Source organism: Sorex araneus, chromosome 1, assembly GCF_027595985.1.
Source record: "Sorex araneus isolate mSorAra2 chromosome 1, mSorAra2.pri, whole genome shotgun sequence".
Classification (NCBI taxonomy): domain Eukaryota; kingdom Metazoa; phylum Chordata; class Mammalia; order Eulipotyphla; family Soricidae; genus Sorex; species Sorex araneus.
The window spans coordinates 433,006,054-433,294,411 of record NC_073302.1 but is presented as its reverse complement, the minus strand read 5'-3'; the positions used below and the strand labels follow the sequence as shown (position 1 = coordinate 433,294,411).

General features: G+C 41.8%; 3 protein-coding genes and 1 pseudogene across 15 annotated transcripts; 1 reads left to right on the top strand and 3 right to left on the bottom strand.

The window, feature by feature from the left end:
• Nucleotides 1–6,554: 6,554 nt before the first annotated feature.
• AGBL3 (AGBL carboxypeptidase 3) lies at nucleotides 6,555–44,916 on the bottom strand. Its single transcript, XM_055145507.1, has 14 exons — nucleotides 44,854–44,916; nucleotides 42,697–42,757; nucleotides 38,734–38,919; nucleotides 31,860–31,967; nucleotides 30,764–30,902; nucleotides 27,572–28,351; nucleotides 24,003–24,165; nucleotides 22,119–22,245; nucleotides 20,666–20,766; nucleotides 20,130–20,242; nucleotides 18,960–19,026; nucleotides 16,563–16,649; nucleotides 12,339–12,396; nucleotides 6,555–6,679 (listed from the first exon to the last, which is right to left on the bottom strand). Exons 1-14 carry the CDS (start codon nucleotides 44,914–44,916, stop codon nucleotides 6,666–6,668), a joined length of 2,067 nt encoding a protein of 688 aa, XP_055001482.1. The 3' UTR covers nucleotides 6,555–6,665.
• A 5,467-nt stretch (nucleotides 44,917–50,383) lies between these two features.
• Nucleotides 50,384–263,200, bottom strand: CALD1 (caldesmon 1). Of its 13 annotated transcripts, XR_008630188.1 has the most exons (15): nucleotides 262,931–263,200; nucleotides 186,069–186,161; nucleotides 155,758–155,869; nucleotides 92,951–93,100; nucleotides 86,866–87,862; nucleotides 85,313–85,390; nucleotides 79,209–79,354; nucleotides 74,209–74,455; nucleotides 70,899–71,039; nucleotides 66,346–66,389; nucleotides 66,173–66,254; nucleotides 64,920–65,173; nucleotides 64,212–64,349; nucleotides 61,698–61,793; nucleotides 56,226–56,306 (listed from the first exon to the last, which is right to left on the bottom strand). XR_008630188.1 is itself a non-coding variant. In XM_055138243.1 (14 exons), the coding sequence occupies exons 2-14, from the start codon at nucleotides 155,826–155,828 to the stop codon at nucleotides 52,673–52,675; spliced, it is 2,277 nt and encodes a 758-aa protein (XP_054994218.1). In that variant the 5' UTR covers nucleotides 155,829–155,869; nucleotides 262,931–263,198; the 3' UTR covers nucleotides 50,384–52,672. The 13 variants fall into 13 exon arrangements, 5 of the variants coding, with proteins under 5 accessions (XP_054994218.1, XP_054994225.1, XP_054994240.1 ...); XR_008630190.1 differs by lacking the exons at nucleotides 61,698–61,793; nucleotides 186,069–186,161 and adding an exon at nucleotides 50,384–52,678; XM_055138243.1 differs by lacking the exons at nucleotides 64,920–65,173; nucleotides 186,069–186,161 and adding an exon at nucleotides 50,384–52,678 and having other exon boundaries at nucleotides 262,931–263,198.
• On the bottom strand, nucleotides 53,990–54,427 carry LOC105942993 (protein S100-A10-like). The gene has a single exon (XM_055138288.1). It carries the CDS (start codon nucleotides 54,405–54,407, stop codon nucleotides 54,114–54,116), a length of 294 nt encoding a protein of 97 aa, XP_054994263.1. The 5' UTR covers nucleotides 54,408–54,427; the 3' UTR covers nucleotides 53,990–54,113.
• Nucleotides 232,916–233,526, top strand: LOC101555987 (meiotic nuclear division protein 1 homolog; annotated as a pseudogene).
• Nucleotides 263,201–288,358: the final 25,158 nt, after the last annotated feature.

Below are 288,358 nucleotides of genomic sequence, written 5' to 3'. Positions count from 1 at the left end.
CATTCATCATAGCCCAAGGTAGGAGCCATCCAAATGCCTGTCATCAGCCTTAAAGGGGAAGGCAACTGGACACCTGCTGCCGGAGAGACGAACCTTGAGACCCTCCGGCCAAGTGAAATAAGCCAACCACAGAAGACACACATTGCATTAGCTTTCCAAATATCTGATGCCACAAATAAGAAATATCTAGAGCAGCCAAAGTAGAACTTTCAGGTGCCCGAGAGGGAGGAATGGGAAGTTGTTGTTTGATGGGTATAAAGTGTGAAAAGGTGAAAATACTCCTGAAGATTGTGTAGTGTATGTTGTGTGTAAACATATGGCTATATTTAACAGTAACAATACAACCTTAACACTTCAGAGTAGTTAAGATGATGACTATTTTATTTGGGGGACTGTTTGGGGCCATACTTGGTGATGCTTGGGGGCTACTCCTGGCTGCACGGGGGGAGGGGCTTGCCCCTGTAGGTTCTCTGGGGACAAAGTGGTGCCGAGATTGTGCTGGTTCTCCTGCATGCCTCACACAAGTTTTAGATCACGGAGCTATCTCTTTGGCCCCAAGGAGGTAAATCTTAGGTTGTATATTTTAACGTAGTTTAAAGAATGCAGGAATAATAAAGGAAGAAAAATACTTGGGAAGAGAGAGGAAGGGAAAAAAAAAACAAGAAAAGCCTAAAGGAAGATTTATTAAAATCTTACTGACATTTAAAGTACATAGCAAGGTCACTTATCATGTCAAAATCAGCATATAGACAAGATTAAGTAAAAGAATATAATTAGAATAAAAGCAAGAAAATACTTGCTGCCTTACAAGTGAAAATTTATCTAAGGAAGAGATTTACATTTGGACTATTTACGGGCAAAATATATGACTTGTTGAACTTGCTATAAATATTTTTAGGGAAGAAATTGTGGCAATAGAGATAAAAGAACAATAGCAGGAAGCTGTTCATATGAAGAGGGTGATGGGCACCAGTGAGCTCCTATTTTTATTCTCCCTACAGTTTTGTATTTGAGTTTTCACAACGAAGGTTATTTATTGTTTTTTCCTTTTTTAGGGCCAAACCCATCAATGCCCAGGGCTTACTCTTGGCTTTGCACTCAGGAATCACTCTGGGGCTTGGGGGACCATATGGGAAGCTGGGATCAAACCTGGGTCATCCGTGTGCAAGGCAAGAGCCCTACCAGCTGTACTATCACTCTAGCCCCCAATAATTTTTTTTTAAAAAAGAATATTTTATAATTAAAGGGGAAGGAAACAACTGATTAAAACACTCATTAGAGTAAATCAATCAGGGCAGATAATGAATGAAAGTGTGGATGGTTATAGTATCTGGCAATGTTGGTAACTAAAATGATTTTACAGTCTCTTAGGAGTCATTAGACAAATATTCACTGAACTATATTGAGGCATTTTGCTTAGTTTGGGAAGTGGGTATAAAAACGGGAGTCCTTGCCTCCAGTGCTAACAGAAAGTACCAGAGAGGGAGGGAAAGCATCAATTAGAATGTATTTATTCGGAGACAGGGCAGAGCACAGGTGTCAGGGTTACATAGGGGACATCCCAGCCACCCAATTATTACAGGAATAAGTCACAAAATAGGATAGTCCTCTGGGTTGTGAGACTAGCACATTTAGGGAATTATAATGATTTGGAATAACTAGAAGATCAGGGCGATAAGAATTGATTTGCAGCTGGAAGCTTGTTTGTAGTAATGTCTGTTTTTTTTTTTCTTTTTGAGTCACACCCCGTGATGCTCAAGGGTTACTCCTGGCTCTGCACTCAGGAATTACTCCTGGTGGTGCTTGGGGGACCATATGGGATATTGGGGATCAAACTCAGGTTGGCTGTGTGCAAGACAAACGCCCTACCCGCTGTACTATCACTCTGGCCCCTGTAGTAGGCAATGTGAATTAGAAGTATCTGTTAGGAAAACCAAATGAAGATACCCCATAGGCCAATGACTGTAGACTTAAGAGATGCTGAGAAGGAATAGCCTGACATGTGATAAGTACTGATTGCTTCTGGAAGCTCCATGTATAGACGAGAGTGCTCAGAGGCACAGTGTGTAGTGAGAAGAGAGTAGCTGATAACATACCGGGGAAGAGTCCACTTCAAATTTAAGCAGAGAAAGAGGAGTTTATGGAAGGTGCCAAACATCGAATGCCCAGGAAAACAGGAGTAAAACAAGGCAAATAGAAGTAAAACAACAGGTAAAAGAAAGCCAGAGGTATGATTGCTGAATTGCTCAATGAATCAAGGGAAAGAAAAGTTTAAAGTCTCTGGGAATAATCAACAGCAGAGAAGCCAAGTACATCACAAAGCTGATGGCAGGTGAGAGAGGTCAGGCTGCAGGATAAGGATACGGGAGAGGCACGGGAGGTTCCGAGTGCTGACGAGTTTGAGAAAGATGGAAATGATTAGAACGCTATCGCCGAGGAACTGGAAGGGGATGGGATGTGGACCGTTGGGGAAGGACCAGCTCCGCAGAGCGATGTCTCTCGTTCTGAACCAGGAAGTGGGGCACGTGGCTGCGTGGAGGGCCTCTGTCTGCTTGGTGACCCAGGAAGGCCAGCCTCGAGGGGGCCAGGGGAGGTGTTCTGCTGCCAGAGGAAACAAAGGTTTAGAATAGCTGCTTCGGGAATTAGATGGAGTCGAGTAAATACAGGGACTTGATATTAAAAAAAAAAATAAAATAAAAACAGAAACAAAACCCTTCCTGAGGACAAACTGCATGACCTGTTAAGAAAGTGGAGGGGGCTCCCGGTGTGTCCAGGGGGTTAAAGCACTTGTCTTTGCGGGCTTCTGACTCAAGGTCAGTTCCTGCCGCTGCATATGATCTCCCAGAACTGCCCTAGAAAGGAGCCAGGAGTAACCCGAGTTACTACTTGGTATGACCCCACAAACAAAACAAAATTTCAGTATTACTCCCGAGCCCAAGAGAGAGAAAACAGTACAAGCAGCTCCTTCTTTCTCCCCACTTTTTTAGAAAATGTGGGGATCACAGGGGCTGGAGCGATAGCACAGCGGGTAGGGCGTTTGCCTTGCACGTGGCCGACCCGGGTTCGATTCCCAGCATCCCATATGGTCCCCTGAGCACTGCCAGGAGTAACTCCTGAGTGCAAAGCCAGGAGGTAACCCCTGTGCATTGCTGACCCAAAAAGCAAAAAAAAAAAAGCAAAAAAAAAAAAAAAGAAGAAAGAAAACAGGGGTCACAAGGGCGTGGGGACCCCCTATTAAACCCACCATTTGGTTCGAGTAGTTAGTGATCTCTCTTTTTTGGTGGCTACTGTTGAAGAAGATTAATTGTTTTTTTTTTGTTTTGTTTTGTTTTATTTTGAGGCCACACTCAGCCTCAGTGGTACTGGGGGCTTGCTTCTTCTCTGAGCTGGCAGGGACTGTGGGACTGTGTGTGGTGAAGGGGATGCGACCCCTGTTGGCTGCATGCAAAGCAAGCACCTGATTTGCTGAGTTCTGCCTCCAGTCCAATGGTTGAACAATTTCTAGAGTCCATCCACGGCTTTGAAGAAAGAAACGGTCACGGGCAGCCAATACAAATGTCCTGTGTGGGTGAAGCATGAGTCAAAGAAGAAATGATGCCTGGAGAGCCACGGCTGACTCCCAGGGTCTGGGGCAGAAAGAGACGTTGGGGGACTGTGTCCATGGTTATCATATTCAAAAGCTGGAGTGATTCGGAGACCAAGCTATCTGCCAGGACTTATGAACTGATTTCTCCTCTTTTCTCTGTCAGTTCAATCTTTGTTGTGCTTTATTTTATCAACTAACAGAAATTTTCAGAACTCAAAAAAATGACTGGATTGTTCATATTTTTTTTTCTTTTTGGTCTCACCCAGCGATGCACAGAGGTTACTACTGGTTCTGCCCTCAGAAATTACTACTGACGGTCCTCGGGGAACCATATGGGATGCTGGGAATCAAACCTGGGTCGGCTGCATGCAAGGCAAATACCCTACCGGCTGTATTATTGCTCAAGTCCCTGGACTGCTCAATAACTTCGGATAAAAGTTAATCTCATTTCCTTGCTTGATGAAAGTAGACTATAGACCAAACATGATGGCCACTCAGTGCCTCTATTGCAAACCACAACACCCAAAAGGAAAGAGAGAACGAAAGGGAATGCCCTGCTACAGAGGTGGGGGGGTGGGGGTTGGGGTGAGGGGGTGGGAGGGATACTGGGAGAATGGGCACTGGTGGAGGGATGGGTACTACAGCATTGTATGACTGAGACACAAGCACAAAAAGTTGTAAGTCTGTAATAAATAAATAAATAAATAAAATAAAAAAAAGAGATCGAGAAAATAAATAGAACTTTAAATAATAACCAGCTGTGAAAAATAGTAACTACAGTCAAAGGTTAAATGAAGGGGCTGGAGCAATAGTATAGCAGGTAGGGTGTTTTCCTTGAAAAAAAAATGCAATCTCATTTCCTACTTAAACGTTCTGTAGCACTGTAGCACTGTGGTCCCATTGTTCATCGATTTGCTCGAGTGGGCACCAGTAACGTCTCCATTGTGAGACTTGTTACTGTTTTTGGTATATCAAATACGCCATGGATAACTTGCCAGGCTCGAAGTACGCCACGGGTAGCTTGAACTTAAAAGTTCAATAATGGGAAAAGACAGACTTCCTTCAAAAAAAAATGAGAATGAAGACTTGGCATGTTAGAGGAAATTTTATAGCCCCAAATGCATAGAGTAAATAGAAGGAGGGTATGACCAAAGAATGAGGAGATAATGTCCTCTGACCTACACTGACTTCAGTAAAAATAAAAATAGTTGTGTGCATGAAACCCTATCACTGAAAGTATTATATATCAGTGACTAAAGACCGGATAAGACTTAACAGACATGCTTTCAAGATTAAGCTTTGGTGAAACAGTGGAGGAATACTGAAACAAACAAACAAACAAACCCAAACATCTCTTTGCTGCAAAATTCTAGGAGTATTTTGTGTCTCTAATGTCTCTCATTTACTTAAAAAATGCACTTTATTCAATGTGCACCTCTATCATTCTAGTGAAATGTCTCTGATCAAGGCTGCCACTCAAATTTCCATGTCATAAAATCCAATTGTACACGCATCCCACTGGACCTGTGAGAAAGGTGAGACGCATGATCCTTCCCTCCACTCAATACTCTTTCTCAGTTTCCAGGACAACATTTTCTATTGGTTTTCCTCCAACCCTTTCACTTTTGCTGGTGCCTATTCTCCAAATCCATCAGTCTTGATTTTTGGGGGGGGGTCACACCCAGCGATGCTCAGGGGTTACTCCTGGCTTTGCACTCAGGAATTACTTCTGGCAGTGCTTGGGGGATCATATGGGATGCCGGGGATCGAACCCGGGTCGGCCGCATGCAAGGCAAACACCCTACCCACTGTGCTATCGCTCCGGCCCCAATTTTGATGTTTTGATGTCAGTCTTTAAGCTTCTTTTATGTATACACTGATTGAGTCTCACACCTTAAAATACCATCTGCTAAAAATTCCCAAATGTATTTCTAAATCAACTCTCTTTCCTGAATTCTGGATGTACATAGCCAAGCTCCTATTCGATACATCCCTTAAACTTCTTTATTTTTGTGAAGCAAAGAAGTTTTTTTATTGAAACTCGTTTAGAAAGATATGAAGGTAGAGAGAGGTACACGTTTAAGAGAAGACACAGACTTCTCTAGAGTGAAGACAGGCAAGCAAAGCAGTGAGACAAGCATGCAAGATGCGTGTTCAAGGGTGAACAGGGGCTCAGGGGACCATATGGGATGCTGGGAACCGAACGTGGGTCGGCCGCGTGCAAGGCAAACGCCCTACCCGCTGTGCTAGTGCCCCAGCGCCCCTAAAAGGCATTTCTAAAGCAACACGTCCAAAATGGAAGGCTGCTCCACCTCAGGCTTCACCATCCAGCTAGTTACTCAGGCCCCAAGCCAATTCCAACCTGTAAAACCATCACCAAAATTAATATCTAGACCCCCGGCCCCAGATTCCTTGGGTTCCTTTACAATTCATTCCTTGATCCCCTGTTCTCTCTTCCTATTCTAGGAAAGCATCTATTCTGTCTCAAGATTAGCTTGCAGCATTCTCTATAAAAGAGCTCAAACAGCATTTATTTTTTTCTATTTCTGATTTTTTTTGGTACCTAGTACTATGATACTGCCAATAATCCATGTTGTTTCTATCAGTGCTCATTAATTTTGAAAAAAAATTCTATTATATGCAAAGAGGATGAATAACAATAAAGTGCTGGGAATAAAACAATTGATTTTTCTAAGATTATGGTAAACTAATTTTCTTATAAATTGAACTCAAATAGAAATAAATTGAACTTTTTTTTTAGATAAGGAATAAAATGGTTATCTAGCACTCTTTTTAAACTCAGTTCCCCAAATCTAGATTTCAAAAAATTTATTAATAATGTTCTAATGAAAATAACCTTTCCACTTATTAAAATACTAAATAATAGAAAACAAACCTTCCACTGGTACCTTTGTCTTCTCAGCACAACTGGCAGCGTTTCTGCTCATAGGACTCTTTAAGGATGTGACTTTGAAACAGCTTCTATAGAGTTCAGTGCTCCTGTGTTGAACCGTTTCCTGGCTTGACGTTTCACCCGTTTTAAAAAACAGTTTTTGCTGATCTTTGCTGAGCCTCAGACTCATATTTTGGGAGCTGAAAAAAAATCGGATGCTCTGATTTCAGTGTCCATAATAAAATATCTGAGAGTAATGGAAAGTCATGTTATATTGCATCTTGTGCCTTATAGCACGCAGAGTATTCTTACAGATCCCAGCTTCCTTGCGCAGGCCTATCATGGACAGATGGCCAATGGTCTCCTGTTTCTCAGTAAAGAGGAAACGTATATTAGGGAGCCAGAGGAAATTAAGCTATTTCCTCAAAAGCTCACTGGAGTTTGTAGAAGATCCCAGTATATTTTCTTATTAGTTTCTCTTCTCCTGATAATTCTCTTAATTTTTCCACAGCTATAAATAACACATCAAAAATTCTTAATTTATTTTATTTTTTTATGGCATACAGCACTGCTATTTTAATAAGAAAATCATTCAGCAGACAGATTTCTCACTTTCTCAAACTAAGAAACTGGAATGAAGGGGGTGGCAGACCAGCTGACTTCCCCGCCCACCCTGGCAACAAGTCAAGTGTAAGATACAAGGGGACCAGCCAAGTCACACCAGACCCATGCAGCTTCCAGAGAGCTGAGTACTTCTCAATTATGTGCCACCAACGTGCATCAAGCATGAAGGAAAGCCACCCCAGTAAAACAGACACAGACTCTTATGTGTAGGCAGTGTTCGATACAGCCAACCCGGAGTTCCAACCCCAGCACTACACATGGTCCCCCTGGCCCCACACGGAGTGATTCCTGAGCAGTCACGAGTATTAAGTCTGGGTTTAAGAAAATCAAATCTAGACCCAGGTATGCTCAAAGATGTCTTCAAAACTAAATACATATAAAAAAGTAAGTATATGGGGCTGGAGTGATAGCACAGCGGGTAGGGTGTTTGCCTTGCACGTGGCCAACCCGGCATCCCATAAGGTCCACTGAGCACCGCCAGGAATAATTCCTGAGTGCAAAGCCAGGAGTAACACCTGTGCAACGCTGGGTGTGACCCAAAAAGAAAAAAAAATTAAGTATTCGCTAAATGAATTAATTCTAGATCCAGGTATGCTCAAAGATGTCTTCATACCTAAATACATCTAAAAAATTAAGTATTCATTTAAATGAATTCTAGATCCAGGTATGAGCAAAGATGTCTTTGAGCCTAGTTTTCTAGGGTTTTTTTGGGTGGGGTGGGATGGGGGAATGGATGAGTTATTTCAAAATAACCCAATTTATTGATTTAAACTAAGTTCTTAAAACATCTTCCCCTCCCCCAAGAGGAAGTACCCGGGACCCGGTGTCTGTTCCTGGCTCTGTGCTAAGTAAGGAGTGACCCTGGTAGTGCTTGGACAACTGTAAGAGGTGCCACGGATAGAGATGGGGTTGGTCCCATGCAAGGCAAATACTTTGCCTCCCGGACTATCACTCTGGCCCAGAAACTAAGCTTTTAGAAGAAAGCCCAAGGAAGAAAGGAAGGGCCACCACATCTCTTCTGATAGCAAACTCAGTCTACTCTTAAATCCATGCCTATTTCACTGTCTATATCATTAATCCCAAGGACAGAGACACTTGCCAAGGGGTTAGAGCGTGTTATAAAAATTACTGAGTTAGATAATATTACAAAGTTTATTTATATTATCCCTGACTTACCTATTTCTTTTCTAGTTGTTAGGTATTAGAGCTGCTCCAATTGCTATTACAGATAGTTGATATTTGATAGTTATTCATTATCAAATGCTAGATAATTATCTTTTGCCAGAATTATTTGTTTTTAAATAGAGAAATTCTTAGAATGCAATAATAAATAGCTAACTAGATTTTTAAAGGAATCTACAAGGAATGGTTTGGGGATACTGAAATCATAGAACCCTTCAAAATGCATCATATGGACTTTTCTGGTATAAAACTGACCTAGTCACAGAAACTATGTAGAATAAAAGGAAACATCTAAACAGCTGTTGTTATCAAAATGTCACTTTAGTTGCTTTAATTTAAAATCACCATCTTGTAAGACAGAGGAAAAGGAGTAAGCTAGTCAGGTAGAAGAAATTATGTGTAGTTCTCTTACCTCAAGTATCTTTTTAAAAGCCAAGAAGGGGCTTGTCCAGGAATTTTCACTAAAAGAGAATAAAATTCTACAATAAAATTTCTGAACTTAGATTTTAAGATTTAATAACTTATTTTCTAAACTGTGACCTCATTTATGTATTTAATAACTATCTTAATTGAAATTTTCTTTAATCAATCTACCATTTCATTTGGGCTAGAGCGGTGGGGCGTTCACCTTTCACGAGGCTGACCCATGTTCGATTCCTCCGCCCCTCTCGGAGAGCCCGGCAAGCTACCCAGAGTATGGAGCCCGCATGGCAGAGCCTGGCAAGCTATCCCTGTGTATTGGATATGCCAAAAACAATAACAATAAGTCTCTCAATGAGAGACGTTACTGGTGCCCGCTCGAACAAATCGATGAACAACGGGATGACAGTGACCATTTCATTTAGACATCTAATATATACAATTACATATTTATTGTGAAGCTGTTTTGAGTTTTATCTCCTGTACTGTCTCTCCAGCCCCTTCTTAAGCCTCTTAACTGAATTATTTCAACAGACTAGAAATACTTATCCAGTAATATCAAACAATTCTGAATTTAACATGTGTGTATTAGGACCTATCAGTTTGCCCGGTAAGATAAACGTTTCAGAGTCAACACAGGACAGAGACCAAAAAATAGTATAATACAAATTAAAATTATGTAAATATTTTAATATAAATATAAAATTTTTGTTCAAATTTGTTTATTTTGTATTATTTGCTTTCCTGTTAAATAGACGCTTTTAAGAAAAACAAGAATAGGACGAGTTAACAATAATCGTTAATAAAAATAGAACTAATTAAGAAAATAGCATATATGAAAATAAAGCAATCTATTTGTAAAGCTTTTCAAAGTGGCTACAGAATTTTACATTTTCATCAGTAAATGTATGTGAATTTCACGCCTTCTTCTCTCACTTGCCAGGACACTGTCATCTATCTTTTTTGTTTATTCATTTATTTATTTTGCTTTTTGGGTCACACTCAGCGATGCACAGGGGTTACTCCTGGGTTTGCACTAAGGAATCACTCCTGGCAGTGCTCAGAGGGACCATATGGGATGCTGGGAATCGAACCCGGGTTGGCTACATGCAAGGCAAACGCCGCCCTACCCGCTGTGCTAATCGCTCCAGCCCCTGTCATCTATCTTTTTTGGAGGCAGGGCAGTTGGCTGACACTTGGCGGGCCTCTAGGAAGCCACTCATGGTTCTGGGCTCAGGGGTCTTTTTCCTGGTAGTGCTCAGATAATGTGGTTCTGGGGAAGGAGCCAGAGAAGGTCGTATGCAAGGCAAGCCCCTGTATCTCTTGTGTCACCCTCGAGTATCTCTCCAGCCCTGTTTGTCTGTCACCATCTTGGTGGACATGACAATGGATCTCACTTTGGTTTTGGGGTCATTTCTCTGCTCATTGAAGTGTTGAGGACCTTTCATTTGTTTAGTAGCATCACAGCTTCTCTGGAAAAATGTATATTAAATCATGCGACCATTTAACAAACTGCGTGATTTGTTATTTATCATTGAATCTTACAAGTTCTTCATTTATACCATACAAGTCACTAAATTCATGACTTACAAAAAATATTTCCCATTCTGTGGACTGTATTTTCACTTTCGTGATGTGATTAAGACATGGACATTTTAAAATCTGAGGGAGTCCAACTGATCTATTTCCTTTTGAGTCTTTCTTAGATCTCTCCATATCTCTCCTTACATTACCTATGTATTTTTACTTGCTTACTTTTTGAAACACACCTGGCAGTGCTCAGGGCTTGCTCCTGGCTCCTGCACTCAGGGATCACTCCTGGCAGGGCTCAGGGGACCATATATGGTGCTGGGAATCAAACCTGGGTCAGCTTCATGCACGGCAGCTGACTAACCTGCTACTATCTTTTCTGGCCACTATCTACTTTAACACGTTGTTTACTTATTTCATTGGAGCCCTTAACTTTAGTTATTTCAGACCCATATCTAATAATTCTAAAATCAGTGTCATACCGGAGTCTGGTTCTGATGCTAGATAGATTTCTTCAAATTGTGTAGATTTTTACTTTTATGTATTTTTTTTGGAATGTCTTTTAATTTTGTTGTTGGAAACTGGTCACTGGGTAACAGGCTAATCGGTTCTCACCGTAGAGCTCTATATTAGTGTGACTAAAACTTGGACTATGTTTAATGTAGCTGCTGATGCCAGAGCCTTAGATTTGTCATATGGGATAGTCATTACTTTGTTTCCATTGTTTCAAGGGAAGATTTTATTTATTTATTTATTTAATTTTATTTTTATTTTTGGGTCACACCCGGTGATGCTCAGGGGTAACTCCTGGCTCTGCACTCAGGAATTACCCCTGGCAGTGTTCAGGGGACCATATGGGATGCTGGGAATCGAACCCGGATCGGCTGCGTGCAAGGCAAATGCCCTACCCGCCATGCTATCACTCCAGCCCTGGGGGAAGATTTTTAAACTAAGACTTCAAGTCAGAAGTTTTTTAATTGACTTTAAGGCTCCTCTGCTCTTTGTTTTCTATAATAAAAAGGGTGAAATTTAGTACATACACACATATATATCACACACACATATATACACACATACATGTATATATATATATATATATATATATATATATATATGTTACTGAGGAAGAAAGTGGGTCTAACCAGGGACTCCCAAGCACAAAGTTGCCTTGAATTTTTCCCAGTGCCCCAGTGGTAGCACATATAGCAGGTAGGGTGTTTGCCTTGCACGCAGCCGACCCGGGTTCTATTTCTTCATCCCTCTTGGAGAGCCTGCCAAGCTACCGAGAGTATCCCGCCCACATGGCAGAGCCTGGCAACCTACCCGTGGTGTATTCGATATGCCAAAAACAGTAACAACAAGTCTCACAACGGAGACGTTACTGGTGCCTACTCGAGCAAATCGATGAACAAGGGGATGACAGTGCGCCAGTGCAGTATTATATAATGGAGATTTGGGGCCACACTGGCAGTGCTAAGTACTTACTCCTGGACCTGTGCTCAGGGATCACTCCTGGCAGCACCTGGGGAGTTTATATGGGGTTCCATGAAATGAACCCAGTTCAGCTCCACGTAAGGGAAGTGCCTTAACCCCTGTACTATTTCTCTGCCTGGAATATTGACACTTTGGTGGGCATAAGTAATAACCGCTGAACCCATAAAACTGGCAAACAATTACAATTTTGTAAACCAAGATTTTTCCTCAATTAGAATAAAGTTAAAATATCAGAAATTTTATACAATCAGAGATCCATACTTAAGTCGAAATAGGATTTGCCAGATTTTGGTTGCAGTTGCACCAAATATAATTTCTTTTCTCTTGTGGGCTTAACTGCTACTAAGATATCAAATGAGAAGTCCAAAATGGTTTATAAAACTAAGACATCCCTATATTCTGTTTTGAGAAAAATATTTCAAGTCAAGAATATCTCTAAAAAATGGGCTCCACGTGGATCCATGCTCCTATTGCATTTTGGGAAATTGGTCCCCTCTAGCGCCTGACCACTGCTTTCTCTTCCTCTGACCTGGCCAGGCTACCGTTCCGCATTGCGACACAGCACTCATTTCCTTACTGACTTCACCAGAGGTAGAAGCAGAACATTACCTTTCACATCAGAATTCGATTCTTTGTCTTTCTGTGCTACATTTCCTTTTTCATAGGCCTGATGAGACAAAAACCAGCGGGAGAACAATACTGTTAGACACACAGCTGTTACCTCTTCTTCATCGTGGGATTTATCTATCCTCCTCTGCTCCTTGATGTCCCTGCGCTTAATAATGGGGATACATTCTGATAAATATGCAATTTGGGGACTTCACCATTGTGGATGACCAGAGCATGTTAATTCCATGAACCTACAGGGTACAACCTACTACACATCCTGGTTACATGGAAGGGTCGATAGCGACACTGTCATACATGCGGTCCATCTTTGACATTGTTAGGGTGACCCAAGTGTCTAAGAACAGATGACTGGACAGGGAAATGGTGGTGTATATATACACAGTGGAATACTATTTGGCTGTATTTAAAAAATGAAATAATGCAATTTGTTGCTACATTAAAGGAATTGGAAGCTATAACACTCAAGTCAGAGGGAGAGGGACAGATACAAATTAACCTTTCTCATATGTGAGATATAAAGAAACAAAGAACTGGAACAACAAAAGCTCAAAGGCAACAGAACCTGAGAACTGGTTATGTAACTGAGTTTACTGAGGGTGGGGGATAAGGAGTGGGCAGGAGGGGGTCTGGAGACAATAGTGGAGGGAAGTGGACACTTTGGTATAGGGTGTGGTGTGGGAACATTTTATGCATGAAACCCTATCATTAGCAACATAGTAAATCATGATGCTCCGAATTTAAAAATAAAATACAATAAGAGGCTGATCACTATAGCTTGTTCTGCTTCCCTGTCCCTGGGCCTCTGTGAGTAGGTACCCTTTGGATGCAAATGTAATTTCGTTTCTTCCCTCTTATTAATCTGTCTGATGTGAATTTGATTATTCCAGTTCAAGAAAGTTCTTCAAACAAAGAAGAGCAGAGGGAAGTTTCCCCCTTGCCATATTTTGATGAAGTTCTCATGTCATTTTTAGCTCTTTCCCCAAATGAACCCATGGCCTCACTGGAAGAAAACTCCTTCGGAGCTGTGGGCCGGGGAGAGATTGTGTTCTAGTCTGAAAGAGAGGAGTGAGTGATCAGTCTTGAGTCAATATCAAAGATGACATTTTTCTTTCTTTTTTTCTTTTTTTTTTGGGGGGGTCACACCTGGTGATGCTCAGGGGTTACTCCTGGCTCTGCATTCAGGAATCACTCCTGGCGGTACTTGGGGGACCATATAGGATGCTGGGAATCGAACCCAGGTTGGCCGCATGCAAGGCAAACGTCCTACCCGCTGAGCTATTGCTCCAGCCCAAGACGACATTTTTCATCTAACCAAAACTTCAGGTTGTTTTTCTGAATGGATGTCACTTGGTATATGCCTCTAGGATCATTTCCTTGTACTTTCACGAAATCACGAAATCCCGTTAATTACCGATTTCTCGGGCGGGCTCAGTAACATCTCATTTTGTCCTTTCCCTGAGATCTTAGAAATCTATCTCGACTCGGCCCTCCTAACAATGTTGCACTGGGGGCTCTTCAGGGTCAGGGGAATGAGATCCAGCTTGTTACTGGATTTTGCATATGAATACACCATGGGAAGCTTTGCAAGGCTGTCCCATTTGGGCAGGAAACTCTCAGAAGATTGCCAGTTTCTCCCAGAAGGAGAAGTAGGCTAAAGATATCTCTTCTGAGAGCTTGCTTTTAAGTCTCTCTCTGAATGTTGACCGTTGATGGAATTACACACACCTGGGTTCCTCTGCCGGTACCTTCATGCATGAGGCCTATCCGAACGTGTGGAGAGGGGCCTCCATCATGGCTGTAGCTAGGTTCCGGTGGTCTTCGGCCCCAGGAGCTCTGCTCAGGGTGGGGAGGGAAGCTGGAGCCCATCCCCTCCGAGGGGCCCCGGGGGAAGACAGCCAGGTGTGCGGGCAAGAGACTCTCTGCCCTTGTACTTTAAATGGGCTAAAAATTAACTTTTGCCATTTATTTCTGATGAACAGATTTTCTGAGAAACTCATATTATCATAGCTGTACTTATCTTTCAGAACCATCTACTTTTATACTTTAGAATTCCCATTTAATTCTTCTTGGTTTTATTTCTTCTAGATATTCTGGAAGCATCTTTGTAAGATGCCTCAAATACTTTTCAAAGTACGCTAAGTTAAATTTAAAGACAGCATCTTATTAAGAAACCCCTCTCTTCTGATAAGGTGTTTTTGTAAATAGTAAATAATATAAGCACATTTTAATTTATTTAAATTTTTTAAAATTGAATCACTGTGAGATAGACCCTTACAAAGCTGTGTGTGATTGTTTCAGCCATACAGTATTCCAACACCCAGCCCTCCACGTTTCCCTGCACCAGTGTCCCCCGGTTCCCTCCCATCACTCCCCACCCCCCACCCGCTGCCTGCCTCTATGGAAGGACCTTTTCTTCTCTGTCTGTCTGTCTGTCTCTCTCCTTTTGGGCATTGTGTTTTGCAACACTGATACTGAAAGGCTATCAAGAATATCTGTGCCTACTTTTAACCCTCAGGTCTTGTCCAGTGTGGTCATTCTCAGCTGTTGTTGCCATATTGATCTCTTCTCTACCTTACCTACCCTCAGCCCCACACTCTCTTGTGGTTAGTTTCAGCCACTGACCAGTCCTCCTAACCCCTGTTTTCACTGGCCATGGATATTTTTCTTCTACTATATATTTTTTATATACCACAAATAAATGCAGTCATTTTGTATCTGTCTCTCTCCTTCTGACTCATTTCACTCAAATGACACTCTACATGTCCATCCCTTTATAGGTAAATTTCATGACTTCATTTTTCCTGACAACTGCATAATATTCCATTGTGAGGATGTGCCAGCTTCTCTATCCATTTATCTGTTCTTGGACACTCATGTTGTTTCCAGATTCTGGCTATTGTGCAGATGATATTTTTGTTGTATGTTTTTGGGCCCCAAGGTATATTCCCAGAAGAGGTATTCCTGGGTCAAATGGGAGCTCAATTTCTAATTTTTTGAGGAATGTCCATGTTGTTCTCTAAGAAGGCTGGACCAGTCGGCATTCCCACCATGAATGAAACTAAAGCAATGAACGAGAGTCCTTTTCTCCCCACATCTGCATCAGCACTGGTTGTTCTTGTTCTTTTGAATGTGTGCTAGTCTTTGTGGCTTGAGATGATATCTCATTGTTGTTCTGATTTGCATCTCCATGATGATTAGTGATGAAGACAATTTTTTCATGTGCCTTTTGGCCATTTGAATTTCTTCTTTGAAAAAATTTCATTTATTTCTTCTCCCCATTTTTTGATGGGGTTGGATGTTTTTTTCAACCAGTCCCTTTCAAATTTTGATATTAACCCTTTATTAGAAGATATTGGGTGAATAACCTTTACCTTTCTATAGGCTGTCTTTGTATGTTAGTCAGTATTTCTTTTGAGGTGCAGAAGCTTCTTAGTTTAATGTAGTACCATTTGTTTATCTTTGCTTCCACTTAATTGGTTAGTGGTAGTCCATCTTTGAAGACACCTTTAATTTCAATATTGTGGAGGGCTTTGCCTATATTTTCTTCTACGTACCTTATGGATTCTGTTTCGATGTAGAGGTCTTTAATTCATTTTGATCTGACTTTTGTATATGACGTTAAATAGAGGTTGAGCCCATTTTCTTGCATGTAGCTGTCCAGTTTTCCCGGCACCACTTGTTAAAGAGACTTTCCTTTCTCCACTTCATATTTCTTGCTGCCTTATCAAAGATTAAATGATCATATACTTGAGAGTGTGTGTCAGGATATTCAACTCTATTCCATCGGTCTCCAGGTCTCTCTTTATTCCAATACCATGCTGTTTTAATTACTACCCCTTTGTAGTACAGGTGGTGACCATGCGTGGTGCCAGGATTCTAACCAGGGTCAACTGGATGCAAGGCAAGCCCCTTAACTCCTGTACCGCCCTTCCAACTGGCCCAAGACATTTTCCCAAGAGAAAAACTGAAGTCTAACCAGTCAAAAGAGGATATACCACATTTCAGTTCATAATTATCACCACCACTTAATTATTGCCCCCTGATTTTAAGTAACACTGGAACTTATTTTTTAAAAAAATTTATATACTGGTCACATTATTTTGGCATAAAAATATCTGGCAATTGTGTGGTGAACTGTGGTATCTTGGCAATCTCTTGAGGTTTTTCAAAAGACTATTAACAAGTAGATCAATCGATAGTTACCTCCTGGTCTTCTCTGACATTTTGACTTCTTATCAAGGAAGAATTTCTTTCCTTTTTGGTTTTCAGATGTTTTTTGTTACTTTTTATCTATGTAAAAGAACCATACTTAAAATCAACATCTTATCAACAATTCAAAGAGAGTATATGCATACTAAACTATCATGAGGCATAGACTTTTAGGAAGACTTATTCCTTCCACTGAGAGACAATGAAATACCCTGGATGTTGTAAACAGAAGTAGCACGAGGCTCTCAGGTGGAAGGAAAAGGCAGACGGGAGAGGGGTCTTAGGAGCAGCGCAGCAGCAAGACCTTGAGGAGCTTCCAGTTTTTGTTTTTTGTTTTGGTTTCTGCCTGCCTCATACAAACTAGATTACGAGCAAATCAGAAATGCCAGAAGTAAAGAAATAATGGGTGACAACTTTCCAAATCAGATGAAAGCTACGAATGTAAATATGCACAAAACTAAGTGAGCTCCAAGGTACATACATAAAAACTCAAACCCTCCATCCCCAGACACATTATCATCAAATCTCCCAAGTCAAGAGAAAAGAGTGAGAACCTTGAGAGCAGCAAGAAAGAAACTGACTGTTTTACCCAAGGGATCCTCAATAAACTTACTAGCCAGACTCTTGTTGGAGTCTTTGGAGATCAGGAGATAGGATGTCAATATAGTCAATGTGTTAAAGTGAAAGACACTGGCAGAAATGTCCTTCAAAAATTAGGGAGAGAGTCTCGAGCTGGGGCCGATACCGGCACGCGCTCCGCCGAGACTCGACCCGGGCAGCCACACTTTGGTGCGGCCACTTTGCTGCTGACTGACCACGATCCGGAGGCCAGCTAGACTACTTTTGGTCCCAGAAACTGCTTGCAGCCATGTCTCTAGACTGTGAACTAAGCCATTGCCCCATACTGCCCCCGAAAGGGAAATGATGCAATTTCTAACATAAATCTCCCTGGACTTAATTACTAAAATACTAAAATACAGAAATCCTAAACCGCGAGGCCGTTTATCTCTTCATTCTCAGCAATGGAAAACTAATGATCAAATGCTTCCTTGTCAGTAGGGCTGTTTTTTTTTTTTTTTGCAGGGGGGTGGGAACTCCAAAACAATAGTGAGTTTTGTGTTGAAATATGGAATATAATCAAGGTAAAGAGGAAATGGGGTGAAGTTTATCAGTTACGCTGGAGGGGGTGGGGGGGTCGAGGGTGGGAGGTATACTGAGGTTTTTGGTGGTGGAATATGGGCATTGGTGAAGGGACAGGTGTTCGAGCACTGTATAACTGAGACATAAGCCTGAGAACTTTGTGACTTTCCACATGGTGATTCAATAAAATAAATAATTTAAAGAATGGGAAAAAAATTAGGGAGAAAGGGAGACATTCTCAGAGTGACAAGCCAGCATACCAGGAGAACACTCTTTTTTTTTTTTTTTTGGTCTCAGTTGCAGTTTATTCCATTCCCATCTCCGTTCTCCTCTGATTCTCCTCCTGATTCTTCCTCCCCCATCCTATTTCATTGTCTCAGGAGAACACTCTTATGGATCAGTATCAGTCCCGGGATTGGCAATTCATTTAATTTTTATTTATTTAAAAATTATTATCATTTTAATATAACTTTATTATAATTATTATTGTTATTGTTATTATTAATTTTGGGGGGTCACTCCCTGCTGTGCTCAGTGTTGATCCTTGCTCTGAACTCAGGGGTTATTCCTTGCAGGACTCAGGGGACTATATGGAATGCTGGGGATTGAACCTAGGTTGGTAGCATGCAAAGCAAACATCCAACCTTCTGTACTATCTCTCCGGCCCTCACTTTATCTAACTTTTAAAGAACCAGAATATAAGCTCTGAAAGGGAAGGTTTGTTTGTTTGTTTGTTTTGTTTTGTTTTGCTTATTTGGGGGCCACACCTGACAATATTCAGGGCTACTCCTGGCTTAGTACTCGTGGACCAGTGTGGCACCAGGGATAAAACTTGGGTCTCCTACATATGCTTTGGTGCTCTGAGCCATCTCCCTGGTGCAGGAAGGTAATCTTGTTTTAATTTTCTTCACAGTTCTCAGCAATAGCATGTATTTGGAGCTCAGTGGGTGGTTGTGAAAGAAATGAATAAATGAACATTAGGCTAGCCAGTCAGAAGGCGTATGGCATGCTACCAACTCTTTGGCATGTTACCAAATGGTGTGGCTTCTGAGAAGCAATTTCATCTCCCTAAATCTAAACAATTCTCATCAATAAGCCCCAAAGGGTAGAATTTACTATGAGGATGTGAACCACTACTAGGTGTAATTATTACTATACAAAGTGATTTCCTTTCTATTTTTTGCCCCACTGTTAGTCGCAATAAGAAGAGTACCGACTGGACGCGCCCACAATGGAACGTTTCTCTCTTACCTGGGAGGCTAGCTTGAGAAGGTAAGCTGGAGAGCCATTGGATTCTGAGCTGTCAGAGCCGTGGCTACTAGAAAAGATATTTTATTTTACAGAATGTTTCATTGACATTTTAATATCACAACCATTATTTTGACTTTATTATCTTACTAGAATGGCACAACTATTTCTAGTTATGAGAAGGATATTTACAAAGGTTAGTATAGATGTTTGATAGTTGTATACATCTTGGAGTGCCAGAGAAATAATGAATGAAATTGATTGGAATACATCAATTAAACAAATGCTTAAGTTAAAAACGAGAGTTTCTATTTGCAAACAAATTATTAGCCCTCACTGGAAGTTTTGGGGGCACTAATTCAGAGTTTCAAAATTATAAGTATATGGGAGCATCCAATATTTGCTCTTCCTTTCCTACTGAATTTGTATTGAAACTAATATCTTCCTTCTTCCAACAGCAATACCTTAACATTGAATTATGCACGTCTTATTCATTGAGTCAGAGTGGTATGTGACATCAATAAATGTCAGCTCTCGTTTAAAAGATGGACTTAAATATTAATGGTTGAATTTAAAATATGCATATGCCTTTTACAATGGCCAACCATGTTCTGAAGAAACAGAGAGGACGGGAAAGTCGTTCTCAGCCTCGGAAAGATGAAGTCATCCCTGACAGGCCGGAGGAGTGACGGAACCAGCCCCCGGAAGCTGAGGAGGAAAGTGGGTCTAACCAGGGACCCCAAGCACAAACTTGCCTTGAATTTTGCCCAGTGCCCGAGCAATAGCACAGCGGGTAGGGCGTTTGCCTTTCATGCAGCCGACCCGGGTTTGATTCCTTCCTCCCTCTCAGAGAGCCAGGCAAGTTACCGAGAGTATCCCGCCCACACGGCAGAGACTGGCAAGCTACCCCTGGTATATTCAATATGCCAAAAACAGTAACAAGTCTCACAATGGAGACGTTACTGGTGCCCGCTCGAGATTCTCCTTTTGTATTGCTTAAATAAGTGAGGTGTTACTAAGATCTGACTAATTAATGTGCATGGGAAGAATACATTCTACCTATAGTCAAGATATTCAGTTGAGACTTATAATAATTATATACTGTACTATTTTAAAAGCATAGTAAACCAGCACAACAAATTATATTACTTTACAAATTACATCCAGATTTACCTAGATTCTAGATCCAAGGTAATTTCCTTCAGAGAAGTATCTGAATCATCTAAGACTTTTTCCAAGTTTATATGTTTCTCCATTTCTTCCAATTCTTTTAGGCACTGATAATACTGATGGAAAATGATGAATGAGACAATGATAAAATAACTATTTCTTTTTTTTTTTTTTGCTTTTTGGGTCACACCCAGCGATGCTCAGGGGTTACTCCTGGCTTTGCACTCAGGAACTACTCCTGGCAGTGCTTCGGGGACCATATAGGATGCCGGGGATCGAACCCGGGTCGGCCGCGTGCAAGGCAAACGCCCTACCCGCTGTGCTATCGCTCCGGCCCCAAAATAACTATTTCTTAAATAAATAAGTTTTTCTAAATATATGAAAAAAATAGCTACTAGTACATAAGGTACTACCTATCTCCCCCTGCCTCCTCATTTCCAAACACCAATAGGACAGTACAAGAAATAAATTGCTTCAGGTCAATAACATGTTACGGGATAAACTGGAATCCGATGCATTAGCAAATGAACTCTGCTTACCTTAGCTCGATCAGGATCACAATAATCCAAGAGAGAATCACAAAAATGATATCCCATTGATTCCAGGTCTTTTGTGTTGAAATGAGTGCCTCGTTTATTACCTAAAACATCAGTAAGTTTATCCACCCTTGAGCATGAGTTAATCTCTTTTCCTTAACAGGTAGGCCTAAGTTGCAAAACAGATAGTGTAAGAGAAACATCCACTCTGGTTTTCTTTTCTGAGTAGGACACTTAACACGTTACTGCTTCCCCCATTTTCTCATCAACACCTGGTCCAAAGCTGGTTTAACACAGATTAGTCTATCTTGTAAGGCAGAAGATTCATTAAAAATGTTATGGAATTCTTGCTTACCAGTTATAAATATCCTTAATAATCAGGTAGAGAACTTGGATAAATATTTTAGAATTTTCATTATAACTATTGGTATTACTAGTTCTAAAATGCTTTTAAAAAGTAGCCAGATATTATATATATGGGCTTCTAGCACTTCCTTTGAGTTAATATTTTTATGAGCTAATAATTTGCGTTAATAATTTAATATGAAATTACTGAGCATAATGTGATAAGTGACTTAAGTGACACGAGAATTCACACTTTTATCTAATACAAATAACCAAGAACTTTCATTAAAATATTAATTGACAAAATAATTCAGCTATTATTATGCCCTGAAAATAGCAAATCCTTTCAAAACATGTTTAGCCTTAAACATACTTAAAATTATCATTTAAAGTATGATTATTGCTTTTTTATTGAAATTAATTATTAGAATCATTTGACTATCATGAGAAACCAACTAGTATTCTATATTGATATAAATATATGACATTTGTAGGTAAAAACTTTAATTTCTAAACAAAGGAAAATGAGGTAACGACACATACAGTGGGAACTTGTTGATTCAAACTATTTATAGATTAGATGAGATATAAGTATTTAGATAAGCTCACTCTCAAACTGTCTCCACGATTTACTTTAAAAATGTCTCTTTGGATTAGAACCAGGAGATCTGCCCCACAGCTTGGAAACTGGCCTCACACGCTGGGGGAAAAGGCAGCTCAGATAGAGAAGGGAACACCAAGTAGAGGATGTTGGGAGGACCCACTCGGGTTGGAAGCTGCGTGCCAAAAGCAGACTATAGACCGAACATGATGGCCACTCAATACCTCTATTGCAAACCACAACATCCAACAGGAGAGAGAACAAAAGGGAATGCCCTGCCGCAGAGGCAGGGTGGGGTGGTGGGGTCGGGGGTGGGGGTGGTGGGAGGGATACTGGGAACATTGGTGGAGGAGAATGGGCACTGGTGGAGGGATGGAAATGAAATGCAAACATGAAAGTTCATAAGTTTGTAACTGTACCTCACGGTGATTCGCTAATAAAAATTAAAAAAAAAAAAAGAAAAAAAAGTCTCTTTGGTTTCAAGGCACGAATGAGAGCACTTGGTCTTACCCAGAGTAGATCCACAAAAAGTAGCCTCCATGGTAAAGCTGTTTCTGATCCCCATTCTCCACATCACCACCCTTCCTGTTCCCTCCTTACTCTTCTGGATATTAAACTTGCAAGCTGAGAATGAGAACTGAAAAGAAGTAAATAAAAATTACCATTTTTTATCAACTACTGTCTTTCTTAGGAAGTGAAGAAAAAAATTAAAGTACCTGTGCAAAAGTATTTCACACACTCTAAAGCTTCAGGGGCTGCTTTTATTTCCAGACCAACAGAAATAATTCATTTCAAGGATGACACATTTACATTTTTTGAGACTTACATATTTAAATTTTGACAGTATAACACAGGCTTTCGAAACAGTTAACGCTTGATAGTACTGCAACAAGATCCTATATTTTGAACAAGCTACAGAATGGGGCTTAAATATGCTTAGACAAGACTGTGTTATAGATGATTATCAGAATAGAATAAAGATACTTTTTCCATAAAAGAGCATTTTAAAGCTGTCCTAAAACAATGGTATAATATCAGTCTCTACAGAGTGTGATATTTTGTTTTTTCAAATGAGTGATAGTCCGTGGGTAGGGCACTTGCCTTTCATGGGGCTGGCTGACCCAGGTTTGATCCCTGGCACCCCAGATGGTCACCTGAGTCCTCCAGGATTGATCCCTGAGTACAGAGCTAGGAGACAGCCCCGAAGAAACAACAGGTGTGGCCCTCAAACCCAAACTAAGCAAACCAAACAACATATGATGAGATTTCCTCGTGTTCCATTCTATAAACTTTAACACTTGTATAGGTCCGAGTGACTTTTACTATGATAGGTATATAGAATAATTCCATCACCTGCTATACATCTTCACTTCAGATGTTTCACTTATTTTGCAGCTACGGTAAATAATATTGTTTTAAATTTTGGCTTCTGACAGTTCCTGTGAGTATATAGAAATGGTATAAATTCTGTGGGATGACCTAGTATACTACAATATTTCTAAACTGGTCTTGAAGACGTTTTTTGGGTGAAACTGGTCTTGAAGAAGTTTTTTGGGTGAAACTGGTCTTGAAGAAGTTTTTTGGGTGAAGTTTCTATGAAGACAATCTTATCATCTTGGTTACTTCTTCATTTCTAATTTGTTGACCTTCCCCCCCCCCCCTTCAGTCAAGTCAGAGAGATTTATTGTACATGTGTTACATCAACCACAGTCAAGAACAGAACTTAGTCCAGAATATCAGGTCCAAGGCAAAGGACCAAGAGAGTACAAGCTGATTTGGTGTGAACAAGGAAGGTCTGTTTCTCAAAGGTGGTAGCATCAATTGGATGATGGTGTGTTCCAGATCCTTCTAGACAGCATTAAGTATTAGTTTGGTACCAGCATCCCTGGCCTCCATCATTTCTTGCTTCTGTGCCTGTGGTTTCCAGGTGCACAGGCTATCAGCTGACAGGGATCTTTGCCTCACTTTTTGTGTTTTGTACTTCAGCCTGTGCTTTCACTTCTTTCTCCACTGTCCTCTCAGGGTGGCTTCTAGGCAGAAGCCTCTATGACTGAGAACTGTCTGCTTTTCCCCCCTCTGAAATTGGTGAGAACCTCCAGTAAAAGGCTGAACTGAAGGGTTAAGAGTAAACAGCCTTATCTTATTCTGATCTTAAGAATGGAATAAAATCAATCTTCCAACATTAAGTATAGTAATGGGATAAAGGGCATTTCTTTATTTCAAATTGTTGGTCATCAACATTCATAGTTGATGGTTGACACAATTCCTTATGGTCAGTTTATAAACCAGTTAACCGAACTAAATAAAAATATCTTTATTGTGTAAGATCACCCATTCTGCTGTCTCACATGGGCAACGTTTATTAAAGGAAGAGTGAAAATCGTAGATGCTTACTTTATCTGGACAATTTTTGCTCAGCATAAATGGGAAGATTCGCTGTTGTAAATACAATGCTTTGCATCGATCACTGCCATCACAGCCATACATGAAGATATTCTCTTTCCTACTGTGCCCGTGAAGGTCACAATATAAAATAACCTCTCGTTTCTCCATTAATCTACCAAGGGCAATAAAGAAGTTACTAATTGCCTGTGTAATTTTCTTCAATGAACAAAATTGTTAATTATGAGCATGATACCCAAATAGAATATCTTATCTTACAGATTTTAATTTTTATTCATTCTGTACATTATTATATATGGTTTTAAAAATTCTGAAATAATTTATCATTTATAAAATGTAAATCCTTTCATCTTCTACTTGTCAGGCATTACTTGCCTTACTCCTAAGACTTTATTTTTCTGGGGGATTAGTGGGCTCACCCAACGATGCTCAGGGGTTACTCCTGACTGTACCAGGAATCACTCCTAGCAATGTTTGGAGAATTACATAGTATGCCAAGGATCAAACCTGGGTCAGGCCTTCCTTCTATACTATCTCTCCAGCCTCTGACTCTTAAGATTTTCTCCACAAGAATCCTCTTCTTTATTGTCCAGATTTTCTGTGTACACTCATTTTTATCTTTACTCCTTAGTTCTCATATGGATTCTTTCTGACTATTCAATCTTTATCTTTTTAAATGCAAACATTACCCCTAATCCCCAGGAAACATAATTTCCCTTTCTATCTAGTTAAGCCATTTGATATATTCAGATTGAACCTAATATTGGTACTAATTACTTGGCTCATGTTTAGGAAAGTTTTACATTTAATTATGTTAAGATGAACAATGTTTAAAATAACTTCAAATAAGAACAGTTATGCATACTAGTATCCAAATACTTGTTAAAAATTGAGGGCCTGTGATTTGACGCTGAAGCCAAGTGATATTTAACATTAACTAATATGGTGGGATATGGTGGGATATTTTGAAAAAATGCAACTAAAGTGTGAATGGATTTTTTCTGATAAATTTCCAAATGAATAAAGAAAATTATTAAATATTATTAAATATTTTCTGAAGAGCCCAATCATTAGCCTAGGCAATATAAGCAATCAATGAATACAAAACTATATAGAATAAGCTTCTCAAATTGATGAATATAAGAAGGTTTTCAAAGGTTAAAAAAGAAGTAGTATGACAATGATAGTTGGAAATGATCGCTCTGGATAAGAACTGAGTGCTGAGGGGCTGGAGTGATAGCACAGCAGGTAGGGCGTTTGCCTTGCACACGGCCAACCTGGGTTCGATTCCCAGCATCCCATATGGTCCCCCAAGCACCGCCAGGAGTAATTTCTGAGTCCATGAGCCAGGAGTAACCCCTGTGCATCGCCAGGTGTGACCCAAAAAGCAAACAAAAACAAAAACTGAGTGATGAAAAGAGATAAAGTGATATACACAATAACCTTGCAGTTACATTGCAAACCACAAAGCCTAGAAGGGAGAAGGGGGAAAGGGAGGGAGGGAGGGAGAAAGGGAGAGAGAGAGAAAGAGGAAGAAAGAGAGAAAGAGAGAGAGAGGGAGAGAGAGAGAGAGAGAGAGAGAAAGAGAGAGAGAGAGAAGAGGCTGAGGGGGTGGGGTTGGCAGGAGGGAAACTGGGGACATTAGTGGTGGAAAATGTACACTGGTGAAAGGACCAGTGGTAGAACATTGTATAACTGAAACCCAACCATGAACAACTTTGTAACTGTGTATCTCATGGTGATTCAGTGAAAAAAAAAATTTTTTTTTTTTTTTTGCTTTTTGGGTCACACTTGGCAATGCACAGGGGTTAATCCTGGCTCTGCACTCAGGAATTACTCCTGGCAGTGCTCAGGGGACCATATGGGATGCTGGGGATCGAACTCAGGTCGGCTGCATACAAGGCAAATGCCCTACCTGCTGTGCTATTGCTTCAGCCCCCACCCCCACCCCCAATTTTTTTCTAAGTGATCTTAAAATGAGTATAGGAGCAAGCCCTGAGAACTGCCGGTGTAAAATGTAAAAATTTTACATAAAATTTAAAGTATAAAAAATTTTAAAAGTAGAAATTCCATTTAATCCTCTTACTCAGTTTCCCATTATGTTAGCATAACCATGGCACACTGTCAAAATGAAGAAACCAACAAAAATCCGTTCCCCGCCAACTTATTTGGAATTCACTTATTTTCCTACGAATGGCCTTTTTCCATGCTGCAATCCAATCCAGGGTACCATATTGCATTGTGAGCTCCCTTTTCATGATTTGCCAATCTTAGGAAAACACGCTGAAATAATTCCTAGATAACATCCAAGAATCTTGGAGGCCACACCTGTAAGGGGTATAAAAACCAGGATTTTCAGTCCTTTCTGTGGGGATCTCCAACTGGTAGAAGGATCTGGGGCTGGGGCCACAGTACAGCAGGAAAGGTTCTTGCCTTGCATGCGGCTGACACAGTTTCAATCTCCGGCACCCCATACGGTCCAGGAGTGATACTGAGCACAGAGCCAGGAGTAAGCCCCGAGCACCACTGGGAGCGGCTCAAAAGCAACAAGAAAAATTTTGATTTTAAATTTCTCAAGGTAACACAGTTGGGAAATTATATAGCATAGATTCTGATCTAATATGCTGAACTCCAGACACCAGACCTTTGTGTGTGTGTGTGTGTGTGTGTGTGTGTGTGTGTGTGTGTTACCAGAGATCACACCCAGGGATTCACACATGCATGGCATATGTTCTTGCGGTAAGCCATATCTCTGGCTCCAGATTCCACACCTTTAACTGAAAAGTTACCAGCTTTTGAATTTGGAATGGATAAGTTCTGATTCCAGTAATTTCTGATTTTAGCAGATGTCTGTTGCTAATGTTTGTATCTATGTAAAAATTCACCAAGCCTGGTGTTGAAACATTGTATGCTTGAAACAATCATAAATTTGTAAATCATGGTGACTTAAAATGATATTAATTATGGGCTGGAGTGATAGTACAGTGGGTAAGGCGTTTGCCTTGCACTCAGCCAACCTTAATTTGATCCCTGACATCCTAATAGCTCCTCTGAGCCTGCCAGGAGTGATCCTGAGTACAGAGCCAGAAGTAACTCCTAAGCATTGCCAGGTGTGCCCCCCCCCGCAAAAAAAATATTATAAAATAAAAATAATTCACCCATTCAGAAAAGGTACTTTAAATATTAAGTACATTTACTCTTCTGGATTCTTTGGAAAATTTAAAGCTATTTATCTTTTTTCCTATGGGGAGATATCATTAAAGTTTATTATTAAACTTTCATCATTAAAATTTAAACACTTGACAACCTGCTAATCAGAAGTCCCATAAAGCAATATAATTAGTTTTCACACAAAAGTAATTTCATAATCCCAAAGTAAACATAGAAAGCTAAAAAGATATCGATAGAGAGATAGATGAGGAGCTGGAAAGATACGAAAAATTAAGTAGATAGAAACAGTCTTCAGAAAAGTTAGAGGAAAACAAATTGGACTGTGGGAGCAAACTTCTTATTTCCCAGTTTACTAAATAAGCAGAACAATCATTTTAGCCTTATTTTACCTACGGATCATGTTCCGGGTGTACCAAACAGAAGGGTATGACTCCTTCAGGAGAGACGTATAGTTACGGTTTAAATCCCGTCCAGCCAGTGAACACCGGTAATTTCCCACTATCACACCGTCTGGATTCAGCATGGGTACCACCTTGAAGATGAATGTATCCCGAAGCAGCTGTGCATCACTTGAGTCTCCTAGTATGTAATCTAAGAAGCCTTTCATGATCCAAGAGCTGTTGGTTTCTCCTGGATGGACCCTGGCAGTCAAAATCACGGCCTTCCGCTTTCTTAAGTCAGAGTTCTTCAAGGGGGTAGTAATCGTTAAAACATACACCATGTTCCTAGCAATTGTGTGGCACAAGACACGTATGTTACAGAACTTTGAGCGTACTGGGTCATTATTGATGTTGGAAAGGTATTCTTGCAGGTTAGTGTAAGTGTACGGGTAACAGTGAGCAAAATAGCAGGTATCTTTGTTGTGTGGAAACTGGAATGTCCACGTGAGCGAGAAATAGTGGCGCCCATCTTGGCCTGGGTTGCTTCTGTAATACTTGATTTGGTCTCCCGTTCGCTGCCAGCCTATGTTATGAGCTGTGGCTTCTTTCTCAGAATAAAACAGTGGGCGCATACCCCGGTTATAAAGGCTAGCAGGCTTGGTGAAATTTATGATAGTGAATCTGTAGGGTTTTCCTGCTTGGGTATTCGTCACTTGGAAATAGTACCACTGGGTGTGCTTATTTGTGAAGAGATCAGGGCGCACAGTCAACTGGTACTCATAATCTGCCCTAGTACACAGAAAAGGGGGAAAGCACGTAAAAATACAAAAGTTACATTCAAGTTTAAATTAAATATGGAAGATTATTTACACTTATACATAGAAAACCTTTGTGGTGGGGGGAATAATGTTTATTGAAACATCAGCAGTTATCCATCAACATTATTCAATCAGTATTATCCAATAGCAAGTAATTGTAAGAGAGCAAAGTTCTGAAATTTACTTTTATTGGATGTGAAACTGTATCTAAGGCTAATTCTGAAGTCTCCTGATTTCTTTGTAATTCAAGGAGCACATAAAAATGGGTGTTTAAAAACAATTTTAAATTTTGATACAAAAATTTTGATACAAAAAATTTGATACTCTTTTAAAAGAAATGATTAATGAGAACTTGAAGCTGAATTAGAACCCAATGTGTTTCCTTGGTCTCTTGCCCCCATATCTGGCTGTCTTCACTGGGGCCCCTCTTAGGGGAAGGGTTGAGTTTCCCTCCCCACCCCGAGCAAAGCCCCGGCAGCCAAAGATCTCCAGAATCCAGGCACAGCTATGCTCAAGTCCCCTCTCCACACATTCAGATGAGCCTCAAGCATGAAGGAACCGGCAGAGGAGCTCAGGTGTGCGGGACCCAGGGCTGAGATCTCCAAACCTGTTCAGGTTGGGACTGGGTCTCTTCTGCCCAGATCCCCCATTTTCCAGTAGCTGGGCGGTCACACCCAGGGACTACCCCTGGTGCCCTGTAATCCCATCAAGGCCAACATCCAGAGACCATAAAACCAAGCTCCTGGAAGCTCGCAGCCGTTTATAGCCTAGTTCTCCCTCTCGGAGAACCGGGGAAGCTACCAAGAGTTTCCTGACTGCATGGAAGAGCCTGGCAAGCTCCCCATGGTGTATTCATATGCATGGAAGAGCCTGGCAAGCTCCCCAAGGTGTATTCATATGCCAAATAGTAACAATGATGGGTCTTATTCCCCTAACCCTGAAAGAGCCTCCAATGCAGCACCGCTGGGAAGGATGAGTAAAGAGAGGCTTCTAAAATCTCAGGGCTAGGACGAATGGAGACGTTACTGAGACCACTCGAGAAAATCAATGATCAACAGGATGATGATGATGATGATGTCTTTCCTTAACTTCTATGTTTTCTATTAATTTCTAACTATGGTGATCTAAAATAAAGGCTTGAAACAAAATTAATTTTAAATTAAAATAAAGGCTTGAAACAAAATTAATTTTACCAAATAGATTACAGGTAGACTATATATTTAAGTACAGGGACTATAATAACTGTATACTCATTACTCATTGAGGATAGTTAAATAAAGACAAAATTATTTCACTAATATGTATAAAAGACTTAGCTGGATAGCTATGACTTTTTTCCTTTACCAAATTACTTGGTATTCTATTAGCATTATATATGGGTCTGTGTACGTGTGTGTGTGTGTGTGTGTGTGTGTGTGTGTGTGTGTGTGTGAAAATGGTTATACCTAGGACAGGTGAATAAATGTTGCTATACCTGCATCACTATTGAGTCTAAGTAATATAGCCGAAAAGAAAAAAGAGTGCTCTCTGACAGCAAACACATTCTCAGGGATATATCATGGATTAAAAATCCAAACAATATGGGGGCCAGAGCGATAGCACAGCAAGTAGGCATTTGCCTTGCATGCGGCCGACCCGGGTTCAATTCCCAGCATCCCATATGGTCCCCCAAGCACCGCCAGGAGTAATTCCTGAGTGCAAAGCCAAGAGTAACCCCTGAGCATTGCAGGGTGTGACCCAAAAAGAAAAAAAAATTAAAAAATCCAAACAATAATTGTATTAATATGCTTTAGAAGAATTTTGTAATTCAGAATGACATATTAAAAATGTATGGTACAGGGGCTGGAACGATAGCACAGCGGGTAGGGCATTTGCCTTGCGTGCGGTTGACCCGGGTTCGATTCCCAGCATCCCATATGGTCCCCTGAGCACCGCCAGCAGTGATTCCTGCGTGCATGAGCCAGGAGTAACCCCTGTGCAACGCCAGGTATGACCCAAAAAGCAAAAAAAAAAAAAAAAAAAAGTATGGTACAGAGGCCAGGGAGATAGTACAGCAATTAAGATATGTGGTCTTGCATACAGTTCACTTGGTTTTGATCCCCAGAGCCACATATGGTCTCTCAAGCACCACCAGGAGTAAGACCTAAGCACCCCTGGGTATGGCCCCCAAACAAAAATAAATAAATAAGTATGGTGCAGAAACTTGCTTAAATTTAACTTCTGATTATCCACATTACTTTAACCTAGAAACTTTCTTATCCCTTCAATAATATTAAATTAACATCTCTATTTTAAGAAAAAGATACTAAACCTTGAATGTGCTTAATAGAAAGTAACAGTTGGTTATGTTCTAGATCCTCAAACAATAATAATTAAGACCTACACTTTGACTACCTTCTGTAGATTCCCACTCTCAAACCTTGCTTCAAATATCAAAGTGTCGTCACAGTTATCCACAGGCTGCTTCAGGGATGTTCGGTTACCTCCCACTCGGGAATATACAAAACATGGTTCTTTGTAGACTGATAAGAAAAGAATATATATCTATATATTTATATTAAATATATATTAAAAGAACAAACATATATAGAGAGAGACAGAGAGAGAGGTACCAAGTTCTGTTTACATTCCCTCTCTCTCCCCCCTTCCTCTCTCTCTCCCTCTCCGTCTTCCTCCCTCCTTCCTTTCAGGCATTGGGGTTTGCAATACAGATACTGAAAAGTTATCTGATATATTCCTTTATCTACTTTCAACACTCAGTTCTTGTCCAATGTGATAATTTCCAGCTATCACTGTCATACCGGTCCCTTCTCTGTCTTACCTATCCCCCGTCCCACACCCAAACCGGGTTTAGTCCCTGGCATTGTACATGGTTCCCAGAGCATCGCCAGAAGTGATCCCTGAGCACAAAGCCAAGAGCAAATCCTGAGCACTGCTGGCTGTGGCTCCCCAAAACAAAATGAAACAAGAATGTGAGCTTTTACTGGAGGAAAAAACAATAGTTGTAGAGCACTCCCACTGGCTATCTTTGAAAACTGATGTGAGGCATAATTATTTCTAAATATAATTCTCCATTCAAAGAACGAACATAAGCTTTTATTTAAAAGTAATTTTAAGGGCTGGAGCAATAGCACAGCGGGTAGGGCATTTGCTTTGCACGCGGCCGACCCGGGTTCGATTCCCAGCATCCCATATGGTCCCCTGAGCACCGCCAGGGGTAATTCCTGAGTGCAGAGCCAGGATTAACCCCTGTGCATTGCCAGGTGTGACCCAAAAAGCAAAAAAAAAAAAAAAGTAATTTTATATAAATGGCAGCAGCAATCCTTCAAAAATTATGATTAGCACTAAATCAACATTTGAATCAACATGTAACTAAATATCTTTATGGAGAGAGGAGCAACCTGATTATCTAAAACTGCCACAACAAGCAGCAAAAGAAATGTTACTAAGGATTTAAATCAGAATTTAAATATGCTCACCGTCTTCAGCTAGATAAACAACTGTATCTTCCTTGGAATTCAGATAGAGGGGTTCTATCTCTAGGCCAGTGGGAACGTACACTGGCTCAGGACGAGAAGGAGTCCATTCTGGGGACAAAAAGAGAACATGACTTGAACAGGAACTCCAAAATAAAACAGGGAGATTTTATTGCATATTTTAAAACTACTTCATCGGTATATTGAGACTTAAATGGCTGTGTCTTATAGGGCTGGCTTTTACCTGCTCACAGGATTAATGAACCTGTCACACTATAGCAGAACTTGTAACATTTCATTTGCACCTTCTTCCAAATCACTGTATGGCGCATCACAGTCATCGTTGCTCATCGAGTTGCTCGAGTGGGCACCAGTAACATCTCCATTGTGATACTTGTTGTTACTGGTTTTGGCATATCGAATACGCCACGGGTAGCTTGCCAGGCTCTGCCGTGTGGGCAGGATACTCTTGGTAGCTTGCTGGGCTCTCCGAGAGGGTGGAGGAATCAAACCTGGGTCAGCCGCGTGCAAGGCAATCTCCCTACCCACTGTGCTATCACTCCAGCCCCGAGGGTTTTTTTGTTTTTTTGAGCCACCCCTGTCTATGCTCAGTGTTACTCGTGGCAGTACTTAGGAGCTCATCTGTGGTGCCGTGGACATTAAACCAGGGACAGCCTCGTGAAAGGCCAGAGCACCTGTGGTGCTGGGGACATCGAACCAGAGACAGCCTCATGAAAGGCCAGAGTTATGAATAGTATAAGATGTCGCGGCCGCGCTCTCCTGGAATTCTAAAATTTTAATTAGGTCTGGAGAAATCTCTGCAGTGAGCTGCTCAGTTGGAGATTCTTTTGTGTGTCTCTGGATCATGGCCATTAAAGAGCTTAAACAGCAGCTGGAGGCAGTTTGTGGGTGTGACCTCCAGGTCCCATGCGGACGTGGAGATGAGGACTAACCCATTCCCTATCCCTCGAGGCCTGGACTTTGCTGTCACTGAACCCGTGTACCTGGGCTTCTCATGGGGTTCTGGTAGTTGGCGGCCGCCAGGGTTCTTTGGGGGCAGGTGGAGGGACCTGGCCCCCTCTGAGGCACCCCGGTGAAGTCGGCCTGGCTTAAAGTCCAGAGGCATCTCTGCAGTGAGCTGCTCTGCTCAGAGATTCTCTTGTGTGTCTCTGGATCATGGCCCTTGTTTCCATCTTTTCCAAAGAAATAATTATTGGCTTATGTGCTGCCGGCCCTAACTGCGGCTTTTGAACTCTCTTGGGATTTATGGGTCTTGAATATAAGGGCAATAAATGAGATTGTACAGCTGAGCTGGAGGTGCTTTGTGGGTGTGGCTCCCACATACCTAACTTTTGGCCATTTAATTTCTTGGTAAACTTGGACCCAAGTTGTTGGGATCTCGCCAAAGGCACAGCGGCAATTTTGGGGTATCAGAAAGTCTGAAGGCCCCATCAGGCTGCTGATATTAGCTTCTTGTCATGGCAAAAGGCACAGAGCAAACAACAACAACAACAAATTGTGGGATGTATATGACACAGTAAGTCTAGGAGAATATTTACTGATGAAGAAGAAAATAAAAATACAAAAAGTAAAATGGGCAAATAAAGTTCACACAGAAACTCAATACATTCCTTAGCCACTTGTATGTCTTCTTCGGAGATATGTCTTCTAGTCTACTATCACTTGTATCACTTGTCATCCCGTTGATCTTCAATTTGATCGAGTGGGCGCCAGTAACGTCTCCATTTGTCCCTGCCGCGTGCTAGTGCAGCCCAATGATATTTGCTTGCTCCAGGAACAGGAAGAGCCTCAAATCATTCATTCAGGGATTTGACGAAGAAATCTGACCATCTAGTTGGTGGGCGGCCACGCGGTCTTCTGACGTCCCGTGGAATCCAGTTGGTAACAGCTCTAGTCCAGCAGTTGTCTCTGAATCGCATTACATGACTGGCCCATCTGATTTTTGATACCTTGGCAAACGAGACAGCGTCCCTGATTTTTGACCATCGATGGAGGTCAGAACTCTGGACTCCTTCTCTCACTTGAGTGAGATGTGATACTCCTAGCGTAGCTCTTCCGATTCCTCTTTGGGATACCCTAATAGCATTCTCATCCTGTTTGCGTAGGGCCCAGGTCTCTGAGGCATATGTTAGTGCAAAAAGAACGGTGGAATTGAAAAGATGTGCCCGGAGTCAGAGGTTCTTCATTCTCTTAACCACTTCTTCGATGCTCTTGAAGGCATTCCACGCCGCTCTCTTCCTCCTGCGCAGTTCTGGCACCAAGTCATTCCTCATGTTGATTTCTCGACCCAGGTACACATAGCTGCTGCATTCGGAGATGTTCGTTGCATTGAGAACAAATGGAGCTTCAGGGACTAGTTTGTTTTTCATGAGCATCGTCTTGTTGAGATTCAGCTGCAGTCCGACCTTTCCACACTCGTGGTCGAAGTCAGCCAGCATTTGTGCCACTTGGCTAATGTTTGGTGTTATGAGAATTATGTCATCAGCGAAGCAGAGGTAGTTAATTGCCGACCGTCTATCTTCACTCCCATTCCTTCCCATTCCAGTCATTGCATGATGTTCTCGAGGGTGGCACTGAAGAGTTTTGGTGAAATGCTCTCACCCTGCCACACCCCTCTCTTTACATCAATGATCACTTCCTTGTAGAATGGTGAGATCCTGGTGGTGAATCCACAATACAGCTCATGGAGGATTTTGATATACTGAGTTTGAATGCCCTGTGTGGCTAGGGCTTCAATGACCGCTTCAGTCTCAACAGAATCGAAGGCGTTTAAGTCGATGAACGTTAGACAGAGCGGCATCTTGAACTCTCTCGAAACTTCAATGAGCTTGGTCACTGTATGGATATGGTCTATCGTGCTGAATCCCCTTCAGAACCCGGCTTGCTCACATGGTTGTCCTTCATCTAGTGTTCTGCCTATTCTATTCAGGATGACACGAGTGAACAAATTGTAGATGACAGACAGCAGGCAGATTGGGCGATAGCTGCCGATGTTGTGGATGTTTCCCTTCTTGTACAACAGAACGGTCCTACTGGTGTTCCACTGGGATGGAACCTTGCATTCAGACAGGTAGTGTGTGAAGAGTCAGGCCAGTGTATTGATGAGTACTGGCGGCAGATTCTTCAGGTGTTCAGGTCTGACCTTGTCTGGACCAGGTGCTGTACACGTCTTTACCAACGAAATGCGGTGTCAGATTTCAGAAGGGAGGATGTTGGGAACGACACATCCATCCTTCGGAATTTGGTATGTGGGCAGGTGGACATGGCTGTCAAAGCGATCCGAGTAGAAGTCGTGAATAATCCTCTCCACTGCCTTTCTGGAAGATGTGATAGATCCATCAGGACGTCGGAGGGCAGTCACCTGGTCTTGTAGTTGGCGAAGGATAGGCGAGCATTGCGAATACTTTTCCCGGCTTCTGCTACACTGGCCAACACTGCTGCTCTTCTCTCTTTGAGGTCTTCCTTTATCACATCTCTGCACAGCTTTGTGAGCTCGGACGTTAGCTTGTGGTTGCCTGAGGACCTGATGGTGCAAGCGTAGAAGATCAAGTACAACATCATTGGTCTGACCAAAACGAGAAGACATCAATCACATCACACCATTTTCGACACTGGAGAAGAATTGTTCCTCGGAACATGCGACAATAGAGGCATCAGTGGTGTTGGTGTCCTTGTCAACATGAATTGGCCATGAGCATTGATTCATTCGAATGCCTAACAACCCGAATTGGACGATTACGCTTGAATAGATGTGGCTCATTCTAGTCTACTAAGTTGTATAAATTTCTTACATATTTTAGAGATTAACCTGATTGGATACATGGTTTGCAAGTATTTTTCCCATTTCATAGATTTTTTCCCACCACTATTGTTTCCTTTTATGTGTAGACATTTTAATTTTAATTTTAATGAGGTCCTGTCTGTATATTACTTTCAGTATCATGACGATATCATTGCCAAAAGTAATGCTGTGAAATATTTCCTCTACATTTTCTTCTAGAAATGTGACAGTTTTCAGGCTTTATGTTAAAGTCTTTAATCCATTTTGGATTGTTCTTTTGCGGAGGGAATGTTTTGGGCCAACCTAAGAGGCCTCTTCCTTGCTCTATGCTGAGGGATAACTCCTGGCAGTGCTTGGGTGATGACATATGGTGCTAATTATTGAATCTGGGTTGGCTGTGTGCAAGGCAAGCCCCTTACCTGCTATGTAAGGTGGCTCTTTGGCTGTCTTTCTGTCTGGTGTAAGATGTGGCTCCAACTTTTTTTTTTTTTCTGTATTGATATTCAAGATTTTTTAAAACAAAATTTGAAAAAACTCTCCTTTTCTCATTGTATTAGCATCCGTGTAAAAATTAGTTGATAATTATCTGTAAGTTTAATTTTTCTTTTTGGGTCACACCCGGCGATGCATAGGGGTTATTCCTGGCTTTGCACTCAGGAATTACCCCTGGCGGTGCTCAGAGGACCAATAGGATGCTGGGAATCGAACCTGGGTCAAACGAGTGCAAGGCAAACGCCCTACCCGCTGTGCTATCACTCCAGCCCCCTGTAAGTTTTTTTTTTTTGTTCTGGTCTCTCTGCTCTGCTTGATTAGCTTTTGTGTTATATGCCAACATTATAATACTTTGATTACTATACTTTTATGATATATTTTGAAATCAAAGTTTTATGCCTCCAGCTTTTTCTTTGTTAAGACATTTTTTTCTGTGTGTAATTCTATCTGAATTTTACAGGATTTTTTTTGTTGTTGTTACTTAAAAATGCCATAGGTATTTTGATCGGGACTACACTGTAAATATCACTTATCTTCAGGGAAATGTAAGTCAAAATAACAGTGAGATATAATCACATAGCTGTTAAAAAAAAAGACAAGTGCTGGTGAGAATATAAGTTAGAAGACTTGTACACTTGCATACTATTGGTGAGAATAAAAATATGTTGTAACCAGGGGCTGGAGCCATAGCACAGCGGGGAGGGCATTTGCCTTGCATGCGGCCGACCTGGGTTTGATTCCCAGCATCCCATATGGTCCCTCGAGCACTGCCAGGAGTAATTCCTGAGTGCATGAGCCAGGAGTGACCCCTGTGCATCGCCGGGTGTGACCCAAAAATACTTTAAAAAAATATTGTAACCAATATGAGAAATAGTATGGCTGTTCTTTAAAAAATTAAAAATACAACTACTACAAGATTTTGTGACTCCACTTCCATTTACAAAAGAAGCAAAATAAGGAAACTTGTAGACATGTATGTACCTATTAGCTGCAGAAATACAATATCCAACATAAATAACCTAAATGACCATCAATGGATAAATAAGGTATGCTATTATACAAAGGTAGGTAATTCACATTTTAAAAGGAAATCTTGCAGTATAAAGCATGAAGTCATTATACTATAAGAAATATTATTGAAAGATGATATAATACCAAGATTTTACTTACATGAAATACCTAAAATTATCAATGTCATGTAAGAAACCAAGATGGTAGGTGCTGGCATGGCAAGCAGGATGTGGAAAATGACATACAGCTAATCATTAGTTTTAAAGCTTCAGTAATGCAAGACGAGTGCATTCTGGAACAACACGGTACCTGTGGTTAGCACTACTGCACACTTAAAGACATATGAAGGTAAGTCCCCTTTTATTTATTCTTACCACAATATAAAAACTAAGCAACTCAATATACAGCGATGTTTATGGTAACTCATAAAAATATATAAACAAAAGCAACAACACACATAAAGTAGTGTGTTAGGTTGTAAAAAATCAGAGAAAAGAGAGATAAAACAAGTGTTGAAAGTGTCTGGGAAAATAGGCACCCTCGCTGTGTAGTAAAGGATTAACTCAGCAGGCACCGGGTGTTCAATGCTCTACACACAGAAAGATTTGGCCCTTGTGAAACTTCTAGATGATAACCTCTAGGACCTTGGGATAACAGTCTGTTTGCCTAGGGAGACTGGGTCACATCAGAGTTTATGCTAACAATATGACACACTGTGGAGGGGCTCTTGGCCCAATGGTTATTAATTTTTATGAGAGGCTAGAGACTGGGTAGTTTAGATCAAACATACGGTTACTCAACAAGGACACGGCCAGCCTCCGCTGGAAACCCCGGATGCTAGTGCTTGAACGTGTTATTCTGATGGTCATAAATATAATCTGGGCCATAAATATATAATAGTCACAACACTTCAGAGGCAACTGAGGTTGGTGCCACTGGCACAGAATAACGAGAAGTGTGTGAGATGATGGATATACGTATTATATATATGGTACATATGTGACCTTGAGCTCAGTGGGTTATACCCATGCTCTGCATGCAGGATCCCTGGGTCTGATCTCTAGTACGTGGTTCCTGAAACACTGCCAGCAGTGGCTTGAAAAGCCAAAACCCACATAAATGAAGGCTTGGGGAAAGGCCAGAACTCAGTGGCACAGAGTATATTCTCTACTTGGTTGCTCCATGCTGTTGGATTGTATAACATCACCAAAGCTATGTTAGTGGTTTAAGTCTCTCTATTTAGGCCAACAGGTTACCAAAAATAGGGAATATCAACAATCTGAATTGAAATGTAAGAACACCAGTTCTGAAGACTTTATGTAGAAAAAAGAAGAAAATAGTTTCGGACAAACTTCAGTGAAATAAAAATATTTATATTTATGTAGCCAATTTCACTTGCTTCTTTTTATGATTTTAAACATAACTACTAGAAAACTTGTAATTTTTTATGGTTATGTTATATTCTGTTGGATTTTCTTTGGAACACCCTGAGTTTCCTTACTAAAACCAAGAGTGACAACGTAAATTTGAAATCTGCTAATGTTTGAATTCTCAAAACTGTTAAGAACATACCTATATGTTGGACCTTTTCATCAATGACCTCACAGTGGTATGGCCACCGTGTTGGGCTCAGAGGACCAGAAGAAGATACACCATATAAATCTCGGGGTTCTCGAAGACGTGGCACCCATCTCCCCAGCTGATATTCCAATACTATCTGTGTAGTTCGGGGGAAAAATGGGTCACTGATACTGTCAGCTGCAAAATGATTCAAATACAATTAATTGTAACAAGAAGAAAAATATCAGTTCCTATTAATTTTACTTTATGATACCATGGGCATTAAAATAAATATTATCATAATATTTTTTACACTGGTGGTACTCAGGGCTTACTACTGGCTCTGTGCTCAGAGATTACTCCTGGTGGTGTTTGGGGGACCATACTGTGTGCCAGGAAACAAACAAGATCAATGGCATTCAAGGCAAATGCCTGATCTACTGTACTTTTTGTTCCAGCCACCTGGCATTTAAAAGCTAACAGTATTAATAAAATTTTCTAACAACTGACTTTCATAACCGTTAAATAGCTGTTGACCTGATACATGGTTTATGTTAAATTCTCACTGTAACTCCCCAAACATTTGTTTCTTGCAGCTTTTCTAGTGAATGGTCTTGATTTTAGTCACACTAAGAAAAATATCTGTCTAGTGAACTGTTAAATATACTCATTGACCATAATTCTTTACCATCTAGTGGAACTATATTCTCAAAAGTTGCTAGTGAACTCAGTCACAACTTTTCATTCTAGGGCCACTGTCTGACAGGAATCCCTGCCCCAGGGACAGGAATCAAAGTGCAAAGGGGTTGTCCAACGAGGTAGCCAAGAGGTGCTGCCTTTTCAGTGGACAGCTGTGAGGTAAGAATCTGAGGCTGATAACCGCTACTCTATCTCCTTTCCCTTGTCTTTTACAAGGCTGTAACACATCTAGGTTTACCCCCTTTAACAAAGTTGCTTCTATATTTGTCTCACTGACTCCTCTAGTTTTTTCACTCTCAAATTATGACTTTTTTGGCCTACAACAAATCTTGAGTTATTCTGAACAATCGCAGATATGGTCATTGCATGAGGAGTCAAAGTAACGTCTATTCTATTGCTTTATTTCTATATTATTTTGGTCTCTTGTAACATGACTCTTGCTACATCAAAATATGCAATAATATTACCCTCACTTGTTAATTTTTCAGATTTCCTATTTAGATTCATTTATTTAAATATCGTTATTAAATACCTACTACTATATACCAAGACTGTAAACACACACTAATGATACAGATGCGGAAAAAAGTTCCACTGTCTTAACTGACACTGTAATTGAACATAGAAGAAAAATGGAAATAAGATCATTTCAGATGGAGATAAATGTTATATTCCTTCAAATACAACAAATACAATTAGAGTAATAATGGGGGGTATTACTTTAGGTGGGATGGTCGGGCAAGTCTCTTCTGAAGAGGTAGAGAAGCTGAGTTGGCCTAACTGACAGGAGGACTCAGCCTGGTGTAAAATAAGCCCACTTTGGACTATTGCAACATGGCTGATAAGCAACCCTTAACCTAATAAAACTAACTCACAGGCAACTTGTGTTAGAGCAAAGCCCAATGCTCTTTCATTGGACACACCAAAATCCACAATTGGCGTGCAATATTTAACAAGTTCTGTTATTCAATCAAAAGTTAACAGGCAAGAATTCCAGTTTTTGGGCTGGAAGGAAAGCACAGTGGGTAGGGCATTTGCTTTGCACGCGGCCGACCCGGGTTCAATTCCCAGCATCCCATATGGTCCCCTGAGCACTATCAAGAGTAATTCCTTAGTGCACGAGGCAGGAGTAATCCCTGTGCATCACCAGGTGTGACTCAAGAAGCAAAAAATAAAAAAAAAGAATCCCAGTCCTTCTGTGCCAACATAAGTCTATGTAAGTCTCCCTCCAGTGATTACAACAAATAATACAAAACATATCTACTGGAGGAGTCTGAAAAGTAAACTAAAGCAAATGGATTGTGGAGTCAACATTTAGGGAAGGGACATGCAGATACATGAGTTTCCTCTTGCTCCACTGTGAGACAAACTCCATTCACCCTAATGGGCAGTGGCAGAAGTAGCTCAGGCTCAAAAAGAAAACCCTTTCTTAACAGAAAGGACCTCCAGTGTGGAGGGAATCTGAAAGAGAGAGAGAGAATAAAAGAACAGAGAAGAATATCCTAGATCTGTGAATGAACCAGCACGAATCTCAGACATTTCTTAAGCTAAACAAACAGAGATACTTACACACACAAGAATGGAACTGGAATTTTAAAACACACACACACACACACACACACACACACACACTTCTCAGCTTCAACCTTGAATAATAATACTCATGCACAGGCCAGTTCAGATCAGAGCTTAGAAAAGAGATCTGAACCATTTGCACAAGTCTCAGAACCCCTGAACTATACAGCAATAGGAAAGAGAACCAAACCAGCATATCAAAGTCTTAAGGATCTGAACTGAGATTAGAAACTCTGCATGCAGAGAGGAGGCAGAATTTAGAATCTAAAACTAACTAGGCTAGGGCGAGAGAAATAGCACTAAGGTTAGTACTTGTCTAGCATGCTGCTGCTGCTATGACCCTGGCCACCATATATGAACCTGGCCACCACATATGACCCCTGAACACCTTCAGAATCAGATGTGGCCCTAGAACAAAAATAGATCCTATGTGTCCATGAGTACTGAGCAGGAGTAAGCCCTGAGCATCTCCAGGTGTGGCTTCAAATCCAAAACAAACAAACAAACAAACAAATTAACTAGACTAATTGCCTTCTAGAAGTACTGATATGGTCCAAAAGCACTCAATCTATACAACATAGCATTCATGGCTGAAGAATAAAAAATATAATCTGTTTTTACACAAAAAATAACAAATGCCAACACAGAACTGATTCACGCACTGGAACTAAAAAAGACTTTGAGCAAGTCATTACAGTCAAAGGGAAAGCACAATTGGAATGAATGAAATGACAGACATTTATGGCAAAGACAGAAATTGATGGTGATGCGAAAGCAAGTGTAAAACCATTTGGGAAAATAAGTAGTTCTGTAAGGTTGACTTCATACTTAGCATATGACCTAATAGTGCCACTCTCAGGTACTTAACAGAGTTGTATAAAAATGTCCGTAAGAACTTTATTCATAATAGCTCAAAGATGGGTACAATTCAAACAACTACCAATGCAAGGAAACACTATATTCTATCCACATAATACTATTTGACAATAAAAATAACCTTAATTATGCGACACCATGGATATAACTCAAAATCAAGATGCTAAGTCAAAGACATGTTAGTCTGCTTCTGTGAAACTTTTGAAAAGTTACAGTAGATAAAATTCAAACATTCAAACATTGGTTTTTACAAATCAAATATCTGTTTTTACAAATCAAACATCTGTTACTATGATAATGGATCATAAATAAATTAATGATAAATTTATTTTTAAATGACCCCACATTCAGTTAGATGACTCCATATGGGTTGAAACTGACAGTTTAAGAAGCTAGAATCTAGAAGACAAGCTAGATGGAGATTAGTGTTTGTAACCAAAGTGAAAATAAGTTTCAGGATGGTAGTGAAAAACACAAGATAAACTAAAATGTTCTTCAATTTAAAATATTGTGACAGGTATGTACATATTTAGAAGACATAGTGTACATCTGAAATTTAAATAAAGATATATTTGTATTTAAATAGAGGTATTTGTATTTATAAAACATTGTATCTCTAAAACACTTTAACATCATCATAAAATTTGTATTTAGAGGTATTCATCTTTCTAAAACATTTGTATCTCTAAAACACTATAACGTCATAATAAAATACATTTAAACAGTTAGATAAATGTTGATAAATCCTTATTTTAAATGATAAAGTAGTGAGCACTCTCATTTAGTTAGAAAAAAAGAAGGAAGAACATATGAGTAAATTCACACCTGCCAAAACTGCACATGGATGTATATCTTCACTCACAAATTTCATATAAGAATCCTCATCCTGAAACAAGAGAGTTAAAAAATTTACACCCATCTTACTACTTATTGTTGAATATACATCTTTAAACTGCTTTTTTGGGGAGAGAGGTGAGGGTGGGTGGGAGCATACCTGGTATTTCTTAGGAATTACTCTTGGCTCTGCCCTCAGGAATTACTCCTGGTGATGCACAGTGGACCATGTGGAATACCGGGGATCAAGCCCTGGTAGACTGTACAAGGCAAGTGCCCTACCCATTGTTCTATGGCTTCTGTCCCCACATGTTTAAACTTTTATGAATAATTAAGGATTATTATGGGTTACTGGTGTCAAAGTACTCATTATTTCAAAGTTACTGAAGCTTTTCAATTTTTCAAAGTCTCCTACTAGGTAAGCTCATAGTAATGATTCGTAGGGAAGGAATCAAGTTCCATGATTCTTGGAAAATTTTGCAAAACAATTTGAACAAACTGAAGAAGAACAACAACAAAGTGAGAAATAAAAAAAAAAAAAGGTAGAAAAAAACCTGAGAGGGGCTGGAGCGATAGCACAGCGGGTAGGGCGTTTGCCTTGCACGCGGGCGGCCGACCGGGTTCTAATCCCAGCATCCCATCTGGTCCCCTGAGCACCGCCAGGGGTAATTCCTGAGTGAAGAGCCAGGAGTAATCCCAGTGCATTGCCGGGTGTGACCCAAAAACAAAACAAAAAAAAAAACAAAAAACAAACAAAAAAAAAAACCTGAGAAAGCCACTGGATGAAAGGGCATCTTCTGGGGGAAATTATTTTGAGACCTTAATTTACACACATGATAATTAATACTATTCTAAAATGTGAAGGAAGTATCCTAGAAATATGTAACAGAACCAAACTACTTTTAGTTTTTTTGGAGAGGTTGGGGGAGGGCTCATACCCAGCTATGCTCAGGCTTCCTCCTGGCATTTCTTAGAGAACCACGTATGGTGTCAGGGGACCAAACTCAGGTCACCTGCATGCAAAGTAAGGACCTTGCCTGCTGTACTATTTCTACGGCCTGAGAAACACACTATCTTAAAAAAAGATGATCTTGCTTCTGCCTCCTTCCTTTTTCCTCAAGTCCTTTGTATCCACACTACATTAAATTTATTATGGCATTTGATTTTCTGCCCAGATTTCCCATTTTCCAGTAGCTAGGCGGTCACACCCAGGGAATGCCCCGGGGCGCCCTGTAATTCCATCAAAGGCCAACCAGAGACTTAAAAGCAAGCTTCTGGAAGAGAGTCTCTGGCCTGAGTACCTGGCTGTCTTCTTGGGGATGGGTTCCAGTTTCCCTCCCCAACCCGAGCAGAGCTCCCTCGGCCGAAGCCCTCTGGAGCCTTAGCCACGGCCATACTCAAGGCCCCTCTTCACATGTTTGGACGAGCCTCAAGCATGAAGCTACAGGCAGAGGAACCCAGGTGTGTGGGACCTGGGGCTGAGACCTCCAAGCCTGCTCGGATAGGGACTGGGCCTCTTCCGCCCAGATTTCCCACTTTCCAGTAGCTAGACGGTCACACCCAGGGACTGCCCCCAGCGGCCTGTAATCCCTGTAATCCCATCAACGGCCAACATCGAGAGACTTAAAAGCAAGGTCCTGGAAGCATGCAGCCACTTTGTGGCCACACGACTTCTTATAGCCTACTTCTCCCTCTCTGAGAACCAGCAGGCTACTGAGAGTTTCCTGCCCACATGGGAGAGCCTCACAAACTCCCTGTGGTGTATTCATATGCCAAAACCAGTAACAATGCTGGGTCTCATTCCCCTGACCCTGAAAGAGCCTCCAATGTGGCATCATTGGGAAGGACAAGTAAGGAGAGGTTTCTTATATCTCAGGGCTAGGACGAATGAAGACGTTACTGAGACTGCTTGAGAAATTCGGTGGTCAACGGGATGATGATGATGATGGCCATTTGATTAAAAAACTGAAGGCTATAATAACTAACACATATTATAGCATTATAGCTTTCAAATGATTTCCTAACTTCAAAAAAAACTGATTAAACAGTCTGTTTACTTTTATATCACACTGGTTTTATAATATTTTAGGGAATTTGCATTTATAATAGCTTTTATCTTAAGTGAAGTTAAAGTTGAGGAAAACATACTGATTCATCCTCGTCAGTGGCTGATCTGTCTGAAAAGTCTTCCTTATCCGAGTCTTCTGACATCTTTCAATATTTGGCTCAAAATTTCTTTTATTATGAATAGCTGTAAAATAATTACTAAAGAATTTATTTGACAGTTTTCTTTTTAGGTCGTAATTATTTCTCACATTACATGTGCATTCCAAAATATTGTTTTCAATTAGCAACCATAACAGGATTCTCTAAAATCGTATAGAACAAAGCTAATAACATTTCCTATTTTAAAGATCTAAAGAGTAAATATTTTCATAAAAGACAAAGCTCACAATAAAAAGCAAAGAGGTAATTTAAGTAAAAAGGAATTTCCAGAATAAAACGGCCAAACCATTGTATTGTCCCCCTTTAAAATGCCACGTAGAGATATAAAATTCAGAATGATTCTGAGGCCTTAAAACGAATCATGAATTGAGAAAAATAAAAACCCACACTCTTGAGGCAGTGAAATGTAAAATAGTTAAACTTTTTTTTTCCTGGTTAAATTTTCCATTGCCCCAAGTTTAAAAAAGGTTACAATAGAAAAAAAAATAACCCCACAATATTGGGGCAGTGAAATGTGATATAGTTTAACTTTTTTTTTTCCTGTTTAAATTTTCATTGCCCAAAGTGTTTGGTTTTTTTTTTTTTTTAAGACTACAATAGACTTCTCTTTTTCTATTTTGGTGACTAGTTTAAAACTAGACGGAATTCTATTTCTCTCACTGAGCCCTCAGCAGCTCAAAGTTGGTGCGCGTGGAACTCCTAAGGCAAACAATTCGGAATGAATGATTTCCCCGCCCGCGGGGAAGCCAACGGAGTCGGATAACGGAAACCTCCGGGTCAAGAGCCTCATTTTTGAGACCCCGAATTCTCATCCCTGACACTAAAAGCGGGGCCGGGGGCGCGGGCGGAAAGCAGGTCCGGACCCCGAAAGCGGGGCAGGACCTGTCCGGACCCCGAAAGCGGGGCAGGACCTGAACCGAGACCAGCCGAGGCGACGGACCAGGCGGCCTGGAGCGCGACGGGCCGCGCTTCTAACCCTGCGCGCCCGGTCCAGGGGCGCCCGCATCCCCCCGGGGTGGGGGCGCCCCGCCTGGTGGAGGGGTCTCCGATCCCTGGGGTCACATCAGTGACCTTCCTCTCCCCGCCCAGACGCACTTTAGCCTGGCCCAGGGCTACCTAAGGATGGTTGATCGCCGCCATTGCGCTCGCAGCGCGGGCCACGCCCTCTAGGCAAAAAAAAAAAGCTGCTTGTTGCCGGGGCAACGGGATCAATCTCGCGAGACTTTGAGCGGGTACCGCCTTCCCACCACCTTCATCTTCCAGCCCCCGAGCATCCCTTCGCGGTTAGCGCGAGGAAACGAGCCCACGCGGGATTTGGGCCAGGGGAAGGGAAGGACCCGCAGGATGACGGGAACTGGGGGCAGCGAGGCGGTGTCCCGACGGTTCGTGGGTCGGGGGTTTGCGGCGTCCCTTCGCTGAGCAGGCGCTGGAGGTTCAGACGTGTGCCTTGTTGGTTTCAATTGTCGGCACGTTAACTTGCTTTTTTTTTTTTTTTTTGGCTTTTTGGGTCACACCTGGCTCTGCACTCAGGAATCACTCCTAGCAGTACTCAGGGGACCATATGGGATGCTGGGAATTGAACCCAGGTTGGCCGCGTGCAAGGCAAACGCCCTACCCGCTGTGCTATTGCTCCAGCCCCACGTTAACTTGCTTTTTTGGGTGATTTTTTTTTCTTCTTTCATTCGGAAAATAAGGGTTTTCCTCTTTACATGCTTGAGTTGTCAGAAACATCCTAGGAAATATAGAAGGGTATGCCAGAGGATTTTCGACCCCCAAATCCAACTCAGACTATTTAAAAATACTCTTAAATAATAAAAATTGTTCAATAATAATATATTTCACTCCTCCAGGGCAACTCCTTTACATCCTAAAGTGATTCTACGACCCCCCTCCCCCATCTTTAGCTTTGGTGGTGGTGAGCGTGCGTATGAATGTGCATGGTTTCAACCACAGCCTTGCACATACAAGGCACACTCTGACTCTGGTACCTACACGGGACCTTGTATCTAGGCATTTGTAATGCCATACCTGTGGAGATAACTGACTATATAGCAAGTGTGAAAGTAACGGGTGAAACGCCTATGATTTAAAGCAAAGTGAATCAATATCCTCTAAATTTTCTAAGTGTCAGAAAATTAACTTCTCATGTATCGATTTTAAGCTTGTAATACTTGTCATATAAAAGTAAACCATAAAAGTAGAGTAAGAAAAGAGGAAAGAAAAAGCCAAGATTCCAAAAAGATAGTGTTGCACGCCAATCAGACAAGTTTGCTTTAGCAACATGGCCTCAAGTAAGTTGTATTAGAAATAGAACTCATTTTGCTAGAACAGACTTTGTAAGATAGACTCTTACAGAAGAGATTATCTTACAGATATTCTGTAAGATAGGGGTCACCAGGGTGGTCAGTTATTTATGACATCATAGAAGTTGGTAGTCCTGTGCTTCTAAGGTATTGATATTAGTCTACAGGTCTGGGAGCCAGCATTGACCTTCAGCCGACTAGGTTTTGGGCGACCCATTATAGGGCCAAACCTGTTAAGCTGTTTTCAAGGTCAAATTCTGAAATCTGCCAGCCCATCAACTACCCAAGACTCAGACCAAGGATCATTCCTGTAGTGAAATATTTTCTAACCGTTTTTCATTAGAATTATTTTGTCCTGCTTGATTTTTTAAAAAATTTACATTTTGGGATTAGAGTTGAAATACTTAAAGAGCTGGTAAGAATATCCTCTATCCATAAAACAACAACAACAAAATGGCTAGAATAAACCCTCTCAAAAGAGAATAGTACCCAGACTTAATATGAAGTCTAAAGATCAAATTACACAGTATTTTGTTGTTTCTTCACAAATGGGGCAGTGGGACTGGAATGGTGAAATCCCCATTCCCGTGGGCAGTGATGTATACCAAATTTATAACTTTTCAGTCACTTTTAGCTACTAAAATTTTTATTTGGGGTTTTGGTATTAAGATTGGTGTTACATTCATTTTAAACTTGAACTTCAAACTCCATTGAAAGCCCCCTTTCTTCCCAGCCTCCTAGGTCTGTTCAGAGTCTGGTAACTTGGGAAGGGGAAGGAAAGTGATTCATCCCCATTTACATTCATTCCCCTTTTCTGCCTGGATGTCAGTTCCTTGTGTTACAGTTAGCTGTGACTGGAGCAAATGACTAACAGCCACCTGGAGCAAATGACTCTAACTGGGCCACTTTGCAATCTACACAGTGTTGCTAAGTGTTCCTCGGGCATTTTTTCCCCTACAGGCTTCAGGATAACAGTGGCTCCAGTCTGTCCTGTTTAAGGCAAACTTGTACATAACAATAGTGTGGTGAGGAATTGTGGGGAAGACAGGGCAGGGGCTTGGATCAGTATCTCACTGCTTGAGATAAAATATCTCCCACCTACTAGCTGGGAATGTTATTGCCATTAATTTATATGGAAAATGTTTTACATATTCTTGAAAATGGAACCAAAAAAAATCCCCCCCACCCCAAATCATACCAAGTAGGATTGTTTTTCTTGTAGGAAGAGTGAGGGCAAGCTGTGATGTGTTGTCATAATTAGTTCTCTCATTCTAATAGTTTCCAGTGAGAACCTTCCAACAGGCATCCTCAGAATATGTGGGGAGACAGCCAGCCCGAGCAACTCTCAGTAGGGTTCTCACACTGCAGCCACTTTTGCATCCTCACCCAGGAGCCTGCAGAGATGCAGAAGAACCTCAGGCTCATCCCTCAACTTACTGGACCAGAACCTGCAGTTGATAAATAGACAGTATTTTGAGTAGCAAAATGTATAAGATTTGGCTTTAGGGTCACTGAATAAAGATCTTCTGGGAATGGAACTTATTTCCATTCTGATGTGCAGTAAGAATTTGGTAACACTAGTCAAGACAGAGCTAATTTCCATCAACTGGGGGGTGGGAACCACAAAGCAGTTATAGTTATTTTACTTGATGGTAGGTACTAGACAACTTTACCAAAGAAAACTTATTCTAAGGAAAGATTAAGAAAAATTCTAAGCAGGTTGGCACACTGAATATAGTTGAAAAACTAGCCAAGAAATGAATCTTGTGTTCTGTGTGTCTATAGTTCTTTTGACCTGGGGTCAGAGACTACAGGGGTTAATGGTTAAAGGGCCCTTGCATGGAGTCAATCTGATTGAATCCCTGTAGTGCACGATCCCCTGATGTGTTTAAGATGGACCAAGAGGGACCCCTGGGCACAGGCACAGAAGTAGCCCCCGAGCACCACCAAACAAACCCCCCCAAAGGCAAGTCCTTTGGAATAACAAAACTGTTATTCCAATGAAGACAAAGAAGCAGAGTGTTTTGTGACAACACTGGAAATAAGCACTGTCACTGTCATCCCATTCATCAATTTGCTCGAGCAGGCACCAATAACATACCCATTGTGAGATTTGCTGTTACTGTTTTTGGCATGTCAAGTATGCCATGGGTAGCTTGCCAGGCTCTGCCATGCGAGTGGGAGAGGGATGGAGGAATCGAACCCGGGTCGGCCACGTGCAAGGCAAACGCCCTACCCGCTGTGCTATTGCTCCAGCCCAAGCAGGAGGGTGGAAGAAAATGTAACTTGGGGGAGGGGAAAAAAAAAACAAACCCTGGGCCACATCCAGCGGTATTCAGGAGCTACTCCCGGCTCTGTCCTCAAGGATCACTCCTGGTGCGGCTGGAGATCCACACCCAAGTTAGCTGCGTGCCAGGCGAGTGTCTTAACCCTATCTCTCTGGTCCCGTAATTTTTTTAACACATTATTTTTGAGTTTTAAAAATCCCCCTTTTCAACCATTTCTCATACATGTTGTCCAGACCAGTACAGTGTCCAAAGTTTTGTTTAAAAAATACAAGGTGGCTTTTTTTTTCTGTGAAGGGTAAAACCAACACTTACGGTGAAATATGTTTTGCTACATCATCTTTATTACAAAAGACAGAACTCCTGTAGCTAGTAGCACTGTATCACTGTAGCACTGTCATCCCATTGCTCATCAATTTGCTCGAGCGGGCACCAGTAACATCTCCATTGTGAGACTTATTGTTACTGTTTTTGGCATATCGAATATACCATGGGTAGCTTGCCAGGCTCTGCTGTGTGAGCGAGATACTCTCGGTAGCTTGCTGGGCTCTCCGAGAGGGATGGAGGAATCGAACCCAGGTCAGCCACGTGCAAGGGAAATGCCCTACCCACTGTGCTATCGCTCCAGCCCATAGTCAATATAGTATATACGAAATATGTGTGGGACCAAGCAATAGTACAGTGGGTAGTTCACTAGCTTTGTACATGGCTGATCTGGGTTTGATCTCCAGCACTCATATGGTCCCCTGAGTCTGCCAGGAGTCACTTCTGAGTGCAGAGCCAGGAGTAAGCCCTGAGCACTGCCAGATGTGTCCCCCCCCAACCCCTGCCAAATTATCAACGACAAAAAAGTGAATCCATGGCATTTGGAGGAATTCCATTTATTGTGGATGCATTTTCACAATATATATTTCTTGCAGCAATCATTTATCAGTGAAAAATAACAAGTGTTACAAAATTCTTAGGAATGGCAGATTCACAGAACATGCTAGTCACTTTGCAGTTTGACTTTTTAAAAATAACAGAATTGTAACCGTACATGTAAACAAGGATTTTAGTTTTTCAAAGGATTAAATCCAAACAGAACAAAATTCTACCCTAAAACACATTCCATCCAAGCCGTGGAATAAAAGTCAGAATCGAGATATTCTTTTGTCAACTTTTAGACTTTCTAGAAAATACATATAATAGTGATCAGGAGAAGCACTTGTTCAAAAATACAAGAAGACATTGTCCCCTTGCCTTAGACCTCAGTGATGGGCGTAATGCCAGGGCGTTAATGCCAGCTACCAGTGAATTCTTGGTCATCTCATAGACTCATGTCTCCTCTGTCAAAGCTGGATGACGTGTGCCATCTTGGTGACTCCTTCCTTTGGCCCAGGTATGCTAAATGCTAGACTTCAACAACTTCTTAACTGATTTACAAAGAAAATAGTCTTTGGAGAGCAATAATCACTACCTAGGCAGCCCTGCCCTGGCCAGCTCTTCCAGGGAACATTACAGAATCAACAATAGATCTTTGGGCTGGGCTATCTCATTGTGGTAGAAATTGAGATGACAACAATTTTGGTTCAGTCAGTAGAGGTATAAATTAATTTACTTACAGTATATGTATACCTATGATGCTAGAATACATTGCCAACTCTTTTATCATTTATTGGGATGAATAGATGAATACTTCTAAGTCAAAAATAAGATTTGATATAAAAATATGTGTAAAAAAGTGATGAGTTAAAAAGATGGGGCTAAAAAATTAACACTAGTGAAAGTTCTATATGTATGTGTGTGTGTGTATGTGTGTGTTTTAAAAGTTCAACACGTAATCCACTTAGGATAAGTACTAACCCTCATAAGGCAAAACTTTAAAAAATGGGTCAGTATACTAAAGCTGGAAGTACTGTCGTGAAATACTGGGTTTTTCTCATTTCTCTGCTTCCAGAGCCAACATTGATTTTTGTATACCCACACATGGAATGCCAATCTGTACAACCTTCTCGTTAAAATTCTTGTCTTTAAAGTTGACAGAAGGAAAATATTTTATACATCTTGTAGGACAACCTATGATGAACTTAATTGCACAGAATAAAGTTGTGAGCGAGCGTTGTGTCTGAGCAAGATGGGAGACTTGGAAAGATTCACACTGGACTTCAAGATTGCTTTTAATTATTAACTAAATATATATGATATTCTAAAGAAAATGTCAACCCATTTCCACACTTCCAAATTCCCCTTTTTCCCCCTTACAGACTATTGGACATTGAAACACTGATACCTGTTCTGCCATAAATGAGATATTGGCAAAAATGTTGGAAATGTTGGCAAAAATGAGATATTAATATAGCACTGTGACTTTTAACTTTTAAAAAGCTGTGATATTGGCTAGTATCAAGGACATACTGCTAAATATAATAGTCTAGCACACACAAAAAGCTTTCTACCATTAGTGTGTTTGTATACGTGTATGCATATACATACATAATCAGGCCATCTAAAATGTTGTGTACTACCACTACCAAAGAAATCCACAAAGCAACCAACCTAAAGAAATCAGTACCACTGTCCACTAACATCAGAATCCAATCGAGATATTCATCTGCATGAAAAAAAGCAATACCTTAACAGAACATTTTTAAAGAATCATCATTGCAGTATGTCAAAGCTGAATTGGGTTACTTAGAGAAAGTGTTACCATTGCCTAATACGATCATTTCTTCCATGCTTTATTCTAAAGTGCAGGCATAACAAGCCTTCTGTATTTCCAACAAATCCCCATGACTCATTTTCTGGTTACTGCACACATTTCCTCAGGCAATCTCGACTTGAATCTGCTTCCATGGACTTTCCAAGTCGTTGGTATCACCGACCAGACCCAGAGTTCCGAGGATCAGTAGAAGAATCTCTATTTCACTGCATGGGTTTCTCTAGAAACAGGCTCCTGTGCAAAGGCAGTACTTTTACCATGAACATCTCTAGACTGTGATTATTAAATATAGTGATAATATACATGAGTTTACTGGGATAATGAGAAATAAAACAAAAGAAAATGAACCCAACATAGTAAACCAACATAAATATAAAACAAAGCCAATGACCCCTCTTCAGCTGAGCTGGTCCAGCATCTTGAGTGGGTTTTGGGTTCCTTCTTGGATCGTCTCAAACCTGCGAAGAGAAGAATGTTTTAAATCAGTGCATCATGGTATTGCAGCTAGATGCTTTCAGGAGGGAAGAATTACAGTTTGGCAGGAGTATTTATGAATGGATGCTCGGTGGCATTCCATTCAAATATGCTACTTGTAGTCTATCCTTATACCATTCATTTCTCCCCCTGCATTTCCCTCGCTCCATTCTCCTTTATAGTCCCCTTGCAAAAACAGGAGTGGAGGGTTCGTTTTGTTTTGTTAACCCTTTCAGAAGGACCAGAAATCAAGGTAGGAGTCCTTCCAGAACATACATGATCTTACTCTGTGGGCAGAGTTCTCAGAGTCCTGCCATTCTTGATGAAGTCTGTACTCTATTACTCGATGTAACACAGGATTTGCAGAGTCTTTGGTACATTGGAGGTGGGGAAGCTGCTCGAGCAGGCACCAGTAACGTCTCCATTGTGAGACTTCTTGTAACTGTTTTTAGCATATCAAATACGCCATGGGTAGCTTGCCAGGCTCTGCTGTGGGGGGGTGGGGAAGCTGTAGTAACTTAAATGCTAACACTACTGTGGCCAGCTTTTTTTTTCTTTTATATGTTACCCAAACTATGAGAACAATCTGTTCCAACTTTCAGATCCCCAGCTCAGGAGTGTTATTTACAGGGATTTCATTATACCTGTGAAGACACCATTCAGAAGACTCTGTATACATCTGGACAGGTTATTTATTATTATTATTATTATTATTATTAGTTGTTAATTTGCTTTGGCTTGGGGGCCACAAGTGGCAGTGCTCCAAGGCTTACTCCAGGCTCTGAGCTCAAGGACCACTCCTGGAAGGGCTCAGAGCACCATATGGGGTACTGGGGATCCCGTGTGGGTCAGCCTCATGCAAGGCAAACACCTTATCTATTCTACTATTGCTCTAGCTCCACATCTGGACTTTTTTTTTTTTTTGCTCTTTGGGTCACACCTGGCGATGCTCAGGGGTTACTCCTGGCTCTTCACTCAGGAATTACTCCTGGTGGTGCTCGGGGGACCATATGGGATGCTGGGAATCGAACCTGGGTCAGCCACATGCAAGGCAAACGCACTACCCGCTGTGCTATCACTCCAGCCCACATCTGGACTTTTTGATAGCCCAGTAACCCACATAAGCAGGGCAGGAGTCCTAATGGCTTAGGTGGACAAAAGCTCATTCTTTTTTTTTAATTTAAAAAAGAAACTCGTTTATTGAGGGTAAGAGGAGTCAAGCAATATAAAAATCAAAATCTTATCTGGTAATTTTTCTTTCTCTTTTTGGCCAATGGGGGTTGGATTGTGTTGGGACATTTTCTAAGGGTCCATGTCTGCTCATGAAATCCTGCCCTGGGGGAAGCTGTGGAGCTGATCCTTGGGGGCTCTTTGGGGGACTCCTGTGTGGGGCAGGAGTCACTTCACGCCACCTGCTGCCTACTTCTTTCCCTTCTGCTTCATATGAACAACAAAATAATCATTGCAGGCGAGAGGAAGCCCCACAATGAGCGAGAAGAAGCTCTGGAAACCCACTCTGCCATCTCGGCACTGGTCCAGGTCCTTCATTATTTTGTCCACAGCCAGAGGGTCTTTCTGATTTTCCAAAAATTCAGGGAACTCCTTTTCCATGAGTACTCTCAGGTTGTCTTTTGTTAAGTAGCCTTTGTCCCCAGCAAATTTGTGAACCGTGAACATCATGGTTTCCATGGCATGCTCCATTTGAGATGGCATTTTGGTCTGTTGAAATCTGGGCCGGCAGCATGGTGGGAACATCGGGACAGTGAGACTCCCAAAAGCTCATTCTTTTGGCGGGGGGGTGGAGGGTGGTGGTACACCCAGTAATGCTAAGTGGTTTTATTCCTGGTTCTGCTACTCCTGGTTCTGCACTCAGGGATTACTCCTGGCGGTGCTTGGGGGACCATATGGGATGCTGGGGATCAAACCTGGGTTGACCATGTGCAAGGGAAATGCCCTATCCACTGTATTATCTCTCTGGCCTCAAATGCTCATTCTTTAAAAAAGAACAACAACTAAGGAACAATCTCCTACCCTTCTTTACCAGGTGAAAAATTTTACAAGGCACTTTAAAACTTGGTCATCGAATATAAATTCTCAACAGAATATGCCAGCCTCAAGGAAAGCAAGTACAATAGTTAAAAAGGAAGGGTAACCTGAGCTTCGGGCCAGGTTCTAATAGTTATTGGCTATGTGACATCAGAAAATTTATTATTTCTGCCTCAATATTCTTAGCCATAAATGAGAGTCATCTTAATGCCTACTTCACATATTGGCTGGAGGGTCAAATGAGATTCTGTAGGTTAAAAAGGTAGATCAGTACCTTACTTAGAGTGGAAACTGATCGAGTGTTATGGCGTGTGGTTATTCGGTACTTTTAACATAGTTAACAATGACTTAGAAAACGGAATTCATCAACAAGACATTTTAAATGGTGAAGCTGGGCTAGCGGGTTTTATTTGAATCATACTAGCAGAGAAGAAGGAGTGACTTCTTTTGGAGCTGCGCCTGAAGAGCACAGAGAAAACTGGAGAGAGGAAGTCATCCTCTCCTCAGTGAGCTGCGTGATTCTCGAGTTGCCTCGGGTATTTGTTAGACCTGGATTTGCTTGAGTGCTTCTGCCCCTAGAAGTTTTTATTCCCTGTCGTTGTTGTCGTTGTTGTTTGTTTGTTTTGGTTTTGGGGGTCATATCCAGCAGTGCTCAGGCTTTACTGCTGGCTCTGCACTCAGGGATCACTTCTGGGAGGGCTCAGGGGACCATATGGGGCGCCGGGAATGGAATCAGATTCGGCTGCAGGCAAGGAAAATGCCCTATCCGCCGTCCCATCGTTCTGGTCCCCATAAATGGCCTTATGCTTGATCCCCATTTTCTCTCCCTAAAAAATTCCCCCTAGTACAGGAGAAGAGAGGGAATTAATTTCATTTCATTAATTGAAATGGGGGAGGTGCTACAGTGAGGAGCTGAATTAGCTCCTGGTACAACAGGCCTTATTTTCAGTCTGAGCAACATCTCCATATTATCCCGAGTTACCTGTGAGAAGAATACACCCTTTGAACAAAAGACCCCCTTCCCGCCAAAAAAAGATAAAACTCGGCACTCTCAGCCTTTTATCTTTAATTTGTATTGCTTAGCAAGCTTTGTGTAATGTTGGATCATTTTAACTCTTTTGTTATGGCAATCTTGAATGTTATGTATCCCTTAGAATAATTCAAGGAGACAGATCTTTTCTCTAGGTGATCTTTAAGTGGCTGAGTCCAAAGCTGGATCTTATAGGCATCTGTAGATCACAGCTGTCCCTACAGTTTCTGCTTGTTTGTCAGTGTCATACACTGGAGTGACCAGAAAAGCTCTTCTGGAGCAATCTTACATGATTGACGGACCTTTTCCTACAAACCTACACACAGATCATGAGACATTGATGGTCACCCAGGAAAGGCTCTCTGGATCAAAACTATTTCTTACCGAACCCTGGAATACATAGCAGAGGAAGCCTGAGAAGAATGTCTTTAGTACAAATCCTTCTAGTAGATTACCTTTGCGGGAGAAGTGACCTTATCCATAGATTGCTTTTCCCAGAGGTTTCTTTTGCCAGACACATCTCCTGGCCTCAAATCCTAAAGAGAAAAAGAAAGAAAGAAATATATACATATAGATGGCATTTATGGTTTCTGGCCGGATAGAAATAAACCATCACCTCTACTTGGTGACCTGTCTGAATCAGTTTCTTGTTTTATATTCTTCATTCTAGTGATCTGAAATGGATGATGGGGTGAAAAAGCCTCATCAGCCGTTGTTTTTACCCGGACCATGAGCTGTGTGAGAATGGACTAGAACATTTAGAATTTAGGTCTTGTCCTTTATCAAGGATTTGGAATATCAACATATTTAATGTAACATATGCTATTTTGTTGTTGTTGCTCTATAAGTTTTAATTTTTATTATTTTTGAGTTGTGGGCTATACTTGGGCGTGCTAAGGGCTTACACCATGTTCTGCATTTAGGGATCTGGCAGGGTTTAGACGCTATTTGTCATGTGTGTTGGGAGTGTACAAGGCAAGTACCTTACCTGCTGTCCTATCTCTCTGGCCTCAAGTTTGCAAAATTATGAAAACAAAACTGTTTAAACAGCTGGCTTCACAGTTTAATCCTACAACCTTTTATTTTTTGGAGGGTCACACCCAGCAATGCTGAGGCGTTACTCCTGGCAGTGCTTGGGAGATCATATGGGATGCTGGGGATTGAACCCAGGCCGGCTGCGTGCAGGGCAAACGCCCTACCCACTGTACTATCACTCTGGCCCCAACCTACAACTCTTGCAAAGGCACAGGTTGCCTATCTTCACTTTCACTTTTTTTACATGCTTTTGAGAACAGAGCATAAAGATAAGTTTTCAATAATTGCTTCTGGGTTGCTAAGCACCTCCCCTTTTGCAGATTACTTTCCTTCGGGCCTGGCTCATGTCCCCTGGCCCTACAACTTCAGGGCGCACCAGCCTGATTTTCCAAATGGTAACACTCCATTTCTGCCCCAGAGATATTTCTCTGGGTCTCTAGGTCCTCTTTGTCTACCCAAGGGCATGAAAGGGTCTGGAAGTCTAAAAAACGGACATGCATGCAATAGCTGCAGTCCTCCCCGCCCTGATGAGAATGACTGTGGAAATACAGCTCAGACTCCCTCCCACCCAAATTCCCTTTGTTGCATAGGGTTTCCAGAGCGCCCCCTGTGGGATTAAGTTGCAACAGTCCCTACGGTGACTGCTTATCACTTCATGGGCTGCCTGGTTCCTCCATCTCAGCCATGCAGTGTTCCCTGGACTAGTACAAGACTTCACTCCCATTTCTAGTGTAGATTCTGCTGCCTCCAGGCAGCCCAAACAAAGACACTTTTCTGATCATGCTTTCCTTGAACTAAGAGGACTTTTGCTTCCCTTGGAGCAAACAGATAATTCAGACGTCTACCAACAGAACCTGGGTTCACAAGAGTAGACATACACTACCGATTGTGATCATAAAAGAAAGGGACAGTTGATGACATAGGAGAGAACCTGTGGAAATCTTGGGAAGAAAACGGTAAAGGAGCATCAATAATAGTTATATAGTATTGATTATTTACTGCCTCATAATTAATTTGGGTTGGATAAGGATCCAAACTTTTCTTTTTTCCATTTACTTTTCTTCCAGCATGTGCTTATATTAGTACTTGGCAAAAGGTAGTTTGCAGAAAATAAATGTATTTTACCGAAATAGTAGTGTTTATTTTGGCAAACATGTCTCTCATTAGTAAGGCTAAGCAAATAGCAAGGCATTTAATTCATGGTCACCAGTCTAAATGGTCATACGTTTGATAGAGAGTATTAAGATCTGAATGCAGAAAATGTCTTAGTTAAGCGGTACCATGTGAAACGTTTCAGATCTGCTTTAATCTTACTGAATTTCTGGATTTCCATTGTGGCCTGAATTCCTGATAGTCTATTAGAGAGTTACACCTATTTAACTTGGAACGAGTAAGCAACAAATCAGATTGTTTTTGAAGAATTCCACTACATTTGCCAATGTGAGTAGAAGCTGCCAAATTGTCTGGAAGACTGTTTTAAAAATTTTGGAAACTATAATTAGGAACATGCTAATGGATGGTCTAGAAAAGAACTATTATTACTTTATTTATTTGATTCATATAAGACAAATATTTTTCTTTCACATGAATGTTCTGCTTTACTTAAATTCTGCCTTTGAATCTTTGCAGATCACTTAAGAGTTTAAGGAGCCCCTTTTAAGAAAATATTAACATTCCAGTGCTAAATTGGCATTTTAAATCAAAAGGAGAACATAAATGGAGTTACCTGACCAGACCACATGTTACAGAAAGACCCACTCCGGAAGGGAGGAATGAAGACAGGAGAAGCAGCTTCTAATCACCCAGAGATCAAAGAATGAAGATAATAGGACTGAGAAAGACATTGTTGGTACTTTTTTTTTAAAAAGACAAATCAGCATTTTGATTGCTGTGTACAACATGGGCTTCAGGCATAAAGAATAGATGAGCCAGGTAAAACAAATAGACTCAAAATAGAATTCCAGTTACACTGAAATTCCTGTATATTCTATCCCCAAATTGCAATAAGAGTCCCCGAAAGAATCAGGCATAGATTGATGCTGACTTTCAGATATGTTGCTTTTCAGGGACCTACTCCAAAATCAAATTGATTTGCCAAGTTATTCTGAGTACTTTAAATTTTCTGATTAGGTGAAAATGATTATCCAACCCGTGGAAGGGGTTGTCCTCTTGAGTGAATTTTAGATCAGAAACATCATTCTGGGCTTTCCTCTCCCTCTTCCTCTTTGGTAAAAGAATTTCCCTCTGATTATTCCTTAGAAGCCATAATCCACACAGCTGCAGACACTTTTTCTCTATTATTCATATACAGCAGGGAGAATCGAGGATGACAGACTGCAGACTGAGAAGAGGTCACCTTGGGTGCCAACTTGGAAAGCACTTGTGTGTGTACATGGAAAGGTGGGAGAGGGGGCTCCTATTTTCCAGTGGATTTAGGGAATCCTGGGCTCAGGGTCAGTCTGACAAGAGTCCCTTAAGTGTCCAAGTCAAAGGTCAGGCTGGGAACACAAATGCCTCAAGAGTCTTAGTGTAAGAAAGGAAAAAGCAAATCGACAGATCCAAGACGCACATCTGCACATCTTAAGCATGTGTTCAAGCAATAAGCTGGAGCAAAAGAAAGCACAAAAGTACGGGCCATCAGACACAAATTGTAGCTGCAGACCACCAGCATGAGAATTCCTGGATGAGATCACGCCTTTCTAAGTGAGCTTCCTGGCCTTCCCATTTCTACCAGCCATGGAATTTGGGTTTTATTTCTGTTTTTGCTTTTTGCATTTGCAGGATCCAGTTATCACTTTGAACACTAGAGAAATTTCATCTTTTTCTTGTGGGACGTCTAGTATCCTGATTTATCCTCCCTGTCTGACTGGGATGCAGCTCAGGTCCTGCTCCAAGAGGACTGCTCTGCTGCTGTTCCTCCTTTGAATAGTGCTGGGTTTGCTATCCTAGGAATGTGCATGAAGCTTAAAGTTGCTTATTGACTTCCCTCACATCAGCTTTTTATTCACAACATCAATTACCTTTCCCTTCCCTTCTCTCCCTGCAATCTCACCTTCACTGGGCAAAATCAGTTTTAGCCTATAAAGCCCATCGTGTCATGGGGAGATCATCATAATCTGTTCTAGTTACCACATTTTTTTTTTGTTCTTTTTGGGCCACACCCAGCGATGCTCAGGGATTACTCCTGGTTCTGCACTCAGGATTTACTCCCTCTGGTACTTGGGAACCATATGGAATGATGCAGATTGAACCCAGTTCAGCCATGTGCAAGGCAACGCCCTGCCCACTGCACTATCTTTCCCCACCACATTCTTTCCTTTTCCTCTTCACCCTCTCTAGTAGACAGTCTAGCAAATTAGTTCATAAATAGTAGGAAAAGCAAGAAATGTTTCTGTAACTTCTTCATACTTCTCATTTTGTTCTGTTGTTTTTTCAAATATGATTGATGGTAATCCAACAAATGGGGCTGTTGGTAAAAACTTTGACACAGCTGTATCTATTGTAATACTAACTGAATTGAATTTTCTTTTTGCTGTTGTTGAATTTAATTTCCTTCCATGAGGATGATGCAGCTGAGCATAGCACTGTAGCACTGTTGTCCCGGTGTTCATTGATTTGCTGAGCGGGCACCAGTAACATCTCCATTGTGAGACTTGTTGTTACTGTTTTTGGCATATCAAATACGCCATGGGTAGCTTGCCAGCCTCTGCCATGTGGGCGGGATATTCTCGGTAGCTTGCCGGGTTCTCAGAGGGATGGAGGAATCGAAACTGGGTTGGCCTCATGCAAGGCAAACGCCCTACCCGCTGTGCTATCACTCTAGTCCACAGCTGATCATATGCCTATCAAGTGTTGATAAACTATACATGAGATCAGTGATTAAATATTATCTGGTATGAAAATGAAATAGACTGCAAATCCTGTAAATGTGGAAAAAAATGTAGTTGAGCAAGACAGTATGCTCACCAGAGGGAAGATGTTTACTTCTCTCGCTCTCTTTCCTTGCTCTCTTGAGAGTTCTCCAGTAGGTCCCTGAACATGTATGATTTGCGTGTTTGCAAAGTAGAGAAATTCTCTATGTTTTTAGTTTTGACTGGAAAATCTCCAGTGCCTTTGGAGATGAAAGGAGTGAAGAGGTTCTGAGAGTTTAAGTCTGTCTAACCCCTCAGCAACACAGGAGAGGGGGGTATTATAATGATAAGGGCAAAGCAATTATCATAGACATCCGAAGAAAAGATTGACAATTTTTTCTAGTAAGATGGTCACACTGAATAAGAAAATCTTAGGTTTCCAGAAATAACATTCGTCATCAGTTTTCAGTTTCCATTTTTATAGTGTTTTTGTTTTTAAATGGCTTTCCTTTGGAGGTGTTGGCAATAAAACGTTAACAATTATTTCAACAACTACCTAACACCTTTTTGTGTTTGGTCACAGACATTAGGCAAATTAGAAAATGTGGGTTGAAAAATAGCTAAGAAGCACACATTTTCTGTGGAAGAAGCTTAGGGGTATTCTGGAGAACGTTGTGGCCAAGATAATTTAATATTTTTGTTTTTTCAAACTCCTGGTGGTAACTGATAGATTAGAAGTTGAGCTGAAACAGACCGATTCAGAATGTAAATTTGAACTGCCCCAGAGGTCTGGTTCACTGCTGCTCTGGGGTGGAGAAGGAAGGATTTGGTTCCATTTTCCCCTCAGGGTCCCTGGGTTGTGGTTTTTCCAGACCTTTCTCTCTAAATCCCAATCTCTCCTTGTTGCTTGCTCAGCAGTAAGAACAAAGAGCAGGAGAAGGTCTTTCTGGGGCACAGGGACAATAGCCGTTTTATTTTTCTTTTCTTGATTTCTGAAAGCTGAGAAATCGAAGGTACTCAGGAGAACCCAAAGCTACTTACAGAAGGTTTGGGAGCAGGTGACTTGTTTCCATCGGGGGTTTTAGTGAGCCATTCATTGATACGGCTGGAAACACCCACCTTCAGTCCGGCAGTTTCCTATTGGGTCAACCATCCAAATGATTAAAGAAAGAAAGAAAAACTGGGGGGGATGGGATGGAGGGGTGGGAGGGATGCCGGGGTTATTAGTCGAGGAGAATGGGCACTGGTGGAGGGATGAGTACTCGAGCATCGCATGACTGAAACACAAGCATGAAAATATGTAAATCTGTAACCGTACCCTCACGGTGATTCATGAATTAAAAATAAATAAATAAATAAAAATTGAGAATAAAAAAAAGAAAGAAAAACTTTGCCTGGAAAGAAATTATTATTATTATTATTATTATTATTTTGCTTTTGGGGTTATACCCGGTGATGCACAGGGGTTACTCCTGGTTCTGCACTCAGGAATTACTCCTGGGGGTGCTCGGGGTACCACACGGGATGCTGGGAATCGAACCTGTGTCAGCTGGATGCAAGGTAAATGCCCTACCCGCTGTGTTATTGCTCCAGCCCCATGGGCATGTTATTATTTTTCATAGCCCTCCCAATTCAATTATTAATTATTATATTTGTTTGAAGTGAAAAGAATCTTAAACTTGATTTCTTGCTGACAGTGTTATTCAATTTTCTTTTTGTGTTTTAAATTTATGTACTATGATTTACAAGAGTATTAATATTAAAGTTTCAGACCTACAGTGATGTTTGTATTACACACACTAGCAAAAGGCCAATCTTCCTTCCCCACTGTCCCCAGCTCTTTTCTTGTAACCCTGCTTGGCGTTCTTGATTCTGTAGGCAGAATCTTGGGGTTTGTTTTCACAATCATTGTTTATTCACGAACTTTCTTTCTCTATATACCACATATGCGAGTTAGCATCCAGTGTTTGTCATTCTGACTCACTTCACTTAGCATGATTTCCTCCAGTTCTATCCAAGATGCAAGATTTCTCTATTTTCTTATAGCTGAACATATACATATCTTAATATATATACACACATATATACACATATACACACATAAATATACACACATATATACATACATTTATACATATATGTATATATACCATATATACATATATATGTATGGTGTGTGTGTGTATCACAACCACTTTATCCACTCGTATGTTGTTGGGCGCTGTGGTTGTATTCTACTTGGGGTATTGTAAATAATACTGGGATGAGCATAGGTGTGCATAAATCTTTTAGAATCAAAGTTTTTGTGTTCTTGGGATAGATGCCAAAGATTGGAATTACTGAGTCATGTGGCAAATTTTAATTTTTTGAGAAGTTGCCATACTATTTACTAGACAACAGTCCCACCAACAGGGAATGACACTTTCTTTCCCTGCCATATTCCCACTCGCACTGGTTGTGTCCAGGTTATTTGAAGCAGGCCATTCTCACGGGTATGAGGTGCATGATTTGGTTTTCTTCCCCCCCTCCCCCCGCCCCTGCCCTTAGCCCAATCCCTACAAGAGTGATGATTAATGTTAGGCAGTTTTACTTAGAGAGCTGTATCCAGAGAACAGAATCTAATTTAACCTCATACACACCTTCTCTCAGAGCTTGCCCTTAGAACACTGTAGGAGATATTAAGAATTATACCCTCTATATAGAGAAACAAAACAAAGGAATAGATGATATCAAAAGAGAACAAACCCTAAGCTTGAACTTCGGAGTTGAGATTACCACGAAGTTGGGGGAAGGTGGAGGGAAGAGGCTGAGGGACTGGGCTAACTAGGGGTGACTTGAAGAGAGTGGTGGTGGAACTTAGGGACTTTGATGGTGATGAAGGTGCAGCAATTTTGTGTACACCAAGAATATGAAAATTACCACTATTGTAACCATGTTACCTAAATTTTAAAAGATAATAAAGTAAAAAAAATAATTATACCTTTTTCATATGAAAACACTAATTTGAAAGGATATTTACGCCCCATTGTATAGAAATCATGGCACCATTATTTACAATAGCCAAAATATGAACTCAGCCCAATGCCTGTCAACGGATGATTAGATTTTTTTTTTAAATTAGATTTTTTTTTCCTTTCCTATTAAAACAGATAAAATGGTGCCACTTGGGACGCAGTGAATGGAACATGAGATGCTGTGCTAAGTGAAAGAAATGTGGAGAGGTGAAAGACATGTTCTGAATGATTCATTCACCTGTGGAATAGCAACAACTAAAGCAAATGGTCTGGCAGAAACCAAAACAAACTCCTAGACTCCAGGAAAATGATGGCGGTTGCTGAAGGGTATGGAGGTTGGGAGGGTGGGGCCTTTCTCGGGATGGGTACGATGAATCCTGTAGTATTAGAAATGAGTGACACGTCAAGAAAAAAGTAAGAGGAAAAAGAAACAATACCTTCTTCACTGCCTTTATTATTGAACTGATGTTAATTATAAAAGAAAAAAAAGCAAAAAAAAATTCCAGACTTCAAGATTACCTGCAAAATACCACCTGCTCACCTTGTTGGGTGTACCAGAGGCAGAGGGGGATGAGAACACATTCCCTTTCTCCCACATGCTCTTGATGTTGCGGACACCTTCGGCAGGAACGGGAAGATCTGAGGCTGCTGACTTTGTAGGTTTGGCAGATTTTGTCCCCTGAAGGGCATAAATTACTTTTAGTATTGGTGCTGGCAAGTTTGTTCTTATCCAATTAAAGTGAGCATGTCTTCCTCAACATCATCATTTGAAAACAAACCAAATCCACTGTGTAAACCTCTTTCTCCCAAATGAGTCCTAACCCCTGATGTAAAACTATATCTGAATGGTATATAGGCCTCACAACGAATCCTCAGACCTAGATTACAGGGTACTTCAAGAGCAAAATAACCTTTTTTATTGGCTATTTCACACCACGTAGTGTGATGGTGAAATTCCATGCCATTTCTGCAACAGTTGCTTGTTGACTGTCTACTGTGGGCAGGGCTCTGTGGTCGGGGCTGGGGATACAGGGGCACTCAGGACCATCTGCTCTGTGAGCTGTGTCTTACCAGAGGGCTTAATTTTGATAAAGGAGAAAAGATAGTCATCAGCTACACCAGTGTTTATTTCACCTTGCAATCAGTGCTACGGAAAATGAAGCGTAATGCCACAAAAGCCTGCCCAGAGAGCACACGAGAAAGGAAGGCTAAGCTTAGGGAAATCAAGAAGGTCATTCTGAGCAAGTACCAGATCTGGAAGACTTGGAAGTGATGAGGTGAAAAGGAGCAAACGCTATCCATGCAGAGGTAGCAGCAGAGGCGGGCTGTGGCATAACCAGGCTGAGAGACCGAAAGATGAGGCATCACAGCATGGAGAGTAGACTGGGAGGAAGAAGAGAGGGATGTCAGGAAGAGAAGAGTGCATTGAGGTACTTTTCCAGCAGTAGCGAGTGGATATGCCCTGGATCTTGGCATTTCTCTCCTGGTCCGCTGCTCTGTGGCCTGTGGCGTGGTCAAGATGGTCAACCAGGGTTAGTGACACACTCAGTTCAGTGCCCAGGGCATAACCCTTTTCTCCAGTCTGTGTAAAGTCTAAGAGTCAGAGTCTTGTCTTTATGAGTCTCATTAGACCTGTGATTCTTTCATAGAAAAGTCCCCTCTGCAAAATGATGTATTTTGTAAAAATCATCTCCTGAGTGTTAGGATTTTCTGCATCAGCCAGCTCTCTCACTTTCTTGTATGTTCTGGCTTGTTTCTGAATCATTTTATAGGAATCTTCACTTTGCAGTACAGGGAGAAAAATAAAACTGAACTGACTCAATTACATGGCAGGTGTTCTGAGATAGATGGCAAAAAACATTGACAAAAGTCTACACACGGGAGAAAAAGGACCACATATTGATCAAGGGCATCCTACCTCTGTGCTTTGGTACTTGGAAATAAGTATTATTTCCAAATAAAGTCAAACCTCTATCAATTAAGTGGGGAAAAATTGGAACTGACAGAAGCATAGATGATGGTTTTTTTCAAGTACAAAGCATTCAATTTGGAACTGTTGATGATAAATTCATGTTGACACTTTCATCCTTTACCACTAACTTTATTTAATAATACAAGTTTTTGTAAACAAATGAGGGTTAACCCAGATGGAAACCATTTAAACCACAAATGGGCACAGATTTTATAAGGAATTAAAGTTGTTAAATATATACCTGTGAACATGTGTATAATAAAGTTAAGTGCCAATAAACGTAGTCATTAAAAGAATGCCTTCATTCAAGAATACCTAGACAGAAAGTAGTAAACAATAATTTAAAGTTTCTCTGTAATATATCTTTATTAATGTTTTCTACAGTGTGTTTAAAGTATAACAAAGCAATGTGAATATTTTTAGCCCATCCTTGCGGTTACCGAACTTGATTCTTGTCCTAAATATTTTCTAATCATCTATAACACTGAAATCTGTTTTTGTTCGGCCTTAACTCTGAGACCATCTCTTACCTCAATTGCACTGGTATACTGCTCTAGTCGGCTGTCAATCTTGGACACGACAGCTGCTTGATGAGTTGATTTGACACCACTGCTAAAGAAACAAACACACACACAAATATGAGAGAATATTATTATGTACCTTACTGCTGATGGTTCACGATTGAACAATGCACCATATTTACCTTTTCTGCACAGACTTATTCAAAAATTCTGCTCGCTCTTCTATCTAGAAAGTGAAAAAGAAAGACAGTGAATATTTTCAGCTCCTAAATAGTGTCTCTTAGCCGATATGGCTACCGCTATATTTTCTTACTCTGATGACTAAAAGCATCAAAGCATGTTAAAGGCGATGATGGGGCTGCATATGGCACCTCTGCTTAGAGAGGAAAATGATGTTAAGGGTATTTAGTAATGAGATTTGGGAGATGAAAGGAGCGTTGGAAGAAGTTAAAGAAGAAGTTAAAGAAGTTAGAGATAAATGAGGTGTAAAGGCAAATCAAAGATGAGACAGAAATGGGATAAAAATGCCTCTGAAATAATATAAATCAGGATCAAAATAATTATAAACCAAGAGACAATAAATTTTTTTTTTTTGCTTTTTGGGTCACACCCAGCGATGCACAGGGGTTACTCCTGGTTCTACACTCAGGAATTACTCCTGGCGGTGCTCAGGGGACCATATGGGATGGGATGCTGGGATTCGAACCCGGGTCGGCCGCGTGCAAGGCAAACGCCCTACCTGCTGTGCTGTCACTCCAGCCCCGAGACAATAAATTTTTCAAATATATGTGCCATTTCCATTTTGGATGTGTGATCTATCATGCTGTTGAAGTGATGATATTTTTACACAACATTTAACTATATGATCAATCTGTGATAGGACCGAGTAAGAAATTTAACTAACAACCTTCAATTCTTCTCTTACTGCTTGGCTCGATATCTCAACCTGATACTTTTTGCTGAACTGAACTTGCCCTGGAAGTAGATGTGGGTGAGGGCACAGTTCATCTATAATGACCAAAGCCCCCATGAGCCCTGGGAGTTTAAGTGAGAAACATGCCCAGAGAAACTTGTGATGGGCTTTAACAAATTGATTTCCTTCCCTGGGCACAGAAACTCTTGCTATCACCAAAGCTACTGATTCAAATATATTTTACTGAGCCTGCATCACTCAAATTCAGGTGTTTTTTTATAAGTCAGAAAATAATTGACACTATGATACCCTACTCCAGGATAGCAATATATTCTGTACTCATTACTTCTCAGTATTAAAAAAAAAAGGCCCCCATTGTACCTAGCTGCGTGTTCTAAAGCATACTCTATTTAGGGTGCCAAGAAATCTACTAGACTGCTGTTATATCTCAGTTTTATCTACAGCTATATCTACAGTAATATCTCTGGCGGGTGTGGTATCATATCCACTGACTCTCCCAAGATTTTAGTGGCTCTTTCTGGCCTAGGACTTACATAGTACTCTTATACTCAGACGTTTTGAGTATCATACATATCAGTTGAATATGATTTTTATACATATTAGTAAAGGCACTTCATTCTTTCCCATTTCTTCTTTCAAAGATAAAAGTAACCTCTTACTAAAATATAAAACTTGATGCAAAACATTTCCTGTAGGAAATTCACAATTTATTGGGATATAGAGGTCTTGAATTTTATCTTTCTGAATCTTAGACAGACTTACAAGTGCATTTCTGGGGAAAATAAAATCCTAGTTGAGCAAAGTGAAATTCCTTGGAGTCAAGTAACATACTGAGGTGCAGGAGCAGTAGAACAGCAGGTAGGCATTTGCCTTGCACGCGGCCAACATGGGTTTATCCCTGGCACCCTAGATAATCCCCTGAGCCTGCCAGGAGTAACCCTTGAGTGCAGAGCCACAACTAACCACAGATCTTCCCCCCCAAAAAACAAAACAAAGCAAAAAACAAAACCAAAAAAAAAAAAAAACAACCAAGCAAGCAAACAAAAGTACTGAAACTCTTAAAATTATCCACCCATTCACACATCCAAATTTCCCTCCTTCCCTCCCTCCTTGAATTCTGCCACCCTGTGAGGCAAACAACCAAGCAGTACATTCTACTCCTCCTCCCGCCCTTCCCCCAAGGAGTATGTGTTGGAAGGCTAAGTGACTTCTACTTTCTTTATGATACCAAAGAAAAGAAAGCTTGGGTTTGGTGACCATTTTACGATGGTAGAGAAAAGAGAACATAGTTTTCTTTGATTATTGATGAAGGTAAGAAGGCTCTGGGGCACAGAGATATCTCGGCAGAAGGGTTTATTTTGGCCTTTCTGCTTGATCTTCTAAAATTGGGGGTCTACACACTTGGGCCCATTTGTCCCCAGACCAAATATATCCCGTGTTTTCCACACAGGCTTCTGGTTAAGAGTGAATTTTACACCGATGAACCATTGAAACGAACCCAAAGAGGAATTATTCTTCACTTGATCTTAGCCAAGAGACCGAGAAGCAATGAAAGAGGAATTATTCTTGACATTAGACACTTTTATGAGATTCATATTTTCGTGTCCATCAACAGGGTGGCCTCATCTAGAGTGTTGTTCTCGATCCATTCTCTGCAGCTCGGAGGGCTCACTGTCTGTGCTTGACTCCCTTGAGAGCCCTTCAACACCCCCCTCCCGGACTCTGGGATACTGCGGGGCCAGTGCTGTGGCTTTGTGCTTCTCTCAAAGTACCGAGTACACACCAGGCGGGTTCTTTCTGCCCTCTGTTACATAATTAAGTGTGCCATGGCTTCGCTTGGATTCCCCTGGCAGAGCTGGAAATGAGAGGTCCAATATAAGCAGGAGCTTTTAGGATAGGAAAGACACAGGCCATCAGAAAGACTAAGGGGGCATGATTTTAGGACGAGACACAAACATGTTCACTTGAATCAGAGAGTAGCTAAAGTGGAAATAACTGCTCTTGGGTTCTTGGAGTGTGTCACATGCTCAGGCTTCTCTCTCCACACACACACACACACACACACACACACACACACACACACATGCATGCACGGGTACACACGCAGACATGCACACAGAAGGTCGCTGTAGTTGTGGCTTTGCCCTTTATCAATGCTTTGTAACTAAGGTGATAGAAAAATGAGCACTGTAGCACTATAGCACTGTCGTCCCATTGTTCATCGATTTGCTCGAGCGGGCACCAGAAACGTCTCCATGGTGAGACTTGTTACTGTTTTTGGCATATCAGATACACCATGGGTAGCTTGCCCGGCTCTGCCATGCGGGCCTCTCAGTAGCTTGCCAGGCTTTCCAAGAGAGATGGAGGAATCGACCCCGGGTTGGCCATAGCCAAAGCAAATGCCCTACCCGCTGGGCTATCGCTCCAGTCCAGAAAAATGAGAAGGAAATTAAAATACTGAAAGTTCCCATCTCTCAAGATTAATTCATTTATTCATTCAAACAGATTCTTATTCAATTATGGAGTGGCCGGAGAGTTAGTCCAGTGGGTCGGGTATTTGCCCTGTATGCGGCTGACCTGGGTTTGATCCCCAATACCCTATATGGTTCCCTAAGCACCACCAGGAGCGATTCCTGAGTGCAGAGCCAGGAGTAACCCTTGAGTGCAGAGCCACAACTAACCACAGGTCCCCCCCCAAAAAACAAAAACATTGCTGGGTGTGGCACCAAAATAAATGGAGTAACTTCACTCTGCCAAGTGTGGAATAAATGCCAACCCTTGAAGAGAAATGTATACTTGATAATAATGGCAGACCAAGTATAAATGCCAGGACGTTTGTTCACTGGCACTCCTTGCCCCCTGTCTCCACCTTTCCATCCTCTCCATGGCTGACCCCCCCCCATGCCTTTTCCTCCAGGCAGCACTCCTGGTTTCTTTCCACTAAGTGCTCTGTTCCAAGAAGGCAGAAGAAGAAATCAAACTCATCCCAACAAAGGACGCCTGTCCAAGTCACACTTCATCTCTCTCTGTGACAACAGCTTTCAAATGTGACTAGCAGCATCTCCAGCTGTGCTGCTTTTAATTGTGACCCAGAGGAGGGTGGGTGGCAGAAGAACACCTACCAGGAACAGCAGCGAGAACTGTTAGAATAGACTCGCTATTCCTCTTAACTGTCAAACACAGAGAATGGGAAATGGTGGGAAATAAAGAACCCAAGGACATGATGACCACTCAATACCCCTATTGCAAACCACAACACCCAAAATGAGAGAGAGAGAGAGAGAGAGAGAGAGAGAGAGAGAGAGAGAGAGAGAGAGAGAGAGAGAGAGAGAACAAATTGGAATGCCCCGCCACAGAGGCGGGGTGGGGTGGGGTGGATGGGACTGGGGGGTCGGAGGGATACTGGGTTCATTGGTGGTGGAGAATGGACACTGGTGGAGGGATGGGCTCTCAAACATTGCATGAGGGAAAAATAAGCACGAACATGTGTGAATCTGTAACTGTACCCTCACTGTGACTCACTAATTAAAAAAAAATAAATTTTTTTTGAAAAAAAAAAAAAAAGAACCCAAGGAGAAGGGCAGCTGAGGCTTTGAATCATGGAGGAAGAATGAATTAGGCGGCCTGCTTCCTCCAAGCCCTGTGAGATAATGGTAGTACAGGGGGTCGGGTTTGATCCCCGGTACCCTCTGTGGTCCCCTGAGCATCACCAGGAGTGATGCCTGAGTGCAGAGCCAGGAGTAAGCCCTGTTACTCCTCCGAGAGTCCTTCTAGCAGGCGTGTGTGGGTGGGAGCCAATACCTTGAGAGATGAACCCTTAGGAGTGAAGCATTTGAAAGGCTTCTTGTCGTCGGATGAGGCATCGTCTGGCATCTTCTGACGCTTCTCAGCGGCTTCTGCTCGTCGCCTTCCAATCTCCTCCTTTAGCCTCCTCTTCTCCTCCTGAAGAGAGGAGGAGTCACAAGGAGACATGAGCCTCGCCTTCAGCCCCAAAGGAAAGGGCGTTAGTGGCCGGGGAGAAATGCCCTGGGTTGGACATAACCTCCTTAAGGCGGGTTACTAGAGATCACGGGTCCCACAGCCTGATTCACTCTGGCATTGCTCTGTTCTCACTCTGAGACCTTGGCCACATTCCTTCTCTGCCCTGGGCCTCAGTTTCTTCATCTGTAAAATGGGGGTAATAACACTACCCACCAAAGAGGACTTTATGGAGGAGGAAATGAGACAACCTATATAACATGCGAGGAGCATACAATGACCATCGTGAATCTACCACCCTGTGGTACCGTGGGACACAGGCTTTCCAGCTCCACATGCAAAATAAATGCCAATCCCCCTTATACCCATTACATGGGACATTCGTGGAAACAAAGGAGAAAACAGAGGTGCCAGGTTATGTCAATCTGTGATGCTGTACTTCACAAATTATATATGAAATAATCCCATGGATCTTGCCTCCCTGGAGTAGGCTCTTTTAGACGGTTTGGTCAACCAGAAATGATGTCATGTGTTAGTGGTGGATTCTCAGATGTTTACAATTTGCCTCAACGATCATCTGGGCCTTTATCCCTGTTCTGGAATCCTGCGTGGTTTTTCTTAGAAGTAAGACAATCATTCCTGGACTGGGCTAGAGAGCGCCCTCCACAGGCTGAGCACATACTTTGCAAATAGGAGGCCTGGATTTCATACCTGGCACCCCACCCCACGGTCCCCTGAACAAGGCTGGGTGCACCTCCCCTAAAAGAAGCCCCCAAATAGTTGAGAGTTCTGTGCAAGGTGCACAGCCACTATGAGGAATTTTCTAAGAGACTTACCTCGTCTTCAAAAAATTAACTCATTTTCTCTAGGATCCACTTCCAGAGACGCTTGGGGGCTACTAAGATTATACTCGGTTAGGGGCTGGAGTAATAATTGCACAGCGGGTAGGGCGTTTGCCTTGCACATGGCCGACCCGGGTTCGAATCCCAGCATCCCATATGGTCTCCCGAGCACTGCCAGGAGTAATTCCTGAGTGCAGAGCCAGGAGTAACCCCTGTGCATCTCCGGGTGTGACCCCCCCAGAAAAACAGCAAAAAATAAAAATAAATAAAAATAAAAAGATTACACCTGGTTTTGCTGGGAGTTCACATGATACTGGTGATCAAACTCAGGGCCTCATCTATGCCAGCATCTCTGCCAGCTTCTCTGCCAGCATGCGCTCCACCCCTTGAGCCATCTCCCCCAGCCCAGACAGGCTCTCAAGGAAGACTGAGTGTCAAGCCGAGGCTAGATGAATCAGAGGAAGCTGCAGAGGATCCTGGAATACGTCTGGCCTGAGCAGCAGCGAGTGACATGAGTCTTGGGCAAGTGGGGAGCTTGTTAGAATGGGAGCCCCCATGACTGGGGCTGATGATCTCATCAAAGAGACCCCTTGTCCTTTCTGCCAGGGAGGGGCTCTCCCCCAGACCCTGAATTGGCTGGTGTACTCAACTTGGACTGCCCAGCCTCAAGCCCTTTAAAAAAGAAATGTCTGCCCAACTGCAACGGATTAACAGCAGCTCGAAGGAAGACACTGCGTTCGGCAGGAGGTTAGACCCACTGACCTCCTCTGTCCAACCCTAGCACTGGCGTTCAAGCTTCTCTTTGGCCACCACGGGTCCCTTCTTTTCTTAACACCAGGGACGAGCGTGGTAACTACCAGTTCTTAGGTGCTCCCTCTGTCCCAGGCACCGTGACTCCCGTGACTCCCATCTGTGGAATCAGCATCTCTGTCTCCTCTGAGGACCTGCTGTTTCACAGAGAGCAAGGGCAGCCTGAGCTTAACCCAGGAGCTCTCCGGAGATGCGTGATCACAGGTAGGATCTAAACTCAGGTGCGTCTGCTTCGCAGGCTCCGTCATCCCAATTATATCCTGACCGGCGGCAGTTGGCTCGTGGAGCGCTGCGGTTGGAAGGGAACTTGGAATAATTTATCCCAACTTTCCACACAGCTCAGGGAATGTTTGTGTAGGATCCTAAAGTCTTTTTGCACATTTTGAAAACTGGGAGCAGCCGTTCTCTCCCAAGAAGAGTGGGGGAGGGCCAGGGCCGGTCCCCTGATGGGTGTACCACTGCTCAGTCAAGCACCTTCACACAAGTCACTCAAACAGTTTAATTCCTGTGTCTGTGCCCATCCGACGAGACTAATACGGTCTCCTAGGGGGAGAGAGAGGCGAGGCGACCCCGTGTAAACTGCAGCCATCTATGTGGTAGTTGGGTAAGCACTTTTTTCTGTTTTCAATATTTGCCTTCTTGTAACTTTATCTGTTGTTTTGAGTTTGGTCTTAAAAGACGGAACAAATTCATCTGTTCATAATTACTGGGCTCCTGCTCTGGCTGGCCCGGTGCTGGGTCTTGGTAGACAGTAATGAACAAAGCAGAAATGATCCCCGCTCCTGTCAATTTGGTCTACTTACCCTCTCTCGACAGAGAGAAAAGTCACTGGAAAATCTTCCCTACAAAAACTCTGCAGATATTAACAAAACAACTATGATGTGATTCTTGGTCCTTTAAAAGGGTGATTTCCTCACCCTTTTCTTCGTTCTTTAGGAAGAGAAGACAATGGAGTGAGACTAGCAGGACCTTGGAAAAACTACCCCCAAAAGTAAGCTTCTCTATCTGTAAGTAGGTGGGGGGGAAGTTAGCTTCTCTGTACCTCTGTTTTCTTTCTTTTTTAAATTTTTCTTTTTTGGGGTCACACCCAGCAATGCACAGGGGTTACTCCTGGCCCATGCACTCAGGAATTACTCCTGGCAGTGCTCGGGGGACCATATGGGATGTTGGGAATTGAACCCAGGTCGGCTGTGTGCAAGGCAAACGTCCTACCCTCTGTGCTATTGCTCCAGCCCCTGTACCTCTGTTTTCAAATCTGCAAAGTGAAGACACCAGAGCCCTTATGAGAACTGGAAAACTAGAAAGCGTTTGGAACCACAGAACGCTTGTTATTCTCTAGTGGGATTTGTAAGAACTCAAGTTTGAAAGAGCCTCAGCGTTACACCAGGAAACAAGCTGTTTCCCCGGCGCTGGAAGGTTCAAGACCGGACCAGGATGAAGTGGTGATACCAGATGTGGCCGCCGGGCGGCGCCCTCCTCACCTCCTCTCTGGCTTTTCGCTCGGCTTCCTCCTGCTTCCTTCTCTGTTCTTCCTCCTCCAGGACCTTCCTTCGCTCCTCCCTCTTTTTCTTTAGCTCCTCCAGCTCCAAGGCCGCCTCCTGTTGCTTCTGCTTGAGTTTCTCGAACTCTTCGCTCTCGGTTTCCCCGCGGCGGCGGCGAAGCTCCTCCAGCCGCTTCCCGGCTTCCTCGGCCTCCTTGACCTCGCTGGCCCGGGCTCCTCCGGGGCGGCTGGGGGTGGGGGAGAAATGCAAAGAAATTTGGGGATGGGGGGAAATGCAAAGATGGGGGGGGGGGCTCAGAGCCCATGCAACAACCCGGGAAGACTTTCAAGCCCTTCAGAAATACAACCATCATACAAATCTGCAACCCCCATTTCTGGATTGGGGTTGAGCGGAAAGAAATAAAAGCAGGGTCGTGAAGAATATGTGCACATCCTAGTTCGAGGCAGCCTGGTGCGCCCTGGCCAAGAGCTGGAAGCATCTCAAATGTCTGCCCAGAGACTCCTAAACAAACTGTGGTATCACCCAGAGCAGAGAGGAGCGGTCAGCCTTAAAAGGGAAGAAAATCCTGCCACTTGCTGTAGGGCGGACCTTAGGCTAAGTAAAAGAAATCCGCCAGGGAGATGATCACGCCCCTCCCGAACAGTATAATCCCACGTACATGGGAACTCAAAGTGGACAGATTCATAGGAACTAAGTAGAATGGTGATTCCTGGGAGGGGTTGTGGGGGTGCTCGACATGAGAGAACAGGGATGTTTAATGGATCTAGAATTTTCCATTTGCAAAATGAGCAAGTCCCAGAGACCTACCTCACCAGGTGGATATTTAACACCCCTGAGAGTACACTTAAGAGTGGCCAAAGGAGGGGCTGGAATGATAGTATTCCATTGAATGGTAGGGTGTTTGCCTTGCATTCGGTGACCTGGGTTCGATTCCCAGCATCCCATATGGTCCCTCGAGCACCACCAGGAGTAATTCCTGAGTGCAGAGCCAGGACTAACCCCTGTGCATCATCAGGTGTGACCCAAAAAGAAAAAAAAAAAGAATGGCCAAATGAACAGTGCAGGGCTGAAGGCACTTGCCTTATATGCCCAGGTTTGATTCCTGGCACCGAATAGGGTCCCCATTGAGTGCAGCCAGGAGTAAGCCCTGAGCACAGCCCAGTCCCCAAACCAAACAAAAGGTAAGATGTTAAGTTTTAAGATTGTAAATTTTCTACACAAGGAAAAAAAACCCTCCGTGCTACATGCTACAACAAGATGACATGGGCATATACTATGTATTCTCTAACCGGAAGGGGGTTTGGGCCGCCCTTCGCTGGGGATCAAGCCAGGATGGCCCGCTTTGCAAAGCTAGTCCCTTAACCCTTGTGCTACCTCTCCAGCTCTATACTCAACTTTAAAATAAAATGAAGCAGAAAACCTTAGAATGCATGTCACGGAGCAAAGGACAACCTTCTTTCCTGATGTGCTTGTTTCAGTAAAAAAAAAAAAAAATATATATATATATCACTTGTATCACTTGTCATCCCATTGATCTTTGATTTGCTCAAGTGGGCACCAGTAACGTCACCATTTGTCCTTGTCATGTGCTAGTGCAGCCCAATGATATCTGCTTGCTCCAGGAACAGGAAGAGCCTCAAACCGTTTTATATGTGTATATATATGTATATATATATGTATGTATATATATATAATACATACACACACACACACACACACACATATATATACACACTGGATCAGTATGGAAAACTCCCATAGAACAGAACGCTGCTCTTTTGCAACTTTCTAGGTCAAGAGCTGTGCCTCCAGAGAGCAAATCTTTCTGTCATGATAAGAACTTTCTATCTTTAAAGATGAGTTTGTTCTCATTTCATGTCTATCATATTAGTATATAATGGACTGCAAAACACATAATTTTGTAACTATCTCAATGATTCAACTACAAAAATCAAAGCAGGTTAAAAAATAAATTTATACATAAAACACACACACACATAACTCTAGAAATGCTCTGGATTCCACTAGGTGTCACTCAGTCTTCATTTTGTACAACAACAACAACAACAAAAAGTTGACCATAAGGGACTGGTTACATTCTGATATGTCCATTTGGTGAATTACTCTAGTTGTCAGATTGTGTTCATTAGTATAGAAAGCTAGCTATGATAAACTGCTAGGTGACACATAAGAATAAATGCAAATATGTATTTATAATTATACTCACACATGTACTTACTAGATATGTATTTGCATATCTGTTTTGAATGCACAGACACAGAAAGTAGCTGGGGAAAATGTTTCTGATGGTTATCAGTGGGTGGTGGGTGTTTATTTTTATACTTCTATTTTCTGAATGTTTTAGCGTAAGTACATTTTTTCCCCAAAGAATCAGAAAAAGAGACTTTAATTCCCACGTTAAAAAAATAAACAGAAAGCAAAACAAATTCTCATTTTGTGCTTTCTGTAAAACCACTGGTACAATCTGCCGTCTGCATAAGTTTTCCATTGCACGGAGGCTATGGAAGTTGGACATGTTCCTTACAAAACTTTATGTCATGTTCAGAAAGAACGTCACATGTTGGAGAAAACCACCTCATTACCAAGAAACAAGCAAATCAACTAAAAGGAATCACATTCCAAACAGGAGGAAGGACTTTGTCCACATCACTTCTGCTCAGATATGATAGGAGGCCCTCAGTCTTAAGAGTCACAGAAATGGGAATTTTCCTGAAGGTTGCTTCCCCAGTCCTTGGTGTGTTTAGGTATAAGTCAATTAAACCTCAGACCATTCCATGATCAAGAACATGGTGTTTTCCACTTGGTTTGTCTAAATAAAAGCCCCCATCTCCCAGCTTCTCACTTTCTAGGGATGGGGAGAAAAAACAGATTTCACTGCTTCCATTCACATCCGCTACTAATTGCTACTAAAATAACATGTCAGCAGCTAAACCAAAATGAGTAATATGGTTGTAGCTTATTGCTTGCATCTTTTTCTCTGCGTAAAGATGGAAAAGTCAAGTCCTGATTTACCTTACAGCATTTCGGTGCTTAACCAGCTGTACTCCTGTTGCCTTTTCTCTTCGAATTACTCAACTCCCTGGATTCCCACACAATATGTGTGTTAATTTTTAATTTCGGCCCTGCTGAAGCTGGTTGGCAACTTTGCTAATCGTTAACTGAACTTCTTTCTGCACAGATTTTTTTTAACCACATGATTTCTCTTAGCAAAAATGTACTCATACCCATGAAACCTATTTTTTCATATAATAAAGCAACAATAATATTGTTAGGTAACCATTGGTGACTACATCTCACTAACCTGGCACTGTTCTAGGGCTTTAAAATATGTTATTGGCATGTCAGCGAGTCCAGGATTCAACATGCCTGATGGAATCAAACTGATTTCTAGACTTTGTATGAATTTCTAATAACCCCCCTAAATTTCATATTCACTGTCTTGCCAGTTGCAATATCTGTAGGTTATCATTTTACTTCTTCACAGTTAATTTTGGCCCTTTGCAGACATCTGCCCTTAAGCTCTTGTCTCTCCTTTGAGATAAAAGTGATTAGATTTCTGCTCATATTTTTGTAGAGAAAAGTGTCAACTCTATTTACCTATATTTACTGTCTTAGCGTCTTAGAGGAGCTGGAACTGGTTTCCCTAGTAGCTCTGCTTACTTTTAAGTAGGACAAAGAGTTTTGCAAGGAACATGTCCAATGTATTCTACAGAACTGCTTCGAAGCTTGCTTATTTGAACCATTCAGCTGAACAGGCAACGCTTCTGCCAACCAACAACTCCATGGGAATCCATGTTCCAGAGACTCATGACTGTTGCAGATACCTGGCACAACATGCAGTGACACAGAGCAGCTGGAATCTGATACCAATAGTTGGAGGGGTGGAGTGGGCAGCAGTGCCCAGAGACTCAGCAGGTGTCCACAGCAGACAGACCCTTCTCTACCTGCCCAGATTTTCACAGGAAGTGGGGGTGGGTGAGGAGGAGAGAGAAGACACGATGCAAGAGTTTTGCAAATTGGGCCAGAAAGAAAGTATTATGGGTAAAGTGCTTGCTTTATACACAGCCGACTCGGGTTCGATCCCCAGCATCCCCTATGGTTCCCTGAGCACTGCCAGGAGTCACTCCTGAGCATAGAGCCAGGAGCAACCCCAGAGCATTGCCAGATATCATTTGAAAATAATTTTTAAAAAAGAGAGAGAGCTTTGCAAAATGTCTTAGGAGCATTAGTCCCCTGAACTCTGTCTGCCTCAGAGATATTCTCTGTACAAAGTAACGCGAACGGTGCTCAGACCCATTGGAAAGAAGATCTGATGAACTTGGTTTGGCTTTTTGGCTAAGGGGCTATGTGTTCAGGGCTTCCTCTTGGCAGGACTCTGGGGATTATAAGGGGTGCCAGGGATCAAACCCAGGTCAGCTGCATGCAAAGTAAGTGTCCTACCGACTATACCATTATTCCAGCCCCTGATTAACTTGATTTAACCCAACGTTTCCAGATTATTTGGCCTCAGAACGATCTTAGTTTTAGCCAACCTTTACTTACCACCTTAAGAAAACACATTCTCAGTGATGATACTGAGAACTGTCTCTGATGAGGCAGCTGGCCGGACGGGCTAGAGAATAAATCCCTGATGTTAACTCTTATACTGTTTTCTAATAAGCTGATCTTAGATGAGCTTAGGAAGCCAGGGAACAAAAATGTGGCTGCCAAGCATGACCTGCCTCGCTAAATAATGGAAAAAGCAGATTAAGCATTGTCCGAGCAAAGATGGCTGGCCTTCAGTTAGTGATGGATAGCCTGGCGTGCTCACCGAGTATCCCTCAGACAATGGCCAATGACCTCACAACAAAAATATGGCGCCTGTTTGGCATGTTTCTGTGTGGAGACACGGGCCAGGAGACGGGTTTTTTTTTTCCTGCATGTCCATGCAGTCACTGTTAACTCACCACTCTTCTCACCTGAAAGTATTCTCAGTGGGTTTGAGTTTGTGGGTCATAAATTCTCCATTCTGGGACTTGACTTCTGTAAATCCCTTCTTCCCATCCAAGAAGCTCTTCACCTCTCCCTTGGGCTCTTTGTCCTTTTTCATCTTCTCATCTTTGACCTAACCAACAGTACATATTGGGAAGAAACATAATGATAAAAATTGTATTAGGTGTTGGTGACTATGACAAAATAACACCCTAGGTTGTTAGGGTGTCATTAAAACCCATGTGAAATAAACCACCGGAGACTCATGTGGAAGAACTGAGGTCCTCCAACTTCTGTACAACCAAGGTAAGAAACTAAGTACTGTAGCACTGTCGTCCCGTTGTTCATTGATTTGCTCGAGCGGGCACCAGTAACGTCTCCATGGTGAGACTTGTTGTTACTGTTTTTGGCATATCGAATACGCCACAAGTAGCTTGCTAGGCTCTGCTGTGTGGGTGGGATACTCTTGGTAGCTTGCCGGGCTCTCTGAGAGGGATGGAGAAATTGAACCCGGGTCGGCCACGTGCAAGGCAAATGCCCTACCTGCTGTGCTATCATTCCAGCCCAAGAAACTAAGAAAATCAGATAATCCCCAACCCAAGCTTAGGAGTCCAGAAAATCCCTGATTTTACCAGGATTTTCATTTTCAAAGGTACCAGAGGTGTTCACGTTTGGAAATGATTGAATTCTGGGAACTTCCCATTAGAGCTGCTGTTTTGTAGCTCCTGCTAGGGTGAGCTGTAAATCACGTGGCCAATGGCACATGGACCACCTGCCCGGACATCTTTCTCCTGAGATGGAGTTGCTTCTTTAAGAAGAACACAGATATGCTGGGAGGAAAGAAGGGGCAACCTGTTTAGTCAGCCAGATCTGACAAGCTAATTTTGGTGGTTGTCAGAGGACAATCACCCTTGCATTTTATTCAGTTCAGTGACTAGTATCCCGAGGCTAGAAGTTCTAATAACCCTACCTTTGAGAGATGACTCAGAGGCCTTTGGTACTGCCTGTGTAGTTATTAAACCACCAGAACGCAGTGGGAAACATGCTCAAATTTTTCTTAACTTTCAATGCAGGCAATAATTTAGTCTCTGGAAGGGATTTTGTGATTGCAGAGAGGAAAGTGATACAAAGCAGGCAAGTGTTAACTTTGCTATTCTATGGGATTTGTATTATAAGCTCCTCATAGTTAACGAGACAGATGATTTCCAATGGGACTGAGGTCTATCTCTTTTGGAAGGTGGGGTAAAGGAATTAACGTTACTTTATGATGCTCTTTCACCCATTCTTAAAAGGTGAGCATGAAAGTGGGAAGGTGCATTAGAGCCCTGTCACACAGTGATAGAGCTCTAACAGTCTGAAGAAATCTGCAGAAAAGCATCTTATACTGATCACTCACCTCTTTTTACTATTCTTCGAATCCTCTCTGCACCTGGCTGCCAAGCTACATGCGTCACTAAGCAGAGTGCCTTTGTTTTGCTCTTTCCTGACCAGCTTTCCATAGTTCATTTCATCTTTTGACTTAGATCACTCAAAGGGACAATTATTCCCACGTTGAACTAACCAGTTAAAACCCTCATCTTTCTCCAAGGTGTCTATAGGTAGGATAACCCATGAACATGTGGAAGATGGGGGACTATTTTTTTCCTTTTTTTCCGCCATACCCTCTGGGAGCTCTGACTAGAAGCTCTGACTAGAAGGAATCTGGAGTCTTAGTTTTAGATCATCTAAACTAACCTGGTGCTGTTTACGAACAAGATATTTTTCTTTGAATCTGGCTCCACAGACATAACAGAAGGGAGTTGGACTAGATGATCCCTTCCTAATTCTTCATCTTGCCATTTTGACCTCTTGGCTCCTGACTAGTCCCGAGCAAGGGCCTGAGGTGAAGAGAAGGATGCGTTGGGCTTGTCCTAGAGCTTGACCGTGGCTCCTTGTCAGCTGGCCTGGCCCAATAATAGGTCAGTCTTCACTGGGCAGGCAAGGAGCAGGTGCGCACTATTCTGGTCTTGTTCTATCAGGACTGAATCCCCCCCCTCCCCGCTGCCCCTGGGAACCATAGACATGATTTTATATCCTACTTAAAAAGTATCTGAGGATTCAAATTTGGAATGAGGAGATGCCACTTCTGGGAGCGCAGGAAAAATGATTCTGAGTCAAATCTCTGGGTCTGTGAAACACTTCACAAAGAGAAATTCTTTTTAACTTGTTTTTCCTATTTTAAAGTCAGAGAGATTTTCATTCTCCACAAAGCTATCTGACTCACTGGCCAAAGTGTATGTCAAGTAGATTTGTGAAATGATACAGATCTAACATAAGAACCCTCCCCCCATTTAAAAAAATCAAGCATTGCCACTATTGGCAAAGGTTATGGTAGACAGCCTGACGATATTCTCTTTGGAAAACTTTCTGAGGAAAAAAGTCCTGATGAGTGAATGATAATTTAAGTTTAGCTGGAAATTATTTTTTTCCTCTTTCTGGGAAATGAACAACTAAAGTGATTTTAATTTTATTTTGAAGAGCATAGTAGATTGGATTTTACAGCAGCTTCAACTCAAGCTTGTGGAATCTGAGTCCCCTGGGAAAAGTATTGGATTTTCTAGTTCCAAATGTTGCCACATAGACAATCTGTGCTGATGGATGAATAAAACGCTAAGAATCCTAAAAGATCTAACGTGCTTTAGAAAAACAAATGCCCGTATGCACAGCTCAGGCCACATGTGATCATTTGGACAGAACCCTGAATATTAGCGGCCGACCCGTGTTCGATTCCTCCGCCCCTCTCGGAGAGCCCAGCAAGCTACCGAGAGTATGGAGCCCGCACGGCAGAGCCTGGCAACTTACCCATGCGTATTGGATATGCCAAAAACAGTAACAATAAGTCTCTCAATGAGAGACATTACTGGTGCCCGCTCGAACAAATCCATGAGCAACGGGATGACAGTGACAGTGACAGTGACAATCAGAGGACACATTGGTGTTGGAGCAGGTCAGAGTGAGAAATCACGCCCATACACAAAAGACTCCCTAAGGCCAAGTGGGAGAGTTTGGGGACACCGACCTCAGACCTATCCCGTACTGGTTTTGTATTATTTCTCTTTGCTATCGCTAAAGCTTTGTGTAATTTGTAGTGCGTTGCATTTGAGTTACTTGTAAGCAATACATGGGGACTGTATGTGTATTATTTGTCTTATTCTACAGGATCTTGCTTTGCATTACTGGATTGCAGGAGAGGGACACAAACTGGGTCACAGTGCTCTAGAGTAGGTTGAATACACTCTTCTTAGATTCAGAAGGCTCCCTGCTTATCTGGTCCAACTCTACCTCCCGGATGCCATTGCACCAGACATGGGGATTCCCAGACAATATAGACTCACCAGAGAGCTCAGGTTCCACCTTAGAAACCCTCTGAGTCAGATTCCTCATTTGAGAAGAGAAGACCCCCCTCCCCCCCACATGACTTGCATGGTAATTTGAGAAGTTTCAACCCACAGGACATTGAATATCAGTTTCAATATTATACATAAACTCTGCAGGAGACTTTTTCTCTGCTGAGATAGGGAGGTGTGTGTGTGTGTGTGTGTGTGTGTGTGTGTGTGTGTGTGTGTGTGTGTGGTGGGGGGCGGCAGAAATAGCTCTGGGGCAAAGAGCCTTAAAAAAGGGGGGCATTTTTATACTAGGAGAGGAGAGAAAGAAAAGCTAAGTTGTGCTCCAAGGTTGCGGATCATTTGTAATCTGTTGCCACGGAGTTAAACTGCGGTGGGAGAAAGAAGGTTATTTGAAAGGTACTGGGTGAATGGCACAGGCCTTCAGAAGGCTTCTCGAAGAAGGCTCATACAGAGTTGGTGTTTACTTGCGGTAGACAGATCCTGCAGTTTCTTGAAAGGAAAGGCTTTTTTTTTTTTAAAAAAAAAAAGGGAAATGAAGAAGGAGGTTGTTTAAAATGGTGACATTGTGTAAAACATGATTTAGAACCGTGTGCACAAGCCAACACAATTCCCTGGGGAGGGGGAGCTCTGTCAGGGAATAATGTAAGCACACACTGTGAAATGGGGAAGGACAGGGCTCCTTTGAGCCTGGAGCCAATGGCCGAGCTAATTGGAGCTGGTGTGAAAAGCGAGGTCAAAAGTGCGAGGTCAGTGAGATAGTACAAGAGGTAAGGTGCTGGCTTGGCCCGCCGCTGGCCTTGGATCAAATCCCCCGCTGCCACTCATGGTCCCCCGAGCACTGTCAGGAGTCACTCCTGAGTACAGAGCCAAGAATAGCCCTGAAGCAGTACTCGGTGTGGCCCCACACTCCACCCTCCCCCAACGTCAGGGGAGCGGGAAGGCCATAGGGCGAAGCGAGGAAGGGTCAGATCTACGTGAAGGGCTGAAGGGGAGCTGATCTGCAACAAGGCTGAAGGAGCACTGGGGGGAGGGGGGGGCGGCAGTCAGCTGCACCTGGCTCAAGGCCTCAACAGATACCTTGAGGACTTTGGTAAAAAACGAAGTACATCTTAGGGAACTCAATTACACTTTAAACAAAGCATCCAGGCAGCTATTTCCTGCCCCTTCCTTTCAGGGTTTAAAGACATGCACCAGAAGACACCAGCTTTAGCAAACAATCCACGTGCACCTTTTCTGTGGGTGTTCCCGGGAACTTCCATTGTGGGGTAGCTGACTTTGTAGGTGCTGTTCACTTAGGACATGAGAATAGGGCTTTTTTTTTTTCTCACACATCCAAATATTTTCTCAGCTGCTTCAATAGAGGCAAATTCAGTTTTCCGGTCATTAAGCATCCAACATCCTTAGCCTCTGAAGGGGCAGTATTCCCATCCCCTCACGCCCCCCAAAACACCAAGTCTTCCATTGGAGACAGGGAGGAAACCGGATCTTAAGTCAAATAGAGGTAACATGACCTGGGGGGTCTTACTTGTCACGTGTCTCTTAGGAAAACACATCTAAGGAAACAACTATCTCCATATTGAATCTGGCCATCTGCCTCCTAAATATGCATTACTCTTTGGGGGGGTGAGGTTCTTATTAAATGCCATAATAGACAGAATAATATAGTGGGAGCGTCTCAGAGTTGACACCCAATAACCCCAACTTTGTCCCAGAGACAAAGCAATTCTAGACCTTATAGTTTGCAAATTTAGTTTTACCACCTTCCAGTATTAGGGATGTTAAGAAATTGTCTCTCTCTCTCTCTCTTTTTTCTTTTTAGGATGTCTCGGAGCCCATATAAGGTGGCATTCGGTTGAAGTGGTACCTAAGTTCAGTCTCCAGCACCATTGACTGTTACTTACCAACAGATGAGCAGCCCACAGCCTGTTTGTGCCTCAGAAATGCAATGCAGAATCTTAGGCCAAAGACTTCCTTTGAAAATCAAATATCCTCTTCAGTGCATCGGATTTTCGACTGAGAGCATTGTGTGTGTATTTGTGTGTATGTGTGTGTGTGTGTGTGTGTGTGTGTGATGGGAGGACCCTTCAAAAAGTTAAATCAACCCAAATCTGAAGGTTTCATGATTGAAATGAAGGCAGGGTGGCTGGAGGCGGGCAGGGAAAGAGCACTGAGTATAGAAGGCAGAAAAGAGGGGCCAGAGCAGTGTCGTTCAAGCTTTACCAACCTCCTCCGAATGGCAGAAAGGCAAAATTTGGGACTATCCGCCTGGCCCTCTGCTATTTTCTACTTGATGTCAGTGAAACACAATGAAGTGAATTCTGAGGTGTTCTAGCGCATGTTATCCTTCTGAGGGGCCATGAGCAAAATTGAAAACAAAAACAAAAACAAACAACCACCGAAACACTAGAATTGAGGTTATGATGGTTTTTCAGATCATGGCTCTGAAATGTCACGAATAGCTGCTCTGCTCAAGAATGGGCTTATGGGGGCCGGAACAACAGTACAGCAGGTAGGGCGTTTGCATTGCATGCAGCGGCCCGAGTTTGATCCCTGGCATCCCCCCAAGTACCACCAGGAGTGATTCCTGAGTAACACTGAGCAGCCAGGAGTAATGCCTGAGCATCACTGGGTGTGATCCAAAAAGCAAAAATAAATAAATAAATAATAAATAAATAAAAGAATGCGTTTCTGTCAACATTATTTACCTCTTCTTTTTTGTAGGAAGGCTTGTCTTCCTGGGACTGTTCTCTTTTAGCTGGCACTTTGGCCCCTTTCTCTTCTCCCTTTTTCCGTTTCCAAGAATGGTGAGATCACTCATGGAACAGAAGCCCCGCCCGGCTCCCCCCAGAGCGCCGTGCTCCCATGCGGCCCTGGCGTGGCAGGCTGGCGGTGCCCTCATCCGTCTCCGCATCGCCCCCTGGTGCCCGTGCCTCCACACAGCAACGCGGGCTCCTCCCCACCACCCTCCCGCTCTCTGGGGAGGGGGCGTGACGTTTAGATTTAGATACCTAGGCATTTAGATAACTAGCATGTGTCGGTGACTGGTGCTTCTTGTGCCTAATTTACAAACCTGGGGTGGGTGGGGTGTGGTGTGGTGGTGTTTTGTTCTCGTTCTCGTCAACCGTGGCTGTGTCATGAGCCCCTTGTAAGAAGCAGGAGTGAAAGACAAGAGCAGCATCATGCAGGCAGAGGGGAGAGTTTGGCCAAAGAGGATATGCTGCCCACGCCTCCCACACGCGCTCCCCACAACACTCCACGCAGAGAGTTAGTACCGGGCTTTGAATGCAGCCTTGCAGATAAATAACATCTTTGGTAACAGGAGATTTTTAGGGAACAAAAATCTTTGGTAACTTTCAAACACCCCAATAATTTCCATTTTCCTTTGTGCCACTTGAATTCATCTGGGTCAGCCAGATGGGAAAAGGCACAAAATACACGCTCTTCACTGCCGGCCTACTCGGAGGCTTCCTGGGCCGAAGAGCTTCCTGCAAGGCTGCATTAAGTTCAGGTCTACATGATGGCAAGTTGGGGTTCTGCCAGTTCTTTGTTTTGCTTTGGGGTCACACCCAGAGATACTCAGAGGTGACTCCTGGCTCTGCGCTCAGGAATTACCTCTGGCGGTGCTCGGGGGATGCCAGGGATTGAACCCCGGTCAGCCGTGTGCAAGGAAATGGTCCTACACCTGGCCCCTATTTTGCCAGTTTTCAGAAAAGTCCCAAGTGGGTTTTCCCCACTTCATTCTGACCGATTCGTTTCAAGGCATTAATTTTTTGCTTTTTCAAGATGACGGCCAAATCTTTAGATCAAATTTCCTACTGCAACTTTTACAAATTTTGATTCTTTCCCAACTACATGGGGGGAAAGGCAAGGAGAGCTGGTCTCTTGCCTCATGCAGACCTTTGGAGAGAGGTAAGTTGTGCAAAGGAAGGCTCTCGGATACAGGCAGAGTTCCAAGCCAGAGCAATGCCACCACACTTACATCTTCATTCATTTTTTCCCCCTGATGTTCATAACAACCAAGCACAGAGCAATTTATTCCCCCCGTTGCCTCTATAAGTGTGGCTGACGGGCAGTTTAGCCATCAATGGATTGCTTTGTGCTTGCCTATTGTTATGGCTGAAGGAAAAAAAATATGAAGAGCTTTGCCACCCGATGGAGCACACACCATGGCAATGTGACCTCAGTCCAGACTGGCTGTGCATTACATTTCTTGTCAGCCACAGGCATTAAAACGGTGGGTGCAAAATGTTTACTGTACCTGTTTCTTGGGGGCAGCTGTTGGGAGTTTATCTTCTGTGGCTTTCTTTTCGTTTACCCACTTCCCTTCTTTTTTGGCATCTACCTTTTCCCCATTGATCTTTTCCTCCTGCCTCTCGCGTCTTTTCTCTTCTAGCTGCTGCTGACGCTTCTGCTCCTCTTTCTTAGCTTTCTCTGCTTCCTCTGCCTGGATTCTTTGCCTCTCCTCTGCAGCCTTCCTCTCTTCCTCCTCCCTCCTCTTCCTCTCTTCCTCCTCCCTCCTCTTCCTCTCTTCCTCCTCCCTCCTCTTCCTCTCTTCTGCCTCCCTCTTTTCTCTTTCTTGAGCAGCGGCTTTCTCCTCGGCTTCTAGCCGTGCTTTCTCCTCCGCTAATTTTTGCTCTTGTTCTGCTTTAATTCTTTCTCTCTCCTCGGCTTCCAGCCTGACCCTCTCTGCCTGGGCTCTCTCCCTCTCCTCCTCCTCCACCTTGGCACTGCCCGTGACCTCAGCCTCTGCCCCGGGTTCCTCTGCACTGACCTGCCCATTATTCAAGGACATTCCCCCCGTTTCCTCCTGGGACTCTGCCGGTTTCTCTCCTGCGGTCACTTCTACCTGATTGTCTTCCATGCTCCCTGGCTTTGGCTTTGCCTCCTCCTCCTCCTCCTCTTCCTCCTTTTCCTTTCCTTCCTTCTTGGGGGCTTCGGCGTCCCGCCAGTCATTCTTCTGGTAGGATTTGGACCCGGCTCCGTCCAGCTCGTATCTCTCCTGGCGGCTTTCGCGCTTCTCCTCCTTCTCGGCGCCGTCGGCGTCGGCCGTGCTGTTGGTGGCTCTGCGGCTCAGCAGCGACGAGCCTCCGTCTGTGATGGTGGGGTCCAGCTCCTTCTGCCGCTCCAGCGCTTCCTGCAGGCGTTTCTGGCGTCTCTCCTCCCGCCGGGCCAGCCGTTCCTGGAAGGCGGCCTCATCGTCGCCCTCCAACACGGAGGTGTGCGTGCTGGTTGTCTTGACCTCCTCGTTGGACACACTGTAGGAAGAGAACAACCAGAGACAAGTTGCAGGTCAGTTAAGTCAGCTGGATTCAGGCACGCAACTAGTGCTGGTGCTTCGAGGACCCAGATTTGGTGCATCCTTTGGGAGGTGACCAGATACTGCTGCCTTTCAACGATAGCATAGGCACGCCATTGTCTTTGGTCTTCCCCCGGCCACTGGAATCTAGTCTACAAGCCAGTACGCCTGCGGGTCTCTCATGCCCCGACTCGGGGCCACCCTCCAATAAAAAGTGGATGAGGACGGAATAATTCCACTGCTATTTTTTTTCTTTTTGGTCACACCCAGCGATGCTCAGGGGTTACTCCTAGCTCTGCACTCAGGAATTACTCCTGGCGGTGCTTTGGGGACCATATGGGATGCCGGGGATCAAACCCGGGTCGGCCGCATGCAAGGCAAACGCCCTACCCGCTGTGCTATCACTCCGGCCCCTCCACTGCTATTTTTAGGGAACAAAGACTTCAGCTTCCCCTCACCTTTGGAATTGGATAATTCCGAGGTGCCCCTGCCACCGGGGATCGCAGAGGCCCCAGTGGAGTTAAAACCCCAAGACCGATAGTGGTACCTCGCTGGGAATAAGCCTCTATTTAGCTGCCTCACCTTCCCTGTCTCACTCACTGAGGTCAGTGTTTTCGGGGGTAACTATATACATCAGTCACTTCTGATCAAATCATCTGGGATCTGCTTTTGGAGGGGAATGCAAGCTAACACAAGGACCAGAGGGACCTAATGAGCCAGATCCTCTCTACCACATATTACTTTTTTTTTTCTTTTTTAGGTCACACTCGGCAATGCACAGGGGCTACTCCTGGTTCTGCACTCAGGAATTACCCCTGGTGGTGCTCAGGGGACCATATGGGATGCTGGGAATCAAATCCTGGTTGGCCATGTGCAAGGCAAACGCCCTACCCGCTATGCTATTGCTCCAGCCCTACATATTACTTTCTTATGTCACCATCTGGCTGGCCTGCTGATCTGGACTGGAAGGACGGGAAGCCCTGGGCGAAGGGAGGGTGTGCACCAAGATGTAGAAGTGCTCGTTCCCCCAGTAGGCAGGTAACTGCCCACCACAAATCAAGCTCCTCCTTCTATCGCCAGGCAAAGTGAGACTGCCCAAGGGTTTTCTTTTCTCCCATCTCCTCTTGCTCATAGATAGGGCCACACACTTTGTAATTTCCAATGGAATGTGAGAAGGAGTGATGTGTCCAGACCAAGACAAATGAGAAACAGAGGTGCCCTATCTTCAGGCTAGGTCCCAGGACTCTCTTAAACTCCAGGAATTAATCCAGCCCCAAGAGAACACAAAATACTTGATGGGGTCAGAGAGATTGTACAGGACACTTGTGTTGGCATACAGCTGACCCAGCTTTAATCTCTGGTATCCCAGGTGGTTCCTTGAACATAGCTAGAAGTCAACCTTGAGCACAAAACCAGGAATAGCCAGAATACTGAAAGGTGTGACCCATTTTCCACCCACCTTCTAAAAAGAAAAGAAAATAGGTGATCGTTTCTACCTAGTTAGAGTTATCTATGCTGGATTGGACTGATATGAGTTATTGCAGTTAAAACTTATCCTAGTTTTTGCACTAGTAAAAGTTGGGAGCTTGTAGCAGTCAACATTACCATCCCCATATTAACACTAGCTGTCGTTTTCGTCAAGATGCTCATGCATAAAAGACTTTCTGCTCTTTCTTATAAAGTAGATAGAGAACACTTGAATTAGGAGTTTATTTTTTTAAAGGGGGAAAAATCCTCGAATACCAAACTGTCCCATTTCTTTTGCCTCTCTGTTGGAGGGTGCTGGACGGTGTCCAAGCCAAGGCTGTTGGTTTCCAAGGGCAGAAAACAACCAGTCATGTGACACCAGCAACTGTGACCAGAGTTGGAAGACTCTGTCTTAGAATGTTTAGAAACTCCATCAAATTTCATGGTTCATACTGAACTTGGCCCCTTTGAAGTTCAAGTTCACTTAATTTTTGAAAAACACGTTTCACATTTAACAACAGGACATGGCAGGAAAAAAAGACTAGATTTTAAACTTTCCTGGCCCTCACCACTGCTGCAGGGCACTGTATCCATGAATTAGCATAGAAGGATTAGATTTCCCTGAAAATCCAAGTAGTTTAGAGCTTTAGGGGAAAAGTCCATAATTAAGACATTTGGATCAACTAAATCAAATCATGTTTTTGGTTGTTTGTTTTTGGGCCACACCTGGTGGTACTATTTGGGCTTATTCCTGGCTCTGTGCTCAGGAATCACTCCTGGCTAGTGCTCAGGAGTAATGGGGATCAAACCCGGATCAATCACGTGCAAGGCAAGAACCCAACCAGCTGTACCATCACTCTGGCCCAATTCAAACTATTTAGAAAGATACCCAGATTCCAAAGAGCCAACTAGGTTAGAGTTTGGGTTAAAAAAGGAATGGCTCTATTGAATCTTTTTTCTTTCATTGAATCTTTTTTTTTTTTGCCTATTTATTAATACTGACAACACCCATCAGAAGTTAAGTACTAGTTAGGGTTGGTTAGCTCAAAAAGAACTTGTATTCTTCTTGTGGCTAATTACCATGTCAGAAGGAAATTCTGTGTTCTCAGATCTGAATATGCCCTACTAAAAATAAAGAATTCTGCATTCATCAACAACATAAAATAGCTAATCTAATATAACGTAGGAAAAAATTAAAAAGCAACCACAGACCACTAGCTTTTAAGTTATTATTGATCACTCACTAGTAACCAAATTTAGGATTCAAAATGCCATTTGAAAAATCTTTTTCTCCTTTCTTTGCCACATCTATGGGGTTTGGGGTTTCTCCTGGCTTGGTACGTTGGGGTTGATCCTCATAGTGATTGAGGACCACATCGGGGTGGGGATTGACCCAGGACTCCGGCATGCAAATCACGTGCCCCAGCCCCTTGAGCTCCCTCTCAGGCTGTAGAACTCTTTGCTTCTTCTTCGCTCAGCCTCAAAAGTAGAAAAGGCAGTGACGACTATTCAACACAGATTATGCAAAATGTACTGCACATGTATAAGGTATATATTTAATATGTATTATATTTAACATGTATTATAGCCTCAATTACTTTTTTTTTTTGCTTTTTGGGTAACACCTGGCGATGCTCAGGGGTTACTCCTGGCTTATGCACACAGGAATTACTCCTGGCGGTGCTCAGGGGACCATATGGGATGCTGGGAATCGAACCCGGGTTGGCTGCGTGCAAGGCAAATGCCCTACCCGCTGTGCTATCGCTCGAGCCCTACATTGTTAAGAGAAAGTTCTAGCTTTCTATGGAATCAAAGAAACACGAGTCAAAGGTCTACTTGAGATTCAGAGCCAAATAGTGAACCCCACAGAATATGCTGAAGACACTTTCCTCTTCTGTAAATTGGGAGACATTCACCAAGGTCCATAGCTTCTATTTCTCCACGTAACCAATAGGCACCCAGCTGCCTTTGCTCTGCCTAACCTCTCTCTCAGGACCGCTCTCAGAAGCCTTCTGATGCCCCCATTTAAGATGTGCTCCCTTAAAAATTTTCCTTATAGGTTGAAAGCAAAAAACTATCAAGATGACCCAGCCTAAATACATACTCTAAATGAAACTAAACCCAAATCCATATGCAAGATCTTGCCTAGCATTTACTTTATGTTTAATCATCCCAAGGTTTAAAATGAAAAATAATTTTTCTCCACTCCCCTTTTCTCATATCCTCATATTTTTTTGACATTCCGAGGCATGACTAATGACATATACTAACCCGCAGCACACAATGAGCCAGTTTTTGTTGTAAAAATTCTCTTGGAATAAACGGGACCTATTAAATTAAGTGATGCTGATTTTCCTGATCTCTAACACGGCCCATATAAGTAAAAGTGTAGTAGTAAACTCATCAACTTGTTGCAAAATTTTCATTCAGTTAAAGAGGATTCTGTTTCTTGCTGACTATAATAGCAATCAAAGAATATTGATTCGGGTTATATAACTGGAAAAGCAAAAGATTTGCAATCCATGCCTATCTTCAAAATTCAAGTATTCTTAGGCCTGAGAGGTAGTATGGGGGTTAGGGTAGAAACGGTCCCCTTAACACCACCAGTGCTCACTCCCAAGCACAGAGCCAGAAATAGCCCCTAATAACCGCCAGGGGTGGCCCTCCCACCCTCCCCTGCCACTGGTAGGACCAAAGACTCTATTAAACCAATACAATTAGTTCAAAACTTATACTAATAATCTAAAAATGAATGTGAATGGTTTATTTTTAAGTTTATAACCTACCATATTTAAAAAATAAAAAATATATAAAATTCTGTAAGAAGATCCTCCAACTAAGTTGTGTTTAGGGAAGAGAAATAAGAACAGGTGTTCTGATGTTTAGAATAAGAGTGATTGCCTAGGGCTCAGAGTAATAGCAGGTATGGCACTTGTCTTGCACACAGCGGACCCAGGTGTGATCCCTGGCACCCAGATGGTCCCTCATGCCTGCCAGGCACAATGCCTGAATGCAGAACCAGGCCCTGAGCACAGTGCCTGTAGCCCCCAAACAGAAACAGCAATGGCACCAACAAAAAGACTGATTGTCCGATGGAATTAGTTATCCAGAAATCCACAAATTGAACAGCTAGACACACTGAAAGTGCATTAGACTGAGAAGGGGATGCTTTACTCCCTTGCATGTCATTATTAGAGGACGAAGAAGCAATTTTTCATTCCCTCGAGTATGTACCTGTTCTTTAAAAAAATTATATTATTATTTTTTAATTGAATTACTGTGAGCTACAGTTACAAAACTTTCATGCTTGAGTTTCAGTCACACAAGGATCAAACACCCGTCCCCCTGCCAGTGTACATTTTCCACCATCAATGTCCTGTCCCCAGTATCCCTCCACGGTCCCCACTCCCCTCCCTCCCCATCCCGCCCCTCCCCCTGATCGCTCCGGATGGGAGATGTGTGCTGAAAGTAGATAAAGGACCAGACATGATGGCCTCTCACTATCCGTATTGCAAACCATAGTACCCACAAGTAGAGAGAGAGCAAGAGGGAAACCGTCTGCCATAGAGGCAGGATGTACCTGTTCTGGGCATTAACCTCCACCTGGTCAGTGGTCACCTGCCCCAAGGAGTCTTCCTCTTGTTTCTGTCGCAGCCTTTCCTGGCGGGCTCGGCGGCGGCGTTCCCGGGCAGCCTCTTCCTCATCATCATCGTTCCTCTGGTAGGCAATTCTGCAAAAGCACAGAGACAACTCCTGAGCATGCCGACTGCCACCCAGCCTTAGCAGCTTGTGGGCAGGACCAGCCCTGAGCCCTTCTTGAACATGTCAGCTTATGAAGTCAGAGTGCTAATGGAGCGTTCTGTTGCTCAAGTTTAAAGGCCTGATCTGACCATGTTTCAAGTTTTAGCCACAGTATCTGAAGAGCATTAGTCTAGCAGTTACAGAGAATACCTTTCAACCATCAAACAACAGCGCCTACTCAGGGATTCTGCACAAAAGCTTTCAGTGACTGTGCATTCATTAGCAATGGGATGTTTCTGTTCTAGGCTAATTACAAACGGGTAAGATTTAGAAGTTGATGGCCAAAGCACCGAACCAAATATAATCAAAACCTTGATTTAAAAGGTTCAGCATGTTGCCTGAATGATTTGTACTAGACCTGTCACAAAGGTCAGAGAAGAACAAATTGTCATGACAGGACTTGAAAGCTAATGATCCCAACTTGCTAATTTAAGTGCAGGCTATCCTCTTTGCCTGGATTTTATTTTATCCTTCCTTTCTGTTCTTTTAAACCAGAGGGTGATGCAGTTATTGATAGTGGACAGGAGGCAATCCCCTTGGAAGTTCCCTTTTTTGTTTTGAAGTGAACTTCAGTAAGCCCCTTCTTTCAGCCTGCCCACCATGCTGAATGCATCATAGCAATCTACAGATGTATATTTGGATAAGAGTCTCAAGACTGAGGCAGGGAAAGGCTGAGTGAGGGCTAGATATTGATTCTATATTTCCTAGTTCCATCTGAAGCCAATGGCCACTGAGGGAAAAGACACAATCTACATCATAATGACAGATGTATTTCCCCTAAAACTTATTCCCAAATCAAGAACAGGAGAGCCCAAACTCAGGAAGCCTGCATGTGACCCTGGCTCATTTTGATGGAGCAGTGTGCACTGAACTACAGAGAGTAGGAAGGAAGGGAGAAGCACCAATGGGCCCAGGAAGATGCTTTCTGAGAGGCCCATAGGTTAGGGTTGGGATGATTTTCATGTGGTACAGCTATGTGATGAGTAGAAATCCAGCTAGGAAGATATCCATAATTCCTATGTAACAGTATTTAAGTGATTTACCATCATCATCATCATCATCATCATCATCATCATCATCATCATCATCATCATCATCCTGTTGATGATCGAATTTCTCGAGTGGTCTCAGTAACGTCTCCATTCGTCCTAGCCCTGAGATTTTAGAAGCCTGTCTTTACTCATCCTTTCCAATGGTGCCGCATTGGAGGCTCTTTCAGGATCAGGGGAATGAGACCCATCATTGTTACTGGTTTTGGATATGAATACACCATGGGGAGTTTGCGAGGCTCTCCCATGTGGGCAGGAAACTCTCAGTAGCTTGCCAGGTTTTCCCAGAGGGAGAACTAGGCTATAAGATGTCTTCCGGGAGCTTGGTTTTATAGTCTCTGGATGTTGGCCGTTGGTGGGATTACACAGTGCCAGTGATTTACAAACAAACCAGTAGAACCACACAATTTAGCCAACAGTATGAATCTATGATGGATGATGATTTTGGGAGATGGTCAAATGAGGCATTTTAGGTCTGGTACTTTATTCTTTGACATTCATCAGACAAATGCTAGCAGTTGGGGGTTTTCTACTAGGAATCATCTAAACAGATCTCTAGCTTACAGTCTTTTCTTTAAAAAATTTTAAATTTAATTATATTTTTTTCTCTTCCTTTTTTTTGAGGTTTGATATTTTTTAAAATTTATTTATTTTTTAATTAGTGAGTCACTGTGAGGGTACAGTTACAGATTTACACATTTTCGTGCTTGTGTTTCCCTCATACAATGTTCGAGAGCTCATCCCTCCACCAGTGTCCATTCTCCACCACCCATGAACCCGGTATCCCTCCCACCCCCAATCCCATCCCCCCACCCCTCTAGCTTACAGTCTTGTAGGAACTAAAGTTTCCTTATCTGTGTGTGCTCTGAGGGAATCATGGGTATGGAAGGAAGGTGCCCTGTGCTACTCTGCTCTCATTCGCACGGCTCAGTTGAGAAGCTGCCCAGTAAGAAAAGATGAGTTCAGTGTTGGACTTGATGAATTTGAGGTGACAACAGGACAGGAGTCGAGTGTTTGTTTCTAATTCAGTCGCATTATAGTTCACAGTCAAAGGCCCTTCCCAGTGGTTTGGCTTCAAACTTCAGAATCTTGGCTTAATATTCTTTTGGCTGCTTGAAGCACAGCAGGGAGAATCAATGCTCGATGGTTGCTTCCCAAGCGAATCACACAAAAAGCCTTACTTCGCTCTCTATGTGCCTGGACTGGCCAAAAGGTCTTGGTTATTACTTGTGGACATTCTTGTCCAAGACAAACAAGAGACATAAGAGTTCCGTAGGAGACTTTTGTGCTAAAACCAAAATTGCCTGTTCTCCTCAGCGGTACTTTGTTTGAAGGCTTTGACTTCTCACTATATGCCAACAATCTGAGCAACTGTTTTTTCCTCCCACCTATCGAATGTACGAATGTACTCATGGTGGGATGTTGCTGGCTTTTAGCTCTGCGATGAACTAGAAGGACCATCGAGGGCAAATTGACACTCAATTTTTCTTCATCTTAGATTTACCATTGGAGAAGTGAAGATTTCTTCCAACTCCTCCCCTTAGCCATGAACGTTTATTTTCCATCATTCTTCCTTGGTAATCCACGCCCAGGATACAAATACCAGCAGCTAGATTCCTAAGTATCTTCTCTGACTCATCTATGAGATGATTAGAATTGCTTTCAAAATTAAGGAGAACAACAAAAAAAGCTCAAGTGGTTTCATGTTGTTGCTGTTGTTTTTGAATGGCCATGTATTCAGTGGTGGGATTAATAATGGTTAATAACTGGTTGACTTTATACTTCCAGAGTGAGTTTGAGCCCATGTGGAGTGACTTCCTTAGCTGTGAGAAAGCCCTGCACTAGCCCTCAGTGTGCAAAGCAAAGCAAAGTTTCTTAGCTTTAAGACCTGTCCCATAGCATAGAGAGCAAAAAAGGAAATTGTCTGCCACAGAGGCAGGGGGTGGGTAGGGTGGGTATGGTGGGAGGGATACTGGAGACATTAGTGGTGGAAAATGTGCACTGGTGGAGGGACAGGTGTTCTCTCATTGTATGACTGAAACTCAATCATGAAAGCTTTGTAACTGTGTCTCATGGTGATTCAATAACAAAAATAAAATAGAAAAAAAAAAAAGACCTCTCCCATAGCAACCTACCTTTCACAGTGTAAGAAAGGGTTAGTTTTTTCTTTGAAAACTGAAGAAAAAAGCTTGTTTGCTCTTCTCTCATTCTAAAAGTAACGCACACTAATTGTTTTTATTAAACCAGGTGATGCAAAATGTTTGAAACAGAAAGTAAAATCAACTTTCTAATCACCCATTCAGAAATGAGCATTCATAATTGATGTATTTTACCAGTTTCTCATGTGTACAAGATACTTTTATTTTAAACAAAATCAGATCTATTTATAGGTATCATTTTGCAAACAATTTAATTGATCTTATTTGTGTGGCCATTTTAACATATTAGCAAATATGATTTTCAATAGTAACCTGATATTTTATGAAAGATGGACACAGTAATTGAAAGACAGGTAATATCCTTTCAGTTTTATATATTTAGAAGTAATGTTGCAAAAAACATCATTATAAAGACACTTTTACCACCTGTTCTACTATTAATCTAGGAAAACCTTCCAGAAGTTAGATTTTCTTTATTAAAGTGTATGTTCATTTTAAAGGCTTCTGATACATATCAACAAATTGTTCTCTAGAAAGGTACAAACATCAGATGTGCATGTATGCGCAAATTTTGCCATAAACAGAATTTTTACAAAAAGACAAATACACAAAATCCACTTTCTATTCATATAACAGTATGATCTCTGTTTTATGCTTCAGTTAAAAACAAAATATTAACATTTCTAATTTTCCACACCCTAGATTTAAATACACAAAATGGTGCTGATGTATAAATCATATCTCACCACTCATTGGATTATATTAAAAGTACAACAATACCTTTGTTCCTTCCGTAAAGCAAAAGGATTGTTTCTCCTGATACTGAAACAATAACAAGTCTCACAATGGAGACGTTACTGGTGCCTGCTTGAGCAAATCGATGAACAACGAGGCTACAGTGCTACAGTGCTCCTGATACTGGTATTAATCAGTTCACTGGGATCCTATACTCTGGGAATCTGATGTTGACAGATGATTCATGAAGTTTCTCTGAATCATCTGAGAAAAAAAATAAAGTAGATTGAAAATATTTTAAAATATATTTTATTGGGCTCTATTTAAAAAAATCAGGAACCAGTGAATGGTAAGCAAAGCACCTCTCTATCAAATTACATGTTCAGTTGAGTTCCCCACTTGAGGTGGGTGTAAGGGAGTTTCCTATGAAAAGTTATACTTTGACAGTTGCGTTGACTCATCTCTATATAAACAGGGAGGTAGGATCAAAAACTGGCAGCAAAAATATTCTCTCAAATATTTGGGAGAAAGTGATGTGTGTGTGTGTGTGAGTGTGTGTGCTCAAGTACATACATGTGTAATAGCCATGTCATGTCAAAAGTCCATAATAGTTATATAATGTTATTTGACTTGTATTTGTGACTTGAAAAGGGAAGAGACGACAGGCTTCCCTCACTCCCCATGCTCAGGACCACTGCTTCAAGGTCTGGTTGTACATCATAAGAAAAGCCAGATCTAAGGGCCAGAGAGATAGTACAGTTGATAAGGCTCTTGCCTTGCATGTAGCTGGTCCAGTCCCCAGCATCACACATGGTCGGCCTGCCCTGCCAGGAGTGGTCTGTGACTGCAGAATCAGGGGTAAGCCCTAAGCACCACCAGTTGTGGTCCCAAAATCCAAACCGAAACCAAACAAATAAGAAGAAAAATTAAATCTAATAAGGGGGAAAATCTCGGAAAATTTTTGCTCCTAAGATAAAATGTCTTTTAACCACTAAAACTTATTGCCTGAGAACATTCAAGAAACAAGATAATAAAATTCCTTTCTGTACTTTATAGAAAGTAAAGAAAGCCAAGTAAATAGAAGTATTACAGACATGGTCACTGTCACTGTCACTGTCATCCCACTGCCACTGCTCATTGATTTGCTTGAGCGGGCACCAGTAACGTCTCCATTGTGAGACTTGTCGTTACTGTTTTTGGCATATTGAATATGCCACGGGGAGCTTACCAGGCTCTGTCTTGTGGGCAGGATACTCTCAGTGGCTTGCCAGGCTCTCCGAGAGGGACAGAGGAATCGAACCTGGGTCAGCCGCGTGCAAGGCAAACGCCCTACCCTCTGTGCTATCGCTCCAGCCCCCAAGGCCATCAGACATGGTACATAAGAAAATCTCCAAGGAATAATGCTCTTTTTCTCGAATGGGTCAGGGTTCAGATTGGACTAGATGAGAGTGAGAGAATGGCAGACGTTTCTGCATGAGGCACTGGGACAAAGAATTAGCAATCAACTTGCCTCAGTGTCCCCCTCCCAAATCCATCTCTCCCAACTGAAATTATCCTCTACTGAGAGTGCAGTTCTATGCATGACCATACATTTGTCTCCTCTGCCCTGAATTTAATGCAGAATGTCTATAGGTCTGTATTCCTGAAACTTATCTAGTGTTGTAATGTAACGTGACTTTAAAAAGTTTTAAAAAGATAAAACTTAAGAATAACTTCCAAACAAGAAAACATTTTTATAAGACCTTATATGATACATAAAGTTCTTGTTAGACTCTCATCAGCATTGTTGGTTTCTTTGTTTTATGCTGTTTCCCGTTTGAATAAGAATACCCTTATTTCCTTCATTTTATATTTTTTTTATTTTGTTATTTGCTAATACTCTTATTTCCTTCATTTTATCTTTTTTTTCATTTTGTTATTTGCTAATACTCTTATTTCCTTCATTTTATCTTTTTTTTCATTTTGTTATTTGCTAATTTGAAACACTAGTACATGATCCTTAAAGTTTTTAAGTAAAATGCTGGCAAAGCGTTTTATTAACAAAACAAGATGTCTTATCAAGAAGCTGTTTAGAAATAGAATTTAAAAAGTAATAACAATTTTTTTTTTTGCTTTTTGGGTCACACCCAGCGATGCTCAGGGGTTACTCCTGGCTTTGCACTCAGGAATTACTCCTGGCAGTGCTTGGGGGACCATATGGGATGCCGGGTATCGAACCCAGGTCGGCTGCGTGCAAGGCAAACGCCCTACCCACTGTGCTATCGCTCCGGCCCCAAATAACAATTTTTATGAGAGAAGATTTAGGTACATATTTAGAAGCATTAAGGAGTATTAAAGGCCCAAAGAGAATAAAAAAATAACTACAGTTAAGAATATAATCAATACAGCTGAGTATAGTTTATATTTTTAATGTCAATAATCACAGAACTAATCTAAGATACTGGATAAGCAAAGAGTTCATCTAGTTTATATAAATTAAATAGTTATGATGCAATAAAACTTTTAATGTTTGATGACTTTTACAATCACTTCATCAAGATATACCTACTGCACATGATCCACAGTTTATTTTGCATTATTTTATTTGTTTGATTTTTGTTTTGTTTTGGTTTTGGACCACAGGTTCTCAGGGCTTATTCCTGGCTCTGCATTCAGGTGAGATTTGGGCACCATATGGGGTGCCAGGGACTGAACCTCAGTCAGCCATTTGTAAGACAAGTCCCTTACCTGATGTATTATGTTTCTGGCCTGTATTTAACGATGCTCTTAACACCAGACATTCAGGTTTTTCCTAGTTTCTCTCTACTGTAATGCTTCAGTGACTTCTCCTGTGCTCCTGTTTCTGAACTTGAAAAGTGGAATAGTCTATGTTCATGTAAATTTAATGGACTCTTTTCAGGTGACCCTTCTCAGAGGGTCAGTAATTCCTCATGCTCTGTCACTCCGCGTAACCAAGTTAGACCAACATATTAAGAAATCCACTGCTTACTCCCCAAAGCACTGTACAGATTCAATGCGATCCCTATAAGGATACCCATGAAAAACTTCAAAGAAATGGAGCAAATACTTCTGAAATTCATATGGAACAATAAACGCCCACGAATAGCTAAAGCAATTCTTGGGAAAAGGATGATGGGAAGCATGACCCTCCCCAAACTCAAACTCTACTATAAAGCGGTAATAATCAAAACAGCATGGTACTGGTCTAAAGGCAGATCCGCAGACCAATGGAATAGGGTGGAATATCCCTACACACAACCCCAATTGTATGAACATCTAATCTTTGATAAGGGAGCAAGAAATGTGAAGGGGTAATTCCTGAGTGCAGAGCCAGGAGTGATCCCTGTGCATCACTGGGTGTGACCCAAAAAGCAAAAAAAAAAAAAAAAAAAAAAGAAATACGAATGGCAAAAAGGCACATGAAAAAATGCTCTGCATCACTAATCATCAGAGAGATGCAGATCAAAACAACTATGAGATACCACCTCATACCACAGAGAATGGCACCATCCACAAGAACAAAAGCAACCACTGTTGGCGTGGATGTGGGGAAAAAGGGACCCTCCTACACTGCTGGTGGGAATGCCAACTGGTTCAGCCCTTTTGGAAAACAGTACGGTCGCTTCTCAAAAAACTAGAAATTGAGCTCCCATCTGACCCAGCAATACCACTTATGGGAATACATCCCAGAGAGGCAAAAAAGTACAGTCGAAATGACATCTGCACTCGAATGTTCATTGCAGTACTGTTTACAATAGCCAGAATCTGGAAAAAAACCCGAGTGCCTGAGAATGAATGACTGGTTAAAGAAACTTTGGTATATCTACACAATGGAATACTATGCTGCTGTTAGAAAAGATGAAGTCACAAAATTTGCATATAAGTGGATCAACATGGAAAGTATCATGCTAAGTGAAATGAGTCAGAAAGAGAGAGACAGACATAGAAAGATTGCACTCATCTGTGAAATATAAAATAAAATAACAGAATAGGAGACTAACACCCAAGAATAGTAGAGATAAGTACCAGGAGGTTGGCTCCAAGGCTTGGAAGCTGGCCCCACATGCTGGAGGAAGGGGCAGCTTGCATACAGAAGGGAACACCAGGTAAAGTGTGGTTTGAGGACACTCACGGGATGGGAGATGCATTCTGAAAATAAAATATAGACCAAACACGATGGCCATGTAGTGCCTCTGTTGCAAACTACAACACACAAAAGGAGAGAGAGAGAGAACAAGGGGGAATGCCCTGCCACAGAGGTGGGATGGGGTGGGGGGATGGGGTGGGGGGATGGGGTGGGAGGGTGGGAGGGATACTGGGAACATTGGTGGAGGGGACTGGGCACTGGTGGAGGGATATAAACATAATGCAAACATGAAAGTTCACAAGTTTGTAACTGTAACTCATGGTGATTCACTAACAAAAAAAAAGTCCATTGCTAATTACCGATCAGAGAAAAGATTTGATCTTCTCTCTCTGATAAAGTATGACTTTCTTACATTTTAAGAATGTGATTCTGGGGCTGGAGCACAGCAGGTAGGGCGTTTGTCTTGCACGAGGCAGACCCAGGTTCAATTCCCAGCATCCCATATGGTCCCCTGAGCACTGCCAGGAATAATTTCTGAGTGCATGAGCCAGGAGTAACCCCTGTGCATCACTGGGTGTGACCCAAAAAGAAAAAAAAGTGATTCCTTTTATTTTTTAACATAATTTAATTGAGATTTTATACTTTCAAAACCTGAAGAAAAAGCCAAAATATCATACCAGTGGCTTATACTTTAAGTACTACTCTACTAATAATTATTCAATAATGTCTCTACAATTTAATATGTAAAAAGAAATCTGTAAATTATAAACCATATGATTTATACGTAGCTGAGAGACAACTTTTCATACCATAAGTTATTTATCAGACCATAGAAAATACTAGATGTGGTTACAAATTTGATCATCTCTTCCTTACTGTCTGCATGGGAGAATTTGCTTTGTACAGAAAGAGATTTCGAGATTGCCACTGTGTAGGCTTTGGATTATCACAGTCATACACTTTGTATTTTCTGAATTCCTTCAGCATAGTACACACACACACACACACACACACACACACACACACACACAGGTTAAATGAGAAAAGCATCAAAGAAATAAAAGTTTCAAAGAACTAAGGCCCAGTTCCGAAAGATTTAAAGAGATCCCTATTCCAGTCAAGGTTTCCAAACTCTATTTTCCTTACTGTCCTGTACATTTCTATAGTTAAAAATGAGAACATTGCATTTAACACTCTAAGAGACCAGATACAGTTACTGAAAGAAAGAATCCTGGTGGCAGCTCCGTGTTCATGAATCCTTAATAACAAGTGGGCCAGATGGCAGAACCCCAAGATCAACCCTCTGCTTCCTGCTGAGCCGGAGTTGTTCCAGAGAAGTCAGCTTTTGGCAAAGGTGAGATTTTAGGTTTGTAACCTTGACCCTTGATCCCAAAACAAATATGTCTCCACCCCAAACTTTCTAAAATTGTCTCTTTTTTTCCACATAGGCCAGACCCTGGGCATAGAAAGCCTCAGCGAAGTTCACAGGCTTAAAAAAGGGTGACTGTTTAGTTAATTTATTTTAATTGTTTGTCATCATTCTCATTCTAATCAATACCACAATATTAGCCAAGATCTTTAGAAGGGATCCAACGTAAGGAGTTAAAACTTCAGGTGGATTGGAAATGTGTCCTTGCACGCTGCTGACTCGGGTTCGATTCCCAGTATCCCCTACGGTCCCCCGAGAACCCCCAGGAGTAATTCCTGAGTGCAAAGCCTGAGTAACCCCTGAGCATCACCAGGTATGACCCAAAAAGCAAAATAAAATAAAATAAAATCACTCATATTTACACTGACTATTCTTTTTCATATACAATCCTCACCCCAAAGAACTAAGGTCCAGTTCTGAAAGATTTAAAGAGGTCCCTATTCTAATCAAGGTTTATAGTCTGAAATGCAAGCAGATTCTACCCCCCTACCCATGGAACCAATCAGCTCTGTGACTCACTCAAACACGCCCAGCAAAATTTCAGAGAATGCTGTGATCAGGAGGGAAAATCCTGAACTACTGAAATGAGTCAGATGTACAGTACAGTTTCAAGTTGAAAAGAGGTCTAGAGAAATATTCCAGACTCTTAAATATGATTTTGTTTATAGGTTAAAAATTTCATTTACTGTATCCAAGGCACAATTGTAAAAATTTCCCCCCGGGAAATGGGGGGGGGAGGGAAAAGCACTAAAAATATAATGGAGTAAAAAAAAAGCAAGATAAATATTTTTCCAGGTCAGAAATGAATTAATAGTCAATTTTGTTGTTCCATCAATCAAAACAGAATAAGAGAGAGAGCCCCCCCTGATGTTAGAATAGCAATTAATTTAATTTTTGATGGGGAAGGCAATCAGGCTGTTGAATCTGTGGTATGCCTTTCACTAGGGTAAAGGCACGGACAAGATATATTACTTTGAAGAAAGGCCCCCAGGAAGAGTGAGATATCCCATTTCAGCCAGTACCCTTTTCTCATCCTGTCTCTCTATACATACACACATCTGAGAATTACTTAAGTTTCCAAAGCAATCATAAATTTTAGTTCTCAGTAGAATAGCACTGCATGCTTGCAAACTTTACTGTTTTTAGATATGTCATCACTGTAGATTATCACCGAGAGCTTACCAGATGTTTTATCCAACACAATGGTGACATGCCATAATCACATGCATTTCCGGAACTACAGACTGGGATGGGGAAACACGTGTTGTGGAGCAGAGGAGAAGAAGTAGCAGATGGTGGAGAGCGACCTCAATCCCTTCTCCCCCGCCCCCCACTCCCGCCTCCGCCCTTCTCTACCCTATCATAGTTGCAGGCTGGTTCTCATGGCAACTGCCGACCAGAGGGACAAACAGCAGGTCTGACCGATCAGGAGAAAGAGGTCTAAGGAGTATCAGATCAGATACTGACTTGGGGTTGTCTGGTTTAACAAAGGACAGTTTTGAATTGATGGAGACAATTCACAAATAAAACTCTCACCATTCAGTGTCAAGATTTTAAGTTGATAACTCTTTAAAGTTTTATTTTTATTTCATTTCATTAATTTTAGCCTCTTTTTTTCTTTTTGGGTCACACCCGGTAATGCACAGGAATGCACTCCTGGCTCACGCACTCAGGAATTACTCCTGGCGGTACTTGGTACTCGGTACTCTCGGGGATTGTATCAGATGCGGGGATCAAACCTGGGTTTGCGTGCAAGGCAAACGCCCTACCCACTGTACCACCACTCTGGCCCCTCATTTAATTAATTTTATAGGATAACTTTTATCTTGAAATACCCTGGGACCCAGAGAGATAGTACAGAAGTTAAGTGCTTGCCTTGCAGTGGCTGACCCTGGTTTGTGATCACTCTATCACCCATAGAGTGCCCTGAGCATTGACAGGAGTGATCCCCGAGCACAGAGCCAGGAGTAAGCCCTGAGCACATCTGAATGTGGCCCAAATCTTCCCTACCAACCCCCTCAAAAAAAAAAAAGAGGAAAAAAACAAAGAAATTTGCTATTCCTATAAACAAGTCAGTAGTATGTATATAGTCACTTTAAAGTGCAAATGCAAATGTACTTTTAGCTAGCTTGAATAGTTCCAATAACTGAACATCCTTGAAGATCCTCTCAATCCTATCACTATTTTTTGGTTTTTTTTTTTTGTTTGTCTTTTGGCCACACCTGGCTGTGTTCAGGGCTTACTGGTGCTCAGGGATGACTCTGGTGGGGCTCTGAGGATCTTATGAAATGGCGGGGGAGAATCAAGTCAGCCACAGCGCTTTATTCATTGTACTTTATTCAGGGGCTGGAAGGATAGCACAGCGGGTAGGGCATTTGCCTTGCATGTGGCCACCGGGGTTCGATACCTTCGCCCCTCTTGGAGAGCCCGGCAAGCTACCGGGAGTATCTTGCCCACACAGCAGAGCCTGGCAAGCTCCCTGTGGTGTATTTAATATGCCAAAAACAGTAACAAGCTTCACAATGGAGATGTTACTGGTGCCCGCTCGGGCAAATGGATGAACAACAGGGTGACAGTGATACAGTGATACTATCATTCAGACTCCTTGCTGTTTCTTTAATTTTTTTTTAAATGCCTTAAAACAAAATTGAACCTGAATCTTGGACTTTTTCAATTATTCACTTGCTTTTTGTAGTTTTAGCCCCAAGGCACACATCCCCATTTTCCCCAGGGCACTGTTCTAGTCTTGCCTTGTTAGAAAAGTTACATAGTCATACTCTAGCATTCTAGGATTAATTTCTTTCATACACACAGTGTTTATGAAATTCATCCCTGTATATATGAAGAGATGTAGTTTTTATCTATAAATAATTTTATATTGTAGTTTATATTGACAAATGAGTTTCCAGATGTTTCTCAAGACTATAGTTTGGCTGGGATGAATTTTTAACTTCTTATTCCATTGCTCCCATTTTTCAATAGATGGTCTATGATAGATGATTTATTTGGTAGAAATACAATGATAGAATCTGTATTGGCTTTCTTGCTGAGTTACTATTTTTTTCACATTTAAAAAATAAATAAATGATTTGTTTATTTGCTTTGCTTTTTGGGTCATACCTGGAGATGCTCAAGGGACCATATGGGATGCTGGAGATTGAACTCAAGTCAACTGTGTTCAAGGTAAACGCCCTTCCTGGTGTCCTATAACTCCAGCCCTCACATTTGTGTTTTTTTTTTTCTTTTTGGATCACACCCAGTGATGCTCAGGGTTCACTCCTGGCTCTGGACTCAGGAATTACCCCTGGCAGTGCTCGGGGGACCATATGGGATGCTGGGAATCGAACCCGGGTTGGCTGCATGCAAGGCAAATGCCCTACCCACTGTGCTATCGCTCCAGCTTCCCCTCCCCCACATTTTTTTTAAAAGGAAAAATGCGTCTGTCAAATCTATTAAATACAGATTTTGAAGGGACAATTCCATGACAATTTCCTGGGACAAACTAGAATTTCCTTATTTTATCACAAATAGGGCTGGCTTGGCATCCTACCTACAATTCCACACCACTGAAACAATAAACATGGACATATATAAACTATTTACTTTAAAATTTAAGTCTAGAAAGAATATGTATGGAAAGAGAAGTTTGGAGAAGGTGTTTTACTTCTTAGTTTTTCAAGGTAAGCTTTGGTTGAAACGAATAAAGAGGAATAAGGTAAAAGTTTAAGTGGCTGAAAGAAGATTAGTAAAAAATTCCAAATTTCTTTTCTTTCAGCTCTTATTGAAGATCCAACTGGTACAAAATGTGTTAATAGTACTAAATTCAATGACGGCCTGTGTTTTTATAAACACTGTCTATACTTCATCCCCATCCTTGGATTCTCTATCTATAAGAATCACAAATGATAGAGTCTTAAATAAATATGATTATTAATAAACAGGCTTTGAACATAGATACTTTGCGTTGGCAACCAAGACAACCAAGATATGATTTAAGACTCTTTTTAAACCATAGTTATCTAAAACAGGGCAATTTAGCTTTAATGCGCACTAGAAGACGCAGATCAGAAAACTTGACTAGATTATTTTCAAGTAAAACATGATAAACAACTCAGAGCCAACTATTTACTATTGACAAGAAAAATTATTGTTTTGTTTTGATATTGCTAAAAATCAAATCCAGAGTCTCACGCATTCAAAGCATGTACTCAACCACCAAGCCACATTCCTGGGCCTGAGCACACTATGTCTTGTGAGCTCTTTCTGACATGCAGGTCCGGACCTTGATCTACAATCAAGTAAACAGATGTCGCAGATCAGGGTGCAGGGAAATCCCCACATTCCTATTGGCTCAGTTGGCAGAAATTGCATGTGACCTCCGAGACTTAAATAAGTGTATTCTTTTCCTACCCAGACACCGCATATGACCTCGCCACCAAACTTTCTATATCCATCTTCCCATATAAAACAACCTGCACTCATTGCAGATGCATTTGACACTCAGCACGCTCTAGAGATTCCCGGCTTAGCCCTGAAATGTGAAATGTGTCTGGGCTACATACAAAGACCCAGGAGTTCATGAGGTGCAACTTCAGAATATGGAACAGCTTTTGTGCATCGGGAAACATTCGACAAACTAAATAACGGGCCTGGAACAAGGAAGACAAGAGGTTGTGAAGTGGAACTTACAAACCTGTGACTAATTACGGGGAAGTCCTGTAAGGGGAAAGTGTTGTTCCAGACACTCTGAGGGAAAGCGACCAGGCGTGTGGGTCCCGCTAACTGAAGTCACATGTCCTGTGTCAGCTGAGAGGTTCTCCGCCTCCTTGCTAGTCAGGCAGTGCTTCATGAGAGGAAATTTATGGCTAATGGATTTTCACAACAGGCCTTCTCTGATCCTCCTCTCCACCCCCCTCAAGTGCCCTCTGAAGCTTTCCTGCTTCCCACTCTCATTCCTCTTAACTGGAAAAAGATTTACTATGCATTTCCTCTTTCTCAGTCCTATCCTGGCTCCATTTCTTTCTATTCGGGTGACAGAGCCTCCCATCTTCATTTCTCATCTTTCCTTCTCTCACCAGAAACAGAATTCAAGTACACAGATCGATGTGATCCCCCAGAGCAGGTTTTTTTTTTTCAAAGTACCTTTGGTTAAGTAACTGCCATTCTAATTTTAAAAATTGCATGTTTGGAGGAGACGGCTTACTCCCCGCACCCAATCCAGAAGTATTGCACAACATTATCTAATATCCACTTGGCATGGTACTATCTCGTGCTAGGATGGCAGAGTTCTGTTTACAAGTGGTATCAGGAAGAAAGACAAGCTTTGAGTGGAGACAGGCTATGGATTGTGAAGGGTGAGATTTGGGCCGTTTGGTGCTTTGGAAAGAACATGAATCCCATTTCTTCTTCTTCCTTTTTGGTGTTTGAATCCTATGCAGCAGTTTTCAGGGCTTATTCCTGGCTTTGCACTCAGAGATCACTCCTGGCAGCCTGCAGGAGACCATATGAGATGCTGGAGGTTGAACCTGGGTTGGCTTCATGCAAGGCAAGAACCTTTCCTGCTGTACTAACTCAGGCCCCAGAACACTTATTATTGCAGGGAACTATGGAGGTCCCCACTCGGTCTGAGCTCAAACTCCCTATTTGGGGGCAAGAAAATCAAGGAGCATGCTCTGCACTGGGAGAATCTTCTTCCCAAATCAACGGAAACTTGTATAAGACAGGTCTTGCTCAAGATACAGAGGAACAAAGCCATTACCCCTAGCATGACTTGCTGAAAAGCTGTCTGACCAAATCAAGGCAAATAAAAACCTTTCACACTTCAAGACACTCCTTCAGTTCCCCCTGAAGATCCCTATAAAGATGTGCGCATTGGAACAGATAGTGTAACATTAAAGGACTATGATCCTACACGTATGCTCCTTGAATGAGAATTACTAAGCACGTAAGAATAAGAAAGACAGGTCTCTAAGAGAGGAAAACGGGGCATTAAAGATATTCTTGAGCAGCTCTAAAATGAGTTGAAGTTATTTGTCACTAACCAGCGGGATTCTAACCTAACACAAGACTATTAACTACCACAGGCTTATGTTGTCTTAGGCTAGATATCAAAGTGATCATTCGTTTCTTAACATTGTTACCTAGGCTAGGGGCCCTGTTTCAGAAGGGTAGAAAACTACTTAAAATTGTTCTTATTTTCTAATTACAAAGCTATAGTATTAGAATTGGCTTAGGCGTTTCTAACCCTCTGTAAGTTCTTCTCCCCAATCAAACCACAGATGTAGGTAGACCCGAGATTTGAAGGCGATTCAATTCAGTGGGGCATTGGAGTGGGGACCTTTGCGCTGCCAAAGAGGTAGCATGAGGGGACTAGATTTGAGAAGGGAGGAGTGGGTTGTGAGCTGTGATGTACAGGTGGACTTCTAAACAGTGGTGCTGTTGGCTTGCTGCTCTAACCAGTCCACCAACATGAACACAGTATTTCAACATTTAATCTACTCATTCTTGGATCGTGCAAACTAAGATGAATGAAACTCCAGCAAGGAGTTAAGAATGAGCAAGGGAATTTGTCAGAGCGCAGTATTAGGTAGAATGTGGTAACAATCACAGGAGACTTGGTAAGGATCACAGGAGACTTATTGATGATGTGATCTAGAATTTGGAGAGAGAGAAAACCATTCCAGTGAAGGGATTAGACAGAACTTCTTGGAGAAAGTGATATTTGAGCTGGATCTTTCAGGATGACTGGGAAAGCGGGACGGACGAGGGCTTTGCCATGGCGAGCTCCAATGAGGAGGCTGCAGCGTCAGGCCATGGAAAAGCAAACATTTCAGTTTGGCAGGGCCTGGGCGCATGAAGGGCGTTAGGGAAACTGCAATTGTGGCACAATTGCACAGACGGAAGGAAGGACAGATTGGAACAACTGGAAGAACAGACAAAGCTTCTTACAGGGCCTGAGGGGGAAGGGAGAGAGAGAGAGGGGGAGAGGGGAGAGAGAGAGGGGAAGGGAGAAAGAGAGATGAAGAGGGGAGAGAGAGAGAGGAGAGAGGGAGAGAAGAGAATGAGAGGAAAGAGAGGGAGAGAGAGAAGAGAGAGGGAAAGAGAGAAGATAGAGGAAGAGAGAAGGAGAGAGGGAGAGAGGACAGAGGAGAAATGGGAGAGAGAGAGGAAGAAAGAAAGGGAGAGAGAAGAGAGAGAGGAGAGAAGGAGAGAGGGTGAGAAAGAGGAGAGAGAGGAGAGAGAGAGGAGAGAGAGGGAGAGAGAGAAGGGAGAGAGAGAGAGGGAGAGACACGCAGGCACACACAGTGAGAGAGGGGGAGAGAGGAAGAGAGAGGTGGAGAGAGAGAGGAGAGAGGAGAGAGGGAGATCAGAGAATGAGAGAGGAGAGAAAGAGAGAGGGAGAGAGAGGACAGAAGGAGAAATGGGAGAGAGAGGATGAAAGAGAGGGAGAGAGAAGAGAGGAGAGAGAAGGAGAGAGAGGGGAGAGAGAGGGAGAGAGAGGGAGAGGGGAGAGAGAGTGAGGGAGAGAGAAGAGAGGAAAGAGGAGAAAGGAGAGAGGGGAGAGGGGAGAGGAGAGGGGGAGAGAGAGGGGAGGGGGGAGAGAGAGAGAGAGAGAGCGAGAGAGCCAGTCTTCCTCCCCGGCCTTGGGAGAAGGAGCGCACACACAGTATTTTCTCAGTTCAGCCTCTGCCCCAGGTGTTTCATTTCAGCCCGCAGCCCCCCCCCAGGCGACAGAAAGAGCAGCTACCCCAGATCAAGGGCTCCATAAATCTCCACTGTAAGAGGAGGCTTCAGTCCGGCCATTTGGATCGGAAACACTGCGGAGGATCCTTCGAGGGCAGAAAGCTATGACTTTCCATTTGGTCCTCAATGACATTTATGTCCTGAAAACATTTTCCTTTTTTCTCCACCTTCTCCACTGTCTCTCTCTGTCCACACTGAGTTCAACGGGGAGGGCTGGCAGTGGGGGTGTCTCTTACTCTTTGCAAATCAGACACAGGCTGAAAGCCAGCCCGGTGCAAGCTATTAGGATCATAGCGTAACCCTGAAAAGAACCTGAAGGCTCTCTTCATTTAAGTTTTTGCATTTTAATCACAGCAGTCTGGGATTCTAAGAGATAAATGAACCCCCCCCCCCCCCCCCGCCACTAAATCCAAAATCAGGACTAGAATCAGGTCTGGGATTCTCATTCCCACTTTCTTCCTAATCTAAGCACCAGATGAACTTTCTGAGGGTGCTCTTCTGATTTACAAGGAGCTGCTGTCAGTTAAGCAGGGGACTGGTAAATCCAACAGCCAAACCCAGCCCACATCCTGTTTTTGTAAATAAAGTTTTATTGGAACAGAGCCATACCCCTATCATCTATGACTGCTTTCACACTTCAATTCTAATAGTCAAGTTATTATGATGGAGGACATGTTTCCTAAAAGTTAAAAACATATGTCATCCTTCACACAAAAAATATTTTTAAAAACATATTTTGTCCTTCATCCCCCCAAAATGTAGCTGATCCCTGATCTAACCCAATAATCTGTAATTTTTTGCTGCGTACTCCTACTAGTTAAAAAAGTTATTTTAGTAAATACATTTAGTAATAAATTGTACACATGTTACACTATTGAAATGTTTGTAGATTTTCAAAATACAAACAGTATTTGGGAAAAGAGGGTTTGGGGCCACACCTACCAGTGGTTGAGAGCTACTTCTCTTTCTATGCTCTGGGGTCACACCTGGTAGTACTTAGGGGACCCTATGTGATGTCAGGGATCAGAGTGGGGTCAGCAGCATGCAAGGTTAGTGCCCTAACCATGGTACTATCTCTAGCCCAATATTTTTTAAAAGACAAGAACAATAAAAAAATTGTAAAGTAATGGTAAAATTATCATATTCATATCAGGTAACTCCTTGTTTTACACACAGTAATCTGAAGCTAAGTAAATTAAGGTTGAATATTAAATTTATCCTAACATTTGGTTTTAAATACCATTCATGGCTTAGTTTAATTTAAAAAATTCACTGTAAGATATATATATATATATATGTATATATATATATGGATACATATCACTGTATCACTGTATCACTGTCATCCCGTTGCTCATTGATTTGCTCGAGCGGGCAACAGTAATGTCTCCATTGTGAGACTTGTACAGACACATATGGAAGAAATATAACTTTTTTATTGAAGAATGGTGGTTACAATACAAATACATGATCTTCTTCACCTATCATATTTTGATCAAAAATTTCCAGAAAATTTATGTTTATCTCTAGTTCAACCAGTTGCTTATTTGATGTTTTCCAAAGGTATTCTTGTGTTACTTGCTGTTATTGTTTGGGCCACACCTGGCAGTGCTCAGGGCTCACTCCTGATGGTGCTCGAGGGACCGTAAGTGGAATGAACCTGACTGAGCTGTGTGTTACGGCAAGCACCTTCAGCCCTATACTATCTCGCAGACCCTGGTTTTACGTTTCAATACAATCCATTGCAAATCCACCCAAATGCTTCATTTGAGAGATGCTGTCCCCTATAGCAAAAACAGAGAAACAAACAAACGAACCCCCTTTTCCCCAAGGTTGGGATGTTCTCCTGGGTAAAATATAAAGGGTTTGCAAATGTGAACCCAGGAAAGAATATCAGGGCAAGCAAAACTAACAGGGCAAGTGAAAGTGTGTCCTGGAAAGAAGAGTATAAACAGTTTTTAGATGCTGCTGATTGGCTTTGTGAAATAACCCAGTCTCTGTTCTTCATGTACCTATTAAATGTTGATGTGTTTAATGGCTGTCCTAATGTCTCTGTCAACTTAAACAATGGCTCAAGTTTGGGGAGCCCAGTGGGAAAGCAATATTATATTGGATTAATGGCCTGCGTGCCTGACCATTGATGACAACTGCCCAGGTGATCCGAAAGCTTGGACTGTCTATATGTGTTTGTTTGTCTCATTCTCTGTGACCAACATCCTCTGGACCAAGATTAGAGGTGCCAATCTGACTGACTTTAGGCAGAAGATGCCATTTCAAAGGGGAGATGTGAACATCTGATACTTACGGTAGCTTACATATCATCTTTCTTCATAAGAAAAATTGCAAACCAATGAATTATTTTCCAAGAGATCTCTTTCTGTGTTTCTTCCGAAGAACACTGCATTCTCTCCTTTCTCCTCCCTGCTGTCTGTCTGTCTCTGGTTTTTCACAGGATTGGGCCAATGAATAGCTGTGCCTCTTCTCTACTTTGCACATCCCCCTGGTCAATTTCTCTATCCCTCTACATGGTCCTCTCACTAGCAAGTCTAATGTTGGTTTTTGCCTTTAAAAAAGACTTTGGAAAGCAAAACAATTTAGTAAAATAAGGCAAGTTAAGGAAAGCTAGTCTGAATTCTTTAGAAATATTTTCATATGCCTTAGCCAAAATAGATTCTCTACTTCATTAGATACATTAATATTCATCCCAAATGATGACTTCCACCATCTAAAATAAGCTACCATGTCAGTTTTTAATTTCAGAATAAATTTACCAATTTGTATAATTTATTATATGCACCAAGGATGCATTTACGTGGGGCTAAAGAAATAATTAAAAAAATTTAAAATCTTAGTCTCTTGCTCAGTGGATCAAAGTGTCAACACTGTAAGGGAAATTTTTGATCCAGGTAGCAATAGCTATAGCTCCAAAATTATAGAGTTTAACTCAGTTTTTTTTTTTTTGGAGCATACCTGGCAATACTGAGGGTTTACTTCTGGTTCTGCACACAGGGATCACTCTTGATAGTGCTCAGGGGACCATGTGAAGGGCCAGGAATTGAATGCAGGTAATCCACGTGCAAGGCAAATGCCCTACCCACTGTATTATTGCTCAAGCCCCTACAGCTACACTCCCCCTCCCCTCCCCTGTTTTATTTAAACACTGTGGTTTGCAAACTTGCTCATGATGGTTTGTTACAGGCATTCAGTATTCCAACACCAATCCCACCACCACTGTCATCTTCCCGTCACCACTGTATTCATTTTCGAAGCCCTCCCTCAAGTCGGCCCTTAAAGCAGGCTCATGGTAATGAAATTTATATTTCTTGTTACCACTACATGGTTAACAGAATGATCAAATAATTATTTCTATAGGAAAAAGTTTCTAGTCGTGAAAACTATTGTATCTCACCTGGGAAGCATCAAGTTTTAGTTTGGGAGGGTGCTAAGTCCACCTCACTCTGAGATCCCGCTGGAGGTCTCGGCCGGGAGTTGGTGTCCAATAGAGCTACCCATTGGACCAAAGTGGCTAGTAACCTTTCACAGACCATACTGCAGGTCTTTTACACAGTCAGTAACCTCCTTTTAGGGGAAGAAATTCCTCACTAATTGTGTCTTTTGTTGGGTGAGCCCTCCCCTACCCCGAAGGTCAATTCTATCCTTTTCTTACTCAATTATATACACCCTGAATCACATCTGTGCTTGTAACTTGTTAGTTAATTTTAGGGCACCCCTTAAATTTTCTAATTTATAGTTCAAACTCAGGCTGCTTTGCTGAATTTCCAGATGGCTTATTTTCCTTGGGAGTAATCTATCCAGTAGGGAAGTTGAGAATGTCGTTATTCTGAACACCTGATTAACCAGGAACTTCCTAAAATTCCCCATGCTGCTACTGCCCCCTCAGATTCTCTTACTTCTGAAGATAATTCACTGTATCACTGCATCATTGTCATCCTGTTGCTCATCGATTTGTTCAAGCGAGTGCCAGTAACGTCTCCATTTGTCCCTGTCACGTTCAGGGTCAGGGGAATGAGGACTATTAATGTTACTGTTTTTGGCATATCAAATATGCCACAGGTAGCTTGCCAGGCTCTGCCATGCGAGATTCTGCATATGAAGGTAATTATTATTATTATTTGCTTTTTGGGTCACACCCAGCAATGCTCAGGGGTTACTCCTGGTTCTGCACTCAGGAACTACTCCTGGTGCTGGGGGAATGATATGGGAATCGAACCCGGGTTGACCGCATGCAAGGCAAACGCCCTACCCAATGTACTATTGCTCCGGCCCCTGAAGGTAATTATTTTTTAAAAAATTCCCCACTCATATCATCCTATCCTTACCACAAATATCAATTTCATGATTTCAGGATATGAAATTGGTTTCCTATTAGAAGAAAAAGTTTTTAAAAAAATCACTTATTGGGGTCAGGAGCTCAAAGGTCTAGCTGGAGTGTATGCTTGGAATGTGGGAATTCCAAGTATTGGGAAATACCCCGAGACTGAAGCCCAGAGTTGACTCCAAGCTTTGCAGGATGTGGCCCCTCTACACACCATACCAAAGAGAAAGAAAAGAAATACTTATTAACTAAGTAGCACTGTCATCTCATTGTTCATCTATTTGCTAGAGTGGGCACCAGTAACTTCTCCATTGTGAGACTTGTTGTTACTGTTTTTGGCATATCGAATATGCCACAGGTAGCTTGCCAGGCTCTGCCGTGTGGGCTAGATACTCTCGGTAGCTTGCCGGGCTCTCAGAGAGGGATGGAGGAATCGAACCTGGGTCAGCCGCATGCAAGGCAAATGCCCTACCCACTGTGCTATCCCTCCAGTCCATTAACTAACTATCAAAGCATAATAACTTTCACGACCAAGAGAAAAAAATTAAAGATATAATTTCATTATCTATGTCTTTGAAATGAACCCTCTGCTTTTGGACCACTTGGCTGTGTGTTTTGTTCCTTCCATTCATGGAGCATTTTTATTTATATTAAAAATAAAGCTTTAATGCTCCCTACATGTATCAAAGTTGATTTTCGTTGAAAGCACAATTCTCTCCTGTTAGGTTCCAACCAACGAACAAAACTTACCTACCTGAGAAGAAACCAGTCTAACTTGTTTCACATATATGTTGCCTTTAATGATTTTTAAATGTCAGAAAGAAGAAGTGCTGGGCCTGCCGTCCGGGAGCTGGGAGATACAATAGAGATGCATTCAGTGCAGCCGTTCTTGACCTTGACTGCTCTGTAAAATCTCCTTGGGCAGCCTTTAAAAATCCCTATGGCCGGGCTGTGTCCCAAGGCAATTAATTCAGAACTTAACTGTGTCCCAAATCAATTAATTCAGAACTTATTTCAGGCAATAAGGCTCCCCAAGATTGACTGCAAGCTGTAGCCAGGCAGAGGGACATGAATTCATAACGAACAGTGGGGGAAGGGTTGGTGCCAGATGTGATGGTATAGGCAGCTGACAGGGGCTGGCACTATAGAGCATCAAGCAGGGCATTCGTCTTGCAAGTGGCTGATCTGGGTTCCATTCCAGACACCACACACGGTGTCCCGTGCCGGGCCAGGATGATCCCTGAGCACAGAGCCAGGAGTCAGTCCCAAGAATTGCCAGGTATGACGCCCAAACAAACAAAACTCCAAACTAAACAACAACAACAGGCCAGAACCAATCAACCAAACGAAAACAAGGCCGCATAGAGTCCTTTTGGAAAGCAAGGAGAAGCTGTGTGCAAGTATTTAGAGATCCACATAGAAATCGCAAAGTCAAGTCTCATGACCCTAAATACCAGGCTCTTTTTGTTTCTTTTATGTTTGAGTGGGGGAGGAGGTATATCAACATGTATTAGCAGAAAGTAGATGATACTAGCGTGCAGGGCAATTTTTTTTTACCCCTCCTCTTAGTTGCAGGTCCATTGTGGTGCTCACACACTTGTTTGCAGCACGGGGGCTCGCACCGGCAGAGCTGGGGGCTGCACATGGGGTAAGATGGGTTCTACGAGGGATCGAACCTGTGGTTTCATTCTTGGACCAGGTGCTCTACTCCGACCCCCCGACCCCACTTTGTGTAGATTTATTCCTACAACATATTAGATCTTTTTTTTTTTCCTTTTTGGGTCACACCTGGCGATGCACAGGGGTTACTTCTGGCTCTGCACTCAGGAATTAATTACTCCTGGCAGTGCTCAGGGGACCATATGGGATGCTGGGAATAAACCCGGGTCGGCCACGTGCAAGGCAAACACCTTATCCGCTATGCTATTGCTCCAGCCCCCACCATGTTAGACCTTAGTTCCGTCTGTGATATATCTGATCTCCTCTGGCTTTACCCTCTAGGTGACTGGGGGACGGTGAGGATGTAACCTACGACTTTCTTTCCCCATGAAAAGGTCAGCCCCTCTCTAACGCCTCTCTCTTCCGCCTCCAGGACATGATGTGCCAGGAGCACATCCTAGCTAAGCCGAGGAACCGGGAGGGAGAAATATCAAAGGATGTTCCGAGTCAGTTTTACAGCGTGTAAAGTGCAACAGGAGAAGACGCTGGGTCGGGAGAGCCAGCCAAACCAAAGAGACACCTGCCAAACCACACCTTATCCTCCTCAATCAGCGCAACTCCCTTCTGCGCAGACTCCGCTGGCCTCGGCCCCGGAGCCGCTCCTTCCCTTATTAGGACGCTGGAGACGCCCCTGTCTGGGACCCTCCACAACATGTGCCACTCATCAGGGGTTGTTTTTTTTGGGGGGGGTCACACCCAGCGATGCTCAGGGGTTACTCCTGGCTCTTCACTCAGGAATTACCCTTGGCGGTGCTCAGGGGACCATATGGGATGCTGGGATTCGAACCCGGGTCGGCCACGTGCAAGGCAAACGCCCTACCCGCTGTGCTATCGCTCCAGTCCCCTGTGCCGCTCATCAGAAACCAAGAGGAGATCGCAGGCACCCAGGGAGGGGACTGGAAAGTGAAGATGAAATTCTTGCCATTGGAGGAGACTTCTGGGAGGCTACAATTACGGTGTAGAGGGATTTTCTTTTCTTAACAGACTCCCCCCCCGCCCCCAAACAAAAGCAAAAACAAACCAAACAAAAAAAAAGCAAACAACAACAACAACAATACATTCCTTTACAAGAACAATGCATTCTTGTGGAAGGAAGTTTTCGAAACTTAGAAATGCAATAAAGGAAATTTTTAAGTTAAACGCTGCTAGGGAGATGAACATAGCGTCACCAGCCATTCCTGGTTTTCATGTTACTTCTGGAAAGGCTGGGCCAGGTAATATATCCTGGGTCTCAGGTATACTTCTGGGCCAAGTGGTGTTATTGTTTTTTTTTTTTTTCCTTTAAAATGCATTTGCTTTTATGGGGCTGGAGCAATAGCACAGCGGGTGTTTGCCTTGCATGCGGCCGACCCAGGTTCAATTCCCAGCATCTCATATGGTCCCCTGAGCACCTCCAGGAGTCATTCCTGAGTGCATGAGCCAGGAGTAACCCCTGTGCAACGCTGGGTGTGACCCAAAAAGCAAAAAATAAATAAATAAAATGCATTTGCTTTTATTTATTTATTTAGCTTTTTTTGGGTCACATCTGGCGATGCTCAGGGGTTCCTCCTGGCTCTGCACTCAGGAATTATTACTGGTGGTGTTCGGGGAATCATATGGAATAGCGGGGATTGAACCCGGGTCGGCCATGTTTAAGACAAATACCCTCCCTGCTGTATTACCCCTCTAGCCCCTGCTACTGCTCTTTTCATTTTGATGTGGAGCAAAATCGAAGCCCTGTGCTCTCCTCTGTCCTTCTGGTTCCTGTCTGATTCAGGACTGTGCTGAGCCATGTTCTAGTGCTCTGCCTTCTTCCTTCTCCCATGCTGGCCTGAGCCTTTCAAGCAGGCTTGTTACCAACATGGTGCAGTGGCAACTCCCTCTCGGTCCTCACCAGAGGTCTACCTGCTGCTGCCCTGTGCCAGCAATGGCTGTTGTGGGAATTCTATCCTGTCTAATGGCTTCTGCCTGGAATCATGAACTCAGACCCACCCCAGCAATAAAGGATCACAATTCTGACTTTTTGAGTTTACAAAACACTCCCATCATGGATGTGCTCTGATTTGATTTTTGGAATCCTGGAGAGACAGACTATATTATCATTCCTATTTCCAGTGGAAGGAACAGGCTCAGAGGAATTGGGTGACTTGGACTCAGAGCCAAGACCTCTGGCCATCGTCTGTTTGAAAATAAAGATCAACACTAGTGATTTAAAAAAAAAAAAGAGTGGGCCTGTGCACCATACTAGGAAGGTGCTTGCCTTGAATGCAGCGAGGAAGGTGCTTGCCCTGAATGCAGTGTTCCCCAGTTCAATTTTCAGCGCTGCATATTATCCCCTAGACATCACCAGGAGTGATCCCTGAGCACAGAGCCCCTGAGCACCACTGAATGTGGACTCCAGAACAAAACTTAAAATAAAAATAAAAAAGAAGAATGTATGAGACCTGTCAAATGTGACTTTGAACGAGGGAAGCAAGCAATATATATATATATATATATATATATATATATATATATATTATTGTACATAATATATATGACCTGGGTTCAATTCCCAGAACTACATATAGTCCTCTGAGACACAGCAGGAGTGGTCTCTGAGCACAGATCTAGGAGTAAGACCTGAACACTGCTGGGTGTGTTCCCCAAACTACTACTACTATGACGACATATATATATATGTGTGTGTGTGTATGAGAGGATGGGACGCTTATTGAATAGTGATACGTGCCATTTGCACAATCCTTGTGAGGTGCCTGGCAAGGGGGAGGATGCCAGTCATTGACTTGTTAAGTTGCTTTCAATAGATTGTCCCTATTTTATGGTCTAGAAGAGGAAACCCAGTACAGAGAAGTCCAATCGCTTGTCCAGAATTACACTATCACTCAGCCAGCTCCGAAGTTTGCCCTCTGTGCACACTACAATACGGCACCTCTTGTTTCTTTCCGGGTCTGTCCTCTGAACTTGATAACAGGACTCAGAAGTGAAGATAAGCGTAAGTTCAAAAGCAGTTGTCATGTGCTAGTAGAGGTCATGAAAGGAAAGTACCAGTGACTTTTGGTTTGGGTTTTGGTTTGGGGAGCCACACCCAACAGTGTCCAGGGCTTACTCCTGGTTCTGCACTCAGGGATTATTCCTAGCAGAACCTGGGGGACTCTATGTAGTGCTGGGGACTGAACCCAGGTCAGCCACCTGCAGCCAAACACCTTCCCCTCTCTATTATCACTCTGACAGCAAGAGATGCAAGCTTTATGGACATCCAGGCCTCCTTCAGGGGGAAGAGTGACACTCATTTCCTCTTTAGAGGCGCTCCAAGCAGAATTTCATGCTCTGGGCCAGATTCTTTGGGCAAGGAGCTCTGAAAGATCAAAGCCCTCCCTAGCCCACTCCTCCAGCCTCTGCAGCCAGGAAGCCCTGCTCGCTCTCTAAGCAGGATGTGACGTCACATGACAGTATCTGCCAGATTCTCCCACACAGAGACTGGAGGTCAGAGAATAACATCCGTTCAGTGTTAAGCTACAGAGGACAAGGGAGCCACTAGGAGCCTGTCGGGAGCTACCACCGAGCAGGAAGGAGTGGGGAAGGAGCCACTCTCTTCACTTCCTGTTCCCCGTGGTGATACGGAGGTAATGGAATTGAGTGTGGAGGGATGCCATGAACCACCACTTGTGCGGTACTTAGAACAGCACTTGACACAAGTAGGTCCTCTAGGAGTATAAGCTTTTCTATTATTTAATTATCATTCTGATTGCCCTCACCCTCTTCCTCACCCAATGGGAAACAGGCTCGTGTGCAGGCATCTCCTTCAAGGGAGGTATCTTCTTGGCTTCTTTTTCCTTGAAAATCTCACCACCAGAGAAGACTGAGAAAATGCAGATTAAAGGTAGGCAAAATCCTCCTTTTCGAGCGGTATTCCCTTGCCCTTCCTCTGCTCACTACCTTTCTCAGGTTTTCTTTTTCTGAGGAGTGGTGAGTGCAGGGCAAGTTCCATTTAAAATGTTTGATCAGTCAAGGTTAAAGAGATCGTAGGTTAAGGCACTTGCCTTGCATGCAGCTGACCTGGGTTCAATTCCCAGAACTACATATGGTCCTCTGAGACACAGCAGGAGTGATCTCTGAGCACAGATCTAGGAGTAAGCCCTGAACACTGCTGGGTGTGTCCCCCAAACTACTACTACGATGACGACAACTACTACAACTACTACAAAACTGTGTTTCTCAACCATTTTCCAAGTTGCTGCCCCTACCCCTACTTCTAAACTGCTTTCCTTCCTGTGCCTACATCTGTCCTACTGGGTGTGTCTTACAGTTGTCCCTTCCCTCTCCCACCCCAAGTCTCATGCTAAGGTCCCAATTGGTGATATTTTCACTTGTGGCCCCCTTGAAATATCCTGGGCACCCCCAGAGACCATATGATCCCTAGGTAAGAAACACTGCAATGCATGGGAATGCCTTTTATCTCTTATTCTCTGTCTCTCTTAATCCATGTCACTTGTCCTTTAAATTCAATAAGAAACTTCTCATCATGCAGCTCAGGCTTCCCATGTCAGAAAACATGAGTATTCAAGTGGAAACAAGAATCTCCTCTTCTATTCTTCCTCGGGATAACCCACACTCAGAGGGAAAGCGATGGATCAGAAAGTTCTCTACATGAAAAATTGGTGCTGAGTTTCACTGATGTCCCACTGCCCGTGGACATTTTTCACTGTACATGAAAATGATCCCACTTACTACTTACAAATGAAACTGCGAAACAGCACCTTCAAGTATTGCACATCTCTCAGTACTTGCTAGGGGTTGAACTGTGCCTGCTGAAAGCGGCATGCTGGACCTCAGAACATGACCTTACTTGGAAATAAGATCCTGATGAGGCAATAGAGATGAGATATGGGCTGGGGTGAGGGATCCCTTATCCAATAGGACTCCTTATAGAAGAGGGACGATTGGACAGAGATAGAGTCACACCCCCAGGGAAAAGGGAATCAGGAAGAAATTGTGTGAGGCTCTGGGAGTTAAGCTGCCACACTCCAGGGGGAGGAGGGGGTGGTACCTGGATCAGGAAGATGCCACCAAGCCCCTCCAGCCCCATCTCAGAGGGCCATGGCTCCACTAACACCTTGATTTCACACTTTAGGCCTCCAGAACTCAGAGACAATAAGTTTCTGTTGTTCTAAGCCACCCAGTTTGTGGTCCTTTGTTTGGGAGCCCCAGGAAGTGATTTCAGCTCATGCTTTCGTGATTACTCAGAAGCTACCTCAGATTCAATCCCAGGCACCCAGTTCAGGTCAGTTAATTCTCTTTGTTCATCATCACCCACTCACCTTCCTGAGTACCTACTAAACACCAGTTTCTATTCTCCCCACACTATTTTTTCTCCTTCTAGATGAAAAATTCAGAGTGGTCAAGGACACACAATTAGTGAGATCATGGGATTTTCAGTGAAGTTTATTTGTATTTCAACGTTAATATATTTCATTGATACCCTCCTCTCCTGCCAAGAGTAGGAAAAGATCAGAGACATTCTCTGGCAAATAGATCCCTGCTTCTTGCTGCGCCCTCCTCTGTGATGTATCTGGTTTAGACCAACAAAGAAATTCAGTTCCCAAAGTTTAGTTTTAGAAAATCATCTTTAGCTCTAGGGCTATCCAAAGCATAGCAGTTTGGGTTATTGTTTTTCAGCTGTTAGGTAAACGGAACAACTTAAATCTGGGATAAAGGGCACTCTGCGTTTTTCCAAAGTAGATTGATGTTTCCATGAATACATGCCAAGCAGAACTGAACTCAACCGCTTTTCATACCAGCTTGAATCTCTTTGTTGGTATAAAAGATCCACTCATCTGTCTTCTGGGAAAGGAAGTTCTCAGGGGAAAGGGAAAGGTAAGAAAACACATCACGATTAAGCATCACTGTGGTTTACTATGATGCATGTGACAACAAAATGGTCGGACTTAAGGCAAGCAGTACCAATAGTGGAGTCAAATATACTGTGATTAGTGTAAGTTCAGCCATTCTGTTTTCGTATTCATTACATTTACACACTTAGGTTAAATGTTCTTTTGACTTTTCTAGTTCTATTCATTTTTACTAAATGAATGTTCTTTACATTTTTCACCTAAAAAGAATGGTTGCTTTCATTCATATTTTACTAAATGATATGTTCTTTTCATTTTTATAGGTCTTCTATGGTCACAAAACCCACAAGGCCAACAACCTTTTACCAAACCCTTAAAATATAAGATGAAGAAATTAAGGCACAGTGAACTTGAGTGACGTGGTGAAGGTCACACACAGGGTCAAGGGTGGGGGTCTAAGCCTGAGAGGTGGGTTCAGATTGTGTGCTTCCAGTTTCCTGTCGGCTGAGGAGGCACCTGTTTAAGCTGCAGACGGTAGGTCTGGCCAATGGACGGGGTACTGAGACCTCTACCCCAAATGGAGACACTACTTCACTCCAGTGGCAGGAGATCAAGAGACATAACACGCTCTCTTCAAACCATTCCTTCTGAGACTCAGTGTTAAGTCTGAGTCTCGCTCATTAAGAACTCGGCTTTTTCCATTAGATCCTTAGGCACAGCCTAAACATTTATTAAAGGACTACGGAAATGACACAGACGCTACAGCTGTCACAAAATCAACTCGAAGCTAGGCTGCAAAAGGACTCCAATCATACACAGTTTGTGTAGTTTTCTCTGGAAGCTACACAAGAGATCATGAGGCGTGGTCTTCTGTGTAAAGAATATGTCCACTTGTATTTGGTGGTGGTGGTGGTGGTGGGGTCCCAAGGGGTGCTCCATATCTGATGGTACTCTTGGGGTCAGCCCACTGAGGGCTTGTGGTTTAAACCTGATCTGTATGTCGGTTTGACTGTTCCCAGATTCCAAGAGTGTAAGCAGGCCGTGTAGTGGAGTAGATGCTTACTATGGGGAAGGTCCTGAGTTTGGTCCCAACACCTCATCCCTCTCTCTCCTGCAGCCCTCTTATGCCCCGATATACAAGATAATCCAAGAAGAGTCAGAGAGATAGTACAGAGGTGAAGTCACTTGTCTTGTATGAAGCTCCCTTTGTTTGAAACCCAGGTGTGCATGTGGTTCCCTGAGGATGGCCAGAGCCAGGAATAGCTCTTGAGCACTGTCATATATGTCCTCTCCCTACCTGAATTAGAGAGTCAAAGGGGAACATTTATTTCCTTTCTTTGGGGTGATAATGCCCTTATTTTATTATATTTCCCCTATGTGAATGGCGATTTGAATAATGGGGTTGTAGCAAACCTGGGTTTAGACATTCTACATAAGCCTCGGAGAGCCATTCCCGAGAGGCATGGAAAGATCTAGAGAGTAACATCCAGGGTCAGCTGGAAAGAGGCAAATGTCCAGTGTGGGTGAGGCCTTAAATGGGAACTCATGGGCACTATTAACTGCAGATAACAGCAATTCCTTAAATAGGAAGAGCGGGACTCTACAGAAGCATTCTGGTCAATATTGATGGGTGATGAGTTTTACTACAAAGTTATAATAGGGCGGAAGAAAGATAAATGAGGAAATATCACTTTTCATCTAGAAGTTTACTGTTCCAAACACTTCATGTCTTCTTCGTGGTTTACTTTTATTCAGTGCCAGGGGTCTTTAATAAAAAGTCATTTTAATGACTGTGGAAGTCGGTGTTTATAAGTGGAAGGAGTGAGGGTAGATAGTATCACACTCCTTCACAAATTCCCTCCTGAGAGTAAAACCTTCTGACCACCTACCTACTTCCTGAATTTTATAACCAGAGAAAGTACTCGGGGGCCGAGGAGGGCGGACCACCAGGCTGAGCTTCTCAAATATAAACCTAGTTACAATAGCACCAAAAATGCCACTGAACTTTGCATCTATGAAGTTGCATAAGATATTAGCTCTTGGGGCTGGAGTGATAGCACAGCGGGTAGGGCGTTTGCCTTGCATGCGGCTGACCTGGATTCAATTCCCAGCATCCCATATGGTTCCCTGAGCACCACCAGGAGTAATTCCTGAGTGCATAGCCAGAAGACCCAGGTGTTTCTGGCCAGATGTGACCCAAAAAGCAAAAAAGAAAAAAAAAGATATTAGCTCCACACCAATATCCTCCCCCAACTTTATAAAAGAACAAATGGGGTCTCTGCTGGCTCTTCTGATGTTAAAAAAAAAAAGTGTGGGAAGCCACACCCAAGATTGCTTAGGTTCCTGGCTCCACATTCAGGTATGGGGGGCCAAACATGGTGCTGGGGACCATATCTGAGCACACAGCCCTGCCCACTGTACTATCTCTCTGGCCCCTACTTTTACATTTTAATTGCGAAAATAAGGCTCCATAGAACAACTTTCATCTGTCTTTAACTTGTACCTTTTAGTTTGGGAGCCACACCCAGTGGTGCTCAAGGATCATATGTGGTACCAGGGTTTGGCGTCATCACATGCAAGGCACATGTCTTTCTTTGTTTATTTTTCTGGGTCATACCCAATGGTGCTCACAGCTTTGTGCTCAGAGCTCACTCCTGGCAATGCTTGGGGGATCAGATTCTGTGCAGGTTGCTTAATGCTTCAAGCTCTACATGATCTCTTCAGCCCAAGCAAGTGTTTTAACCCCTGCACCATGTCTCTGGCCCATGGTACCAAGTCTCTGGCTTTTCTATCTACTTGAGTTCACAGCCTTGTCACTCTGCAAGGGATCCAGAGGAGAGGCACAAGCATGTCCCCTGCCTGAGTCATAGTGCTGGTGACCGAAGGAACCAGATCAGAACCTACACGCTCTGATCCTTGTTGGGAAAGCTTCTCCTTGTGCCCCAGGCCGACCCCTGAAGCCAGCAGCCAACTGGCTGAACAGTGGCCTAGCCTCCTAAGTGGCTTACTCCTGGCTCTGCAAGCAGGCATCACTCCTGGTGGGCTCAGGGGGACCCTGTGGGATGCCAAGGATTGAACTTCAGTTGCCCCTCCTGCGAGGCCAACACCCTACCACCTGTACTATCTCTTAAGGCAGAAACTTGCATTTCTTTAGCAAGTCAGAGAAAGAAAAAAAGAAAATGTGAAGGCAGCAAAGGAGTCAGTACTTGTCAGCACCAGGGAGCCCTGGGGTGGGGTGGGATGGGGGGTGGGGGGGGCGGGGAGGACCTAAGAAAGATTCCTGTGCTGAACTGGGTGGATGGGAGGGAGGGGGGAGGTAGGGGGGGAGGGGGATGTGGGGGGGAGGGTTTACAGACCAGATCAGACTGGAGCCTGTGCTTTGTTCTCTGGGACCTTCTCGGCCTTCCGTAGCAGCACCAACTGGCACAGGAAGCTCTCCATGGTTTTCATTATTTGTTGAATGAAACCATGGTAACAAGTGAGGTTTACAGGGTTATAAAGACTCCTCTTAAAAACTCAGCTAGCTTTGGAAATAAATCTAGACAGTCCTCCATTCATGAAAAACTTATTTCCAAAATCGTTATTTGCAAATTAGGGTTTTTTTTTGGTGGGGGGTCTATCTTTCTTTTCTTTTCTTTCTTTCTTTTATTTATTTTTTATAGCAGTGCCAGGGATCAAACCCAGGGCCTCACACATGCAAGGCAAATGTTCTACTGTTGAACCTTATCCCCGGTGATTTTTAGGACTCTGAATATCATGCCACATGGCAGCTGGGGCCCCGGGCTGCCCATAAACCACCTCGGTCAATTGGAGATTAAGCGGAAGCTAGTCCTGAGAACGGAAGCTGTATTTTCATGGGAAGGACACATCCTGAGGGATCCATTTAGGATTGCCAGGAGCACAGCAGCCTGCAGATGGCAGGGGAGGCTCCCCAAATCTCCATTCCTCTTGAGAGAAGAGGATTGGTAGCAGATCTATTCTGCACTGCCTCTCCCGACCCCCCTCCCACAGAGCCCTTTGTGGGGTAGGTAGTAAGAGGAGGGCTACAGAGGGCTCATTTCTAGGACAGGAACAGTTCAAAGGCAAGGAGAGAGGAATGAGCACTGCTAAGAGTACCAATGAGAAGGGAAAGAAAGCCCATAGGTCACCAGGTATGGAACAAGAGAGATGGTGGCCAGGTAGTCAGAAGACACTCACAGAGAGTCAGGATCACCCTCAATCCTGCCCCACCCCCCCAGACACACACACACACACACACACACACACACACACACACACACACACACATACACACACACACACAGATTTGCATAGGTCCCAGCAATGGCACTTGTAGAGTACCTAGTATATCCAAAAGCACAATTTTCCTCACATCTGTCATTTTTTTCTAATTTTCCATCCATAAAGAGCAAGTTGCAATTTCACCCTTACTCAGCTTATCTAAACAAGAGGACCTGAAAAATCGATTATTTAAAAGTCATCTTTGTACCTCAAAGTGAGCAAACAAAGCCATCTTGTTGACAAACTAAAAATGTGCATACCCTTTGAAGAGAAAAGGCCCCCAGTGAGTCTTTCCTGGGCTAGTGACTTCTTCCTTTGAACACACTTCAATGGAAGGGGCTTTCCAGGCTGTCCTTGGCTACAGCAGAACCCAGTGGGGCCGACAGAGGCAGGCACATTAGCATCAATTTGAAGAAATGGAAAGACACAAAGCAGAAGATAAGACATCATAAAATCATGCTGGGATAGGCGTCTTACCCACTGAGGTACCACTGTTTTGCAACATGATTGAAAAAATGACAAATACAATGATATGGTATATGGTATATAAAATAGAATTTACAGTATGTCTGAAGTGCCTTCCAACTGCAGACATACTGTAAATTCTATTTTAAAAATTACTCCTGGCAATGGACAAAGAGACACCTTCTTGGTGATGCTCGTACATCAGTCAGGGGCAGAGCAAAAGGTCCTGTGTTCACCCTAACTTGATGCCTGGGTTGGCAGCCAAAGCTATTTCTTGCTTGTGGCACACACAGAAATAAAATACATAAATAAGTAAAAATAAAGACAAGAACAAGAAGTCATTCCCACTCAATTTTTTTTGTTTTGTTCTGTTTCACAATTTTAGTACACTAGAACATCATAATACTGAATGCCCCAGAAAAAATGAACAAACCAAGTCTACTTGGTTTGTAGAGTGACAAACCATCTCACTTGTAAGAGATGGACAAATCATCTCTACTTTTTAAAAGAACACTCCTATGGGCTGTCAGTTCTGTCATTTGTATTAATGAGCTAATCACTTACTTCCCTGGCAGTTTTTTTTTTAAAAAACTTAGTTTCCTCCAAAAACAGCAGGATAAACTAAATGATTTCCTGTGTCTCTGAATCCAGAGGTTTAAAATTTATATGCCCTTCCGTATTTGTCACAAAATGCGGGACAAGGACAAAACGTTTTCATCTTCAGGATAATGAAGTCATACTTTATTAATAAGCTAAAAAAGAACAAGCTTGCTTCTTAGACATGAGTATTTGTAAGGAGCATGAACTTTTGAGACAGGGTTTGGGGTGGGGGGGGTAGGGGAATGAGAAAAGTAACCAAAAAATTCAAGAGCAAGTGACAGAATCCCTCAATAATCTTCTGAGGAACCAATGAACAATACCTTGAAATCTAAGGAACTGAAGAGACATTCACACCTGCCCCGGGGAAAATAACGTGGTTCTGTGGTTCTGCATCGGTCTTGGGGCTCAGGAATTTTAATGCAACTCATTAAAAACAAAACAAAACAAAACACTGCCAATCTGGAGGTGATGAAACAGAGAAATCATCTGATGCAAAGGCAAAGGAATTTAGAACACACTTGGTAGGGCACCTGTTTGGATCCTCAATCTCATGCTTCTCCAAAAGCAAAAAGCGCCAACTGTGTGTGTCCTGATGACTCGACGTATACATTTCAAGGAGTGAAGTTTGATTTGTTAATCAAAAGAATCAGAAAGGGTAGCTGCCGACCTTCAGTCTGATCCTGGAAGATTCAAAGATTCCTACTAGTTTCTGCCCTCCTGGCAGACCATTACCCTCCTGGGGAGGTTGAGAGACTCCTTTGGAAGACTAAGAGCAGAGGATGGATACCGGTTATTAGCCTAGAGAGAAACAGGAGGCCCCTGGAGTAGTGAAGCATTTGATCTGGTCCTTGGGAGAGAGACACGATGGAAGACAGACGAGGATGAATTAAAACTCCTCAGCTCTACTCTGCGCCCCAGTTCTGCTCACTGCACCCACTCTGCCCAAGCTTCCTTGGAATCCTACATTTCCACAGAACCATCAACGAAGGCACGAAATTAGATCAGTGGCGGCTGAACTAGTCCGTGGAGACCTACGATTTCAAGAGAAATTGGTGGAGTTGGTCAGTGGGACGGGTAGAACGTGGACGAGACACGGGGTAGGAGCGAGCAGTGAGAGAGGGCGGGCACATGCAGTCCGGGTGCAGGTCCAGAACCTTCTATCTAACCACAGCCTTCCTTTTAAGTAATAAAATTCTGCAGAAGGTCAAACATATTGAAGAATAAAACACCAAAATGCACACACTGGGGCTGGAGTGATAGGACAGCGGGGAGGGTGTTTGCCTTGTAAGCAGCAGACCTGTGTTCAGTCCCCAGCATCCCATATGGTCCCCCGAGCACTATCAGGGGTAATAATTGCTGAGTGCAGAGCCAGGAGGAACCCCTGAGCATTGCTAGGTGTGACCCAAAAAGCAAAAAAATAAAAATAAAAGAAAGAATGAAAGAAAACACACACCCCACTAGTTTGATAACCACTGGACGACACAGATAATGACTAAGATCCCTTAGAGCGGTCCTCACAATTCAGTGCTCACACCTAAAGAAACTGACGAGCAAGGAGCTCTCTTCACACGGTATACGTGGGGTTCGCTTTCCCGACCCAGTCGAGCCCTTCTGTTTATTCGATTTACTGTTGCACAAATGCTGAGACAACTGGAACAACAACTGCCATGCTGAGTCAGTGCCCGAACCCTCCTAAATGGGAGAGATTTACGAAAAGGCCATGCCGTGTTCTTACTCTCACGTAAAACATTTCCCTCAGACCTGGTGGTTTTTGTTTTTTTTCCCCCCCAAGCTCATAAATGCCTGGATGGAAGGCGCCCTGGCCTGTGTGTGAGAGACTTTGCCGCACACTGGCGGGCCTGGGTAAGCTGAGCTCAGCTTCCCTTTCCTCCTCGCAGAGAATGAAAGGATCGCAGAGAACAATCTCCGAGGCACCCCCCCCCCCCCACCCCCCAACATCTACATTCCAGGATTTCAAGATCCTCAACCTGGGAGCTCGTTATCGGAACAATTCCCTGATCAACACCATGTGCTCGGTCCTATTCTCTCCCAGTCAGATGTCAGTACTTTCAGGGCTGTGGGCTGTTGACTTTAAGGATTGGGCAATGTGTGCTTTAGCCAAAAGCTGCGAGTCCTGCTATGGGATCACTCCGAGCAGAGGGCTCAGGTCTAAATTAACAGCAGATCTTGAGAAACAAGATGCTTTGGGGAATCGGTCTTTGGAAAGAGAGAATGCTGGTGTCTCGATGCAAAAAAAAAAAAAAAAAAAAAAAACCCGACAGATGGTCTTCAAACCACCAGAAACTTGGGAACCAGAAACACCAATCAGAACAATCAGAAGTTTTAAATGGGTAAATTTCAGATAGGTCTGAAATGTACATATTCCTTGCCTTCCTTTGCTCTGGATTGTACCTCCCAATTACCACAATCTTTAAAAGGAATTTTTTTTTTAAAATAACTTTTCTTTTTTTTTTTTTAAACCGTGGGGGGTGGAGGAAGAAAGAAAGAAAAGAGAAGAGAGTGGAGGCTAAGTGAGCACTCACTGGGAGAGCGCGGCCAGGCTGCGTCTTCCCTTGGATCCGGGTCCCGCGAGCATGTCCGCAGCTGGAGGGGTCCGCGAGCAGCTGCAAACGCCGGGAACCTTCGGGGCGGTCAGGACGTGGGCCGGGCCCGCGGAGGTGCCATGTTATCTCTGGCTGAAATTCAGTGTGCGGGATGCTCTCGTGTTCTCCCTTTGTGTTAACACTTTGGTCTGTCCCGGTGACGAAAGTCTGGGCTTGTCCTAGGCCAAATCTACTCCTCCCCACCCTTTCCCTCGGCATGGGATCATCAGAGAGCTGATTGTTATTTTTTACTGTAATCTCTCTAATAGAGGCCCATCCTATTTAGACAGGGGGTGGAAAAGGCACAGGCTGGATATTTTTCACTACATTATGGCTCGGGAGTAGGGAGACTGGGAATTCCCAATCCACACCCCACTCCCAACCCCCATCGTTTTCAAAGTCACGACTTTAGAGGGCTGAACACAAATAATGATTCTGAATGGAAGAACTCGGCAAAAGGTGCTGCGAGCTCAGGCTTTTGGAGAACAGCTGATCACGGGATTGCACAAACAACCAGTTCTAAAGAGATCAATGGAAACCAGCCCCGCCAAGGAGAAGTTCATCTGGGTGCAGTTCTCAGGCCCTCCTTCTGAGTTCTGTTCTCAATTAGCATTGGTGTAGGTGGCTTCCAAAGCAAACAGTTTCCACTGAGAAATCCAATCTGTGAAATGCCTTTTAGCCCTCTATCCAGGGAAAGATGCAGGACATAGAAAACACAAACCAAAGACAAAGGGAAAACTTGGAACATTCCTCCCATCGGGGATATTCTAGAACAATCAGGGAGTTCGGGGCGCACACCCCTCAGAAAAGTGAGGGTGATCGTCCACCTTGGAACATGTTACAACTGAGGGCCCCGTCCGCACCCTGGTGCTCAGCGGTGACCTCATCAGCCAAACCTGGCCAGGGAGGCTGGTCAGCCACATCTTGGAAAGCAACCAAATTCCAGCCCCTGAAGAGGGGGCGGTTGATTCTATCTGGAGATGACACTCCAACTCCATCTCGACTGGCATTATGAATGTGCTTCTTCATCTCTAACAAGCTAAGGACAGTTTGGTGTTGGGGCATGAGCGACTAATGGAATTGGCTAAAAGAACTCAAAAGTCAAAAAAGGTGAGAGTAAGTGAATTTGCTAGGTCAAAAGCAGGAGCTGAGTTCATTTTTACATGCTAAGGACTTCTTCATAAAAAATACACACACACACACACACACACACACCAAACCTTGAGCTTTCTAGCTTCTTGTCACAAGTAGGGACATAGAAGCACAGAGCATTTTGATCATTTGTTCAGCACCCTGCCACAGAAATGTAACGGGTACTCTTTTACTTGAGGACGTTTAACCGAGTTAGGTGAAATGTTCTTCACTCAACGAACTAGAAAATTTGGGTTGTTTAAATACTTAGCAAAGTCTTTTATCAGAGTGACAGTTCATGAGTCAATGTAGTTTCATGAACTGAAAAATTAACTCTCCATATATCATAATGGAGATATATATTTAAGTATTCCTTTGATTATGCAGCTATAGTCACTTTAATGAAGCTTTGGTCAGTGCTGATATATGTATATGTATATTAATATGATATATGTACAATGGTAACCCCAATAAACCGTGGCATAGAACTTGAGGTTTGTGTAACTGGACTCTGCACAACAATATAATCACCCAAGTATGCATTTCTTAAAATAAATACTTGTTGTTAAGTGATTCATAACAATACATATTATCACTCAATATATTGATTATTTAAAGTACGTGAGACATGCACTCTAATAGAGCTATGTCTGCCTTTATTCATTGGGCTTTAATAAAATGCAGGTAGAGCTTCTTATCTAAAATAAGAACTTCCTGTTTCATATGATACGGAACACTATTACCATTAATCTACATGAACCCAGTTTGCGCTCTCCCACCCCCAAAAGAATCTACTGAGTCATACCACACAGAAACATTCTACTTTCATAGGGGCTTCTACTGTAAAGGGGGATTCCTGTAGTCAGACTTGGCTTGGGCTTATTGCTCTGTAGCTGAGATAGAAGCCTGGGCAGGGGAAGTTTTGCTAATCCCTTTTCTACCAAATTGGGGCAAAAAATTTGTTTTCCCCTTTCCCAGAATTCAGTAGTATGATATGGCAAGCCAAACAACATTTCCCCTGCAGGCATCCAGGACTGAATGCCCAGAATTTGAGGCCATGCTATCTTACAGGCAAAAGTGACTTTGTAGATATGACTAAGTTAACGACTTTAAGATAAACAGTCTCCCGGCTTATCCAGGTAAGCTCAATCTAATCACGGGGATCTTCAAAGCAAGTCAGAGAACCCTCTCCTACTGCGGTCAGAGGGAGATAGGACGGTAGAAAAATGACCAGAGAGAGGCAATGCCGCCGGTCCTGACAAGGGGGGGAGGGGGCCCAGAGCCCAGGAATGTGGCAGCTTCTAGAAGCTGGAAAAACAAGGAAGTGGATTTCCAATTAGAACTCTGAAGTCCAGAAAGAAAATGAGCCCTGCCCATAACTTTGATTTTGGTCATGCATTAGACTTTAATTTCTAGAAGTGTGCTTACTAAGTTCATGGTTATTTGTTAGAGCAGCAACAGAAAATGAACCCACTAACTTACAAGACTGGGTTGCCTTTGGGAATCCATTCCATCTCCTGATTTTCTCCTCATCCCCCGACCCCCCACCCCAATCTAATTCTGAGGTGGCAACTACAGTTTGGGCATTTTGGGAATGAGCTCATAAAATGAAGTTGTCTGGAAAAAATTCTTTAGTCTCTCTCTCTCTCTCTCTCTCTCTCTCTCTCTCTCTCTCTCTCATCCCCTCTCTATTTTCTCTTCTTTTCCCTCCCCTCCCTTTTCCCCTTCCCTCTCTCTCCTTCCATCTTTCTCTTCCCCCTTTCCCTTTTCTCTCTTCTCTCTTTTTTCTCCTCTCCCTCCTGTCTGCTTTCTCTTGTCTTCCCTTTCATTTCTTCCTTCTCTATTTTTTTCCTCTGTCCTCTCTTCTCCTCCTATCTCTCCTCTCTCCTTTTCTGTCACTTCCTTCCTGCCCCACCTCTCTTTATCTCTCTCCCTTTCCTGTTGGGGAACAAGAATTTAGCAATCTTCCACTAATATGCTGACATTTATGTATTGAAAGTATGCGAGTGGCTGATTGTATGAAAGATATCCAAGTTAGGGGAAGCAAAATCATAACTAATCCTTGTGGACCCCTTCTTATTAAAAGTGTTCATTGGAGAAAGGGTTGTCTGTTTTCTGTCTACGTTAGTAAAACTCACAGTTGTCACCCGTAGGGTAGTGGCCCTACCAGTGACGTGTCATCAGGCAAGAGAAAAGTAAGTCTTGAGCAGCGTTGGGTAACTGGAAGAGCAAAGAGACCAGCAAAAGGTTGGGTATGTGTGTCTGGGGGCAGCGGGATAGATGAGTGAGTCACAAGTGGAGAATGGGACGGGGGAAGGTCACAGCTTCCAAGCAGCTCTCTGAGGTCAGGCCGCCTAGGGCTGGAGAGTCAAGACTAGCAGAACTGGGAAGACCAAAGGTAACCTGTGAAAAGGGTCTGTTCCAGAGTCTTATAGTCATGTGCATATTCACTGTGTAGGTCAGACAGAGGTCACTGACCCGAAGTTCAGCTTCCAGATCTGGTATCTCTGAGAATGGAATTAGTGGTAACCCTTGGGACCAAGCAAAACTAATGCCAGCCTTCCTTCAGCAAGATGGCAGCTGTTATGTGCACATGTATTTCAGCCTTTTCACCAGCGACGACGGAACTCTGGGTCCATCCTAGGATTACTCATCCTCCATTCCTGGATGCTTTAATGTTTCATCAAAGAGATTCTGGGCTGAGAAGGCTTGAGGGAGGTCAGTGCAATTGAAAGGAACAGCTCCCACCGCAGGGTGGTCCTTTATTAATAAAATATGATGAAAAAAATAACTTGGCTGCGTGGAACCAAGAGACCGGACCACATGATCGGTTCCAGACTTTATAGTCTCCATGGCTATTTAAGAATAGCTTTTACCTTGGAGCAATTCCCTAGGGAAAAGAAAGGTATGTGGGAAGTGCCCTGTGTACTGCTCGAATGCACTTCAAGCAGGCGTGCATGAGAACACACACACACACACACACACACACACACACACACATATATACAAACACACACCTTCTATAGAAACCCACTTCCACTTACACGCAAAGAAAATTTATCCACTTGGGAGGTAACAGTTTAAGCATTTAATTAAATTAATTAAAAATTTTCTTTTTGGGCCACACCCAGTGGTACTCAGGGTTAACTCCTGACTTTACACTCAAGGATTACTCTGGTGGTACTCAGAGGACCATATAGGATGCAGCGTGGGGGGGAGGGGGAGAGGGAGGGTGGGGACAGGGATTGAACCTGGGTTAGATGCTATGCAAGGAAGCACCTTAACCCCTGCACTCTTTTTCCAGCCCAACAGTTCAAGTATTTAAAAAAAAAATTATTTTTATTAAATGTTTGAGATAAACAGTTAAAAATTGTCCATAATTTGGTTTCATTAATAAACTGTTCCAATACCATCCCTTCACCAGTGCACATTTCCCGCCACCAATGTCCTCATTTCTCCTCCTTCTACCCCCTAAACCCCAGTCTGCCCAATCTGCCTTTATGGCAGACACTTCTCTCTCTCTCCCCCGCCCCACCTCTCTCTCTCAAGGGGGTTTTTATAAAAGGCTCTTGAAGACATTTTCTTAAAGAGAAATTTGTGGACCCTATCCTCTTATAGCTGCTCACTCAGGGGAAAGGAAGTGAAGGGACTGACTATATATACGCAGGCAGAACCTCTTTCCTCCTTTCCATTGTCCTACTCTAGTCCTTTCACAGCTGAAGGGTCTGCCCACCCGCCACACAATAACACTGAAGACCATATTCACTTAGAGGATGGTTCTTCCTACTATCCTGAGATGCTGCTGTGTAAAGCATCTTCCTAAGGAATCTCAGGAAATCTTCCTCCCTTTCCACTTTCCTTTGAAGAAATGATAGACATCTCTCTTCCCTCCACTTTCTACCTTGCAGGACCTCTTTTCCTTGCCTCCCTCTCCTTTGTGTCTCTGCTAATGTCCTTGCAGTTCCTTCTGTATCTTCCTGGGGCAGCGAGGCGGAGGAGAGAAGAATGCATGGACAAGATGGGCAGGCTTCACCTCCCCTGTCTCGGTGCATCCAGAGCCGTTTCCTGTCCTTCCCCAGAGTCCTGATGGGCTTTGTTCATACAGTCCTCTGAAGTATTCCCCGCCTCTTCTGTAACTTGCCTCTCTTGTGCTGCAATAGTCTTATCTCCCTGGCGATGGCAGCCATACAATTTCATCCCTTCTCCCCACACCCACACCACCCCACTTGACTATCTGCCATAAGTTATTCCAGAGCTGTGTGAGGACCTAAAGGGAAGAAAGATTGTGCCAAGGGGGAAAAAGATATGGAGGCAACATTTAAATGCAAGATAATAAGTGATGGTACTCTGAATGCAATAGAACTGAAGTACTGCACTTCAAAGGTGACAGTCAGGGACCTAGTCCCAATGTCTAATTGCTCCTGCTCAATTTACCATGTGAGTAAATCTGACTTCCTGTGGCTGAGCTAGAAAAATCACTTATTGCTACCAGGGCCCCAGGTATTAAGTCAGCCACTAGTCTCACCTTTTTTAGGTCAGACACCAAGGTCAATTTTCTTAATATCAGCCTAAAATGCAACAACTTTTCAAATGGGAAATCAAACTTGGACTTAATAAAGACTTGACTAAGGTCCAATATGCCCAGGAAGATCTGCCACATTTCTCTTTATACATTTTAACACCATTTTCACATGGATAACAGCCTGACTTACAGAGATATTCATTCATTTTGGTGCAAACTTTCCTTCTCCATCCAGATTTGTTGTTTAGTTCATCTATTTACCACATGTATCTATTAAGCCATTTTTTGTTGTGAAGACTGACACAAAATTTGGGAACTTCACACTTCATAGGGGCCCATTTTTCCAACTTGCAGGTAAGGGGGGGGAAAACATCAAAACATCTGTGAGAGATGGTCTTCCTCTTCAAGAAGCTCTCGGTCTAGCAAGGAGAAGACAAGAAATACATCTACACACTCCGAGAACTGTCTGTGACCTGAACTCTGTGTCCCAGCCCAGAGATTAGACTTCCCAACATTGAAATTCAGGCTGACGGTTTTTGAAAGATCTTTACCTACCCTTCATTTTTTTGAAATCAGATTTTGCATTTCATGCTATCACCAACACCTAAGACAAGAAAAATAGAGGGTCCTGGTGTAATGTGGGCCTCCCATAAAGTGTGCTGTGTAAATGAATTAATGGAACCAGCTTCATAAAAGGCAACGTAACAGTTTGTACCAAGTAAAAGCTTTCCATGAATAAATGACCAAAGGTAGAAGATTTGCAGGTTGGCCTTGGGAACTGAGTTGGCCAAGAGGGTTGGTGAGGTTGGTGGTTGGAAGGGGACCTTGAGATGCTGGTGGCAGGGAAGGTGGTGCAACACTGTACATTTGAAACTCTATTATTAATATAGTGCCTAAATAAAAAATAAGAAGAAAATAAAATCAATTTTTTTTTGCTTTTTGGGTCACACCCAGCAATGCACAGGGGTTACTCCTGGCTCTGCACTCAGGAATTATTCCTGTCAGTGCTCAGGGGACCATATGGGATGCTGGGAATTGAACCCGGGTCGGCCGCATGCAAGGCAAATGCCCTACCCGCTGTGCTATCGCTCCAGCCCCTAAAATCAAATTTTTACAAAAGGAATGTCTTTTATATTCCTCTAACTTCTCTGAATTCTAGTGATTCTCTACCCGGTATCTGACTCTACCTCAATAAAGTCTTCTTAGGTTTTTATTTTTTGTAATAGACCATCTTAAAAGCTGAAATGAGCAAGTTTGAGCCCACTGAGTGTTTTGCATGCATTTGAGGAATGGTTAAATTGTCCTGCATGAGTCAGTCCTTCCAGCTAACTTGCTGCCCAAAATCTTTTGCAACAATTATTGAGGTCTACTTTTCAAGTCTTTTGAGACTATGTTTTGGTTTTGTTTTGTTTTGTTTTTTAACTAGCAAGACTATTTTCTTTTCCTAGATAGAGAAGTTTCTATCTCCAAAGGATCTTACTTCCATCTCCCCAATACTTTTGAACTTCTGAAATACACTTTTCTAACAATAAAACAATGTGTGGCAAAATTAAGTTTTTAGTTATTGCCTATTGACAGAGTTTCAGTTTGGATCTCAGTAAACAATATATACCCTATATAATTCTAGGAAAATGCATGTATATGAGAGATATGATTTCTACCCATAGGAAACTGAATCTAGATCATAAATGAAATATAATTTAGGACGTCAATGTTTTGTACATAGATACAATTAAGCTATGAAGACAGTTAGAAACTATAATCGGGAGCCTAAGGATTTGAGTGTAGATGAAAAGGTAAAATCTTTAAAGAAATCATGTTAGTCACAAGCCACAGAACTCCTTGTTTATCACTCCGTGATAAAAATCTAAATATTTCTATAACCATAAATTGCTTTGTTGGGGTCCACTGAATGCATATGCATAGTGTATTTCCATGTTGTTTTTAAAGTTGGGATAAAATCTATTTTTTTCAGTGATATATAAGGCCTAAAAGTCTGATTTTTTTTTTCTTTTTGGGTCACACTCAGTGATGCACAGGGGTTATTTCTGGCTCTGCACCCAGGAATCACCCCTGGCGGTGCTCAGGGGACCATATGGGATACTGGGAATCGAACCCGGGTCGGCAGCGTGCAAGGCAAACGCCCTACCCGCTGTGCTATTGCTCCAGCCCCTAAAAGTCTGATTTTTGAGGTAAAACATAGGTTTATTTGTTTCTGTTGCTAGAGAAATAGGACATTATATGTTCTGTGTACTTTATATGTAGTATTTATAATTTATATAGCTGATAGTTTTTAGGCCCTATTTTACAATTACCATATCCTGTGAACTAGTATATGATCATAACAATTACCTATGCATAGATAAGTAGATGCAGTCTTATTTATTCATTGTTTATGTGTGCATAATTTTCCGTACCCAATAAATTATTATTAAACCTTTGCTCATAAGCTATTTCCTGACACCTTTATGCATCTATACAACCTGGAATAGTGTTTGGAGTATAGTAGATATTCAGTAAACACTCATCATTTTCTCTTTGGATTGAAGAAGGACAATAATGGAGTATAGTGCTCCTCAAGAAAGCCAGTTGGCTGGTCCTCCTCCTGATATCCACAGGGAGATCCTTTATTAAACCTCTGCGGCCATAGCAGCTTGACGCTGAGAGTTTCAGACTTTGCAGGTCTCAGTGAGACTGACATACCAACTCACAAGACCAATGTGCTCATCAGGATGCCCGATTAGTTAAGGCCAAATGGCTGACCCTTCTCTTTGTCATCTGGAAAACTGTCAAACTCCAACCCCCTAACTCCCCAAGTCAGGAAGCTGCGCCATTACCACAGACTGCTTCGTGAGCGGAAAGTCATTTGAAAAGGAGGTGAATCATCATGAGGAATATTTCACCCGGGTAAGGAGAAGCATGAGTAAGTGCCTTTCTCCCAGGAAAGAGTATCTCCCACATCATGATTCAGCAGACTGTGAGCTTCAGACTATCTCCTCTGGGTATTCCTAGATGCCCAGTGCCAATCCTAGTCTTAGACTTGGCATTAGTATAACCTTCTCCTACTGATCTATTCTTTCTTTCTCTCTCTCTTTTTTTTTCTTTTTTGGGTCACACCCAGCGATGCACAGGGGTTACTCCTGACTCTACTCAGGAATCACCCCTGGCGGTGCTCAGGGGACCATATGGGATGCTGGGAATCGAACTTGGGTTGGCTTCGTGCAAGGCAAGCGCCCTACCCACTGTGTTATTGCTCCAGCCTCTGGTCCATTCTTTCTTGATGCCTATTGATATTAGAGATGGTTTGGATTGAATGTTTGTTAAAATCAAATGCTGAAATTCTACCAATTAGTGTGATGACATCAGGAAGTGGGATATTTGGAAGGTCATGACGGTGGTGTCTTATTAACAGGGTTAGTGCCCTTATCAGAAGAGACGCAAAAGAGCTGGCCTTTCCTCTCTTGCTCTGCCCTCTACTGTGTGAGGATAGACAAAAAGGGCATCTGACAGCAAACCAGAAAGTGGGCTCTCATCAAGTACTGTGATCTTGAACTTCACACCCTCCAGAACTATATTTAGAAATTAATGTTTGTTGTTCATGCCCCAAACTCTACTACTCTTTTATAGAAGTCCAAACTGTCCAAGACAGTAGATTATAGCCAGATTCTATTTGCTTTTTTCTGAGACACCTAATGCAATTATATACTAAGATGATAATTTTTTTAGTAATGCTCTTTTGTAGAACTCGTGGATGCCTTAAAGTGGTAGCTTGAGATACAAATTAGAAAAAGAATAGAAGAAAACTTTTTTTGTCTTTTCACTATTTTACTTTGTAGTTGTTGAGTAACAAAATCAAGCGATTATAAAGATACAGAAGGAAAAACTAGTGGACCTCTTTTTGTTCATTAATTTGTAGAACAGAAGTAGAAAGACCTTTTAGCAAAAACATTTCATTTAAAATACTATTCTAATTTTTCTCATTAAAAACACCAAAATCCATCTGGAAACCTTTTTAAGTCTTCATGAAGACAGCAAAGAAAATAAATAGATGGTACTTATACAAAAAGGTACAGACAGTCACTTGAAATGGAAAAGCCAATGATCTGAAATATGCATTCAGATTTCTAAAATATGCTGCAAAGCAGAGATGTAATCCGAGATTCTCTTAGGTATTTTAGAATTCAGAGTCTTTCTAGGATAACTCCAAATTATCTTTCCTTCAGACTCTTATTATATCCAAGAATTAAAAATAAAATTATAAATTAAAAGATGCATAATCTTGAACCTGTAGTGCCTCTGTGTCTGTGTTCTGAGTGTTCCAGTTAATAATTTTATTTTAATTACAAATTTTATGTCAATTGCCCGAAGGGTATACTTTTAAAATTAAGAAACTCTATGCCTATAGTAGAATGTCTGCTTCATCAGTCAACATTTACTGAATTAACCTAAATTTTAAATTAGTTACATATAAGTACTCCTCTTTTTACTTCCAAATAGTACTTTTTATTAAGGAAATGAACTATTTATGAAAAAAAGAAAGAAAAAGAAAAGATGTTCTACTTTACTAAGTATGGCCCAAACAAACAAAGAAAAATAAAGGCATATAAGCAAATTATAATATGGTGATGAGATCACTAATTAATATCTGGGAAAGGTTATACTCTATCTATGTAACATGAATGCAACATGTGTTCTAACATCCTAATGAAAATACCTGACTACCCCCATCAGCCATGCTAAGACATCTTCCCTGGTATTTCCCTAAGTATAATAAAAATTACTATGTAGTCCACTTTTGTTATTTAATATGTGGCCTAAATCTTTGAGTTCTTGCCCCAGGCCCCTACTTATCTATGTACTTTTAGAAATGATTCAGTATCTTTTAAATTCCAGGGGTGGAGCAATAGCACAGAGGTAGAGCGTTTGCCTTGCACGCGGTCGACCTGGGTTCGATTCCTCTGTCTCTCTCGGAGAGCCTGGCAAGCTACCAAGAGTATCCTGCCTGAACGGCAGAGCCTGGCAAGCTCCCCGTGGCATGTTCGATATGCCAAAACCAGTAACAAGTCTCACGATGGGATGGAGATATTACTGGTGCCTGCTCAAGCAAATTGATGAACAATGGGACAACAGTGATACAGTGCTACTTCACTAAAAGCAAAATTAACCCCTCACATCTTAGTTTAAAATCCTTGAGTTCTACTGTAATGTTTTAATATTCCTTTTTTTCATTCATGACTACCTTATTATAGGAGAGAATAATCCACTATTCAGTCTGAACTTCAGATCCCACTTGTGAGTCTAACACTCTATTTTATTTTATTTATTTATTTTTTATTTTTTATTTTTTATTTTTTATTTTTTTTTATAGTTTATTTTTAATTAGTGAGTCAACGTGAGGGTACAGTTACAGATTTATACATTTTTGTGCTCATGTTTCTCCCTTACAGAGTTTGATAACCCATCCCTTCACCAGTGCCCATTCTCCACCACCAGTAAACCCAACATCCCACCCCCCCTTCCCAGTCCCGTCTCCCCCCACCCCACCCTGCCACTATGGCAGGGAATTCCCTTTTGTTCTCTCTCTCTGGTTAGGTGTTGTGGTTTGCAATAAAGGTGTTGAGTGGCCATTGCGTTCAGTCTCTAGTCTATATTTGGCCCGCATCATCTTTCCCCCACATGACCAACAACCACATTTTACTTGCTGTTCCCTTCTCTGAGTTGCCCAGAATGAGAGAACAGCCTCCAAGCCATGGTGACAACCTCCTGGTACTTATTTCTACTATTCTTGGGTAACACTCTATTTTAGAGAGTGTTGATAAATACTAGCCTGAAGTTAGTCTCCCCCACCCCCCTTATTCCCTTCTGCCCATCCTCCTGGGATTAACTGAATAAGTTTATTTCTCCAGGCCACAAATGTGGTCTTTCATTAGAGAAATTTTTGATTATATAGTTTGTTCACTGTTGGAACTCCTGAGGGTTTGATATGAAACATGTAATTTGTTGATCATCTGGTCTTACAATATAGATGTTAATTGCAAATGACATGAAGGGTTTGAGTACTAACTTAAAAGGGCCCACTAAAGGGAATTGTCTCTCACCATATTAATATCATTTGTCTCCATAATGCAATTAACTAAGCATAATAGTCAAAATTATATGATGCAGAAGTCCAATTAGTCCTAATAATCACCAAACACAGAAGTATGTGAGAAAAGTCTTTTTATCTCTCTGATAAAAAGCCATGGTGTCAAAAAACTTAGCAGGGAAATGATGGAACCCTAAGGAAAGTATGAAGGTGTCAGAACTTGGAGAATACCACAAAGATTATTCCCATTTTGCATTATCCTCCTGCCCCACAAACATCTGGAGCTTAGTGATTTGAGTCATGCTCTGTTTGGTACATAGATAATAACTGAAGTGGTTGTTCATCCAACATTACTCACTGATCTTTGGGGAAATCAAAGTGGAGAAGATATTGTCTCTAATATTGATTTACTTTCAATTTGGTGGGGGAGAACATAGGATACATAAACATATAATATAGATGAGAATAATTAACATTCATAAAAAATACTATGGGACTCCCAAGGTGAGGAATGAGTCTTATTGTCCGGGCATCGTTAGGAAGGTTTTAACCATAGAATGACTGATGATCTGGGTTTTTAAGGTGAGTAGGAGTCCATAAGTTATAAGCAGCTCAGAGGAAAAGGATAGTGATGTAGAAAAGCATAGAATTCCTGTATGCCTGGGGATGTCTTTGCCAACTTAAAAATTAATCCAGGCAAGTAACTGACCAACAGTAAGGTTTGAATCTGATTAGGATAAACCCATCATTTAAAAATCTTTTGACTGCCCTCTCAGTCTTTTGACTCTAGAGAAAATAAAATGGCTTTGCTTCTTTTAATCAGTGATTGTGGTTCTTTTTTAATTGAATCACCATGAATTGCAAAGTTACAAAGATATTTGATTTATTTATTTACTTATTTTATAAGTTACTTCACAATATTTGATTACAATTAATGTGTTTTAACATAATCCCATCACCATTATACCTTCCCACCACCAAATTTGAGATGTTTCCAAACCAAGCCCCAATCAAATACAAATGAAAGAATATATTTTGGGGGGCTGGAGCGATAGCACAGAGGGTAGGCCATTTGCCTTGCAATGCGGCCGACCCGGGTTCGATTCCCAGCATCCCATATGGTCCCCTGAGCACCACCAGGAGTGATTCCTGAGTGCAGAGCCAGGAGTAACCCCTGTGCATCGCCGGGTGTGACCCAAAAAAACCAAAAAAAAAAAAGAAAGAATATATTTTGTATTGTTTGTTATGAAGAGCTGCTGAACATGCTTACAAAAGAGTGTTCACATAGAAAACAGTGTGAAGATTGTTCAATTTCAGCAGGAGCCATTAAGACATTCTATAGGATATCACTAACATGTTGTTAAAATTTGGGTGATGTGAGATTTGGTATATATGTCTGAAAATATGCATATAGGCATATATATGTATATATATTTCCCTCTATGATTTGTTACCTACTGTCTGAACCCCACCAAATATAGTGTGGTAATTATGGAAAATGAGTAGGGAGTGTCTTATGATGCGGTCTCCAGGAATATGTTCACTCATATGTGAAGCTTGACCCGAGTGTGTGGAAAGCAGCCGTATGACTGAGTTTCAGGCAGACACTGTTCCAACACCAACCTCTTTACCAGTACCGACTACCTTCCACCAATTTCCCCAGTTTCCTTCCTGACCCCCAGTCTGCCTCTGTGGTCGTCATTTCCCCCTTTCCCCATTGTCCTCATACTCTCTTCCCTAATTTATTCCCCCAACCCACACTAGCTCTAGTGGTAAGATTCTTATTGAAGACCAGTTCTTCTGCACTTCATTTCTATTGCCATTCAACATTTGACATCCCCCTACAAAGTTTCTTTATATCCCAGATATAAGAGAGATAATTTTGAGTCTATTCCTTTCCCGCTGACTGATTTCACCCAACATGATAACTCTCCAGACCCATCCATATCACAGCAAATTGAATTGTGGTTCTAAAACCTCTCCAGAGATGACAGGCTCTAGGGAGGGTGAAAATACTTTCGTAGTAGTTACTTTACAGTAGTATTTTCTCTGCGTCTGATGTTTGAAATCTCGAACGCCAGAGGGTTAACCAGATTGCATAAGTTAGGATGAGAAATCAGAGAACTCTTTTGAAACAGAGGATGTGACTTGAAAGGAATGGGCAAATTCATATCAAGTGAGACCAGTGGGTCTTCTTTACATGAATCATACACTTATCTCCATGACAGGGCGGGTGCAACCCTATTTACAATTTCTAAGACATGGGACTCTATTTCATTTCAGTTTTCTCATCCACCCAGAGAATCATTAGTACTGTTCTATGGTAACAAAGGTCAGATCTGCCAAAGCTTATTCAGTGCCTTTTTCTTTTCTTTCTAAAAATTTTTTTTATTGAATCACTGTGAGAGAGTTACAAGCTTTCATGTTTGGGTTAAAATCACACAATGATCAAACCCATCCCTCCACCAGTGCACATTCCCCACCACCAATATCTCTAGTATACCCTCCCTTTCCCACCCTCCCCCTGCTTCCATGGCAGACAATATTCCCCATACTCTCTCTCTACTCTTGGGCATTATGGCAACACAGACACTGAGAGGTCATCCTGTTTTCTTTGACATGGATGGGAAAGGAATTTTCAGTTGCCGAATCAGAGTCTGCATTGGGCCCAGCACAAGGAGGAGGGAAGAATTAGCAGAAGTAATGCAGCATCTGGATTTACCCTGTCTTCTCTATGCCTTTGGACATGTAGTAATGAAGTGCAGTAATATTGCGTTTCAGTCAAGGTTCTCAAGGATAATGAACTTCTTCCTGAAAGCTCTGCCTCCCCAGGACCTCTCCCTCATGGCTCTGACAAATGACACAGTGAAATATCACACATAATCCTGTATCTCTAATGCCAGGCACTTCTATACACTTATAGAAGTAGATGTTTCTATCCAGATTCTGCCTTCAGTGTTACAAAAACTCTATTCTGTTCAATTCATAAACCACAGAGCATCTTTACCCATGCTTCTCTCTGGTTAGCCAGGTCATACTCTGAGGATGTCGGTTTCTTCCCAAAGGAACTGTGTGTACTTGACATGTATGTGTTTGACATTCATAGAGAGGAAGAGCAGAACATTCTTAACAGGAAGTGTCAGGGAGGAAAGTCGTTAGATATTAACTCCTATACCACAATTTTGTAGAATTTATAGTGGTTTCTTACTTGTCTTCTTCATCAGGGGAGAAAAAATATTGCAAGGGAATATTAGAGCTCTCGAATGAGTGCCTGCTTTTAAAAACTGAAGATTTACACAACACTTCTGATTAGAGAAACAGAGGGTCTGTTCAAGGAAGGAGTGGGCAGAGGAATATACACGCACGCTGGTTGCCAATAATGCCTGGGGAAAGTTGCAGGGTAATTATACCTGCGGATACTTCTTGTCTTTCAACCAGCATGATAACCCATCATCTCCTGCTCGTCTGCTTTCCACTTCCTGCTCAGTTATTTTCCATATTAGTCTCTTGAGTTGCCCAGAAAACCCTGCCAGGACTGCAAGGTTTTCGATGGGAATCAAAAATGGGTTGGCTGCTGTTATTCTAAGCAGGAATCATCAGAGTGCTACTTACTCCAGAAATAAAGGACTCTTTCATAACCTGGTTGGGAGGGCTGGATCTGGGAGCCATCAAGCTCTCCTTTGGAGAGCCCCTGAAGTCTGCAAAAGTTCCCACCAGACATCCAGACCCAGGTTAGCTTTAAGAAAAGAAAAAGTACAGGTGGAGCCATCTTCTGGAAAGGATCAGCTGAGTTCCTAAAGGGCACTGGAAAATGGAAGTCGAAGATGTCCCCTGGATAGTCCTTGTCATCCACCATGGAAAAGATGAACATCGGAAGAATTTCCTATTCTAAACAACGTGAGGTTTAAAATATACTCTCTGGAGACGATCCTGAATGTACAGGCTCTGGGTTGCTATTTATAGTGGCTGATGTGTACTTTGCAGAGATTTTTCTTCCAACAAAGGAGCTGTATGTGATGTAGGGAAGGAAAATAAACCTTTCCATGTTAGCTAAATCAATTGGTGCTAATCTCCAATGTAAAGCCATGTCCCACTAATCTGAACCTTTGCAAATATTCAGGAGTCCCTGGTAACTTCTACTAGGCTAACAAAAATAGTAAAAACTTGTTTAAAAATGGCCTATGTAAAAGTGATTTATAAGGAGAAAATTAAGCTTTTAAATGTAAGAAAGCACTTTAAAAGGTTTTAAAAACATTTTTTTTAAGTGGGGTTTTCAAGTGTTTCAAAATGGAGCCCTGGAATGTAGCTTGCGTAATTAAGATGTTCAACAAATTATTAATTTATAAATAATTCAAAGCTTCTTGTTTGCTCTATGCACAAGAATAGAGGATAAACATTTTAAAAGACAGGAATTCATAATGAGTTATGGCACACTAGCTTTGATTTGCTATTAAACACTATTTAATAGGTCACAAACTAGTAAAAAGAACTGAATTTTATTCATTAAGTATATACGTTTCTCTCCTTTAACCTTATCCAAAGATTAATGAGAATCCAGTTACAGCCACTGCATCATTCCAATATGATCATGTTCCATGCCCAGTGGTACTTTGTAACATGCATAATGACCGCTGGGCTAGTAAAGATCAAAAACTTCCCTAGAAGACTTCAAAATAATTGAAATGGATTTGCCTTGGCTCAGACTTTGGAATGGTCTATATTCATTAATTAAAAATAATACTTATCTTCTTTTTGGGTTTTGGGCCATACCTGATGATTGGTGCTTAGGGGCTACTCCCAGCTCTGTACTTTGGGGATCATGCCTGGTGGTGCTTATGGGACCATGTGGTATAGATGATCGAACCCAGGCCTCCTGTATTTGAAACCTGCTCTTCAGTCTGTTGATTCATCTCTCTGATCCCTTATAGTCATTTTTGTCTGGCATTAATACCTGACCAATGATGCTACAAATGGAAACTTTTCACCTGGCTGGTTGCTGAGAAAACCAATAGTAGAAGAGACATATTCAACGCATATAGCTGATGGCCTTTATCATGCTTTTATTTGATTTTAGTGAAAATCCTCATCAATTGGTAGTACCATATATTTCTCTAAACTTGGCAGACTTTGACCTTAGAAGTATTAAGTATTATTTTGGTCTTTTTAAAATATTAATTTTTATTGACTCACTGTGAGGTAGAGTATTACGAATCTGTTCATGATTGGGTTTCAGTCATACAATATTCCAACACTCATCCCTCCATATTTTGATCTTTTTTTTTTGTTTGTTTTGGTTTTTTTTTTTGCTTTTTGGGTCACACCCGACGATGCTCAGGGGTTACTCCTGGCTCTGCACTCAGAAATCACCCCTGGCGGTGCTCGGGGGACCCTATGGGATGCTGGGAATCGAACCCGGGTTGGACGCGTGCAAAGCAAACGCCCTACCCGCTGTGCTATCGCTCCAGCCCTATTTTGATCTTTTGGATTGAAAAAGGAAAACTCTTGTCTTCTCTGAGGACAATGAATTCTTACTAGCATCTTCACCTGAATTTGGAGAGAATCTCAAGGATGATTTCAAATCTGGGTTCTACCTAAATTCATCCTATCATATTTATAACCTTTCTTAAGTGAATTAATCAGGATACAAGGGATTGTGAAAGGATTAAAACACTTGCTTGACATGTGGCTGATTTTGGTTCATTCCCTGGCACTGCATATTGTCCCCCAGGCACTACCAGGAGTGATTTCTGAGCACAGCCACAATAGCCACAAGCACCGCTGGGTGGGTCCATCCCATAATAGTAATAGAATTATTCCTGAGCACAGAGACAGGAGTAACTCCTGATAGTGGGATGTGACCACCCCAAAACAAAAACAAAAACAATGTGTCTATATATATGTGATCAATGTACCTGACTGAGCATAAAGAACAGTAATCCAATAGTTTCATTTGGTCTGTTGCCATATGACTGAATTAAGCCCCTCTTATCCTCCTCTTCCGGAGCTATCTTGGCATCATAGAGATGATGCGTGGACCTTTAGCCGAGATAACTAATTAAAACATGAAAAATCCCATTGATCAACTTGCTACAGTGGAAAGATTTGGAGTTAGGAGCACTTGAGTGAACAGGATGTTTGACCTATTAGTTTCACTTTTCGGCTTGAGATTCCCCAACCATTTAATAGGCATAGTAATCTAGGTCAGCTATCAGATTAAATATCTACATCCCCACAACCACCAATTCATCAATTGGAAATCTAACCAAGTAAATTAGGAGGGCGAGTGTCTCTTACAACACAGCTCTCTATTCTCCTCCGCTCGAGGACACTTCATGGCAAGAGGAGATTCATTAGACACTGGATCTGTCGGCACCTTGGTTCTGGACTTCCAAACTCCTGAGCTGTGAGAAATAGATTTCTGTCACCTATAAGTCACCCAATCGATGATATTCTATTGTAGCAGCTTAAACAGACTGCCGTAAGGTTCTCAGATAGCTTTGACCTTATGTGATATGAGGTATATCAAGTACATCATCTGCCTGCTACTTGAATGATGCTTAAATGGTGATGGTTTCTTCTTCTAATACTAGGTGAATATTTTGGCAGGCACTTTTTTCATCTGAAAATTCTTGGCTAAATTGAACTCTTCAGGTAAAATTTTGAATTATGTTTCCATGGTATATGAAATACAGGACACATCATGAATGAATAAGACAATTAACTCCATGGATGGGTTCATTTAATTTATTTTTTTAAAGAATAGTTTTATCTTTTATTATAATTGGTGTGACTCTTTCAGTGTACAAAACATGATTTTAAAACCCTCATATAGCAACATGTTAGGAAGGGTAGACTTAGATGAGGTCCTAAGTTTCATTCTTTTCTTTCTTTCTTTTCTTTTTTTTTTTTTTTTTTTGCTTTTTGGGTCATACCTGGTGATACACAGGGACAGGGGTTACTCCTGGGTCTGCACTCAGGAATTACTCCTGGCAGTGCTCGGGGGGGGGGGCATATGGAATGCTGGGAATCAAACCCGGGTCAATCGTGTGCAAGGCAAATGCCCCACCCGCTGTGCTATAACCACAGTTCCCCAAATTTCATCCTTTCCCAGCCTCAATAGAAACACTTTAGCAGTGTTGTGATCTGTATAGGAAAGAAATTTTAGGCATTTCTTCCAGTAGGAATGAAGAAAATAACTGGAACTGAAATATGAGTAATAATTTAAATCAGGTATGCCAAAAACAGAAACAACAAGTCTCACAATGGAGACGTTACTGGTGCCTGCTCGAGCAAATTGATGAACAATAGGACAACACAATTCTGATAGTGACAGAATTTAAATCAGGTATGATATGTTTTCATACCAAATGTCTATCAAAACACTGAGTTTAATTATCATATCTACTGCTTGTTGAGTATCTACTACTGGTCAGTCACTGTGCTTTTTTACTCTACATGGGTTAACTTTACAATGCTTCTACTTCACAATGATCATGTGAGGCAGAAAAATTATTCTCATGTTATGCAATAAAGAAAGAGAAGCCAGAGATATTTAACTGATTTGCCATGAGTCACTCACCTCACAGCTGTCAAAGTCATGGTTGGAACCCAGGTCTGTGAGATTTCCTCACTCATATGTCTAGCTCCCGCATTATCCTGCCTTTCTCAGGTTAACTGGTAAATTATGATTTACGGTAAGTTGGTAAACTAATCATTATGATAAATTATTGGTAAATTATGTCACATGTACTGTAAAGGAAACATCACTGATATTTTAAACTGTTTCAACTCACACATCTGTCACATTTTCCCTCACTATAAGTTATGAATGAGTATTTAAGTCATTAGGAATCTAGATTTTTAAGTTTTCCTCAGTATATATCACCTATGGTTCCTGGACTTTAGATTCTATCCTACTCACCAAAAAGGGATTATTTTATGACCAGAGGAATAGTTAGGGCAGTGGAAATTTAAGCATGCCATCATACTATTTATAACATGACCATTTATAAATTTCCATTATGATGGAAACAAATAATATCCATTTAGGATAAGTGAGAGGGTGAACAAGACAAGGAAGATGTAAATATAAACATATTTATATTATTCATGTTAGTGTATGCAATGAATAATCAAAGATCCCTGACCATAAACAATATCAAATAGATGAACTAAAACTTACAAAAATATATTTAAGTCATTTCAAATTTCTCAAGAAAATGTTTAACTTAAATGTAAAAACTTAGATGAAAAGTATCTTACATTTTCCCCTCTCTCTCTTTGAAGTAAACAACTTTTTTTGGAGAAAACTAAGGGGAAATATTTTTAAAAGCAAATTTAGCTACTCTGATCATTTAAACAATTTCAAAGGACTGTTTTATTTAACTCCCTAATGTAAAACAAGTTTCTGATTACAGAAGAACCAAAAATTGCACTTGGAAAGATTTTGATTTTAAATTTCAGTGGGCAAAATGCTAAGCGTTGTGACCAAAGATGTTTCTTTCTTTTTTAAAAGTGTGTACGTGTTGTATAACCATTGATGGGCCACATTATTAAATCATGTAAAAGAATGCCAGTGATACCATTCTAGGAGGGGGCTACTTAAGATCCAGTGAAGTTTTAAAAATTGTTTGTTTTTCTAGTGTAGTAAAAATATTTATTTGCAAATATCTAATCATCAGGATTATTTCAGAGGCTCATAAAAATGTATGAACAATGACATCAGCAAGAGTGTTTTCATTCCCTATATTTATGCGTCTCTCCAAGCCCCTGAATCTGATAAAGCAATCCTACAGCAGGCGCCTTTGCTCTGATCAGGGAGGAACTAACGGTGGGTGTGGCCAGCACAAGTTGGGAATGGAACAAGTTCACATCCTGAAAAGTGAGGGAGTCGTTTGGCAAATAAAGTCCAGCTTCAAGAAAAGGATGCCACAGGGAATATCTCCTCGGGTATAAATCGCTGCAGGTCTCTCGGAAGATACACTGAAAGGGATTTTGGTGGAATGTAGAAGAGTTCAGTTCGAATTGATATTAATTCTAGCTGTGAGCAAGCAATCCTTCCTTGGAGACTAGAGCAATTAGGACAGGGGGTGGGGTATTTACCTTGCATGCGGCCGATCCTGGTTCGATCCCCAGCATCCTCTATGGTCCCCTGAGCACCACCAGGAGTAATTCCTGAGTGAAGCGCCAGGAGTAACCGCTGAGCATCGCTGGGTGCAACCCAAAGAGAAAAAGAAAATCCTTCCAAAAAATAAAAATCCTTCTTCAGACCTTGTTCCCCTCCAGTCACTAACACATTCCTGCTCTTCATTTTATGTCCTCTGGGAAAGTCTTTGTATTTTTAATTTGTGTTCATTTATGTAGGAATGAGATGTATCTTCAATTCTTTATGGGTTCCAGAGAATCAAATTAAGTAATAGCAATAATTGCCAAGATTACTGAGTAACATTCAATAGCTAGTAAATCAATAAACTACAACTGTCTAATGCACATGAATTAAGAGTGCAAATGCACACTAATGTGCACTAGATCATTAATGTGTTCATGGTTTCATGTGTTATCTTCTCATCTCCGTACAAAACCTCTACAAGGTAGTTATTTGTCTTGCATTTTACTAATGAGGAAATAGAAAGCTAGAAAGATTGAATGACTTGTAAGATAATGTAGCAAGGGCTGGGAGATAGCACAGTGGTTAGGGTGCATGCCTGGCAAGCACCCACTAGGGTTCAATTCCTGGCACTGCGTGGTCTGCTAGCATTGATGGTTGAAGCCCTGGACATTCCTGAGTACCACTGGGTGTGGCCACAGACTACCCAGTACTGTTACATGGCCAAGAATCACTGATGGGACCCACTGCTTGGGTAGTTAATAAGCGCAGACCCAGGGTTTGACTGCATAGTTGCTCAACACTAGGGTCCACACCCTTCACTGTTGAGCACCTCCTCAGCTATGCCTTTCAGATAGGCTTGGAGAGACAGAGCAGTGGGTAAGGCACTGACCTTGCATGGGACTGTCCCTGATCTGATCCCGGCACTGCATGTGGATCTTGGAGCATAGCCAGAAGTGGTCTCTGAGAACAGAGCCAGCAGTAGCCCCTGAGCACTGCGGGTATAGCCCCAAAACCCAGAGGAGAAAAATAAAATGGAAAGCATTAGCACAAAAGAAAGAAAGAAAGAAAGAAAGAAAGAAAGAAAGAAAGAAAGAAAGAAAGAAAGAAAGAAAGAAAGAAAGAAAGAAAGAGAGAGAGAGAAAGAAAGAAATAGAGACAGAAAGAAAGAGAGACAGAAAGAAAGACAGAAGGAAGGAAGAAAGAAAGAAAGAGAGAGAGAGAGAAAGAAAGAAAGAAAGAAAGAAAGAAAGAAAGAAAGAAAGAAAGAAAGAAAGAAAGAAAGAAAGAAAGAAAGAAAGAAAGAAAGAAAGAAAGAAAGAAAGAGAAAGGAAAGTTAAATGACCACTAATTACTTTGAGATAAACCACCTCCTCACACAGATGAGGAAGCCAAGGTCTAAAGCTAACGGAAGAGAGTCTTATATGTCTTTTATTTTCACATAAAAACCACAATTGTGGAGAGCCCTTAATTTCTAGTTCTGGCCATCTGTTTCCTGTGCACACCCTGAACTTTCCCATCAAAGTTGGCTGGATCATAAAGCCTGACCTTCACTTTCCTTTAAAGAATCTTACATAATTCTTAAAGGGTAAACATGGACTTCCTAGATTCCCAATTAACAGAACCAGAAGGTTCACTCTGAAACATGAAAAGGTAAGCTTAATACAAAATACAAGGAAGTATTCTCAAACATTCTTTCAAGAGGAAAGAAAGAAAGAAAGAAAGAAAGAAAGAAAGAAAGAAAGAAAGAAAGAAAGAAAGAAAGAAAGAAAGAAAGAGAGAGAGAAAGAGAGAGAAAGAAATACAGAGAGAGACAGAGAGAGAGAAAGAGAGAAAGAGAAAAAGAGAAAAAGAAAAAAGAAAGAAAGGAAGGAAGGAAGAAAGGAAGAAAAGAAAGAATGAAAGAGAATAAAGGAAAAAAGAAAGGAAGTAAAAGAATGAAAGAAAGAAAGAAAGAAAAGACGGAATAAAAGAGGGGAGAAAGAGAAAATAGAAAGGAAGACAGAAGGTGAAAAGGAAATATGAAAAAGAAAGTAATATGGGAAAAATAAAGAACAAATAAGAGAATTAGATGGAAAACAATGTCCATCCCTTCCCCCAAATTGATACTGACAGAAATATAAATAAAATAAGATTAGGATAAAATTGTCTTCCTTTATCAAGGGTGCCTAACTAAATTTCACTTAATGCATTTCTTTTAAGAATCAAGAAGACTTTATTCTTTAACACACACACGCACACACACACACCCAACAAAAAAGCTTAAAGGACCGGAACAAGTAGCTATGTGGAATGTTTTAGGGAAAATGTTCAGTGTGAGATAGACACAGCAATTTGCACAGTACATACACGTCTCTTCTCTCCCATTTATTCCCTGGCTCCCTATACATATGGAAAACAAAACAATGGAAGATTCTGATTCAAACTGATATCCAGTTTTCATGTCATTTTCTGTTACTCCCTGGCCTAACTCTGTTAAGCTTTTAACCCCAAACAAGATCTGGTCTGTTTTCTGATCCCGCTACACTGATTCTTTTTTTTTTTTTTTTTTTTAGCATATTGTGAAGGAATTAAGGTAGAAATCACACTTATTTATTTATTTATTTTTTGTTTTTTGGGTCATACCTGGCGATGCACAGGGGTTACTCCTGGCTCTTCACTCAGGAATTACTCCTGGCGGTGCTCGGGGGACCATCTGAGATGCTGGGAATTGATCCTGGGTCGGCCCTGTGCAAGGCAAATGCTCTACCCGCTGTGCTATTGCTCCAGCCCAAAATCACACTTATTCAGATCTCACCAATATTTCCCCTGTGCACAGACACTTAAATCTAACTGGTCCTTAATAATATTTGTTGGTTAATTTTATAGACTTTTAGAAGAGCCTGCGTATCATGGAAAGAAGAAGTGGGTCTTCTGAAGCTGAATATTGTTTCTAAGCCTTTGATTCTACACTCTCCTTGATTATCCCTAGCTCCTGGATTATTTTTGCCTCTCTTGGTGATTTTCATTATGTCTTTATGATTTCTCTCTCTAATCTTGTTTTTTTGGCACCATCTATTGCTATCCTTCCTCAGCTTTTATACGCTACCACTGCCATATTGGGCATACCCAATCTTACTTCTCTTGGCAACTTTCTCTCCCTTTTTAAGCAAAGTTGGAAAACGTTTCCACATGCCCGGAGGAACTCTCTATTTACACGAAGATTCTCCTTGAAACACTTTCCCCAAGCTCATCCAAGAATGAAACCATTCTTAGTCTCCCCATATGAGACAACACAGAGACATTACTTCCAGTAAATTCCCAGATTTACATTCTATGGAATTACCTTGGCATTTCTCTCTCTGCCTTGAAAGGTTCGCTAATCCTCCATTTATAAACACTTTCCCATCTGATCTTCATTTCCATATTTGATTCCTTGGTTCAGACCCTTAATATTCTATATTTAATACTAACTTCTCCAGTATTGGTAACCTTATTTAAGTCCAATCCAGGTAATCTTCTCCAGTAATCTTCATCACACTTAATTCTCCTAATAAAACAAACATCTATCGACTTTTGTTGCGAGAGCAAAACGCTTAAGATGTCAAATTGTTATTTCCTTAGGTCCCAACAGGTTTCTTGCACTAGGACTCTTTTTTCACCTTTGACCTTTGGTTGGTGTCAGTCTCTTTCCTTTCACTCCCCATCGTCATTACTACTTCCTTCGTGGCTTACTGCTGCCAAGGCTTTTCCTGCAAAGTTTCATTACCAGGAGATCTATGTCTTCCCTTCGATGAGCATTCTTGTTCAGTTGTCATTTATTGCTGTGTGGTTCCCTACCTCCTCAGCTAATGATAATCATTTTTTTTAAATGATGGTGATGATGAGATGATAATAATACAATAATGGCTACTTGGTGTGAAAAAACTACTATTTGTCAGAGGCTAGGTCAGAACATTTATGAAATTCAGTAATCTTCACAATAATCACATAGGTTCTGTAGACAATAGCTGTAGTTTACAAATCAGGTAACTGGAGCTTAAGGAAAAGTCAGGGTTCATGGTCACAGAAGCCACCACAAGTCGCAGAGCTGATCTGAGAAATAATTCAGTGTCTTGGGTGTCTATACAGATATAACATGACTCAGCTGACTCTCGCCAACAAAAGGCAATAACTTCACTGTTTCCTTTACCATACAAGTAACTAAACCCTGATGCAACAGAGAATCAAACAATAATATAACTTCCACCTGGACTCAGAATGACCCCTGCAATTATCCCAGTTAACATGTAGGTAACTGGACCTGGATGCTTTCTGGATAAGAAGAAAAATTTGTCACAAGACTTATTTGGGACTTAATGCCTTTACCTTTTCAGACTGAAAACTCCCATCGTTGCCATTTTTTCTGTCATTTCAATAGAACAAGTGCTTTTTAAACTTTTGACTACATCTTGTTTTTGCCAGGTCAAATTTCCAATATGCAAGGAACTAAAGAAATGTAACTATTTGATACTTCTTCATTATCTCTTTTTTCCTGATGCTAGGGGGTTTTTTTCTCCTTTCTGTTTTCTTTTTTGATATAGAATTTAGAGCCCTCCCAGGAAAATATTTTCAGAGTTGCTTTTGCAAACAAACCCTTTGGTGTGTAAGGTATTTGGCACTTTAGACCATAATCTCTGTCTGAGGCCTGAGACCCATGTAGGTAAGAACCAAGATCCTTCCTTACCTTTCAGCTTCCAGGCGCATTTCTTCTCGCTTTTGCCTTCTGAGTTCCCTGCGTCGTTCAAAATCATCCATGGTGTGGATTCCGGTTTAGGGACACCAGATAATGTCTGGATCTAAAGGGAAGGAAATGGAGTTAGTATCTCAGAGGAGTCGGAGTATTATCTTCCATGAACGACTTTAACGCTCTTCCCACCTTCGTTCACCTCTTTCCTTTTCTTGACTCTAGAGAAAAATATCCCAGACGCTGATGAACTTGCCAGTAATTATTGTCTAACAGGAACTGAGTCCTTTCTGTGTTCACGTCAGTTTCATTCATAAAACCAGAGACAACATTGTGTGATTGTAACCCAAACATGAAAGCTTGTAACTATCTCACAATGATTCAATTAAAAACAAAACAAACAAACAAACAAAAAACACCCCAAAAAACAGAGACAAGAGCTCAGAGTTCCCGCTTAAAGAATGTGGAAAAAAGAAAACTGAAGGAAAGAAAGTAAAAGAAAAGAAAGGAAAAATCAGGAGACAGAGTGGTTCTGGAAGCCTTAAAATGTTGGTGGAATCATTGAGGATGCTTCTGTTGTTATTTTGTATCTTGCTGGACCACAGCCTGACCTAACCTGTGGACAGTGAACAAAGGCAAAGAAAACCGGAGGAAAACCACTGAGAGGTAGAGTTAAGAGAAGAATGCAAGCGAAAGAGAGACCTACAGCAATACCTGCTTCAAGGCAAGATCTGCATATTCGAAAAGACTCGTAATATCAGAGCGATGAGGACTGTGATTCGGTCACACCACGGATAAACGAAACGGCAGCATCTTAAGAAGCACGTTTCTTAGGAACAAGCTGATTGTAGATGGGCGAGTCCCCGCTTTCTCCATCCAGCTGTGCCCCACCGCTTTCCCTCCTTCCTACCTCCTCGGGGAGGGTCTGAATCCCAGTGAGCTCTTCCCTTCTGCCCTTCCCAGCTTTTCAACTGAGCAGCCCGCCTGTCCAGAGAGTCTGCGCCATGGAGTCAAATATTCCAGAATTCCCCCGCTGCCCCCAAACCCAAAATGACTCGCAGAAAGGGGGAAGCGGGCTCTTTTTGTCCCGGCTTTGTTTACAGAGCTGTCAGTGGTTAGTTAAACTCGGCCTGGAATCTGGCATTTAAGGCCTGCTTGAAGATTGTTTCCTGTGCTGAGCCACGGGCCCGGCTTCCTCTGGAATCCTCCACCCGGCTGCGCTCAGATCACAAAAATTATTTTATTCTTTGCTCTGCACAAGAGGCGAGTTATTTGGAAGAAAGTGGGGAGCTGGGCAAAGCCCTCATGACATCGTGGTGCGCGGAATTAAACGCCACACTTCAGTTTTGAAGTCAAGTTCAGAAACTTTTCTTAAAGAGATTGCTGACCAAAAAAAAAAAAAAATCAAGCGTGGGTTTTTCTCCTTAAAATAATCTACCCCAAACAAAAGTAAAATCTCAGCCAATACAAGTAAAACTATCAATTTCACACCTCTTCCAATAATCCCCTAGATTATTATTTACACTGCTTATAAGTGTTTTAGAAATTCAATTTTTCGTGTTTATTTGTTATTAGCAAGAGTTTTTTTTTTTCAAGATTTTGGGGGTTATAAAGGAAAGAATCATATTCTCTATTTTGGATGAGAAAGAGGGAGAGAGAAAGATGAAATGAAAGAAAGAAAAGAAAGAAAATAGAATAAAAGGAAGAAAGAAGGAAAGAAAAAAAGAAGGAAAGATAAAAAGGAAAGGAGGAAAGAAGGAAGGAAGGAAAGAAGGAAGGGAGGAAGGGAGGAAGGAAGGAAAGAAGGAAGGAAGGAAGGAAAAAAGGAAGGAAGGAAGGAAGGAAGGAAGGAAGGAAGGAAGGAAGGAAGGAAGGAGGGAGGGAGGGAGGAAAAGAAAAGATTTGTGGTTCTCCCGAGAAGGTGCCTGGTCCTTCTCTGCAGGGTGGCCCCTGTTCTGAGGATAGTGCCCTGTGTCGGGGACAGGCTTCTTCCAAGAGGACCCAAACCCAACCCCAAGTGACTAAAACGCTGAGCGAAGAGCAAACTGTTCTTTTCTTTCTTCAGTCAAGCCTTTTGATGAGCGTCAACTTGCAGCATAACTATAGCAACAGCAAACAGAAGTGGGAGGAACAACTGTGTCCACGGCGAGGATTTTACTCTCCTTCATTGATCCAGGTAGCTTGAAGAGCCTCCTCTGGGCCTCAGGGTCTCCTGCCCCCTGCCAGCTAAGCGACCATGCTGACTGCCGGGTCATGCTGACAACCCAGGTTGAAGTTTCTCAGCCTCTGCCTCTGGTGGAGGTGCTAACGGGCAGTGAAATAAATATCCCCGAGCAGGCAGAAGATGCACATGGTCGGCAGAGTCCTGGGAGAGACGTGAAACTGACTAATAACGGCATGCGGTCACTGGGGCTGAATCTCCTCACTGGCTCCCTACCCACACACATTCTTTCTCTCCAACTGACCGTCCCCTCCTCCTACTCTGCACCTTGTATTAGTTACTTGGACACTTCCCGTCCTCCTCCCTCACCCCGCCCCCCTTTTCTGCCTTCTTTCTCAACCACAAAAAAAAATCTATCTATCCACAAGTTCATGCATGTGAATGCTACTGAGGATGTATGGGAACTGGATTGAATATACATTTAAATGTCCTCGATGTCGTTGTGGTTTGATAGCTCAGCTGGGCCATCATAAATTGGGGGTGGGGGGAGAAGGAAGAAGGAGGGCGGGTGAGAGAGAGACAGAGAGATAGAGAGGAAGAGAGGCAGAGATTCAAAAAGGAGTGAGCAAGAAACATATATAACGAGCTATTATTTGATATCTGATGCATCAACATTGATGTGTCTTTGTAGAGATGTGGACGTGATAGAGAAGAAAGAACTTATCTGTGTACTGGGGTGTGTGTGTGTGTGTGTGTGTGTGTGTGTGTGTGTGCAGGTATACTTGTGAAAATGACTCTCCATTGGTCTCAAACCAGATGGGGTCAGAGGTTTTCCTTAACACTCACATCCTGGTATCACATGGCTTTCCTCAGCTGACACTGTCCCCAAGGAAGAGGCGCCAGATCTACCTAGAAATGTGTGTGTTTCATTCTCTCTCCCTCTTTTGGAAGCAGCAGCTTCCATGTCTCTGGCTCGTTTTCTCTCATTTCTTCTCCTACCCACCATCCTACCCACCATCAATGCTGAATTGAGGACAGAAACTCAATCAATGAAGCAACAGTATGTCAAGGCAGAGAAACGCTGCAGGACTGTATCACACGCGTACACAGTAGTTTAAAAGAAACACAGGCTCAAGGAGATATCGGTGCCTGAGATAGGATTTAACTGTTTTATGAAGATCTGAATTTCTTTGCTGGGGAGATTATAGCCATGCTATTGAAAGAACTCTGATATGCTCCTATTAATAAGGAAAAGGCCCTTTACAAAGACCGATGAATCATAACCTACTGCTATATCTGTCTTTTCAATAGGGGTTCTCAAATAGCAGATTTTCAGGTTTCACCTCTGCAGCTATAGTTACATACTAAGTCAGTATTACGGACTTAAATTCACTTTACACACTGCCCTTCTTTCAGTGTGTAAAATCAACAGCGGAATAGTTCTGATTTAGTGGAGGGTAAAAAGTCATCCTAGGTGTGTGTGCAAGAGCAAACAAACACACATGTTTGGGAAAAGTACAAACAGGAGGAAGATGTGAATAGGAAGCCATCTAATCCAGTACTGCATTGTTAGAGGGAGAAAGCTTAACCCTACCAACATCACACTGTGATAAACTGAATAGTGAATGGGAGTAACTTCCGGATTGGTCTTAGAATGCATCAAGGATAAGGTCTATTGTGTCAAGGGCACTGAAAGTTAACGCAGCTCATTTTGTCTCAAAATGACAAATTGTTATTGAATATATACTATGTGCTTGGTCATATTAAAAAAAACTGTTTGGTTTATATTAATGGTTTTTGTTTCCTAGAGTAGTTTAATTTACTTATCCTTAGTGAATTTAGCATTTGTAATAATCTAGAATTCCAGAGGCATAAAAGTAGTTTAAATTTAAGGGGCCAGAGAGACAGTACAGTGGGTAAGATGTTTGCCTTGCACGTGGCCAACTGAGATTTGATCCCTGGCATCTTATATTTTCCCCTGACCTTCCAGGAATAATCACTGAGTGCAGAGCCAGGAGTAACCACTGAGTAATGTCAGCAGTGGCCCCCAAACAAAAAAATTTTAAATGCAGTTTATGTTGAAAAAAATTGAATACAGAGTTCTTCTATATTCTTGTATATTCTCCCTCCTTCAGCCTTGCACACACCAGACTCTGCATTGAACTGGAGTCTCCTCACCTCAGGGATGGTGCTACCTTGATGTCAGACTTCCAGTCTCCGATCGATGAGATAATGTTTCTGGTTTTTTTTTTTTTTTGCTTTTTGGGTCACACCCAGCGATGCTCAGGGGTTACTCCTGGCTTTACACTCAGGAATTATTCCTGGCGGTGCTTGGGGGACCATATGGGATGCCGGGGATCGAACCCGGGTCGGCCGCGTGCAAGGCAAACGCCCTACCCGCTGTGCTATCGCTCCAGCCCCTGTTTCTGTTGTTTTAAGTATGTTTGTGGTCCTTTGTTACAGTAGCTCTCACCAATACTGTCTGTTATGAACATTTTTCAACAGTGTGGTACATTTATTGTCACAGATGAATCATTTGTTATCATAGATGAATTAATGCCCATTTATTTTTATTAATCAGCCACAGCTCATAGAATTTCACACTTTGTATTGTACACAACATTCTTTGGGTTTTGCCAAAGATATGATGTCATGTACCCATGGTCACACTACCAGTCAGAATAGTCTCATTGCTCTGAGAAATTGTGGTTTTTCACCATCCCCCCTACCCCACCCCTTCTCTTCTGTATCCCAACCCTTGGCATCTATTGCTCTTTCAAATGTTTCTATGAGTCTGCCTTTTTCAGAATGCCCTAGAGTTGAAATAAGACAGCAGATGGCCTTTCAGTCAGGCTTTCTTATTGCTGTTGTTGTCACAGTATGGCTTACAATATGCTACTTATACTTCAGGTGTACAGCAGTCCTGCACCCTGCCCACAGTCTGGCTTTTTCCTCTTAGCAGTATGCATTGGCGTTTCGTTTCCTGGTTGTCTTTTGGTAGCACGATAACTCTGTTGGACCACTGAAAATGATACGATCTATTTTTACCATACAATAAATCTGTGAAGTAACTATTAGAATTTTACATAATTTTGAAGTGCATGCATTTAATCTCTATATTATTCATGAATGAAGTCATTATTTTCTTCTAAGAAATGCTTTTATCTCAGGGAATATGAATGCCCCAGAGAAGTTATGGAGACAATTGTCAGTGATTATTTGGGGGGGGATGGTGAGGAACCCACTTCTGGTGGTGACCAAGTGGTATTGGGGACCAAATCTAGGTTCCCCCTCAAGCAAAGTATACACTTCAGCCCTTTGAGTCATCTCCCAGGACCCATATCACCAGTGATCATTAGTTAATTCATTAGAGCATATAAACTAAAGTAAGAAGTAAACTTAGAAGTTATCCAGGTTTTCAATTTTAGTTCAAAGAATTATTATTTCTCCAAATCTAAATGAACTAAACCTTGTAAATATTTATTAATTCATTAAAATTTATTGTAATTTTCTTGTATTATAAAAGATGATTATATTCAGGACAATATTATTGCACCTTTTAATTTGAGTTATTAGAATTTCTTTTCTTGCATTTTACTTTCCTCATTACATACCGTCTTCCTGTAACCCACCCACAACACAATTTTTTTTTATTGCGAGGAATCCCATCTTTCAACACCGTAACCATAATTAGATACTTTTCCACAAGTCATCATTATAGCCCTCCCAGAAGCATTTACTCATCATATCCAATGAAAATTTACCATGTGCCAGGTTTTGTTCTAGGTGTGGGGGATGGATAAGACTTTAAAGGTTGATGAATTCCTGGAACTTACATTTCAGAATTTCTTGCTTTCTTAGACTTCCACCAGGCCTACAATACCCATTTTCAACCTTATATCTTACTCATCAATGTGCCTTCTATTTATTCTTAAAATTCAGACTTTTAGAAGACTAAGTCAGAGGACCTGATTTGGTTGTCCTAAAGGTTGGTGTTAATGTCAGTTGGATTACCACTGCATCTCAGTCATAATTCTCTTCATCTTACCCATGTTGGGTGATTTTTTGGGGAAAGCATACTCTAGCAAAGTCTCCAATTCTGCTCTTCAAATTCTCTTCAAATTATAAATATTCTTGCCCAAACTTTAACTACGTTTCCTCCGTAAATCCTTTACAAACAATGACTTGAACTTAGACCTCAAATTTTGCGTGTGTATGAATATATCTGTATCTATATCTACATCTTTATCTATCCTCCTCCCCCACTTCTCTGGATTGAACCCTGTCTTATGCATGAAAGGTTTGCATGTTTGCACTTTACTGCTGAATCACATCCTCAGCCCTGACTTTGGAGATCTGAACTGAATCTATTTGATCTTTTCTTTTCTATAACATGTGATGATTGGGTACCAGATAACATATAAGATTTCATGTTGCTCCTTGTATGATGGTTTTATTCCTTTTCTCTTGCCTAAAAAAGATGGCTACATCAGACATGAATGCTTCTATTTCAGATCCCCATTAATCTTCGTATACAGAATATTCACAGTAATACCTTTGTATATATGTACAAAAGTACTCAAAATGGGTCAGAGAATTAGTGCAACAGGTAAAGCTCTTGCCTTGCATGTTGCTGACAGTTTGATTCCTGGTCACTGTCACTGTCATCCTGTTGCTGATCGATTTGCTCAAGCGGGCACCAGGAACGTCTCCATTGTGAGACTTGTTACTGTTTTTGGCATATCTAATACGCCACGAGTAGCTTGCCAGCCTCTGCCACTCGGGTGAGATACTCTCGGTAGCTTGCTGGGCTCTCCAAGAGTAGTGGAGGAATCGAACCCGGGTCGGCTGTGTGCGAGGTGAATGCCCTAGCTGCTGTGCTATCGTTCCAGCCCCAATGTTGAGGACTGATTCCTGGTACTCCATCTTATGAGCCTACCAAGAGTGATTCCTGAGCATGGAGCCAAGAGTCAGTCCTGAGCACAGCCAGTTGTGACCTAAACATTATATCAATCTATCTATCTATCTCTATCTATTGATATGATATGAATTTTAAAAGTACTTAAAGTAAAAAAATACTGAGGCCATTTTTTGATAGATTTTATAATCAAAGAATAAGATACTTTGGAAGACAGAGAGAGTGTATGTGTGTGTAACTATAACATACACCTAACTTATATTGCAATATATGATCTCAATTGCTCTATTTTATTATTGGCTTTTTAAATCATATGGACTATTTCATAAACTACATTTTATTCTAAATTTGTACATATAAGAAAAATTCTCTTGCCCCTTGAACTACATGGGGCTCAGGAACTTTGACCCTTATACAATTGAACTGAATACAAAATTCAGGTATCACTTTGGACTCCTACCACGCACCCCCGCCCAGATTTAACCACCAAGTCTCCGCTTGGTATCTGCAGAAGGTTTGTTTCAGGACACCCTCTCCCTTACAAATCCCAAATCCTTGGTTGTTCGAGTCCTTTATCCTTGACCTTCCAGGTGAGGGTCCCACACCTACAACCAATCAGTAGCCAGATTGGTGAATTCCAGAAATGCACAGATGACTCCCTGAATTAAAAAAATAATAATCTTAATAGAATTGAACCCACATAGTTCAGACCTACATTGCTCAAGGGTGCAACTTATCTTAGGTTTGCTGTTTCAGGTATCTGCTGGATACGTTGGAACATATGCCCCTGCGGTGGGAATAGTATAAAATATTGAGTTGAGAGAAAAAGAGAAACTACAGGTCATAACCCATGGGTCTGCTCCCCGTAGTTGTGCTCTGGGTTCCTCTGACGAAAGGAAAGAAACAGCATAAGAAAGTCAAGTTTCCCAGTGCACCTATTCATTCTATTTGTACATTGCTGATCTTGACACATGTGCTTTGTGATTTCATATGTACTTTTTAACCACCACAGATTTTTGGAACAAAATTGTGAAGGTTGAGCAACAGCTAAATTCAAACTGTATGTTATAAGCTATGTGTTTATTTGGTTTTCAAGTCCCAAATGAACCATTCTGTTCATAATAGAGAAAAAGCAGGTTGATAAATTGATTTTTTTTAAAGGACAAAAGTTCAGTCTTGAAAGAAAGCATTGCCAGATTTACTGTGTAACTACTGCTAATGTGCATTTATGTAACTTTTGAGATTCATATATAGTCTATTACCAAGGTTATTAATTCACTTTGTAAACACTGATCAGTCAATAAAATCGAGATGAATAAGCTTGGGTTACAGCTTCCATACTAAGAACGGTAAAGTCTAGAATAAAAATCTAATGGTCTTACTGAGCTATAATTCCCAAATGCTTACTTTCCCAGTAATGAAAAGATTGTTTTAAAGGTTTTATCATGAAATTTGCATGCAAGTGAGTAGACATGGAGAGTGTCATGCTAAATGAAACGAGTCAGAAATAGAGGGAGAGACATAGAATGACTGCAATCATTTGTGGAATATAAAGTAACATAATAGGAGACTAACACCCAAGGATAGTAGAGATAAGGGCCAGGAAGATTGCCCCACGGCTTGGAAGCCAATCTCATGTGCTGGGGGGAAAGGCAGCTGGGATAGAGAAGAGACCACTAAGTAAATGATGGTTGGAGGGCTTGTTCGGGATAGTAGATGCAGGGATGGAATCTGCATTGTCATATGCAAGACAAATGCCCTACCTACCGTACTCTTGCTTTGGCCCAAAGAAAATATTTTTATCTAAGATGCCATGGGATAATCTCTTTGAAAGAGTCGTGGCATCCTATGGCTTAAGGCCTCCTAATTCATAAAATTAAAAGTGAATTCTATTTCCTCCTTTTCAGATCTAAACGTTTTGCTAGCTAAGGGAATTCACTTTTGTTGACACTAAAGAGAGAGAGAGAGAGAGAGAGAGAGAGAGAGAGAGAGAGAGAGAGAGAGAGCGCTCACTGGACTGGAATAAATGTTTTAGACCCAGGAAGTTTGGGTTTCACAGCCCCCTGGCACCATGATGCCCTCTGCAGAGTCAGGAATGACATCCCTGGGAGTAGCCCCTGAGCACCAAAGGGCGAGACCCCCCAAATTACATAGCGTCTTATTGTATGTATTTTCTTGAATCCTGGTTGCTTAGGGATAAGTGAAATCCTAAAAAACAAAACCCTGGACAAGTGGGACCACAACACTTTTTCTCTATTGTTCATTTGAATATAGGAGAAGTGACAATGCCACTCTAAACCATGGCGTTGTCCCCTCTCCTCCACTTTTGGGGGGGAGGGTGCAGTGTATATGCTATATATTTGAAAACGGTGCTCTTTATCTATGTTATCTTCAGTACTTGTAAGACTACATGTTTCAAGATAGCAGACTGCCTTTTAAAGTGCTACCACAAATAATACCACTTTATTTTGTACCACTTTGCATTTTTCAAAAATTAAAAGACGATGGCTGTCATTACTTTATCTTCCCAAGTGAAAAAAGTAGATTCATCCTCCAAAGTTCTAAAATTAGGCAATAGCGATGGTCAGACAGCTTTGTGAATATACTAAGAAACACCAAATTGTTGAGATGTTTGGGGGTGGAGTGAGTTTAAAGGTATGTGAGTTAAAACTCAAAAAAGCTATGTTATTTTTTTAGACCACAAACCATAAGGTACATTGAAGACAAGGTCGGCGAAACCCTCCACGATATTGAAGATAAAGGTATCTTCAAAGGTGGCACGGAACTAAGCAATCTAGTAAAAACAGAGATCAACAAATGGGACTACATTAAACTAAAAAGCTTCTGCACCGCAAGAGATACATTGACCAGAATCCAAAGACTATCCACAGAATGGGAAAGGATATTTACACAATACCCATCAGATACGGGGTTGATATCAATGGTATATAAAGCACTGGTTGAACTCTACAAGAAGAAAACATCCAACCCCATCAAAAAATGGGGCGAAGAAATGAACAGAAACTTTACCAAGGAAGAAATACGAATGGCCAAAAGGCACATGAAAAAGTGCTCTGCATCACTAATCATCAGAGAGATGCAGATCAAAACAACTTTGAGATACCACCTCACACCACAGAGACTAGCACACATCCAAAAGAACAAAAGCAACCGCTGTTGGAGAGGATGTGGGGAGAAAGGGACCCTTCTTCACTGCTGGTGGGAATGCCGACTGGTTCAGCCCTTCTGGAAAACAATTTGGACGATTCTCAAAAAATTAGATATTGAATTCCCATTTGACCCAGCAATACCACTGCTGGGAATATATCCCAGAGAGGCAAAAAAGTACAATCGAAACAACATCTGCACATGTATGTTTATCGCAGCACTGTTTACAATAGCCAGAATCTGGAAAAAACCCGAATGCCCCAGAACGGATGACTGGTTGAGGAAACTTTGGTACATCTATACAATGGAATACTATGCAGCTGTTAGAAAAAAGGAGGTCAAGAATTTTGTAGTTAAGTGGATGGGCATGAAAAGTTTCATGCTGAGTGAAATGAGTCAGGAAGAGAGAGACAGACATAGAAAGATTGCACTCATCTATGGTATATAGAATAACAGAGTGGGAGACTATCACCCAAGAACTGTAGAAATAAGTACCAGGAGGTTGACTCCATGGCTTCGAGGCTGGCCTCACATTCCGGGGAAAGGTCAACTCAGTGAAGCGATCACCAACTACATTGTAGTCGAAGGCCATGTGGGGGAAGGGAGTTGCGGGCTGAATGAGGGCTAGAGACTGAGCACAGTGGCCACTGAACACCTTTATTGCAAACCACAACAGCTAATTCGAGAGAGAGAACAGAAGGGAATGCCTTGCCACAGTGGCAGGGTGGGGTGGGGGGGAGATGGGATTGGGGAGGGTGGGAGGGACGCTGGGTTTACGGGTGGTGGAGAATGGGCACTGGTGAAGGGATGGGTTCCCGAACTTTGTATGAGGGAAGTATAAGCACAAAAGTGTATAAATCTGTAACTGTACCCTCACGGTGATTCTCTAATTAAAAATAAATAAAATTAAAAAAAAAAAACCCAAGGGATGCAACAAAAGAATGAGAACAGTTAAGGGGATCCCCAAGGGATATGGCAAAGAAAGGTCCCATTTGCATAAGTAGACTTGTATTAAGGAGTGAATGCAACACAATGAAGTGTAGTAGATTAGATTCAAAATTACTGTGACAAAAACGACTATCCAAAAATATTTGCTAAAAGAAGGCAGTAACAGTGATTGCAGAGTCTGGTTTTTAGAAAAATGTAAATGATTAAAACTAAACACTTAATATTTAAGATATAACAGTCATTATTCTTTGGTCATACTTTTTGAAGTTTAAGAGATGTCTCTCCCATTCTCTGTTTCATTTACACTATAAAAATACATATATATGTATATGTGTGTCTTGCCACATGTATACTAGTGTTATGAGCAAAATATGTTATAAGATATTTAATACTTCAGTAAAAAATATATGTAAATAGATAAAAAAAAAAGCTATGTTATTTTTTAGAAAAAAAACAACAACAGTAGAAAAGAGTTATCTCTATTTAAAGAATATAGGCAAACAGAACGTTAGAATCGGCTAGTTAATCACAGCCATTCTGTAGGAAGCTAAGATAGGGATTTAGACTAATATTCTAAATCTCTTAAATAGTCAGGTGGAAGTAAATGGCCAACTTGGATGTTGGTGAAAAGATTTTTTAAAGATTCTAAGATTGTACTGTCCTATACAGTAGCCCTAGGAGGCAATTTAACTATCACTGTATCACTGTCATCCTGTTGCTCATCGATTTGCTCCAGTGGGCACTAGTAACATCTCCACTGTGAGACTTGTTGTTACTGTTTTTGGCATATTGAATATGACACGGGTAGCTTGCCAGGCTCTGCCGTGTGGGTGAGATATTCTCAGTAGCTTGCCGGGCTCGCCGAGAGGGACTGAGGAATCGAACTCTGGTTGGCCGTGTGCAAGGCAAACGCCCTACCCACTGTGCTATCACTCCAACTTCAATTTAACTATAAATTAAAATAAAAACGATTCAGATCCTCAGCATCCCTAGTCCCCTCTGAGGTTTTGGTGGACTTGCATGTCCACTAGTTACCACGTAAGTGAGTGCAGAGAACAATTTCTTCTCCACAGGACATTCTATTATACCCCACGCTGCAAACCCTTCCACTCCTTACCTGAAAAGGCTGCAGCATGTGAAAGTGCAAAGCAGATCAGAGATAGGAGGAGTGAAGAACTTGGGTCCCTAGAGAAGATGGGATAGAGTGTGGATACAGTTTCCACCAGCCTTTCAATGAATGGATTAGTGTCCTCTCTGCTTTCACATCTTTGGGGCTGGGAAAATCTTGTTTTGACTGGATGCTTGCTAATGAAAAGGGCACAAATAATTTTGTATTTTGCCCACAAATACAAGAGTAGCTGAGATCCTATCCAAAGAGTGCTCACATTTCAAATCTTACAACTAGGCTGAGTGGTTTATTTGAAAATAAAAAAAGACAGACTATTATAAACATAGCAGGTGGATTATCATATTTTATATATAGTAATTATACTTGGGCAGGATCCTCTAGCATTTCTGCTCTATTGGGCTATATATGTGTCAAGCCATGGATCTGATCTTTGTTGGTTTTTAATACACATTTAGATCCTGAGCTATAGTTATCTATCTTGTGAACACAACATATTAGGAAGGTGAGTTTAGACGGTGATGTAGGATAACATGGGGTCTGTCCTTTTAGCCTTGCCGCAGGGAACTTAATTTACCTTAAAGCAATGTCCTTTCTGTATGGACACAGGAAGACAATTAATATTAAGCTATGTAACTTGGGAGCTGATTGACTCCAATAATATTTACTCCTGGGCATCTGCTTTCTCAACTGAGTTGCCCTTAGGTCCAAAAGCAGGGTCTCAACAAGGGACAGAATGGACCCAGGGCAAGCTGTGAGCCACCCTGGCATCAAAATGGGCCAGGCCAAAGCACCATAATACTCAACTATAAGTTGAGAGAATGGTCATAGACAAATGCTGTCATGATCCAAAAGTAATGATGAGACTAGGACACTGCTGGGGTTAGGAGGACTAACCTGACCTCAGGACTGTGGTCTGGAATATATAGTGAATATCCTCAGAAAGAACCAAACTTTAAATCTGATATATCTCTTATTGTGTTCATACAGAATGACATTGCTAGAAATATTAGAAGTACAACTATTTAAGTGGATTACTAGCTGAGGAAGGAAGAAAGCCGCACACCCTTGTTTGGATCCCACCCTTGAGCGGATTTCCTAGTAATCTGGAGTAATCTCCTTAGATGAGATTTTGTTAATCTCCTGGAGAAATGGTCTTACTCCTCTTTGTTGATTTGTTGATGTTCAACCCACCTTTGTGTCACCACCCTCTGTAATTGCTACATAAACTAAGACTGTAAGAGAAGTAGAAGGCAGAGGCAAGACAGAAGTAGCAGAGGTAAGACAGAAGCAAGGAGAAGAGACAGAAGCAGAGAAAAGACACAGAGGCAAGACAGAAGACACAGGAGAAGACACAGAAGCAAGAGAGAAGATACAGAAAGAGAGACTGAGAGAGGCCGGAAGTGACCAGAAGAGAGACTACAGAGACAGAGACAGAGATAGAGAGTCAGACAGAAAAGAGCACATCGGCACACACAGAAGCAGAGCACAAGGAGGAGTCATCCCGATCCAGTCTATACACAGTGGCTTGAGAGCACCGAACGCGAGTGGTGAGAAAGAGAGTGTCAAGAGAGAGAGAGAGCGCACCCCCCACCCTGAGAACCCGAGAACACAACACACATCGCATCACCCCCCTCGAGCGCGCCCGCCTTTGAATTTTTTACAGGTATGATGTAAATCTACATACAATACTGGAAACAACTCAAAGGAATGCCTTAAAGGTGCTTTATTACTGGCCATATTTTTGCCCACAAAATACATGGCATTATTGATCAGGTACTAAGTGCCTCCTAGTGAATTATTCCACTTCTATTCATCACGGCCACCAAGTGCAGTTACTGTGTTCTGGAATCAGGAAGCAGCTAGAGACTATTTACAGGGAATTCATAATCTAAGATGAAAAGCTTATAAACCAAACCACACATAATGAGCATAATTTAAACACATAAATCTATACACATCTACAATTGAATACATTAAAAAGCACCTAATATGCTTCCTTTTTTTCTTTCACATGAAACATTTTCCTGGTAGCTTCAGCTGTTTGTTCTTTGGGGGATTTCTGGACTTCTGTTCATCAAAGAAACTCAGTCTTGAGAGTTGCTTAAGATGGGAAAGGCTGGAGATTCTTCAAATCATCCTCCCCCACTCCACACACACACACACTCAAGATTGTACTCAACCCTCTATTTCTATTGGAGCACTTAGTCTGAAATTTATATTTTAATTCCTACATATGTTTGCCTGCCCTAGCAGACTGTAAGTTCCTTGAGGTTATTACTCACAACCTATTTTCAGGAACTACTTTTCAGGGAACTCATAATCTAAAATGAAAAGCTTGTTAAACCAAACCATACATAATGGACATAATTTAAACACATAAATCTATACACATGTTGATTTTATTTAGGGGAGGTAAGTCAATTACATTCACATTTGTTGAACTGGAATGGATTCCGGGCCATGGATTATCTGCTGGACTTGATAAACAGATAAATTTGGCTAAGAACTTATCAAAAGGCCACGTCTCCAGCTGAGCTCTTGTAACCTGGGGGACCATGGCAGTTCACTCTGGGGACTTGCCATTGTGTGTATTTTCCTCTAGTGGATAAAAACATCCTGGTTTCAGCCAGAGGAACGAATGTTTGATAGACATTTGTAACTGGAAGAAAAAGTTTGTTCTGGGATCTTTCAAAGGAAAAGCACCAAGAAAGCATTGATGATAAATAAAAAGAAATGCAGAGTTGAGTTGCAATACTGCAAATTTCCACAGCTTTTGGAGATTCCCTGCCATTCCTCTATCATACTTTGGAAACACTGACATTCAGAGGTGATTTAGATACTTCCATCGATCACTGTCACTGTCACTGTCTTCCCATTGCTCATCGACTTGTTCAAGCGGGCACCAGTAATGTCTCTCATTGAAAGACTTATTGTTACTGTTTTTGGCATATCCAATATGCATGGGTAGCTTGCCAGGCTCTGCCGGGTGGGCTCCATACTCTCAGTAGCTTGCCGGGCTCTCCAAGAGGGGCGGAGGAATCGAATATGGGTTGGCTGCGTGAAAGGCGAAAGCCCAACCACTGTGCTATCGCTCCAGCCCACTTCCATTGATATAAAAAGAAAAGGTGTTTTGCTCTCTTAGCATGCTCTGTAATTAGAAACATAAGGCCCTGATCTACATGTATGCTGGACATACCTTTTCTGGGCCTGGGTAATATCACTCCCTATTGGCTATCAGACTGTAATCTTTTCTCACCATCTCTTTCAAGAGCCCCAATCCCCAGCTCACAGGGGGAGTGTAAGGTTGCACATGGGTGTCCTGGGAAAGGAACTCTTCGTCACCAACACCACAGACTTTCAAACACTTGGAAGAAACTCATCTTGCTGCCTGTTTTCTTGCTGCTGCTTCCTAACTGGGTGGCACCGTCGGAGGCAGTAGTCTGAGTTTGCTAAGAGAAGGATTCACATGGGGAACATCCAAGGCAGAGGGTCTTTGTGACCACCACCCTGGTTTCTGAGAACAAGAAAGTCCTAAGGACCGCTGATTCTAGAGCGCCTCTCACTTCCCCTGCAAAACCTAGCTGTGCTTGGTTGGATTAGCCTGCAACGTAGGAAGCAGTTTTCCACTCCAGACAAAATCCAAAAGAAAGTGGAAAAATACTTGCAATCAAAAAATTTCGGCTCGAAAGTTACCTGTCTTGTCCAATGAAAACACGGGAGCACCACCTGCTAAGCGCAGGGAGTCGGGGCAGAAGAGGGTCCCTTCTCGCTTTCCCACCTGGTCGCCAATCTCCATGGAGCCCCTTTGTATCCCCTCCATTTCTCACACCCAAACAACTCTGTCCACACTGTGTATAAAGATGACTAAGCAATTTTGTATGAAGTAACCAAAGCGAGTCCTGCCAATTTTAGAATAATTAAGTTTCTGCAGTCTAATATAAACAGTTCCAAGAAATACATGTGGCCTAACCGAAAGTATATATTACAAGTAGTCAACACCGTGGCCAACTGGCAGGCACATCAACCTATTAAAGTGGAATTGTGCAGAATTCAGAGTATTATTTTCCTTCTCGCCCATTATTTTTTCTGCATCCAACTTTGCTTCTCTGGGAATGTTTTCAAGTACACGAAGCAAGAAACTATGGCAGGATTGCACTTTGTGTCCACGAGGGAACATTTCTCTCAAGATTCTTTGGAACTCACAAATCGTTCGCATCACAACCCTGTTTGTCTTCAGCTAAAGGAAAAAAGAAGCAAGTGAGGGCCAGAGAGTTAATACAGGGGTTAAGGCACGTGTCTTGCATACAGCCAGCCCTGGTTTAATCCTCAGCGCCATATAGGGCCACCTGAGCACTGTAGGAGTGATCCCGGAGTACTGCATTGATGGGTGTGATACCCTCTCCAGAAGAAAATGCGGCGAGGGGTAGGGGGAGCAAGTGAACCTACTTTTCTCCTTCTGTATTTTGTTTGACCGTCAGAAAGGTCAATACTGACCAGGAGGCAAGCGAATGTGCTTACTAAGCCAGATGTTGTTCAGGCACTAAAAAATCTTTCCAACTAGAAATCCTTGAGCTGCCTTGACCAGGTAGCTTTGCAGGCCAGAATTTATTGCTAATAAAGCTAAAGTTATGAGCCAACTATTTTAGAGGGGGAAAAAAATAAAGTTAAAGTACTGCCATGTGTTACTGTTATAGTGGGGAGTGAAAGAGAGGGGCTCCAGGTAATTGAGTTCCTTTGGTTGGTCATTTTAAATCTTGCTCACTGAAAAGGTATCCATGTGAACTAGATAATGAGATAGCTGGGGATACAAAATGCTGGGATAAGAGGAAGTTCCCAGCCAAAGCAATTCCGTCTTGGCCGCAGGTATGCCCAGGCAAGGGGCAGCCTTACCTGTGTCTGAGCAGACCCAGGGCATTAAGGCTTTCATCCAGATGCATTGTGTCACAGCTGGAGAACTAAGAAAAGCCACGGGGACAGGGAGTCACTGGGTGACAGGCCTGGAGAGGTAGGCTGCACAGCCCCAGTAACAGTATACAGAACCACAGCAAGAGATCAGAGTGGACTTTGGGTGTATAGAACCAGTGAGAGACCAGCATGGATTTGGGCGGATAGAACCAGTGACACATGAGCACAGATTACAAGGGATGGCAACCATGGAAACCAGTGTAAGGTCAGGACATAGAATATCAGGGAACCAAATCTAATTTTTTTTTTGAAGGGCAGTGTGGTTGGGCCACATCTGGTGGTATTCAGGAATTACTCCTGGCTCTGAGCTCAGGAATCACTCCTGGTGGGATTCTGGGGATCTATGTGATATCTGGGATCAAACCTGGTTTGACCCCTTGTAAGCAAGGCAAACACTTTATAGTCTGCATTATCTCTCTGACCGCCCCCCCCACAAAGTAACTTCTAAAATCTGTAAAATAGCTAGTTTCATAAACACCTGGGCTTTTGTATGGAAATCTTTCATATACCACTCAAGGACCCACTAAGGAATGAATTAATTTTCATAGTGACATTATGACACGAACAAATCTTGACCAGCTACATGGCAGATATGGTCTGTCAACTTTCAGACCATAGACATAGGTTAGATTCACTATTTCACCATGACCTTCAGTAGACTATCTGGACAAAAGACTGAGAGTATAACATCACACAAGAAGCATAATCAACTGCTTTATAATCCTTATTTTCATCTCCACTGGTTTTAAATCTACATGGATTCAAGAGTGGCTAAGGTCCTACAACCATTTTCACAGTGGGGATATCAATAAAAACCTTTAAACTAAGAAAATGTCATTCATGTATTAGTCACCTTACATGATATGGCCCATAAGTTGTGAAAGTAACTACCCTGACCTCCCAATACTTATGGGGGGGGTGATAATAAAGTTGGCAATAAATAAATAGATATTGGGGTGAGGATTAGAAAGGAAAAAACGTTTTTATGAGAGAGAACTATAGGTTTATTATTTATTTATTGTAGAAAACATTATAGAAAACTAATATTTTTCTTTCTAAAAATAATAGGCAGTAATCATATTTTCAAACAAAAATGAGAGAAATTTACAGACAAACATTCATTAATAAAGAGAATATATAGAAACCTATAGTGTGTCTTTTTTTTTTTCTTTTTGGGTCATACCCAGCAATGCACAGGGGTCACTCCTGGCTCATGTACTCAGGAATTACTCCTGGCGGTGCTCAGGGGACCACATGGGATGCTGGGAATCGAACCTGGGTTGGCCACGTGCAAGGCAAACACCATGCCCGCTGTGCTATCACTCCAGCACTAGAGTGTGTCTTTATTAAATACATATTGACATCTATTATATGTCAGACACCCACTCTTCGAGGTGCTGATACATCAACCTGTCTCCCAGTTCACTTTCCTAAGGAAGTGAGTGAGACCTGAGGTAGTGATTCAAGTTTTGAGAGATGTCAAGTTGATCTTCCCCTCTTTCCCCATCTCAAACCCTGAGTAAGGAATATGAAAATGGTGATCTGTCACAATGCTGTCTTGGGGGATTTCTATGGACACAGAGCACACACTTATGGCATTAACCTTCCATGCCTTAAGTAAGAGTCGCAAGTGAGGGCATCTTTCTAGAAACCTTCTAACCCTGTAACCTTCTGACAGGAAAATCCTGTTTCTCACCCACCATCCAGACATCTGCTGAGTTGACCCAAGCTGGCCCATTTTGTTTTTGCAAACTTGGGTTCATGATTCCAAGAAATGAGCAGTCTCCGATTCAGACTCCAGTGGCAGAACAGCTCACAACCAGCTTTTCCACTTTGAATACCACAAACAGACCTTTTATTTGTTGACACACAGCCCCTGGACATTCATGAAAACAAGATGTTCTCTTGCTGCTTTTTAAGTTAAACAGATTAAAAAGTCGGGGTCTCAGCTCAATTTCAAAACCAGATGTTAACACAGCCAAAAAGGCTGCTCTGACCCCAGCCAGAGGGAGAGACCAGTGTGCTTGAACTTGCAGAGTCTCCGGGAGCGGGAAAGTCCAGTCAAATGTGGCCTCTGCCTGCCTGGAAGCAGGAAGAACCCCAGGTATACTACTGCTCTGAAGGTTGGGGAAACTTGTGGGTATCCAAGACTCTAAATTTGAGGAGGAAGCAGGTGCGGGCCAGTGGCTGGGAAGGTTTGGGTGTGTTTGCTTGGAAAGGGCTTAGTGAGGAGGGCCGGCTTCCCACAGGCCACCATCTTGTTCTCTGTAGGCTGCAGAGGCAAAGCAGGGGATGTCCATATGGTGACAGTCACGTGACTCCTCCTCCACGCTCTCTCTTCCGCTACAACTCACAGACAGACCCGTCCTGCAGGCCTTGTTGGTCCTCATTTCTTGCCTGCCAGCCTTTTTAAATTTTTTAATTTTCTTTCTCTCTTTCTTTCTTTCTCTCTTTCTTTCTTTCTCTCTTTCTTTCTTTCTCTCTTTCTTTCTTTCTTTCTTTCTTTCTTTCTTTCTTTCTTTCTTTCTTTCTTTCTTTCTTTCTTTCTTTCTTTCTTTCTTTCTTTCTTTCTTTCTTTTTTTACTGAATCACTGTGAGATAGTTACAAACTTTCATGTTGGGTTACAATCACACAATGATCAAACACCCATCCCTCCACCAGTGCATTTGTTCCTGCTGTTTCTCTCACATCACACACAGGCCGTTTGCTCCTGTATGCCTCCTGTATTTTTCAAGAATCTAGCTCTGTCATGCCTTTATTCCAGAACCATTTTATCTTTGCCTTCTGCATCGTCATTGACTTTTTCTTTTCTTTGTGCCAACCCAGCTGTGCTCAGGGCTTACGCCTAGTGGTGCTCAGGGGACTATATGGGATATTGAGGATCGAACCCCAGTTGGCCACATGCAAGGCTGTATTATCTCTCTGACCCACCCAACCTATTCTTTGTGTGTGTGTGTGTGTGTGTGTGTGTGATGAATCCAATCAGACATTTAAAAAATAGAAATCCTGAGCAATCTCTCTCTCCTTTTCTTGAGCAAGTCAAAGAGCTGTTCATTTTCAGGGGCTAGGTTCCTCTCCCCCATCCCCCCAACTCCACTTCCCTTCGATCTTTCCTCATAGTGGTGGCTATTTTGAAAGACAGGGGACTGCATGCTAAGTGGAACAGATTGAAAAATTCCTCTAAAAATTCCTCTAAAAATTCCAATAATGCACAGGATGATTGACACTTTGAGCCTATCTTATCCCTTTTGGGCTCCCTCCGGCACATGTGCCTACCAACGAATAGGCAGGGGTGGAGGTGGAATGCGATTAATCCTGGTCAAAGGGTGATGGACAGAACTGTCAGGCTCCTTCTGGAGAAGGTATGTGATGCTGCTGGAAGACCCTTCAGAGACCCTTCTCTACTCTCTACTGCGACGACTGGCAACACTTGCAGAGAGAGCTGTGAGAATGTGGATGAAAGTGAAGATGCACATAATGTTGATTAGGGACTTGAGACAAATTAAGAGATGCAAAAATTTTGAGTCTATTTTTGGGAGGTTGGGCTGGGGAGAAGGTTTGGACTGCATCTGGCAGTACTGAGGGATTCCTGGCTCTGTGCTCAGAGATCATTCCTGGAGGGACTCAAGGACCATGTGTGATGCTATGGATCAAACCAGGATGTACAACATGCAAGGCAAATGCATTATGTACTGTATTCTTTCTCCAGTCTTACGATATTGAGGTTTGAAGTGACTGAGACTTGGAATTGTTTTTTGACCCCAGACTATTTGAGCTTGTCATGACTTAGGAAGCCTTAAGTCAACTCAGCACCTAATAAGATCACCTTTGACCTTAGATCAAATGCTTAACTCCATCAAGCAGGGACTTGCTCAATTGATCTCCTTCTAAATCCTTCTACAGCTTCTAGTATAGAAATAGGAGTGAGTAGGTGATTTGGAACATAGTTTGCAGGTAAGGCTTCAAAGGAGCAGAAATAGTTCTGTGCTTGCTCCTTCCTACTTCAGTGAGCTAGAAGAAACCACCACTAACTGAACAGTGAATCAGGGTGTGTACTCTCTTTTATACCAGGGATGACAAATCCAAATGTTTTTTTTTGGGGGGTGTGGGTGGGGTGGGGGTGGGGAATTGAACCACATCTGGTGATGCTGAGGAATTACTCTTGGCTCTGTGCTCAGGAATGGAAAGAAGGTAGGAGAGGCATATGCAATGCCAGTGAATCAAACGGGAATCAGCTGCATGCAAGGCAAGTGCCTCACCCTGTGTACTATCTCTCTGGCCAAATGCTTTTAATAGTAGTAGCACTGTCGTCCTATTGTTCATTGATTTGCTCGAGCGGGCACCAGTAACGTTTCCATTGTGACACTTGTTTTACTGCTTTTGGCATATTGAATACGCCATGGGTAGCTTGCCAGGCTCTGCCATGTGGGCGAGATATTCTTGGTAGCTTGCCAGGCTCTCTGTGACGGATGGAGGAATCAAACCTGGGTCGGCTGTGTGCAAGGCAAATACCCTACCTTCTGTGCTATCGCTCCAGTCTGATGCTTTTCATATTTAATATTTACTCAAAAAAGTAACTATTTTATTTCCAGTGGGGCATAAAAGAATGTATGCCTCTGAAAGAGAGCATGAAATGCAAATGAGAACAAACAAATATTTTGAGCAAGGAAGACACATTTGCAGGCCAGTATAGGTTTAGGTTACCATTTTGTGGCTTCTGCTCTGATGGCTGATAAGGCGCCAGGCTAAGCCCTGTAAAGATGCACAAAAGTGAACCCCAGACCTGATGTCTAGGTCAGCTGAAGCCTGTTTATTTACCCAAAGGTTGTGCAGCTTTTCCTATGAATTAAGCACAGTTCTAAGAACTTGATACCAAGTTGAAATCTGACTGATAATCCTTATTATCTTCCTTTTACAGATAAAAAGGTGGACACACAGGACTGAGCCATTCGTCTAAGGTCACAGAACTAGCACATGGTAGAGTTGGAATCTATATCCACTCCACACAGTCTCCCTGGTCCCAGAGTCTGTGCTTTTAATCATGACTCGACACTTCCTCTCACAAGACCGGTAAATGCATAATCCAGGGTTGTCTGTGGCAGGAATCTCAATGATGGACTGAACATGAGACTACCTGGCAGGGTCTGTGCTCCTTTACAAATACCCCCGGCTAGGAGCTGTTTCCTGTCGGGGGGGGGGGGGGGGGCTTGGCTGCTCCATGCTAGGAGAAGTTCCTATTTGATGTTTATTAATGAAGTAAAAATGAATCTATTGTTTATGTTCATTTTGCACTCTGGCAACCTGATTTATTATTTCATTTAAGTGGGGTTCTCTTTAGAAAATAAACTGAATTCAACCTCAGGTCTTGAAAAAATAAATGACAACCCTTGACACTTTGACCGTCTCTTTGCCTTAGTCATTGAATTCACTTTATACATGAAGCTGGAGTGTCTGTTTGTCTCAGTCTCCGGGCAGAGTCCGTTTTTCTGGGACCTAAAAAATAGGGGTGTGTGTGTGTGTGTGTGTGTGTGTGTGTGTGTGTGTGTGTGTGTGTGTGCGCACGCGCGCGTGTGTGTGTTCTTTGAGAAAAAGAATAATATTACATATGAAAACAAGGCCAGGATTGTGGGCCTTTCTCGGAGAGAAATCCTGTAGTTGAATCTTGGTTTTCCTGAAAAACCACTTTGGGTCTCTCACCTTTGATGCTAACAAGTTTCTTATTCAACTATCACAGGGCTTGGGAAGATGACTCAGAGGAGTGGAGTGCAGGACTCGCCTACAAGTGCTCCAGGTTCTATCCCCAGCACCACACGGTCCTCTGGCATTGTTGAGAATGACAACAGCCCATTTAACACTCCAGGGTGTAGCTCACCCAACCCCAAACCACAAGATCCTATTTTGCTTTTATCTGTAAATTGCTTTGAAACTACAGTTACCCCCTACCCCATACCCCTTTAAAAAATTCCTACAGCTGGATAGATAGGTGGGGGTAAAGTTCTTGCTTTGCCTGCAGCTGACCCATATTCTATCTCTGGCACCTGACTTAGTTCCACAAGCACCACCAGGAGAGATTTCTGAGCACAGATCCAGAAGAAGCCCTGAGCACTGTTTGGTGTGATCCCCAATTAAAAGGAAATGCTTCTTGGGGGCTAGTAATGTAGCTCAATGTACTGTATGTTTAAGACATGCACTGTCTTTAGAAAAACACATGCACTCTATGTTTAAGACGCTAGGTTTCATCATAGGTACTCTCCCCACCAAATAAAAAAATTCTTCACACAGGAAGCCCAGATTTGATCTCCACTACCATTTGACCCCTGAGCACTGTATTGGAGTAGCCCCAGACCTCCCAGTAGCCTCACACCAATGGGTGTGACCTAAACAAAACAAAGCCAAATGCTTCGTGAAAAATGGAATTTATGAAATAAATAATTCAGAGGGCATTCATGCATCACTCTTCTAAGCAATTTTCAGAAAGGTCAAATTACAGAGATAGCTCAGGCTTTAAAGTATTTTGCCTAGAAACCACAAAATTAAGCATGATAGGTAGATGAGAGGGCAGAGAAATTTAAAATATCATGACTCTTTGCCAAGATGAGACCAATGAAAAATAAACAAAAGTATCAGAAATCACGATTTGCGTCAATGAATGCATTATTGGATTCACCCAATTTTCCATGGTATTGAATAAAGAATCCATTTTAAAGGAAAGAAGGAAGGAAGACTAAAATTGCTGAGGCAGCATGGATTGTAAAGAGCACCTGGGATAGAGAATTTGCAATTCAATGTATAGCTATAGGATGAAGAAAAGGAGGGACTGAATATCTGCATTTGAGAAACAAAGAGAGATGGTCCTAAAGGCGATTCAACCACTAAGCTCCAACTTGCAGCTGCTTCTTCTCTCTCTCTTTCTTCCTTCCTTTCTTCCTTTCTTTCTTTCTTTCTTTCTTTCTTTCTTTCTTTCTTTCTTTCTTTCTTTCTTTCTTTCTTTCTTTTCTTTCTTTCTTTCTTTCTTTCTTTCTTTCTTTCTTTCTTTCTTTCTTTCTTTCTTTCTTTCTTTCTTTCTCTCTCTCTCTCTCCTTCCTTCCTTCTTTCTTTCTTTCTTTCTTTCTTTCTTTCTTTCTTTCTTTCTTTCTTTCTTTCTTTCTTTCTTCCTTCCTTCCTTCCTTCCTTCCTTCCTTCCTTCCTTCCTTCCTTCCTTCCTTCCTTTCTTTCTTTCTTTCTTTCTTTCTTTCTTTCTTTCTTTCTTTCTTTCTTTCTTTCTTTCTTTCTTTTTCCCTTTTGGGTCACACGCAGCGATGCTCAGGGGCTACTCTTGGCTCTGCATTTTGGAATTACTCCTGGTGGTGCTGGGGGGGACCATATGGATGCCAGGGATTGAACCTGGGTCAGTGCAAAGCAAGTGCCCTACCCCCTGTACTTAGCTTCTTTTATTTCTAAGCTATCAGCCACCCCCCCCCACCCCCCCCCCACCCCCCCCCCCCCCCCCCCCCCCCGTCCTTCGGAAGCAGTTAAATCTTTCCCCTGAGTCTCTCATTACAGTGGTCTTTGTGTATTTGTGAGTCAGGATGGCAAGCCATTCATGACAATGGGCACAATATATGTCTGGGAGGAATTCTTGGAAGAACTTCGAGGAAATGTTGCTAGCAGTGCTTCTGCCTTGAGATCAGCCATGGCTGAGGGCCACTACCTTCTGCATCCTCTGGATATATTAAACACATTTTCCTCCCAACTCGGGATGCCCCATTCCAGAGATTCATCATTTCCAGTAATTCAGTAGTAGGACTCCATATGAATTCTGGCCTTCACCATCTCTTTCTTACCAAGTGCTTTCAGCCAAAGATATTAAACCAGTCAACCACTCTTTTCCTTGTCAGAGAAACAGCCCTCATTCTGATATCACAGCTCATTTGTAGTACATTGGCGTGAATATTCAGACTCCATCTGTCTCCAGCTCTTAAAGGCTGGTGTTAGAGTGAATGATAGACATTTTGTTTTGAATTAGCAAAAAAAAGGAACAGGGCGGGGAGGGGGGGTGGGAACCCAAGTAATAAATTTGTCCTAAAATATCTGTTTCAGGGAAGGCAGTGCTAGTAAAAGTTGACTGAAGAAAAAGGTCTAGATTTCATTTGGCATTAAGTTGGACCTGGGAATCAGGGAATAGTCAGAAGGAAAATGTCTCTCCACTCCCACACAGATGGAGTGTTTGTTGTACTTAATATCCTCTTGGAGTTCTGCCGCGTGGAGAGTGCAAGTGGCTCAAAACTTTGGTTGAACACCCCAAGGCAGAGTTGGGAAGCAACTGAGTCTGTTATCTTGACCTGTGCAAAGCCTATACCAATTAGAACAAGGGCTTCCAAACCAGGTAAAGTTTTTTTTTTTCTTTGCCGCATAGGGAATTGGTTGAGAAAAGAATTCAAGTTAAATGGTCTTGGCATCATTGTTTATTATTCTCTGTGTTCTTTATGTCCCATATCTTGGATCATCCACCCTTGGATCATCCACAACATCTTTGCATCCATTCTTGAGCTATGTGGCAATTTACTCTTCCGTGGAGGGGTTCCTCAAAGCCAAGCGCATGTTCTTGGTCAGGGTTGCTCCATGACTGGATCAAAATGACAAACTATGAACATGGTGTTGCTAGTCTGTCCTCTTCTTATCGGGAAGGTCTTTGGGATGTTGGGAAGACCACAGGACCCATGTACCTTCTGTTCCCCAAGTACGTACCCAAAACTGAGCCCATCACAAATTTTGCTCCTTCTACCCCATGCCATTGAGCCGGTAGCAGTGTCCTTGCGAGTATGGGGGAAGGAAACTCGCAAGTTTGCTTCAAGTGCCTTTCCTCTGGGCACCGTATTCAATAGTCACCACCAGCCATATGTGGGGATGACTTACTGGAAGAAATCTCCTTTGATCTTGCCACAGCCATTGTGGGCACGCTAGAGCTAAATGGGAGACTGAACAATTTGTGTTTAAGTCAGACTTGGTCTGCAAAACCAAGAAAAGAGGAAGAAGGAAAAAACTTCTCTTTGCACTCCATCTGGAGCTTCAACTGGCTCCAAAAATATTGGCTCACAGTGCCTATAAAATTTCTCATTTATGTTGTTTCTAAAACAAGGGCAAAGCCTGCAAGGTGCTTACAACTCAAAGCACTTATTTTACATCCTCATAGGAAAATTCTTTTTCCCTCCAAGCTCTATAGCTGGCTGAATTAATGAAACACAGTCAGAGACACCTACACTGGCTCTGGGCCACCGTTCATTGGGAATATCCCAACCAGGCCATTCATGGATGACAGAAGGGTTTTCAAGCTTCAAGATTTCTCTTTTCTCAGCTCCTGTAGCTAAGAATGTGAGTAAGTCTTACTGATTCAGATATCTCTGATATTTGTGATAACAGCTATGTGAGCATTGGCATCTTGCTCCCAAGTTCTTGAAGAACACCAAGAGGAAAGTGCGAAAATGAGGACTGAAGAAAACTATCATCTCAAAGTTCCTTTGGAAAAAATGTGTGAGCAATGCAGAGAAGAAGGAGGAAGATTCCAGGCCTTTCTTTGCTGTCTTACCTGCTGATTATTAACAATTCAAAAAAAATATCAGATATGTCTCCCAAAGAAAGAGAACCATAGTTGCTTAAGAGATAGCATAGTGGGTAAGGCACTTGCTTGCCTAGGACATGTTTGATCCTACTCCCCCAAGCACTGCCAGGAGTAGCCCCTGAGTACTGTCAGGTATGGCTCCATTCTCCTCTTATCCATCCCTACAGAAGAAAGAATAAGAAAGAAAATCAGGAAGGAAATGAAAGACAGAGAAAGAGACAGAGACATAAAGAGACAGAGAGAGATAGAGAGAGATGGAGAGAGACAGAGAGAGACAGAGACAAAGAGAGAAGGGGAGGTAGGGGAGGACAAGAAGGAGGCAACTTAAACAAATAGAAACACCTTAGCTAACAAAAAGATTAATGACTGTGAATGAATACCTCTCACAGGGCATCCACAGTGTAAGCCTAGAAGTTCTGGGGAAACTCTTAACCTCTCCTAGACAACTCAAAGAACTCATATAAAGCAGGACCAGTTAATGAAATACAAAGCTTGATAAAAAATGGCCTCATTAGAAATGACATTTGATTGTGACCCATGGTTTCGCTTTTACATGCTCCACCAATTTGCATCTTGGCCTTCCTAAGAAACAATGCCTAACCCTGCTCTTGGGAATAGGTGATGTGGAGATACCGGAAGAGAATATAGACTCGGAAGAGAGGTCGGATAGATTTCATCAAACTAGATCCTTCACTGTCTAGAAAAAAATGATGTTCTATGGCAATCATCCTAACTACTTGACCCCGAAAGGGATCTGCCTTCTGTCTCTTTGGGCATTGTAAGATCTAGTCTCAGGCCTTTCCTGTTGTCCACTCTGATGAACTTTGGTTGGTGAAGAAAATGGCACCAGCAGAAGGTGTTGATGGATAAGACCCACTTGTAGGCAACTGAAAAGTGAAACACACATGCCTGGGTAAAATCAGCTCCCAGGAGATTAGGTTGGACAGGGCAAGGCCAAAGAATGAACAGAAGAAGGAATAAGATGAGACCAGGACAAGAGAACAGAAGAAGGAATAAAATGAAACCAACAAAGTAGAGGAAAGAGAAACAGATATATTAACTAATACTCATGTTCTAACATACCCTCTTGGAATGGGCCCCTCTCCTTTTACTTAAGAAAGACATTCTGTAAACCATTTCTGGTGGCATTTTAAAAACCACTGTTGTCCCTCTAAGTGATCTTTCTGGATGGTGCAATCCATGGTCAAGGGTTTAAATTCCCAAGTAGACCATGGTTGCTCTACTTATATTCTCACCTGAGCATCAGAAATGCATGTCCCTTGCTTTCTAGACCCACGACCTTGGATGTCCTGCAATGCCTCAAACTCAGTAAGTTCCCATTAAAATTACAGTCTTTACTAAAGCCTGACCTTAGTTTCTTTCCCAATGGAGAACTGTTAGCCATCTTCTTGCAGTGGACTTCTCCAGCTCGGCCAATTCATGGAGCCTTAACGTCACCTTCCATTGCTGGATTACTGAACTGTGCAGAGGCCACTATTTCTCTAACCTCAAAGGGGACCCACAATGTAAGCCCAGAAGTCCTGGGGAAACTCTTAACCTCTCCTAGGATCTGGATCCCTCAAAGAACTACCATAGGAGTGAACTATGAAGATTCCTCTTGAAGCACAAAATACACAGTGGGTAAGCAATAAGCCTACCAACCCCAACAAGTGAAGATAATCGTCCAGAAGACCCTATCAGTTCTAACCAGCAGAATCACTTCTCAAATAAAGACTTTAGAACACCACGATGTGGATGTTTAATGAGTTTATGGAAACAATGGTTCAATTCGTCAATAAAGCACAAAAATTTATGAGAGTAGAATTGAGAAAACTAACCAAAGAAATGACAGATCAAGAGTCTGGTAGGTGAAATTAAAAACTCAATGTAAGATTTCAACTGTAGCACTATGGCACTGTCATCCCATTGTTCATTGATTTGCTCGAGCAGGCACCAGTAACGTCTCCATTGTGAAACTTATTTTTACTGTTTTTGGCATGTCGAATACGCCACGGGTAGCTTGCCAGGCTCTGCCGTGAGGGCGGTATACTCTCAGTAGCTTGCCGGGCTCTCCGAGAGGGACGGAAGAATTGAACCCGGGTTGCCTGCGTGCAAGGCAAAGGCCCTACCCGCTGTGCTATCACTCCAGCCTGTAAGACCTCAACAGCAGAGTAAAAACAGCCCAGGAGAAACTTGGCAATTCAGGAAAAGTGATGGGATTCAAGAAGCCTCTAGAAACCAAATAAACTACTCTTCTTCCCTCTTGCTTCCCAAACAGTATTTTGTGAAGAGACCCTATCTCAGGAAGCTGTACATTTTTTTCTTATTTCCTTCCTCTTTTAAAACAATCCCCTCTCTCAAATTCTAAGTTATTTCCACCTGCTGAGGGTAAATAAAGCAAAAGCATCACTATTAATCATTTGGAAATAGTTTTCTTTTTTTTCTTTGGTTTTTGGGTCACACCTGGCGATGCACAGAGGTTACTCCTGGCTCTACATCTACACTCAAGAATCATCCCTGGTGGTGCTCAGGGGACCATATGAGATGCTGGGAATCGAACCCGGGTTGGCCGCGTGCAAGGCAAACGTCCTACCCGCTGTGCTATTGCTCCAGCCCCTCATTTGGAAATAGTTTTGAAGCAAGCAAAATTTAAATGAACAGACTGCATCTAGTTTCATTTGTTCATTCAGGCAGTCATTTAATAAGTAAAATTAAATGTCTACTGTATACAAGACCTTTTTATTGCTGTGAGAGATGGAAAAGTCACACATTTCAATTTCAAAAATTCTATGTCATTTCCCTAATGAGCGCTGCAGACAAGAACTGCAAAACACCATAGTGAAACCACATGTTCTGAGTCTGATGTAAATGCTCAGGGAGTTTGGGGTAGGAAAATCAGAGGGAATTCCACACACAAGAAACCAAAAATCAGCAGGTTAGAGAAAAAGTGATGATGGGGTGTTATGGACTGAAACATGTTCTTTCAAAATTCATATGTGGAAGTCCCTAACCACCATTACTTCAGAATGTAGCTTAGGTCTTTAGAGAGGTGATTAAGTTAAAATGAAGGTGTTGGGGTGGGTCCTTGTCTAATATACAGGAAAACTATTTCTCCCAAAATAGATTATTTCACTGTTAAGTAAACTAGGGCGAGGGGGGCGGCATTACAAAGGCACTGGCTTCTCATAATCCACCGCTCAGTGTGAGAATGTAGAAAATCAGGCAGAGAGGCTGTAATCTGGCTAAGAACATAGTCCACAAAAATCACATACACTGTGCTGGGAGATGTCTCAAAGGAGCACATGTTTTGCATGTGAGAGTTTCGAGTTTGTGCCCCTTGGCACTGTATGGTCCCCTGAGCACGGGCAGGAATGGTCCAAAAACCAAACACCCCAAGCCCCCAAAGTCATATAAGCTACTCACAGGGAAACTTTTAGATGCCCAGGTCTGAGCCTTCTGGTTGATCACCAATCATGTGGAATTTGATTGGATGATTTTGAAGTGTTTTAATGAAACCTGGTATGAAAGGAGGATGAAAACATTAAGTAGAATAAATGTTTAGACTGTATTTTAGATCTTATTTAGATTTATTGCATATTTAGAATAGTGTTTGTTTCTCAGGTATAATTGATATGACCTTAAAGGTGAAAGAATATAGATGTATCTATGTATACAACTACAAAAGACCTGCCTACATATACAATATATAAATTGACATTGTGTGTTTGTGTTTCAAAGAAAAGAAATACAATTATTATAGAGTAAGCCTTTTCTCTGAAATAATGGGTTGGTGAAGGTGGTATAGCTGATACAAAATTGGTAGAACTAAAAATACCAATAATCAAAGACAAAAGGCTTAAGAACATAATTAAGGATTCCTCTTCTCTAATTAGTCCTCAAGCTTTCTACATTTTAAACTCTCAAAGACCCTGCAGACCTTTGACAAATATCTGTGCCTAATATTTAGAAACTTAACTAACTGGTAATAGGCTGCTCTACAGGATCACAACTCATCACAGAGTATAAACAAAGAAAGGGATTAGATAATTCCCAACGGTAACAACCCCAGAGATGTGATCGGTAGAGCAGGCACCTGAAGAGGCTAAACAGGGGAAGGGAAGAGACAGTGGTGGAGCAGCACTGCAAGTATAAATGAAATGACAACTTCAATGCCATTGCAAGCTTTCATATCTGAATTAAAAACTAATTAAAAAATATTGGAAGAACCTAGGGTGAAAGCTAATCACTACCACCTCTTTGAACCTGCACCAACACGATGAAACACGAGATGCTTACCAGTGTGAGCACAGGATGTGCAACCTTTAAAGGTTGGTCTTTCGTTTCCTAAAGTGTTTTCACATGAACCCTAGAGCTATACTTGCTTTCCCACCTTTGTCTTTGGAAAAAAATGCGAGAGATCAAGGGGCTGACTGACAAACTAGATTCCCAGATTCTCATTGCATATTTCATAGGTAAAATGAAGCGAAACATCTTGTTACCTATGACTTGTCTGCATCTGAGGGATTGGTTTGCCAAATAGAGAACAGGGAAACTCGAGGGGCTGATAAATGAGTCAACTCAAGCACCATCCATTTCTTTTGACTTTAATAGTCACTCAGGTTGATGTTGGATGCCTTCTCCTGCCTCTGCCACCTCATGCCAAATGTTAATTGCATGTATTAACATTTCATGCACCTTATCCTCTTAGCATCCTGGGAGAATTACCATGACTGTAAGGAGCCCAAAATCTACTTGGAGTGACAGACAAAACATATCATCATCAAGTCAGAAGTTGATGCAAACATTGTATAACTGAAACTCAGTCATGTCTAACTTTGTAATTGTGTATCTCACAGTGATGCTATAAAAATAAATTTAAAATAAAATAAGGTTAATATTTAAAAAATACTTTCTCATCTCCGTCATCATTTTCTTTTGTCATTGCTGTGACTCTAGTTTGCTCTAGTTGCTCACATCTTCCATGTATGTCACCGTAAGTTGGAAAATTTTAGTTTTGGGTGCTACACCTGCTTCTTAATTGCCACGGAACATGTTAATTACCACCAATTATAGCCCTGGAATTGTAAATTGCTTATTTAAAAGATTACCTGAGTACCACAAACCTGCATCTCAGACCCAACATTGAATCACTCATCTCAATCGGAAGAATATTACCAGAAGTCCCTGTGCTCCCTAAATGTTGCTTGGGAGACATGTCCCCTGGTTCCCCCTAGGACCCACCCGCCCCCACTCCCTGCCAAAAAAAAAAAGTTAAAACACTCCAATTCCATTGAAATCCATGTTGTTCCAAGAACAACCAGTGCTGGTGCAGATGTGGGGAGAAAGGGACTCTCTTTCATTGTTGGTGGGAATGCTGTCTATCCCAGTCTTTTTGGAAAACAATATGGGCATTCCTTAAAAAACTAGAAATTGAGCTTCCATATGACCCTGTAATACCACTTCTGGGAATATATCCCGAGAATACCAAAAGGCACAGTAGAAATGACATCTGCACCTGCATATTCACTGCAGCACTGTTCACAATAGCCAGAATCTGAGAACAACCTGAGTGCCCGAGAACAGATGACTGGCTAAAGAAACTTTGGTACATCTACACAATGGAATACTATGCAGCTATTAGGAAAGATGAAGTCATGAAATTTGTTTATAAATGGATGGTCATGGAGAGTATCGTGTTAAGTGAAATGAGTCAGAAAGAGAGGGACAGACATAGAAGGACTGCACTCATTTGTGGAATATAAAATATCATAATATGAGACTGACACCCAAGGACAATAGAGACAGGGCCAAGAAGATTGCTCCAAGGTTGGAAGCCTATTTTATGAGCTGGGGGAGGGGGCAGCTGGGATAAAGAAGAGATCACTAAGTTAATGATGGTTGAAGGGATCCCTTGGGATGGGAGATGTGTGCAAAAGTAGATAAAGGATCAAACATGATGGACTCTCATTATCTGTGTTGCAAACCATAATGCCCATAAGCAGAGAGAGATTAAGAGAGAAACTGTCTGCCATACAGGCAGGGGGAAAGGTAGGATGGGGCAGGGGAGGGATATTGGAGACACTGGTGGTGGAAAATGTACACGGGTGGAGGGATGTGTTGAATAATTGCATGTCTGAAACTCAAACATGATAGCTTTGTAAGTGTGGCTCACGATGATTCAATAAAAAAAAAAGAAAGAAAGAAGGGAAGAAATCCATGTTCTTCAACTCTGGGCTAAATTTGGAGGGCTTTTTCCTTTATAAATCTGAAGGGTGGTGGTTTAAGAAAAAAAAACCCACACCACTAAAATGTGCAACACCTAAGTCCCTGACGAGCACCAAAGTGGTGTGTGAGCACCACGACATGAAGAGTGGCCCCGGTGAGCAATGTACCAAGCATGCCTGCAACTCCTAATCCTTGTCAACAGTGGGGAAAGGAGTGGAAGAAATGTATTATTTTTTTTTTGTCTTGTTGAGTCCAGCAGGGAACTCCAGATGTTATAGACTACCCCACAGGACACTCCCAGCGGCTGCAGATGGGGAGCAGGAATGTGCATGGACAGGAACTATAGGCCACTTCACAAATGTGCTCGTAACTTCACAACCACACATCCTGTGGCTGGCTCCAACCTCTGCAGTCTCTTTCTCTGCCAAGTTTTGAAACTTACTTTAATTCCACTGTTTCACCTGATTGCTTCTACCACCTGGTGAGATACATATCCTTATGTGAGGCTGAGCACCGACAAGTTCATTGTGCTTATTCAAAAGATTCAACCAGCTAACAAGGGGTGAGGTCAGTATTCAAACATGGGAATGAACAGCCAGATGGATCTACTGGAATGAATACATGAACATGCATGAATAGAGTGAGTTTTCCCTGCCAGGAGGCACACACCACGATGAACGAGGAAGGTTTATATGGAGTTCATGCTCTCTGCTGGGGGACCAACAACCAGCAAGCTTTTGAGAGAGGGTGAAGGAGGCTGATAGAGGGCCCATGGGGGCTGGGTGATGAGGGACAAGTTTCTCCAAAAAGGAGACATCTAGGCTGAAGTACGTTTCTATGAAGGAGTCACTCATGTGAAAAAATGTTTCACAAGGAGCGCTTGAGGATCCTGGTGTGAGGTTTTATGAGATGACTGTACGCTCTGCACTCATGAAACTCTTCCAATTTGTTTGGGCCATATGGGATTCAGGCTTATCTGTCTCTAAGCAGAACACATAATACTGAACAAAGGGACTTACCAAAATATGATCCCCAAAGTGCTGGCTTTGCCAAGAAAGCTTACAGCTGGGGACAGTGCTAGTTATCTATTCCTGTTCATAGGGGAGAGAGCCAGAGATACACATGGCCACCTGCCTTTCCAGTTCCCAGGAAGACAGGGTCCCTTGTACCACCTTTTACTAGGTAAACCCCAAGATAGCTGCTTTCTATGTGTTTACATGAGTTCTTTTTTTTTCCTTTGCATTGGAGGATAAGGTAAAATATTTCTTAGTAACAGAAGAATGCAAAGCTACAGGACATGATCTTGGAATGGGAAAGGAATGGTAAGTAGCTATTTCAGTCTTCATTGGCAGGAAGTCACATAATTTGTGGGGATGGAAATTAAAATAAAATATTATAAATAGATCTATGGGTTTGAGTCAGAATGAGCCAGTAACAATAAAACATTAAAATTGTCTCTTGTGAATTGTCTCCGTTTTACTTTTATGGTTGACTATGGGAGCTAGAAATGTTTTAGAAAAGAAGAAATATGTAATCCTAGGGAATTTGGGTCACTTAAATAAATACTAATGAGTGAACTGAACTTAACCAAGTCTTTTAACCATGCACTTCTTTCCTCTGTAATGCAACACATTTGGAATAGATTTGTAGGAATCCTCCAAGTCAGACACTTTGTGCACAATTCTGTAATCTTAATATGCTGTGTTTATATCAGTCTCTGTGAATGATCTGGTTAGGGCTGTGAATAAAATAAGTCCAACGGAGTATGCCCTTTTCAGCCTCTAATGGGGCGGATCAGAGGATATCGCTTTTCAGGGACCAGCTAACTCCTACCTCTTATTCATATATTCATGGAGAAAAGTGCACCCTATAGTTCACAATGTATCATATAGTAATAGCCGTAATATATTAGATGCTTATTACATGAATAAGGAATTAGATATCTATTATTTCATCTAGTCTTCAAAAGGAAACTGAAGTAAATTATTTTTATCATCTCCATTTGAAAGTTAGGGAACAGATTCAGATCCACTGTCACATCGTTAATAAAGATCAGAGTTGGAATTGCAACCTGCATTTGTTTCATTCCAGTGTCTTTACATGACAGAACACTAGGATAGAAAGATTAAGGGGTGTGGTTGGAGATAGAGAACAAGGGATAGGGTGCTTGCCCTGCATGCAACAGACATAGGTTTGATTCCTGGAACCACATATGGTTCCCTGAGCACTGCCATGAGTGATCCCTGATCCCAGATCTAGGAGTGAGCTCTGAGCATAGCTGGGTGTGGCCCCCAAACAAGTCAAAACAAACCCAGTACAGCAAAAGAAAGGACAAAAGGATCTAAGAATTAAACAAGAAGAAGGAAGAGGAGGATGAGGAAGAGGAGGAAAAGGAGGAGGACAAGGACGAGGATGAGGAGAACGAGGAGAAGGAGAAGGAGAAGAAGAAGAAGGAGGAGGAGGAGGAGGAGGAGGAGGAGGAGAAGGAGGACAAGGACAAGGATGAGGAAAACGAGGAGAAGGAGAAGGAGAAGAAGGAGGAGGAGGAGGAGGATGAGAAGGAAGAGGAGGAGAAGAAGAAGAAAGGAGGAGGAGGAGGAGGAGGAGAAGAAGAAGAAGAAGAAGAAGAAGAAGAAGAAGAAGAAGAAGAAGAAGACTAAGAAGAAGAAGAAGAAGAAGAAGAAGAAGAAGAAGAAGAAGAAGAAGAAGAAGAAGGAGGAGGAGGAGGAGGAGGAGGAGGAGGAGGAGGAGAAGAAGGAGAAGGAGAAAGAGAAGGAGAAAGAGAAGGAGGAGAAGGAGAAGAAGGAGAAGGAGAAGGAGAGGGAGAAGAAGGAGAAGGAGAGGGAGAAGAAGAAGGAGAAGAAGGAGGAGAAGAAGGAGAAGGAGAGGGAGAGGGAGAGGGAGAAGAAGGAGGAGAAGAAGGAGGAGAAGAAGGAGAAGAAGAAGAAGAAGAAGAAGAAGAAGAAGAAGAAGAAGAAGAAGAAGAAGAAGAAGAAGAAGAAGGAGAAGAAGAAGGAGAAGAAGAAGGAGAAGGAGGAGGAGGAGGAGAAGGAGGAGGAGGAGGAAGAGGAGGAAGAGGAGGAGGAAGAGGAAGAGGAGGAGGAGGAAGAGGAAGAAGGAGGAGGAAGAGGAAGAAGGAGAAGAAGAAGGAGAAGAAGAAGAATTAAAAGAGAAAGGCATTGGATTGAATAGTTTCTGGAAAAGCACCCAAGAGTTTTCAGCAGATATGAAAGGTAAGAAAAGTACCATTTTGGAGTGGCTAGAGCAGTTCTCTAGCTTAGTGGTGGTTGCTGTGACACCACTGTGTGTATTGGTCAAAACTGGATGAACCACACACTGAAAAGAGTAGGTTTTCTAGTCCATAAATTATATTTTGATAAAAATGAAGGCCAGAAAAAATAAGGAAAGGGTCTTGGGTATAAAATTTCAGCGAGGATGCTTGGAGAATTAATCATGAAACAAACTAGAGTGTGAAGAAGGCACATAAAACTGTAAATGAGTTTCAAATCATCTCTGCCCTCATTCAACTGAAATGAACTTGCCTAACTCTTATTAAGTGATCAGAAGAGGGTAGTTCTATCTGGAAAAAGAACCAAACAGCTTTCTGTAAAGATCTCTCCAGACCCTAATTATCTAAAATTTTAAAAGTCCAGGAGCACATCCACTCTTGCAGCTTCACACCATCATATGTTATTAATACCAAGCAATACAAAACAAATGGTCTAGCATTGCCTTTGAGGCAGATTTGAATGGTGGCAGGAAAATTCCAAATAATAATAGTAAGGCTGGTGTCGAAATATTGAATATAATCAAAGTAGAGAGAGTGTATTGTGGAAATTGTCTGCCACACAGGCAGGGGAAGGGTTGGGATGGGGGGGATACTGGGGATTTTGGTGGTGGAAAATGTGCACTAGTGAAGGGATGTGTGTTTGATCATTTTATGATCTAAACTCAAACATGAAAGCTTTGTAACTGTGTCTCATGATGATTCAATAAAAAAAAGGTAGCATCATTTAACATTTTAACTGGGTTTCGTATGGGAAAAGTAGAACTAAATCCTGACTTCTATTTCACACTGTAACTGTCCTCCATCCAATTTCCATAATGATTATGGCCCTGAATATGCAATCATATATGTCAAAGCTTTCAGAAAACAAAAGAAGATATCTCCATGATTATGAGATAGGCAAAATAAAAAGTAAACAGGTTATAAAAATACTTGCATAAAGAGAAAAAATAAATAAGTGGTGTACATTATAATTAGAATGCATAAAGTGAGTAACAATGCAAGTCATAGATTAAGAAAAATAAAAGAATAGCAATGCAGATATCTAGCAAAGGATTAGTATCCAGAGCACACAAAAAAATTGTACAAATCAAAATTTAAAATTATAATTTTAAATTATAAAAGGCCCAACATAAAGATAAAGATTTCAAAAGGGACATCACTAAAGAAGGCACAAAAGAGTCAATAAATTCACAAAAGTGCTAAATTAGAAAAACTAAAATGACAACTAAATATCCCTTACATAGCTGAAATAAAAGACCAAGCAATTTAACGTGAGCAACAGAACCCCAAAGTACAGCTATGGGAATGTAGAACAGCACAGTCACTTAGGAAAAATACTAAGTAATATTAGCTACAGCAGAATATTTACATACCTTGTCATCCAGAAATATTAGCTTTGGGGCTTTTTATGCAAAATCATACATATTTTTACAAGAAGAAATTTAGTAGAATGCTTGTGGAAGCACTATTAGTAATAGTCACAAACTAGAATCACCTCAGTATCAGTTTCTATCAGTTGCAAATATAACTTTTTTGTAGACCAACAAATGAAGTATTGAATAGCAAGCAGAATGATCTAAGTATTGTTTACGGAATGAAGCTCAGAAACATGTTACATAATGAGAGACAGACACCATCTCCCCCAAATTATGCAGGATCCCATCTATAAAACTCAAAGACAAAACTAATACTTGGTGTTAGAAGACTGAATAATGTTTAGCCTATGGAAACAGTGATTGGTTATTGTCACGGGAAATGGGGGACAAGAGGACTTCTGGGGACAATATACTGCTTCTTTATCTAGGTGTTGATTATAACGTTGAGTTCAACAATATTCACCATGTTGTCTAACTATGATCTATGCACTTTTTATATATGCATCAGTAGAAATGATTCGGGTACTATGGGAATAGAAAAAGATAAAGCCTCAGTTTGGAAAGAGAACAACAAAAGGGAATTTATAAGATCAGAATCTAAAAATCATTGAAGTTCAAAATCCCTGGCCAAATATTATACTGCTGTGAAGAGAGATATTATAAACATAAAACATATAATGAAGTAATTTGTTATTTTAAAAAGAAAGTATAAATCAATGTGTTCTGTTTTGGGGGAGGGGATTGTTGGGAAGGCTGGGATCAATTTGGCTAGACATTTCTCAATTGAAAGTCAACACTGATTTATTTACCCATGAGTTAGTAAACTTTCCATATATATTTTTGGGCTTATTATTTATTCAATCCAGTCCAGCTCAGGACTGGAGCCATAGCACAGCAGGTAGGACATTTGCCTTGCACATGGCAGACCTGGATTCAATTCCTCTGTCCCTCTCAGAGAGCCTGGCAAGCTACCGAAAGTATCCCGCCCGCATGGCAGAGCCTGCCAAGCTACCCGTGGCGTATTCGATATGCCAAAAACAGTAACAACAAGTCTCACAATAGAGACGTTACTGGTGCCCGCTCGAGCAAATTGACGGACGACAGTGCTACAGTGCATTATTTATTCAAAATGCAATATTGAATCAATTTGCAATCGGCCCCTACCAAGAGCCATTAAAATACAGGATGACTTTTTTTAAGATGTCACATTACTTGACAGTTCATTTGGCCCCTTGCTTATCAATCATCCTGTGTCTCCTCTTCACTCTCAATCACACACCTTCTCCAATCTCCAGCGGCTCATACAGACATCAGACCCTTTCACAGACTTTCTTCCTCATTTTGCTTTCCCTTGTTTCTTTTGTTTCATTCATTGACAGTGGGATTTTAAGGGTTAACTTCACACCCCTCTACATGTGTCATCACCACCAAAGTTCCATCTCCCAAGACATCCCTCCACACATTCCTCTCTCTCCCTCCTCTTGTTTCCCCCTGGGAACCACCACAGTTGAGTCTAGGAATTAGTTTTGTGGTTTCTCGACAGTTTGTTTGCTTTAATAATTCATCTGGGAGTTCCATTTTGTTTCCCTCTGTATATCATGGATAACCTTTGTCCAGCGTCCAGCTTCTTAAACAGGGCTGTGCTTCCATAGGGGTTCCTATAACTTTGGAGTTGTAGAAAATAATTGCCTTACAAAACACTTAGGATTTATTATTAGTAAATGTTTGATTTTGGGGGGTACATCTATTTCCTATACCTAACATCATCTAGAAATTTCTGAGGTGGAAAGGGGTTATGAGTGGAAGAAGTAGTGAGTAGATAAGAGGGATAACATGTACTAATAGGAGATTCTACTAGGAATTTGCCATAAGATTCAACATTTTCATTTTCTAGGTGGAAAGAAATGAAAACATATGTATACACAAAAACATGCACACAAATGTTTATAGCAACACTATTCATAATAGTCCCTAAATGAAACAAGCCTATCCATAGGCAAATGTATATAACACAATGTGCTATATCCACAATGCAATATTATTTGGCCACAAAAAGCATGACATACTGATACATGGTACCACATGGCTAAAACATTGTGCTAAGTGAAGGAATTTTGTCACAAAAGACCACACATCATCTGATTCAGTCACATTAAACGTGTCTAGAACAGGGAACAAAAATTAATGTATTGGATTTCCTTTTGGATGGTGAAAATGTTCTGAAATTAATTGTTGAGTCATGTGGTAATTGTATTTTTTCATTGTTTGAGGGCCTATGAGACATTTTCCCAAGTGGCTGCACCATTTTATATTCCCACCCACGGTGCATGAAGAGTTATTTTTCTACATCATTATCAGGCAAGATGACATTGCTATAATTAATGGTATGGTATTGTGCACTTAAAAACTTGCTAAACTGGTAGATTTGTAGGGTCTAGAGATGTGGTTCTATGGTAGGGTACATATGTGAGGCCCTGGGATTGATAGCTGGCACCACTCTGCACCATTCCATGTGGCCAGGTGAGATCCTGAGCACCACTACAATAACAACAAAAATGAAAACAAAAGGGCAATGTTCATGTCAAGAATTTTTACCACCAAAAATAGGAAATTGTGTATTACCTATTAGATAAATAGAATTTAAATTTTCAGAGGCCCTACGAAGATGAGAATCTTCATGACTAAGAAGAAAACACTGTGGAAATATTGACATCTATGAAAGGGTAAATCCTTATTATTATCTGTTCTCTGTCGATTTTAGCACCATCTCTAACATATAGTATGCTTCATAAGCGCCAATTTAACTAAATCAAGCCCTTTGTACTCAAGAATACTTGTGATTTATAGATGGTCCTAGCAATAAAGTTGTTACTCGACAATTCTGGATATTCACAAAGAAACTGTGTGCTTTCAGGGTGAGACTACAAGCAATGAAAACAACTGGATTATTTATTCAAGTCAGTCAACTCAGCGGAAAATTCAAGCATGCTTTATTGGTTTAGTGAATCGACTTTCATGTTCCTATTATATAACAGGTACTTGTTTGTTGAAAATTTTCTTGAATCTTTTTCTAGTATTAGTTTCAATCGTTGATTGAAATGTAAGTACCCAAGGACAGGACTGTATATCTCTTTCATGGAGCAGTTCTTTAAAATGAGCAAAACACAAAGCCAATGGACACTTTGGAAAGATCTTACTCCTGTTCTCCAGTTTATAACCACCACTGATCACCTCCCTTCTCCACCCAAGTTGTGTGCCAACACCTAATCAGGAGCCTCGAGCTCAGTCGGTGGGAAGCAGAAGATGCTGACCTACGCAATCTGGGCAGCTCAAAGGCTTAGGGCTCAGACCAGAGACCAGAATCAAGTTGCCCTACCTAAATAACCAAAGCTGGAATCATCAATGTGCCAATTCTAAAAATACTTATTCACTGAAGTCATTTATCTGCATTTCAAAGCAAGCCCACCACAGCTCTTAGAAACGGCCTATCTGCAAACACACCAAAAGAGTAGTTAGGGAAGGTTACAGTCTCATGGACGAAACACAGAGACCTTTGCACAAGAAAACTGGTAAAACATCACCCTTACTCTGTCTGTTCATCATCACCCCATCGGTTTGTTATTGTCTTGGAAACTGTGAAGCTCAGCAAAAACAGCAAAATAACAATGCACAGGGGACCATTTTGAGCCTAGGGCCCTGGGAAGGGCCAGTGGAATTCCTCTGATCAGTCTCCTTTTGACTTTTCCCATAGACCTTGCTTCTGCACTGAAATTTCTGGAATGCTTGGTTGGGACCACGTGATTGGTCACAGGGCAATTACACTTCGTCATCAATGAGATCAGTCCACGTGAACTGATCTCCAAGTGACTGATGGTATCACAAATGGATTAAGAGTACGAATATATGGCACATTTTACAGTTAGCAGAACTCTTACACCCCTTCTTTGAAATAACTTTCATGGCAGCAACAGAGATCTGTGAGATGATTAATTGCAACATTTAATGAATGTGACTTAGGTCTTAGAAGTTAAGTGGTTTACCCAAGTCCTTTCGGTTTGCAGTAGGCAGATCATACCAATTTTCTCTATTTGGTAACTAAAAAACCCAAGTTTACCAAACAAAAACTAAGTTTTTCATCCTAGGACAAATTAATCAATGATATGTTTTCACTCAAACTGCTACCTTGGGCAAACAAATTAAAAAAAAACAATATCAAAATGAATTGTTTGTAGGCCTTGTCATTTGTTTCATAATTGCACTAAGCACATAGAACGTGGTGAGTGCAAAATCATTTAAGTTGCAGTTCTCATCTCAAGGACCATGAAAATAAAGATAGATCTGCTCAGATCCAGTGGCCCTCCACACTGAAGTTCCTCAGTGAGTCTTCAATCAATCACACAATCAAATCACAATATCCTGTTAATCACCGGTTTCTCGGGCGGGCTCAGTTAACATCTCATTTCGTCCTTTCCCTGAGATCTTAGGAGTCTATTTCGACTTGGCCCTCCTAACGATGTCGCACTGGGGGCTCTTCAGGGTCAGGGGAATGAGATCCAGCTTGTTACTGGATTTTGCATATGAATACACCATGGGGAGCTTGCAAGGCTGTCCCATGGGGGCAGGAAACTCAGAAGATTGCCAGTTTCTCCTAGAGGGAGAAGTAGGCTAAAGATATCCCTTCTGACAATCACCAACTACATTGTAGTCGAAGGCCATGTGGGGGAAGGGAGTTGCGGGCTGAATGAGGGCTAGAGACTGAGCACAGCGGCCACTCAACACCTTTATTGCCAACCACAACAGCTAATTAGAGAGAGAGAACAGAAGGGAATGCCTTGCCACAGTGGCAGGGTGGGGTGGGGGGGAGATGGGATTGGGGAGGGTGGGAGGGACACTGGGTTTACGGGTGGTGGAGAATGGGCACTGGTGAAGGGATGGGTTCCCAAACTTTGTATGAGGGAAGTATGAGCACAAAAGTGTATAAATCTGTAACTGTACCCTCACGGTGATTCTCTAATTAAAAATAAATAAATTTAAAAATAAAAAATTAAAAAAAAATAAATAAAATAAAATGTAAAACTGGAGTGAAATTTAAGAAGGCATGTGCTTTATATATATTAAATGAAAATCATTGTGAAAGCAAAAAAAAAAAAAAAAAAAAAAAAAGATATCCCTTCTGAGAGCTTGCTTTTAAGTCTCTCTCTGGATGTTGACCATTGATGGGATTACACACACCTGGTTCCTCTGCCAGTACCTTCATGCATGAGGCCTGTCTGAACGTGTAGAGAGGAGCCTCCAGCATGGCTGCAGCTAGGTTCTGGTGGTCTTCGGCCAACGGGAGCTCTGCTTGGGGTGGGGAGGGAAGCTGGAGCCCATCCCCTCCGAGGGGCCCCGGGGAAGACAGCCAGGCGTGTGGGCAAGAGACTCTCTGACAGTGAGTCTTATCATACAATAACCTAAAGTTCTGTGGGGTTTTCTAATTAAAACACTAAAAAGGATCCAAGGTTACAGCTATGAACTTGACTCTCAGTTGTATTCACGGACTCTGTCTTGAGTGAAAGAAAAAAAATTTACTTGTGTGTATTCTCATTTGGGAAATTTTCCTTGAATATTATTCCTTACCTTTGTAAGGAGGAAAAAATTATATTATTATTAATCATGGTAGTCATCCTAACCCCGGCGCTATTTTTCTGACCCCAGATATTCTTTTCTATCATTTCTATCATATGAGACAAACATTAAGGCCCAGTTTAGATTTTATTTCTGATATCAATTAGAAGTTTCTCAGAACACAAAGAGATAGTAAGAAGACCTCTGCCCTCGAAAGCTAGTGGGAAAATAAACCTTTAACTATTTATCTCCTCTATTTCTTTTATTTTAATCTTGAGTTCTTCTTTTTAAATGTATTGTGGTAAGAAAGTTTAACATGAAACCTGAACTTTTAATTTCTTATTTACTTCTGTATCCCCTAGGCCTTGCATGGTTCTGAACACCTATTACTTTTCACAATAAATATATTAAGTGAATAAATAAATGAGGTCTCTGGATGCTCAAATCTTCCCAGTTTTAAATCTTGATTCATTATCAGTTTTCTAACTGGACCAGATTGAAAACTGACATACAAGGACATTGAGAACCTCATTTAAGCCTCATATTGACATTTTCACTTGCAATTATATTAGATGGTCAGTGGTAATGTAAACAATATCCCAGCTTTAATCTGCCTTAACCACAAACTTAAACCCAGGCTGCTAACCTTTTTTAAAAGTATGTTATTAACCAAATGGAGGATGGAATGAAGATACAGATGGATCAGTGAAACCCATTTCCACATTAATACAATATTTCAAGTTGAACATATCATAATAAATTTATGTCCAAAGGAAAACATTTTTTAACCATAGCGATTGATACTTCTATTCATATGCCAACAAAAATACTAACAGAAACCTCATGAGGTTTAACATTTATTGCTGACTATATTGAATAAAATGAAAAAGATAGATTAATTCAATAAAACCTTTGGGAAATTGCCATCCAATAACTATTGGGCAACTCTTTTCTCTCTTTTGAAATGGCATAAAGTTCTAAGTTTATGCATATATAGTTACACTGCATATTAAGGCTGCATAGAGTTGATTTTTCTAACTGCAAAACGTAACTTGCAGCTTTATACAGAAAAGGTCCAAAAGAAGCTATTCATAAAATAAAGCAATTCTTATTTATTTGGAACATGAATGTGTGATGCTGAGAAATTACTGTGGAAGAATGAAAACCAGGATTCCAGAGATAGTTTGACTCCCAGTTACTCCATATGATTTCCCAGCCCACCAGAGTAAGCCCTGAGCATAGCTAGGTGTGGCCCCCAAACAAACAAAACAAGAAAGAAAGAAGGAGAAAGAAACAAACAAATGACTATAAATAACTTAAAACAACCATGCTTACATATAAATATCCTAGAACCTTGAGTAGAGCTGCAATACTGGAAGAGTGAAAGAGACTTAAAAGGGGAAAACAAATTTAGCCAACACTTAAATATGGAGCACTGTAGCACTGTTGCACTGTCGTCCCGTTGTTCATCGATTTGCTGGATCGGGCACCAGTAATGTCTCCATTGTGAGACTTGTTACTGTTTTTGTCATATCGAATATGCCACAGGTATCTTGCCAGGCTCTGCTGTGCGGGCGAAATACTCTCTGAGAGGGATGGAAGAACTGAACCTCAGTCAGAGGAATCAAACCCAGGTCAGCAGACTTCACATATATGTAAGTTGCTTGGAAAATGATTTTCTTCTTTCTCCCGTCTTCCCTCCTTTCTCTCTCTTTTCTCCTCCCCTTTCCCTACCCCCATTCTCCCCTTTCATTACCTGATGTGGCTTAAAAAAGGGAAAATTTAGGAGTGAAAATTGAAACCATTCTAATGTTTTTGGCTGTTTCAGATTTTTTTAGAGCTGGAATTGAATCCAGGGCCTCACGTATGTAAGGCAAATTATCTACTCCCAAGACACATCCCAAGCCCATTTTTCGACTACTGGAATTCGATGGAGAAAAATCTAGGCTCTGATGATGAGCTCTCTGAGTGAGTGGGTTCCATGATACTGCTGTATATTCGAGAGCATCACATGAAGTCCTCAGCAATTATCCACCAACAAAGGGAGGGTCTGATGATTTTTCAGGCTGCTTTTGTTTCCATTTTACCTTACTGCAAAATGTCTCAAATCTTTAAGGTCAGAGCAATGTTTGGATGCCATACGGATATAATTTTTGTTATGCAGAATACACAAATATGTATTTGATTATAGACAACTTTGAAAAAAAATAGCTACGGACTATTCTTGAGAGTTTGTTTTACTCCAACTCACACAGACCTCAAGGGTTGCTAGGTTTTCTTTCAGATATATATAAAACAACAATTAAGTCTTGTTCAATTATTCCCACCCTGAAATTGCTTAATAATTTCAGTATATGTCCTTTTAGCTTTTAGGGTAATGACATTCATGATTATATTTATTTGTTTTGATTGGGGAACTCACTCAACAGTGCTCAGAGCTTACTCCTGGCTCTGTGCTCAGAGATCACTCCTGGCAGGGCTTGGAGGACCTTATATGAGCTGGGGATCAAACCTGGGTTATCTGCATTCAAGGCAAATGCCTTTCTCCTGTGCCATCTCTTCAGCAAGTATAATTATCTTTAAAGACAAATTTTTTAACTTACACATATTTTTCTACCATAGGGAAGGAGTTGGACCATACCCGGTGGTATCTGGAAGTATTCAAGGAACCATATGTGGTACCAAGGACTGAACTGGGTCCAAATGCATGTATGAAAAGCACATGAATTCCTGTGGTATCTCTCCAGTCCTCCTACCATTCTTTTAACATGACTGTAACATTATGGTTTATATGACCATTTCTCTGGTCCCGTTAGACCAGGGAAAATTTTCCCACTTGCGACCCAGGGTTTTTTTCATTATTATTTTTTATTGAATCACCATGTAGAAAATTACAATGCTTTCAGGCTTAAGTCTCAGTTATACAATGCTGAAACAACACTCCCTTCACCAGTGCCCATATTCCACCACCAAAAAAAAAAAGTATACCTCCTATCCCTCCCCCCTCCTCCCTGGCCTGGGTAACTAATAAATTTCACTTTACTTTCTCTTTACTTTGATTACATTTAACATTTCAACAAAAAACTCACTATTATTGTTAGGAGCTCCCCATTAAGTCAGACCTGTGGTGAAGAGATATGAGGTCATGTGGCCGCTATTGCAGCCGCACGGTTTTGAATTTCTGTATTTTAGCACTAAGTCCAGGGATCATTGCAAGCTTGCACCTCTCATTAGTAGTCCTCATAGTATGGCAGTCGCCACGCCCTTCCCCCCTCCCGCAAGGAAAAGGAGAGAGAGAGAGAGAGAGAGAGAGAGAGAGAGAGAGAGAGAGAGAGAGAGAGAAACCTTTCCCTCCTGGGCAGGCATGGGGCTGTGGCTTAGTTCTGTCTGGAGACATTCTGCAAGGAGCTGCCGGTATCAAAAGTAGTTTAGCTGGCCTCTGGAATCATGCTTGTGCAGCTGCGGAGAGGCCGCACACATGCGGCCCTCGGGATCACATCTCGGCGGCAAGCCTGTGACCCAGTTTTTCCCTGAGAAATTCTTATGAGGCCCCTGATATGTAACTAACATAATAGGTCTACAAATGAAAATCTATTGATAGTAATTAATAAAGGAATTTATTTTAAAATACATTTTTTAAACAGTTATATGACCCTATATGCGTGGAAACACACAATTTAGGAATTCAGGTTTTAGAAGATTTCAAGTTTGGTCAATTACCAGTCATGCTGGGATGCATGTGTTTATTTCTTGGACATAAAATTTTATCCCTAAATTTTCACTTTTTTGTTTCCAGTTTCTAAATAAGATGGAGGGTTTAGGAACTCCTGGGGAATAAAACGAATCATATTTTCTTTCTTTGAATTCTTATTTCCTGATATCAGTGGGAGAGGCTAGAACTGCTGGGACCAGAGAGCAACCAAATTATTTATTGTAGAATTGCAGTAAATAAGAACAAGACAAAACAGTAAATATCTCTACTGTCATTCCTTCACTGTCAAGATTATAGAAGTGTCCTCCAAATAAACTGCCTTTTACCTCCTAATTTTTAAGATTGGTCATTTTGAATCTTGATAGAATGAGTTCATATCTAAGATGTGTCAAATTAATGATTACACAGACAAGAGAGATAGTACAGGTACAAGGTTCTATCTAGTCTTTCATGTGGCTGACACTAATTTGACCCCTGGCACAGTATATGGTCCCCAGAGTACCACCAGGAGTGATACTTGAATACAGAGCCAGCAGTATCCCTGAGGACCACTGGGTGTGACCCCAAAATAAAAAATGAACAAAAAAAACCAATTACACAAGTACAATAAGATACATCATACATAGACACATACAGTGAAAGGAAAGAGGGAGAGTAAATAGTAGTATTGAGACAAATCATGATGTCACAGGAAAACCATGTTGGTTTGAGAAGATTTAATAAGGAAAGATTTAAAGGATAAAATGTGAGCACCCTGAGGATGGTGATTATTCCTGAGAGTTTGGTTTCCTTCAACTCACACAGACGTCAAGGACTGCTACTTTTTCTTTTAGCAAACAGAACATAATCGAACATTGCCCATGACCCCTAAATCTTTTCCATCTTAGCCCAAGAAACTAGCGTCACATGAATACTTGAGCCCTCCTTCCCTCCCTCCCTCCCTCCCTCCTTCCTTCTTTCCTTCCTTCCTTCCTTCCTTCCTTCCTTCCTTCCTTCCTTCCTTCCTTCCTTCCTTCCTTCCTTCCTTCCTTCCTTCCTTCCTTCCTTCCTTCCTTCCTTCCCCCTCACAATTGATTCCTCAGGCCTTTACAGTTAGCTACCAAACATCTAAGTGTTCCAGTGAATATGTATGGATAAATGATTGACTAACAGTCAAGATATTTGAAAAGAGCGCCCTGTGACAAGATAGGAAAGTTTACCAGTGATCATCTATTTGTGCACAGGATTTTCATTAAGTGTTTAATACAATGAACATATTTATAAACAATTTTAATAGACCCCATCATCCTAAGCCAGTGTTTCCCAAAGCATACTGCTGTATCCCTGAGGGTGCTGGAAGGATTTAGGGGAGCAGTAAGAGTACTGGTATAACTTATGGACGCTTTCTGCTAGTTTTCTTAAAGAAGGAAGATTTCCAGGGAAGTTCTGAGTATTTATAATTTTTCTGAAAAGGGAGCAGTAGGTCAAATAAGTTTGGGAATCTTTGGTCTAAATGAATAAATTTACAAACAATATATGGATGAATATTATTTTCATCCTCAAAGCAGAATAAAGTAAATTATGAATGCAGGGAAAAGAATGATTCTAAAGCAACCAAATATATAATTTAAAAGTTACTTTCTTTACAGCTACAACTCTTCACCTAGAGAGAGTAAAAAGATATAAATATATTTTGCACAGTAATTTTGGATCATGCATCATCTCAGTTGATTCTCATGAGACTCCCTGAATGTAGATGGTATATATAATCTTCATTTGACAAACAATGAACTTATCCAGTGTCTATGATTACTCAGAATGCTTAAAATATGAATGCAAATGCAGATTTTCTAACCCAAGGGACTAAACCAATGGAGGATCATGGACTAGTGTGTGATTTTGTTCTGATTTCCCCCCCCCAATCTCTGAGATAAGATTTGTTGGGCTTTTAGTAAGTAGATGCAGCTTTAAAATGAGAAACAAATACTCTGATATTTCCATGTTTTCTAGATTAAAAACTGGGTTTTAGTCTCAACTGCTATTCCTAATGTGGGGGATAAGATTTAGTTTTTCTTTCCAGCTATATTTGAGAATATACTTCGGGCCACATGTTTCTGTATTCCTTTTAAACCAGTTTTTTAAAAAAGGCTTTTAAGTAAACTGCCGTGGTACAGACCTACTCAGACACCAGCCGTGATATTGGCTTATTTCCATATAACCTAATATGGCTAAGAAAATGTTTGACTGGAACAGCGTGAGGATTGCCAAGCTTCACAAGTTTTTAGTAAGAAAAGTGCCAAGACGTTTCTGTTGAGAGGTAATGCAATCTCTTAGCCCAGAGAGACCGCAGGCTCTCGAACAGCAATGGGACCAGCAAGAGCACCCAGGTAGATCCTTGCCCCTTTGCCCACTCACAGGAGAGATAAGTGGAAAAAGAGAGCTTCTTCCCCCGGATGTATTCTGGTGATAGTCTATCACACAGAGTGCCCGTCTTGGGTTCTAAGTTTGCACAATTACTGAGGATACCCAATTCACATTCTGCTCGGTCACGAGCAGGTAGCATTACAGAGAGGAAAGCATGAAAAGGAATATTCTCTCTCCATCTGCCATCTCATCTCACTGTGGACTTGACATCCTCCTCCCCAAACAGCACCTCTGATGTTCCCACTTCCTCTCCCTTCCTGTACTCTAAGACATTTCACATCATCAACAGTAGCTGAAATGCCACCCTTTATCTCACTGCAAATACAACCAACAGTCACCACGTCTACGAATTCTATTTTAGCTATTTTGGTCACCCGGGCGTTCCTGCTTCCATTGTCACTGGCCTTTCCAATCTTCACATTCTTGTGCTTGGCCCATTACAATCGTCACCTGTCTGGCAATTTCTTTTCTTGTTTTAAGGCACGAGGAAAAGATTTTGAAGTTATCATTCTTAGTTTGCCACATATGGACTGAGGGACTTTTTTTTTCTTTTTGGGTCATACTTGGCGATGCACACGGATGACACCTGGCTCATGCACTCAGGAATTACTCCTGGCAGTGCTCAGGGGACCAAATGGGATGCTGGGAATTGAAGACTGGGTGACTTTTGCACGCTGTTAAATTGAAACAGCAACCTTACCCTTGCTGTGGGCATTCCATCAGATCATACTGAGCAAGGACTGGCACAAAGAAAATACCCTGTAAATGTCGTCCAGCTACCATCTTCGCCTGATCTCCCTCGATTCTGCCCCAAGGTGCTGGATTCTTTCCCGCACCTATATACGTAGACATTGCAGAAGGAAAATACAGCCATTGACCCCTGACATTTGCCCTGTTCCATGAAGAGGACAACAGTCCTACCTGAAAATTCAGTTTTGTTAAAGAAAAAAATGCTCAAAGTATTGCTCGTTAGAGTTATTAAAGTCTAAAAGGCAGTGAACATAATTATTTTTGTTGAATTAAATATCTTGACTTTGGCTGGAACGATAGTTCAGCGGGTAAGGTGATTGCCTTTGCATGCGACCATCCTGGGTTCATTCCCTGGCATCTAATATGGTCCCCCGAACCTGCCAAGAGTAATTAGTGAGTGCAGAGCCAAGAGTAACCCCTGAGCATCACTGGGTGTGGCCTAAAACCCAACCCTCGCTCCTGCTCCAAAAAAAAAAAAACATAAAAATATAAATCATTTTGACTTTCCTTTGTGTTTGTAGAAGGTGAATGTCTCCATTGACTAAAAAACCACCAGGGGGAGAACTAAGGCCAAGAGCTAAAAGGTTATTTATTTATTTTTAACCCTCAACCAGGTCAGTAACTGGTAATTTCTCACCAACCCTCTTCTTCTGTCAGCTTCTGATCACCTCTCTTTTTAAATCACATTTAAGGTTTCATTTTAAGTCATGATTCAGTCTGGGATGCTCAGAAATGTCTCTCTGTCACCCCCAATTATTCATCTAATTCTTTTTCGTACAGTGACTTCAAGGGACTGAGATAGAAAAGAACATGGCCACAATCAGGGGGAGGCAAGAAAGACTGGACTGAGGTGTAAGAAGGAGACAAGAGTTTGGAGCTAAAGGTGTTAGAAAAACACAGGCACCCCAACACATGACTCTTTCTTGGAGATTTTTAGAAATACTGAGTTGCTGGCCTGGATCATGTTATTGGATATGAAAGAAAAGAGTAATCCAGGAAGAACTTGGCCTATCCAGGTTACACATTTATGAACAATTAACGGACCATATGAAAACCACATTACTGAGAAAAATGTCTATCATTACCATTTATTTTTTAAGTAATTCAGACAATGGTTACTGGTGAAAAGTACTGAACAGGTATAAAAAAATCCCCTGATTCTAAGTTCTGTTGACAACTAGTCATGGGACCCCAGGCAAGTCGCCAACTCTGCAGGTTTCACTCTCCTGATTAAAGGATGAATATGGTTGAGAAAAGCTTGCTATATAATGATTCGATAGGCTTCAGTACCCAGGAAAGTCTTCATAAAGAAGATGACTCTTAGAGAAGACTTAAGTTTCCAGTAACTAGAAGGGTAAGATATAAAGCAATGATAAAGTCATTTGAGCAAACATATACAAGTTGCATACAATGGGTTGGGTTAATCATGTGCTGGAATGCCAATTTTCTACTTAGTTCTTTGGAGTAGCCAGTAAAGATTGGGTTATTTTAAAATATAAATACTACCTTGTGCAGGTTCAAAATAAATATAAAAAAATGAGATGGAATAAGAAGGTATGGAACAAGAAGGAAACTTCTAAAATCTGATTTATGAGAGCAGCAGTGAAACTTTGGAGCAACAGTTAGTCTATGAAGAATCTGGAAGTATGCATCTCTTTCTGCCCAACATAACCCAGTCTCTTCCGGTTGGTCTATAGAGGGATTCTCTTTCAGTTGCAGCACTCTGCCTCTGGCCTCTGGGTCTATGAATTGTGCTACTAATGACTAATAAGTCATTTGGGAGATGAAGCTACAGGAAAGGCCAGGATCATTTTTTATTGTAAGTATAAACTGATCTGGGCTTATTATGTGATTAGAAGCCTTTACATTAATTGCATAATTGAATACAATTTTGTAAATTGCACAAACCAACTCCAAATGACCACTAAAAAATTAAATCTCCACTTTTTTCTGAAAGAATAGACATACGCTTCTGCAAATCTGAAATCTAGGCTGATTACATTCTGCTGTCTAAGGAAAAATATACAAATTTCTCTCAACCCTCTTCATGCTTACATATTGTGTAATAAAAGACCTCAAACTACCTCAATTACTCATTAAAATAAAGAGGAAATCCAAAATTAAGTTTCTAGTGCTATAAATAAAGTTGGCAAAACAATTTGCTTTAACATGAGCACACAACATCCTTTTAATAAGTCAAGGAGCTAGAATGATATGGAATTGGAACTGAAGATCAGGTCTATCTAAGCGTAAAAAATCCATTCACTTCCTACTAACCTTGACTGTCTTCTAACAAATGTGTGTTGCTTTACCCCATGCCCTTCCTCCATTCCTCTCCCCACTTCTACTCATTAGCTAAAAAAGTTAGTGCTTTATAGTAATATTCCCAAGTAAAAAAAAATAGATAAACTGTTGGATAACATTTGGCTGTCCTTGCTCCTCCCACAGGGAGCTTAGGTTTATTGAGCCACTCCCACAACAGTGCCCCTGAGGCACACCCAATTCCATCAAGCACTAATAATCCTATATTGTTTTTCTCTTTCCTTTATGTCACTTGCAAGGTTTATTTAGCAGTGTCCTTTTTGTATATACACAGGAAGACAGTTGATGCTATGCTTTTGTAACATGGGAGTTAATTGACTCCAAATAATATTTACTCCTGAGCATCCATATTTACTTGACTTAAGCCTCAGTTGCCCTTAGTTCCCACCACTCCAAAAGCAGGGTCCCAATGAAGGGACCGAATGGAAGTAGGGCAAGCTGTAAGCTACCCTGGCATCAGAAGGAGACAAGCTAAGCGCCATAAATATAATAAGTTAAGAGCATAGTCATGGACAAACTGTCAGGACCCCAAGAGAAGTAACTGAATAAGGACCCTCCTGGGGTTAAGAAGGACTAACCTGGCCTGAGGACTGTGGTCTGGAATATATAGTGATATGTCCCCAGGAAGAGCCAACCTTTAAGTTTAATATATCTCTTACTGTGCTCGTACAAAATGACATTGCTAGAAATATTATAAGAATAAATTTACTGTGATTGTTTAAATAGATTACTAGCTGAGGAAAAGAGAAAGCAATATACCCTGGATGGAATCCCACCCTTGAGCAGATCTTAGTAATCTGGAGTGTTGAACCCTCAGATAAGATTTTGTCCTTGAGCTAATCTCCCAAAGGAGTGGCTTTACATCTGTTTGTTTTTATGATAATGTTCAACCCCACCTTTTTGTATTCCCACCCTTCATGATTTCTATATAACTATGTTGTAAGGGGTCAGAGCGGACTAGAAAGTCAACGACTAGAAAGAGGATGAGAACTGAGACTTAGGAGACTTGGGACTCAACTACTAACACTTTGGTTTGGTATTTCCAGTTTTAATATTTTAGATATTTTAGGTTCCAATATTGGTAATGGTCTGGAGCGATAGAACAGCCAGTAGGGCGTTTGCCTTGCATGCGGCTGACCTGGGTTCAATTCCCCTGCCCCCTCGGAGAGCCTGGCAAGCTACCAAGAGTATCTCGCCTGCATGGCAGAGCCTGGCAAGCTACTCGTGGCATATTCAATATGCAAAAAAAAAAAAAGTAACAACAAGTCTCACAATGGAGATGTTACTGATGCCCGCTTGAGCAAATCGATGAGCAGCGGAATGACAGACAATATTGATTAACAATCTAGTAGGTTGGGTGCCAAATATTCTCTTTATTTTTTATTTAGAATTTACCATTACCACATCAAGTGGAAAAAAGTAGAAGTTTTTATATATACAACTTTGGGACTCTGGGGACTAGAAGGAGGACTAGATGACAGTGAGTAGAAGTAGAGGATGATGAGACTATGACAAGTTGAGATGAGGAAGAAGATATAACAAAAGAGAGGACTTTGAGGCCTACGAGGAGACTAAGATAATGGAACTATGATGATTGGGATGACGACCAAAGTGATGACTATGGCTACGCTTGGGAGGAGAGAGAAATACACTGACTACTGACGAGCCTGAGGCCCACATCCTGTTCCACCGAATGCTGGAGTCCTGTGTGCCCATGCACCTTTTCCCTGGAAACTCACAATAAGCCTCTTCACATAGTAGGAGGCAAACTTTTAGAATAGATCAAGTGCTGGTGCCAGGCTAAGAATATACGTAGATTCAAGAAGAGTTTAGAGCTCTCTGCCGAGATGTGACCCGCATGGCCACACGTTTGTGAGGCCGCTCTGCTGCTGATCAACCACGATCCAGAGGCCAGCTAGACTACTTTTGGTACCAGCAGCTGCTTGCAGCAATGTCTCTAGACTGTGAACTCAGCTATAGCCCCATGCTGCCCCAGGAAGGGAAATGATACAATTTCGAACACAAGACTCCCTCGACTTAGTTACTACAATACTAAAATCCAGAACTCCCAAACCGCTCAACCGCTATTGCGGCCACGCGACTTCATATCTCTTCATTCTGAGCAATGGAAAACTACAAATGCTTCCTTGTCAGCAGGGCTGTTTTGGGGAGGGAAACTCCAACAACAATAGTGAGTTTTGTGTTGAAATATGGAATGTAATCAAGGTAAAGAGAAAGTGAAGTGAAATTTATCAGCTATGCAGGGTGGGTGGGAAGGCGGGGGTGGGTGGGAGGTATATTGGGGTTTTTGGTAGTGTAATATGTGCACTGGTGAAGGGACGGGTATTCGAGCATTGTATAACTGAGACATAAGCCTGAAAGCTTTGCAATTTTCCACATGGTGATTCAATAAAATAAATAAATTTTTTAAAAAAGAAGAGTTTAGAGACATTACTGGATGATAGCACATTCCAGTAATGTGGACTGGAGCAATAGCACAGTGGGTAGGGCGCTTGCCTTGCATGCGGCTGACCTGGGTTCAATTCCTCCATCCCTCTCGGAGATCCTGGCAAGCTACCAAGAGTATTCCACTTGCGAGGCAGAGCCTGGCAAGCTACCTGTGGTGTATTCGATATGCCAAAAACAGTAACAACAAGTCTCACAATGGAGACATTACTGGTGCCTGCTCGAGCAAATTGATAAAAAATGGGTCGACAGTGCTACAGTGCTACTGGATGATAGATTTAAAAGAGCCTTTGAAGTTAAGGTAGTAATGGTGTAGGGGTTATTCTTGTGGGTGAGGGGGTGGGGAGGCACTGGAGAAACGACCTAGGGCCACTCCTGGTGATGCTGGATCCAAATGGAGTATGTTTTAAGGTTAAGGCCTAGCAATGTGGTGCTGCTCAGGGCCTGCAGTTCTAGGAACCACCTCAGTTGCCCTTAGTGGTACTGGGAAGAATTATGCAGAGTTTAAAAGTCTTTGAGAATAACACTAGTTCCAGCAATGGTTTCTTTTTGCCATCATCAGAGACATTGGTTACTAATGCTGATTTGATATTTTCAGTTCTAATCACTGTTATCACTGTCATCCCGCTGTTCATCAATTTGCTCGAGCGGGTGCCAGTAACGTCTCCTTTCGTCCTAGCCCTGAGATTTTAGCAGCCTTTCTTTACTCATCCTTCCCAACGGTGCCGCATTGGAGACTCTTTCAGGGTCAGAGGAATGAGATCTATCATTGTTAGTGTTTTTGGCATATGGAATACACCACAGGGAGCTTACCAGGCTCTGCCGTGCGATTCAGTTCTAATATTTTAGATATTTTTGGTTCTAATATTGGGAATAGTCTAGTGGGTTGGGTGCCAAATATTTTCTTCATTTTTTATCTAGAATTTACCATCACCATATAAAGTGGAAAAAAGTAGATTTCATATATACAACTGAGGGGGATTGGGGAACAAATTTCCATTCGTTGTCTACCAACTGTACAGTGCCACACATCTAGGCTTTAATATTCTAAACTCTTGAGGTGCATAAGATAAGTACTTTTTCTTTTGATCCATAGTATTAAAATTGAATAAAAAATGAGGCACAAGAGATTAAGAAACATGTCAGTATCAGCTAGAGATGGTAGAGTTAATGAGAATGTTCTTTTTTTTTTCATTTTTTGGGTCACACCCAGCAATTCTCAGGGGTTACTCCTGGCTCTGCACTCAGGGGACCATAGGGGATGCCGGGTATTGAACCCAGGTCAGCCGCCTGCAAGACAAATGCTCTACCCGCTGTACTATTGCTCTGGCCCAGAGAATGTTCTCTTAATCTTTCACATTTCTAGCACTTTAAAGGGATACTCATAAAAAATGAAAAGCAAGAAGGGGAGACAGAAGGGAAGGAAGGTAGGAAAGGAAGAGACAGAGGGAGGAAAGGAGGAAGGAAGAAAAACAGTTACTTCAATTATTGTCACTAATAACAGTGGTATAAGCAATTGATGTCTTGAATCAGCCTGATCAACTGTAGAAAAACTGTCTGCATATATATTATTAAGATCTGATTGAATCCCAGTTGCTCTTGTAGTCCTGGACTTAATACATGACCACCTTTGAGTCACCAGCTGGGAGAGCACAAAAGAACTGCGGGCAAGTACATGGCAAATGGCCACCCCAAACAAATTGTGGTAAGTAAGCTCTGAAACTTGAATTAACCTTCAAGGATTAAGGCTCAAGACTGTGAAAAATTAAAAATGCTGCCTAGCCTAGAAAATAGCATATGAATAATAATAAAAAAGATCACTATGAAGTTCAACAGCACGCCTAATCTTCCACTTTCATGGCATCTAAACTGTTTTGTTATTCTTAATGGACCAGATCCCTCTTTTGGTAATGTTCTGGAAATTCTATTTTTGTGGTAATTAAAAAATATCACATGGCATGCTCTTTATATTTGGTTTATATAGGAGTTAAGCCCACTTCAAACATACTTTTCTTTCTTATCCGGATGGCTATTTAATATTGTGTCATTCACTGGTTGAAATAAAAGTAGTTAATCTGTAAAAATACATGAAACACCCAAAAAGGGGTTGAATTGTATCTTTGAGAAGTAATTTTTTTCAAAGTCAGACATCAAAGGCTGCATATTGCCGAAAGTTTATTTTGAGAAGCTCCAAGTCAAAACAGTTTGGAAACTATGAAATGAGTCATTTTTTTTCTTAAAGAAATGTAACTTTGTCTATTCCCACTGCATTTTTGGTTTCGTAGGAGACATCTTTATTCCACAGGATTTTAAAAGCATGTTTAAGATTCCATAGGTTTAGTATTACATCACTAATGGTTTCTAATGAGATCCAGGCAATAGCAAGAAGGGGAAGAAAGAAAGGCACAAAAACTGAATTCTACAACACCAAGTACCATGTAAAATGTGGAAAAGTCTCCATGCTTTATCTCTGGCTGAAACTGTCTGTATTAAAAAAGGGGGGGGGGCGGAATTCACATTTTATAAACCAGATGTGGAGGACATGAAACTCAATGGTTGGTTATCTGGAATCAGACTTCTAACAACCTGATTTTTTTTTTTACTTTTTAGACACATGTTTGTCAAAAACAGTAACAACAAGTCTCACGATGGAGACGTTGCTGGTGCCTGTGGAGCAAACTGATGAACAATGGGAGGACAGTGCTCCAGTGCTACGGACACATGTTTGCTGCCTGATGATTGTGGTCAAAGGAACCAATGGCACATGCAAATATCTATTCTCATTCAATTTCATACTTTGGGTCTCAGCTACTTGTTTGTGTGGTCTCATAAATAATCTTTTAGATTTGCCTCGAGAACAGTTTTCTGTACGCCATTCAATCAATTTCATTTCAAGGCAACTCAACAATTATTGACTTGAGTGTGAAGATTCTATGCATCAAGTGTTGTAGTAGTCACAGCAGAGAGAGAGAAAGAGAGAGAGAGAGAGAGAGAGAGAGAGAGAGAGAGAGAGAAGGAAATAAAGGTTAGTCAAGGCATGGTTTCTTCCTCTAAAAACATGCCGTCTAGTCAGGGAGACAAATATAGCTAACTATCACAAAACAGAAAGGTGAATAAAACAATACAATTAGCTACCTCTTTTCAAAGGAAGTAGAACAAGTCATTTTAGAATTTAGGGAAGAAGCTTAAAAAGAAGAGGGTAAGTGTTGTTGTTGTTGTTTCTTTTTTGGTTCACACCCGGCTGCACAGGGGTTATTCCTGGCTCATGCACTCAGGAATTACTCCTGGCAGTGCTCAGGGGACCATATGGGATGCTGGGAATCGAACCGGGTCGACCGCATGCAAGGCAAACGCCCTACCCGCTGTGCTATTGCTCCAGCCCCCGAAGAGGGTAAGAGTTCTTTTATAAATCTGAAACACTTTTATATCAGTGTCAAAAAGAATTTATAGTGAGAGTTAGCATTTACTCATTCAACAGTTGTTGAATACCTACATTCAAGAGTATGTTAGGGGCCCCGACGTGTATCTCAAAGGACTGAACATATGCCTGGCACCTGAGGCATCCAGCACCACCTGCTCCCAAAGAACACCCAGGTACAGTCCCCTGAGCATTGTGAGGGATAGGCATGGTGGTCCACAAGCAACAATGGGGTGGCTCTGGTGGCCCACACCCCAAACTACTGGACACAGGAAACACTGCATTGTCAAACCTAAGCATTGCACAGTTTAGCTCACATAGCTGGACCTAGTATTACCGGGGCACCCTTTGGACACCTGAGCACAGTTTGGGATCCCTTGCCCCGTCACACATAAAAATGTTGGGTAAATTATTCACTTTCCTTAAAATGTTGTAACATTAAAATCTTCATGTTTCTTGAGATATTCATAAGATTATGGTAACTAAAGAGCAAAAACTGGGAGCCGGAGAGATAGCCCAGTGGGTAGGGTGTTTGCCTTGCACGTGGCCAACCCAGATTCAAGTCCCAGTATCCCATGTGGTCCCCCGAGCATCTCCAGGAGTAATTCCTGAGTGCATGAGCCAGGAGTAACCCCTGAGTATCACCGGGTGTGACCCAAAAAGAAAAAAAAGAGCAAAAACTATATATAGACAGCATATTGATACTGATCAGCATCAGTATCGATATCAGTATCAGTATCATTATCAGTATCTGATCATATTGATCAGTATACCATATTGATTGATCAAGACTACCAGTATGACAAGATTGACAGAGACACTGATCAAATCAATGTCTTCCTCAGGCACATAGTTCTCACAAGTTTGAAAAAGTATCTTTTCATAATTTACCCATTAGCATTAACTAAAAAATTTGGTAGTCAGTGCGAAGCAAAGAGAGATACTGTTTTTCCACATATCTGGCAAATCTCATTTAGACTCAGATGCTGGTGTAATTAAACAGGCATTAGCACCTCATAAAACAGAAAATTCTAAACATGAACATTTCTGATTTTCCTTCGATATGTAACTTCGACTTAGCAATCAGTAATGTGCCTGAGATAATAATAGAGTTGCCCGATGGTTGGCACCAACTTGTAAGAGAATTTGGTGAAGAACCACAAACTTGTCAGTTATTTTGTGATTTTATAAAACAACTCTAGCCTTCCTTTACATGTTCTGATCAATAGGGAGAGTTTGGCTTGCTGTAGTCTATACATTTTCATAAGAATTAATTGCAAATCCTATGGAGAAGAGAGTACATTATATAGCGGGAAGTGGGAGGAAGAGAGGGAGAGTGAAAGGAAGAAAAGGGGAGGAGTGAATTATTGTTTGATCTATGTTGTTAGAATTACAAATGTCATTTCTGGCTGATTTTCTACTATAAGACATGCTTTTCCCCCTCCCTCTACTAGGTATTTTGTGCTATCACAGGAAATTTTCCAAGGAATTCATTCCTGTTCACATGATACATTTTTAGTTTTTCTTTAAATATTTTGAAATAATGTGAATGCTAGTGTATATTGAAATAAAAATTTAGCACATGTCTTAACCACTCCCAGCTTTTTCCATCTCCTACTTCCCAGGAAAAGTATTGGGCAATAGATTTTTCTGGAAGTTGGAGTAATTGAATTTCTAGTTTTTACAGAAAATATAATTTTAAATTAGATTAATTATAAAGACATGACGTAGACTTCCAATTCATCTACACATTTTCAGCGGGTAAACTGTGGTCCAAAAGAATTCTTCCAATAGACATAAAGAGGATTTTTCTCCTCATTCTATAACACTTCTTCCCTACCCTTGCCACCAATTTTTGTAAATCTTTCATGAGGTATAGATATGATCACCCAACAGCTAGACTTTTAAATGTATTTTAGTAGCTTCAGGCCTAGTAGCATCTTATTGGACAGGTTGAATGGGATACACTTCCCTTGAACCTGTGCCAGATTTCTCCTAGATTGTATCACTCCCCTTGTCTACAATATGGAACTGAGTCTTTCCCCATCGAGACCAACAGTTAGGAGTGAAATAGCAGCTCTACTGAGAGGCTTTAAGTCACTGTTCATCTACGCTGACTCTAGATCATCAGATCATTCAGTGTGGTCCTATGACAGCATTGACAGATACCTCTCATCAGAATAGACTGAAGCTAGTTGTGTAGACATGAACTTGAAGTTCCTCTTAGAAGTTGCAGAGATAGTACAGGGGCTAAGTTTCTTGCCTTGCATTCCACCAATACTACCCCACTTCAATCTCTAGCACTGCATATGGTTTCTTGAGCACCACTGGGGTCACCCCTAAGCACAGAGCCAGGAATAGTCCCTGAATATTGCTGGGTGTGACCCCCCAAACAAATAAAATTCCTCTGAGATGCAAATTTTTACTAAAATCAAACCAAAGTGAGTTGAGGTTTAAAAATGCACATAAATAAAATATTAAGCCTGCCTGATTTTTTTTTTAGATTCAATATTTTAGTTTCTGTTCTTTGAGGGTATGGGATTATAAGTGTGGATTTTCAGGGTTATCTTGATTCCTTTTCTAAAGATAGGTTTTTTAATGTGTAGTCACATAAGGTGCTATATAGTCCTCTTTGAAAAGGCTTCTTTGTTGTTTGGCTGAATTTTCCAAATTTGGTAGAGCTAATTTCAGTACGGCTGAGCCAGATTGAGATTGTAAAGGTGTTTAAGTAGTCTGTTAAGCAATCTGTATTATCTGAAGATTTAAAGGTGCTTTGGCCCCAAGATATCAACTCAAAGCAACATGTACATGTTCAGCATTTCATCATCATCATCATCCTGTTGATCATCGAATTTCTCGAGTGGCCTCCGTAACGTCTCCATTCCGCCTAGCCCTGAGATTTAAGCAGCCTCTCTTTACTCGTCCTTCCCAACAATGCCACATTGGAGGGTCTTTCAGGGTCAGGGGAATGAGACCCAGCATTGTTACTGGTTTTGGCATATCAACACACCATGGGGAGTTTGCAAGGCTCTCCCATGTGGGCAAGAAACTCTTGGTAGCCTGCCGGTTCTCCCAGAGGGAGAAGTAGGCTATAAGATGTCGCGCGGCCACAAAGCATTTACTATGTGCTGAAAACAGAGCTGAGCGAAGCAGACGTAATTTAAACATGGAAGGCAGTCCTAGTCTCTAGGCTTGTAGTCTAGTCGGAATGCAAAAAGGTAAATATTATAATGCAGTGTAACAATGCTGTTCTAGAGAAAGTCTCGGGCACTGTTTGTGCATAGAAAAAACGAATTAGTCAAACTTGCAGTCTGTTTAGCCTTCATGGGAAGACATTGAAGCTGAGGCTTGTGGTGGTTGAACGTGCAGGTGAGAGCTGGCTGGAACAGAGTCCCTATTAGTTCCCCCAAAGTGTTCTTCATGTCTCAGGCATGCGGCCCACCAGGTCTTCGATTGTGTCTCCTGAGCCCCTCCTGAGGCCAATGCTTCATCTGGTCAGATTCCTTCTCAGTTGTTCTTATTTTATGCAAAAAACAGAAGAGTTCTCAAAGGAGGCAGAAGAAGAGAACTATGGGATGAGAGCTCTGGGTTTACTATCTTTCCTCTCGAAGAAAAGCCCTCTTTAGGGTGGCCCATTTTGATTTTCCCCAGTGATGGAACAAGATTGAAATCTCTATCATATATCCCTGGCAACAAGTCTCCTGTGTTTTTCACTAAAAATACACAAAAATGTTGGCACGTGGATTCCTGCCACAGGTTGGCTCCTTGGTTTTCATCTCGAGACGTGCTGTGGACACCCACTTCACATTCGTCCAGCTGCCTCTGGGAGTGCCAGTGCTCTCTGGCCTGTTTCTGTGGTGACCCACAGGAGCTCTGGCAGTTGAGTTACATTTTCCAGATGGAGTGATCACTCTAAGATTTACCGAGCAAAGAAATGTGATCCATTCAATTTGGCCTAAAAATAATTTTTGCTCTGAAAAAAAAGAAAATCCAATTACCTTGCTCTTCTCAATGAAAAATTGGGTTCATCTGGGTAAGGAGACCTGGACCCATCCTTTGATGTAAGACCATCCATTCTGAAATAGGTCTGGCAGGGTCTGGAGTCTGCTTCTGATTAGATAATTGACATAAGCCTCCCTGAAATAAACACTGAACCCTTCAAAAACAGAGGTGCGTAGGAACAAAATTGCATCTATGTTTTAAATACAAGGCCTTCTGCAATGATTACTTATCCAAAAGCCATTTTACTTTTCTCTCCACCAATCAACATTATGATCCCAGAAGCAAAGTGGACACAGGATGAAATTCTAGTTATAACTTCAAATCAATCTACAGTCTATTCTAGAGAGTGTCAGGTTTAGCTGACCTCGATGGGGATATTTTTACAATATGGTGTTTTATCCTTAGCCCTCAAAACTAAATTTATTATAAGTACAACAGGAACCTTGAAAAGTTCCTGTTCTATTTATCTTTAAAAAAATATTTGTTCTTCACTGAAAACAGCTAAGTACAAAGTGAGAAAAAATGGTTGTATAACTCAACTGAATGTGTGTGCTTCTGTCTTCTTTTACAGAGATATGATCTATGTGTCCATAAGTAAAACACAGAGTTATGCATAGTTCTCCAGAAATAGGGAAAGGATATTCTCCTGTGGTGCATTATAGATGAGGCTATAGTTAAACAGGTTGAAGGTCACTGTGGCGAAAACAATTGTTTGAAAATTCCTACCTAGCTGCCATGTACGTGTTACTTTTCAGGCAAACCCTTTAGGGGGAATTTCTTTTTAAAAACCCCACGATATCTCCCATCTTGAATGGCCCCTTAAATAATAGAATGAGTAAGAGAATTCCCGCTACACTCAGCTTTCTAAATACTTGGTGCCAGCTGAGACTGCCTTGCCATCTGGTCTTATCATTAAGCTTCCGGTAACTTTGTGAAACAGAACAATAACTTTTTAATGTTCCTAACAGATCCCGATTAATGAAGATGATCTTTTGGAAGCAACGCCATCTTTGAAAAACTTAGCTTCAGGTGAGTCTACCTCTGGAAAATTTGGCTATAGGGTTCTGTAAACAATGGTTGGGTACTTCCCTGGAAATGAGGTGATTTCTAGTAGAAGGATGTGATTGTTTTAAATTATTTCCTGTTTTTAAAAGTCCTTCCTATTTGAATAAGATTTCTGGATTGAGCACTGTAAATGTTCAGGGTTTAGTAAGGTACTGCAGTTACATAAAAATGCCACCGCTGGAGAAAACTGGAGGATGTTCTTGGGACCTCTTGTACTATTTTTGTAACTTCCTGCTTGTCTGTAATTATTTAAAAATAAAAATATAAACATGAAAATAATTAAATTAAATGTCAGTGGTCAAACGAGAGCAAAGAAATAGAAAAGTTCTTTCTAACCTGTACAACAAGATACAAGTCTATGTTTCGAAATGATTGACTCTTTGTCAAATAGAGACTCAGCTTTCCAGATGTTGTAGAAATTTGTCTATCTTGTCTTCTAATCGAAGATCAGACAAGGTAGAGGAATATATTCTATTCGTGACAATTTTTACCCTACATAGAAGACCAGAGATACACAAATGAAATTTTAAAAAAATGTACGCAGTAAATCCCAATTTCCTAGCAAGTGTAAACAGCATTTTGCTGTTCCAGTTATAACACGGACAGACTCTTCAACTCCATAAATCATGTCTCTACTTCTCTAACAGTCACTCTTTCAAAGAGAGGAAGATTATTATTTTGAAAATAGATTCCACCAGAGGAGTAGGCACAAGATATGCATTTTGGTTGGACTTTCTGACACTGTAAATTCTCACTTGTTGAAGTCATGGATTAGTACTAACGACAACTGCATTGTCACCCCTAGAACTGTCTTGGCGTACTGTATTCGGCTAAAGATATTGATCTCATGATTGCACAGTTCACTTCAAAGTATCCTTACTCTCTAAATTTTACCCATTCATTTGAGGATGCCGAAAATTCTCCTGTCAGTTTAGTCAAAGCAGCAACATAAATATAAAACTTTTAAACTAATTGATGTTGTATATACAAAGCAGCCAACTGCCAGCTTCAATTGGTCAAAAAGAAAGAAACTGTTCAAGAATAGTTTTGTTTTTGAGAATGTGCCCAGGATGTAAGAATGAAAATATAAGTGCTTTAGGATATTTTGAAGTTCCTTTTTAAATTACAGACCAGAGAGTTACAGATCACCATCTTCAGTAAAAATTCATAAGTGGAAAATGCAGGAAGTCCAGCAATTTCTTTTCATAAATGGCTCTTAGCTAGTTAACTGTGAGGCACTGAGGTCCTCGGTAGGGCCCCTGTGTCCCTCATCCTTAACTAAAGCAGTGCTAGGAACACATGTACTGATCTGAAACATCACACACAGAACCAGACACTGAGATAAGAATTGAAAACTGCCCTCTGCTCCTAAAGACTATGATCCTAAAGGTCTTCTAACCCATTTTGGCACCCAGAGCGGCTTCTTACAGAAATACATCTAGACTGTGAACTGAGCTAAAATATCAGAAATCCAAAACCTCGCAGCCACTGTTGCGGCCTCGCAAGCTCATAGAGTCTTCATTTTCAGTAATAAAAATAAATTATTAAATGATGCCTTTTCAGCAGGCCTGATTGTTGGGGGAAAATTCCAAACAATAATAGTGAGTTCTCTATTGAAATATTGAATGTATTCAAAGTATAGAGAGAATAAAGTGAAGTACATTAGCTACTTAGGTGGGGGGGGGTGGGAGCGGGGTATATTGGGGTTCTTGGTGGTGGAACATGTGCACTGGTGAAGGGATGGGGGTTCAATCATTATATGTCTGGGACTTAAACCTGAAAGCTTTGTATTTTTTTCATGGTGATTCAATAAAATAAAAACTTAAAAAAAAAAGAATTGAAAACTATGTTGTGTATTTATGTGCTTATAAACTTGTACATTTTTCTAGAGAAATAAAATAATAGGGTTGAAGGCTCATATTCCCTGGAAGGAAATTATCTAATTGAACAAAATGTACAAGCTTTTAGCCAGGCTGGGAGGACACAGAACAGTACGGAGCAAAACATGAACTCGGGAAGCCCCTGAGTTCAATCCATAGCACCAAAACAATAAACTTCATACACTAGATCTGGTCAATCTGAGATCAGACAAACTCATAATGAAAAGACACTGGTTAGCACAATGCCAATTAAAAGAATCTTAAGAATGTTAAGAAATTGATAGTTCATGAAAAAGAATATATTCTAATTAGAGGATATCTTTTTAAAACAAAGATGATATATGTGGAATATAGAATAATAGACTATAAGACTAACACCCAAGAATAGTAGAAATAAGTACCAGGAGGTTGTCACCATGGCTTGGAGGCTGTTCTCTCATTCTGGGCAACTCAGAGAAGGGAACACCAAGTAAAATGTGGTTGTTGGTCATGTGGGGGAAAGATGATGCGGGCTGAATATAGACTAGAGACAACACAATGGCCACTCAACACCTTTATTGCAAACCACAACACCTAATCAGAGAGAGAGAACAAAAGGGAATACCCTGCCATAGTGGCAGTGTGGGGTGGGGGGAGACGGGACTGGGGAGGGGGGGAGGGATGTTGGGTTTACTGGTGGTGGAGAATGGGCACTGGTGAAGGGATGGGTTATCAAACTTTGTAAGGGAGAAACATGAGCACAAAAATGTATAAATCTGTAACTGTACCCTCATGGTGACTCACTAATTAAAAATAAACTATTAATTAATAAAAAAATAAAAATAAAATAAAACAAAGATGATAGACTTTGGCTTTTAACACAGATCTAACATTTTAATAATAAATTCTTCTAAGGATATGATATGTTTATAAACTAAGAGAAGTTTTCTGTCTTTCCTTTTATTCTCTCTGCATTTGATTCAAACACCAGATGACTCAGTTCAACTAATTCACTAGATCTGGCCAGTACAGTTAAAACTTTAGATACTGTCAGCTTCTAGGAGCTAAAATAAAACCCTGTGACTGGGATCTACTTATTTATAATCTTAACCTTAGAATTTTAGAAGTAGTGAGGGTCGGTCCTATAAGTCAACGATACAACTATTATATTGAAGACCCAGCAGGAGCTGGTGAAGATAGAGCAACTCATCTGAGAAAACCACTAACAATCACGTACCCAGTAGGATGTTGGAAGTCCAACAGTGAGTACTCAGAGAAGTGAACAGCACCATTATAGTGGACCAGCTCTGAAATCTAACACTAAGTAAGAGGGATGTTTGCCAAAGTCTCAAATAGAAACTTCTTCCAAGGAAACACTGATTCGGGGAAATTCCACCAGCAGTAATGTACAATAGGTAAATATTTCACAGTATTGTCATCTTGGTTAATAGAGAGTTGCATAAACAATGGTAGCCCCTATAAATCACCTAAGGTGTGTAATAGGCTACACCATTTAGGTTTGTATAATTACATTCTATGATGGTCATGCAGCAACAAATTCATTTTCTCCAAGGTGAGGACTCTAACTCCTGGTATCTTCCTGGGTCATGACTCTATCTAACTTCTACTTTCTTTCTTTTATTTTTTTTTTTTTGCTTTATGGGTCACACCTGGCAATGCACAGGGGTTACTCCTGGCTCTGCACTCAGGAATTACTCCTGGTGGTGCTCAGGGGACCATATGGGATGCTGGGAATTAAACCTGGGTCAGCCGCGTGCAAGGCAAATGCCCTACCCGCTGTGCTATCGCTCCAGCCCCTAACCTCTACTTTCTTTAATAAGGCTTTACCGCTAATTTCTATCATGTCATGACAAATCCTTATATTCTTCTCTTCATTGTTTTCTGTGTGATAATTTCATTTTGCCTAGGCTCTAATAAAATTCAAAATATCTGATTTTGCTTTCTTTATAATCTGTTCAGCACTTGCTACAATGTATGTGACCAGAAATACAGTTAATTGAAAATAGATCTTATATATAAAAAAGAAAATATATCTTATTCTTAGAAAGTGTAGAAGATCTTTCTGTTTGCTTTTTTGTTGTTTTTTTTGTTGTTGTTTGTTTTGTTTTGGGGTCACACCAGAGATGTTCAGGGCTCACTCCTGGCTCTGTACTCACTCCTGGTGAGGCTCAGGGGGCCATGTAGGGCTGGCTCCAGAAAGACAGAGGATTCTAACTGTAGAATTTAAATATTTTATTTAAATCTTGGAGGGTTAGTAGCAGACACATCAAATTCCCCTAGCCCACCCATCATATTCTCTCTAAGTTTTCAAGTTTAAGCCTTCAGACGTTTATGATTAGTTCCTTATAAAATAAGATTGTACCATCAAAAGTATATGGAAGAATCAACTGCAATCGTGAATAGCATCATGGCTTCTTCAGTTGAGAGAATGAAGCAGGATGCTTTTTGGGGCCCCACTAAAGGTAACCCCATGTAGCAGTTCAGTACAGACGCTAGTCTTAAACACATCTGCATAAAGGACGACGCCTGTGTTCAGTTAGGCTGAGTGTGAGAAGTGAGATAGGAAAGATGCAGGGGGTTGAGACTTGGCCACCAGGACCTCCTCTTGGGGTATGTTCTACCCCATTGTGGATTATGGTAAAATTCAACCATAAACAAGGAGGGCAAATGAATGAGCTAACACTACAGGCAGAAGTGAGTTTAAGTTTCAAAACAGAGAGAGAGGTCTGTTGAAGAAAGATCTAAAACAGAAGCTGAAAAAAAAGTTGTCTTTCAAGATCATACCCTTGCTTGAGACCTGTAGTCATTCACCCACTTATCTAATGGTGACCCTATTTCAAGAGACCTCAGCAAGGTGATGTTCAAGACGCGTGAAAGATGGTTCATTTCGTTTATAGACTAAAACATGGTGATATTAGTGCTGCAAAGAGGGAACAAGTAGTCTACTGCAGTCTAAACAGTTCCTGGAGCCTTGGAAGATCCCAGTAAACAAGGTTTCTCCAAGTTTCCCCAAGTTCTTGGCAAGGGTAGAAAAGGAGTCCTAGAATCCTGCATGCTACTGGGAGGAGACCCCTTCTCCCCAGAAATAGTGCCATTCTCATGATTCCAGTCTGAGGAGAGAATGCCAAGTTGGCCATGCTCTGCATTCTGCAAAACACACAAGATTTCCGAGTCTTACTACATCACCCCTATTTCCACACTCATCTAGCTCTGTGTATCTCCTGCCTGATCCCATACCATACACCTTCATGACTTCCCTTTAAACAGGGTTAGTTATCAGCCAACTCTTAAACTCTTCTTTGAATAGCTTCCCCTACCTCCCACTCCTACCAACTGCAAGTTTCTGATCCTGTATATTAGTGTTACATAATATGCATATACTGATGTTTCTCGAATAAGGACCTTCATGTGGGATCAACTCACATTACATAGCCCTTCCGGCATCTGTCCCCTTGTTTCACAGAGCCTGGGAGTGGAGGGGGTGGTCTCCTAGCTTTTCTTTATCATTTCACTTCTCATTTCTCCCTAAAATATCACCACTCCTCCCCTTATTGCACTTACTGATCCCTATATTATTTCCATTAGTTTCTAGGAGATTTTAGTTTACAGTTGTAATTCAATACGATCTTGTACCATATTCTTTCTTTTTTTTTTTTTTGCTTTTTGGGTCGCATCTGACTATGCACAGGGGTTACTTCTGGCTCTGCACTCAGGAATCACCCCTGGCGGTGCTCAGGGGACCATATGGGATGCTGGGAATCGAACCCAGGTCAGCCGCGTGCAAGGCAAACGCCTACCCACTGTGCTATCACTCCAGCCCCTGTACCATAATTCTTAACAATTTCAGTACTCATGTAGGTGGTCTTTTAGGACCAGTTCTTTACGTCTCAGTTCCTTGAACTCTGCTCTTTTCATAATTATGTCCTCCGATGTACCTCCTCAACTCACCTTCTTCCCTAGAGGACATCTACTCTAAACTCTAAGTTCCTCACTCTAAACTCTACTCTCCATGGACAGGGTAGGCAGCTGAGCTGACGGCTACGCTGGAGGTTGATTTATACTTAAAATCCATTTATACTTAAAGTCCCTTTCTGATTTATACATAAATCCATTTATACTTAAAGTCCCTTTCTCCCCACATCCACGCCAACAGCGGTTGCTTTTGTTCTTATGGATGTGGGCCAGTCTCTGTGGTGTGAAATAATATTTCATTGTTGTTTTCATCTGCATCTCCCTGATGATTAGTGACAGAGAGCATTTTCTCATGTGTCTTTTAGCCATTCGAATTTCTTCTTTGAGATAATTTCGTTAATTTCCATCCCCCATTTTTTGATGGGGTTGGGAGTTTTCTTCTTGTAGAGTTCAACTAGTGCCTTGTATATCCTTGATATCAACCCCTTATCAGATGTGTATTGGGTGAATATCCTTTCCCATTCTGTAGTCTGTCTTTGTATTTTGGTCACTGTTTCTTTTGAGGTGCAGAAGCTTCTTAGTTTAAGGTAGTCCCATTTGTTTATCTCTGTTTTCAGTTGCTTGGGCAGTGGTGTGTTATCTTTGAAAATACCTTTAGCTTCAATGTCATGGAGGGTTTTGCCAACCTTGTCTTCCATGTACCTTATGGATTCTGGTCTGATGTTGAGATCTTTAATCCACTTTGACCTGACTTTTGTATATGGCGTTAAGTAGAGATCTAAGCCCATTTTTTTGCATGTTGCTGTCCAGTTTTGCCAGCACCACTTGTTGAAGAGGCTTTCCTTGTTCCAATTCACATTTTTTGCTTCCTTATCAAAGATTAGATGATCGTATATTTGAGGGTATGTGTCAGGATATTCAACCCTGTTCCATTGGTTTGTGGCTCTGCCTTTGTTCCAGTACCATGCTGTTTTAATTATTACCGCTTTGTAATATAGATTGAGGTTGGGGAGGGTGATTCCTCCCATATTCTTTTTCCTAAGAGTTGCTTTAGCTATTTGTGGGGACTTATTGTTCCATATGAATTTCAGGATTGTTTGCTCCATTTCTTTGAAGAATGTCATGGGTATCCTTATAGGGATCACATTGAATGTGTACAATGCTTTGGGGAGTATTGCCATTTTGACAATGTTAATTCTCCCAAGCCCTAATGAGCTGGCTCTAGCATATCACTGCTGCTTTCTCTTTCATCCTTCAATCCATGAGTCTTTCCAGGAGCTCTGCATTCAAACCATATCCAGAATCTGATCGTTTTTTATGACCTCTATCACTGTCACCTCAGTTCAAGCATCATTATCAGGCCCAGTCTACCCCTATCTTGCTATTCTGTTTTCAACACAGGAGTCACACAGGTAATCTCTAAGTCCACGTCTATCACTCTTTTTTTGTTTGTTTTTTTTCTTTTTGGGTCCCACCCAGTGATACACAGGGGTTTACTTCTGGCTCTGCACTCAGGAATTACTCCTGGCAGTGCTGGGGCACCATATGGGGATGCTGGGAATCGAACCCGAGTTGGCTGCGTGCAAGGCAAACACCCTACCCGCTGTGCTATCACTCCAGCCCCACTTCTATCACTCTTAAATTCACAGTTTGCTAGCTGCTTCTGGATTTATCCTGAACAAAATTGAAATTTTAACAAATGTCCTACAACGCATTGGCTGACAGCAACAAAAGAGGAGAGGGGGCAGAAAAAATAGAAGGGATCTGGAAGAGAGATGGGAGGAGAGAAAGAAAAAGGAAATGAAAGTGGGGTACTGCTGAAATAAGAGACATCCATATCCCAGGGCATGTTTCCTGGATGCTGCTCCCAGGAATTGTTGGGAACAGCCCAAATGCAATCACTCTAGCCCCAGTTTTGTTTTTATTTAATTTTATTATTATTATTTTTGCTTTTTAGGTCACACCCAGCAATGCACAGGGGTCACTCCTGGCTCTGCACTCAGGAATGACCCCTGGCAGTGCTCAGGGGAACATATGGGATGCTGAGAATCCAACCAGGTCGGCTGCGTGCAAGGCAAACGCCCTACCCACTGTGCTATCACTCCACCCCCCCACCCCAGCCCCAGTTTTGCATGCTGCCTGTTCAGTTATGGTCTGTAGTTCTCTCTTTGGCATGGGTGAAGGAATCAGAAAAAGTGGGGGCTGCAGTCTTCTTGCCTTCTTGCAAATGAAACAACTCGCCACCACCTCCAGTTAGAGAGATGGTCTGCAGAGAGAGACAGGGCAGTAATGGCGTCATGCAGCATGCTGCAGTTGGAACGCAGTCCTGTATCAATCTCAGCAAGTCTGGTCTCAGAAAAAAAATAAAAAAGGCTAATTGCAAATATTTGATAAGTACTTGAAAGTTTTCCCCAAAGCTCCAAAGCCTGGGGGAAAAGAGAGTGTTCCCAGGCCAGACGCAAACCTTTTAACCCTAAGTCCCTGAAACATAAATATGTTGCCAAGATGCCGAGTGGCTATTTAAATCATCCACTTCCTGTTTCGTTGCTATCTCTCTGTTTTGGAGAGGGACCAAAAATGTTTCATTCCTTTTGGCACTGCTTTCTTCATTTAAAAAGGATTTATACTTCAGGGGTTTTGACTCTGGGAGGAAAAAGAAAAAAAAACGCATGCATATTTTGGATGTTAGATTCTGAATGTTTTGACCCTTTCAAACAAGAACGCACAAATCTGTAGCCAGTGGGCTGAGAAACCCAAGGAGAACATGTACAAATGGGATTCTAAAATGACAAGAAGAAGGAACATTGGCTCACCTACAGTAACTTGTTTAGGAAATATTAAAAATAGCCCATCCAAGAAATAGAGTTTTACTAGACCACTTGGAAACGTTTTTTTGTTTGAATGTAATTGAAGACAATCCATCATGCCTGAGCTATCGGTCACACTACAGATTTGATGAAAACACACCCATCAGTGGTTTAATAAGTTTTTCTTGAAAATGAATTGAAGTAAGTAGAATGTTCTGGATGGTGTTTCATCTATAGAGAATCTTCCTTGAAGTTCTCAATGAGTTGAAGAGTTGGGGAGGCATAACCAGGGAAAATTTCAGTGACCTGAGCAGGAGAACCATCCACAGGATTAGCATGTGTCATTTGACTACTTTTCAGGCCATTCTGATTACATTTAACTCCTCTTCCCAGCGGAGTCCCCTGGGAGCTAGAATAATATTAGAAATCTTTCTGTAGTATTAGAGAATAATCCTGTCTTCAGTTCAGTGGATACAACTCAATTCAGCATTTCTTGCTCTCAACTTTGTGTTTGATATTTTGCCGTGGAACTCAGGGCAGGATATACAAAGAACAATCAGAGCCAATCCTGCACAGTGTGAAGCAGAGTCAAGACAGCAGTAGAGTCTGCTAGTCAGATATAATTCCCAAGGCTTACGCTGTGGGAACCAAGGAGGAGGACATCGATTGTCATTCACCGAGGTGATGAGATGGCAGTATATGAGGTGAACTTTGAGTTATAGATTGATTTTCAATCTCTAGAGGGTGAATGGAAAAACACTCCCAAACAAGAAAACTGTCTTCTGAGCTGACAGTTCATGCTCAGAGTCATGTTCTTGGGGAAAAACCTATGTGTAATCTGGGTGGTTAATTATTCCTGCCTGGGTCAGGAGCTGCCAGGAAGCTTATACACACATATCAGCTTTTGCATTATCAATCTGGAAGGCATGGGAGTTGTCCTTAGAGGGAGACTGAAAAGGCTGAGAACAGAGTGAATGTCTGAGCAGACCGCAAAAGAAAACTCTAGATTCCACGGAATTGCTAAACTTCCAGATATTTGTCTAAAACTTGGGGGAGAAAGAGGGGAAGGAAAAAGGGAAGCACCAAGGAAAGGGTCAGTGGTGGAATACTTTCACTGGCTTCTCCAATGACTGCAGATTCTACTTCTCACCTCATGAGGCTTTTCAGAGGGCGCATTATTTTTTAAAAAAATTTTTATTAGAGAATCACTGTGATGTACTGTTACAAACTTATGGACTTTTGTGTTTGCATTTCACTCATACAGTGAACGTTTACCCATCCCTCCACCAGTGCCCATTCACCTCCACCAATGCTCCCAGTATCCCTCCCACCACCCCCACCCTATCCCCCACTGCCCCACCCTGCCTCTGTGGCAGGGCATTCCCTTTTGTTCTCTCTCCTTTTGGGTGTTGTAGTTTGCAATAGAGGTATTGAGTGGCCATCACGTTCGGTCTATCGTCTACTTTCAGCTCGCATCTTCCAACCCGAATGGATCCTCCACTTGGTGTCCTCTACTTGGTGTTCCCTTCTCTATCTGAGCTGCCTTTTCTCCTAGCATGTGAGGCCAGTTTCCAAGCTGGGGGGGGGAAGGCACATTATTGTCCGGGGCAATGGGCAAGAGTCATTACTGACCACTGGAAAAGCAATATGGTTGCCCTGGATAGTGAGTTCTTAATATACACTTTTACACACAAATCATGGTACAATTTAAACCAACTGGAGAGAAGGAGAGTAGATTCCTCACCCTGCATGAACTGGCAGTTTAAAGGCTTGCCAGAAACTGGGGGGAAATGTTGAAAATCTTGAATAAAAGCTGGGGGTAATCCATTGGATGATTTTCCATTTCCAATATTTTGATTTATTTCACTTGAGTAGGGTTTAAGTCTATTTGTTGAAAATGCAGGAACAGGCCAATTGGATTGATTAACTAGTAATTGGCAACTGGTCATAACATGTTCACTTTGGGTAAGCATTTATGCTCCTTAAGCTTGTGCTACTTCTGAGGATAGTATTCATCATTTAAATACTTTTGTAAAAATTCAATATCTTCTAAGTGTTTTGGTGACCTTTCTATATCTGTACGCCATCCAAGATTCCTTTTAAAAGTTTATAGTATTTGGTTTTCTAAATATTGTCAAAAGACGGGGGAAATCCCTTCAACTTGAGGGTGTTCTTGTAGAAATTGGCTCCCATGTCCCATTTCTGTCTCTATAGCTTAATTTTTTTCAAGCAATGAAAATATGTTCTCATCACCTCTACAACACAAAGCAAAATGTTGGCTCAGAGCCTTTTGCAATTGTGAGTAAGCTGTCAAGGCATTAATATTTTAGTGGCTCCAAAGTTGATTTGAGGGAATTTTAATCTTATTTTCTTTGTTTTCCAGTGTGACTACTCTAAACCTCTCTTTTCATGTTGGAAAATAAAAAATGACAGACGTGACTAAAACTGACAGTCAAAATATAGACAACTCTACCCTGTTGAATGTACATTTTGTTCTAGATGAAGTGGTGTTCTCCTGCAAAAGATGTGAGCTCAAAGTAACATATATCAACTTGCTTAAAAAAAAAAAATCCCTGGCTACAAAGGAAGGGAACGAATATTTTTTGAACTGCTGTAGGCTCTGTGCTGAGTTATTTATATGATTTCATTTAATTCTTATAACTCCCACCCTCACCCCCTACTTTTTTACCGACGAGGAAATGGAAGCTCCAGAGAGTTCACAATTTTACCTCAGTCTTACAGCTTTGCAGAGTCCCCGCTTCCCTCCGAATTGCACCACGTTCTCTTGTCAATTCTAATCTATCAGCTTCAGCAGTCCACAGGACTGTGTTGCAAAGAATTCTAAAGTCATGAGAAAGAATGCTGTGTTTAATTAGCAATGTCACTCAAAGATGTAAGATTAGTAGCAGATACACTATTTGTGTTCTCAATAGGCTACGTGAATCCTTGCTGGCAACTTTCACTTGGAAGTACGGCACAGGAATTTTGTCCTGTGTTCGAGGGCCCCAGTGCTGCCACCAAAAGTGAAGTTGTTGGTGTACAGCCAGGTGTGTCTCAGCACCACAACTAAAAAGCGCATCCCTTGAGCAGGTGTGTGAGCGCTACAGCGACCCCTTGTGAGCAACACAATCAGAAGGTGTGTGAGCACCACCGTCCCATACACGAAGCCCTCCTCGGGCTCCTGGCCTAGTGTGAGAGCACTGTGACAAGGAGAAGCTATGTGTGCACCTCACCACAATCACCACGACAGTAACACCAAAGCAAAGGGTGGGAGGGGTAGAACCATGTGATACATTAAAAACTAAAGGATGAGATGAGGAAACACAAACTCAGGAATTCTAGCTTTGCCATTATCTCCTTAGTCGACAGCAATTTGCGATGAGTTAGTTACTTGTACCATTTTCTGAATATAATTTTACGGTCACCCTAAAGGCTGCCAACGAAGTTTTGTAAGTTGTTGGGAAATGAATTCCTCATCACCTCCATTTAGGTTCCGTGTTCTGACCAACGTACTGCCATTGGAAATTAATTTTCATCTGCATTAGCGTAGATAAGTCTATATATCTGTGGATTAGTTCACTCTTACCTGTACCCCAGGAACTGTGAATGTGCAAAAATATACGTTTGAATCTGCAAACTAAGTATTTATTATCATGAAAGCTTTGTAACTGTATCTCACGATGATTCAATTTAAAAAATAACGTTTACAGGGAAATCTCTGAAAAAAAAAGTATTTATTATAATGAAGGACCCTATCAGGAATACAAAACCTAGAGGGGTGTATACTTTATATAATAATACCAATACTTTGATACCACTCTGTATTCATACCTAAGGGTGGGGGCTTTAAATTAGTATAAAGTTGTGTTTCTCAGTCTTTCCCTCACCTTGGTGCCCTTTAAACCTTCCTCTGCCCACAACCCCGTTCTGCCCATTGGCAGCTTAGTCTCATGATGTGTCACCCATTAATGTGATTGTCACTTGTATCCTCCTAAGGACACCCTGGGGTCTCACACGGACCCATAGAGCCCCTGGTTGAGAAACATGGGTATAAAGGATGCAGGAATGATTTTTCTCTGGATGAATGGCTGTTCCGCATATGTGATTAGGTTGGCTAGAAAGATCTGTACAGGCACCTCCGTCCTTGTGTGCATAGGGATTAAGAATCTGGCAAGTCCCACATTTGGAGTCGTGCCACAGAGCTCAGATTCTCTTCAGGGCTGCACCCACTTAACGAAAGATTTGAGCCTGGTGAAAAGGGAAGCTGTGCTTCCCTTCAGAATATTGTCACGTTCGCCTGGGAGTGAATCCTTGGCTTGTCAGAGCAACTACGAGCAACCCTCAGAACATTCAGGGTGAGCCTCAGAATACTGTCACATTTCCCAGAGTGAAGACTGCACTGAAGGTGCTTGTCGGAGCAATGTGAGAGTCGAGGGAGAACTTTCCCCCGTGTGCAGAACAGATTTCGCAATGGTTTTGTGCCTGCAGGCTAACAAACATTGGCGATGTGCAGAATGCCGTCTCGGAGACCTACTTCCATTGGGACAGCCCACCTGGTAAAGGTTATCTGGCAGGAAATGGCGCCGACATCTAATAATTGGAGGCTACTGAGAGTTATCAGAAAGGCATAGCTAAATCAGTGTGGGTCATTTTATATCAAATGATTATTCCAAGAATTCCAAATGGACTTATTTTTTCCTCCTCCCCTCTCCCGTGCCCTCTAGTTTCCAAAGTTATTGGAAGGAAGGAGGTGAAGTCTGGAAGCACAAACCCAACAACAACTCTAAGACCCTAGAGTCTATCTAATGGGAGCAAAGTTTTGAATCAGGTATAAACTGAGATTTTAATTTTAAAATAAACCGTGGAGTATTCAATATGCCAAAAACAGTAACAAGAAGTCTCACATGGAGACGTTACTGGTGCCCGCTCTAGCAAATTGATGAACAGCGGGATGACAGTGCTACAGTACCTTCCCCCCACCATGGAAAGAGCAATGTCAAAGAAAACAGGGCTGAGTATCAAGGAAAAGAGACAACATGAATGGGAAAAAGTTGTGTGTGGTTTTTTTTTTTTTTGAGATGAAAGATGTATTTCAATTAAAAGACATGGAGAAGATTGTTCCAAAAGAAAGACTTAACTGCTATGTCAGTAAAATAAGTTCTTCAAAGCTTGGTTGGTGATAGTATCATTGGCTACGAGAGGATTGGAACATCTAATTATTATTGCGCGTTTCCAAGTAAAGCTCTTCATGCAAGGAAATGAAAGTTGGAGACTCTGGAATCTCAGTTATCCAAGGGAAACCAAAAGCATGCAAATCTACAAAAAAGTACCAAGAAGACCAAAATGGGCTGACATGACACAGAAGAAAGAACAATGCTAGATAAAGAGTTTTCTTCACTTTCAAACAAAGGGAACAGCTGAAAACAGAAGTAGAAAAATAAAGAGATGGTGACCCACAAGTTGTGGAAAAAATATGTCAAGCAAATGATGTAGGCCATGAAACTGCTACCCGGTGGACTGATAATATATATTTGTAATAAAATCTTGGGGTAAAAGAAAATTTGGACTTGCATAAAATAAAATTAATAAGAATTTTAAAATCCAAGAAGACTTTGATTACATAGACATAAATGCCCCAGGTTGGTAAAGACAGAATCTGCTTGTGAATAGCACGGTACCACTGTTGTCCCGTTGTTCATCGATTTGCTCGAGCAGGCACCAGTAAGGTCTCCATTGTGAGATTTCTTGTTACTATTTTTGGCATATCGAATATGCCATGGGGAGCTTGCCAAGCTCTGCCATGCAGACGGGATACTTCCGGTAGCTTGCTGGGCTCTCTGAGAGAGACAGAGGAGTTGAACCGGGGTCAGCCTCAAGCAAGGCAAACGCCCTACCAGCTGTGCTATCCAGTCCTCCTTGTGAATATGTAAAATTTTACCTTATCCAATGAATGTACTGATTGTCACTTACCTCTGTCTGTGCTGATCATTTTACTAATTTTTAATAATATATGTGCTTAAATATATAAGTACATATATATGCATACACAGTTATGTATGTTTAAGTTTAAGAAGTTTAAGAAGGGAATTCTCAAGTTTAAGAAGGGAATTCTATGTTCTATAATAAACCAAGTTGGACATAGAACAGTTAAGGATTCTGATGAGGAATTTCATCAAATAATTTCATTTTTATATCCCCAGTGAATTGATGCTCCTTAGTTAATCAGCACATTATCGTGAAAAAAATTGCATATCTGTCACAACTGATATAGAAGCGTGGTCTCGAAATCTCATACTGCTCGAAATTCTCAGGAGCAAGATTTCCATTTTTCCTTAGGAGAACCATTCCTATTTGAGCGGCTGAGCATGGATAAACAGGAGGCCCAGTGGCAAGCTGTCTGGACAAACCACATGGTTGTCTTTAAATTTCATACAGAAAACACTGCCTTCCTCCACACCGTCCGCTTCTCATGGATCTTTAGTTCAGAGGGAGACAATAAATTTCCATTCGAACTACATTAAAGTCTAATCTCTAGTAGGCTGACTTAATTTTCCTGATGGATACTAAAGACTGAAGAATACATGGATGAAAAACTGAAAAGTTAAAACAAAAAGGTGTTTTTTAAGATATTACAAAGCATTCCATTTCATCTCTCAGATTCACTGTTTGGGAGCCAGGTTATTTTATTTTATTTTATTTTTTAAAAATAACTAACTACCAGAGAACAAATATTCCCTTTGGCCAACATGCTCAAATTCCTAGTATACCTCATGACTTAAAACTAATTTACATATTTGGGAAAGTAAAACCATAAAAATTCCAGTAGGAAAGGCTTTCATTGATTCATTTGAAGTCTAAGGGTTGATAACATTCACGTCATAATTTATACAGATTTTAATCAATTCTATTAGATTCCTCCTCAACACCGAGGGCTAACCAGATAAACACATGCTTCAAATACCTAGAGGTTGCAGAAAAAAAAAACAACATGCAGAAGCCCTTAAATTAGCCTGAAAGCAAGAGGAAAACATCTGTAGTTTAAAAAAAATATAGAGAGAATTTAAAGAGACATTAACTTCAGTTATAAGCTTGACTGTGTTTCACAGTTCATAAGAGAGAAAACTCAATCTGGACTCGGGCAGAAAGTCAAAAGCTAGGAAGGTAGCACTGCACCAAGGAATAGGGAGAGACGTACTCTACCCATAAACAGGAAACCCATAAAGAGGAAAGTGATCTCTGTTAAGTAACCCTGAGCTGAAGAGGAAAAAGATCCTTTCTGTGTCAGGGAAGGGGCCTGAAATCCCAATGACGTGCCAAGGAACTGCCGCCAGGGAACGATGTGAACAAGTTCAGACCAGGGGAAACAGCCTCTGAGAGCAGTGGGGAAACCATACCGAGGGATGCCTCCTCCATGGTCCTCCCCTCCCCAAATTCTGAGGGCTCAAGCCTGGCTCATAATCACCAGCAGGAGAGAAACTTCTTGAGAGGAAACTTGTTCAATCTGTCTTCGCCGTCTGTTTCCATTTTAAAGTCTCTAATGTACGGAATTAAGTGTCCCCCGAGAAAGCCAGAGCCTCTCGAAGCTCAGCTAGGAGGGGTGCATAGTGTGTCTGCAGCTGGGGCTGTCGCAGCAGAAGACCCTGACTTTGAGATGTTCGCTTCTGAATCCTTCACTAAAGCAGGTGTTTTATTTGCTGGTTTGTTGTTTTCAGGTCAGACCCAGCAGTGCTCAGGGCTTACTCCCGGCTATGTGCTCAGGGATCACGCCGGCATTCCTCAGGAGATTACAGGTAGTGCTGGAGAGCAAGGTGGGAGGGCAAGAACTTTAACCTATCTACTATGTATCCCCCTAAGGCGGGTGGGTCTTTAAAGTTGTATTGTAGGTAACGTGATTATAGTGATGACAACTGGTGTTTTTTGCAGTATCAGATTACTACATCCTCACCAAGATCCTGCATTTCTGTTCTATGTCACTTTGAATCTGTCTCTTCCTTTTCTCATCTCTCTTCCCACCATTTGTTAATATCAGTTTTGTGCTTTAAAAAAGGAGGGGCTTCATCGATCAAACTTGTCCATTCCCTTGTTTTGCTTTCTTTATACCACAGAGGAATATTTGTTTTTCTCCTGCTTGACACTTTTCACAATCAGAATATGCCCCAGTTCTACCCAGGTTACAGAAAATTGCAGCCTTTACTTTTTCTAAGAGCTACATAATACTCCCTTTGTAAGTGTGGACCACAACTTCACAACTTCTTTTTTATGCAGGGAATGGGGGTGAGAGGTTGGGCCCCAGGCAGTGATGCTCAGGAGTTACTCTTGGCTCTGCAGTCAGGAATTATTCCGGGTGGTGGCTTGGAGGACCATATGGAGTGCTGGGGATAGAACCTGGGTCAACTGTATGAAAGTGAAGCGCCCAACCCACTATACCATCTCTCTGGCCCCACCACAACTTCTTTAGCCATTTGTTAAACCAGTTTATTTTTATTTTTTGGTTTTGGGGCTACACTCTGCTGACTTAATTCTGGCTTTGTACTCAGGAATCTCTCCCAGCAGGCTCAGGGTTTATTATGGGGTACTAGGAACTAAATCTAGATTTGCCATATGTAAGTGAAACACTACCCATATACTTTCTCTCAGGCCCCTAAATCAATTACTTATTTATTTTTTCATTTTCAAAAAGTTTTTCACAGTTGTTGATTGCGTTCAATATTTCAACACCAATCCCACCACCATCACACCTACCACAACCTTTATTTCAAGTTTTCCCCTACCACCCAAGCCTGCCCCAAAGGCAAATAGGAAATAATTTATTAACATGTTGCTAGAGTTTGAGTCTTTGTGTGCTGATGTACACACACACACACACACACACATATATTTTTTAATCAATATTGGTTGTCTTCTACCTTACACCCCATCAAATGTGCTGTGTTATTCTTGGCATATCAGTGGCATAATTGTATGAAACGTCACTCCTGGAATTCTACAATTTTTTCATAGGGTGCTAGAACAGGAGTTAATTTTTTTTTAAACTGGACGGTGATTTGGGGGTCTGGAGGTATCTCTGCAGTATGCTGCTCTCTTCCAAGAATCACTTGTGAGTCTGGACCATGGCCATTAATGCTCTTAAATGCCTCCCAGAGGCAGTTCGTGGGACTGACTGTCAGAAAAGCAGAAGTGCAGGGAGATGGGTGAATACGGGCCCGTTCCCGACTCCGGAAGCCTGGAGATTTCAGTCACAAGTCCTGCATACCTGGGTTATTCAGCAGGAAATCACTTATTTTTAATGTGTTCTTCATGTAGTACTTTCCCAATATTTTTCTATGCCAAATATTCGTGCCATTAAAAACATATTCATAATGCATTTAAAATGAAAACAGCTTTGTTCAAGAAAAATAATCTAGAGAGACAGACATTGCTGATTCCTTTTTGCAAAATACCAAACATTGTGCATTTTAAAATGACACAAGGTGCCTTAGAGCTTTTGCACCCAAAGCTTCTAGGCGACTTCCTTCCTGCCCACTACCTTCCTATCCCTCGGTTGCAGTTACTGAGATGTCTGGAGTCACACACAATTAGTCGTTGTGCTTGCACACTTGTTTATGGTGCTCACCCACCAGGGGATGCACATTTGGTTGTGGTTGATTGTATACTTTAGTTGCTTTAGATTGTATAATTTAGTTACTATAGTAGATGTGTACTTTTAGTTGTAGGTTTTATACGCCTGGTTATGGTATGCTGGGGATGGCATACTTTGTCGTGATGCTGGACATTTCAAATGGCACCATAACCACATTTGTAGTGGGAATGTGGGAAGGTGCCAGGGATTAATCTCATGGCCTGCATGGCAGGTGCTCTAAGTGAGATACCCCAGAGGGCTCCCCAGTCAATTTTTTAATGCCTTGCTTATACACATCAACACCTAGTTAAGGAACATCAGGATTCCAAGGAAAGAATAAAAAACAGAGAAAAAAAAATGACAACAGAAAGTAAGGACAGAAAACAAATGAGGTCAGGATAGAAAAGCACTTAAAACTATAAATGATACTTTCAAGGAGATTAACAGAACTGTTACAGTTCTTAAAAAGAGATAAATAAGGCTGTTCAAAATACAAACTTCCTAAACAATGAGACCAACAAAATAATTCTTGGAAATGAAAAATATTATGGTTAAAGACAATGAATATACAGCTCAAAATAAGAAATTTCCAAAATATTAAAATTTGAGATATAATAAAGTGAAACTATTTGAGAAAGCATAAAATCAGAATGGGAGTTGGGGAGAGAACACAGAAAATGGTGAAAAGAAAATTCTAAATAAAATGTGAAAATGTTTTTCAACTAAGTGATTAATTTTCTTCAAACAAACCCTGAGATATAACCAGTAGAGCTGGGGACCAAGAAGGCTAAGAGAAGGGGCAAGGTAGAGAAGAATAATAAAATAATAGTAGGGAGATAATAGTAGAGAAATAACAGTAGAGTAGATAGGAGTGAAGAGGTAGAGGGATTAGTGCAGTTCTTGCAACTGTAAAACAACATCTTCAATAGTTTGTAAACTATGACACCTAAATAAAAATGTATTCAGTAATCTTTTTTAAATAAAAGAGATGTTTTCTTTGATCAAGCAGTAAACAGTAAATATCCAACAGAACCAGTAAATATCCAAATGCTCCCTGGGCATACTGTCATAACATTTCAGAAAATTAAGGACTAAAAAGTATCTCAAATACTTCCTGCAAGGAAAAAATCAGACAATATACAAATATCAAGGAATCAAAATAGAACTGGACATTAAGATTAACATTATTACACTTTGAGAAGTTTTAGAGGAAACGATTTCTAGCCTAGAATTCTAAGATCAATCCAATAACCAGGTATGAGAGAACTACAAATCACAAACAATTGTGCCTTCTTTGACCCATACTCAAGAATTTCCAAGATGATTTTCTCCATTAAAACAGGAGTATGAAGAAAGAGGAAGAAAAAGGAAACCAAAGCTTCAAGTCCACCCATATGCAAAGGAAATTCCTTTCAATCCTAGGAAGGAAATTCCTAAGATGACTGTGAAGGAAAGATATAGAAGGGCTAACTGTACAACAAATCTAGAAATTCCAACTAGTTTCCAGGAAGGATATATTTAAAGGAAATAAGTCGACAAGTTTCCTTGTGCGTTGTATCAAAAAGCATTCAACGCTGATATTAATGTTAGAAAACTGTGCAGGTAGAGAAAACAAGAAAGCATAAGAAACAAAATCTGATCGCAGTACACTATGGAATCAGTGAAGAGCTGTACTTGCAGCTATAATAACATTGGAAATATAGGGCACACTGTGTTTCTTCTGCAGTTTCTCTTCTGACTCACTATGTCTCTGTTCTTATACCAAACCTAACGGTCTTGAGAGAATAACTTTGATAATGTTAGGCATCACTTGTTAACATTTTACAACCAAAGATAAAGGTTTGGCAATTTCATAGCTTAATAACATTTTCAAATAATATACCCAGTATGTCTTGTATAATATACTTATCAAGAATACATCTGATATTATATAGAATATATTTTGTACAATATACAAATTATAGTAGAGTCAAAAATTTCAGAGGAAATAGTGTATTTCTTATACTGCCCCTCATTCTCTTTGTTGCTGCAATAACTGGGGTGTCACTTTCCCTTGGTTGCAGTGCTTGCCAACCAGTAAGTTATGCTACTTGCTGGTGGTCACACATGATTTAGTTGTGGTGTGTACACACTACTTAGCTGTAGTGTGTCATAGATTATACACTTAGTTGTAGTGATGAGGATCACAAATGGCAGTGTCACTGGGATCGTACTATGCATGTGGGTTGTTGCCAGGGATTGAACTCCTGGTCTAACTTCTGCAAAGCAGACATTCTACCACCCAGTCACAGTCCCAGATCCCTATTGCAGTTTTCACCTGTAAATAATTAGACCCGTTTCTTTAGATTTAGAGTTATTTCACATGCAATGCTGTCTGGAGCTTGAAAAAAATTTTTGAGCAGGGCCAGAGAGAGAGTTCAGTGGGTAAGGCAATTTGCCTTTTATGCAGCTGACCCAGGTTTGGTCGCTAGCACCCCCTTTGGTCTCCCAAGCCTGACAGGAGTGACCCCTGAGCACTGCCAGGAGTAAGCCCTGAGCACAGCTGGGTGTGACCCCAACAAGAAAACATTTGGGGCAAATTATTAGAAAATGAATCTAATATACTGCTTAAAATTAAACTTATTATATGTTTTCAAACATCTTATATAGCACCAAGCATAATGAATATAATAGATTTATCTCATGTATCAAGTGATAGAAATCTTTCTACTATAATTATCTAGCACCTTAACAACAGGAATATGCTCTGAGAAATGTGTCATTAGGCATTTTGTCACCAGGTGAATGTCACTATATTATAGTTTACCATACCACTAGGTTATAAATAACATCACTATTGTATATGTAATCTGTTACTGACTAAAACATTGTTATACAGTGTCATGACTGTCTATTTAGAATTTAACTCTATGCTATTTATGAAAAATCCACTTTGAAACAATTACACAAAAATATTAAATGTGTAAAGTTTATGATAACTAAATAGCAAAAGAAAAATGTTCTAGCAAGCTTAATAGCCAATGAAATAAATTTTATGAAAATTAAAGATGAAGGGAGTATTATATCAAGAGAATTCAAAAATCATCAACTTATATGTATTAAACAACACAGCTCTGACATATGTGGACAATATTAATAATAACAAACTTTACACAAAGAAATGGACAAATCTATAATCCTTGTGGGAGATATTGATACAGTTCTCTTAGACAATAAGAGATTGAGAATCTTGAAAAATTAGTACAACTGTAAAAAATTTGAGCAATGCACTAAAACCAAATTACCAATCTGAACAAAAATTTTGAATAAGTGAGAAATATTAAAATATAAGTGCTCCACTTTATTTACATAATATAGCATAAGAACACTCCATTAAAAACTTAAGGTAATTGCGTTACCTTATTACTTTTACTGTCATTATTTTGACACAAATGAACTAATAATACTTTTTAGCTTGCTGTCTGGAATATTTTTTAAAATTTGTTTGTACAGTTATCAAAATATTCTGGAATTTACTCAATGAATTTTTATAGCTATGACCTGCATCACTTAAATAAAATAGTTGGCTTTTTAATCCTGTTGCTTTTCATCTTCTTTTGTGTCTTTTCTGCCCCCCTGTCTCCTGATCATCCTCATATTCAGTCCTTTCCTATAAGATCCTGAGAGACTTATAAATATTTACACACTACTCCTGTCTTTCTTGATGAAGGAAAACACAAAAGCACCTTTTCTATCTATGCACCAGCTAATCGCTCTATGTGAGATCTGAAATGGTTTTACCTGATCATCAGGATGGTATTTGCTCCTAAGTCTTTTATAAATACGAACTAGTGCATTTTTTCATGCTGTGCCCCAAGTGAAGCAAATTCTCTCTCTATACCAGAAAACCAAGCTCAGTGACACATGTTTGCTTTATCAGCCTCTGTAAAAGTCTAGTGGTAATTTATATTGATTACATAATAAGGAACTCCATCCCTGTACAACATGTTCTTTCAGCTGCAGAACCACACCTGTAGAAAGGCTAACTCACATCTGGTTCCATAAATCTGCTCTTTCTGATCCTCTGGAGGGACACTTTCATGTAAACTACATAGCTACATGTGGAACAGGAAAGACCAAAGCAGATGGCTAAACGTAGTAACCGTTTCCACCCCAAGCCCTTCATTTTTTCCCTTGATTTTGATGTCTTATTAGAGTCAATTCAACCATTCACTTTTTTTTTTTTGGACAGCTTTATCCCACCTCAACAACCAGCTTAAAGTGTTCTTATTGATATTGCTATAATTAGAAGGTTTTATTTATCTTTTCAAATTTTACTTTAGTCATTTAGGATATACAGAAGCATTAGTAAGGAAATAATAAGTGGCCAAAAGCAACAGAATCTGAGAACTGGTCTATAGAATTGACCGTGCCATGGTGGAAAGACACATTGGGGGGTGAGGAGGGAATATTGTGACAATAGTGGAGAGAAGCCACTACTCTAGTGGGGATGTGATATTAGAACATAGTATAGAGTTGAACAAAGTGGACACACTAATGGTCAACAAATATATGAAAAAATGCTCTACAGCACTGACCATCAGGGAAAGCCACATCAAAACAATAATGAGATATTACCTCACACCAGTGAGACTGACACACATCACAAAGAACAAGAACTACCTGTGCTGGTGTGGACATAAGGAAAAAGTCACTTTCATACACTGCTAGTGGGAATGTCAACTGGTCCAGCCTTTTTTTGGAAAACAATACAAATACTTCTCAAAAAACTAGGACTTTAGTCTCAATATGAGCCAGCAGTTCCACTTCTTGGTATCTACCCCCTAGACTCAAAGCTATTCAGAAAATACATTTGCAATTCAATGTTCATTTCAACACTATTTACAAGCACTGTAGCACTGTCTGTCGTCCCATCCCATTGTTCATCGATTTGTGTGAGTGGACACCAGTTATGTCTCCATCTTGAGACTTGTTGTTACTGTTTTTGGCATATCGAATATGCCAGGGGTAGCTTGGCAGGCTCTGCCGTTCCGGCAGGATACTCTCAGTAGCTTGCTGGGCTCTCTGAGAGGGATGGAGGAATTGCCTATTTACAAGAGAAGGTCTTAAATATTAACTCCGAGTCAAAAGAACTCATTGATAAGTAGATACCTCTAGTTATGTTTTTGATATGAAGATACCAAAGAAGACGCATGTCTTCACAAATGTATTTTTTCATCTTTCTGATTTAATTGCTTAAGTGTTAACTTAGATCTCTACACAAAATCAACTTTAAAAGCATCATCATCATCATCCCATTGATCGTCGAATTTCTCGAGTGGTCTCAGTAACGTCTCCATTTGTTCTAGCCCTGAGATTTTAGAAGCTTCTCTCTACTCATCCTTCCCAACAATGCCGCATTGGAGGCTCTTTCAGGGTCAGGGGAATGAGACCCAGCTTGTTACTGGTTTTGGCATATTAATAAACTATGGGGACCTTTCGAGGCTCTCCCATGTGGGCAGGAAACTCCCAGTAATTTGCCAGGTTCTCCCAGAGGAGAGGTAGGCTATAAGATATATAAGAAGTAGGCAGAGAGTCTCTTACCCGTGAGCCTGGCTGTCTTCTCTGGGGCCCCTCGAAGGGGGTGGGCTCCAGCTTCCCTACCCACCCCAAGCAGAGCTCCCGGTGGCCGAAGACCTCGGGAACCTTGCACAGCCATGCTCAAGGCCCCTCTCCACATGTTCGGATGAGCCTCACACATGAAGGTACCGGCAGAGGAAGCCAGGTGTGTGGGACCCGGGGCTGAGACCTCCAAGCCTGCTCGGATCGGGACTGGGCCTCCTCCACCCAGATTTAAAGGCAAAGCAAAGCATCGATAATAAATCAAATGTTTACCCTTAAAGGTAATTACAATTACAATTAAATTACATCTGTAATTACAATTTTAATTAAATCTGTTCACCCCCTTTTCCTACAAACTTTATAATTATTTGATTTGTACGTAAAGGCACAATATTAGGAGATAACTTTGACAGAAAGATCAGTAATTGTGTGAAGAAATGTTAGAAAGTCATAGATCCAAATTTATAACTTAGAAAGACCGTATCTAGTCAACTTAATTTTTTTTCTTTTTGGGTCACACCCAGTGATGCACAGGGGTTACTCCTGGCTCTGCACTCAGGAATTTCCCCTGGCAGTGCTCAGGGGACCATGTGGGATGCTGGGAATCGAACTTGGGTTGACCTTGTGCAGGGCAAACACCCTACCCGCTGTGCAGCAGGCAGAGCAATGAACAAATGGTCTTCAGGGAAATGAATAAGAGACCAAAGGGAGGCAGGATATTTCAGGAGTCAAGTTATCAATGTTGCTGGTCTGGTCAGGAAATAGTCAAGAGAAGAGTTTGCTGATGCCATCTTCATTTGTGCAATAGAGTTCATCAAATCCCTATAATGTACATCTTTCATTTTATTATACCAATTATTACTGTTTTAAGGATCTTTTAAAAAAACATTAAGTAAAAAAAAAGAGAGATCCAAATCAAGTGTGCTGTTTCTTTAATGATCCTGCCATTATTTTATAAGTGGTAGAAAATATGCAGTATTAATACTAGAGGAACTGGGTGTGGGGCAAGCGTGAATGAACATTGTCGTATTCTTGTAACTTCTGTAAATCTAGAAACAATGCAGAAATAAAATTTATTTAAAGACACTAAGAATAAACAATTTGGCCCACCCAAAGGCTTGTGCAAGCTTGGCCTCAGCACAATTGCTAGGATCAACAACACCCTTTCCTCCTCTTCTTTCTCTGAGTTCCTAGAGCATTTTAAACCTTTAATGCATTTGGCTATAGATATTGTAATCACAGAGATTATAAAGCATAGTCCTTTCATATATGTGATCTCAGGTGTTAGAAATTTAAGTGCTGACAAAAGACAATTGTGGTACATCTGAGAGTGACAAAATTCTAAGATCAGTCGATGCTCACTTTGTACTATGGTTTCAGATGAAGTGTTTAAAAACACTTTCGGGGGTGGGGGGGGAGGGTTCAAAGGACTGGGGTATATAGGTCTGGCATGTGGAAGCCCTGAGTTTTATCTCTAGAAACGCCTGGTATTTGGTCAGGGAATATTGTCGGGAGTGGCTCCCGGACCCGCTGACAATACTTTTTTTTTTTTTTAAAGACTCTTTAAAAGAAAAAAGCTCAAACTGGGTGGAAATCTGTCTTAGCCATCCTTTTTTTTTTTTTTCCCTTTTCAGCAATTTGGGGTTTCAGATGGTTTCCAGACAAATTGTCAATATGGTTTTTAAAGGCAAGGATGGAAAGGAATATACTTGCCCCAGAAATTTTTCTTAAAAGAAGAAAAGACTGGAACCAGAGTTGAGGCACACCCCAGCTGACTGTTCTGCACAGCATAATTATGGGAAACCTCAGATTCTGACCTTTGAATGGAGAGCTCTTCCTTTATGAATATAGGACTTACATCTTCCAAAAAAACAAAACCAAAAACCAAAAAATCCAAATCAGCAGAAGTTTTTTGAAGGAAAAGGAAACTGTCTTTCTAAAAAAAAATTTTTTTTAAGTTTTTATTGGAGTTTTAGGAACATGGGTACACCAGCATTGACATTTATGGACTTGATGGACAAAGTTATTGCACAGCACCACCACCAAAGTGCACAAGATCCCCCTCGCCCCCCCCCCCACACACACACACACTGTTTTTTAAAAAAATTCTGGGAGGACTGGAGAGATAGTACAAGGGTTAAAGCTCTTGGTTTACGTGTAATTGATCAGGGGCTAATCTCGCAGTATGACATAGGTCTCCTAAGCACCATCAGGGGGCACTCCTGAGCACAGAGCCAGGAATAGTTCCTGAACATGACTAAGTACCCCAAACAAACAAAAAACAAACAAACAAAAAACAAAAAGAGAAAAAACTTAGGTGTAACTACCCCATCCTCACAATCAGGGTGACAAGATCCCTTCCTCATTACCCCAAGTTCCCTCTATCAAAGACCCCAGCACCATTAGACCACAGTTCTGCCGACCAAATCTCACCAAGAACAAGACTTAAAGACACATGTAAAGAGAAGGGGCAAAGTTATTGTCAGTTTGTAATAAAGGCCTGAAGCACAACAAGACTATTCAAAGTCACCTGGGTGATCTGCTGTGGAGAACATTCTATTAGACCTGCCCCCAATAGGGGGGTCCCCCAAAACACAAGAAGCAAGATGTCAAAAACTTGAAACTTCATACCGATACTTTCAGGAGAAAAATGAGCAGGATTGAAACTATTCCCAGAGGAAAGAGTAATTGTTTTCATTTTAACAGAGTATCTAATAGCAGAAACATGAAAATTTAAAAAAAAACAAAACCTCTCAAACTTCTCCCCTATTCACTTCCTATTTATATCAACAAGGGAGGGGCTGCACTTCCGGACTGGCTGATGGAATCACTCTGTACAGCATGGTGGAATCCACTGAAGTGAAAGAGGAGGATATTTGCATTCTAGTCATTCCAGCCATGGTTATGTATCTATATATTCTCCACAGTAGGTTTGAAGAATTTTTATTTTTTTCCCCTTTTGTTATCTATCGTCAGTCTTCTCAAAAGGACAGAATTAAGTGAGCAACTTCTATAGTCATGGTTAAAGCACATGACTGTATTCATCTCAGTGGGCACAAAACAGGATAGAACAAGGCAAAGAGGAGAATGGACAACAAAAAGAAAGGATAGATGGAATGGAAGGATAGAAGGAAGGACGGGTGAGAGGGAGGAGGCAACCTTAACAGAACTCTTATTTTCTTCTAAAAACGAATTTCCCCTTTGTTAATTAATTGTTAGGGTGTTCAAAAGAAGACAGAATGAGAAATATAATCTGAAGCTACACCAAGTATATAAACAAAAGGATTGAAACAGCTTTTCTCATTTGACAAGGCTGCACTGTCAAACATTCCAGACACCTACGGGTCTGTTTCTAGTCATTTGCAAGAAGGAAATATTCTGCCACTCTCACAAGTTTTAGCCTTGAGAAGGCACTTCAGCCCTTCCCTGTGTGGCCCTTTTGGATAACTGAGGGAGCCATATGTTGAAGACGAGCAATCATAGAAGAACTGCCTTTGGAAGGAACGTAAGTAAATGTTTGCTCAGTCTCCTGATCTAAATGTTTATTTCCACATATGCTGAACCCAGAGCAGCCATTCTTTCTAAGCCCTTGGTATATATACCATTTTAGAAGCAAAAGCAACCCATATGGTTGAAGTTATTGTGGAAGACAGTCTGGTTCACCTTGAGCATCATTTGCATATTATTTTTGTTTGAAGCCGTGAATTTTCAAGGGTAAATGAGCAGTGCATACTTAGAGAACACATGACCTGTGACAGCCCAGACATAGACAGAGAACATATCCACAGGACAGTTCTAGGCATGACTGCCTATGTTGTATAAATCGTTCTAGACTCTGGGCCAATGTGGTGAATTGCTGGTCACTCTGATCAGGGCTTATCTGAGAAGCAAAGCAGCTTGAAATATTTGAAGACAATGGTGGTTATGTGTGTGTGTGTGTGTGTGTGTGTGTGTGTGTGTGTGTGTGTGCGCGCGCATAAGGAATCTGTCCTGTATATGCTATGGCAGACAGACTGGCTGAACCCTAAGAGGCAGCCAAGGTTACACCAAAATAAGAGGTGATGCAGGAAGAAGAGGAAATGGTTTGACAAGACCCAAGGTCGCCGAGACAGAAGGGAGGAGGAAAGGGGAAAACAGAACATCGCACCAACACAAAAGGCATTAAGGTTCATGAGTAGAAATATAAAGAATTAGAACATCAAAAGTGTTTGGGGTACAGAAAGACAGGGAGTGCAAAAGTTGACAGCACCAGTGGGTAAACTGTCCCTCCCAGGTCGCCTGGGTCCCTCCCCCTTCTAGAATTGGTATTTTAGGGAAACTGTTCATGATTCCTCCTTAACCTCTTAGAGGCACCCTGTCTTGGAAAACGAACGAGACAGCCTCTTTCCCTACAGACCATCTCTGGCAGAAGCGGAAAGCGAACATCCAAAGAGTTTGAAGGGGCACGGGCAATAGGGGCTAAAGAAAGGAGGGGGAAATGGAAACAGACCACAAAGGGTGCCTGTCACCCACAAGCTTCAAGTTAAGTTCAAGTTAAGAGCGGCCGTGGCCAGCGAAGTGCATAAAATGTAAAGGATGCTGAAATACAAGGGGTGGGGGGAAAGAAAAAAAAAAACAAAGGACAGGAGACAAGTGATTCAGAACACAAATATGTGCCGGCTTCTAGCATCTCCCCCCATCTGCGGCATGAGTGACTGTGATTAGCAAGAAGGAAAATGCCCGAGACCCCCTCACCCCTCACCCGCATGCAGCTCGCGCTCAGGGGGTGAGTCCTGGCTCCGTGGCGGCCCACCCCTTCCCCCACAGCTGGCGGCTCTGAACCGCTCACCTCCTCCTGCCTGCCCCACCCCCTCCTCATGCCACATACCAGACTGTCTGCCACCAGTTTCACTGGCTGCCACGGAGTGGCCACAGCCTGCGAGGCTGCTCCTCCGTGCGTCATTTCAGAGACCTCTTTTGACTCTTCACTGGATCAGAATTTTGTGTTGCGAAAGCCCGAGAGTCCAAGACCAGGGCAAGTTCAAAAGGCCAAGGGATTTCTAGCAAAGCCTTCCCTAGACCCGTAGGGAATGTGAAATGCCACCCACAGGAGACTCCTGGGTCCTTCCAGTTTCAGGAGGAGGCCGCCGGGCTTTCTAGCACCATTTTGAGCTGGAGCAACTGTGTCTCTCAAAATTTCTTAGCACTAGAGGTTTTCTTTTAGGATGGGGGTGGTTTGGTGCTCAGGGCTTACTTGTGGCTCTGTACTCAGGGATCACTGTTAGAGGTGCTGGGGGACCATATGCAGTGGTAGGGGTGGAATTGGGGTTGACTGCATGTAAGGCAAAGTTCTTAGCTCCTGTGCTACTTCTCTCTGGCCTCTCTCAAAAGACCTTTTCTTTTTTCTTAGTGTTTTTGGTGTTTTGGGTTTTGGCCACACCAGTGATGCTCAGGGTTTATTCCTGGCTCTGCACTCAGGAATCACTCCTGATGTTGCTCAGGGGACCATATGGGATGCCGGAGATTGAATCTGGGTCAACCATGTGCAAGTTTGGGTCAACCATGTGCCTTACCCACTGTACTATCTCTCTGGCCCCTCTCTCGAAATTCTTAAGCTGCAAAGGCCCATCCTCTAGGCCTTCAGAATGTGGCTTTGTTTGGGAACAAGTACTGACAGTTAAAAAGACTGGGGTCTTTACCAGACTCGGATCCAGACACCCTGGGTTATGTCATTGTACATAAAAACTGCCACCTGCAAGCCAAGGAGAGAGAGCTGAAATCACTCTTCCCTCAAAGCCCTTTGAAGGAAGACAGCCTGGGACGTCTTGACCTTGGCCCCCAGATTCCTCTGCTGCTGTTTAACCACCTCACTTGAACAACTGCCTTAGAGCAACTCTGGGAAACAAATATTCCCAGATACAGGATGCCCAAAGATGGAAGTTAGGTGATGACCAGATCTTTTTCTTTTTTTTTTTTTTAATCTCCCTGAGACGACTAGGTAAAACTTCCTAGGTTATCTGAAAGAGGAGGCGTTCCTCACAGTGAGAGTGAACGAGCCGAGCTGGAGTCACATAACTTCATCTCCGCTGGCCTCCTTTTCTCCTTCCAGGGTGACTGGACTGGGAATTCTGAAATCGCCAGCGTCGCTGATCAGGAAAGCGAAGAGTCAAACCAACGCTCTGAGTTTGGAGGCGGGGAGGTAGAACATGATGGATGCTCTAACGGAGCTGGGCTGGGAAGGGAGTGGGGGTGACGGGGAGACCCTGAATTCTTTAGCCAACCACTTCAGAGGTGATGTTCTTGGCGCCCCGCCTTTCCTCCTTCCAGAATCGGCTCTGCCTTGGCGTTTGAAACGTGCAACTTTGAGAGACTCAACCACTGGAACAGTGGATAGATTTAGACAAAGAATTTAAGCCCTCAATACCGAATTCCAGAATATTGTTCCCTTGAGTCAGGGGCGGGTGAGGGTGAAGCCGGCTTGTTAAACTGCTTCTGCTACCAGGAAAGGAAAACAGTGAAGTATTTCTGCAGGCTGCTGCTGCTGCTTTTTTTTTTTTGGTAACTGCTGTAGGCTAGATTCTCATCCTGTCTCTCACTTGAATCATCCCCTGGTTGTAGTGAAAGAAGCGGTGTTTAGCCTGTTGCCTTATATGGCAGGGACCGACCAGGAGCTTGTCTCTGAAGGACTTGCGTGGCTCTCTGACAAATGATAATGACTGGTTATGCGATCCTCGGGGCCCTGGCTCCTGCGGCTTTCCTCAGAGACACGCAGAGCAGGCGAGGGAAGGCGGGCCGTAGCCCACAGAGTCCTCCCACCGGCACCGCCACTCACCTCTTGGGTGACGAGGGGCAAGTGACTCTGCACTGGCTTGGCAGCCCTCAAGCACAGAGGCAGGAAGGGAACCGAGTGGGGTGGGGGACAAGTTCATGTTCTCAACCCTCTGGAACCCATTCTCTTTACCCTCCCTTCCAAATTCAGTTCTGATTCTCTGGATCAGTCTTTTTTTTTTTTAATGGTTTTGGGGCCACACCTTGTGGTGCTCAAGGCTTACTCCTGGCTCTGTGCTTAGTGATCACTCCCCCTGGTGCCATGAAGGACCCCATGAAGTGCTGGGCATCAGAACCAGGTTGGTCAGGGGCAAGACAAGTGCCCTACTATCACCCTGCACGGTCACTCTGGCCCCTCTCCAAATAAGTTGTAATCGTCCTCCACTTCCCTCTCTTCTCCCCTTCCCTCACCTTCCTCCCTATCCACTCCTCCTTTCCCCCTTCCTGTCACTTCCTTTGTTCTCCCTTCTCCTCACCTCATCTCCTCTCCCCTCCGCCTCCTCTCATTTCCTCTCCTCTCCTTTCCCCCTCTCCTCTTCATCTTCTCTTCCTTATTTTTCCTCTTCTCTCCTCCCTCTTCCTTCCTCTTTCTACTCTCTCCTGTTTCTCTCCCTCCTCTCTCTCTCCTTTCTCCCTCCTTCTCTATTCTAGGTCTGGAACACTGAGAGATGAGTTCCAGAGATAGCCAGAGAGATGCCTCAAAGGGCTGAGGCATATGCTTGACATGCAGGAGCCCAGGCTAAGTCCCCAGTGCCTAGCACGTGATCCCTCCATCTTGCCAGCCAAACAAAATAAAACAAAGCATTGCACTGTAGCATTGTCATCCTGTTGTTCATCAAGTTGCTCGAGCGGGCACCAGTAACATCTTTATTATGAGACTTGTTGTTACTGTTTTTGGCATATCAAATACGCCATAGGTAACTTGCCAGGCTCTGCCATGGGGGCAGGATACTCTTGGTAGCTTGCCGGACTCTCTGAGAGGGACAGAGGAATTGAACCTGGGTCGGTCATGTGCAAGGCAGACATTCTGCCTGCTGTGCTATTGCTCCAGTCCTGTTATTGCTCCCTAAAATAGTCTTATATTTCTCTAGTTTGCCTTCCTGAAATTTCTGTGAGCCAGATGTTCACCTTGCTAAATCCATGGCTACGTTATTGCTCTCCATATCAAGAATCTTAGTATTTTATTATTATTTTCCCCTTGTAATCCTTTCCTCACTTGACTTCCAGACCTTTTATCTGTGTTGGTTGGTACCTTACAACACTTTTTGTACCTTTCACTTGTTTTTAGTGAAAACATTGCAAAACCTATGAAACAACCTAGCCCCGGAAGTAATAAAACTCTTTGATCTTTCAAATGAAGATGATTTTGAAGGTTATGGTAGCACAGGGGTGAAGGGAGGAGAGAGAACTTGGGTTGCAAAGTGACAGTAAGGTGTCTTCTCTGCCCAGTGGGGCCTTGGAGCTCTAGCTAGGTTCCTCTAGGCCTGAAAAAGTATTTCCAGTAACTCATCTGCTAGTACTGGGCCTTCCTCCTGGAGCCTCTCATCTGAAAGCATCAGGAACTTTCACTGCACCTCCATGATGGCTGGGGAACAGGCTGCGCGAAGAGTGTACAGCCAACAGCGGGGAGCACAGGAAGCCCCAGGTACTATTCTTCTGCAAACAATTTAGAGATATTATTTCTCATTCATTTGAAAACTATGAGATGGATGGGAGTGGCGTAAGATTGTTTTATAGGTAAAGAAACCAGCTCGGAAATGATAAACTTGGGATCAGAGCAATAGTATAGGGGATAGGGCTCTTGCCTTGCACACAGTCAATTCAGATTTATCCCCAGCACCACATATGGTCCCTGCAACCCTGCCAGGAATGATCCCTGAGTGCAGAACCAGGAGTAAGCCCTATATGTTGCCAGGCGTGGCCCAATAGGGGAGAAAACTAAAGTTGAAATTCCTATTCAAGTCATCCCATCCTGATTCCAAAGTTGGTTCCAAGTAGGTCATTCTTCCTAAACCACACACACACACACACACACATACACACACACACACACACACACACACACACACACACACACACACACACACACACACACACACACACGGTCTCCATCCATTAGATTAGTGAACATGGTGGTAGTGGTGGGGATGGAAGAAACAGCAGAGTCTGCCGGTGATGGAGACCAAATGTCCAGGTGCTGGACTTTTCCTAGTTTTGTGTAGCTTTGTGACCTTAAATGAGTTACTTACCTAATTGTAAGCTTCATCATTTTTCCAACCTGTTTCCATTTGGTTCTGATGAAGATTTTTTTCCTGATTTTTAAAAATATAATAAACATCTCTATGCTGTTTAGCATATATCAGACAGTATTCTAAATGCTCAGCAATGAAACAATTAGAGGAAGTGGTAAGCCTCAAATATTAATGTTTATAATTGCTTCTGAATAAAATAGCCTCAGTTATCTCAGTCAGAAGCAATTATGAACATTAATTCCTTTACACTCCCATATTCAGCACCAGTTCTGTGAGGGGAAGGCACTATTTTAGGCTAAAGTTACAGAAATGAAAAGCCCAGACAAGTTCCCTGGTGTCCCTCGATGCTTTTCTAGTCTAGAGGCATGGGAAGTAAATAAAGACACAATGATAAGTGTAAATTTATGAATATGTGTACTATTCAACAGAGGTATTCTGATTGTCTGTGTAGAAGCTACTTTTACCAACTCTATACCCTCAGGTTAGAGATGTGTTTCTAAATGTTTGACAAAGCTCTCTTGATTATTTAGCAGTGTTTTCTGCCAACATCCATGAAAGATGCAACTAACCTCAAGTTTTGAGATTCTGTTGCTTGATGTTCAATATGATCTATTTAAGAATAAGCTTATACATTTTAATTTTGAATAATGGCCATGTTTAATAATGGGTTCTCAAAATCTTGACACTAAAACAATTAGTTTGTGGAAGCTACTTTGTGAGCTGGTGCCATATATTGATGTTTAGGGGACAATTCTTTTTTGTTGTTGTTGTTTTATTTTCTTTTTCTTTTTGGGTCACACCTGGCAATGTACAGGGGTTACTCCTGGCTCTGCACTCAGGAATCACCTCTGACGGTGCTCAGAGGACCATATGGGATGCTGGGAATTGAACCCGTGTCAGCCTCGTGCAAAACAAACACCCTACCCACTGTACTATTGCTCCAGCCCCAGAACAATTCTTTTTTTTTTTTTTGAAAATTAGCCTCAAATTTATTGTAAGAGACAGCCTTATATCCCACATTTATGTTTTTATTTTATTTTATTTTTATAAAATTTTTCACAACATTCGATTACATTTAGCATCTGAACACCAATCCCACCACCATTATACCTTTCCACAACCATATTTCAATCCCGAATCCCAAAGCAGAACTGAAATAATTTATTTACTACTGCTTGTTATGAACAATTGGGGGACCAATTTCAAAGGGAAAAGAAGACCGAGTTGGGGGATATTATTAGACAGATGTGAATCCTACTTCCTTTTTAGCAGTTTTTCTCTAGCAAGTCCTGCTTTCACGAACATAAAGGAAGTGCAGCTCTATAAATCACCGGACTCTGCACAAATATAGCAAGAACTCTGGCATCCTTGTTGGATCAGGTCCCTCAGGCAGACAATTTTAGCTCTGCAATCCTCAGTGAATATAATTTATGAACATGGTACTCTGATTATGACAGATCCTTCTACCCAGTTCAGAGAAGGCGACTCTTTTCTTTCCCCTGGGGGTTGCAAGCGAGTGTTGGGCCACACCTAGTGGTGGTCAGGGCCTACTCCTGTCTCTGTGTTCAGGGGTCACTCCTGACCATGCCTTGGGGACCATATGTGGTGCCAGAGATCAAACTGGGGTTGGCTTTGAGCAACCAAGTACTTCAAGTTCTGTTCTATTGTTTTAGCCCCAGAGGAGGGAACTTTTTTTTTTCCATATTTTTAAAACATCTTTTTGAGGCACTCTGATTTACAGCACTGTTAATGATGGTTTCGTAGGAAGCAACCCTTATTAAAGATCCTAAGAAGTACATTTTCTGTCCTTCAGCAAAAGTAAATTTTCTTCCTTTTTCATGCACCCAAGTCCTCTTGTCTGTTACGGATCACAAGTTTCTCCGTGTTTTCCCCTCTCCCCCTGGCCAAAAGCTTCTGCGAGAATATGGAGGGTGAGGGATGAGGATGCTTCTTCCTCTTTTCACTTGGGATTTGAACATTCCTTACCACTCAGTAGAGAACAGAGAAAAACATTTTCTGTTATTTCTGGTGAGTTAAATATCTAAAGTAAGCAATCTTGAGAACATCTTAGGGACAGAAACACTTAAAGAGAAATTTTCCCCTTCATTCACTCCTCCCCCAATGCCTGAATTTCACTTAGTAATGGTGGTTGGAACAGGAAGTGGAAATACCATGAGAAATTTTATTCTCGCCACATTTCCAATGCTGTACAAAAGTAAATGCTGGAAATCTCATCAGAAAGCTTGGCCTTACAGGGTTGATGGCTTTGTGCTCAAACCAAAAGAATAGGGGAGGCTGAAAGTATTCTCAGGTAAGAATTCTAGCTTGTCTGAAGAGACAAGGTAAAATTGGTTATTTGGAAGGCACACTGTAACTTTCAGAAATTATTCAATTATTCAAAACAGAACGAATGAGCTTTCTGAGTAATAAGTAACTGTATACATCTACTATCTGTTGTTTTTAGCACAGATGTACAGAATTGTGTGTGAGCCAGAATGTTTTAGCAGAATCACCAGGGAGTTATTTACTAACTACAGATGCTGGACCCTTCTAGAGCTACTGAATCAGAATTTACCTGGATGGGTCTTGAGCATATTTTATAAGGCAAACTATAGTTGATCCTCACTGATACTCTGGGAAAGACCTATTGGACTGCAGGAACACCAATCTGTGAAAGAGACATTCTCTCTTGCAATCAAATATAATGAACTGGTTGAGCCTGGGACTTATGTAGACGTGTATTTTGGGGCAAACATTGCCACTGACTAAGTGACTTTGGTTTAGTCCCCTGGTTTGCTCTTTCATTCCACAGATGTTAACTAGGTTTCTGCAATGTGGCAGGCACTAGGTATATACATTTTTAAAAGTGTTTTCTGCCCCTGGGAATTTTAACAGTCAACAAAATGGGCAGACATCGATCAAACTGCAAGTCAATTTTGTTTCATATGGCTAGGTTTCTCATCTGAGAAACAAACAAAAATAATAGAGAGCTTGTTATGTTTTTCCTCTAAGGATTTCTTTTTATCCAAAAGTTCTTATTGCAAACTTCCCACATATAGCATATGCTTGAAGTTCATTGAGAAAACACAGCATCAAAACTTATCGTAACTTTTTAAAAAGTTACTATTGCTTTAATCAACCCTTTAAATAAATTTATATTTTTCGACTGAATCTATGGAACTAGAGATTTTGCGCAGATATTGTGCAAGATGTATTATTGTGCAATTTTCCAAAATATTTGTTGCCTTTGTGGATTTGTTTGCCTCTTACAATAACTTTGTGGTTTCCTCAGGATCTCAGGGGCAGAGGTTAGGTGGCCAAGCATGATGGTACTCCAGTGTTAGAGTCGGTGGGGTAAGCTATGTGGAACTTGAGTAACAGTAACCCCTTTCTTTCCCAACAGACACCACTATGAATAACAAAAACATTTTCTCCCAGGTAAACATAGACCCAGCCCTTCTCACCAACCCACTGTCACTATCAAGGGGTTGGAGTTGAATAACAGGTAAAAATATATGTACGCCTAGCCCTGGGCTAAATGGCTTGTGAAATCCTGCCCAACCTGAAAATTCTATGAATTCATGTATTCAGTTCTCTTGTCTCAAGAAACACAAATGCCTTCTCCCCTTCACCACCCATACTCCAAATATTTGAACCAGAGCCATGTGGTCCTGACATTTCCTTTCCTTGGGGATAAACAGTTCCAGATCTCTTATCTGCTCCTCATATTCTGTTCTCCAGATTCCTTCTGGCCTTTGACATTTGGCTCTTGATATGTATTTGTCAACGCGTTTCTGAAGAACGGGCCTTGAACAAATCCCGCTACTTGCTTTAACAGATATCAAGACAGGTGCTCAGGCTGCAAGCTCAGAAACGTCGATTGACTAGGAATATACTTGTGTTTATGCATAAGCTTTTTAAATCTTTCTAAAGAGCTCCGATTTAAATTGAAATGCAGTCATTTTTATTTATTATAATTAAGTCTAAAGGATTGCCTACTTTGGGGCAACCTTATCACCCCTATGACTCATATAAAGTTTCTTGCCAACAAAAATACTCAGGTGCTTTTCTGCAGTCTTTCTAAAATGGGTTTTATCTTTCCCAATTATCAGTGAAACAAACTTCTAAGCTCATCAAATACTGTATGAGTCTCATCCTCATGTTTGCCTATCTAGGAATTTAGCCTCATAAAATTCCAAATGTGATCTTTTTGATAACTGTCAGATATTCATTTAATTTGCTTCCCATATCTGCTTACCCTTGTCATCTAAATAAGATTTCCCAGGGGGCTTGTTTTCTCTGTTTCATTTTGGGGCTGGAGGCGAGACTAGTCCCAGCTCTGTGCTTGGGGGTCTCTCCTGGCTGTGCTAGGGTGGTGTGCCAGGGATAGCAACCGGGCCTTCTGCACACGAAGCATGCACAGGGTCCATGATGCTATCTCTTAGATCTTGTTTTCTTCTTGTCCAGGGACAATTATGCTGCCAGCCCCATTGCTAATTCCCCACAAAAGCACTTTGCTTAACTACTAAAGGCCCCTTCTGCTATAGGAATTGCCAAATTGCCAAAGACAATAGTTATTAGCTGAGACAATGAAACCTTCCCTCTCAAAATTTCATCAAAAAACCCAGAAGGAATTTTTTTTTTTTTTTGCTTTTTTGGGGGGTTATACCTGGCGATGCTCAGGAGTTACTCCTGGCTCTGCACTCAGGAACTATTCCTGGCAGTGCTTGGGGGACCATATGGGATGCCGGAGATTGAACTTGGGTTGGCTGCATACAGGTAAATGCCCTACTCGCTTTACTATGTCTCCAGCCTCCAGAAGGAATTATTGACTCAGTAGGAAAACAAAAAGTAGACGCATGCACATATCCTAGCTGAGTTACATCATTGGAAGAACAGAGGACTCTGCTGAGATCCCTTGACACACCTTTTTGGGTCACACCCAAAGTTGCACAGGAGTTACTCCTGGCTCATGCAGTCAGGAATTACTCCTGGTGGTGCTCGGGGGACCATACAGGATGCTGGGAATCGAACCCGGGTAAACCGCGTGTAAGGCAAATGCCCTAAGCACTATGCTATTGCTCCAGCCCCTGTAATGTGGTCTTATTTTGGCTTTTGTCCTTAGATTTCCATGTAGCTTCATCCCTTTATTATTCTGCATGTGTCTTAAAGCTCTCTTTTTTGAAGCTAACAAGGCTCATTTGTTCCAAATACTATTCTATATGCTTCCACAAATATCCTGGCTCCTTTTAACTCCCCACTTGACTAAGTAATATCTGGGCTTCTAAACCACTGCCTGACTTCGAATCTGTGCTCTTTGTCTTTTACTTATTTTCCTGTAATTCACATTTTAGTTCATTACGTACTTTACATTGACTCCTGCTTACACTGACCCCAATAGAACAAATGATGCCTGTGGACCCTTTATGCACTCTTGGGTGAAACTGCCTCAGCAATCTGTCAGAGTCGCATGAGAAGAAATGTTTCATGTGGAAGACAATATACTAGACTATAATATACTAATTATATATTCCTCTTCTAGGTGATGCTCTCCTAGTGAAATGATTTCCTTCAGATGGAGTGTTATCATCTACATAGTCACAAAACAGTGCCAGAGGCCACAGAAAATTATTAAAAAGCAATTTATCACCAGGTTATCCATCACTCATAGAGATATATGCATATATAGGCAAGTATCTTGATTTGAAAAAAGCGTTTATGAAGAACACCCACTTAAATATTAAACATTTAAACTATCTCAAACATCTTTCTTCTACTAATTCCCTGATGACCCCTTAACAGTCCTTTCATTTAATTACGGCTGTTCGCTGAGCACGAAGTCCCCAGCAGCCACTCGGGCTGCACTAGCCCTTACAATATTCCTCAGAGAAAAGGGCATTTCCTTGTCTTCACAACAGAAAAGAAGGAGCTGGCAGAGATGGAAGACTGGGGGAAGTGAAGTTGAGGTTGTTACCAGGGGACAGTAACCAGGAAGCAAGCTAGGAAGGCTAAACATGGAAGTCAGCAGAGGTGAGACCCACGAAGCAGCCCTACCTCAATGCCAGAGGAGGAAATCTGCTGCTACATACCTGAGTGGGTGCACCATCCTATTACCAAAGAATCTGGAAAATAAAAGAGGCCTCTTCGCTGGCACTCAGATACCCCTCATTCTTGCTTCTCATGAAAATCGAGACTTGACCTACTCATCGGCTGGAGTGATAGCACAGCAGGGTAGGGCGTTTGCCTTGCACGCGGCCAATCCCGGTTCGATTCCTTTGTCCCTCTCGGAGAGCCCAGCAAGCTACAAAGAGTATCCTGCCTGCACGGCAGAGCCTGGCAAGGGCCAGCTCCCCGTGGCATATTCGATATGCCAAAAACAGTAACAAGTCGTCTCACAATGGAGATGTTACTGGTGCCCGCTCGAGCAAAATCGATGAACAAGGGGAAGAGAGTGCTACAGTGCTACAGTGCTTCCTCACTCGTCAGTCACCACATCCTGTCTCAGCTCAAGGGATCCTCACAATCTCACAGAGGAGGTGACAAACTCAAAAGGGGGCTTAAAATGCCCAGATGTTCAGGAATCTAAGAGAGAATCTCCAAGAATCTTTTTCTGAGATCAAGACTCTTTGCTCTCCGTATCACCACCACGGACAAGAAGCAACTGCTCCAGCCCCCTCAACTCCTCTGCAACCCTCGCTCATCCCTTCCTCTTGCCCTCCTCTCACCACGCCACTGCTGGCTCGTGTGAGGGAGTAACTCTTTGCTTCAGAAAATGGGTCTGGTCTATTCTCTCTCCTTAAAAGAAGCAAAGAGGATTTGCCCAGATGGAGACACATCTGTGCTTGACCCTGCTGCCATTTTCTGGGCCCCCACCTAGAGCTGAGTGTTGTCAAGCAACCACCGGGGGAGGGGGGTGTCTGTGGAGTGAGAGGGAGGGAGAGCTGAAGGAGAGGGCAGGGGAGGAGACAGTGGGGGTGGGGGGTGGTTTAAAAAGTTTCGCTTTTAATAGCACTCCGTATGAAGGAAATCATCTAACTCGGAGAGCATCACCTAAAAGCTGGGGCTAGAGCGATAGCACAGAGGGTAGGGCATTTGCCTTGCATGTGGCCAACCCGGGTTCAATTCCCAGCATCCCATATGGTCCCCCGAGCACCGCCAGGACTGATTTCCTGAGTGCAGAGCCAGTGTGTGATCCAAAAATATAAAAAAAAAAAACAACGTTGAGAATGCCACTATTAGTTGGTTAAAGGGGAGTGAGCCAGGGACATTCAACACGGGAGCAAACAGAGGTGGGAGGCCAGATCCACGCAGCAGTCTGGTCTCACTACCAACAGGAACCACCGCCAGGTGCTCCTGATTACCTCACTCTCTCTGCAAGGCCCGGGCTTGACATGCTGGGATTAGTTCCATGCTTTTGGCTGGAGGCAGAGAAGCTGCCTCATTTACTAAGGCCTTTCTGTTGTCAGCACCTTGTCATTGGTCTTCTGCTCAACTGGATCTTCAGATTTCCTGGTTCCTGAGCAAATCTGCCTCCTAATCCTTGTGTCCTCCTGAACTCTGATAATCAAAGCCCAAATTTAGGCAACACTGGGGTAGGCTAATGTGCCCTGGTTACTCGGGACTCGAGACTCCCAGAAACCAGGATCCAGAAGGCACCATTCAAGGGTCACATGCATGAGGTTAAAAACAAAAAAAAAGATAATTAAGATGCTAGTTAAGAATCGAAGATATCAGTCATGATGATCATAATGTCCAGTGGACCTAAATTGTAGGTATTTGAAAGTAGCCCACTTTCGGAGAAAGGCAGGCAAAGGGCCTTGTCTCATTTGAAACCACCAGGGGAGGTAGGAAAAACGTAAGAATGCCCATTCTACAGATGAGGTCAAAGAATTGATGACTTCTTCCAAAGTGCGGGCTGTTTTAGAGGAACCAAAGTAGATAGATTTCTCCTCCAGCTGTTCAATCTGGCCTGTAATTTTTCTTGAAATTGTCCAATTCTCAGAACCTATTGGCAACTCTTCAATAATAAATCTGGGTTAGCTTGACAGATGAAGGCCTCTCAGTATGGAGTGAATGGTTATATTTTGGGGATTCTGCTAGAGTTTATCTAGAAAAAAATTTTTAAGTCTCTAAATTTGTTGGCAGTGTCTTTCTAACCTTAGTCCTACCATGCTATTTTCATACCACTTGGTCAGCACTTGGGTCACCCGCTATGGCTTCACCATGGTGACATATTTCTGAGACATATGATAGACTGCAGACAGATGGGAAAGGAGCCAGCCCTTTCCAATCCGTTCTAAATTACTTTTTTGTCTTACTGAAAAATAACAAATTAGTTGACAAACTACCGTGGCAAATGGAGACAACTTTGTGTGTTTTAAGAAGATTTTCTTAGGTACATTTTACTGACCAAAACAGAGACTATTTACCAAGCCTTGATTCCATAACTTTCAATGACTGGATACGGGCCCAACTTTTTCCACCTATGCCAGAGCAAGAGACCTTTAAACCTGGTCTAGGAGTGAAGTAGAATTATTAATAAACTCACTATCAGAATGCTTTTCTTTATATTACCTAACTCCTTTAGGCTTCAATTTAAATCTAGCTTTTTTTTTTAATTGCAAGGAATGTGTATTTATTTAAATATGACTTTCTGGTCTGAATCATATATCAATTGCACATTCTATTGGTTTTGAACAACAGGAACCACCCAACAATACCATGGTTCAATTGATGCACGTGCAGTAATCAAGTTTTTACTGATGGATTTTTTTTTGTTCCAGAATTTTGTCGTTGTACCTCTCTTTTCTGGCTGATTTTTATAAAATATACTTTCTTGTGTTAGAGTTTCACTGTCCTCCATGTACCTCCCTATATGGAGAGATGTGTTCTAGCTAATCCGCTAAAGAAGTAAAGTAGCTGCTAATGGTTCAACCCAAAGTCAAATCTCAAATCCCTTTACTCTGTCACTCTATATAGAAGAATACTAAGAATAACATTAAAAAAAACATGATTTGTGGTTACTGGGGGCAGGGAGCATATAAGGAAAGTAGGAAAGAAAGGTGGACAGTGAAGTTTGAATTGCTAGGGAGTCAGAGAAATTAGTTTCAAACTGGAATTTATCCTCAATTTCCAAGATTATAGATTTCCTTCTAAGCTGCATTCCCTGTGTGGTTTTAGAAAACGGTTGAAAATGAAATTGCTTTCCATATTATGATTGACTTTAAAAACACTGTGAAAATAGTTTGGAACTTGATCTGTTCAAGAGTAGGACAATAATCCAACGATAGCTTTTGCCTGCAGCCTTTCTCTCACACTTACTCAGAACTGTTCCAGAAAAAGAAACTCACAGGGCATTCTGCTCTCACATATCACTTTCAGAAGGAGAGGGAGAGGCATACTCAAAAAATTATCCTTAAACTTCTAAATACAAAGAGGAAAGATTATTACTCGAATCTCAGCACAGAATCGCCTCACTGCATGCAATAAAATCAAACAGACTCAGTCATTTGCAGCTAGAAACCTTTAATACCAGGTTTATTAAAAGCATCGTCAGATTTCTCTTCTTGCCACATACCACCTACTTTTCACTTAAGTTCCAGCCATACACATCCGTATTTGCCAGACAGCCTAGCAGGATTGTACTATTTCACTTTACAAATCCATCTGCCTTTCCCTGTTAACAGAAGGGATCTATGAATTCCAAGTACTTTGTCCTCACCCACTTTTTTTTTAAAAAAAAAAACACATATTCAGACAGCACTAAAATTTCCCCACCCTTTAAAACCAGCTCTTTCTGAAAAAGAATCCCCATCTACTACCAAGTAGCCGCCTTGCACTACTGTTTAAGTTGCCCAAATATGTCTGACTATCTTGAAATGAAAGACTGTGTCTTCCCTTTCTGCAACCTCCTTCCAACCTACATCTTTTCCAACCCCACCATCGCCACCCCACCAGGAGCAGTTTTTCCAACCAAAAAAAAAGGAGCAAGACTTTTTAAGCAGCAGTTCGGTAGGATGTTCGATGCAATTTCTAGAAACACACTCACTAGCACAGGCACACTCGCATTATTTGCTTTTATAGGAAACAGATCTTGGTCGGCTTCTTCCTTCTCAGCAAATATCAGATCAGTTACATCAACCCCCACCAGTGCTAAGTGTGTTCCTTTATAGCCCAGACCTTCTTTTCTTTGGGGGTTGCGGTGAGGGGGGGGGTGTTGTCTAGCACACTCATCCTATGTATACCCTCCAGGGAAACACATTAGTTTAAAAACCTTTGGTTTAAAAAAAAATAAAAAGCATCACCTTTTCATTTTTCTTTTCAACCTAAAAAAGTGGTTGCTGGTTGGAAAGCAAAACCTCTAGCAAAAAGTCTCTGATCATCGAAGACGCAGGACGGACAGGGAGTATTGAACGGGCTGGCATGCTTCTGACACTGGCCCCTGGCTCTCAGGTATAACCTCCCCCGGACTCCTGAACAAAGGCTCCTCTCTGAATCAGAGTTGCCGGTGGTGGTCCTGGAAATAGTCTCCCCGGGACCCCTCCCCTCTTCCCCACTCTAAAAACAAAACTTGGAATTGCCTCCTGTTTGTCTTGCCCGGAACATCTGCAGGGCGGCAAGCCCCATCTGGCTCTGGGAATCCACATGATTTATTGCCTTGAACAATCTTCCATGTTCGGCTACCTGGGCCGGGAACTGCTGAGAAACCTGGAGAAAAGTCCCCCCTCCCTGTCTCTGCCAGGGGGGCCCCGAGAAGACCCTGGGCGCCTTACCTCTCAGGCTGCAAAGCTTCTTCCCGGGGACTAAGGCAGAGAGGAAGGAGTGATTTCTCTGAGCAGGAGCACAGCGAGAGGGCAGGCGGCCGAATACACACAGCTCTATTCAATAAAACACCAGACCGCCCTTCCTTAGCTCCTCCCAGAAGCCCATGCTAAGTGAACACATATCCCCCTCTGTTTACAGTCGGCAGTCGGTGGTATGCATTGTCCTGTAGCTTTTCTAATAAGCAGCCAATGACGACACCCGGGCCGAGGTGGATGCAGCCTGCCCGTGGAAGAGGCCTGTCATTCCCTAGGCATGCTCAGGAAATCACTCATCAGAAAAAGCAAGACCTAAAAAGCTCTGAAACTGCAAGCCGGCTGCCAAAACTCGCTGCATGCCCTTTTTTGGTGATCCTTAGCAGGGCCTCTGGAAGTGAGGCCATTGTCAGGAACACTTCTGAGCAACGTTAATCTTAGAGAAAGGGGCTGTCTTGTAGAACGCAAACGAAACTTTAAAAAAAAAAAAAAGGAAGAAAAGAAAAGAAAGGAAAGAAAGCAGCCGTCTCTGGAACTGCAAGTCTAACAGTCCGGACCTTTTATTGGGGTGGGGGCGGGGACGGCTTTTTAATTGAGGGAGCCTTTATGGTTTGCTTTTCTAAGCCGGGGCGCTGACAAACACAGAGAAAGGAAACAGTTGTGTCCTGTGTTCAGGCCTGAAGTGGGCCAGCACCTGGGGCTGCTCTCCAGTCTCCCTTCGAATCTGAGCGAGGCACAGTCTCCTCACAAGGGTCTCTAGGTGTGAGAAGTGCAACCGGCAGCCGACTTGGGTGTTCGGGGGAGGGTGCTGGACAGAATACGCCAGCGTCTAGCTGCGCACGGGCAGTCTCTGAGCCGAGTGTTCCCCCCTGTGATCTGGTGCTTCCCACCTCCCCTCCCCTTTCCTTCTTGCCCTCGGTTGCCTTAGAACCAACATGGGGGGATATTGCTAGAAACTGCACCCAGGAGAAGAGGCCAGGAGCATCTGCCTCAGACGCTGCTGGACACTTGCAGACCAAGACCTACATCCACGGAAATGACACCCTTGTTCTGGTGACTTTTGCAAGTGCTGGACCAAAGCGCTATTGTTCTGGTGTGTGCCTGAAGAGGGCTGGAACTGAGAGAGAGAGAGAGTGAAAAGGAATGAAGTCCACAGGACCCTCAAAGGGGGAAGAGGGGCAGCTCTAACCCTGGTCTTGCACCTTCAATAAAGAATGCAGTGAGCGAGCCAATCAGCATGTCATTCAAAAATGACAAACGGCTTTTGAGCCTGACTCAGGTACTAAGTTTCTGTCCACCCTTGTTTCTCCACTTGGACACCCCATGATCATTGATCAGGTGTTAAAATAACTGTACGCTGGCTAATGGCGAGGGCAGACGCTTAAGTCTTCAAAACAGTGAGACTTTATTGTCTCTGGCCTTTTCCTCTTTATAAGGATCCTCCTTAAAAATCATCTCTCTGTGGCTGAAGAGATACAGGACAACAGGTAGGGCATTTGCCTTGCACGCAGCCAACCCAGGTTCAACCCCAGGCACCCCAATTCCTCGAGCCCCACCAGAAATAACCTCTGAGTACAGAGCCTGGAGTAAGCCCTGGGCACTGCCCCTTGTGGCCCAAAGGAATAAAAATTAAAAAATGTTTCTTCTTCGGAAAAGTTCTCGAGCTTCGTGTCTCATTGAGAAGATGTGGGAAGTGACTGATCCATAAAATGGGTCTCCTTCTTCTCACTGCGACACAAGTGAACTATCCAGAGGTTTTTGTTTAATTGGCCCCAATCCCTATCTCTTTACTGGGAAGGAGACCTCATCTCCTCTCCTGATTGCCACAGGCTCCAAAAAAGGTACAGCCACGGCTGCCAGGCAAGTGGGGAGAGGTGCGTCCCGGCCTCCCAAGTTAGAACTCAAAATGCACTTTCCCAGGGAAACAGAATAAATAATTGCTGGCGGGAACCGAAGAGTCAAGATTGCGTCTCCAGAACACTGTGGCTCCCTCAGACATCTGGGGCACACCACCCTGTAATGCATGTTCCTATGGGAAAATGTTTCTTGATCCCAAAGAAATGACTTGGAAAGAAACTTTTTTGGAACACAACCAGTTCTGCTGCAAGGACATCCTGTAGCTGCACAGGTTGTCAAGATAGAATAAGACTTTTGATTCTGGTCAACAGCTGAGCTCGAAGCTGTGATAGAAAAGACATGAGTTCTGTACACAAATTAATTTGGGTGAAGATATATTCGGATCCTGCTGTGTTTGGAGCCCAAGAGCTTCAGGAAGGCCTGTCTAATGCACTATTTTCCAGAGTCTCTGCAGACTATACAGTAGCAGCACTCTGTCTGCCTGCACATATAATGTCCTGGGGTTGACCACGATCAGGGCACAATTTTCAATCTATGAATAAAGTAATTACCAGTCATTCAGGGCAAAGAAAATTTGTGTCGCAAATGGGGGAAATATTATCAGCAGGAAACATGAAATGGACATGCATTTTTGTATGGTTTAAAAAAGATAAATGGCTAAATATTTTGGGATTGTGTATTTAGAAAATAGAAGTATGCTTTCATAGATAAATTCTGAATCTTTCATATATAGTAGGATGTGAACAACCAATTGGCCTAGTTTGTGCATTTGAAATATTGTGGATAAACTCTATAGTTGGAAGAATCATTTAACAAATCACATGGTTATACACCGTGACTTTGAAAAATTATTTTTTCATCATCTTTTTACTTTTTAAGAAGCAGGAAATAAAAGAGAAAGGCTATAAAAAGAAAGAAAAATATATATTGTCTAATATTTCGTGGGAAAATTTACTTTCACAGTATTTACATATTTTCCAGAAGTCATTTGAAAGCAGCATTAGAAATACAGAGTTCATATAGGAATTTTCCTGTGGAATATATTTCTCACCGAGATTGTCTGAATTTTAAAAAAAGATGTTACACATAGGGTCTATTTGCCCAATGAAATCATAACAAATCTGAACTGTCATTTGGAAACTTTTGGATGATTCTTTTTGAAGGCTCCAATGGAATATTTACAATCATGTCCACTGGTGTTGGGCAATGATCCTGCTTGCGTGTCAATTTTAAAAAAGTGAACACAGGCCATACTTTTTTCCCATTAGACAACCTAGGAACCCAGATGAAAAAATTAGCATATTGAATCCTAAGCATGTTAAATAGAGGTAAGACCAACAGAGATGGCTCAAAATTTGAAAATGTATCAAAATACAACACTAGTTATTTTAAATCTCTCTCTCTTTTTGCAATTCTGAGGCTCAAACTAAAAAATATACTTTCACTGAGACATAACTCTACACAAATACACACATGTGTATACACATCACTGTATCACTGCATCACTGTCATCCCGTTGTTCATCGATTTGCTCGAATGGGCACCAGTAATGTCTCCATTGTGAGACTTGTTACTGTTTTTGGCATGTGGAATATGCCACAGGAAGCTTGTCAGGTTTGGCCATGCGAAGCGGGATACTCTCTGTAGCTTGCAGAGCTCTCCTAGAGGGATGGAGGAATCGAACCTGGGTCAGCCGTATGCAAGGCAAACATCCTACCCACTGTGCTATCGCTCCAGCTCCTGTATACACATATACGTATATATATATATATATATACATATATATATAAAGATCTGTTAAGAATAGTATTTGAAGAGGGGGTATATTTCCTTGGTGGGGGAACAGGTGCACTGGTGAAGGGATGGGGGTTTGATCATTATATGACTGAGATTTAAACCTGAAAGCTTTGTAACTTTTGTCACGGTGATTCAATAAAATAAAATTTTTAAAAAAATAGTTGCTAAAGCAATAAAAGGTGTATTTTTCAAATAAAAAAAGGAAAAATAGTATTTGAATAGTACTTGATAAAATTAGTAATCACTTCAAAGTTCTTAAAAAGCTATAAATATAATTTTAGTTAACTAACTAATTTATTGGTTTGGGGACCACACCTGCAGTGCTCAGGGCTTACTCCTGGCTTTACCCACAGGGACCTACGTTCCTGGTGGGGTGCAGGGAACATAGGTGCAATCAGTGCTGGGGGTCACACACAAGGCCAAGTGCCTTATTGCTATACTGTCCCCATGGCTCTCAAATATTTAGAAACATGGGAGATACTTATCAGAAATTGGCTGTAGATACATTTATGGTGGAACATTATAAATTTTCTATAGAATCGATGGAGGATAAGTACTATTATTAGTCATTCAACAATTAAAGAGTGACCTAGGGGCTGGAGCAATAGAACATCGGGTAGGACGTTTGCTTTGCATGCAGCTGACCCTGGTTTGATTCCCAGCATCCCATATGGTCCCCTGAGCACCACCAGGGGTAATTCCTGAGTGCAGAGTCAGGAGTAACGCTTGTGCATCGCCGGGTGTGACCCAAAACGCAAAGAAAAAAAAAAGAGTGAGGTAGAGGCCCTAAAACAAAAGAAGAGGGGGAAAAAAACCCTATACAACTATTGGAATTGGGAATAAAACCAAAAGTTTTTATTTTATTTGCTAGTGCTAAATATGTATATGGAAAATCAAAAGAATGAACAAATAAGAGTCTAGCAAGATGTCCCTCATGGTGACTCACTAATAAAAAAAAAAAAATAAGAGTCTAGCAAGAAAAAAAATCAAGTTCAGTATGCAAATATCCAGAGTTCCTGTAACCAGTCAACTCTAATTTTAAAACACAATGGAGAAATATACTATTTATAACAATGGCAAATGTGCGCACTGTATGAGAATATAGATAATATAATCTGTGCAAAATGTTACAAAAATCGATTAAAGGACATAAAGAGTCTGCTTACATGGCAAAAACATTAGTTTTACTGATAGCAAACCTCAACATGTAAATCTTCTCAAATTAGCATGTTAATTAGTAGTCTGTTATCAACCTGTTATTTCAATTGAAATCTCTAAATTTGTAGAACTTGATAAAATGATACTAAAATGTATATGCTAAAGTAATGAAAATAAGTAGTTATTTTCATTTTTATTGTTTTTTTATAAAGTTTTTGTTGTGTTTTGGTTCTGGGGCACAACTCTCAGTGCTCAGGGATTATTCCTGGAGAGGCCTGGACCACATGCAGTGCCAGGAATCAAAGCAGGGTTGACCATGTGCAAGACAAGCAACTTATTCACTCGATTTTCTTTCTGTTCACTCTATTTTCTGTCTGGTGTAGTCCTGAAACTGTTATAGGGGCAACTCTAAGTACAATTGGCACAAGAATAGACAAATGAATCAGTAGATGAAGGCTGAAAGCCTACAAGTAGACCCAAGCATCATGGAAATTTAAAATAACCTCAGAGGCAGCAGAAATCCAGGAAAAAAGGATAGACGATTCTGTTAATGGTAGGTAAGGTTACAATTGATTACTGTGTGGAAACAGCAAAATTAGATTCTAAGTGTATACCCTACATCAACAAAACAAAACAAAACAAAAAACCCAGGTTACACTATGGAGGAAAAAACTTAAAAATGATCAAAAAATTTGCAGGTGAACATTTTTATGACATGATATGGAGAAATTCTGGAATCATAAAAAAAAAACCTTTTAAACACAGAGACGGAAAAAAAATTAAGGATATGGTTAAAGTCAGCAGATCACACGTACGCACTTATTTCTGCTCCTTCCCCAAACTTCACCAAAATGATAGTAAAGGACTAAAAATCCGAAATAAATCCTACAAGGCAGAGACTGCTGGCAAGGAGACAACAGAGAAGTTCAGCTGTCAGCTAAATTTTGGAATATGGAAAATGGATGGAAGGTTGGTAATTGACATAGCAGAGCAGGGAAGCTGAAGGCCGACCCTGTCATCTGGAGGGCCAGATGACACGAAAGCCGACCCAGGAAGATTTCGGAATCAGGGAAAAACTCAGCATCAGGAGGCCTGGGGACCTGGGAAGGTGAGGGATGTTACAGAAAGCAGGTTTTGCTGAAAAGCTGAGTCAGACACAGAGAGAGGTCTGGAGGCACACATTCAGGCACCCAGACATCCCAAACCAGGGGAACACCCCTCCCAGCCAGACAGTAGATGGAAGTTTATTCTTCAGAGAGAAGGACGAGCTGGTTTCAAAACCAGGGAAGAGGCGACGTGCTTGAAACAAATCAACAGACACTGAGGAGCTCATCTCCCTGCTCTTGGCGGCTCCCAGGACACGGCTGGGCAGCTTTAGGCTCTGTAGAAAGGAAATTGGAGAATTCCACTCTGGGGAAACTGGCTTGCCCATGATAAAAAAAAAAAAAAAGATTAAAAGGTACAGAACTTTAAGAGACTCCTGAAACATCTGGCTTATAGCTAGAGGCCCTGAGTAAACCTATCACAGAAGCTTCCCCATGAACAACTCAGTGCCTGGATCTTAAACAGGATCATCAAGTTAAGGAAAGGCTCTGAAGGGAGGTACAAGCAAAGGAAAAATGCAACTCAGAGAAAAGAACAAGGCAGGCAGTGAGAGAGAAAACTGTAGCTACTGATCTCAGATAAGAGAATTAAGCTATGAGATGCGTGAAATAAGAGAAAGATACATTTTATTTTGCATTTTTTGGGGTGGTCACACCCAGCGATGCTCAGCGGTGACTCCTGGCTCTGCACTCAGGAATCACTCCTGGCGTTGAGGTGTTTGGGGGACCATATGGGATGCCGGGAATTAAACCCAGGAGAGCCGCGTGCAAGGCAAACGCCCTACTCGCTGTACTATCGCTCCAGCCCCGGAAGATACTTTTTTTTTTTTTTGGATTTTATTTTATTTATTTATTTTTTTACAGTTACAGATTTATACATTTTTGTGCTCATGTTTCTCCCTTACAAAGTTTGATAACCCATCCCTTCACCAGTGCCCATTCTCCACCACCAGTAAACCCAACATCCCTCCCTCTCCCCAGTCCCATCTCCCCCCACCCCACACTGCCACTATGGCAGGGTATTCCCTTTTGTTCTCTCTCTCTGATTAGGTGTTGTGGTTTGCAATAAAGGTGTTGAGTGGCCATTGTGTTCAGTCTCTAGTCTATATTCGGCCCGCATCATATTTCCCCCACATGACCCGGGAAGATACTTTTAAAAGGCACCCTATAGAATAACAAACTCTAGTAAGTGAACAATAGGACATAATTTATAAACACTCAAGAAATGGAAAATAAAGTTGAGAAAACTCTTCCCCATAAACATAAATGACACCTGCAAAAGGGGGAAGACAGTAAGATCAGAGAATCGATCAAAACTCCGATATTCCAGAAAAGGAGGAGAGAGAAAATTCAGGGAAGGGAATTACTGAAGGAATAGTAAGTATAATGAAATTTGTCAAAACAGGTTTTCAGATTCAAAAGGCCAGGACAATGAATGAAAACAAATTAATTCTGAAGTTCAAGTTCTTGAGGTTATTATGCCATGCCCCCGGGGAGGGCAATGTTGTGGTTGAAACCAGAAACCAAGAAGGAAGACAAGGATCAGAAAATAGAGGATGAAATCCAGAGCAGAGCTGAAGGAGAGTCCCATGATGGAAGTCCCAGAAGGAAGTTTCAGGAAGGGAGCTCATTAAAACGTAAACCTGAAGATGGTGAGCGGTTAAAAAATAAAATGGATGGGCAACAAGCAAGGCAAATGCCCTAGCTGCTCTACTATTGCTCTGGTCCCACCTCAACTGATCCCAAGCTCAGAACCAGGTCTACACCTTGAGCATCACTGGGTGTAGCCCAAAAACCAAAAAATAAAATAATATAAAATGGAGAGGCCAGAGCAATGCTACACTGGGTAGGGCGCTTGCCTTGCACGTGGCTGACCCAGGTTAGATTCCTGGCACCCTGTATGTTCCCCCAAGCCCACCAGGAGTTATCCCTGAGCATAAAGCCAGGACTAAACTCTGAGCATCACTGGGTATGGTCCAAAAACCAAAATATAAAAAATAATAAATAAAATGGAAGTTCCATATGATCTAGCAACATCACTCCTAGGCATTCATCAGGAGGATCTGGGAAAACTTATTTGAAAGGATATTTTAACATTTGTAGAAGCATAATTCACAGTAGCCTAATCATAGACTCAATCCAAATGCCCTTGGACATATGACTGGATAAGGAAGACATGATCAATATACTTTGTGGAATACTAGTCTGTCATTAAGAAAGACAGAATTCTATCTTTTGGGACAAAATAGATGGACTGTGAGGTGATAAAAGTAAGTGAACAAGGAAGTGAAAGACAGTTATGGGCAAGTCTCACGTGCAGAACAGGAATAACTAAAGCAAACAAACTGGCAAGAGAAAAAGAAAACTCACTTCTAGACTAGCACCTCTAAATAATGGCGGTTACTAGAGGGAAAGAGCATGGCAGGAAGGGATAGAAGAATCTTTCTGGTGGTGACAGAGCATTGGCATTTGGTGGTGGGAATAGGGACAATAATAGACTGAGATGTGAAGCCAAACTTGTGGAACTCCAGAATATTATGCCCCAATGACCAGTCAGCTTTTATTTTATTTTATTTTATTTTATTTTGCTTTTTGGGTCACTCCCAGCAATGCTCAGAGGTTACTCCTGGCTCTGCACTCAGGAATTACTCCTGGCATGCTCGGGGGACCATATGGGATGCCGGGTATTGAACCCAGGTTGGCCGCATGCAAGGCAAATGCCCTCCCCGCTGTGCTATCGCTTTGGCCCCCAGTCAGCTTTTAAAGAAGCAACCTACTAAGAAAGTAGGTATTGGAACTAAGCAATCTAGAGTGTTTGAAAGGAAACATCAAGTAGATTGATTAATCAATATGGAAAAGCATTTGTGACAGGCACACAGAAAAGGAAATGTAAGACAGGTCCATTTTTCTTTTAATTTTATTTTTTTTTCTTGGCTTTTTGTGTCATACCCGGCAATGCTCAGGGGTTACTCCTGGCTCTGCACTCAGGAATTACTCCTGGCGGTGCTCAGGGGGCCATATGGGATGCTGGGAATCAAATCCGGGTCGGCCGTGTGCAAGGCAAATGCCCTACCTGCTGTGCTATCACTCCAGCCCTCAAGACAGGTTCATTTTAATTTCACAACAGACAAAAGGTATGGAAAGAAAAAGGGATCATAGAGTAGCATTCAAATAGGAGAACAATTACATACTTACTAAAGACAAACACAATATATTGCTTTCTCACGAATGATAATCCACAGCACCCCTTAGCACTGCCAGGGATGATTCCTGAGCACAGAACCAGGAGTAAGCTCTGAGCACCTTAGGGTGTGTGGTTCAATAATTTTTTAAAAATCAAATAATGAATAAATAGTAGTACTCTTACATTGAAAAAACACTAACTAATGATGATGTCATAGAAGTGGAGGACGAGGGGCAAGAACCTATTAATAGAATAATGATTAAGAGAACTAATCCTTCATTCTAGTTAGCAGAAAATCAATAGTGTCTACACTTGAAATAGTAATTAACAGCAGAATTAGCATATTATGTAGGAGATATATAATAAAAATCACCAACACTTAGCCATCGTTTGTTCATTTCTTTATTCATTCACAGAGCAGGTAATAAGCATCTACCCCCACCTGGGCCTGTTGTAGGGCTATAAAAAAGATTTTTATGGAGGAAAGTAAACATGTCAACTAATAGATGTATGCACTAATACACACATGCACATAATATCAAGCAATAGGAAGTAATCTAAAGTTTAAAAGAAGAAAAGGCGAAGAAATAGAGAAAAAAATCAAAGTCTCTCCCTGGAGAAGATTTGCAAAAGGCTGGTGAATAAAATAAAAAAGAAAGCAACCAATGAAACAATCAATAAAAGAAGGATATTTCATCTTCTTTCCATTCTGTAAAAGCCTGTGCTCTCTCAGGAGCAGATATTCCTCTTTCACTCCTCCTCTCCCACTTCTCTAAGTAAGTTTCTTTCAATAAAAGCTATTTTGCTTCACTAAAAAATAAATGAATAGCACTAATTTGGGTTTTTAATCTGACAAGCCACTTCCTCCTCCAATGGGAGGAAGCAGACATTCTTTGCCTCTGCCCTCTGTCGGTGGACGTGCCCTGGGATGTACAGGGAACCCCAGGAGGGTCAGGGAGACAGGGGCGCCCATTTGGAGAGGAGGCTCAAGGGGCAGCAGGATAGATTTGTTCTTATCCTTGAGAATTTGCCATTTGCCATGATAGCAACATGTCCCACACAGTGGGTTGAAAGGTGAACCGACCCCCAGCCTCATACATACACTGAGAGTGAGAGAGAGACAGACAGACAGACAGACAGACAGACAGACAGAGACAGGGACAGAGAGAGAGAGAGAGAAAGAGAGGTTTACCCAGTATGTGTTTACCCAGAATTTGTAAATTTGTATTTGGAAATAGGGTCCTTGCAGATACAACTATGCTAGGGGTCTTGAGAATGAGGCCATACCAGATTCTCTAGCCAGTGAGCTCTAAATCTAAGGACAAGTCCTTATAAGAGGAAGGCAGAGGGAGATGTGAGCCTCACCAGAGAAAGAGGAGAAGGGGAAATGAAGACGGGCAATATTGGAGGGAAGGATCTACACGGAATCCTCAGGGCTGCCAGTGACCACCAAAAGCTAAGAGAGAGGCATGCAACCGAATCTCCCTTATGCCTCTGGAGAAAGCCAACTGCACTGTCAACACCTTGACTTTGGACTCCTGGCTGCCAGAACTAGGAGGGAATAAATTGCTGTTGTTTTAAGCCACCCAGTTTGTCATAATTTGTTACAGCAGCCATAGAAAAGCAAAATACCCCAGATTGTGGCCACTCTTCAGCCTGAGTTTTGGCACAAGGAGACACGTAGTGCTGAGCTGGCCCGTGAGCCCAGCCAGGGCAGGCGGGAGGCTACTGACCGGGACCTCATGTCAAGGGAGTAAGACGTGATCACTGTTGTCAGCCACTGAGATTTTGGAGATTATTTTTTTAACCAAGAAAAACCTAATATTTATATGCGTTAAGAACTAAACCGGGGCTGGAGCGATAGCACAGCGGGTAGGGCGTTTGTCTTGCACACGGCTGACCCGGATTTGATTCCCATCATCCCATATGGTCCCCGAGCACCACCAGGAGTAACTCCTAGGAATAATCCCTGTGCATCACTGAGTATGACCCCCCCAAAAAAATAAAGAATTTAACCAAAGAAAGTTAAACTCAAGAAACTTTGGTTCACTGAGATATAAAATAGCCTGTTCAGAGAAAATCACCCACCATATGCAAAGTAGAGAGAGAAGAAAAGAGTAAAATATGCAATGTCTAAAGAAAGGATTGAAATCTAGAATATCAAAGAACACTCAGCCAATTGAGAAAAAGAGTCATGGAAGAGAGGAAGAACACAGCATTTCTAAAAGGTGGGGATAAGATAAAACAATCCAGAGGAAAAAATGCAAAGGCATTTGAAGTGATATTCAGCACCATTAGTATCTAGAAATACAAGTAAGACAGTCCTCATCCACTAAACCGAGAAGTAAGATAATTAATCTTGCATAACTACTATTGATGATGTACAGAAGCAAGTTCTTATGCATTTAGGAGAAGAAAGTAAAGTGGGACGGTCATTTTCCTAGTGATTTGGAAATATCTAGTGATGTTCACAGACATTCCATATCCAGAAATACTATTTTTAGATGTATCCTCCTGGGGAACTCCTACGCTCTTGAGCGAAGAGACATGTAAAGACTGCTCATTTGAGATAATAGTTGTCAGTAATTGGAATACTATGGGCAAAAATCACAACGCTAAGCAGGGAAGAAAATACATAAACATATAAGATAAAATATTAGTTACTAAAGTGAATGAACTATATTTGCTTGGGTCTTAAAAGCATATCATTCTGTAGGAATGAAGAAATCCATTCATATAAAATATTTATAGACACATGCAGTGGTAGACTAGAATCACACTAAATTCAATATAATGGTGACCCTCAAAGAACCTGAGATTTCTCCCCACGATATAAGAGAAGATCTTGAAAAATTATTACATTTGTTCATGTTGCAGGGCTTGTACTCAGGGTTGTATTATCCTTGAACTTTTCCCCTTGGCTCTACAGATGAGATTTCTCCCTTCTGTTCCCAGGGCACTAGCATCCAGTCATCTATGAAACACTAAGTCCGTGTTTCATAGGTGACTCACTGCCCTTCTTTGTCCTTAGACAGCTGTGCAGCTCACTCAGAGCTACCTGACAAGCAGGGCAAAGATCTATGCTGAGTCTACCCACATTTTTATTAAACCACACATTTGCATTAAACCACACCACAGAATCCATTATAGCTAGTTTTAAGGCCTGGCAAGCTCCTCGTGGCATATTTGATATGCCAAAAACAGTAACAACAAGTCTCACAATGGAGACATTACTGGTACCCGCTCAAGCAAATCGATGAGCAAAGGGATGACAGTGATACAGTGATAATTTTAAGGAAGAATATCTAAAGCCATAGCTTACCATAGGACCTTACTGCCCATTGTTTTATGAGTAGGTGTAGATGAAATGGGAGCCAGCGCTGATCAATTCTGACGGGAGTTCAGAAGAAAAAGGCTGGACTCTTGGGGTATCAGGTGGACACGGGGTATGGTCATCTGCATAAGGGTAGGGACTATTGCAATGGAAAGAGGGCATGATCAGAGAATAGCAGGGTCATATTTTTCTACTTGCCCTGAATAGGACTGGCCATCTCTCTCAGTCTCCCTAGAGGAAAATGTTTCCTTATATCTTGGATGTGAAAGGACAGCCAGATGTTTCTACTGGTTGTCTACTATTTCTACTATTCCCAGTCCACTCCACATTGCTATTGGAATTGCTCCGCCCACAAAAAAAAAGTAAAGAATTCCATGCGTGAGAAATTCCTCTTGGTCTCTGGGTCACTCAAAACGGCAATGGAACTTTTCTCCTGTCATTTTATTAAGTCAATCTTTCAAACGTTCATCCAAACACTATCTGAGCCTGTATTACCTGCAAGATTACATGTTGGCTTTTTATAATCTTGCAAAAAATCCCACCATATCTGCCTTTAAAGAATGGTCGTTATAATGCAGGAGCTCAGACATGAGCTAGATAGATTCCCAAGTGTCAAGTGCTGAAGGACACTGTCCGACTTGTGTGTATTTACCCAGAGGCATGCCCTTCCTCTTCCTGTCTCACGTTGCACAAAGGTTGTCTGAAATCCAACCAAGACCACGTGGTGAGATGTGGCACTTCCACCCAATCAGCAGCCATCTCCTTCACTCATTTTGGTGGTGGTTGGGGGCAGGTCAATCTCATAACTGCCTTGCATTGCAGGCATATTTGTGAGGAGTGCAAATAAGAAAACATTTCAAATATTTGATCTATTTTGGGTGAGGTTCTTTAATTTTGACCTAGCTGACTGGGAGGCCAGAAGGTAGCAATTCCTCGTGGGGGTTCTTTACTATTTTTAAGATCCCTGCAAAGAAAAAAAAGCCTGCTCAAAGAGATAGTTGAGCTTGAGAGTATGTGGGGGAAATATGGCTGCTGGGAAAAAGCAAATTCAGTGTGCAATACAAATAAATGTAAGAAAAACGAACTACAGCTGAGCAACCCGGATGCATCTGATCAAGCACATTAGCTCTAACTGTGCAACGCAGACACACCTAACAGGGCAAACTAACGCACTGTCCAAACCTATGTCACAGGTTGGATTATTTTCTATCACAAAAAGACTGACCGTGGGAGAGACCAGAGAGACCTTAACAGCTTCACCCCCGCTTCGTGCCAAGCCTTCACTTGTGCCGTTGAGTTTCATCTCCTTTTTTGCACTTTCATGCTCTCTTTGCTCTTCACTCATTTTCCGTCTATGGACATGTTCAAGACTGGGGGAAAGTACCTTTGGACATGCTTCTTCTAGCTTCACTCTTTTCTTTCCCTTCAACATCAGCTCTCCAAGCTTATTTATTTCCTTATTTATTTATTTCCTCGTTTATTTATTTCCTTATTTATTTATTTCCTCATTTATTTATTTCCTTATCTATTTATTTCATTATTTATTTATTTCCTTATCTATTTATTTATTTATTTCCTTATTTATTTATTTATTTATTTATTTATTTTGGGGTTTGGGCCACACCCAGCAGTGTTCAGGGCTTATTACTGGCTCTGTACACAGGGATCACTCCTGGTGGGCTAGGAGGACCACATGGGGTGTCAAGGCTTGAACCCAGGTCAGCTAGCATGCAAGGCAAATGCCCCACCCACTGTACTATCTCTCCAGCCCCCAACTCTCTCAGTTCCATTTACCATGCAACCCTACCCTTATTCCATGATCTCACTTACGTCTTCTTGACTCCCAGAACATGCTGACCTCAAACTTCTCCCATGTTCTTCTCAGAGATTCTATCTGAGATACCCACAAGAGCTGAATCCTTTGCTTTGTTTTCCCAGACTCTCTGGCCCCCCTCGATTCTTTTTAAAAAGTTTTCAGTAGCTCTTGCCACTGGTGTCTGGCCCAATTTATCTCTCTGGCATAGTAGCCAGATCTGATCTCTCTCTTTCTCTTTTTTTTCTTTCTCTCTCTCTCTCTCTCTAAGTAATACCTACATCATAGGATGCAGTGATACTAATAAAATTATAGTAAGATTTAATTAAATTAGACAAATAACATAAAGCATATTTAAAATGCTTTGTGAAGTAAACGCTCATCTATTTACTCACGAGACAGAAGTTTATGATATACTTTGCCCATGTTTTTCCCAGTCTTGGGAATACAATGATAATTGCACCCCAGCCTCTGTTGGACTCCTGATTATCAACTTGCCTTTTGTTGGAAGATACCTGTAACCACCTAAGTGCATAAAGAGAGGGCGGGTATTGTCATCATCAGTCTGTATGGTGAGGGTCACATCTGGCAACCTAGGAGGGAGCAAACAGATAAAATAAAACTCTCCTGTGTGCTTCTGAGTTAAAGACATCCTCTAATAAGATATATAAATATATTTAATCCCCCTGCTCCATCTTTGGCTTTCTTCATGAATTCCTTTGCTTGGGAATGTTCAAATTCTTCTTCTGACCAATGGGATCAAGTGAAAACTTGGCTTAGCATGTTAGGTTACCTAGCCCCACCCATCTTCTGGTTCTTCAGTGATTCCCAGAGCAAAGTTAGCCCCCGCTCCATCCTGGCAGTTATCCTGCACCCTGTCACCCCAAAGTAGAGAGAGAGTATGGCAAATATTGTCTCCCATGGAGGCAGGGGGAGGGTGGGAAAGGGGGGTATTCCAGGGATATTGGTGGTGGGGAATGTGCACTGGTGGAGGGATGGGTGTTTGATCATTGTGTGATTATAACCCAAACATGAAAGCTTGTAACTATCTCACAGTGATTCAATGAAATTAAATATATATATATATAAAACCTTTTTTGTTTGTTTCTTGTTTTGTTTGTTTGTTTGTTTTGAGGGGGAAGAAAGGGATGAGGCATACCCAGGGGTGCTCAGAGCTTATTTCTGGCTCTGTGCTCAAGGGTCACTCCTGGTGGTATTGGGGAACCATATGTAGTGCAAGCACTCAGACCAGGCTTCACCGTGTGCAAGGCACATGCATTAACCTTTGTCAAACCTACCCGAGTCCTTTCTAGTGGGACCCAGCTCCACAACCACCGGAAGCCGTCCCTACAACATCATCCCTGAATTAATCCACTGCCAGGCCCACTGCTGCTCTATCAATCAATTACTGACTTGAAAGGTTGTATTTCCCTAATAAGATGAATTCATGACTAATTCACTTTAAATGAAAAGTTCATGCAGTACTGTATCACTGTATCACTGTCATCCCCTTGTTCATCGATTTACTCGAGCAGGCACCAGTGACGTCTCTATTATTACACTCAGCCCTGAGATTTTTAACAGCCTCTCTTTACTCATCTTTCCCAACGATTGGAGACTCTTTCGGGGTCAGGGGAATGAGACCTATTGTTACTGTTTTTGGCATATCGAATAAGTCATGGGTAGCTTGCCAGGCTCTGCCATGCGGGTGGGATAGTCTCGGCAGCTTGCTCTCCAAGAGGTATGTATACATCTGTTATTGTATTTTAGATATGAACATGCCATGGGAATCTTGTCAGGCTCTCCCAAGGGGGCAATAGACTCTCAGTAGCTTGTCAGGTTCTCCAAGAGGGAGAACTAGGCAATTAGATGTCTTGCGGCCGCAATGCAGGAGCTTGATTTTATAGTCTCTGGATGTTGGCCATTGGTGGGATTACATGGCGCAGGGGGCAGTCTCTGGGTGTGACTGCCTAGCTACTGGAAAATGGGGAATCTGGGTCGAAGAGGCCCAGTCCAGATCCGACTAGCCTTGGAGATCTCAGCTCCAGGTCCCACACACCGGAGTTCTTCCTCTGGCTCCCCCATGCGTGAAGCTCGTCCGAATGTGTGGAGAGCAAACATGTGGAGAGTGGCCCTGAGCATGGCTGTGGCTGGGTTCCAGAGGTCCTCAATGCAGTACTAAATAATATACTAATGAAATATTTCTTGAGTGCCCACACTACTCCATTAGGTCCTGGTGAATTAGTAAAATTAGATGGAAATGTTCTTTGTTTCCTCCTTTTTTCTTTTGGTTTAGTCCATACCTGGCAGTGCTCAGGGATCACTCCTGGCAAGGCTGAGGGACCATGTGGGGTCCTGGGGATCAAACTTAGCTTGAACGTGTGTAATTCAAGAGCCTTACCCACTTACCATCACTCCAGCTCCACAGATGGCAAATTTCAGGATAGGGTGACCCTCCCAAAATTAGCATCAGGGACTGGGGGGATAAAACAGGGGTAAAGGCACTCTCCTTGAGTGCAGCTGATCCAGGTGTGAGCACAGGGTCCCCCAAACACCACTGGGTGGGACCCCAACTCTTCATCCCAGCTTTATTTTTCTCCCCTTATTCTTTTTTTCTCTCTTCAGTTGGAATTTAAAAATACAAAGCAAATAAAATATTGAGAAACTGTAACAGAAGGCAACTCATGTTCTACTGCAGACAAATCCAGTACCCAAAGTGAGAATTCAAGTCAGTGCTTGGAGGAAGGGTGAGTGCAGATTTGGGTATAAGCCAGAAAGCCCGGAGTCTCATTGTTGCTCCCCTAATTAAGAGGTGCAGGTGTCTGGGGGAGAGGAATCAAGGCCTGCAGTCCTCCCACGAGCTCCCAAATACCAGGCATACCTGAAACAGAACCATCCATGTGTGGACTTTGGGAGACACTTGGTTCACATGGATCTTTCTGGAAGAAGGAAAGTAATAGACACAGTATTACAGTATAACATGAGGCGATTTTAGCTGAGTTTGAAACTAGAGTGCCAACTTACTAAATCAATGTATCAATTATAAAATTATACCTATAGGCAGTTGATCCATCCTCTTCCCCCGGGGACACAGAGAGGAGGTTTTGGAGACACCCCAGAAGCTGGCCATGTGGAGGGATGAGGACAGAATTCAGAGGTGACTTGTCCCTTGATAAGGGACTTTATGTTTGAAGAATGAGGCCCTGTTGTTGGGACAACTTCTAATACAGGCCTGAAAGATTATGAGTATATTCTTTAAGAAGCTCTAAAACACTCATCTGTTCTTTGATTGTCACTGATGTTGTTTTCTTTCAACCTACAGATATCAAGTTGATATAATTCTTTAGTGCTTGCGGTGGGGACACCAGGGCTACCCCAGATGGCCTCATAGGGTCAATGGTAGAGATTGAACTTGGGGCCTCATGTACCAAGGCATGCAGCCTACTCCTCTGAGTCATCTTCCTAGCCCAGATGGTGTATTATATATGTATATATAATGCATTTGTAATTAATATTTTTATTGAATCACTGTGAGATAGTTATGGAACTTTCATGATCGGGTGTTAGTCACACAATGTCCCAAAACCCATAGCTCTACAAGTGTACATTTCCAGCCACCAATATCTCCCTGTGCCCTTATAATCTGCCTCTACAAAAAGACACTTCTCTTTTCTCTCTCTCTCTCTCACTCACTCTCTCCCCTCTCTATTAGTATAACAGTGTAGTTATTAGAGTTTGGGTCACATGTTTACAATGGTGTTGTAATTATAATTTTGATATACAGTTACCTCTCTACCACCAAAGTCTCCAATGTCCTGTGTTACATCCAGTCCATCTTGTCATTCCCTCTACACATTCCCCACTTAGCATCCTCTATTTGGTAATTCAGGGCCAAGGGTTTGCCATCATACTTTTAAGTAATTTTTTATTAGTGAATCACCATGGGGTACAGTTACAAACTTACAAACTTTCGTGTTTGCATTTCAGTCATACAATGATCCTTTACCCATCCCTCCACCAGTGCCCATTCTCCTCCACCAAGGATCCCAATATTCCTCCCACCACCCCCACCCCATCCCCCATCTCACCACCTCCCTTCTGTGGCAGGGCATTGCCTTTTGTTCTCTCTCCTGTTGGGTGTTGTAGTTTGCAATAGAGGTATTGAGTGGCTATTATGTTGGGTCTATAGTCTACTTTTGGCATGCATCTTTCAATCCAAGTGGGTCCTCCCAACATCCTTTACTTGGTGTTCCCTTCTCTATCTGAGCTGCCTTTTCCCCTAGCATGTGAGGCCGGTTTCCAAACTGTGGAGCAGACCTCCTGGTCCTTATCTCTGCTACTCTTGGGCGTTAGTCTCCCACTCTGTTACTTTATATTCCACATATGAGTGGTTTGCCATCATTTAATGGCTTCCATTTCCTAACCTTGTTTCTCTATTAATCACAGATTTGAGATCATCCAGCATTTGGGTAGTTGTCTAATTCAAGGAACCGGTGGGCAAACTAGGGTGTTTGCCTTGCATGACGCCGACTTGGGTTCAATTCACAACATCCCATCTGGTCCCCTGAGCACTGCTAGGAGTACTTCCTGAGTGCAAAGCCAGGAGTAACCCCTGTGCATTGCCTGGTGTGACCCAGAAATCAAATTAATTAATTAATTAATTAAATAAATAAAATAACCTTATTATTTTGCAGTAATATATTCAGCACTGTTATCCCCAAACCACACCACCCATATTATTATTACACTTCTACATCCCCATAAAGTTTATTGGCAAGTGTATAAACAAATCACTATGGGAAACAAAGACTTATTAAGAAGCTGCCCTCAGAATGCAGAGAGAAGACATAACAAAGTTAAGCAAGCACAATAAGTCATTCAAATGCCCTGAACTTTAGTGCTCTCCCTTGTAGAATAGCTCACTGCCTTATGGAATATAGAAGGGATCACTAAGAAAATAATGGCTGGAGGAACCAGTTGGGATGGGAGATGCATCCGAAAGTAGATAATGGACCAAACATGATGACCTCTCAGTGTCTGTGTTGCAAGCCATAATGCCCTAAAGTAGAGAGAGAGTATGGGGAATATTGTCTGCCATGGAGGCAGGGGGAGGGTGGGAGAGGGGGGTATACCCGGGATATTGGTGGTGGGGAATGTGCACTGGTGGAGGGATGGGTGTTTGATCATTGTGAGATTGTAACCCAAACATGAAAGCTTGTAACTATCTCACAGTGATTCAATAAAATTTTTAAAAAGAAGAATAGCTCACTGCCTTGAAGAGTTACTATGAAGCTCAACTAGACTCATGATTGTAAACACGCTTTAGAAATATTCAAAAGTACTTGAGCTTTGAGTGATTGTCATCAGCAACATAAACTGAGATTAAAACCCAAGTAGCCTGGCTGCTTTGATTTTCTTTTCTTCTTTATTAACTTTACATGAATCTGCTATGAGTTTTCTTTCTGTGGGAATCTGACTCTGACTCTCCATGATTCTGGGGCAGTAAGTTGTGGAAGTTGCAGGGTTTTTTTTTTTTTTTGATACTTGTCATTCCGAAGAAATTGGTGAAGTTCCACTGCACACAGAAAGGAAAACACTCCAGTCGTGTTTAAATGTTGGGCTAAGATGCCTTTTGGAAAAACGGAGTCGGGACAGGAGGAGGTGGGGGAGAGGGAGAAGCCCCAAGAAAACTTGCTATTCTTGCTGCTCTCCTAACATTCTGGGTCTCACTACTCCCCACGGCAGACAACCTTCCTACACTGTGTACTGCGCGCATTGTGTGTTTGTGTTCTTTTTGACTAAGTGTCATTTTGAGGACATGTATTTTTCATTTATTGTAAGCGGTTTTGTGTTCGACAGATCACCCTGTTTCTTATTTTTCCCGCTAAGCTCTATACTTTAAAGAGGGAACAAAGCAAGTGGCAGTTGCTTTGCCGCTCCTGAATTTTTGAGCTGCAAAGGAGATCGTGCGGTAGGGAGAACGCTAGGCAGGGTGCGAGTAGTGGAGTGAAGTGGGGAAACCCTTCGCCTCCTCCAATCTCCTCTCTCTGCTGCCTTGCTCTTGGAGCCAACATCACCACCGTGGTCAGTTCCCCATTGCTCATCTGGTTTTCTGCAGCGAATTGCTCTCCCCGCCTGCTGCCCCTCTTCAACCCCAACCCCCACCTTCAAACTAGTTTTCTTCTGCAGCCAGGACGACGCAAATAGGGTCATGCCATCGGTGTATTGAAAACTCTCCTTTCATGTTCCATGAAACTCCAGATAACACGCAACAGGTCTCTCTGTGATCTCCCTGCTGCCCTTCCAGACTTCATTTCCCACCACTCCCATCCCCTCTCCTTCTGCTGCCAAGTCAGAATGTTCTCGAGTTCCCCTCAAGACAGCACTAGCATGTTGTGGCTGGGCCAGAGCTCCATGCTGTTCTCTCTCCCCTGGTAAATACCGAAAATAGCTGCGTGGCTCCCTCTGCTCTTGGCTCTGCCAGGAATACCAGCATCTCCAAGGGGCCTCGCCGACTCCACACGAAATGAGAAGCATCTGGAAGCACAGCGTCTGCCCCTCCCGGGCTGAGCAGAGTATTTACTGCCACTTGCCATACAGCATAGCCAACGTGATTGTTAGTTTATTGATGTCCTTCTATCCTCCCCTGGAATGGAAATGAGAATCATGTTCCTTATTTGTCACTTGTCCCCGACACTAGCTCCGAGTATACGGTGAACACTGGGTAACATGTAGTGAATTGGATGAATGAATGATTCCCGGGTTAAGTCATCTTAAAAGGACTAACAAGTCCGCACTTAAGAATCTAGTTGTGGGTGTTTGAGCATTGTATAACTGAGACTTTAACCTGAACGCTTTGTAACTTTCCACACGGTGAATTAATAAAAGAATTTAAAAAAAAAAAAAAAGAATCTAGTTGTACTCTTAACTCGGTACCCTGGCCCAGATCCTGTGACCTCTTATTCTCGGTCTTGGTCTCTGTCTCTCTGTCTGTTTCTGGATCTGTCTCTCTGTCTGTCTGTCTGTCTGTCTGTCTGTCTGTCTGTCTGTCTGTCTCTCTCTCTCTCTCTCTCTCTCTCTGCTTCTCTCTGTCTCTGTCTTTCTCTGTCTCTCTCTTTCTGTCTCTCTGTCTGTCTGTCTCTCTCTGTTTCTCTCTGTCTCTGTCTTTCTCTGCCTCTCTTTCTGTCTCTCTATCTCTGTTTCTCTCTGTCTGTCTCTCTGTTTCTCTCTGTCTCTCTATCTTTCTCTGTTTCTCTCTTTCTGTCTCTCTATCTCTGTCTGTCTCTCTCTGTCTTTCTCTGTCTCTCTCTTTCTGTCTCTCTATCTCTGCCTCTGTCTCTCTGTCTGTCTCTCTCTATTTCTCTGTTTCTCTCTGTCTCTCTCTCTGTGTCTTTCTCTGTCTCTCTCTTTCTGTCTCTCTATCTCTGTCACTGTCTCTCTGTCTCTCTCTCTCTCTTTCTCTCTCTCTCAAAGTCTCTTTCAGTCTCTCCTCTCCCCATCACTTTTTGCTCCAGGCAGGCAGAGTGAAGATTTTTTATTCCCTCCAATGTTTTGTTTGTTTGTTTCCTCTTACCCTCAGGGGTTCACACTTCCTGCCCTGAACACTGTGTGCATTGTCTGTGTACAGCTAGACCCAGTGCTCCCTGACCTACTAGAGTAGGCAGCCTTTCTGAGTACCCAGTTAGGACTTCAGTGCCCCCTTCTTGCCCCCAGAACAGCAAACATTGGATGTTATGGCATTGACTCCATCTATCTGACGGCCTCCTGGCTGATCAGTATGCACCAGTTTATCAGGTACTTGGAGCTTCTAAAAGACAGGGACAGATCTTTTTTATTCATAATTTATTTTTAGATCAAGATTGCTAAAAATCCGAGGATGGAGCCTCAGCGGATATTGATGCAATTGATTGCCAGAATGCCCAGAGAGTCCAAGTTGCTGGGTGGCATGCCTTAAGCTATAATAGGCTCTGGGTGGCTCTTAATATAGAATGGTGACACACTTGCAGGAAGGCCTATGCGGGGTCACTGTGCCCTCGCCAGAAACGTCCTGCAACTCTCCCAGGCATGTAGAATGAATCCTATATTCAGAAATAGCCGCAGGGACTTGTGGGAGGGAAGGAGCATGCCTCACCCAGGGCCTCCTGGGAGGTTTTAGACACCCCTTGATTGGGTTCTATGTGCCATCAGCACCCTTGGGGGGGGGGCAGAGGCCCTAGGATTGGACGGGCAGCGACCAGAGCAGGGTGCAGAGCTGAGTGATGGAGAACTGGATAGATCTTGAGGGTTATTTTAAGGATATACTTCCAGGAAGAGAATGTCAAGCTCGATGTGAACTCGGTTTTCTCATAAGTGAACACGAGAAGAAAAACCATGACAGTCTCCTTCCCAGCAGCCGTTTGAGTAATAATAAATAAATGGGCTGAGAAACTGTTTCCCAAAATTAAACAGGCTTTGAAGTGGAAAAGCAATCAGGCAGAATTCCACACGTAGCTAGTAAGGGGTTCACATTTTAGCCATCCCTGTCAATACCAATGGGTAGTATCCAGTGATCTATATGCTTTTTTTTTTTTGCTTTTTGCTTTTTGGGTCACACCCAGAGATGCACAGGGGTTACTCCTGGCTCTGCACTCAGGAATTACTCCTGGTGGTGCTCAGGGGACCATATGGGATGCTGGGAATCGAACCCGGGTCGGCCGTGTGCAAGGCAAATGCCCTACCCACTGTGCTATTGCTCCAGCCCCAGTGATCTATATACTTTTATAACTACAAACATGCACATTCACACTGCCAAATACAGTATGTATATGTGTGTGAGTGTGTGTGTGTATGTGTGTGTGTGAACACTCAGCTCAACAAGATAGTCAAATCATTTCTAAAATGAGACAGTTAGATCAGAGATGTTTAAGGTGTTTCCGGTTCTGAGCCAAGGAGTTTTGGTTTGACGTCATATCATTTCATACATGCTTTAAGAAAATAGAGTATACACACAATCTGAATAAGCCAACATCATTCAAAAACACCAACATGTGGAATGTCCCTGTCTCTGGGCAGGTAAGTATAAACTGTTCCTACTACTATCAACTGACTCTGGACCATGACTTTGCCTGCAAACCTTTTATACTTTAACTTGATGCACATGATCTATTGTTGTGTGAGTGAGCAAGTTACCAGTCTATATCGCCACCCTTAAACATTTGTTATGCTGTATTCCATAGCTTTTAAAGTTACAAAAATGATTACTTAAACTCCTAAAAAAAACCCTGATAAGAATTTAGATCTGAAAACTTATAGAATTTCTTGGTCCTATCCCACAAATAACTTTTGGAGTATCTGGAATGAAGTTTTCAAGGGACACAGAGCTGCAGAGAGAAAACACCCAGCAGTTAGCAGGGTAATTAGAACCAGGCAGCTCTTCCTGATTAAAAAAATATCTAGACATGGGAAGTAAGTAAGGGGATATGTATGATAACCTTTTAGTATCTGTATTGCAAACCATAATGCCCAGAAGGAGAGAGGGGGCGGGGGGAGGGAGAGAGAGAGAGAGAGAGAGAGAGAGAGAGAGAGAGAGAGAGAGAGAAAGGGAGAGAGAAAGAAAGAGAGAGGGAAGAAAAGTGCCTGCCATAGAGATAGTTTGGGGGGGCACTGTTGATTGAAAGGAAACTGGGGACATTGGTGGTGGGAAATGTACACTGTGAGGTGAAGGGGGAGTGTTGGAACGTTATATGACTGAAACCCAATCGTGAACAATATTGTAACTGTGTATCTCACTGTGATTCAATTAAAAAATAAAAATAAATACAATTTTTAAAATTGAAATAATCTAGACAGGGGGCTGGCAGAAGGTGGGGGTGGGGTAAGAATACTGCTGCACACTGCACAACTTTGAGATAGTTGTTCCCATTTGATTCTACAGAGACAGTGCTCTCTGGGGAGAAGGCAGAGGGAAGGAAGCGGAGTTTTCATTCAATAGGCCCATATGGAGAGCAAATATGGATAATAAAATTTAAACATAGGGTTTTTGTTAAACCAATAACCAAATAGCCAAGTCTTGTTTTTAAATAAATCCCAAAGAAAAGGATTAAATTGACCCAAAGTATTCTGGTTTAAAAAAAGCCAGACTCATGCCAAGTTCAATTATAATTTCTTTTAAAGCAGAGAAAAATAGTCACTATGAATGAAGAAAACAGTAACATTTCTAGAAAAAGATGTCACATGTTTACAACATCTTTGGATGCTTATTTCAAGTTATCAACTCCTTTAGAGTGAAAAGTGGAATTAATTTTTTCTTAATTTACTATGCATGTAGCTGAATCAAGAAAAGGGTTTTCTACAGTTGTGCTTCAGAAAATCAAGTACCTTGGAACCAACTTAACAGAAGAGGTGAAAGACTTGTACAAAGAAAACTATCAAACACTACAAAAAAGAAATAAAAGAGGTCACGAGGAAATGGAATCATATCCCCTGTTCATGAATTGGGAGGATTTACATTGTCTAAATGGCAGTACTACCCAAAAAATTATATAGATTCAATGCAGCCCTGTAAGAATACCCATGATACTTTTCAAAGAAACAGATCAAACACTGGGCTGGAACAGTGGGCAGTACAGTGCTTGCCTTAGATGCAACTGACCTGGGTTCAGTTCCTGGCACCACATACGGTCCCTTGAGCCAACCAGGAGTGATTCCTGAACACATAGCCAGGAGTAAGCCCTTAACATCAAGGGGTGTGGCGGCCAAACAAAAACAAGCAAACACAAAAAGGAAGTAGATCAAACACTCCTGAGATTTCTATGGAATAATTAAACCTCACACCTGCCTCCACTACCACCACCACACACCCACCACCCGTATAGCCAAAGCAATCCCAGGCAGAAAAGAAAAAGAAAATGGGAATTGTTGCTTTCCCCACTTCAAACTGTACTATAAAGCTATAGTTCCTAAAACAGTGTGGTACTGGAATAAGGACATGCTCAAATCAGTGGAATGTAATTGAGAATCCAGAGACAGAACCTCAGGTATTTGGGCAGTTAATCTTTGATAAAGGAGCAAAATGAATGAAGTGGAGCAAGAAAAAACCTCTTCAAAAAATGGTGAAGAGAAACTGGTCAGCCACATGCCAAAAAAATCAAACACAGATCCATTTTTAACATCACGCACA

What these genes read in the sequence shown, in the direction of transcription:
- AGBL3 (XM_055145507.1), bottom strand. Translation starts at nt 44,916, where the DNA reads ATGTCAGAAGACTCGGATAAGGAAGACTTTTCAGACAGATCAGCCACT. An exon ending in ACCCGGAACATGATCCGTAG is followed by an intron (nt 24,166 to 27,571) that starts GTAAAATAAGGC and finishes TGCCCTTGGTAG; the next exon opens with ATTAATGGAGAAACGAGAGG. An exon ending in GCAAAAATTGTCCAGATAAA is followed by an intron (nt 22,246 to 24,002) that starts GTAAGCATCTAC and finishes ACTTCTTTTCAG; the next exon opens with TTCTCATTCTCAGCTTGCAA.
- LOC105942993 (XM_055138288.1), bottom strand. Translation starts at nt 54,407, where the DNA reads ATGCCATCTCAAATGGAGCATGCCATGGAAACCATGATGTTCACGGTT.
- CALD1 (XM_055138243.1), bottom strand. Translation starts at nt 155,828, where the DNA reads ATGGATGATTTTGAACGACGCAGGGAACTCAGAAGGCAAAAGCGAGAA. An exon ending in CAGCTGCCCCCAAGAAACAG is followed by an intron (nt 85,391 to 86,865) that starts GTACAGTAAACA and finishes AAACGGAAAAAG; the next exon opens with GGAGAAGAGAAAGGGGCCAA. An exon ending in CTTCCTACAAAAAAGAAGAG is followed by an intron (nt 79,355 to 85,312) that starts GTAAATAATGTT and finishes ACTGTTGGTTAG; the next exon opens with GTCAAAGATGAGAAGATGAA.